Raw genomic sequence first — 288,358 nt, 5'->3', positions numbered from 1 at the left:
AGCGTGCCTATACGGTCCTACCACGAGGGTGGACGGGAACCTGCTATATTGGAGTAATTGTACCATCTTTCTTTTTGTTACCATCTGAGGGTGAAAATAAGCTAGGAGTCTCTTTGTATGATGATTGGAACAGGGCCAAGAGAAGTATTGATGTAAGTTTGACACAGGGTGGCTCCCAAAAGTGGAAGGAGGATGAGTGGCCTCCTCAGAGGATTATTGAGTATTATGGACCAGCTACATGGGCTAATGATGGAAGTTGGGGCTACCGGACACCAATATATATGCTGAATAGAATCATCCGGTTGCAGGCAGTCTTGGAAGTAATTACTAACCAGACCGCCACTGCTCTCGAGTTGCTGGCTCGACAAAGTTCTCAGATGAGGGAAGCCATATACCAAAATCGAATGGCTTTAGACTATTTACTCGCAGAGGATGGCGGAGTCTGTGGAAAGTTCAACCTTTCTAATTGTTGCCTCCAAATAGATGATAACGGGAAGGTGGTCTTAGAGATTGCCAAAGAGATTAGGAAAATAGCCCATGTACCAATACAAACGTGGGAAACCACATGGAATAAGGACTGGTGGTTTCAATTATTTGGAGGACCCTGGTGGAAAAAAGTAGGGTTTGTGCTTTTGTGTGCTCTAACTGGTTTGATTTTTATCCCTTGTCTCATTCCTTGTCTTACTAGATTGATAACCACCACAGTAGAAGGAATGCAGGTTGCAGCAGTCCCTCTAAAAGCACAGACTGTAGCAAAAGTCATGGTCCTCAGAAGAATCCCTCGTAATTATCTTGATATGCCCAAATGAAGTAAAGATCAGAAAGCATCTTGAGGGGGGAATATTGTTAGAAATATTATTAAAAATGCATTATCAATAGCTGTTAGCTCCCATCAATAGTTGTCCTTTGATTAAGTACGGCTGCCAGCCTTCCTTGTCTCCCTAATGAGAGAGGGAAGGGGGGGGGTTGGGAACTGAAGGAAAACTCTAAGAGCTCTCTTTGTTCTGCAAATTTACTATCTCTTTGTTAGAGTAAAGCATATACTCCTTAGCGTTCTCATGTAGATAAGAGTAAATTGCAATTTTTAATGGTCCTGTCCTTGGGGCAGAGAAGGTTTGAACTTTTGGTAACCTAAAATACGTTCTGAGCAGGCGCAATCAGCTAATACATATTAAGCCTATCCGCCCCGCATACTTAAGTAGTTAATTATAATACACATGGGATGCATGATCTGACGTATTCTCATGCATGTTTGTATGAACCGGAAATGAGTTGTAAGAGTTCCTGCTTCTGTACACGTGCCAGAAGAGAGGGGATAAAAGCCTGCTAATGATGGTACTCAGGGGCAGAGGGTTTTGATCTTTTGTCTTCTCCCTCTGACCCTATTTGCAAATATATACCTTTTGTCTCACCAACAATGTGTGCCTAAGAATTTGTTATTCAATGAGCCTCCAAAGAAAACGAACCGAGAGAGAGTTTTTTTTTACCTCAGGGTGGTGATGCATTTTTGTTAGGGGCTCCCTCCCTTCTCAACAGGGGTAGGTGAGTAACCTACAAGTCACACACCAGGTAAAACTCAAATGTCATTCTTTATTGCAAAGAAAGATTAATACACACATACAAAATATAATAACAAGCTACTGAACTGCAAGCATGTCGGGCTGGAGGAAAGGTGCTCTACACTTTATCCCCTGTTATTACCTGATAGGTCCCTGTTATTACCTGATGCGTCCAGGGTGGCAAGACTACCTCCTTTATCGGGTCTTCAGCCTTGTCCTCTCCGAAATAGTTCTACTTGGGACCTGACTCTTCTCATCTTATGTACCTTTTCTCCTCTCATTATCTCTTCAGGAGGGGGAGTTCACTTTTAGCCTTACTGCCTTCTCTGGGATTAAAGCTAAGATGTTATCTCATTTTGCAAGCTGTTATTTTGCTAATTTAGAATTGCTGTCTTTGCACTATGTGAGGCCCGGGACTTTCTAGGGCAGAGCGTGGTTTAGGGCAGTTCCCGGTTTCTTCTTTCTATTAGCAAGCTGCAGCAGATGCATTAGGTCATGATGGCCTCCGGGTTCCATGAAACTGACCCTCTCTTCCGGGTGTCAGGTTGGCCTCTTCCCAGAAGCCTCTTCGAGCTAGGCCTGATTTGGGCCTGACAATCTTTTCGTGATTGGTTGCATCTGCATATATTTATGTTGATTAAAATTGCATAAAGTAACATATCTAGCGACATAATTTGTTAGACTTTTGACTTTCTAATACAGCTCTTGAGCATAGCAAGTTATCATACGCATCCAAAAGCATAAAACAACGATACATAATAATACAATCACTATAGGATGTATCATCAAGTTTATGAATCTCGTCTATGTAGGGCTATATCTTAGGAAAATATCATACTAGTGGTGTCTAGACACTGATTCTAACTCTGCTGTAGGCTTTAAGAGTTTACTCGTTTGATGTATGATACGCAAACTTGCTTGTTTTGCATAAAAGTGTTTTGTAAAAAGTAAATATAAAAATTTCGTGTGGTCAGGCCTGCTCAAAACATGTTTCAACATGCCCAGATATGTATTCCTTGCTATGACTTTCACGAATGCTTTGTCTAAATAAAACACTCAGCTGATGCTGTGTAAATAAAGCTGTGTGTGTTTTCATTTAAAAAATCCTCTGCAGACAAAAACTTTATAGCCGTATAGAATAGTTTAATTCAAAGCATAAAACTTTACATGCAAAGCCAATGGCTTTTAGAGAGTTTTTTGCTTCTTAGGCGGTGCTGTTGGTGTTTCTTGGTCTGAGGCAGATACTTTCAGGCGTTCCAGATGATCACGATTCACGGCGTTGCCCATAACAGAAGATGGTACATTCAGCTCAGCCATGGCTTTCATGAAGATGTGCCAGCCTTTAGGCAGACGTTTAGTAGTCCCAGCGTGAGTCTGAAGGGTTCTCCAGACCAAGTTAAGCATGTTAGACCCCTTGACGAGCATCCCTTTGTAGATGAAACCCCCTTGATCATCCCAAAAAGAAATATCCTTGTGCTAACTCAGCTTAGTGAGCAACACTTCAGCATTTTTCCTGTATCGGGCATGCACATTATCCAATACTTCCTGAACAACGGTGTCAGGGATCATGGGGGTTTCTAGGGGGTTTCTGGCTTCTAGGGGGGTCTGTTCTGGCAGAAACAGTGTTAATTTTCCTCTGTCCAGATCACCCTGCTTTATGTAGGTCAGGTATTTCTGAAGCACAGTGGCATATAGTTTAGCCTTATTGTATTCTGCTAAACCCGGCCTTTGGAGAATATCCCTCATTTCAACTTCCAGTAAGCGGGTTTCCTCTGTTCTGATATTTTCCTGAGCTGGTGGGGAGCCCTTAATTGCTCCAGCTCATGTTTGGGCACTAGGTACATTTTTTCTGCATGCTCCATCACCGGCTAGTCGAAAGCCCCATAATCAGAGGGAAAGCAAAACTTAACAGAGGGCCGATAAATCCCCCTGACTGTTTCACCAGCTGTTTCTTTTTTTTAAGAGGCAATCTTGTGTTACTTAGGTTTTTTATGATCCCATGTCTCTTTATCAGCATGCGAATTTGATGTGGTGTCAAAAGGGTGTTTCCTTTTAAGGTTTTCAGAGAAATTTCTGAAACGGCCGCTACGAAATCGCCAGAGACTGAGCAGAGTAAAGCTTTTCTCTGCTATGGGGAAGAATGAAGAAGCGGTTTTAAGAGCGCCAAATTTCTTTTTACATGGTTAGATATGTTCCCCTTCCACCATCTCAAGAACTAAGAAGAGTCCACTGCTACATCATCTCTTTTTATTCCCACCTACTGTTTTTTTTTAAAGTGTAAGCAGCCGGTTGGTCAAGAGGAAAAAGCCCGGTTCTTAATCTAAAAGCGTCCGGGGTAGAAGCATTTAAATCAACCACCAGATACCCGTAAGGTGTTTTAGTGGCATCCTCAAAAGCTTCTAGAAAGAATTGGGCCTTACCTGGGTATATCTGCCATGCCAGGGACACTATCTGTAGCTTATCCCTGGGGTTTTTCAACAAAACCATGTATTTTGCATTAAGGGCAATGGTGCGGCTCCTTTTCCCTTGTCAGAAAACATTTTGAACTATATACATAATGCTAAGGCTTTCTCAATTTCACCGCTATCACAAGCAGAGTCCATTTACAACAGCCATATTTATTTTATTAGAAGGAAACAAACAGTCGTCATTGGGACTGTCCGGTAGACCCTCCACAAACTTGATAAAAGGATATTTACAAAGCAGTTCTTTATACAAAGGCTGCGAACAGCTATAGCACCACACAATGGTCTCAGGCAAAACAGACAACATTTGATCAGTGTGATTGAGAAGGTTTTTTATAAAGTCATTTTTACCACAGTTGCTAGGGCCTGCCAAAATCACATAAAAGGGGTGCTTCCATCACATATCCATCTTTAAAAACCATAGGGGAGACTGTTAACGTTTTCTGTGAGGACGTTTGGCATAAACAACTTTCTGCATTTTTCTCAAGGCTTTGGTTTCTATCATCCATTCGCTTTTGTTCCTGGTGATAGAGCGCTGTTGTATCACGATTGTTTTAGGGGTATCCCCAGCGGGGTTTGCTCCATAATCTAGAACAAGATCTCTCGAGGTTTCAAAATTGACTTTTTCACTGTTGGCCACATTCAGGGTGATCCCTCTGACCTGCAAGCAAACCTTTCCCCATGACAACATGTACCCGTAGGTTTTCAGACTGGCCAACACAAACTCTGTGATGTGTTCATCTGGTAGGATTTTGCTGGTGAGTTTGCCTAAATAATTGCCTAGGAGGGGTTCCAGTCTCCCTCACGGCTCACAAATATCACAGAATCTGTGCTGTGGTACAGACACCGGTCTTACAAGCTAACAGCTCGTACAACTCTAAGCTCTGAATTTGAGTATTTTCTTTCTCCAAAATGTACATTAGCCACTGGATAGATGGGGTTGAAAACCTCTTTTTCTGTCTGTGATAGTTGTCCGGGGGGGAAGCACTATGGTCTGTGGTTCCAAAAACATAAACCTGTACATGGCCATGCCGATGGAGGCCAGCGTGATGTACTGGAAAGGATCTATGCAGCGTACTACATTTTGGAGTTCACCTTCTACTTTCACTCGGTCTACCCGCCGTGTCATTTTCATGATCTCATCCCTGTAGAGGCAGCAGGCCTCTTTCAAAATTGTTATGTCTTGCTGGCAATAGTAGGCCAGCTCCTTTTGCATGTCAAAGGTCTTATCGCGGTTATTCTGATACCATTCTAAAAATTCTCCTTTCTTACCAGACATCGTATTTTCAATGCCGTAGTACTCCACCTTTGGGAGAGGCCCCACATAATTTTGGTTTTCTGCCGTGTTAAAAAAATGGGGGAAATAACCTTTGCATTCTTCAAACCCCATCACCTGTGGAAGTCTGCTACGTTTCATTGGCAAAAAGTTTAAAGAATCTATGACACGGATGCCTAGCCTGGTCACTTCAATACACATGAGTTTACTGCCCTGAGTGATTAGTTTCACCTCCATTTTTTCCTTCAGTAACTGGCTAACAATGAAGTAACCATTGTAGCCTTTGGCATTGTGAGCTATGAAGGTGTAGTCTGAAATTTTTATCCAGAAAGACCTTAATAAAATCAGACAGACACTTTTCGCCCTTAAACTCCCAAGTGCTTTCTGGCTTTTTGGGCTTAGCTTTACAAGCCTTTTTGGGGTTTTTGCCTGTGGCTTTCTGAGGTTTTTTCCCCCCCATCCTTAGCTCCATTGCAAAAATGTAGTTGGGCACATGCATCCCTGTCCCCTGCACACGTTCAAAATAATAAAAAATATATCCCTTGCCTTCTTCAGGCTCTTTAATCTGGCTAATAAAGCACCAGTGCTTGTTTACATCCGTGATTTTCCCATAACACCGTTTGCACTGCCACCCCTTGCACTCATGCTTTTTGTCCACATAAGATTTACACTCATCACACAGAGTTTTAGTCAGACATTAGATCCGCTTTTCAGAGGCCAGGGCCAAGTGTCTTTCTAAGCACTCTTTGGAACGACAGAACAGCTTACAATTAGGGCACCTCTGTGTCTTGTCCACGTTTTCAGCACAGTTTGGGCTCAGACAAAGACAACATCAGACCCTGCACTCATGGATATGACTGTACAACGTCTGACAAAGATCGCAATAATTTCTCATGCCAAACACCTTTTTCACATCCAAAATACTGTAATAATGTTCACCATGCAGCAGAAGAAAACAGGTGTTGGGGTATCTGGGTGTGTCCTGTGTTTTAAACGAACTCCACCCAATTTTTTCCTTATGTATCACTATGTGAATGTTAACCTGTTCAAGGTCTTCAAAGGTACTTGATGTAGCACAACATTTTGATATATAGACATGCCTAATTTCCTGTGCAGTTCTTTGGCCCCTCTACGTTTTGTAACAGCCAATAGACTGCCTGCAAAGCACAGGTTAGCATCATAAGTATTCAAATCAATTAAATACTTCCTCTTTTTAGCAACAATCTGGGAATAGGGGATAGAGCTTATAACTCTACAGCTCCCACCGCCCCGGCCTCTCTCAATGACCACAACCAGCCAAAATGTCAAATCGAGCAATATTTCTCTCTGGCTTTGTAACAGGCTACTGAACCACTCTAAAAACAGCTCTGGGGTCATCTGGTTTAAATTAATAGCTCGAGAGTATAAACAGTTTGCCATGCTATCTGCCTGAATATGTAACTTAGCATAGTCATTGCCCGTGAATCTCAGGCGGAGTCCTGCTACAATTTCTTCTACCTTTCTTCTTCTGCTTATGGCTTCATATGACACATGTAATGGCACACACTCCAGATTCAGAAAACAGAAATCCTCAGTGTACCTTGCCCCACCAAACCTGGCTACAGACCATTCTTGCCTTCTCACCCGCACCATATGTACGTCCAGTAAAACATCCTCTGCTGACTCAGGAGACCAGGGGGTGCTTGAGGGGTCCTCTAAACTGTCTTCTACACCAGATTCATTATCTCTGCTCTCTGACCCTTCAGGTCTTGATGGTGAGGCGGGCCTGGGAGGCCAGTGAACATTTGAGGGGCCTTCTAAAGGGCTTCCTAAATCATAGTCACCATTTCCCCTCTCTGGCTCTGGGGGTCCTGGTGAAGGGTCAGGCTTGGGAGAAGGGGAAGTGCTCGAGGAGCCTTCTAAAATACCTTTACTAGGGGATCTCTTTTTTTTTTTCAACCAGTGTTTAGCCTTCCCCACGCTCCTCTTTAACCAAGCTTTTACTTTTTGCCCCATGAGCCATTTGCTGGTTCACCACCCATTCTTACCCCCATGTTTTCCATGACTCCCCCTCTTATGATATAGGCCATGACTGCTGTCCGAGTTACACAGACTACCTCCTCTCTGAGTAAAATTTACCCTTTTGCTCTGGTAGTAATCATGATCTTTCAAAGTCTCTGCACATTCTTTCTGAGATGTATATGCCTGCCAGCACCACCCCAAATCCCCCTCTTTTTTCACAAGAATCATGATCTTTCAAAAAAGGAGAGAGACTCTCCTTTTTCTCTAAATTGTGTGAGTAATCGGTCCTGGGTTTTTTATTCATGGGGCCCAGTTCACCTGTTTTGGGGGTGTGAATCCTTGTCTCTTTACATATGGTTTTCTGAGAGGTATGTGGCTTGTTTTCCTCTGAGGAACCATGCCATCCTGTTCTGTCCTGATGGTCTTCTGATCCTCGGGTGTTATGGTCTGCAGGCTGAGCATTTCTGGGTTTTGTTGCTTGTGCTTTTAGAGGTCTCTGCTCTGGCTGCCACTCTTCTTTGGGAGTGGTGCGTGTGATTACTTAGGAAATATAAAATTTATGTCTCAGCACTAAGAATTCACTTTCCTCACACACTACAAATTTAAAATTTGCTTAACCCCTACACACAACTTCTCTTCCCACAAGAAACACATAAAGTTTCAAAAGCTGATTTTAGAAAAATTACCTTTTACTACTGGATAAAAACATGACTGTATGTGTTTGTTCTGCTTTTCTATTTTAGAAGAAGAGGTTCTGTTTCAAAACAAACATTTACAAACAATTGTTAGAACTTTGTGTGATTATATTAACACAGACACAAATAACACACCATTTTAAAATAATTTTACCTTGCTGTGGTAAAATTGCATGGGGCTTCCCCACTAGATAAGCTCTGTGTAATATAAATGAAATGATACATTAAGTAATACCTTGGTATTAAAAATTAAATAATAAAGTAAGGAAAATAGTGTATGTATAAAGTAAAATATAACTTTTAAAACAGAGTCACCACTAAACGATAACTCCACCCCTTTAGTCTTAAAATATGTAGAGATCTGGACACACAGGTCAGCTTTTTTGTGGTCTTTACCATACACCCCCGGCTCCTGGAAAATTCACAGCCCCTCTCATAGCATAAAAGCCCCTGTAAGAATATATATTTTAATCTATCTTTATTTCCATCAAAAACCTTTACAATATTTACTGGTTTATTTTGTTAAACCTTCTCCTAAAGAGGGTTTTTTCTAGGGACCATTAAGCCTTATTGGCTTTATCTTTACAACAGGCCTTTAGGTAGGAGATAACTCCTTTAGTCTTAAAATATGCAGAGCTCTAAACATGCTGGTCATCTTTTTTGTGGTCTGGTTTATCTTTATAACACCCCGCCCCCCCACACCCGCATACCATACAAAAACTGTGAGAAAATATATATTTTTTAATTCAGTCTTTATTTCCATCAATGACTTTTACAGTATTTAATGATTTATTTTGTTAAAACTAAACTCCCCCATTTCAAACTGTTTTTGCTAAACCCTTCTCTTAAGCAAGGTTTTATAATCTCTAGTACCAATTAAGCATTCAATATTGGGTATGAGCATTTTATCTTCCTCAGTGATCAAACCATGAAGGGCTGCATTAGAATCTTCTGCAGAATACTCACCGTTTAGGAGCTCTCTAACCTGAATTAAATGTTTCTCAGTAATTCTGAGAATGTTTCTGGCAAACCCAATGGCATTGAAAATGCTATCAAGACATATTTCTTGGCAAAGCTCCTTAATTATTTAATTTATGTCTTCATCTAACCAAGTAACACAATCATGTACATTGTGACCCCCTTAGTCAAATGTGCACCTCCAGCATAGGTCAAAAAGTTTCTTCCTCAAGCAGTATTTCATTATGCCATAAATGGAAAAGCACACAGGAGACTTCATGAAGATTTTACGTTCTCAACTTGAAACAGGACCTGCTGATTCAATGCCTAATTGTCTTCTGAACTCTTCAGCCTCATCTGGCCTTTGTTCTCTGCAGAAGCATACGCTTCCTTCTGGTGTACTGGTGAGTAGGCTTTCTGGAGTCATTAAAAAGGCTTCATCTAACTGCAAAGGAGTTGAAATAAAGGACTTAGCTGCTGTTTAATCAGTCGTTAGCTACTTCCAAATATGAAATGAACCCACACCACTACCCTCAAAATCGAAGTGTCCCCACAACTACGCTCTAAGTCTCTTACTGGTCTCTCCTCTGCGATGATCTCTACTTCACATGCAGGCTCTGCCACAAAGATACCATCTTCCAAATTTTCAATGTCTGCTTCAGGGGCCTGGCCTCCTCCATTTGCCTGTTCGTTGGGTCTTCCTGTACAGGGTCAGGCATCTCAAAGAGTCTTTGGGCTAGGAGCCTAGCCTCCTCCTCAAAACTATTTTTATGGTAATGCTTTCTATGAGGCCATCTTAGGGTTGTGGTGAGTGAGCCTACAGGTTTTGTGAAAGAATCCATATCCGCCCCTGCTTGCCTTGGCACAGTCTCAGATATAGGTTGTTTTGGAAAGCAGATAGACCTGGTCAGGCTTGCAGCCTAAATCCCACCCCCTCTACTTGTTCCAATTGGTTCAGCATTGTTCTTGAGAGGTCTGAGGCCTCTGAAACCCTTGCCAATTGGTGGGGGGGGGCACATTGTTAAAGGGGTCACACCACCCCCACTGCCACCCCAGAGGCCACACCTGTGCTCGGGACAGGGTAGAGCAGTCTGGGACCTGATAGATCATAACTGTACCATGTGATCTAGGGCGGTTCTTTCAGCATGAGGGGTTGGGCTTTGGGGGTCTGCATGGGCTATCCTTCTGATGTCATGGACCATGTGGTGGTTTTATAGATTTCATAGACATTAGGGCTGGAAGGGACCTCGGGAGATCATCGAGTCCAGCCCCCTGCCCAAAGGGCAGGAAGTCAGCTGGGGTCATAGGATCCCAGCAAGATAAGCATCCAATTTACTCTTGAAGGTGTTCAATGTAGGTGCTTGAACCACCTCCGCTGGCAGACTGTTCCAGACCTTGGGGGCTCGGACAGTAAAGAAATTCTTCCTTATGTCCAGCCTGAAACGGTCTTGCAGGAGTTTGTGACCGTTCAACCTCGTCATCCCTTGGGGCGCTCTGGTGAACAGACGTTCCCCCAGATCCTGGTGGTCACCCTTGATAAACTTATAGGTGGCCATCAGATCACCCCTGAGCCTGCGCTTTTCCAGGCTAAAGAGTCCCGTGGCTCTCAGCCTGTCATCGTAAGATCTGTTTTCCTGACCTCTGATCATGTGTGTGGCTCTTCTCTGGACTCCCTCAAGCTTCTCCACATCCTTTTGAATTGTGGAGCCCAAAACTGGACGCAGTACTCCAGCTGCGGCCTCACCAAGGCCAAGTACAAGGGGAGAATGACGTCCTGGGATTTTCTCGAGAAGCATCTATGGATGCAAGCCAGCCTTTTGGTCGCTTTACTAGCCACAGCATCGCATTGCAGGCTCATGTTCATCTTGTGGTCAGTGATGACCCCCAAGTCTCTTTCTTCTGTAGTGCTATCCAACGTAGCACTGCTGAGCCTAAAAGGAAGCTGCAGGTTTTTCCTCCCAAGGTGGAGAACCTTGCATTTTTCGGTGTTAAACACCATGAGGTTCTTGTCTGCCCATTTGCTGAGCTTGTCCAGGTCAGCCTGGATCACCCGCCTATCTTCTGGCGTGGATGCTATGCCCCAAAGTTTGGTGTCATCGGCGAACTTGGCCAGTCCACTCCTGACTCCAATGTCCACATCATTAATGAAGATGTTGAACAGTATAGGTCCAAGGACAGAGCCTTGAGGGACCCCACTGGTCACAGGGCACCACGATGAGTGACTGCCATCAATCACAACCCTCTGGGTCTGACCATGGAGCCAGTTTCCCAGCCAGCGGATCGTGGTGGAGCCAAGGCCACAAATGGCCAGTTTGGCCAAGAGGTGATCATGGGATACCAGATCAAAAGCTTTTTTGAAGTCAAGATATATGACATCAATCTCTTCTCCCTTGTCCAGGTGATAGGTCACCTGGTCATAGGAGGAAATGAGATTGGTCAAACAAGACCTACCTGCAACAAACTCGCGCTGGCTATCCCTTAGAATGTTAGCCTGGGCCAGTCCCTCAAGGATGGCCTTCTTAATAAACTTTTCTAAGATCTTCCCCAGGATAGAAGTCAGGCTAATGGGCCTGTAGTTAGCTGGATCCACTCTCCTCCCTTTCTTGAAGATCGGCACCACATTGGCCTTCTTCCAGTCTTCGGGCACTACACCAGAGCGCCAGGAGTTTTCAAAGATCCATGCCAGGGGCTGGGTTATGAAACTCGCCAGCTCCTTGAGTACCCTGGGGTGCAGATTGTCAGGGCCGGCTGACTTGAAGGTATCCAACTTCTCAAGGTGTTCCTTCACGAGGTCAGCATTGATGGAGGGCAGGGGATCCCCATCACCCGGATCTCCCTGTCCCATAGCAGGCATGGGCGTTCCATGGGACTGATGAAAGACTGACGCAAAGTACCTATTTAATAGGCTGGCTTTTTCCTGGGCGTCAGTTGTCAGTTGCCCCATCTGGTTTAGCAGGGTCCAACATTGCCCTTGCTTTTCTTCTGGCTCCCCACATATCTGAAAAAGGACTTTTTGTTGTCCTTGATGCTTGAAGCTAGTTGGAGTTCAGTTGCAGCCTTGGCTTTCCTGGTTTGCTCCCTGCAGGACCGGACTAGTGCAGAATAATCCTCCTTGGAGGTGAATCCCATCCTCCATCCTTTGTAGGCTTTCCTTTTTAGCCACAGGAGGTCCGCTAGGTCCCTGGAGAGCCAGGGGTGCTGCTGTGCTTTCTTGCTGCCTTTCCTCCGTGTTGGACTAGATTTAGCTTGTGCATTGAGGATCGCTTCCTTGAGAAGCAACCACTCTTCTTGAACTCCCATCTCCCTGGGGTCATGGTCCGTGAGGGCCTGACTGACAAGCCTCTTGAGCTTGTCAAAGTCAGCTTTTCTGAAGTGAAGGACTTCTGTGTTGCTGACTGACTTGCCAGCTTTACAGCGGATGGTGAAGGTGATCAGCTCATGGTCACTGTCACCCAGCTTCCCATCGATTAGGTCGTCCCCCATAGCCAGTACCAGGTCGAGCAGCGCTTTGCCTCTCGTTGGCCCATAGACTTCTTGAGTCAGGTAGAGGTCATCCACGCATGAGAGAAAGCTTTGCGAACGCTCGGATTTTGCTGAGTGATCTTCCCATGAGATGTCTGGGTAATTGAAGTCACCCATGACAACCAAGGTCCTGGAGCAAGCGGCCTCAGTCAGTTCCCGGGCGAACTTCTGGTCAAGCTCAGGACTTTGAGTGGGAGGTCTGTAGTAGACTCTCACTGTTGTGTCCCCTGTGCCGTATTCCCCACAAATTTTTACCCAGAGGGTCTCTAGCTGTCCATGCTGGTCACCAACATCAGCTTGCAGGGACATGTAGCTTTCCTTCACATAGAGAGCTACACCCCCGCCCCTTTTGTCAACATGATCCCTCCTGTACAGGGTATAGGCCTCTATACCAGTGGTCCAGTCATGGGTGGAGTCCCACCAGGTCTCCGTTATCCCAATGACATCATAATACTTTGCACTGAGCAGGAGGATGTGCTCCTCCTGCTTGTTGCCCAGGCTTCTGGCATTAGTGTAAAGGCAGGCAAGTATCCCCTTGAGGGCTCTTGCCTTGCCCACAGATTGTGCCAGGGCTGGGGCAGGGGTGGGCTCCCTTAAGTGCCTTGGTCTGCTGGCTTTGCAAGGGTCTCTCAGCAGGCCAACAGTGGCAGTAGTCCCCCCATCCCCAGCGGGCTTAGTTTAAAGCCTGGTGGAGCAGGTCAGCCAGCCTGGCTGAGAAGAGCCTCCTCCCCAGGGGAGAGAAGTGGAGGCCATCTCTTCCCAGCAGCTCGCTGCCTCTCTCTCCAAAGAGCGGGCTGTGGTCATGGAAGCCAAAGCCTTCCCGATGACACCAGCTCCGCAGTTTTTGGTTTACTGCGTGGATCCTCATCTCCCTCCTCAGCCCATAGCCCGAGACTGGGAGGATCGACGAAAACACCACCTGAGCTCCCAGACCCCTAAGCCCCACTCTCAAATCCCTGTAGCGCCTCATGACCTGGCTGGGGGTGCTCCGAGCTATGTCATTGGTGCCCACATGAATAAGGAGCATGGGGTAGTGGTCTGTGGGCCAGAGGAGCTGTGGGATCCTCTCTGCAATGTCTCGGATGTGGGCCCCTGGAAAGCAGCAGACTTCCTGGGCTAAGGGGTCGGGGTGGCAGATTGCCCCCTCAGTGCCCCATAGGATGGAGTCTCCCACAACAAACACCTTTCGCTTTGACTTGGGGAGAGCGGGGGCAGTAGCTGCGGTTGAGCCTGGGTTGCCTGCGGGAGCTGGCAACTGAGCAGGCTCTGCTGGGGTGCAAGAGGTGCGAACCTGTTGCTAAGCTCCAGCGAGGGAGGGGCCTTGGTGCGGCGGGCCTTCGGGCCCTTGACCATCTTGGTCCATGCCTCTGACTGGGCAGAGCGGGAGGTCCCAGAGTCCTCCTTAGTCGTGATGGGGGGTGGGGGCGGAATTGCTGATGTCACACACCACATGACTGGGGGGGCAGAGTTGCTGATGTCACATACCACGTGACTGGGGGCGGGGGCAGAGTTGTTGATGTCACACACCACATGACTGATGGTGGTGGCGGGGTTGGTGATGTCACGCACCATGTGACTGGGGTCAGGGAGCAGGGCTGGTGACATCACACACCATGTGACTGGGGTCAGGGGGTGGAGGTAGTGATGTCAAGCACCATACAAGGGGAAAGGGGCGGGGCTAAGGGTGGAAGTTCTGGTCCACTCACCTGTCACATTTGCATTGAAGGGCAGTGAGCCTATATACTACTCACTGCTCAGCGAAGCTTGAACCAGTCGAGGTTCCCAGGTGTTGTTGGAGCTGGCAACAAGCAAAGTCCTCAGCACAATTCAATGGAGAGATTCCAGGCAAAAAGGGAGTGGAACTGGTGCAGCTTTGGATCCAAGCACCAGGACAGAAACTTGAGTTTGGGTAGGGGTTTTTGTAGAGAACTAACGATGGCTCAAGGGAAAACATTAGGTTCGTTTAGGGGTAAACGATGGTTAATATGCTGAATAATAGGAATTGATCACTGCTGGCTATAGGTGGCATTACTCTGAGGGAGCTCACAATACAGGCAGGAAGATTCAGTATTTTGGATATCAATAGAGGAGTCATTGCTAGAATTGGTCTGATAAATGCTGAGCTGGGTGTGTGTAGATGTGGGTTGATTAGCATTTGGAGCAAGGATTCCCCATCATGCAGTGCTCCCCTGCTTTTCTGATCCCAGAATTCAGTGCGATCCTTGCCTTGGAATCTCTGTTCTCCATCCTGAATGCTCATGAAGGTGCATGCCTGTCCCATCTCCCATTTAAATGAGTTGTCATCTGGTTCCATCTTGGATGCAGATGAGACCTGGGGAGTTGCTTCACTCTTGTCACCCTTGTCTGGAGGACTTTGGATGCGTCTCCCACTGCATCTTCTTTGCCTTCTGTAAGTCCTCCCTCTAATCAGTTCTTGTTCTGGCAGAGGTGGGGAGGGGGAGAGTTCTTTGTGAGTCAGACAGGCTGCATACTCTGCCAGGGCTCCCCAAGAACATGGAGCTGAGAGGTAGCACCATGGTTGAGAATCACTTAACTAGATCTTTCAAATAGGCTGCCAAAGAGTCACAAGGCAATAATTAGTCTTGAGACACTATGTGCCTATACACATGTAGCGAGTAGGGCTATGCGAAATGGGCCCTACTTGATTTGGATTCATATTTGGCCTAAACTGGGGACAGTGATTCAGTCAGTTTATTTGGATCACTGTCCCTGATTTGATTTGGCCGAATCTGAATCTGAAGGTTTGATTCAAACACAGGCACGACTTCAAGAGTTTTTTTCTACATACCTTGAGGTAGCAGCACAGCTCATGATCACTGCAGTGCTGGGGTGCATGGAGCGCCCCACAGGAGCATGGGGGGCTCTCCAGTGTGCTCGGCAGTGAACCTGGAAGTGGACTGGAAGTATTTCCAGTCCACTTCTGGGTCTACCACGGAGCATGCTGGGGGCCGCCCTCCCACACCCCTCCAGCCCAGTGATTGGCCACAGGGGGACTCTGGGTGCCCTCTCCCCCTGCCCCCCAGACCCAGGAGGCACCAGTCACTGAGCCCAGGGGGTATGGGGAGGCTTCCTCTGCACACTCCCCAGTGGACCAGGAAGTGGACCAGAATGCTTCTGGTCCACTTCTGTGTCTGCTGCCGAGCACACTGAGAAGCCCCCCATGCTTCTGTGGAACGCTGCGTCTGCCCCAGCACTGCAACGTTCAGAACCCCTGCTACCTAGAGGTATGTAGAAAAAAACATTTAAAGCTGCATCTATGTCCAAATCACCAAATCTGTCTGATTAAAGGGGCCTCTGATTCAATTCAAATTTGGAGATTTGGTCACCAAATTAGGTCAGATCTCTGCTGAATCAAATCAGGGACCAAAGCTTCACACAGCCCTGGTAGCAAGGCTGCTCTGATGCTCTGCAACTACTGGAGCATGGAAATTACTGCGCTCCAGCAGACTTAACGTCATATGTATCAGCATCCCCACACTGAAAAATAGCAGCAGGGCAGCATCCCCGCACTGCCATTTTTCAATGCATGGACACTGATACAAGTGATGCTCCAGGCACTCTCTGAGCCATTCTAATTAAGCACCTCCCTATCTCCCCACTCCTGAAGCACATCTATAAACACCCTAGCAGTCTAAGCTGGAGTTCAAGAATGTAGAGATAAATAGGCTGGACCTGAAAGGTTCTGTCTTTGATTTCCTGTTAAAATGGTGAATCAATGAAGAAGAAAATCAGTAGCCTCTAAACTGTGTTTCCTACAGTAGTTCTCAGTTCCCCTAATTCATCAGAGCAAGAGAACCTCACACCATGACTTGACAAAGGTCACTTGCTATATAGCCCAATGGCCCTTCTCTCTCTTCCCTTACTAGCACCATCTGCCATATGCAAGGCTTTTGTCTTTGTTCTCTAGAGAGGCAGAAAGGGAAGAATGGATTTCTTCCTGCATGCTTGGCTGTGTGATTCACTCCCTGGCACTAGCCTGGGTGATGAAGCAATAATCCACAACAGCTGTTTAATAATGGGACTCTGTGTGATGTTCACAGCCTAAATGTGCTATCTCCCCCAGAGCATGTGGTTACAGCTTTATTTAATAGGCCTACTACAACTCTCTCCATTTTCCTTCAGCATCACTGCTGTTGTCCTGATTCTTTCTTAGTGGCTCAGGATTTCTATAAGGGCATATGGGGAGATGGGGATATAGTTGTACCAGATCCCCAAGCTCAGAGGCTCCCCAAAATTGAATCACTCTCTGTTTCCAAATGGGAGGTGGGAGCTCCCACTACCAGAATGTGCCAGGCTCTCAAATTTGTCTCCCAGTCCCTGATCTCCATACAATCAGCAATGATAATGAGTGATCCTTGAACAATCTGAATGGGAAAGATGAACCTGGGAGTTTTACTGCCCAAATTATAGGGTCTGCATTACGCTACTCTGTGGTCTGAAAGATATTTCTGATGTAGTTAAATGGCCAGGAACTGGGGCCATCCCTCCATTCCCAAGACACTGTTCTTCACCTGAGATATAACCTATTTCCCCAAATTCTGGGAGTGTTCTAGAGACTGCCCAACCCTGCATGTGCTACCCCAGGCTTAGGGGCTCATGGGCCCAGGGACTAAGAATCCATCTCAAGCCTGTATTCTGGAACCAACAAATTATAGGATGGGAAAGGCTTTGGATCCGGCACAGAATTTACAGGAAAATTATAATTGTTTAATATAATTTTGATGTATTATTTGTTTTAGACAAGTGCTTAGAAGCCCATTGGAGTTCAGGGTTTTACAATCCTGAGCACTGGAAAGGCACATAGCCAAGTTTCTGCTGCACTTTTCCAAAGATCCCCATCAGGCAAGTCAAAGGCACTCAGTCCCTAACTCAGTGGGACGAGAGTTTTTTCTCAAGTTTGCAAAGTCACTTAGACTCATTTGGATGCTTCAAGATTTTAACTATTAGACTTGCTCTTCTCATGAATGTTTCATGAGGCTTATTTATATTCATTACTGGGTCAAGCTCTCCTAGTTTATGAGGACTAGAGCATTCAAGGGATTTGGCAGGTGATAAGTGCCTTTGACTTCTGCGTCCCTGGTTCAAACCCAGACTCAGCAACACCTGATATAGGGTAGGTGTGGAGCCTTCTATATGAAATGTGTTATTAGCTGTTGCCTGGTTCTGAAAGATCATATCACGTATGTCATAACTGTAAATGGCAGACTCAGAAAGGAGCCCAGTGACAGAAAGGGCTATGAAGACCAGAATTTCCCTATTATCCCCTTAGGGTCCCTTCACATTGGTTAATGTAACCAGTTTATTCTGTGGGAAAACAGGATTTGGGATGTCAGGCTAGCTCTTCATTTAACCCTCATCCATTCTCATGAAACAAGAACCATTGTTGTTCTCATGGGGTAATGTGTTACCCTGAAATTCAACATTGTTGGTCTCATGGAGTAACACATGGGGTGGGGTAACTTGTTACCCCACCCCTATGAACTAAATGGAACCAGTGACAACAGTATAAATGTACCAAAAACTATTTATTAAACATACAGATTGTTTGAAAGAGTATTTATGGTGATTTGAACCCAAAACATTATTTAACTAGAACCATGAACAAAATGTTAACTTTTTTTTTAGAGTTTCAAAACGTGAATGAACAATTTGCTAAGTCTGCAGTTCCCACTGTTTTCAAAGGAACAGTTGCTTCCAAAAACATTTCCTAACTGTTTTAACTAAATATTGCATTCCTCACAAAGCAGCAGTGATGCACTGTGGTGCACAAAAGCAAATCGCTTACAATTTTCACATCGTTTCTGGGTTTTGCGGTCATCTGTTCTTGGACAAAAAGTATAATGTCCACTCATGCTTATAGAAGGTTCTACTGGGGTGCATTGTGGCAATTTGTAAGTTAGGGCAGTCATACCAGACTTGACGGACTTGGATAGATTATGTGTATCCATCATTCTTCGTTTTATTTGTCTGTCAATCAAGTGTTCTCCAAGCTCCTGCAAAAAAAAAAGGCTGTCTTCTTAAATGTAATTTTTCCTTCTACTTTGCATTGTGGCCTACCCAAGTGATGAGGCTTGCAATGGCAGCCACATCCAGCATATTGAAAAATAGTGTCATTGGCCACCTGCAGTCTACCACCAGATTTTCCATCTGCAGGTGGTCATACAGACTAAGTGCTGAAGGTTATCCAACCCACCCTTGTTTTTATTGCAGTCATGGATGATGTCCGGCTTTCTTTGCTCTCCACCCACTGACAGGTCATGGTGCATGGCTGACAGCAACAGCACCACTTTGGAACATAGGAAACTAGGATGAGTTCCCCATCGAAAGTAAAAATGGATAAAAGTTTCCCTTCTTCAATTTGCTTGTATTTCATTTGGGATATCAGCCTTGTTTTTCCTAATCAAACCCACATAGGTCAAGTCCTGCTGCAGCAGTCTTTCTGCCAGGTCTGTACTTGTGAAGAAATTGTCACCCACAATATTCATTTCTGTCTTGTACCAGGGATGACCCAGGTACCAAGATTACCTTGGCGTGGAGCTTCTGGTTGCTTGCCCAGGTAGATGTCTCCAGACAGGGGGAATAATGCTGCTGCATCAGACCACCACCAAATTTTCAAGCCATATTTGGCAGGCTTGCTGGGCATAGACTGTCTGAAGAGACAGTGACTCCTGAATACAGAGAGCTGATCATCCACCGTCAGGTGTATTCTGGAATATACTATTTCCTGAGCTGCTAAACAAATTGCATCCAAATATCTCTGAAGGCAGCAAGTTGGTCCACAGCTCTCTCTTCCTCACTTGTCTTGTTGTCATTTCTTGCTTTCAGGAGCTTCTGGGGGAAGTTGGCCATGCCTCTTGCTGCCTCAGGCTGCTGCTGCTGTTCCCTCCCCCCATGGGGGGAGGGGTCCTCTGCCGCATATTGCTGCCCCCCCAAGGAGGGGAGCACTACATCCCCACCACACTATGCCACATCCCAGCACTGCACCCCACCTTATGCACTCCTGTTCTGGCCCACTGCCAAGCCACAGCGGTGGGACAGCCCAGGGAGGGGGTCTGCACTGCCTATGGGCCCCTCACCGACCATCACTGCCAGCACCTAAGGATGCCTTATCTGCCCCAGCTGCCTTGGCAAGCCACCCCGCCGCCCCACACACACCTTCACCTTCAATTTCACCATTACCTGAAACACACTTTGAGTGGCTGACCTAGATGGCTGCTACCACTGCTGCTGTTGCTGCCTGTACTGCTGCTGCACCCCACCTCTGGAGAGGGGGAGAGATTCCCCGCCGCATTACCTTGCACCATTCTGTACCTCACCTGCACTGGCTTACTTCCCTAATTGACTGTTTGCTCCTGCATTCCCCCACATCTCTGCATTCCCCCACCACATCTGATCCTATGCCTTGTTTTCCTGCCTGCTGCCCTACTTCTAAGTGCCTGGCTGTAGGCCTGATGGGCTCCTGGACTGAGCTTCAACAAAAAAAGCCCCTCCATCACTCCAGCCATCTCTTACATCTGCCTCAGCAGCCTTCCCTGTGTGTTTTGCCCTTGTGTGGTAAGTCCTGTGATCCACTCCCTCTGCCCTGGTGTTTATTGTGTGGCTGAGGTTTAGATGGTTTGTGGGTGAGTATAGGATTTGTGGGGATGAAGTGTGTGGGAGTGGTGTGGGGCTTGTGCAGGGATTTGGGGTGGTGTGGGCTTTGTGGGTGGGTATGTGGGTGTAGGATTTTGGGGGATGTTTTGGAGGTGTGGGTTTTTTGGGTGGATTGTAGGGAAGTTTGTGGGTATGGGGGGGACTATGTGGATGTGGGGGGGACTGTAAGGGTAGGGGGGGCTGTCCAGGAGGGGTGATTTCTCTCCCCCCCTGACATAACCAACAGCTCCTCTGCAGCAGCAGCAGCAGCAGCAGCAGCAGCAGCAGTGGCTGTGGCAGCAGCCATTGGGGCACTTATGTATGCTCCTGGCAGAGACCCCTGTGGTGCAGGGCCACCTCAGATGTCAGCTGCACATGGTGCTGCCTTGGCCCAGCCTGCGGACAGAACCAGACCAGCTTTTGCTTTCACTCGCGGCTTCTGGCACTGCAGGAAGAAGCCACATGCCCTGGGGCTGAGCCGTGTCCTGCCTACCTGTTCCCCGTGTGCTGTTGAGCCAGGCCAGCTCCATGCAGGCAGGACTCAGCCTGGCTCAAGGGTGTGTGCCTTCTGCCCGCGGTGCCAGGACCCTTGGTGACAGAATGAACTAGCCTGGTTCTATCTGAGGGCATGTGGACCAGGCTGGACTGGCACCATGTGCAGCCACTGTTCTGAGGCAGCCCCATACCACTGGGGGTCTCAGCCATTGTTGCTTCTATGGGGGGGCTGTGGGCTGTGTGGGAGGTGGGGGGGGATCCACCCATCCTGAGCAGTCCCCCTCTACAAATTCCCCCCACCCACACAGCCCCAGGGCTGATCCACAATTTTGGGGGGCTCCCTGCAAGATATAATTTTGGAGGCCCCTGATCCATTGAAAAATCAAAATTGCAGTTAACTGTGGTATAAAATCACTGAAATAAAATAGTCGGGGCTGGGCTGCATACATGTGGGCTGTACTGTGGGGGGCACATGGTGGGGACAGCATGAGCTGGGGATGCCTGGGTTCCCTCCCCAGGGCTGGGGCCAGGGCTGGGGCCGAGGCTATGGCTGGGGCAGGAGCGGAGCCAGGAACTCTTCCCCTGCTTGGCTGGGAAGGGGCTCCCCATCTGCATCAAGCCCTTTAAACATGGTGCAGGCAGGAGGGGATGAGATGGGCATGGCCCCTTTTGTTCTGGGGCCTCCTGTGGCCACAGGTTCTGCAGGATAGGATGGGCTGGTCCTCCATATCCCCCCTCCCCCGTCTCTACTTACCTGGGGCAGTGCCCAGGTCTGAGACACTCCTGCAGCCTTGCCCTGCTCCTATTTGCACCAGCATACTGAAGCTGCATGCTGAACCACAGCAGGGGAAGGCATAGAGACCAAGGGTGTGCAAAATGGGATGTATTTGATTTGGATTCAGATTCAGCCTGAATTGGGGACAGTGCTTTGTTTAGTTGATTTGGATCACTGTCCCTGATTCAATTCAGCCAAATCCAAATCTGAAGATTTTATGCCAATTCGGAGAATCAGCAATTTGGCCTGATTTAAAGCAACACAGCTTTAAATGTTTTTTCTACATACCTTGAGGTACCAGGTGTGGCTTGTGAATGCTGCATTGGTGGAGCAGATGGACCATCCTACAGGAGCATTGGGGGGGGGGAGGGGCACATGCTCAGCAGCAAACCTAGAAGTAGACTGGAAACATTTCTGGTCTGATTCTGGATCTGCCAGGATGCATGCAGGGGAGCCCCCCTTCACTTCCCTGGCTTGGCAGACAAATAGGGGGAAGACCCTGGGTGCCCCCCCCAGACCCAGGAGGCACCAGTCGGCAACCCAGGGAGCCATGGGCAGGCCCCCCAGGCGCTCCCCAGCAAACCTGGAAGTGGAGTGGAAGTGCTTCTGGTCCACTCCCGGGTCTGCTGCTGAGCACGTTTAGAAGCCCCCCATGCTCCTGTGGGACACTGTATCTACCCCAGCATCTCAGCATTCATGAGCTGCCTGGTACCTTGAAGTATGTAGAAAAAATATTTTAAACTATGTCTACATCCGAATCATTGAATCTTTCCAAATCGAATTGGAACCCTCTGAATCAATTTGGAGAGATTAGAGGGTCTCCTGATTCGATTTGGTTTGAGAGATTTGGCCACCGAATCAGGCTGAATCCCTGCCAAATTGAATCAGGGACTGAAACTTCACACAGTCCTAATAGAGTTGCTCTGGCCAGGTGCCAGAGTGTCTCTTTGGAGGGCCCAGCCTCCAGTTGTCTCAGGGCATGCTTTTTTTCAGCATGGGTTTTTTATATATATATATATATGTATATATGTATATATGTATATGTATATGTATGTATGTATGTATGCATATGTACACACACACACACACACACACACAGACATATATATATATATATACTGGGATTTCCCAGTATCAAAATTAGAGCCTGTCTGAACGCAGCCAGTGTGAATAGTTAGTAGCATTGTCCCAAAACAGAGAGAGAGCATGGACTAGGAGAAAGGAAAGTTAAGAGCTCTTTATCCCAGCAGCTAACATCTGCATTTATAGTAAAGAGGAAGATTCAGAAAATTGTTGGCAAAATAAATGGTCTTTTTGTATAAATGTTCTTCCTTCAGCTATGCCAGGGTGCAAAACTCACCAACTATAACCCTGGGGCAATTGTAAATTGCCTTTAAATAGTCTTTTGAAACAGGACCAGCAATTCTGAAAACTCAGCTGACCCTGACAAGCATTAAGGAGTCTTCTTGCACCTTTCTCTGAAGCATCTGGTAACAGCTACTGTCCGAGACAGAAGGGAGGTCTAAGAGAATCTAACGTTTCTTACACTACCATTCACCTGACTGTTTTTGTCAGAAGGGGGAATCAAGGACTGAAATTCTTTTCTTTATGTATACATATATACCACTTTTTACATACACACACACACACACACACACACACACACACACACACACACACACACACACTTCTTGGTAGAGGTAGTAAAAAAAATGAACATGATGGGCAGGGGATGGTAACTCCTCTCCCAGACTCCAAGCATACTATACCTCTCATTTAGTCAAAATTTTCAGAAGAAAATTGACTCCATTTTAAATTTTAGCAAATTAAAAATCTTTAGCCCCAAACCTAATACTCAGGTAGGGGATGTGGAAGGAGGAAAAACATTTTTTGAGAGAAGTAGCCATTTTCTATGATTTTTAAAAACATTTTTCCACCAAGGAAAAAAGCCTCAATTGAAAATCTCTATCCAGGCCTGTTGAACCGGGGCATAACAACCTAGGGCTCTGTGTTGCTCAGGGGCAGCAGCAGGGACTGGGTCTGGGGCAGATGCCATTCTTACATCACCTCTAAGTGGGTGCCTGAGGATGGTGTCCTCTCGCCCACCCCTAGCTGAGGGTGCTGAAGTTCTGTCAGTTGTGAATGATTTGAGTGTGGAGGAAAAAAAACAGTGTTTCTATTTGGAAAAAATGATTTTCCCAGGATCCTTTTTTAGTGTCAGGAAAATGAAAAACCCATTTTCTTGACATCAGCAAGTCTTTGACATTGAACTAGTGTGAAAAAAAATCATCCAAAAAATAACAACATTTCCAGGCTGTGAAAACATGATCTTTCAGGTCCTCTGTAGAGTTTGCAGCTGTTTTTCCCAGGATTTACTCATCCAGTGTGCTTGTACAATGACTAGAGTGATGGGCCCATGATCTGTGTTGAGGCTTCTGGGTTGTCGGAATATTGTAATCATTTAATTATTTGCCTAAATAGTTACAAGTAATTAGCTTAAAATTATATTAAGAGAAAAGCTGTCAGAAATCTGGTTAATTTGGTTCTGATTAACCAAAATAAGTCAATCGCTATTATTATCTTCATTGCCTTTTGTACAATGGGGGATCTCTTTTGATTAGCAGGTATGAGGAACTAAGACAGTATGGGGAGTCACAGCTTCCCCAACTCATTTTCTTGATTCAGACTGAAATTACTTGGGCAATGTAGGCAGGGGAGAGCAGCTTTGAAAGGTCTGTGAAAGTGCTGCCAGATGACCTGCTTCACTATGCTAGGGCGCTTGGACATGTGCTAGGGGTTTACTCCTCAGGGATTCATTCTATGCACCCTGAATTGAAATGGTAGGTTTTATTTTTTTCCCATCACTGTGTGGACATACATGACTGCTCTTATATCTCATAAAATGCTCAGTGCACAATTTACAGTAAATTCCTGCAGGGGGCACAGCATAACAATCCACCCCACTGATCTTTTCATACTAAATTACAGCAGGAGGCTCCTATAGCTCACAGCACAGTAATATGTACAGATCACCAAAAGTGGTGCTGTTTCATTCATTTATATAATTTGTGTCGTTCAATTAATTTAATTAGTTTCATAATTCTTTTTCCTTTTTTGATCAATATTGTTTTAAAAAATATTCTTATTTTATTCTTATTCTTTTCATTCCTATCTTTATTTTTATTTTCACCATATTGTTCATTTTACTATGCCATCAAGTAAACTTTATTTTGTGTGTATATTCTCTTGGTTTATTTTATTTCACTTAAACAGGGCACTAACATTTGGCCATACAGCCAGTGGGTGGGATGGAGGTGGGGTGGGAGGGAACAAAGTGGGTCTAAGCCGAGGCAGCCTGTGTGAGGTGGCTGGCTGCACAGGCACCCTGGGCTGTGCTCAGGACAGCTGGCAGGAGGAGGGTCTGAGCTGAGACAGTTCCTGTGTGCAGTGGCCAGTCATGCAGCAGTGCCAGACAGCACTTAGGACAGCCAGTGGAAGCAAGGGTGGAGGGAGGTTGTGGGGGCATCCCTGCTGCTGCCCCTCACTCCCAGCCTGCAGACCCCTGGCCCCACCAATGCCCCTCAGTCCTGGGCTATACTGGTTCACCTCAGTCCCAACCTGCAGCCCCCCATCCCTGCTAATGACCCTCAGTCCCAACCTCCAGACCCCTGGCCTGCTGATGACCGACCCTCACTCCCGATCCACATTCCTCCACCCCCCAGGCCATGGTGGTGCCCCTCACTCCCGACCCACAACCCCCTGGCACTGCCAGTGCCCCTCACTCTCCACACACAGCCGTAGGCAGTGGAAGGCCAAGGTGAATGGGGATCAGCCCCCCGCCCAACATGGTAGGGTTGCAGGGCAGGGGAGGGGTGCACATACAGCCAGGATCGCAGCCCAGCATGTGAATCACTGACTACCCAGCGCAGGAGGCAAATACCAGTCTATTCTGTGAAGGGGAAGGGGCTTGGGGGTGTGCAGATTGATGCCCCCACATTGAGGGAAGGAATGGGGCAGAGACAAGGGCAGGGGCTGAGGTGAATGGGACTCTGGCTGGGCTGGGTGGTGGGACCATCAGAGCCTGGGCAGCTCATCCAGAGGTGTGTGTGTGTGGCTGGGAGGGGGAGGGGAGGGCTCCTGCCACCACGTGCACCCTGGCAGAGACCTGTGTGTGAGGCAATCTGTTTGCAGGGTGGAGGTGATTGCCACTGCATGTTGGGCTCTGTACTCCACTGCCGCTGTCTTGAGAGCCGTGAATCACATGTGCCTTGCACCGCCCACCTGGTGACAGGACACACATGGTATCATGTGGCTCTCAAGGCAGTGGCAGCAGCGGCAGCAACAGTGGTGGTAGTGGGGCATAGAGCCCGGCGCATAAAAGCAGCCCTCCTCCACCCCACGCACAGATTAGGGGGCACATGTCTCCCAGGCCTCTGCCTGGGTGCACACAGAAGTGGGAGCCACCACTCCCATGCTCCTCCCCAAATCATTTTTTCTCCCTCCACCTATGCACATAACTCTTGCTCCCCTGGTTTCCCTCAACACCCACCCACAGCCTCCCACCCCCATGTCCCTCACTTCTGACCCGCAGCCCTTTGCTCCGTACACCCTTGCTGGAGGTGGCCCTTAGCTGCTCCCATTACAATCAGGACGGAGCAAGTTAGTCCCCTGGTATGGAGTGGAGGGAAAGTAAAGGACTGGGGCTTGAGCACCATGCCAGGTGGCCTGGCTACACCCCCTTCCAACCACCCCCTGGGCAGCATCTCCCAGTTGCCCTGCCCATTCGAGCACAGGCACCAGCCCCTGTGCCTCTGGCCCAGCCATGGAGCTCCCCAACAGCCCTGAAGGCCCCCCTTCCCGCTCCCTTTCCCTGCTTGAGTGGGAGGTAACTCTCCCCACCCCAATCTCTCTGCCTTGTCGCAGTCCCAGTGGTTCAAATTCTTAAAAATTGTGGGAAGCTCCTGTTGCCTACAGGGAGCCCCGCTCCCACCCCTAGGCTCTGGGCCTGGCCCAGCCAGCCAGAGGGGAGGAGGCACATGGTGCCTGCCTCAGATGCCTGCAGCCAGGCTGCCAACAACTATGAACAAACCCTTGTCTGCCCCACAAGTGGAGTTCTGTAAACCCAATCATGAGCCTAAAGGAGCCGGGCTGTGAGCTGTGGGGACAGCCTCAGTAGTGCCATGCTCCCCTCCCCCGCAACAAAGCAAAGTAAAACCTTTAGAATTCAGCCATCTTTGGCAACCCCCCCTTCCACCACCAGCACCACAGAATGAACCATCTCTCCCACTACAGACAACGTACTTATGAGACAGACAGAAGTGTTGCGATGAAATTTTTTATTTTATTTATAGAAACACTCAACGGTAACTGCTAACTGCTGAATGTTTTACTGTTCAGCACTGACTGATTGGTGTGAGGGTACAGAGTATCCTCTCCATTTACACCAGCCAGAATGTGTGGCCAGGCAATTCCACACAATAACTCCCCAACCATTGTTTGCTTGCTGCTCTATGGGGGCACCATGCCCTGCCTGCCCACATTTCTGTCTGACTGCTGCCTCCCTTGCTTCCTGCACTTCCTCAGATTATGAGTCACTAAAAATCTCCCCCGGTCTTGCAAATATCGTGGAGCATACAGGATGACACAGTGAAAGTGGTAATGTTTTCTGGCTCCACCTTGAACCTGGAATTCAGTGACCTCCACCATGCTTTCAGACAGCCAAAGGCACGTTCAACAGTCATATGGCATTTGCTAAAATGGTAGTTGAATGCAGAATTTTGCCAGTCAGTAACTTGCCCTCCATATGACTTTAAACCAGAGCAGGAGGTGGTAATCCACATCTGCTATGATAAGCGGGGGCATGGCAACACCCTTAATCACTACACTGGGGAGCCAGGGCTTATGTTGTCCTTTCTCCACCATGCCAGGCAGCAGTGAGTTTTGAAAGACATGATCATCAAGAGTGCTGCTTGCTCGGCCTGTATAAATGTTAGTGAAGCATCCCCAGTGATCAACTACAGCTTGGGGAATGACCAAGGCAAATCCCTTCCTGTTGATGAATGACTGGTTTTCCAGGGATGGGGATAGGACTGGGATGTGTGTGCTGTCCAATGTATCCATGTAATCAGGGAACCCTATGGCCTTGAAGCCTTCAACAACTTCCCTGGGGTTTTGGAGGCAGATGATCATGTTTGCCGTGATGTCCTGCAGCAGTTGCCATACATCACATATCACCACCCCAGCTGTGCAGGGAGCCACGCGGAACTGGTTTCTGATGAAATGAAGGCTGGTGGGGGTAGCCAGTTTCATGATGGCCATGGTTACCCTCTTTTCTGGTGTGATGGAATGATGTATAATATTTTCCTGGCACTCAGCAGTAACACTATGTAAAAAAACCCGTGTCCCTGCTTATGAGGAATGTCTCAAGCCACTGCTGATCATCCCAAGACAAGAGTACGATATGTTCCCACCAATCAGAGCTTCTTACATGTGCCTAGACCTTCATGATTGTTGCTCTGTAAGTTGATCCACAGAACCCTGACCTGTCAGTTCTCCAAATCCAGCAGGCAAAAAACTGCTTGGTATAACAAGACATGTGAAGCTGCAATCCTGTGTTGATGCCTCTGTACAAGGGCCAGCATAGCACGCATTGTGTTCAGTAGCTGCAGGAATGCATTATCAAGTACCTCCGTTCTCCAGTTGGACATCGCCAGGGTGTCCAAGAGCATCTGGTTCTCCTCTCTGATTCCACCAGGAGTCAATAAAGCCATGTTGTTGTGCAGAAAACAACTACTTCCTCAGTGTACCAGTTGCTTGTGTTATGGGGGTTGACTAGGTAGGGCTTTTGAACAGGGTGATTAGCATTATAACAGTCACGATCTTTACATTTCAATTCTGAACCTACACAGATCAGGTTCCTGTAAACACCCTTTGTGTGAAAATGTGGGGTGTCCAGTGGCCCCAGAAACCTGTGATCTGCCTAGGACTGCAGATAATATCCCCTTTAGTGGAACAATAACTAGACCAACCACAAAGCATCAGCTAAGCAAACACTCCCAATGGGTGTGAGCAAGCACCCCAAGTGGGTGTGAAGTCTCTGTGTTCATTTCTTCAATAGGTCCCATTAGCACATCAAGTGCTATGCCAGCCATAGAAGCACCAGACAGAAGCAAGGAAAATCTTTGTCCCAGTTGTCCCAGGTCTCCAAACACTCTGTTTGTCCATGACACACATTCAATAGTAAAAAGGAGGGGGTAGGGGGTAGGGGCACTGAGCAAAACTACGAAATGTCAGAACCTCTAAAGGGCTGGTTGGCAAATAGCAGGAGTTTGGTTGGCAAATAAAAGGAGATTAGCCTTAACAACACTAGCAGCCCTGCTTTACATTTCAATTTGTACACACCCCTGTAACTACCCAGGATGGGGGGACTACTGCCACTGCTGGCCCACTGAGCAACCCTTGCAAAGACAGCAGGCCAAGACACTTAAGGGACCCCACCCCTGCCCCAGCCCTGGTACAATCTGTGGACAACGCAAGAGCCCCCAAGAGGACACTCACCTGCCTGTACACAAATGCCAGGATCTTGAGGAATAAGCAGGAGGAACTCATCCTTCTGCTTAATATAAATAATGATGATGTCATAGGGATAACGGGGACCTGGTGGGACTCCACCCGTGACTGGACCATGGGTATACATGGCTATACCCTGTAGAGGAGAAATCGAGAAGATAAAAGGGGCAGGGGTGTAGCTCTCTATGTTAAGGAAAGCTACAGGTCCCTGCAAGCTGATATTGGTGACCAGGGTGGACAACTAGAGACCCTCTGGGTTAAAATCCATGGGGAACACAGCCCAGGGGACACAACAGTGGGAGTCTACTACAGACCTCCCACCCAAAGTCAAGAGCTTGACCAGGAGTTCACCCACGAACTGGCCAAGGCTGCATAAGCCAGAACCATGGTCATCATGGGAGACCTCAACTACCCAGACATCTCGTGGGAGGATCACTCAGCAAAATCCAAACGGTCGCAAAGCTTCCTAGTGTGCATGGATGACCTCTACCTGACTTAAGAAGCCTACGGGCCAACAAGAGGTAAAGCCCTGCTCAACCTGCTACTGGCAACTGGGTATGACCTAATAGGTGATAGATGAGAAGTTAGGCAACAGCGACCACAAGCTGATCACTTTCACGATCCGCCATAAAGCTGGCAAGTCAGTCAGCAACACTGAAGTCTTTGACTTTAGGAAAGCCAACTTTGACAAGCTCAGGAGGTTTGTTAGTGGCCCTAAGGGGCCATGACCCCAGGGGGATGGGAGTTCAGGAAAAGAGGTTGCTCCTCAAGGGAGTGATCCTCAATGCCCAAGCTAATTCTACTCCATCTTGGAGGAAAGGCAGCAAGAGGGCACAGCAGCCCCCCTGGCTCTCCAGGGATCTAGCAGACCTCCTGAGGCTAAAAAGAAAGGCCTACAAAGGATGGAGGATGGGATCCACCTCCAAGGAGGAATACTCTGCACTGGTCCAGTCCTGCAGGGAGCAAACCAGGAAAGCCAAGGCTGCAACTGAACTCCAACTAGCTTCAAGTATCAAGGACAATAAAAAGTCCCTTTTCAGATATGTGGGGAGCCGGAGGTAAAGCAAAGGCAACATTGGACTCCTGCTAAACCAGATGGGACAACTGACAACTGACGCCCAGGAAAAAGCCAACCTATTAAATAGGTACTTTGTGTCGGCCTTTCATCAGTCTCATGAGATGCCTATGCCCACTGTGGGACAGGGCGGTCCAGGTGAGGGAGATCCTCTGCCCTCCATAAATTCTAACCTCATGAAGGAACACCTTGAGAGGCTGGATACTTTTAAGTCAGCCGGCCCTGACAATCTACACCCCAGGGTACTCAACGAGCTGGCAAGCATCATAGCCCAGCCCCTGACATGGATCTTTGAGAACTCCTGGTGCTCTGGTGAAGTGCCCAAAGACTGGAAGAAGGCCAATGTGGTGCCTGTCTTCAAGAAAGGGAGGAAAGTGGATCTGGCTAACTATAGGCCCATCAGTCTGACTTCTATCCTGGGGAAGATCTTAGAAAAGTTTATTAAAGAGGCCATCCTTAATGGACAGGCCAACACCAACTTCCTGAGGGACAGCCCGCACAGGTTTGTTGCGGGTAGATCTTGCTCGACCAATCTCATTTTATTCTATGATCAGGTGACCTATCACCTGGACAAGGGAGAAGAGATTGATGTCATATAACTTGACTTCAAAAAAGCCTTTGATCTGGTATCCCATGATCACCTCTTGGCGAAACTGGCCAATTGTTGCCTTAGGTCCGCCACGATCTGCTGACTGGGAAATTGGTTCCGTGGTTGGACCCAGAGGGTAGTAATTGATGGAAGTCAATCATCATGGTGCCCCATAACCAGTGGGATCCCCCAAGGCTCTGTCCTTGGACCCATATTGTTCAAAATCTTCATTAATGCTGTGGACATTGGAGTGAGAAGCCACCTGGCCAAGTTCGCCGATGACACCAAACTTTGGGGCAAAGCATCCACACCTGACGATAGGAGGGTGATCCAGGCGACAGGCTCAGCAAATGGGTGGACGAGAATCTGATGGTGTTTAATACCCAAAAATACAAGGCTCTCCACCTTGGCAGGAAAAACCTGCAGCTTCCTTATAGGCTCGGCAGTGCTACGCTGGCTAGCACTACGGAAGAAAGAGACTTGGGGGTCATCATTGACCACAAGATGAACATGAGCCTGCAATGTGATGCTGTGGCTTGTAAAGCAACCAAAATGCTGGCTTGTATCCATAGATGCTTCTCAAGCAAATCCTGGGACGTCATTCTCCCATTGTACTTGGCTTTGGTGAGGCCGCAGCTGGAGTATTGCATCCAGTTTTGGGCTCCATAATTCAAAAAGGTTGTGCAGAAGCTTGAGAGAGTCCAGAGAAGAGCCACGTGCATGATCAGAGATCAGGAAAACAGATCTTATGATGACAGGCTGAGAACTATGGGGCTTTTTAGCCTGGAATAGCACAGGCTCAGGTGTGATCTGATGGCCACCTATCAGTTTATCAGGGGTGCTCGCCAGTATCTGGGGGAATGTTTGTTCCAGAGCGCCCCAAGGGATGACGAGGTTGAATGGTTATAAACTACTGCAAGACTGTTTCATGCTGGACATAAGGAAGAATTTCTTTACTGTCGGAGCCCCAAGGTCTGGAACAGCCTGCCACCGGAGGTGGTTCAAGCACCTACATTGAACACCTTCAAGAGCAAATTGGATGCTTATCTTGCTGGGATCCTATGACCCCAGCTGACTTTCTGCCCCTCAGGCAGGGGGCTGGACGCAATGATTTTCCAAGGTCCCTTCCAGCCCTAATGTCTATGAAATCTTTGAAATCTACCCAACCCCTCCTGTAAAATCTTGGAGTGTCTGATGACCCCATAAACCCATCATTCAACCAGGGGTGCATGTAATAGCACCTGGAGGAACAATGACTAAATCTGCCAGGTGGTTTCACCCCAGATAATGCCCCAAACCCCAAACAGAAGCTGAGGTAAGGAATGCAGGTGTGAGGTCCGTGCACCCATTTCTTCAACGTGTCCCATTATAACTGCCTGTCTGGTAAAGACCTGTGGGGGTTGGTATTTTGGGGATTACCCCTGAAATTCATCACACACTCAGTGGTAAAAAGGCAAGTGCAGAGCAGAAGACTAAATGAAAGAACCCCAATTCCCCCTCCCCCTGCCCCAGACCTAGTAAACCTCCAGGATCACAGTTCAGAGTAGGTTGGACATTGATGCCAGGGTGGGAGGGGGAGGGAGCTTGAAGGGCCAGCTGCAGTTCCTTTCAGTCAAGCTGCATCATAGGCCGTGATTTTCAGATGTTATCGCCAGCAAGCCATTAAGACCTATTGTTCTGGACAACAGGCACATCTTGGGGACATTGAAATCTAATCTTGCTCCCCCATGTAGACACCCATAAGCAAACCCAGAAACACAGTGTCTTCTCTCCTGACTTGCTATAGAAGGATCAGCAAATCACTAACAGCTAAAAACCCATCACCTGTCAAAGGCTCTTCCCCCACTACCATGACCCCTCTGTCTCACCCTCACCTTGGTCCCTAATGTGGAATGGTGCTTAAGTGGGTGTCCAGATGTTGGCCTGCATAGGCAAGAGACAGAAGCCCTTTGTCCAAGTTTGCAACATTGCAGAGATAAGATACCCTATGACAGGGCCCTGTGCTGGCTGGCCTCAGATCAGAGGTTGGCAGCGCAAAGGTGCCCAGGGAACATGGTAAGCTGTCCTGGTGGTCAGGGCTGTGTCCAGGTGGCTGCCACCCAAGGCACCTATACCCACTCGCTCCTCTAGGGTCATCACCCCACTGTGTGCTGGCTGCAGCCAGCCTGTCTGCCTCACCCAGTCCCCAGTTGCTGCAGCAATATACCCCACTGCCTCCCCTCTCTCACTGAATGCCAGACACTCTGCTGCTACTGCACTGCCACACAGCCCACAACACCTGGACTTGGGGTGCACAGGCGTCCTGGAAAACTGGGGCAAAGGGCTGGCTGCACCCCTGTCCTCCCTGCAGGGGGCCTCACTGGGGAGGCACCATGGGGCCACCCTTCCCCACCAGGAGAACCAGTGCACCCCAAGCATACCCCTTCAATGTGTTTCCCAGGTGGTGCACAATGATATGTTTTTGCAGGCAGAGGGGTGCCCAAGCCATTACACCCTGCTTCTGTTATCCTACTGCTGCCCCAGGCATACCTGCACTCCTGGTTTGGGATCCTGAGCCATGATGGTGCTGGGGGCAAGCCTGGTCTGCCATGCAACCTCTGCCTCTGGCTGGAGAGATACCTGTTGCAGCGCTACATGTCCTTGCCCCCCACTGCCAAGGAGAACATCACTGCCAACACTGATGCCTTCTTCAGCATGCGAGAGGCCATTGACCATCCAGCTTTAGGGACATGGGCAGCTCAATAAAACTTTGAACATTTTCCCTCCTGCCTTTCTGCCAGCAGTGAGGATGCAACCTGGGGCCAGAGGGGTTTTTTCATACATTTCATAGACATTCAGGTCGGAAGGTACTCCAGAGGATCATTGAGTCCAGCCCCCTGCCCCAGGGGCAGGAAGTCAGCAGGGATCATAGGATCCCAGCAAGATAAACATCCATATGTCTTTTGAAGGTGTTCAAAGTGGGTGCTTGAACCACCTCTGGAAGCAGACTATTCCAAACCTTGGGGGCTCAGACAGTAAAGAAGTTCTTCCTTATATCCAGCTTGAATCAGTCGCGGAAGAGTTTGTGACCATTCCATCTTGTCATCCCTTGGGTCGCTCTGGTGAACAGACATTCCCCCAGATCCTGGCGAACACCCCTGATAAACTTATAGGTGGCCACCAGATCATCCCTGAGCCTGCGCTTTTCCAGGCTGAAGAGTCCCATAGCTTTCAGCCTCTCATCATAAGGTCTGTTTTCATGACTTCCTAATCATGCGCGTAGCTCTCCTCTGCACTCTCTCAAGCTTCTCCACATCCTTTTTGAATTGTGGAGCCCAAAACTGGACACAGTACTCCAGCTGCGGCCTCACCAAGGCTGAGTACAAGGGGAGAATGACTTCCTGGGATTTGCTTGAGAAGCATCTATGGATGCAAACCAGCATTTTGCTCACTTTACTAGCTGCAGCATCACATTCATCTTGTGGTCAATCATAAACCCCAAGTTCCTTTCATCTGTAGTGCTAACTAGTGTAGCACTGCCAAGCCTATAAGCATGCTTTAGGTTTTTCCTCCCAAGGTGGAGAACCTTGCATTTTTCAGTGTTAAACACCATCGGGTTCTCATCCACCCATTTCATAATGATGTCAAGATCTGCCTGGATCACCCTCCTATCCTCAGGTGTGGATGATTTACCCCAGATTTTGTTGTCATCGGCAAACTTAGCCAGTCCGCTTCTGACACCAGTGTCTACATCATTGATGAAGGTGTTAAAAAGTATAGGCCCTAGGACAGAGCTTTGAGGGACTCCACTGGTCACAACGCACCGTGACAATTGACTTCCATCAACCACCACCCTCTGGGTTCTACCACAAAGCCAATTTCCCAGCCAGCAGATCATGGTGAGGTCAAGGCCACAGTTAGCCAGTTTTGCCAAGATGTGATCATGGGATACCAGACTGAAGGCTTTTTTCCCACTGAAGGGAGTGTGGACAGGTCACACCTCAACATCCCTTCCCATGTCAGGAGACAGACATAGAGGAAAATCCTTTTTAATTTTACCTAAGAGTTAATTTTATTGTCACCAAACCAAAGCAGAACAGAGGAAAAAATCCAACAAAGCAAATAGAAACCTTTACTTACAAACAGCAAACATAAAAAAGGAAACAAACCAAAAAGCAACTCTTAAAATAGCAATTCGTAAGTATTATGATTAACTATGGGTTACTATAACAGTGTATGAGTTGTGAAAAAACACAAGTGCAATAACATTCTAATTGTTATTACAAATAATGTAATGGGCCACTGACTGTAACGGTGAACGATTTATGAAAAGAAAAAAAAATCAGTAATCAACTCTAACTAGAAGAACTTGCCCCTAGGTTGGACTTTCATTCTGAGCTTGAGAACTATTGGATTGAAGAGTGCAGATCTGTGCCCACTGCTGCTACTCCCTGGCAGGTGTAGGTAAAGGGTCTGATGGAAGACCAGGGCCGACAATCATAGTTTCATGGTAGCCAGACACTGACACAGAATCATTAGCCATATGCCCATCGATATCTGCTGGTCCTGTCAAGTCTTAGGATGCCTCCTAGACTCTGTGCAGTTCCTATGAGCATCCATGATGCTTCCCGTAGCATGACAAACATGTCTGACCAGCACACACAGCCACTGTTCTCATTCCCTGAGGGCATACACCAGCCTGTCGCTATGAATGTAGGCTGCAGCGCACCTCAGTTGCCTGCATATACTTGGTGGTGGCATTAGAATTGGAGCTGAAAATCAAGAAATGCAGGAAATAGAGTGAGAGGGTGAATGCTTGCCACTATAAAGGGATGCACTCAGTGAATCTTGTGAGTGGAAAAGAAGTGGTTGGACCAAAGTGACCAAGAAGAGGTTCCTGGCTGCAGGGGGTTGCAGGCGCTTAGTGGCTACAAGAAAGTGTGATCCCACTACAAACAAGTGGCTGCAAAAAAGTTCCCCCCTTCCCCGCCTTCACCTCACAGCCCAGCCTAATTGCAGCTGTCAGTTCAGGTGACCGGTGATTATTTGAAAGTTCCTGAGGGCTTCACATACCAGGCGTGGAGGTTGATGTACTTGGTCTATCCCCCTTGGAGGAACCAGCAGGTGACATGACCAGGACATTTCCACTTTCTTCTCCACTGGAGGCCCTGGAGTTCCCATGAGTTGCAACCCTGATGGTGAAGCATCCACAGGCAAGGATGCCCTGGAGGTCTCAGTCCCTCATTGTTCATGCTGATTCAGTACCTCCATTACTGGCTGGAAGTACCTGTAGTGGGCCACATCATTCAGCAGGGTGCCCTTGGCTGCACTCTGGCAACATCCCTGTGTAAGGTAGCCCACAGGAGATTTGCCTTGACCCAGCACTGAAGTGTGTTTCTGCTGTGCCCCCACTCTGCCATTCTCTGCAGTATTCTAGGCAGATGTGCCAGTTGGTCATGTCTTCTGCACCTACACCTAGTGTCCTAAAATATTCATTACACATGATTACCTGCAAATCATAGTGACACTTGGTGGACAAGGAAGCTCAGTACATGTAATTCAGTGAATTAGAATGTACACATGACCGATTTATGGCTGCACAGTTGCAACCTGGTATGTTGCAAACTAAACCACATCAGGATGTGCTTTAGTTTGTAACAGTGAGAACTAATTAACCACCCCCCCCCCAACAAACTCCTGTACTTGGAAAGTGTGACACCATTAAGCCACACAAAAGGAAATTTTTGTCACATGTACATCATCTCAGCGTCATGGGTACAAGTGCCCCTGTAGCAAAACCCCCGGTTTTTTTTTTTTAATTTATCTTAAAATGCATTCCTTCCCCTTCTCCAACCATTTCTGACTTTTCTCTCCCTCTCTATTCCTTATAGATAAGTATAAGTGAGCTCAAACTTAGGATAAGCTTTAAACATTTTTATTTTGGTAGCAAGTTTCTTGTTTTGGATATCCACTGTTTTATATTGTACTATTATTAGGTTTGTATTTATTTTACTGTTGTATATTGTATTATTATCATTTTTATAATGATTTTATTGTTTCATATGGATATTGTATGGTTTAGGCCTGTGTTTGTAAGTGAACCAAAGTCATATCAAGTTTCCATTTTATATGTCAAGTCTCCATCTTGTGTCTTCTGCCTGGGCATCCCCTCTGTGTCACAACTGTATGAGTCACGTATCCCTCCCATATAAATTGGCTCCCCAATGAATAAGTGTGATTGGGAATGACTGAAATACAATGGTAGTAGGCCTGTACTGAATGGCCTGTAACGACTGGGCCATCACCTTGCATTGATTCATCCAGGAACCACGGACCTCACCCAGGAACAGAGGCAAGACCAGCATTTGAAAAACAAAAAACCCTGCAGAACCAGCAACTCTCCCATTACAGACACCCGAAACTGCACATCCCTGCATAGAGCACATATGCTCAGTATGCCAGGGGCTGACCCTTGCCTGGGCATGCCTCCTGTCATTAGGGTCACATAAGGTCTGCCCCTATTAAAACGGGGCAGTAAAGACAGACCCAGGGGGACGCTGTCTCCATTTGGACCAACACCATGCCATACCACCTATCCACCCAGAGGCCCTGCTGGCGACCCCCCTCTGGACAACACCTACTGGACAAGGACCCGTTTCCAGCCTGGATAGGTAGATATTACCTGCACACCTCCTCCTACAATTTGAACTCTCTCTCTCTTTCTCCTCCTGGACTTCAGTGGACTTTCATAGTTTCATAGTTTCATAGTAGCTAGAGTCGGAAGGGACCTAGGTAGATCATCTAGTCTGACCCCCTGCCTTGGCAGGAAAGAGCACCGGGGTCAGATGACCCTGGCAAGGTGCTCATCTAACTTCCTTTTAAAAATCCCCAGGCTAGGAGCCTGCACCACTTCCCCTGGAAGCCGGTTCCAGGCCCTAGCCACCCTGACTGTGAAGTAGCGCCTCCTAATATCTAATCTAAACCTACCCTCCGCCAGCTTGTGACCGTTATTCCTGGTCACTCCTGGCAGCGCACGGGGGAACAGGGACTCCCCCAATACCTGCTGATCCCCCCTGACCAGTTTGTAGCAGGCCACAAGGTCCCCCCTTAACCTTCTCTTGTGGAGGCTAAACAGGTTCAGGTCCCGTAGCCTCTCCTCATAAGGCCTGCCCTGCTGGCCCCTGATCATACGAGTGGCCCTCCTCTGAACTCTTTCCATATCGTCCACGTCCCTCTTGAAGTGTGGCGCCCAGAACTGGACGCAGTACTACAGCTGCGGCCTGACCAGTGCCACATAGAGGGGGAGGATCACCTCCCTGGACCTGCTCGAGATGCATCTGTGGATGCATGACAGGGTACGGTTGGCCTTCTTGACTGCCTCCCCACACTGCCGGCCCATGTTCATCGTGGAGTCAATGACGACTCCAAGATCTTTTCCGTCTCCATGCTGGCAAGAGGGGAGTTCCCCAACCTGTAAGTGTGGTGCCGGTTCTTCCTCCCCATGTGCAACACCTTGCACTTATCAGTGTTAAACCCCATCCTATTCTCATCCGCCCACCGTTGCAACCTGTCAAGGTCAGCTTGTAGCCTATTGCACCCTTCTAGTGCACCCACATCCCCCCACATCTTAGTGTCATCAGCAAACTTGAACAGGGTGCTTTCTACCCCGTCATCCAAGTCACTGATGAAGATGTTGAACAGTGCGGGCCCGAGGACCGAGCCCTGCGGAACCCCACTGCCCACGTCCTTCCAGGTCGAGAAGAACCCATCCACCACCACCCTCTGGGCGCGGCCCTCCAACCAGTTGGCGACCCATTTGACTGTGTGGGCATCGACACCAGAGTCTCCCAGCTTTTTGATGAGGACAGGGTGAGAGACAGTGTCGAAAGCCTTCCGGAAGTCCAGAAAGACTACTTCCACAGCAACCCCTGCGTCTAATGATTTGGTGACCTGATCGTAAAAGGCCACCAGGTTGGTCTGACAAGACCTACCACTGATGAACCCATGTTGGTTGCCCCTGAGCATGCATTCCCCCGCAAGGCCCTCCTGGATGTGTGCCAGGATAATTTTTTCAAAGAGCTTACCCGGGATTGAGGTAAGACTAACTGGCCTGTAATTTCCCGGGTCCTCTTTTTTTCCCTTTTTGAAGATAGGGACCACATTGGCCCTCTTCCAGTCCTCCGGCACCTCACCAGAGCACCACGAGTGCTCATAGAGCCGCGCCAGGGGTCCCGCAATGACCTCGGCCAGTTCCTGTAGAACCCTAGGGTGAAGATCGTCCGGACCAGTGGACTTGAACACGTCCAGCCTCTCCAGAAGTACCCTAACTAACTCCTCGCTAACCCCTGGCCCAGGCGTGTCTCTCCCGGGGCCTGAGGGGGGCCCAGCAGGGAGGTGGCTGGACTGGTCCCTACTTAGGAAGACAGAGGCAAAGAAATCGTTAAATATGTTAGCTTTGTCATCTGGCATGACGACTAAGTTGCCCATCGTGTCCTGCAGGGGCCCCACATTACCTGGGACCCTCTTTTTACCCCCTATGTATTTGAAGAAGGACTTCTTATTGTCCTTAATCCAGGAAGCTAGTCCTATCTCCATCTCTGCCTTGGCCTTCCTGACTGCCCCCCTACATCCTCGGGCGACTGTAACATAGTCCTTCTTGGTGTTGACCCCATCCCTCCATTGGGTGTATGCCTCCCTTTTAGCAAGGAGACATTCCCGGATGCTCCTAGTGAGCCATGGGGGTTTATGTGCCCTCCTGCTCCCTTTGACCCTTGTTGGGATTACCTCCCTTTGGGCATGGAGGATCGTCTCCTTAAGGAGCAACCACTCACCTTGGACATCTGGCTCCCTTTCCCTCTGGGTCCTCAGCGCTTCCCCAACAATCCTCCTTAGCTTGTTGAAGTCAGCCCTCCTAAAGTCTAGGGCTGTTGCCTTGCTGCAGCCCTTTGCCACCTTACGCTGGATGGTGAATTCCAGCAAGCGATGATCACTGTCTCCCAGGTGGCCCATCACCCGCAGCCCCCTCACCAGGTCATCACCCGTGGCCAGCACCAGGTCCAACAAGGCGTCTCCCCTGGTGGGGCTGTGCACCTCCTGGGTTAGATGGAGGTCCTGCACTCTGGCTAAGAACCGACGTGAGCGATCAGACTTGGCTGACTGACTTGGGACTTCAGCCCCTGTACCAAGCCTCTTTAACCCCTGCTGCCATTGTGTGTGCATTCGTGTGTGTGGGTGCAAGGGAACCAATTTGGCATTGTGTCACCATCTCCCCTGTTCAATAAAACCACTGTCATTTGCAACCCCAAGTTGGGTCATGTTTTACAGAATCCCAGTCCCTTCCCCATCTTAAATTCCAGCCTCATTCTCTCTCTCTCTTTCAGCTCCAGTTCTCACCCTCTCTGCTAGTTTCCCCATCTCCTCCCAATTCCATCTCCCCTTTTCTGCCACCTCTCAGCCTCTCCTTGCTTTCCTGCTGTCCCTGCTTGCCTATCTCTCTGTTTTCAGGCTTCCTCCGCCCCTTCTGTAATCTCCCCCCTCCACTTCCTGCAGCTTCCCAGCTCCTATTAGCTGTCCTGCAGTTCTCTCCAGCTTCCAGCACCTACTGCTGCTCTCTGCAACTTCTCTAGTCCTTCTATACCATGAGCTAGAACCTCCACTGGTGTAGATAGGTATAGCTCTGTTGACTATAGGAGAGTGATTTGAGCCATTGGAAGAACCCCACATAATTATCCCCACACTGCAAATGGAGGAACAGATGTTGCCTAATACTGGTTGGAACAATTACTTTGTACTCCACAGGTGATAATGGCCCTCATCCCTTCTGAATGAGTCTATTCTTTACATAATTAGGCTCATTCATTTCAGTTGTTCTTTGGTCCATAATTACTTCTGATAACTTCTTTTTACTCCTCAGATTTACTGGGATGTACTTGGTAGCCGTGTTGGTCTGAGACAAAAAGAGACAATTTTCTAGCCATTTTCCAGTTGGTCTAATAAAAGGTATCATTTTGGAACCAAGAGTTCTAGTCTTTTGTGTGTCAGATTTACTGAGCACTTTTCTTTTTAAGTTTACATAATACAGTTGAACAAAAGTGATTCTACATGATATTTAACTTAAGCTGCATCTGATTTTTTTCCCCCCTCAAACCAGAGGAAAGGGATTTTATACCTGTAAGTTTGCCTAACATCTCTCCCAGTGATACAGTTGGTAAAATAAAAGGTGTTACCAAAACAAATCTTGCTTCTCTTATATTCCCTGGATCACCCCTGCTACCCCAAGACCATAGAGTCAGTGGCCAGTCTAGAAGTCATAACTATTAAGTCTGCTGATCTGTCTGCTGGACAATATTTCCTCCTTCCTTTGTAAGCTGTGTGCACTCAACTCCTGTACCCTTTCAAATGCACATCTGTTCTCTGCAAGCTTTAGCCAGCACAAACTTACAAACAGATTCATGAAGGGAATGTGCAAAACACTAGGGCACTGCTAGGATCAATTCTGCTTTAGAACAATGTAATTTTGGTGCAGGTAATCTAGAGCAAGCAAGAGCAGGGACTGCTTACCATAACTGACTGAACTTTTGCCCTGGTGAGACTGAGTTTTACTTCTACTGTAGATGACAAAAAATGGATTTATGGTTGAGATGATTTTCTCCTTCAATCCCTATAGGCTTTCACCAAGTCACATGCCTCTGCTCAAGGGAAGCCTAGGAATGCTCTAGGTTTGAATCAGAGTGCATTGGCAGAGGTGCATAGATGAAGTATTCCTAGCCTTACGATGCAGTCCAACTGTCTCATACCTGCCGTCTAACTGTCTCATACCAATACTGAGCTCCCTCACCTTTCCCCATTACCATATGCACTGTTCCCCTGGAGTTCATCTTGTGTGCTCTGGATTTCAGCTTAACTCTTCAAGGACCCTGTGACAGATAACAAAGGATAGAAAGGTTTTGAAAAGCAATCTCTTATGCAGAGGCATTTGTAGAAAGCACACAAGGCTTATTTTTCTATAGGTCTGCAAGCACCTGATTCTTACCTCAGAGCTCATTTTGTGCCTGAAAATCATTCAGGTTTTGGCTGGTGTTCTTCAAGGAGACAGGCATTCCTGCTTCTGCTTATCCAGCTAGGTCTTTTGTTCCCGGCAGTGGTCTGGGCTTCCTTGCTACAGAACTGGCCTCTTTTAAAAATATGCCTGTAGCAGGGAGGTGGACTCTGCTCCTGCTATGCTTACCTGGCAGATGAGCTGATGCCAGAAAGTAAACAGCGAGGCTAGAATAAACTGAAGTGCAGCCCTTTTAGCCAGATGCTGGAGAATGATGACAGGGGTGGGCAAAATTTAAAAGGGATGCTGGGACTCTGGGAAAGGAGGGAACATTCCCAACTGTGGGGTGTAGAGGATGGACCCTGGGACAGGGCTCAGGACAGGGAGCAGGTACTTACTGGTGCCGACACAGAGGCACTGGTGGGCAAACACCAAAGCAGCAGGCTTGGCAGGCGACACCAGACAAGGACCACTCGCAGGAGTTTCCTGGGGTGCTGATGGCACAAGACTCTCTGGACTTGCAAGACAGAAGGAAACTGAAAGTGGAGGTTTTGGGCAGAAATTGTAAGTAAGAAGCTAAACTCTGGGCACAAGGCAAGATGTAACCCAGGTGTTGAGAACCCCAGCTAGGGAGGACTATAACTGGTGAACAGCAGTAGCCTTCAGGTAAAGACATAATGCAGTTGCTAGTGGAGACATTGTGAGCAATAACAGCATGAGAAGGCACTCCTGAAGAGACAGCAACCCTAAGGAGGGGGAAATCACCAACTCGTTGGGTGTGACCAGTGATTTTTTGGCTTATGACAGCCTGGATTGTAACAAAGGGCCCCAGGACACTGCAGGCAGGGCCCGAGAGGCTGTCTTACAAAGGGGAATCTCAGAAAGAGGAAAATTGGTGAAACAATACTGACTGCTCATTGTGAGATGCTGATTTGGTTTCCTATTATAAAGGAGTGGTGACAACTCTTTAAGTTACTACCTTCATTGGCAGCTTAATAAATGCAGGGAACAAGACACGGAGACTGATAATCATGCTTAAATGAACAACTAGGTCTAGAGGGAAAACTAGATCCTCACAAGCCCTAACTAAAAGATCTGTTGAACTGTTACGATCTGAGGGTGGACAAGGACACAGTATAGGGAATGGTAGAGCTATGTACTTAAACCCCAACATCAGGAATGCAGACATAAGGCAGTTTTCCACACTATATTTTTCCAACAATTAATACATGAAGGTATGGCAGATGAGGGTGAGAAAGGCTGCCCACACACACAGGAGACCTCCCTACTCCTGTTACACAGTCTATAACCTTTTTCCCTACTTGTGTCAAGATTTGCAGTACTCCAACCCTCCAATGGGACTGCTGGAAAAGGGTGGGCTTTTGTATCCCACTCAGCTAGGGATCTTCCAGGTTCATAATCCTTCCTCAGTTTCTCCTACACAACATGTTTTCTTCCACAAGACAGGAGTTCTGATCTACGCTGTCTGCTGTAAGAATAAAGGCCATCCTCAGAATTCAGAATCAGATACATACATATCTCACAAACATTTCCAGCAGGGCATGAATGATTCCTCTTTCTTTTTCCAGCACTTCTTTTCATGGCCTGAATAAAAACTGGGGAGGTCTAGACCAACAATTCTCAACCAGAATGTTATAGTCACCCAGGGTGACATGAGATCTTGTTAAAGGTGCTGTTAACGCTATTAACACTCTATTAGGTGTTGAAATATCTATAGGTGATTCACAAGAGGAAGTCAGATATTTCAAATAAGAATCCACAGCATCCTGAATTGTGGTTTTTCTGAGTTCTTCACACAACAAAATTGCTCTACCATTTTTCTTGTGTCAAAAAATAAGTGAAGGCTAAGTATCGGCATTTTCCAAAGGGCACTTTGATTCTGAAAAGGCTGAGAACCACTGACATGAGTTTAGAATAGCTGAATATAACCAAAATCTGTACAAGGCCTCCTGTACCATTTACTTCAATGGGAGTTTAGCCTACATCAGTAAGCACAGGTTTTGGTTCAGTCTAGACAGCACTCACCAAGAATTGTTTGGGATACAAGATGTAAAATTGCATTGACAAACTATTTTATTATTATTATTATTATTATTAAGGGTGTGTATTGTATAGGATGGCTGTGATGCTTATAATGAATGGCAAGAAAAGCAAAGTATTAACAATAAAATGATTCCATATAGACTTCATAACAAAACTGGCACTGTGGTATATGACCACTATATGATGCCACAAACCAGGGGTGGCCACCATGTGGAATGGGAGCCACAGTTCGGACCAAGGAAGCCTCATAAGGTCTTGTCTTAACAATGAGGAGAGGAGAGATCACTTCCAAGTGAGAGACTGACACCACAGCCCAGGGCTGTGTTGAGGCTGCTTTGCCAATGACCACAGAGCTGTTCATTTCATGCTTCAGAGTTCAAAAAGCAGTACATTCAAGGCAGCAGCTTGAAATAGAACCCCTTCCACACTCCCGCACCACCTCTTTTAAGCAGCTTCCTTCTATCCATTAATACTTGTCATGCCTCATTTAGCCATTCAATTACACAGCCTCTGGAACCAATCCCCTCCCCAAACCACAACAACTCAGCCTTAACTGCAGATGGTAAATGGAGCCTGGCGTCTAAACACATTGATTTCTGACAGCAGCCCATCCCCGTCACTATGCTTTTCACCTCCCACAGAGACACCAACCCTGATCCTACTACAAGGGGACAGAAAAAGGTTAAACATAGTAATTAAGAATTAAGTGACTGGTAAAGTGTTTGCTATTTGGAGGAAATGCAATGTTTGCATCAGCCAGCCTTCTTCAATTACATATGCTTCCAGGGCTGCTTTAAGTGCAGTGGTCCAGTGGGATTTTGTTTTTTCTTTTAACAGGAAAAAGGAACATCCAGATCTTCATTACTTCCACTGCTTCTGCTAACTAGATCATCATCCTAAATCTTGTCTGCTGAACCAGTGAAAGGAGACTTCCAATCTGGAAGTGAGGAATAAGTAGATGCCCAGAGAAGACCACTGAGTGAAGGCCCAGGAGGAATTATGGGAAGGGTTTGAAGACTAACAGTGTTCAGTCTTTAAGCCAGTTGAGATCTGGATTATGCTCAGGTTGTGCTAACCAACTCCATCATTCACAAGTGAGAGGGGTTTAGTGCGGGGATGAATTACTGTAGTAATTCTGTAGTGAAGGCAAGTTCTGTGAGAACACTCCTAAGCCATGGCCTGGGTCCTAGAATGTGCTCAGTGCTATACCTTCCCCAGGGTTGCTGTGGGAGTGGTTGTTGCCATCTCTGAGCTTTCACACACTATTAGCCAGGCCTAATACAAATCCTGAGATCCGCTTAAAAATAATGAGTAATTTAAACATGAAAACCGAGGTCACTTTTGCTTTCTGATTTTGAGAAATTAGGGGGCATTTTCCCAGTTTCTCTCTACCAACATGAACCTAAAGACTTCCTTTTCTTTTTAAAGAAAACCTTAACAAAGTGAGAGGTATATTTTACGAATAGCTGATCAAACCAGCGGTATAAACCAACAGAAGACTTGGACTGTAAGTGTTGAGTTGCTTCTGCCCACCTGGGTAGGGGTCAGGACCGCAGAGCATCAGTCTCTTAGCACTTTGTCACTCTGTTCCATTGTTGGTGACCTCAATTACAGTACCAGTTGCCTGGGGACAGAGCATCTCCATTTAGCCCAAAGCAGGCTCTGCAGAAAGATAACATTAGTTACCCAGCATGAAATAGTGTCTTAAAACAGTACAGAAGTAGCCCAGATCAAGTGGGGCTCTAAGGCCATTTTTGGGCCCTTCAACTCTGCCTTGGTCAGATACTTGGGAACCCCATAAGTGCTCTAAATTGTGAGTCATGCCTAGATTTCCCTGTATGCCCTGCTTGCTGACTTTGTACCCGCTACCCCTGTTATTCCAGAGAATAAGAAACCCACAGTACTTAGCCTGGTGTAATTCAGTACTTGCACTGGAGAATGATCCTACCTTTTTGCTGACAATAGGGCTACAGAGGGCAGAATCCCTCCCCTACTCTTTGTAGAGGGCTCTGAAAAAATGGTGTGCTCCACAGCATTGTTACATTAGAGGTAAAAGACCTGATGACCCTGAAGAACCTGATCCCTCACATCTATTTACAGAGTAAACTGGGCTGTTCCTGGCTGATATGGAGGTCTCATTTCCACTCACGTCTCTGGGGAAGAGGTAGGAAGTTACTGTACAAAGATTACTGAAACATGAGCTAGAGAAGAGCAGATCTTTTCAGAGTGGTGGGGCTTTTTTTTTTGGAGGTTGATGGGAAGGCAAAAAGAATGAAGTTTTAAAAGCCTTACATCTCTTAAATCAGGAATAGCATTTTAGAAAGCATCACAAAATGAACATGGGTATAGGAGGCCAAGAGTGTCACAAATGATAGACTCAGGTCAAGCTCTTAAGTCTACATGCAAGACCCTAGACAACCAGCCTCAAAATAAGGAGCCCTGAACCACAGACTTCTGAGCGTTCCCATCACAAGTACTAGGCCGGTGCGAGTAGGCAGCTATTCAATCCGGCTTCGGATCTGGCCAGTTCAGATGCCAGTGATCCAAGCTCCAGATTGGTTTCCCACTTTGATCCAGCCGAAGAATTTGGGGTGCAGTTCCTCCCAAACCCCTGCACCAATCTTCTTGAAACTTGGCAAGCTTTGAGCCCTCAGTAGGGGCCACCACCCCTGCTGTTTTTACTGCCCACCCCCCTGTGGTGTAATACATGCATCTAAATCAGACAAAAAACAAAGTTATAGATATTTGATTAATTTCCCATTATACCCTATGGCCAGATCTCCTAGGCAGCTTCAAAGCAGTTTGGAAGCTCCGAATCACTTCAGAAAGCCTAAAGAAGCCAGCACTTCAATCCAGACATGCTGCTTCAGACACTGAAGTGTCCAAAGCTTCTCCAGATCCGAAGCCTCGCACAGCCCTAATGAGTACCAAAGAGTTCGTGTAATGGCTCCACCGCATGCTATGCCCCTGCAACTCCATGGCATCTCTCTGTTCAGAGGATCCACTTTGCTTCCAAGCATTTAAAAATGATTACTGATAAATACTATTGTACTTATATGTGCTCTTGAGCCTTGTGTTTTTTTCCCTCAGGCACTTCAAACACTGGAAAGATCTGGAGATGACTCTCTAGTATCAAATACCTTTGAGCTGCAAAATTGGATCCACAAGCACATTTTTATGAGGTCAGCCTGGTCAGATGTCCACACTTTAATCCAACCCTTAGTTAAGTCACAGAAAGCCTCTCATTGATTTCAGTGGAATTAAATTGGGTCTACTATGGCTGGTTTTACATAGAAGGGGGTGGTTCCACTTGTAAGAGGCAGCAGAACACGCATGCCAGGGACTTTTCCATGCCCTCCCCCCTCACAACTCAGAGACTAGTGCCTCCTGGATCTGGGGGTGCCCCAGTGTGCTCCCCAGCAGACCCGGAAGTGGACCGGAAGTACTTCTGGTCCACTTCTGGGTGGGATGCTCCATCCACCCCACCATCACAGCATTCACAAGCCGCACCTGGTACCTTCAGGTATGTACAAAAAACATTTAAAGCTGTGTCTATGTCCGAATCACTGATTCTCTGAATCAGCATTGAATCTTCAGATTCGGATTCAGCCAATTAGAATTGGGAATAGTGATCTGAATCAATGAATCAAATCACTGTCCCCGATTTGGGCCGAATCTGAATCGGATAGGGTCCGTTTCACACACCCCTACTAAATAACTTACGTTTGGCTAAAGTACACCTTCCTGAAAGGTAACCAGACTGGTTCTGAAGACTCCAAGAGAAAGATTCTACCACTTCCCTTGATAGTTTGTTCTAGTTGTTAATTACTGTCACAAAAAATGACCCCAGAACAGAGTATAGTATTTCAGTAAAAGTTTGTGCTTTATTTTTTACTTTAATTCATCTTGTTTTAATTCTACCAACTTATCTATAATATGCATGTCTCTTCTAGGTAAGAAACCTTTAGTGGCCAGTTGGTGTGTCTACATATGCATTTACTCTGGCTTAAATTTACTGCACAGTAAGCGGGAATAGGCCAGGGTCTATACATGCAGGTGTTAAGGTGCATTAATGCTGTGTGTGGGCTAACTGACTTGGGACTAAAGTTAGTCCCAAGTCAGTCCAGACCCACAGTATTACTGTGCAGTAAGGCATCTACACATGTGTTACTGTGCAGTAACTAATTGGGCATAAATTTGATACCTGCATGATGCAGGCAACAAATTTAAGCTCAATTTGGCATACATTGTCATATTTACTGTGGAGTATGTGTGTGCACATGTAGACACATGCCCATACTGTGCAGTAATTTTTGTTCCTGCACATTAAATCCACATGTCTAGACGTGCCCAGTATTTCCTCCTTGTGAAGATACTTATATGCAATGATAAATCAACTTTTGATCTCCTTCCCAATAAGTTAAAACAGCTTGTAAGCTAATAGTTGTAGACTCTAAATCAATGCTGTGGGTTTTCTTGGCACACTCTCTGATCTTTTTTCTGAAATTGATGACCCCCAGGACTGAATACAGTATTCCAGGTTTTGTCTTGCCAATGCCACACACACATGGAAATCGTCCCCCTTGTTCTTAGTTACATTAGTTTTTACATAAATCAAAAGATTGCTTTGTCCCTTTTTATCACAGTGTTGCACTAGCAGTTTACATTGAGTTGTTGCTTCACTATGATCTCTCAATGATTTTCAGAGTTGCTGTGTTTGTTTAGGTATGTGAGTCATCCATTTAGGAAACTGGAATAATACCATGGTATTCATTAATTGGTACCTGTAACAGGGAGCCCTAGCCCTGTTACCAGAAGGCAGGTCAGTCCCTTTAAGACCAGAACTTTCCAGGCACAGAATGCTGGCAGGGTAGGAGTTAAAAGCCTGGCCAGCTAGTCAGGTGACCAGAAGGGGGCAGGCCAGAACTATAAAAACCCTGGGCTTGGCAGCAGTAGTGGGCAGTGGCTAAAGGGAAAGGAGGTTGTGTGTGAGAGCTCCACAGAGAGAGTTGGCTGCAGGTCCAGCTGCTGTGAGAAGGGAACTGCTGCTGACTCTCAGAGAAATGGTGGCAGCACCAGAGGGAGGAGCATCACAGGCAGTGGGGAAGTAGAAGCATCAAGCCATGAAGAAGAAGTAAGCTGGCATGCTGCCTTCTTTAATTTCTATTTTTTTTGTGGTTAGAACCCACTGCCTTTAGTGTGTATATATATTTGTTGATTGATACACTAGTGGTTTGCGCATGAGACTAGAGGGGATAAGGCCTCATTAGCATCTTGGGTGCAATCATAAGAGGCTAAGGGGGCCTGGTGTACCAGTGTGTGCAGTTGTATACTTTTGGGCTAGGCCAGTGGGGGCTCAGAGCTACTTTCCAGCCTTGAACCTGTGGCCGTCTAACTATGAGGCTAGTGGATAGGCCGCTAGGCCAGAGAGCCTGGGCTTCATATTAGAAACAAAAGGAGGGCCACAAGCCCCAAGATTAAGGAGGTACAGCCTCAGAATCAAACCCTATCAGGTGGGTTTAGACTGGTAGGCCTAGCTAGAGAAAGACAGGGGAGCAAGACCCATGGTGGCTGTGAACCCCAACATAGAAATACAATAAGGAATCTCCCACTTCTAAGAACATCTGTATAATATTTACATCAAGACGTAGCAGGGGAGTAAAAGTGGGCTATGAGAAGCATTAAGGGACTTCAAGGGCACCCCTCATGGCCGCAGATAGCAAACAAAAGAAAAAAAAATGCCACTGGAGAGGGCAATATGTTACAGTATCATTTTGGCAGCTTTAGTTATGCAGCCACATATATGACCAATCAAGGAGACTGAATTTCTCATTAATTCCTAGAACTGAGTTCTTCAAGGGGAAGAGCAAAATGTGGATATCACTGCTGTGGGGGAAGCTTACCTTCCACTGCCACTGCTTTACCTATTTTAAGGTTATATAGGAGTCAGTGCAGTCTTGATGACAAAGCACTGAATGAGTTGGCAGGGGGTCAGGAGACCTAGGCTGAAGTTACATATTGCACTTAGACTACATCCAAGGAAATGTCCCGCCTCACCCCATAGAGAAGTATGGGGCTTCTCATGGCAGACTCAGCTGCATATACATGAATGCCAGGAGCTTGGAAACAGCAAGAGGAACTGGCCCTTCTCTTATGTGAAAATGACTATGACCTTGTAGGGATAATGGAGATCTGGTGGGACTCTACCTATGATTGGTCTGTTGCTTTTGAGGGTTATACCTTGTATAGGAGAAACAGTCTTGGGAAGAGGGGTGGGGGTGTTGCTCTTTGTCAAGGATCAGTTCACTTCCCTGCAAATTGAGTTTTCTAACTAGGAATAGCGTCTTGAGACCATCTGGGTCAAAATACATGGAGAACCTGGGGAGGGCAACATACTTGTAGGAGTCTACTATGGACTTCCCCACCAAGAGGAAGAACTTGATCAGGCATTCAATAGGGAACTGGTTGAGGCTATGTGCTTCTGATTCTTGATGGTCATGGGGGACTTTGACTTCCCTGATCTCTCTTGGGAAGAGTGATGGCCAAATCTGACAGGTAGCACAGCTTTCTTGCTTGCATTGATGACCTCTACCTAACACAGGAAGTCTATGGGCCAACTAGGGGAGAGGCATTGCTTGATCTGGTCCTGGCCAAAGGGGAGGACCTGGTGAGCAATCTGAGGATCGAGGGGAAGCTTGGTGACAGTGACCATAATTTGGTCACCTTCTCAGTTCATCGAAGAACAGGCAAAGCCCTCAGTAAAACAGAAATCCTTAACTTTGGGAAGGCTGACGTTTGCAAATTCAGAGATTTGGTAAGTCAAGAAATTAGAGGCCATACCCCCCTCTAGATAAGGGAGTACATGAGGAGTGGTCATCTCTCAAGAACATTATCCTTGAGGCACAGGGGAAAGCCATTCCATCTCACAAGAAATATGAGCAAGGAAGCCCTCTTGGCTGAACAAGGAACTGTTGAACCTTCAAACTCAAAAGAGAAGCCTACTTCAGTTGGAAAATGGGAAGCATCACTAAAGAAGACTACTCAGCACTCGCCTTGTAGGGGGCGGTCCAGAAAAGCCAAGGCACAAATCGAACTCAGGCTAGCTACAGGAATCAAGGACAACAAAAAGTCTTCCTTCAGCTATGTGGGAAGTTGAAAAAAGAACAAAGATAGCATTGGGCCCCTGCAAGATCAAATGGGGCAGCTGATATCTGATGCCCAAGAAAAGGCCAATCTCCTAAATGACTTTTTTGCATTGGTTTTTCACACTTCCAAGGCAATCACACTGTCGGAAAGGACATGAATCAGTCTAGGAGTGGATGACAGACTCAAAATTGATGTGGATCAGGTGAGGGACCACCTTGAGAAACTGGACATTCACAAGTCCGTGGGCCCAGACGGAATGCACCCAAGAGTCTTGAAGGAGCTGGTGGACATAACTGCACCCCACCTTAGCAAAGATATTTGAACATTCGTGGCACTCGGGTGAGGTCCCAGAAGACTGGAAAAGAGCCAGCATGGTCCCTATCTTCAAGAAAGGGAGGAGGGATGACTTGGAATTATAGCCCAATCAGTCTGACATCCATCCCTGGCAAAATCCTGGAGAAAATTGTCAAGGGATCCATCAACACCAGACTAACAGAAGGAAAGCATCTGAATGTCAGCCAACATGGCTTTGTGACTGGCAGTTCTTGCCTGACCGACCTCATTTCCTTCTATTGCCAGGTGGCATGAGCCATGTACGAGGGAGAGGATGTGGATGTCATATATCTGGATTTCAAGAAAGCCTTTGACCTAGTTCTCCACAATGTCCTCACAGCTAAGCTGGGGAACTGTGGCCTTGATCATCTTATGGTCCTATGGCTAGGTAACTGGCTAAGGGGTTGGACCCAAAGAATACTAGTTGAAGGGAGCAAATCAACATGGCACAGGGTGACCAGTGGAGTCTCTCAGGGCTCAGTACTTGGGCTGGTACTCTTTAACATCTTCATTAATTATCTGGAGTCAGATGTGAACTTGCAAAGCACACAGATGACACTAAATTATCAAGGGGGAGGGTGGTCACACTGCAGATCCAGACCAACTTGGACATGCTGTCAAGGTGGGCTGACCAAAACCTAATGGCCTCCAATGCAGAGAAGTGTAAGGTGCTGCACCTCAGTAGCAAGAACCCTCAACATACTTACAAGCTTGGCTGTGTTACGCTCACTAGCACCATGACTGAAAGAGACTTGGGGGCGCTGATTGACTACAAGATGAATATGAGTCACCAGTGTGATGCTGTGGCTGGCAAAGCAAACCAAACTCTGGTTTGCATCTACTGATGCATCTCAAGCAAAACCAGGGATGTCCTCCTTCTGCTTTACTCAGCCTTGGTGAGGCTGCAGCTGGAGTACTACATCCAGTTTTGGGTCCCTGACTTCAGGTGGGATGTGGAAAAGCTTGAGAGAGTCCAGAGAAAAGCCACTTGTATGGTCCAAGGCCTGGAAGGTAGGCTGTATGAGGAGAGTCTGAGGGGTTTGGGACTCTTCAGTCTGGAAAACAGAAGGCTCAGGGGGGACTTGGTGGCAGCCTACCATTACATAAGAGGGGTACATCAGGATCTGGAAGAACAGCTGTTCACCAGAGCTCCCCAAGTGATAACAAGGTCTAACAGCCATAAACTCCAGGAAGGCCAAGTTAGACTAGACATAAGAAAAAAATTCTTTACAACATGTGTATCCAGAGTGTGGAACAGACTTCCCCCCCAGAGGTGGTGCAAGCACCTACTCTGGACTCTTTCAAAAAACATCCGGATATTTTTCTTGCTGGTTTCACTTGATCCCAGCTGCCTATGGCAGGGGCTGGACTTGATCTCATGAGGTCCCGTCCAGCCCCTAATGTCTATGAACTACTAAGAATGTGAGCATCTTGTGCAGTAAGGAGGGGCAAACTGAGGTATTATGGGTCAAAAGAGGGGCAAATTGTAGAAGAGACAAATTGAGGTATTGGGGCTCAGAATGCAAGGGGGACTTGGTAGTGGGTGTCTATTACAGGCTGCCACATCAGGAGGATCAGAAGTACCTGGATTCTCCAGACAGCTCTCAGAGGCCATACAGTCAGGAGACATGGTTGTCATGGGTGACCTAAACTACCCTGATATCTGCTGGGAGGAGCAGTCAGCTAAATCTGCCTAGTCACCTAGGTTCTTAACCTGCATACAGGACCTTCACCTAATGCAAGAGGTATACAGTCCCACCAGGGGAAACGCCTCATGCTGGCTACAGGGGATGATTTGGTGGGGGATCTACTGACACAAGATAACCTAGAGGACAGTGACCATCACTTGATCGAATTCACTATCTGGCATAGGGTGAGAAAGGTAACCAGTAGGGCAGAAGTGCTAGATTTCAGAAGGGCTAACTCCGGTGTGCTCAGGAGATTAGTTAGTGAAGCACTGAAGAACAGGAGCATTGGTGAGATGGGAGCCCAGGAAGGGTGGTTGTTCTTAAAGGGAACAATCCTACAGGCACAGATGGAGACGATCCCATTTCACAGGAAAGGGGGAAAAGGAGCCAAGAAACCCTCCTGGCTGAACGGGTATATCCAGGAAAATCTGGGGGTAAAAAAGGATGCATATAGGATGTGGAAGCAGGGGCTAGCTACCAAGGCAGAGTACATCTACTTGGCCTGCACTTGCAGAGAGGCAGTCAGAAATGCCAAGGCAGAAATGGAACAGAGGCTGGCAACAAAAATTGAAGACAACCAAAAGTCCTTCTTCAGGTATATGGGGAGTAAAAAGAAGGTGCAGGGTAGCATAGGACCCTTACAGGATAAACTAGGGAAATAGTAACAGATAGTGACAAGGCTAAGTTCTTCAATGAGTTTTTTGCCTTTGCTTTCTTGAACACAGATAAGGACAAATCTCCCAACTGGATCATAGACATGCACAAAAGGAAAACTAGCCCACCAACTGTTAGCACTGACATAGTGAAGGGACACTTGTAGGGGCTGGATGTGTTTAAGTCAGCTGGCCAGAATAATCTTCATCCAAGGGTGCTGAGGGAATTGGCCAGTTTCATACCAGAGCCACTGGCATGGCTGTTTGAGCACTTTTGGTGCTCAGGTCAGGTCCCAGAGGATTGGGAGATGGCCAGTGTAGTCCCTATTTTCAAGAAAGGGAGGAAGTATCTGGGTATCTATAGGCCAATTAGTCTCATCTCTATCCTTGGGAAAACCTTTGAAAAAATTATTAAGGATCACAGTTGTGGGAGTCCAGAAGGAAAATCGATGCTGAAGAGCAATTTATTTCTTGGATTTTAAGAGAGCCTTTGACATGTCATCTCATCCTATTCTCACAGATAAACAGAACAGCTGTGACCTAGATCATTACATGGTTAGGTGGGTGGCAAATTGGCTTATGGGTGGTCCATCCAAATTGGTGGATGGGTCGGTCTCGACCTGGAAAGATGTGGGCAGTGGAGTCCCACAGGGCTCAGTCCTTGGTCCTGTTCTGTTCAATGTCTTCATCAGTGACTTGGATGAGGGAATGATAAGCACTCTGTCCATATTTGCAGATACCAAATTATGGGGTAAAGTTAATAGAAGGTAGGGAATGAATCCAAGTGGATCTGGACAGGTTGGAAAAGTGAGTGAAACAGAATAGGATTTAGTTCAACAAGGACAAGTGCAAGATGCTGCACCTAGGGAGAAAGGATTACCAACACACTTACAGACTAGGGTAGGACCTTCTCAGCAGTACAGCAGTGGAAAAAGATCTCGGAGTCATTGTTGACACCAAGATGAACATGAGTTATCAATATGACAAAGAGATCAGTAAAGCTAACCACATTTTATCATGCATTAGCAGGTGCATGATGAACAAGTCCAGGGAAGTGATAATTGCCCTCGAAGTGGCATTGGTCAGTCTGCAGTTGGAGAACTGCATCCAGTTTTGGGTGCCACACGTTGAGAGGGATATGGACAACCTCAGGAGGGATCATAGGGCCACGCATATGGTTAGGGACCTGCAGGCAAAGCCTGGAAAGATTGAGGGCCCTGGATCTCTTCAGCCTCCACAAGAGAAGGCTGAGAGGAGATCTTGTGGCTGACTAAAAATTAATTGTGAAGTGGGGCAGCAAGGAATAGGAGATGCTGTGTTTACCAGGGCACCCCTTGGAGTAAGTAGGAACAATGGCCATAAACTGACGAAGAGCAGATTTAGGTTAGACATCAGGAAGAACTTCTTTATGGCAAGGGTTGCTAGAATCTGGAATGGGTTTCCAAGGGAGGTGGTGCTCTTCCCTACCTTGGGGGTCTTTAAAAGGAGGCTAGACATGTACTTGGCTGGGGTCATCTGACCCCAGTGCTCTTTCCTGCCCAGGGCAGGGGGTCAGACTCGATCTGCTGAGGTCCCTTCTGACCCAAACATCTATGAATCTATGTTAAAGCTTGGAACTTGTGTTGAATTCCTGCTGAGCAACTCAAAGTTATGCCACCTCAGGCAAGGGTTAACTCTGGGTCATGCTACCTAGTTTAGGTTAGGGTAATTTCAGTCTTCTCTACAGAGATAAAATAAGCAATTTTCAGTCTTCCAACATCCCAGGATGCACTGTTCCCAGCACTGCCTTCTGCCCCAGAATAGGGATACAGCCCAGGTGTCCTGGCCCCTAGCTACGCCCTGGTTCACCAGCCTGCTAGTAGCAAGTTAGAGCTGTGAGGCAAGAAATGGTGTTAACTCCTAACATGTGACTGGTCATACCATAGTCCTAACACTGATTAACATTCCACAGATTTAGTATGGTCAATGTGTATCATTTAATGTCATCCCTAGACTCTATCCCATATCTCCTACCAATCCTACATTTATGGAAGAGTTTGCAGTAGCTGACCTTTGAGGTCTCTATGATTCTGTGTGACTTTAAGCAAGTCATGTTACTACAGCTTTGCATTTGCTTAGTCCCTGGCCTGAGAAGTTTTTGGTCTATCTGGTACTTAGCACAGTGCTTAGTATAAGAGGCCTCCTGTACCTTTATGAAACTTCCAGTTACCAACACAATACCAAAAAAATAACTGTAGAGGGAGAAGTCCTTCATTTCCCAAGCTTCCAGCCACCTGCTTTGTCCTTTCATAAAAAGCTACAGCTAACAAAAAATGTTGAACAACAACCAGGCTTATGCCTACTTCCTCCTCTATGGTCGTGTCTACATGAGATGCTGACAGTACAGTCATTACTGCACGGTCAATTAGTACTTGTATAAACAAGTACTAAATGACTACTCAGTAACTGGGGTTACTGTGCAGTAGCATCAATGAATGCCTTTTTGTGATGCAGACTACTGTGCAGTAATGCCACATCAGTTTCTGCCATGCAGTGCTACTATGCAGTAGGGCTGTGTGAAATGGAAGTGTTCCATATTGACTTTTGTTTCGAGTCGAAATGGCTGTTCCGTTCCATTCTGTTGAAACAACATTTTGCCATTTTGATGTTTCACCCATAGGATATAATGGGGAAGAACAAAACAGGCTATAACTTTGTCATTTCTGGCCAAATTTAGATGAACCTTGCAGACACGGTAGACCCTTCTGAGGGCATGATGTGTGCCAAATTTCAGGAAGATAGGTGTAAGGGGTTCAGAGAAACTGCACCCCAAAATCTTGAGAGCAAAACTCATGTTGTGTATATGTTAAGCTGCAGTGGGGTCAAAACTGCAGCGGTGGTAGCCCCTGTGGAGGCCCCAAATCTTGCCAAGTTTCAAGGAGATAGGTGCAGGGTTTTGGGGAAACTGCACCTCAAGCTGTAGACAAGCAAAACTTGTGACATAGGTGACACTGTGCTTGTTAAGGTGCAGCAGGGTGAAAGCTGCAGGCCTGCTAGCCCCTGCTGAGGCCTCAAAGCCTGCCATCTGTCAGGGAGATCAGTGCAGGGGTTCTGGGTTCTGGGACCCTGCATCTCTGGCCACAGGCAGGGAAAACTCATGTCATGGGTGCTTATGCAACTGTGTCTGCCTTGGGGCAGAGGCGGGGGGGGGGGGCGGAAACCACTGCAGGCCTGGATGCTAGGCCCTGCTGCAGTCACAAAGCCTGCCAGCTGTTAAGGAGATCGGTGCAGGGGGGTTCTGGGGCCCTGCACCCCTAGCTTCTGACAGGCAAATCTCATGACATGGGTGCTTGTGTAACTGCTGCCTCTCATCAGACAGCAGGACTGAAGATCCCCCATCACTTGCCACCTGAGGATAATAATTGATCACAGTATGAACATGAACCAGCAGTGCAATGCTGTAGCCAGCAGGGCCAACAGTAATCTGGCATGCATCAATTGATGCATCTCCAGCAAAACCATTGCAAAGAAGTGATCCTCCCGCTCTACTTGGCTCTTCTCGGCATTGCTGAGACTGTAACTGGAGTACTGCATCCAGTTCTGGGCTCCGGACCTTAACAAGGATGTGGTAAAGCTTGGGAGTCCAGAGAAGGGCCACCCATATGATCAGAGACTTGAATGGCAAGCCATATGAGGACAGGCTGAGGGACCTGGGACTCTTCAGCCTGATAAAGAGAAGACCGAGAGGGGACTTGGTAGCAGCTTACAGTTACATCAGAAAACTAGGGGTAATGGTCACAAACTCCTGGAAGATCGTTTCAGGCTCATTTGAGGCTCGACATTAGGAAAAACTACTTCACAACTAGGGTGTCCAGACTGTGACCATTACTCCTAGTTTTCCCCAAGGGTGTCTTGGTGAACAGCTGTCCACTGAGCCCTAGATGTATGCTTCTGATGATTATTACCCCCAGGTCTGTAGTGGCAGCTGATGGGGGATCATCAGTCCTGCTGCCTGATGAGAGGCAGGAGTTGCACAAGCGCCCATGTCACGAGTTTTGCCTGTCAGCAGGTAGGGGTGCAGGGCCCCAGAGCCCCCTGCACCAATCTCCTCCTTTGTGGCCACAGCAGGGCCTAGCAGCCAGGCGTGCAGTGGTTTTCCTTTTCTCCCCCCTCCCTCCCCGCCCCCGCCAAACCACACCCCAAGACAGACACAGTCACACAAGCACCCATGACGTGAGTTTTGTCTGTCTGGAGCCAGAGGTACAGGGCCCCAGAACCCCTGTGTGGCAGAAGGCCACCTCTGTTTCTCCCCAAAAACTCTGCTCTGTGACAATTTGGTTAGGATGGGCCCTGGATACATTCCTGAGGGATGGGGGAAACCTGCTCCCTCTGCCTACGTGGCTGGCTTTGGATGCTTTGGTGTCCGAAGCAGCATGTCCAGATCGAAGCACTGGCTTCTTTAGGCTTCCTGAACTGCTTCAGAAAATCTTTGGAGCCGCCTCGACGATCCAGCCATAGGGTATAATGGGGAATCAATCAAATATCTATAACTTTGTTGTTTTTTTGTCTGATTTGGATGAAACTTGCGGGGATGGTAACCCCTCATGAGGCCATGAAGCCTGCCAAGTTTCATAGTTTCATAGTTTCTAGGGTCGGAAGGGACCTGAGCAGATCATCTAGTCCGACCCCCTGCCATGGCAGGAAAGAGTACTGGGGTCAAACGACCCCAGCAAGGTGTTCATCTAACTGCCTCTTAAAAACCCCCAGGGTAGGAGCCTGCACCACCTCTCTTGGAAGTTTGTTCCAGACCCTAGCCGCCCTGACCGTGAAGTAGCGCCTCCTGATATCCAGCCTAAACCTACCCTCTGCCAGCTTGTGACCGTTATTCCTGGTCACTCCTGGCAGTGCTCGGGGGAACAGGGACTCCCCCAATGCCTGCTGGTCCCCCCTGACTAGTTTATAACAGGCCACAAGATTCCCCCCTCAGCCTTCTCTTTTGGAGGCAGAACAGGTTCAGGTCCCGTAGCCTCTCCTTATAGGGCCTGCCCTGCTGTCCCCTGATCATGTGAATGGCCCTCCTCTGGACCCTCTCCATGCTGTCCACATCCCTCCTGAGGTGCGGCACCCAGAATTGGATGCAGTACTCCAGCTGCAGCCTGACCAGTGCCGCATAGAGGGGGAGGATCACCTCTTTGGATCTGCTTGAGATGCATCTGTGGATGCATGACAAGGTGCGGTTGGCCTTCCTGACTGCATCCCCACACTGTCAATGATGACCCCAAGATCCTTTTCCACCTCCGTGCTGACAAGAGGGGAGTTCCCTAACCTGTAGGTATGGTGTCATCAGCAAATTTGAACAGGGTGCTTTTTACCCCCTTGTCCAAATCACTGATGAAGATGTTGAACAGTGCGGGCCCGAGGACCGAGCCCTGGGGGACCCCACTGCCCACGTCCCTCCAGGTTGAGAAGGACCCATCCACCACCACCCTCTGGGTGCGGCCCTCCAGCCAGTTGGCGACCCATTTGACTGTGTGGGTGTCTACACCACAGCCCCCCAGTTTCTTAATGAGAACGGGGTGAGAGACAGTGTCAAAAGCCTTCCAGAAGTCCAGGAAGATTATGTCCACTGCTACCCCTGCATCTGGTGATCTGAGCATAAAAGGCCACCAGGTTGGTCTGACAGGACCTGCCACTAATGAACCCGTGTTGGTTGCCCCTAAGCATGCAATCCCCTGCTGGCCCCTCCTGGATGTGTGCCAGCATAATTTTCTCAAACAGCTTGCCTAGGATCGAGGTAAGACTAACCAGCCTATAGTTTCCCGGGTCCTCCTTCCTGCCTTTTTTGAAGATGGGGACCACGTTGGCCCTCTTCCAGTCCTCCGGTACCTCACCAGAGCACCACGAGTGCTCGTAAAGCCGTGCTAGGGGACTTGCAATGACCCCGGCCAGTTCCTTTAGAACTCTAGGGTGGAGATCATCCGGGCCGGCTGACTTGAATACGTCCAACCCCTCCAGAAGCTCCCTAACTAAATCCTCGCTAACCCGTGGCCCACGTGTGACTCCCCCGGGGCCCAAGGGGGGCCCAGCAGGGAGGTGGCTGTTCTGGTCCCTACTTAGGAAGACGGAGGCAAAGAAATCGTTAAACATGTTAGCTTTGTCGTCTGGTGTGACGACCAAGTTTCCCATCGCATCCTGCAAGGGCCCCACATTACCCGGGACCTTCTTTTTACCCCCTATGTATTTAAAAAAGGACTTCTTATTGTCCTTAATCTGGGAAGCTAGTCCCAGTTCCATCTCTGCCTTGGCCTTCCTAACTACCCCCTACATCCCAGAGCAACTACAGAATAGCCCTCCCTGGTGATGACCCCTTCTTTCCATTGAGTGTAAGCCTCCTTTTTAGCAAAGAGACATTCCCGGATGCTTCTGGTGAGCCACAGAGGCTTGTGTGCTCTCCTGCTCCCTTTGATCCTCATTGGGATTACTTTCCTTTCGGCTTGGAGGATTGTCTCCTTAAGGAGCGACCACTCTCCTTGGACACCTGGCTCCCCTCCCCTCCGGGACCTCAGCGCTTCTCCAACTATCCTCCTTAGCTCATTGAAGTTTGCCCTCCTAAAATCTAGGGCCACTGCCTTACTGCATGCCTTTGCCACCTTGCGCTGGATGGTGAATTCCAGCAGGCGATGATCACTGTCGCCCAGGTGGTCGAGCACCCGCAGCCCCCTCACCAGGTCATCACCCGTGGCCAGCACTAAGTCCAACAAGGTGTCTCCCCTGGTGGGGCTGTGCACCTTCTGGGTTAGATGGAGGTCCTGCACTCTGGCCAAGAACCTACGTGAGTGTTCAGACCTGGCTGACTGCTCTTCCCAGCAGATGTCAGGGAAGTTCAGGTCCCCCATGACTACCACATCCTTAGCCTTCACTACCTCTGTGAGCTGACCCAAGAATTCCTGGTCAAGCTCTTCTCCCTGGTTGCGAGGTCTGTAGTAGACTCTCACCGTTAAGTCTCTTTCCCCTCAACTGCCTTGTACTCTAACCCAAAGCACTTCAGAGTGCCCCTCCTCTGACTCCTTGTTAATTGACGAGGATGTGTAGTCCTCCTTAATATAGAGTGCCACGCCCCCACCTCTCTTTCCTATCCTGTCCCTCCTGTACAGCCTATAGCCCATGACATTCACCGCCCAATCATGCGTTGAGTCCCACCACATTTCCGTAATCCCCACTATGTCCAGGCTGGTGTCAGCCAGCAGGAGGGTGAGTTCCTCCTGCTTGTTGCCCATACTACGAGCGTTTGTGTAGAGGCATTTGAGGCCTCCTGTGGATGTGTGTACTGAACCCCTAGTCCCAGCGTTACCCTGGCCCCTCTCTCTTACCTGTTTATTCGCTTCGCTTGTTGGGCTGGGCTGGGCTGTAGTTGTGGGTGCTGTTTGGTCTGGCAGTCTGATGTTTCCTCTGCCCTCATCTTCCCCTTCCCCTTCCCCCGACGAGCCTAGTTTAAAGCCCACTGGAGGCGGTCCGCCAACCTAGAAGAGAACACACGCTTACCTTTAGGGGAAAGGTGGAGCCCGTCCCATCCCAGCATGTCTCTTGCCATGATGTGTCGGTCATGGCTGAGGAAGCCAAAGCCATCCTCGAAGCACCATTCCTGTACCCACTAGTTGGTCTCCGTGATGCACGTTTCATGCCGTCTGCCTCGTCCACTCACTGGCAGGATAGAAGAGAAAACCACCTGTGCGCCCATCTCCTTCAGCATGCACCCCAGAGCGTGGTAGTCCTCCATCAGGCAATCAGGGCTCCTCCTGGCCGCATCGTTAGTGCCCACATGGACTAGGACCATGGGGTAGTAATTGGTGGGCTGGATTACGGTCTGGAGCATCCCTTTCACGTCCTGAATCCTCACTCCAAGTAGGTAGTATACTTCGCGTGCCGAGGAGTCCCAGCAACAGATGGGGCCCTCCGTACCTCTCAGGATGGAGTCACCAATGACAATCACGCGACGCTTCTTCCTCCTGGCCTTCTTGCCTCCTTCAGCTTGCACGGGACGTGGTGAGCGTGGAGTTGCCTCCTCCCCAGTTTCGTTCTCTCCTTCCTCCTCCTCCGGGGCTGCCAGGGCTTCGTACCTGTTCTCCAGCCAGACTGGAGGAACTGGTGCTGCCATGTTTCGAGCAGCCCTGGCACGGGAGGTGACCGTCTGCCACTTAGCAGTGGAGGGCTCATCTTGAGGTGCATCCTTCTTGGTCGTACAACCCTGCAGGGAAAGAAAATATCTGTCAATTTCCTCCTCTGCCTCCCTGATTCCCCTCAGCCTGCTAACCTCCTAGGTTTCAAGAATATTGGTGCAGGAGTTTGGTGCAGTTGCCCCCAAGCCCCTGAATCTATCTCATAAAGTTTATTGTCCTACAAGAGGTAAGGTGCTGCTAGACCTGGTACTGGCCAAAGGGGATGATGTAATCAGTGACCTGAGAATTGAAGGGAAGCTGGGTCACAGCAACCACGAGTTGATCACTTTCACTATCCATCGCAAAGCTGGCAAGTCAGCCAGCAATGCAGTAGGAAAGTCGACTTTCATAAGCTCAGGAGGATTGTTCTTGAGGCCCTGAGAGGCCATGATTTCACAGGGAGGGGAGCTCATGAAGAGTGGTTGCTCCTTAAGGAAACAATCCTAGAAGCACAAGGGAAGTCCATCCCAACCCATATGAAAGGCGGTAAAAGGGCTCAACTACCCCCCTGGCTCAACAGAGAACTCATGGACCTCCTACATCTAAAAGAGAGGCTTATAGAGGAGGGCAGACAGGAAACACCACTAAGGAGGAGTATTCTGCATTGGTCCACACCTGCAGGGTATGAACCAGGAAAGCCAAGGCTGCAACTGAACTCCAACTGACTACACAAATCAAGGACAATAAAAAGTCCTTCAGATATTTGGGGAGTTGAAAGAAAAACAAGAGCAACATTGGACTCTTGCTAAACCAGCTGGGGCAGATGACTACCAACACCCAGGAAAAAGCCAGTCTGCTTAATGATTATTTTGTATCGGTTTTTCACCAGCCCAAAGGGACCACACTGCCTAACATGATGCAGGATGAGGGTGAATATATGCCCGCCATTGGCATGGATCTTGTGAGGGAGCATTTTGAGAAGTTGGGCCCCCACAAACCTGGTCTGGATCAACTGTACCCAAGAGTGCTAAAGAAACTGGAAAACATCATAGCACAGCCACTAGCAAGGATGTTTGAAAACTCGTGGTGGTAGGGCAAAGTATCTGAAGATTGGAAGAGGGCCAATTGGGTGCTCATCTTCAAGAAAGAGAGAAAATAAGACCCAGGATGACACCAAACTTTGGGGAAGAGTGTCCACACTTGAGGATAGGCTGGTGATCCAGGCCAACCTCAATAGGCTTGCAAGGTGGGCAAATGAAAACCTGATGGCATTCAATACAAAGAAATGCAAGGTAGTCCATCTTGGGGAAATAAAAACCCGCATCACACTTAAGCTTGGCAATGCTACACTCACTAGCACCATGACCAAAAGAGACCTGGGGGTCACAACTGACCATAAGAGGAACATGAGCCACCAATGCGATACTGCAGCTGGCAAAGCAAACAACACTCTGGCTTGTATCTACTGATGCATCTCAAGCAAAACCCAAGATGTCATTCCCCCACTGTACTTGGCCTTGGTGAGGCCACAGCTGGAGTACTGCATCCAATTCCGGGCTCCACAATTCAAGAAGGATGCGAAGAAGCTTGAAAGAGTCCAGAGGAAAGTCACGTGCATGATCAGAGGGCAAGAGAATAGGCCTTATGATGAGAGGCTGAGAGCCATGGGACTTTTCAGCCTGGGAAAACTCAGGCTCAGGGGTGACCTGGTGGCAGCCTATAAGTATATAAGAGGTGTGCATCAGGATCTGGGGGAATGCCTGTTCACCAGAGCACCCCAGGGGATGACAAGGTCCAACAGTCAAAAACTCTTCCAAGACTGTTTTAGGCTGGACATAAGGAAAAACTTCTTTATGGTCTGAGCCCCAAGGCCTGGAATAGACTCCCTCCAGAGGTGCTGCAGGCTCCTACTCCAGACTCTTTCAAGAAGCATTTGGACATTTATCTTGCTGAGATCCTTTGACCCTAGCTGGCTTCTTGCCCCTGGGGCAGGGGCCTGGACCTGACGATCTTCTGAGGTCCCTTCCATCCCCAATGTGTATGAAATCTATGTAATCTATGAAAATCTGATAGTTGAATCCATATCTTCTGAGTCCCAGGACAGAGCCTTAGCAGTAATGTTTCCCAACTGCTTTTCTTTCATTCTGTCTTGCTGGACCTAGAAGTAAAATCAGGTTTTCGAGAACCTAGTCCTCTGCTCCATGAGGCTGACATGAGGACTTGTCTCTTCCTACAACCTGCAGAGTGTCCATGGGAGCTCTGAGAAGGGCTAACTACCCATGACTTCATCTGGGCAAGACCCTGCCCCTGGAAGACATGGACCAAACTTGATTTTTTGTTACAGTTGTAAATCCAATATGGCATGATCAAGCTTAGTGCTATTACTGGCAAGCTGCACTGCTGTGACTTAGAGTTGTTTTGCTTTATGTTGTGGTAGGCTAAGAATAGAGATATAGTTAGCAGAGTTAGCTTGAAGTCCAAATGTATCCACATCTAAATAATCATTTTGCAGTGGATCTTGTATCTGAGTGGGGAAAATAAATGTTAAGTGAAGTCTGTCCCGTGCAACCAGCATCTTGGAACAAAGTTCAAACACTTTCACTTCTCAACGTAAGTCATCACTGATCAATTGGTGAAGATACCTGAGAGCAACAATCTGAGAGACGTTCTAGTGTGTCAACACCCACCCACCCTACAGAAACAGAAGGAAGTGCTCTCTTCCACTTCCATTGTGAATTGAGATAACTCGGCCTCAAACCTTCTGTGGAAGAAAAGAAAATCCAGGAGAAGACAGTTAGAATGATTGGTAACTGGAGAGACAAACTGTAGGGCTGATAAAGCAGACGAGCAACCTCCATGGACAGATGGGTGCATGGGGAAGGTCAGTGAATTAACCTGATTGACAACTGGTGCGGTGATTCACTGCTGAGGCTGAAGCCAAGAATGTTCATGTCTGCTGAAAATTTATAACAAGAGGCTGAAATCCCATACTTCTGTGGGATACTCTATGCACCCCACCATCACAGCATTCAAAAGCTCCCTGGTACCTAAAGGTGTGTAGAAAAACCATTTAAAGCTGTGTCTATGTCCAAATTGCCGAATCTTTCCAAATCTCTCCAAATCAATTCACAGGGTTCCAATTCGATTCAGAGGGATTAAGGGGTCCTCTGGTTCTATTTGGATTTGGAGATTCGGCTACAAATCAGGCCAAATCTCCACTGAATTGAATCAGGAACTGAAGCTTCGCACAGCCCTATTATTTAGTTAATTGCTGGAGGAAGTGGGATGACAGTTCTTGATCTTTACAGAAGGTCAGACCTGGTGATTTCATGGTCCCTTTTGGCCTTAAAGTTATTAGGTGGTGGGAAGAACCACCATGCACAATTCTGTTTCAGAAGTGTGTATGCTGTTCAAACATTCTACAAACAGATAAAATGGATTAAATCCACGTGACTGTGCATAGCGCAGGTGAATGTATAATTGAAAACCAGCACATGGTTGACAGGCATCTAATCAGGAACCAGAAGCCCTGCCATAAGGCTCTGTGAAAAGGACAAACACCACATGAACAGAAACGGTCTAATCAGCGAAGTGCTCAGCCCTAGCTGCTAGTGTTTGTTTTGTCTGACTTTCCTCCAACCCTACAGATGCAAATTAAGTCTAAATAAGTGGGCAGAAGGAGCAAGTGCCTGAAGTGTTGCTGCACTTGTCCTTTGTAATGATCTGTCTTACTGAGAGACTTTTTCTTACCTTGATGTGTTCAGTTAGGCCTCCCACTCAGAGTACTGTTGTTAGGCAGCCTGTTTGTTTTACATGCTGGCCTAATTCACAGAAGCACAGAGAGGTCTGTACATTATGGAGTTTTATAAGACTCTCCACAGGAAGTTATATGTGCCAGTTGGACAATCAGGGGAAAAAACCGAAAGTCCATGCCAAATGCTAAGCTAAGTGCTGAAGCACCACACAAAGACCAATTACAAAGCATTTCACTGGTCTCTCTTACTTTCCTATTACTTTGAGAAAGTTGCTTGACTCCATAACCCGCAACATAACTAACCCTGCTGCATCCTGAACCTTTACATCATAACCTGTAGAACACATAAGGAACTGACCTTGATAGGCAGATTTTCTGTTCCGATGCATAAATCATAAGCAGGTACCAACATCTAGCATGTAGCAGGAATAAGCTGGTGTTCAGCTTCCAGACACGCCATTGACTTAGGGATTGTTTGTTTAAAGTTTAAACAAAGAATTATACTGCAGCAAATACAAGGCAGGCAGGCAGGACACTTTCTTGTTTAGTTTCTTGCTACAACTACGTAGCTCAGGCTTCAACAGAACTTATTGCAAGATCTGAATATAAAGACTTTGTTCAAAGAAAAAAATCACAAAGGATGAACAGCTCCTGGCCTGCAGGAAATATTGCTTCGATGTTCTAATTTGGAATGAAGTTTTAAGGGCATTCCAAAGTTTCCCACAGAAAAGGGGATTTTGGGTTCTAGTCAAGTCTAACCATGATACTGATTCAGCTCTGGCTCAAGATTTAGTCTTTTGATCCCTGCTCCATGAGCTTCAGGGGCTGCTTGTTAGCTCCATGGCTTTGGACATCTGGGGTCAAATCTATATTTGTGTATAATCCTCCCCAAATTTCTGTTGCACCAATGAGAGATGAGGGCTCTACTCCCAGATCTGCCATTTATGATGGAATATCTTAGATGGGCCTATATAGTATAAAGCATCACTGTACTAACACATTTTATGTCTGCTCCACAAATGCCTGCTCCCAAACCTAAAACAGCATGACTGCATTAGCATAGCTACACTTATTCCAGGAAAAGAGCCTGTAAGTATTGCACAACTCAGCACAACATTGCTTTGCATCACGTACATGTGTATAGAAGTATACAGCCAGACCATTAATATTCCCATAGTTCCGTTTTCCCATCTGCAGAATTGGGATATTTTTGCCATTCCTGGGTACCTTTACAGAGCACATCTTGATCCTGGCACAAGGGTGCTTAGAAAAAGTTCTGCGTTTTTTAGTTTACAAAAATGTGCATGTTCCAAATGTGCAGCGCCATACCTAGTCTTGCAATTTTGGGGTCAGGCATGTTCCCTCTGGGCCTGCCTGACCCCAAAATTGCAAGGCAAGGTATTTCCATGTTGCTACTGGGTCATTCCATATCCATTCACTGGAAAAAGTTTCTTATGAGCTTTAGACTGGATGGTGGTTATATGACTTCCATTTGGTTCCTGTTTTTCAAATTGGGACAATTATAATCAATTATTTTATTCTATACAGGTTTTCATATACTGTCTTCATGATCACAGGTGTGAGTGTCTTCCTATAGTGCATTAAGTAATCTATGTGTAAATCCAGTACATTTTATTAGACCAGCTCAAATAGTTGGTCTAATAAAAGATACTGGATTTACCCAAAGAACCTTGTTTGCTTATGTCCTTAGACAAACACAGCTAAAACCTACACCCCTTAAGTAATTTATAACACTTATGATTACACAAGCATGTTTGGAAGATTAATTAGCTAAGGTTTGGAAAGCTCTATTATGAATGCTAAAAAGTATTTCTGTTGAAAGTTGTATCCTGTATCCCTGAGTACGTCTGTAAATATACCTTAATTGGATAAATTCTCTCTCCAGTGAGATCCAGCCTAGAGATTTTATAGCTTTCATAGACATTAGGGCTGGAAGGGACTTTGTGAGATCAACAGCTGCAGCTCCCTGCCCAAGGGGCAGGAAGTCACCTTGGGTCAGATCACCCCAGCAGGATAAGCATCCAGGCATTTCTTAAAGGAATCCAGAGTAGGTGCTTGCACCACTTCTGGAGGAAATGTATTCCAGACTCTTGGAGACTTGGACAGTAAAGAAGTTTTTCCTTATGTCCAGTCTAAAATGGTCTTCCAGCAGTTTGTGACCGTTAGACCTTGTCTTCCCTTGGGGTGTCTTGGTGAACAGACATTCTCCCAGTTTCTGATGCACACTCCTTATATACTTATAGGTTGCCACTAAGTCACCCCTGAGCCTTCGCTTCTCCAGGTTGAAGAGTCCCATGCCTGTCAGCCTCTCCTTATAAGGCCTGTTTTCTTGACCTCTGATCATGCGCGCATCTCTCCTCTGGACTCTCTCGAGCTTCTCCACATCCTTTCTAAAGTGTGGAGCTCGGAATTGGATGCAGTACTCCAGCTGTGGCCTCACCAAAGCCAAGAAAAGCAGGAGGATGAATTCTTGGGTCTTGCTTGAGATGCATCCGTAGATACAACCCAGAGTTTTATTTGCTTTGCTGGCTGCAGCATCACATTGGTAGCTCATGTTCATCTTGTGGTCAGTCATGACCCCCAAATCTCTTTCAGTCGTGGTGCTAGTGAGTGTAGCACTGCTGAGCCTATAAGTATGATGTGAGTTATTTCTCCTGAGATGGAGCACTTTGCATTTCTTCTTGTTGAATGTCATCAGGCTTTTATCCTCCTTGTAAGCCTGTCCAGGACAGCCTGAACTGCTAGCCTATCCTCTAGTGACAGCACTTCCCCATAACTTGATGTCATCCGTGAACTTAGCCAGTGCACTTTTGACACCCAAATCCAGATCATTTGTGAATATATTAAAGAGTACTGGTCCAAGTACTGAGCCCTGGGGGATGCCCCTGGTCACCATATACCATGTTGACTTTGTTTCATCAACTATTACTCTCTAGGTCTGACCACAGAGCCAGTCCCCCAGCCATCGGACTGTAAATCTGTCAAGGCTGCAGTTCCCCAATTTCCCCATGAGGACATCAGGGGAGACCAAGTCAAAGTTTTTTTTTTTAAATCTAAATATAAGACATGGACTATATGGATTATAGATAAGCACAAGAAGGACATCAGCCCACCAACAGTTAGCACCAACCTAGTGAAGTGGCACTTGGAGGGGCTGGACATGTTCAATCAGCATGCCCAGATGCTCTTCATCAAAGGGTGCTGAAGGAATTGGCCAGTGTCAAGGGTGAACCACAGGCATGACTGTTTGAGCACTCATGGCACTCAGGACAGGTCCCAGAGGACTGGAAAAGGGTCAATGTGGTTCCTATTTTCAAGAAGGGGAGAAAAGAGGATCTGGGTAACTATAGGCCAGTTAGTCTCACCTCTATCCTCAGGAAAACCTTTGAAAAAATTATTAAGGACCATATTTGTGGGAGTCCAGTGGGAAAAATAATGCTGAAGGGCAACCAGCATGGATTCATAGTAGGTAGATCTTGCCTGACTAACCTTTTTTCTTTTTATGATCAGGTTACCAAATGCTTAGATGAAGGAATCAAAGTAGATGTCATTTACTTGGATTTCAAAAAGGCCTTCAATGCTGTGTCTCATCCCATTCTTATAAATAAACTAAGTGGCTGTGTTGTAGATGATTACACAGTCAAGTGGGTGGCAAATTGGCTCATGGGATGCACCCAGAGGGTAGTGGTGGATGGGTCCATATCTACCTGGAAAGATGTGGGCAGTGGAGTCCCCCAAAGTTTGGTCCTTGGAACAGTGCTGTTCAATAGTAACTTAGATGAGGGCATGGAGAGCACTCTGTCCAAATTCACAGATCACACCAAATTATGGGGCAGAGTAAACACACTGGGGGGCAGGGAACAGATTCAGGTGGATTTCGACAGGTTGAAAAATTGGGCAGAAAAGAATAGGATGAAGTTTAACAAAGATAAGTGCAAAGTGCTGCACCTAGGGAGAAAGAATCAAGCAACACAATTACAGCCTGGAGAATGACTTTTTAAGCAGCACAGCAGCAGAAAAGGAGTCAAGATGAACATGAGTCGTCAATGTGACAAAACAATAGGTAAAGCTTACCTCACTCTGTCATGCGTTAGCAGGTGCATCACAAGCAGATCTAAGGAGGTGATACGTCTCCTCTATGGGGAACTGGTGAGATTGCAACTGGAGTACTGCATCCAGTTTTGGGTGCCGCACTTCAAGAGGGATGTGGCTAACCTTGAGAAGATCCAGAGGAGGGCCACTTGTATCATTAAGGGCCTGCAGGTATGGTCCTACAAGGAGAGAATGAGAAGCTGCAAGAGAAGGTTGAGAGGTGATCTTGTGGCCATCTATAAATTAATTTGGGGGGGAGGGGGGCAGCAAGGAATAAGAGATACTCTGTTTAATAGAGCGCCCTTACGGTAACTAGAAAAAATGGCCACAAACTGACAGAGAGCAGATTTAGATTAGACATCAGGAAGAATTTATTTACGGTAAGGGTTGCCAGAATCTGGAATAGGCTTCCAAGAGAGGTGGTGCTCTCCCCTACCTTGGGGGTCTTTAAGAGGAATCTGGACAAGCACCTGGCTGGGGTCATCTGACCCCAGCGCTCTTTCCTGCCTAGGGCAGGGGGTCAGAATTGATGATCTACTGAGGTCCCTTCTGACCCTAAAAATCTATAAAATTTATGACATCAACCTCTTCTCCTTTGTCCAGTTGATGCATCACTGGTCATAGACAGAAAAGAGGCTGCTCAGGCAAGACCTACCCAATATACCTAATCACCTAATGTGGTGAGATACCTCACCACATAAAAAATTCCTGCCCAGAGGGCCATTCCATCTTTTTACTCTTCTGTGAAATATGAAACATCATAACCAGAAGGAAATATGACTACATCCTTCTTGCCACCAAACAACTTTGAGGTAAACAGATTATTCCGATTTTTCATTGAGCCAAACCTGCATAAAATCAACTGTTCCAAACAGGAGATTTTACCACACCTTTGACTCTCTTATGAAATATGAACTTTTATTTCTACCTAGGAGAATTTCTACTATCTTTTCTCCTCTGCCTGAAGAATGGTGCTTGTGCCCAAAAGCTTGTAATTAAAGAACATTTTTTTTGCAAAAATCTAGTTGGTCTTATAAAAGATATCACCTCTACCATGAGTTCTGATTCCTTTCCAGTGAAGGCATTTTCAGCCAAGGCAGTGGAAAGTATTTCCCAATCTCCACAGGTGTGTAATGCATTAAGAGTTTCCCCATGCTGAGGCTCTGCTGTGACTTCAGCTGAGCAAATTACAGAAGCATGCTTGGGGAGAGATGCCAGCAGAGACCTTAGATACTTCTTCAGCATGTGCTGTCTGCCAAATGGGCTGTGCTCTCTCAGTGTATTGATTTTTAGAGCATGTAGTTACTAGTTGTTGTGTGCAGAATTCCTCCAGAGCACTGCCCAGTGCTCGGCTTGCTTAGATATACCTCCAGCACAGCTGGCTACTTAGCATCTGAACCTCAGCCCTAAGCTGTGCATATCTAGATGAGTTCGAACATTCATCATGACAAGCAAGCCATCAACTGGGGTCACATTTTTAAAGGAGTCTTAGCTGGGACTCTGCAATTGATTCCAGACACAAAACTGTAGACCTGACTAACTGTGGGCACCAATGAGAACAATATCTTAACTCATGCCTTTTTCAATTTCCTCCTGATCCCAGCACAACCTCTCCCACTGGGTGTGCTAGAGAACATACAGTTAGGTAATGCAGACGGCCAGGAGCAGCCCTGAGTAGGTGGCCTGGGCCATGCTCAGGTTGTTTCAGGACAGCCTGAAAGCAGTGTGAGAAGGGTGGAGGGCATAAAAGTCTGCTCCTGAGCCACCTACACTGCCTACTTGCCAGGGCACCTGAGCAGAAGAGAGTGGGAGAGTTATTTTATCCGTAGTGGACCTGGGGTTGAGAAGAAAGCCATATAGATGTGCTCCCCAGAATCAGCCTCAAACTCTCACCTTCTATAGACCTGTAGCTCATACAGGTCTAAATGCTGTTTCCTCTTCCTATTTCTAGTGCATTTAGAATGGGCTACACTGATGCAATTCCCATTCTAAATCTACAGGCCATGCCCCAATCCCTGCCTCCCTGCGTTTGACCTGCTTTTACCCCCTGATCTTTTGGCAGGCAGGTTTTTCATCCTCTGTTTTTTCTGGATGCTGAGAGGGTACCCTCCATACAGAAATGTTGTTCTGATTATACCAGCTGCATGTGGAGGGCATGGATAGGAACTTAACATCTTAAGTTGGAAAAAAAGTTGTTAGAAATACTACAGAGTCTTGCCCCCCTCCCCCCACTTCCAAATGTGCCTCATTCTCAGATTTAGCTTCACTCGATGGTCTTGCAGCATAGCCTAGATGGGACCATGACAATGCATTGGACAGTGAGAGTGAAAACCTGAGTGTACTAAAGTCAGTGATGATGTTGCTAGACTGAGAGAGAGCTTGGTGTATAATCTAATACATAGCCCCTGACATGAGACCAAGCTGTGTTTTATCTCAGGGTTTTATCTTTCAGATGGAAGAGAAAGTTCCTACCAGGGCACTTAGCTATGAGAGCCAAGAAGGCCCCCTTCACCCTAATGAATCCAGACAACCTGAACCCATGCACCTACTAACCATTGCTACCCCTATATTCCTTCTTCAGCAGTGTCCTCTACAGACCCAAGGGGATTGGGTCTATCCCTTCTGTTTAAAGACTAGGAACACATATGTTTATCCACAGCAGTAATAAATTACAGGTGGGTTCAAACAACAAACCCACAGATCAGATGTGTTTGGATCTGGAACTATAGGTTGACGCCTTAGAAAAGGGCCAGATATCACAAACCTGCATCTCCTTGTTGGTGCCCTTCTATTGGCTTTGGCTATTGCTAGTAATGTCACTGAAAGGAAGAGGGTGATATGGTTTAGACTGGAATCCTCAGCGTGTTCAGAGTGAGGTGCTCAACTCTAGTCTTTATGACATCAAAAGGGTGATTATGACATCATAAAGAGGATTATTCTACTGTTCTCAGCTACAAGAATGAGTTGAAGGAGCAGGTGAACTTTTACGAAACAGAGATCCAGTTTTCACACGATGCCTTGGCAAATTCAAGGAAGAAATATGCAGGAAATATGATTAGATATGCAGGACAGCTTCTAAACAGAGCCTTGATCAATGTTAAGCAGGAGTCAGCAGCAGCTCTTTAAATGAACAGCTTTTGCACTTGCCAAGGACATCAGAAAGCCCAGACCTATGCAGGGGAAAATGCTGTGATCAGTGATGCTGCCTGTGCTGCAAGCCAGAGCTCTGGCTACAAGTCACCAGAGCTGTCTTAACCCTCTCAGTGCTGGACAAAAAGGGCTCAGCCAGTTTCAGTGGGCTGAGCACTGAAAGGGATGCTTAGCTGTGCCATTGAGAAGTCATGGAAAGCATATGCTCTCTGAGTGCACCTGGCATGGTGCTGTCAGCTCTGAGCCTGTTCCTTTTTCACTGTGGGGTTGTTGGTGTCCCAATCTTCTTAGGCTTGGCACTCCACAACCAATGTTTAAAGGAGTTGCTTTGGTCAGGGGAAACCTGAGGTAGGCTTTGGGAGCCAAATCCTACCCTCTGCTACACTCAAGGGGCTCCCTGTAGCTCCATGGATATAAGTCAACCCAATGGTTTTAATTTACATCACCTGTGATGTTGGCCCAGGCTGGGTTGTGTCAGCCAAAATGAGTGCTGGCAGCATCCCCCACTGCACATGATCATGGAGGGAATCCACAATTCTGATCCCATACCCATGAGCTCTACACCTGGGTGATTGCTGAATAAAGCTAGGAGTAGTTTCATTTACATTAGCACAGCTGATACCAGAATGGTCCTCAGTGGCCTTGCCTGCTAATGTCGTTATGGCTAGGAGCCTGCCAACATTTGTTGCACGCTCCCATTGCTGAGTGGGAAGCAGGGCCATTCCCACTTGCACTCAATGGCCTCGTCTCAGACTTCCACTCCTATTTTGTAAGGATGGTTCTGAGTTCCACTTACCAAGGGCTATCCTGAAAATGCTGAGCACCTCCAGCCTCTGCTCCGAGATCCAGGACTGCCAGGGGCCAGTGGCAGATTAAGATCGGGGCTCTGGGAAAACAGAAAAATGGAGGCCCCCCCAAACCCCAGCGGGGACTCCAGAGTGGGGAGGGTCCCCTTTCCCTCCTTGCAGTGCTGCTACCAAGGGCGGGGTGAACCTCTGTGCCACATGGGAGAGGCTGGGTGGACCCAGGGTGGGATGGCATTTGCCTGCATCTCTTCCCTGCTCCCTGCCCCCTGCTCTTCCCACCATGGCCAGAGTGGAGCAGAGCTGAGCAGGACAAGGGTAGATGTGGGCTTCCTGCTGCAGGCTCAGGGCTCTCTGCCCTGCTGCTCTTGCCCCAGTAGCCCCATGCTGGCCATGTGCCTCCTGCCTACCCAGCAGTGGGAGACACAACTCACCACCCCCACTGCTGCCAGACAGGCAGGGGATGCAGGGCCATCATGGGGTTTCCAAGGGCAAAAGCAGCAGGGCAGACAGCCCTGAGCCCATAGCGGGCAGATTGCATCCACCCTGTGCACAAATCCGGGGGGGACATGCCCCCATGCCTCCTGGGAGCAGGGCCCGGGGCAAGCAACGTGCTCCAAAGAAACACCTCAGCTGCACTCGGACCCTGCAGCCCACCACTGTCCAACCTGGGGGCAGCTTGGGGCTGGGGCTAATTCCCCAGGGGTAAGAGGGAGGACAGGGGTGGCCACTTGGCACAGACCAGCTCCCAGGTCCCAGTGCGGCTGGTCCCCAGAGCCCACAGCTCCGTGCTCATTTCCCCCATGTGGCACCAAAGGACAGGCCTGGGGCTGAAGGGAGGCCAAAGTATCTGCAGGGCACCTAACACTCCCCTGCCTGCTGCAACCAGGATAAGTAGGATGCATATGTTTGGCCAGAGCCACTCTCTCCGCACCCGCCTGCAGCACAGCTGGGATGTGGAGCTCTGCCCTTCAACCTGATATGCAGCCTCCTGTGGGCAGTGGCCACCATGTGCAGGGGCAGGGGCAGGAGGCCAGGGAAAGTCTGGGGAAGTCTCGGCAGGGGGAGGAGGCATGGTGGCCCCAGGAGATAAAGCCAGGCTCTGCAGGATGGGGTGACTTGGGGGCAGAGGCCAGCACCCTTCCACATAGTCCTGGCTGACACCAGAGCTGGCTGCACCAAGCCAGGCCAGGCTGCCCTGCCCAGTCCCTCCCTCAGGTCCACCAGAGCCTAAGCCTGGATATCTTTTGGTAGACCTGCAAGACCTATCAGTTGGGCCAGGCATTTAAGAACCCAAATGAAGCCAAGATGTTGTTTAGTGGGTATCTGCTTTAGTTTGGTTTATTTATTCTAGTTGCCCTTTTAAGCTGTTCTGTTTCTCTTCATAGATTTCATAGATTTCATAGACATTTGGGCTGGAAGGGACCCTGGAGGATCATCGAGTCCAGCTCTCCACCCAAGGGGCAGGAAGTCAGCAGGGATCATAGGATCCCAGCAGGATAAGCATCCAAATGTGTTTTGAAGGCGTTCAAAGTGGGTGCTTGAACCGCCTCAGGTGGCAGTCTGTTCCAAACCTTGGGGGCTTGGACAGTGAAGAAGTTCTTCCTTATGTCCAGACTGAACTGGTCACAATGGAGTTTGTGACTGTTAGATCTTGACATCCCTTGGGGCGTTCTGGTGAACAAACATTCCCCCAGATCCTGATGAGCACCCCATATAAACTTATAGGTGGCCACCATATCACCCCTGAGCCTGTGCTTTTCCAGGCTGAATAGCCCCATAGCTCTCAGCCTCTCATCATAAGTTGAGGTACATGACGTTGATCTCTTCCCCTTTGTCCAGGTAATAAGTCACCTGGTCATAAAAGGAAATGAGATTGGTCAAGCAAGACCTACCCACAACAAACCCATGCTGGGTATCCCTCAGGATATTGTCTTCAGCTAGTCTGTGAAGGATGGCCTCCTTGATAATCTTTTCCAAGACTTTCCCCGGAATAGAGGTCAGGCTGATGGGCCTGGAGTTTGCCGGATCTACTTTCCTCCCTTTCTTGAAGATAGGCAAAACACTGGCCTTCTTCCAGTCTTCAGGCACTTCACCAGAGTGCCAAGAGGCCTCAAAGATCCGTGCCAGGGTCTGAGCTATGATGCTCGCCAGCTCCCTGAGTACCCTTGGGTGCAACCCATCAGGGCCAGCTGACTTGAAGGTAATCCAGCCTGTTGAGGTGTTCCTTCACAAGGTCAGCTTCGATGAAGGGCAGGGGATCTCCCTCACCTGGGCCTCCCTGACCCATAGTGGGCAGGGCTGTCCCATGGGGCTGATGGAAAACTGATGCAAAGTACCCATTTAGCAAGTTAGCTTTTTCTTGGCCGTCAGTTGTCAGTTGTCCTATCTGGTTGAGCAGGGGTCCAATGTTGTCTTTGCTTTTCCTCCAGCTCCCCACATATCTAAAAAAGGACTTTTTATTGTCCTTGATATTTGTAGCTAGCTGGAGTTCCATCGCAGCCTTGGCTTTCCTGGTTTGCTCTTTGCAAGTCTGAACTAATGCAGGGTATTCTTCCTTGGTGGCGGTTCCAGTCCTTTTAAGACGCAGGAGGTCTGCCAGTTCCCTGGAGAGGCAAGGGGTCTGCTGTGCCCTCCTGCTGCCTTTCCTCTGAGACGGGATGGACTTTGCTTGCGCATCCAGGATTGCTTCCTTGAGGAGCATCCACGTGTCCTGAACTCCCCTCTCCATTGGGTTGTGGCCTTTTAGAGCCTCTCTGACAAGCCTCCTTAGCTTATCAAAGTCAGCTTTCCTGAAGTCAAGGACTTCTGTACAACTGACTGACTTGCCAGCTTTATGGCAGATGGTGAAGGTGATCAGTTCATGATCACTGTCACCCAATTTCCCTTCGATTGTTAGGTTGCCAATTAGGTCATCCCCGGTTGCCAGTACAAGGTCAAGCAGTGCTTTACCTCTTGTCGGCCCGTAGACTTCCTGCATCAGATAGAGGTCGTCCACACGAGAGAAAGCTTTGCGATTGCTCTTGCGAAAACCCTCCCTGGGCCTTTGTTAGAAAGGATGGCAGATGAATCACATAAATATTTATTTATTTAAATAGGATTGAGGCTGGAGAGTGAAGGGTGAAATGCACATACATATACCCTGCTCCAGAGTTCACACACTCCACTTTTCACATTGGGGCCTGTAGCAGCACTTCTCCAGCATCTCACTTGTGGTAGGTATCAGAAAAGCCAAACCAGTTAGTATACAGTAAGCCAAGGCTGTGTATATAGACAAATTCTCAGAGCTTTTTGATACTGTGGAAATTGGTGCAGGTTCCCAGTGGAAATGCTAGGGTAAACAGAACTTGGAAGGTGTTGCCATATCTTCCTCTGAACAGGTTTTTGTGACAGGGCTTGGGCATTTGCAGCAATGCTGAAAAGTGGGTTCTACCTCTGCAGTTATAAAGGCAACCCTCACAGTTCCCTTTTCTAATTCAGTTGAATTGTTCACCCCATTCTGTAGCCAGAATTTTAGTCCAGTTACGTAGGGCTCGATAATTCTCATGGTTCAGTCTGGGGCAAGATTGCAATATATTCTGGGATAATGTAGTCTAGGACTGTCCAACTGGCAGCCTGTGGGCTGTATCTGCTGTTCAAGGGAAACTTGCAGGCTCTGGGTTCCTGGTCCAGGCATCACTCCATCACTCTTCTGATGCCACTAGAGTCTCTGGTTCCCTTCTCCCTCCTTCAACTTCTGCTTCCTGCCCCTACCCCTGGAACATCACTCCTGGAGGTTGGACAACAATGATGTAGCCCATGCAGTGAATGTGGCCTATAGGAGAAACCATGGACATAAGGAACACAGAATTACAACCCCAATGAGAAACAGTGGGGGCTCAGGTGAACCCCATTTTTATTTAATAAGGCACTTCAGCCTATCTGATCCAAACAACGCTGAACTGTTTGAAGAGTTTTGGTATTTCTATTTTTTGCCTCAGACTGGAACAAAAAATGTGTTAACATATCAGAAGTTCCCATGGGGTCAGAAATTCCTCTTTTTTATCCTCTTTTCTTTCAGTTGTTTCATCCAGGGGAAAGAAGCCTACAACTTTTATTTCAGGAAATACTTGCCTTCTGCTCAGCTTTCCTGCAGAGCAGACAGGTCTGTTTGTTGCATTTGGCTACATTTTGGGGAGGGGGTATATATGGAAATTGGATGCTGGAGCAAGGTTTCAAGGAGTGGCCATCAGGATATAAATCACTGATCAGAATCTTGTTTCAGTGATATCAATGTAAATTGGGTGAAGTAAAAGAATTTAAAAAAAATACTGCACATCTGCACAAATATGAAAAGTGTGTGTATATGTGTATAAATCCTAGGCTGTGTTTCTAATAGGAGTTTAGACTATTAAAGTGGAATGTTTTATGCACATTTTTGCAAGTCACTTGGATTAGAAACTGAAATTAGAATGGTCAAATTCACTTTCCAGTTCTCACATATAGCGCAATGCTGCACTTGTTCAGGTTTCCAACACTGCAGGGGAAATATTGAAGTAAAAAACTAATCACTGTCCTCATTTCAAAAGAATTCTTCACTGACATTTTAAAAAAAGTTTCATGGAAATATATCTGCCAGTACCACTTTGTGCATAGTTTACATTCAAACTACTTGACAGTGTCCCTTTAAAGTATAGGGATTTCAAAGCTTTTTTCATTCTTTTTCATTTAATTCAGAATTCTTTCCCTCCCTCCCCCATGCCATTAGCTTGCACAAAATAATAGCTATTGACTTCCATTGAGGTGATTATCAAGATTTATTGACCAAGGAAGTAAATATTGATCAGCGTAAAGCTAAGGTCAATATATATTTGTTAGAACAATAAATCTCATTATTCCATGAAACAAGAAGTCAATATATGAATTGTTATAGACATCCATTGTTAGAGTCAGTCAGCTGCCTTCTGTAGGTTAAAATTCCATCAAACAGTACAACCTGCCAGCTGGTTTTCCCTGACAAGATAACATTCTCAAAGGCCAGATGAAGTTAAGTGAGCATAAAAGGTGAATAATCATTTTCACCAAACTCTGCTGCCGCTAGTAAGGTACAATAATTTGCAATTGTAATAATTGCTTTGGACCTCAATATTATTGAACTCTGAGAAGGTAAAAAATATGAGCTATCTTACTTGTCACATGCTACTTGTCAGCCAATCCTGAACCAGACTTTTTCTTTTGACACATAACACCAAATCCTATATAAGCCTTAAAACCCTGTAAGTGAACTAGGAGACAGAAATGGAAGAGTTATTAAATCCATCTATCTGCTGATGCTGGATTCCTTCTGACAAGACATTTCTTACTATCTATTTAGTCTACCTGCATATCTCAATTTACTCCAGTCCATACACCCCCTCAGTGCACGCATGACAAATGAGCCTGTGATGGAACTGATTAGGGGCTGTAATCAAATCCTTCATACTTCAACTGGCTCTGATTGTCTTGGTGACCCAAGCCCCTCTGACAAGGTTCAATCCAGGTGCTGGAGGAAGTTTTCTCAGCCAATCAGACTGATGACCTGCATGCTCACTGTTAAGCTTTTTCCTTCTGCTTTCATTTTTTATTCTGCTTCAGCAACATTTTTAAATCCTGGAAAAGAAGGGAAAGAAAATGTAAAACAAGAATAAATACTACAGTGCATTTGGCTGGTCTAGAACCCTGCCTAGGGAGTCCACTGACCTTACTGTTGACATACAGAATGTTCTAGTTACAGATGTTCATCTCTTGTGTCCAGGGCCTACTGAAAACAGCATGGGGTAGGGGAGTGGACCTGGATGACAGAAGGTGTAGGCTGTGTTCCTGCCCATGTCACTGGGGTGCTGTGGGACTTTGCACAAGTTTCTTCTGTTCTCCATACCTTTTTTATCTTTCAGTTCTCTGCTTAGGCTTTAAACACTTTTGGGATTTTCTTTTCCTGTATGTTGTACAGCTTGTAATGCAGCTGTATGCCAGTCCCATGACAGGCTGTTATGCTACTGTAATAATTAAATTATCATGAGTATCCTCCAGAGGGTCTCCTGCATGGCCTTTTTCTAAGTGAGCTTTAAATGGTCTGAGATATGCAGGTTCTTAAAGAGACTGTGGCCAGAAAATGGATGAGAAAGACTACACAGATAAAAATCAGAACAAAACCAAACACAAGTTGCCTGGCTCTGCCTGTAAAGTATTCTCTGCAGCAATGGGGCAGAGAACTTGAGGCAGTCCTGTTCCCTGGTAACAAGTGCTGAAATGGATTGCACAATGCTACTGGGGTTTGCATTACAGTGACAGTATGCTCTGCCACTAATGGTGAAAGTCCTTCATCAGAGTGGCTGGCAAACGGGCGGCAGGAATGAACCAGGGAAAGTTTTCTAAAAACAAAAGAGTTTTCCAAAGGGCCTATTTATAGGGTGACCATATGTCCTGGTATAGCCGGGATGGTCCCAGACTTCAGAGGCTAGTTCCAGCTAGCTGCTGAAACTTATAATGGGTGTCCCAGAAACACAGGGGCAAAGGCCACAATCTGGCCAGGAGCTGGAGTGGTGCAGCGCACCTTGCAGGTAGGCAGGCAGAAACCGCGCTGCCTGCTCAGCATGCCACCCTACCGCCACTGACTTGTGAGGGTCAGTGTCCCAGATGTCTGGGATTTCCTTATGGTCAGCCTATGGTGAGCCAGTAGGGGGCACTCCTGCATTGAGCCACCCACCTCACTGTGCCCGGCCACCTTCCAGGCTCCAAGTGCCTCCCTGGGGGTACCTCATGTCTGGCTGACCCCCTTCCTGGAGCACATCCGCTAGCCTGGGGGTTCCACTGCCACCACCCAGGGCTGGGCTTGATTCTGGCTCTGTGGACCCTGGGAAACACAGGCCTAGTAGCTCTTGAGGGTACCTGATTCATTTCAAGAACTTGGGATGCTTCCCTTAGTCAGAAGCACAAATAGTGGTCTCCCTTAGTCAGCTGAACCAAGGGGACCCCAAGTGTGGCAGGTGAAAAGTATGTCTGTGTGATAAAAGTGCTTGTTGAAGGCTCTATGAAGATTAGACCAAGTGTTTTCCTGTATTTGTTTAGATATTAAGCTATAGGTTGTTGCTAAAGGCCTAGTTATAGTGTACGATGTAGTGAGGCCTTGTATAAAGTTAAGGCCTAGTAAATTTAGCAAAGCCTAGAAGTAGTAAGGCCCTGTGGTACAGTTAAAATTACCTTATCAAAGGAATGCAAGGCTTGTACTGCTATTGGTCAGTCTAAGGACAGTTGAAGAAAAAGGAATCTAAGTGGTCATATGTTATCAGTGTCTTTCAGAAGCTATAAATGAGCTGAAATATTTGGAAACCATTCAGAAGGAAGATGCAGCTCTGTGAAAAGGATTAGTTAGCTGTTGCCTGGATTAGTGGGCCTGTGGACCTCAAGGAGCCCAAGAACTGCATTCCAGGGTCCTTCCCGGCACCCCTCAGATAGCATTGCTCGGGGACGCCTGACCTCACTGAACTTTGTGGAAAGAGAAGCTTGCTGTGTATCAGGCATCAGAGGGACTGCCAATAAGTTGCTGACATCAGTTGCTTTTGTCTGTCATCGTTTGCCTTGTTACTACACGTAGTTGTGTTTTTCTTAAGTCAATAAATCTTTCTTACCTTTCTACCCCTGACCACACTCTCAATCTAAACCCTCCGCAGGCAGCTGGGACACCCAAGGCATAATCTAGACCTGCTCCCAGTAAGTATCCCACACTAGGTACAAAGGAGAACTGTATTGGTTACAAAGGGTAGGATTGGAATAGGGTATAGGGTAGAGCAATATCAGAGAAATCCCATAGAGCAAACTCCCATGGCTGGGTAGCCTTTGATTGTGGATCTTTGTTACTGCAAGCTATATATCTAGTTAGATCTTGGGTAGCTTACTCAGAAGTATCATCCAGAGGCAAGCGGAGATTCCCTCTGGAGGCAGGCAGTTCCTTGATCATGAGTTTCAAGAGAAAGAGCAAGTTTCAGATGGTCCAGCTTCTCAGTGAGTTTTCATCAGGGCTACTGCCCATCCTCCTGGGCAGTCCTTAACTTATATACACCTTATGACCTCATTTACTTGGTCCAATGGAGGCCAGAACCTGTCAGCCAGTCAATTTGAAATGCATCACTGGTTGCCGGGCAGACTGGCAGTTCCTAGCTCCCCAGGGAACAAGCCCCTCACCCAGGTATGTGATACCAGTCACGTAGGCAGAGGGAGCAGGTTTCCCCCCTCCCTCAGGAATGTATCTAGCTCAGGTTACCTAGCGAGATAAGGTAAGGTGTGTATCCTCTGCTGGGCCTATCCTAACCAAATTGTCACAGAGCAGAGTTTATGGGGCGAAACAGAGGTGGCCTTCTGCCACACAGTCTACCTATTTAGGAATACTTTGTGGTACGTACATGATTGCTCCAAGGTTCATAGCAGTGTGGCAGGATTGCCTATATTCGCCTGGTTCCTTGGGCTTTGACATTTTTTAATTGACAAACTGCCAAGCGATTGGTGGGGCAAACCCACTAATCAGAGACCAGCAGGGGAGGAGCCTTGGGAGGAGTCTGACCTGCCCCTACATTGGGATGAGGCAAGGAGTGGACTTAACTGAAGACTGTGCTCCACCACTCCCTGATTAGCCAGCCTTCAATCTTGGGGCAGAGCCCCAAAAGAGTATATAAGGAGCTGTGTGCACAGCAGGTGGAGGAGAAGATGAGGGACAGAGAAGAAAGAAGCTGGGGCTGAGGAAGAGCTACCTTGGGAACCACTTGAGGTAGCTCAGGTCTCCAACCCCAACACAAGGCCGGCATCGGTGCAGATGCCACTGCACAGTGAGTCGTTGACGTGCCAATGGCCCTTGGAGGGGACAAGGGGCAGTCTGGTCCCCATTCCCCACTGCTGGGTGCGAGGGCCTGTGAGCAATGCAGGCTCTGCCGTGCGGTGGGCTTGTACTAGAGCCCTGGCCCTGGGCATGCATGGGGCGGCCCAGGCCTGCAGCCTGCTGAGAAGGCCGAGCTATCCGGGTATGTGAATTAGCCACATGCCCCACAAGGGGACTGAGACAGAGCACCCACTGCAGGAGCTGTTTGCCTAGCTGGGGATGAAGCACTGGGAACCCTTGCTGGACCCCTACTCACCGGGAAGTATGAGTTCTCAGGCTAGGGGTTTCCCACTGGGGAGGGACACAGTGGATAGTCCCATCAGAGGAGGTTTAAGCTAGAAAAAGAGAGACTCCTCTAGAGGAGGGGGGTACTTAGGATTGCCATATATTTTGGAGTGTTTATTAATTGCCTGCTGCACTTCATAACTGGGAGTGTTTATTGACTGTTTGTTGTGCTTTATATTTTGGGGTGCTTACCCATCAATTGTTGGGACATACCCTCTGGGGTCCATGAGCGAGGTTTTTCTCATGGGTCTTGGGGACTGCTGTACTTATCTGTTCTGTTATTTGATGACTTGAATATCTTATCTGTAAATATGTATCTTTATCTCCTATCCAGTTATTTTATCCTTTCCTCTTTTTTTCTTCACCTGAATAAACCATGTACATAGTTAATTTATTGTGTCCTGGTCTTCCTCTATAGAGACACCGTAGAAGGGGAAACTGCAAGCAAGCTTAAGTTTCCATCTCCAGCACATATGCTTTGCTGACCGTTCCCTTTTATTGGAGAGGGGAGTACACACTCTGGTACACCCAGGTTACACCAGTATGTGGAAACACACACTTATTAACATATGGAGTGCAGGCAGGAGAAGAGACACCAGTAATGTCATCATAGTTTTTAAAATATGAAAAGCAGATCTGAGTTGTGGTCTTAGCACAAGAATGGGATCCAGAAGCTCCTGTATTTTATTGCCAGCTCTGAAAGACTCACACAGACTTGGACAATTCTTTGTCTCAATTTCCTTATCTGTAAAATGGAGACAGTGATTCCAGCTGGTGAAATAGTGTGTGAATGTAAGCACCACCTGCTGTTGCAGTGAGTGAAAGCTGTGTTGAAGATAAATTTGCTCCTTTGACCCTTTAAGGGACATCCAGTGTTAAGTCTAGATTGACTTCCTGGCTGCATGAGCATATCCCTTGTGCCTCTGATCTCCCCCATACTCCTCTTAAATAGGCTTCCCACTGCAGAGGCACTCTGCCTTGATTTGCATACAGAGGCTGCTGTAAACCAAGACCAACTATATCCTAACAATATGCTTCTCAGAGTTAATGCCTGTGCAACCCTTGGAAGATGAAGAGCACACTCTATATGCTAAGTGCTATTGTGAAGATGATGTGTGGACAGAGGGGTCTCAGAGCTGCAGCAGCACACCATAGTCTCCTCCAGTGAGCAATTATCTGTCACTCCTGAGAGAGGTTCCCAGAGAATCCCACAGAGATCTCAGAGTCTGTCCAATACCCCCTGTTATGCAGGTACCACTGCACCACTGCTCACACCTTGTGTGGATTTCTACCTAATTCAGAATGCAGCAAACTGGGTCACCTCCCTTCCCCCTCCATCCTGCTCCTGCATTGCAGTGTCTGACCTGCCCTTTCAATTCCTAGATCAAATTAAAATTTCCTATGCAAAAGAAGGATGGGGGGAGTGTTATACAGCAGCAGCCACCCTATTGTACTCAGTGCTAAAATGCCAGCTGGCAATAAAAGTCATCCCCATTAATACTGTTTATTAACAGGGGAGACATTTAACATCTCATACATACTGTGTTTCTCTGGGCTGATTGTTAAAATATTAAAGGGATAAGGCTGTCAAGGTTGATGGGCCCAGGGTTTTAACTTTCTTCAAAGGGGAATATTTGCTTTCATGACATCCCACAGATCCATAAAACAAGCAGTGCAAAGACTCAGAATTGCTACATCATCCTTGGTAGGCCCTACCAAAAAACCAAGTTTCTACCTCCCTCCTGCTCCAGGTTCTGCCTTTTTAATTCCGATTTCATAGGCAGGCAGTCTATTGAAATTTACAAGATCCTGTCTATCTCCAAGTCACTCAGAGAATGGGATTCTTATGCAGTAAATTTTCATATGTATCCATTTCTAAGTGTAACAACCATAGCTAGGATTGAACACAGAGCCCTTAGCTCTGTTGGACAGACCTCCACTATAGGAGCTGAAAGATTAAAGCCCTGACCCCTAAGTCCTATTTAGGGACTTAAACCGACCACTAAGAAATAGGTGTTTTGGTGCAAATGAATCCAGTAAATTGCATGCCAGGTTGACTGTTTACTTAGGAAAACAGACACACGCAGTATGCACAATTAAGGCCTTGCTTTGAAGATTTGTGCCTGAAGGTCTACTACAACTTGGAGAGATGAAAACCATATTGATTTAGCGGCAGTTGTGCACTGAGGTTAAGAATTGGAAAAGTACAATAATTAGTGGCAAACATCAGGCAAAAAGGGTGCTGCTGGTAACAGGAGAGGGGAACAAGTAACATCCAGTTGCCACAGTTTGCACCTGGCCTGTGAGTGCCCAGGAACTCTGGACAAGTGTCTAAAATTAGGAAGTTACAAATGGTAACACCCAGAATATCTAGTCAGTTTGCAAAATCTGTAGGTGCACCCAGGAAAGTTGTGTTGACAGCATTCCTTCAGGAAAACAGGTGTAGCAAGTCTAGGTCAGATTAATCATTTCTCTAATCCAGGACACTGCCTCCAACAGGGAGGGATCAGTACCAGAAATAGCAGAGGAAGCATCCAAGGACAGTCATGATCGTTACAGAATAATCGTCTTACATGGGAAAGTATCCAAATGATTATCCAATTGAAGTGGCAGTCAGGCCATGATAAAAGTCCTGCTGTGAATCCTGAGCAGCTCATTTGATGCCCTTTCATGGCACTGCAGTTGACTTCCTGCTATGTAAAACAGCATGGGCAGCTGATGCCTCCTTAGTCGGGGTGGGGTAGGGGGGCACATGCCCCCCCAGTGACCAGTCAGCAACTGGGTTGGGGGCCCTGCAGAAAAACTTACCAACCAGTGAGCGGCCATGCTGCTCCTGAAAGCAGCCGTGACACTCCCAGAAATGGCTGTGAGGTTTCCGTAAACGGCCGTGGCCTACATCCAGTGCTCGCACTCCCTGGCCAGCGCTCACAGGAGGGGCACCGGCACTCCCACCTGTCCCCCCGCCTGTTGCCTGAGCAGGGAGTGTGGCCTGACAGGGAGTGCACTGACACTCTCAGGAGCACCCCCTACGCGGCACCACTGTAAAACAGTAATGACCATGGCTAAGCTCTTGTATAGCTCTTTTCATTAGTGGACCTCAAAGTTTTTTTTAGGCAAGGTTAAAAATGTGGTTAATAAAGGTTAATAAAATATGGGCTAGGTACAGACATTTAAAAAGCCTGAGGCAGAATTGATCTAAGTTACACAGTTTTCTGTAAGTGATGTAGTTTAAATTTGCAGCAAACAGAACACAAATTTGTCTCTTGGTGGGATTGGGGGCAAAACTTAGACCAAGTTCAGACATTTTTAAACCAAGCTGCGTGTGCCAAACTTTTGTTCCATTATGGGCATGGACTGGTTTTGTGTGCTGAGCTTCTGCTCTGTTATGGGTATTTCTGATCACTTATACCAGTAAAAGTGTAATGTCTGTACCTGGCTATGCTGTTCTGCAAGGAGAGACCTATGACAACCATTTTAGAGAGCCTACAGGCAAGAGACAACTGCTCCACAAGAAGACCATGTCTGTGGAGTTCTCTATGGCAGGCAGGGCTTCACAAAAAGGATAGCTGTGTTACAAGTACTCTACTACATTGGACTGGGAATAAAGTTACTTCCATCTCCTGTGCAATAGGGATACCAGGCAGGATTACATATGGAGAAGACGCCATACCACACCTTGATTTGCAGATTGATCTAGTTTGTGCTGGTATGGCTGTAAAGAACCTGAGGACTTAACACACACTGAGCTACTGCAGTAAGCCTGTCTTACTCAGCAGCCAATGCACATAAGATCTTAAAGAACAAAGGTGCCCAACAAATGGATTTTTGAATGACCAGTACATAAATTCTTTGGGTCTCCTCCTGGTAGTTTGCGTGGCAGACTTCTGTATAGGCAGAGTTGTGTCCAGTCTGGTGAGTCAATTGACACCTGAATAGGACATGAGCAATACCCATCTCCAGGAGCTCTGGAAATTGTCCTGGCTATAATGGTTCTTTGTGTGCTATTACAGATTTATATGTTTGCTCTCCTGTGTTTAGTTCCACATCAGGGAAGGAAAGCAGGAGTCTGTATAGCTAAAGTCTCTGACTCAGGATTGCAAAACTAATAATAAGGCAGAGCTGGCAGTTTGAGCTGGGCACACTGGGTGAGTGAAATCCTGAATAATGCAGGTTCGAGGCCACTGAAAAAATTTATGAACTTAGGTGAAATTTGTTGAATTATTTTGCCTGAAAAAACTGGAGGGGAAGTTTAAATATTTTGTTTTGACACTTTCCAAAGAGAACAGCTGTTTTTCATTAGAAAATGACTTTTCATTCAGAAACACACCTGCATTTAATTTTTAAAAGATTAAAAGAAACAGAAAGCCCACAAAACCAAAATGTTTTGCTCAACCTGAAATGAAATATTTTCACCTATTTTTGGTAGGAAGCCTCTACATATTTCTTTAGGCATTGACCACAAACCACTTTGGTTTATGGCTTTTCATTTCATTCAGACTGAAATTGTTTTACCAGCTCCAGGCTTAAGAAGGGAAGAATGGGCTGAATTCTGCAAGTATTTTCTTTGCTGCAGCCCCCAAATTTGCACATTCACTTATATTTGCAGATTAGATTAGGGTCTTATACTTGCAGCTGTCCATTTGCCTGAGCACAGTATAGTAATCTTATTAATTAGTATTCTTATTAATTTGGATGCTTATCTTGCTGGGATCCTATGATCCCTGCTGACTTCCTGCCCCTGGGGCAAGGGGCTGGACACGATGATCTTCTGAGGTCCCTTCTAGCCCAAATGTCTATGAAATCTATTAAAGTATATGTAATGCAGTAGTGAAAGGGGCCTCATTGTGCGAGACATTGAACAGATATAGAAGAAAGGTGGCCCCAGTCCAGAAGAGTTTACTATCTATGTGAAAGGTGAAACAGAACAGATGTATGCAACAGGGAACTCTGAAGGAACATGAGACAGTTCTGAGAGCATGATGAATAGTGATCCCGAAAGATCAGCCATTCTCAAGTAACAACAGTTGGTTTATGGCTTGGAACTAATGAGAGGGAAAAGCTTCCATTGCTAAACTGGCAGCACCATTTCCTGTGCCTGGGTTTTCTTTGGAGGACTCCCAGTGAAACAGTAAGGTGGCCCAACTGCATTTAGGGGTGGGTTGGTGATAGAAAGGAATGTTTGTGGGGTCTGCATCTTTCCTGATACTATTTATTTACTAGCTGCTTAGGGTCACATGTGAGGCCCAGTTTGGGTGAAGCTACATTCTCTTAGGGCTTGACTCTTCCCTTAGCTATAATCCTGGGCACTGGGCATCTGAACTTTATTCCCCATGGGGCAAAGAAGCTCAGAGATGTCCAGCAGGGCCAGCCCCTTCCTAGCTTCTTCCTTGCAATGACTCCTGGGCATGAGTGATGGGTGCTGCCTTAGTCATGGGGGGCATGTGCACCCCCTGCAACCAGTCCCACCAACCGGGGGAGGATCCCCCACAGCTGATCCTGCCGACCAGGAAGGAGGTCCCCCCATGGCCGATCTCGCTGCCCAGGGGGACCCCTGCAGCCAATCCCATGACGGCCGATCGCTGTGGCCGATTGCTGCAGCCACTTCCAGCAGCGGCTGCAGTGATCGGCCGGTGCTTGCGATGGGGGCACTGGCGCTCCTGCCTGCCCCCCTGCCCATTGCCTAAGTGGCAAGCATGGCTAGTCAAGGGGAGCACAGGTGCTGTCAGGGGGTGCATATGCACCCCTGTGTACCCCCTACACATTGCCACTGTTGCTGGGTTTCCCCAGGGTTAAATAATTCCTCTCTCAAGATGGCTCAGCTGTGCCATGAACAGTAGAGGTTGTACAAATGCCCCACTTAAATTCCTGCCAACCTGCTTTTAAGTACACCTACTTACTCAAGATCCAGTGGGTCTGTGCAAGGCTGTGAAAGGGTCTGTTGCTCTCTCCTGTCCCCTTGCATGGCTACATCCCAACTTAACCCAGAGCGCCTAGAGCACAGACATCCTCTATGAAAGGGGTTCTCAAGCGGAAGGGTCTTGAACCCTCCAGGAAATCACAAACAGGTGTCAAAAGGTTGTGCCCCCCGCCTCCCCTGCTTTCTCACATTCCTAGGTGGGTGACTGGACCTCATTAAAAGGCAGCAAGGTTCCTAGACAGGCCCAGTATGGGAAAAGTATGAGAACCACTGAGCTGCCACTGTATAATGGTTAAGTGGAATATCTCTACTCCAAGGCATGCCTGAATATAGAGATTTGCGAGCAACACCATGCTAAAATTGGGTCCCAGTGGGACAGAGACCCTTCCTCCAGGTCTACAAGCCTGTGAGTGTTTGTGTTTGGTGGCAACAAGTCCCTTTCCTGTCTTCCCCAAGAGAGAGGGCACAGTTCCAAATCTCTACCTGCTTTTATTCTTTGCTGTGGTTTTTGTGTTGTTTTTTCCATAACAGCAGCTGCAGCAACTGAGGCATAAGACCAGTTTTTTACCTCCTATAATTCCACCTTTGTGGTTGCTGAAACAGCTGGAAAGAATTAAAATCTGGGAGAGTGCTGGAACCTGCTCCTTGCCACTTCTCCTAGCCAAAGAGGGAGGAATGTCACATCACTACATACTCAACCTGGACCTTTGCCCCAGCTCCTCCTCCCTGCCCCTCCCCTGGCTCTTGATCCATACCCTGCTATGAATTCTTCTCTGCCTCATTGGATTAGGTATCTCCCATAGACATCGCATTGATTTAACCTTTCTTAAGATGGATTTTGCTTCCTTCTGGTTTGCTTTATCCGCTTTGGCAGCAGGAGACCCAGAGGCATGTGCTGCCAGCATTACATGAATGTCACGAGAAACACACAGCAAATCCCCCAGAGAAACAAAGGAAACAAAATCCTTATCAAGAAGGCAGACAATGCATCAGGAAAGCTGGCAGCTAGATGCTAACCTTTTCCATTTTTCAAACAGCCCTGCCAGAGCAGCTAATCAACAGGGGCACGGCCACCGCATGCATGCCACCAGCCTTATGCCACCTATAGTAATACAGAGCAAGGACAAATCCTTTTGGAGCTTAATCTTACAAGGTACTGAAGGTCTCCTGGTGCTGAGGGCTGACAATTGCCATAGACTTCAAAGAATCACTCAGCACCTGGCAGAGTCAAGTTGTATACGGATGGGCTTACAATGAAAATAAAGCAGAAATGCCAGGGGAAACTGGAGTAAGAGTAATAACTAACATAAATCTTTGGGGCCAGACTTGTTAAGATATCTTTATAGGCATCTAGTGATGCCAGTTTGAGCTTTGCTCCAAATATGTATGGCTGCTCTGCATCAACCTGGCTTTAAGTGGGTACCTGGTCAGTTAGACTAAGGAGTCAGAAGCAGCCGGTTGTGAGTCTGGCCACATCACCCTTCTGTATGCCAATGGTGACAGAAACTTGTGTACCTTCACCACAGTAGCCTGATTGGTCATTTAGGCTTGGGTGGACCTCAAAGCTATTAGACCTTGGAGACCACATCCAAAGACACAGAGCTATTAGCAAAGCTTGCAAAGCGAAGTGTACACAGGTAGCCCTTTAAGCCCTTACCATACACATCCACACACACACCCTGTCTGCTGGTGTAGTCAGAGGGGATTAACAAGTAACAAGGTGGTTTTGCTTATTCCTGGAAGATCACCATCTCTGCAATGAGAAAGTGAGCTGGCTGGAAAACAAGCAGTTCCTGTGCTATGCTAAATTCTGGCATTTCAGCATTTTCCCTGAAACAAAAAAGTTCCAATTTAGAATAAAAAGTAAAAAAAAAGAAAAGATAATTACCAGAGACAGAAAATATTAATCAATTCACTTAGTAAATTTTAATTGTTTCCTTTTGATAACATCAAAATAATTCATTTCCATAAGCTAAAATGTTTCATTTCAATAAAGTTGAAATGTTAAGCTATCTGTGTATTCAGTCATGCTGTACTGTAATGCAGTCTAAAAATCTAAATGAAATTAACTAAAATAAAGCCAAAAAGGAAACATTTGGGGATTATTGAAATGAAACTAAGCAGTCAAAATTGTTCACTCAGATTTTCTCCCAGTGAAAATGTGTTATCACCACATTTTCATGAAATGTTCAAATTTTGCCAACATTTATTTCCTTTCCACAGAAAAAGTGTCAGTAGAAAATATTTTGACCAGCTCTTCTGATGACCATTTTGTTACCTGATGAACACCATCTTGTGGCAGTTTATCTACACAGCAGTTTCTACTTAACTGCACATTAGCTAACTGTGCATTGCTATTTTTAACTTCTAAATCATAAGTGGGTTATATGTTAATTACCATTTTACCTACACATTGTAATCTGCCTATAATCCTGCCCACCATATGTAATTACTGTGAATTAGATGGCATTAGCCCTCAAACTAAGTAGAACCAGCTAAAAGCTGGGGTCAGATTCTGTCCTCAGTTGCTTCTTTGCAGTCCATTGGCTACAGAGGGTTAGGGACTCCACCAATTCACATCTCCCCTGAAGATAAAAATTGGGCCGTAATTTCCTGGCTCATCTAATCATTTGAATTCTATAGGCTCAGCTGTAGAATGAATATATATAGGACAGCTTCATCATTCAGTGTACCGTGAGTCATACATCAAAGGGGCAGAATTGAAGTTATATTAGCAACCTTAGCTTGTTTTTCCTGATTGATTACCATAATACTCTTTGAATTTAGTGTTGTGTATTGAGTTGTTATTAATGTCCATAGCATAGCCTCTTAAGCGCATACAGAACTCTCCAGGGTGTAAACAGTATCAGTCAGAACACAGGACTTTGAATCTCTCTTCTGCTTGATCTGTGCTTCACAGAAAAATGGGACCTCAAGTGTGCATTGACTGCTGTGACCCTCCTACTTCCAGGCCAATCAAGGGACCAACCCCAGTTTGTCAGACAGGTGCTTTTGCCCCTCTTTAGCACCAGATTCATATGGTCTACTGCTGTTTTTGACACGCAGAGACATAACGGAACTCCAGTGTAACAGAGAAGCCAGCCCAGAATCCCTGCTCCAATTTATTTACCATACACAGCATGGATTGCATGCTTCAATCATCACAGCTTGAAACATGCAACAATATACTTGGAGTCAAGACATAAAAAATTATGAGTTTTGCTGAAAAATCATAAGATTTAAAACACCGATAAATGTTGGGTTTGTTTTTATTTGTTTTCTGGTTTCTAAATGTACATTGTGCGCTACAGTTACATTTTTTTTCAGACAGAACCAACAGAGCTTGAAATTTATTTTTAAAAACCCACAAAGGCCAAGATTTTAATGAAAATCACTTGACTGTAGGAGCTGGGATTTTAATTAAAATATCAAATAACATGGGACTTCTAATAAAATCATGACAGTTGGCAACACTACAGCTAAGGCCAAGTGGATACAACAGAAGGAACTATCATGGAGCAGGCGGTGGCTATGCATCTTGGTTCCTCATTGCTCAACGAGTATGCTGAGTTCAAGGAATGGTTCACTGAGTTTAACATTAGTTGATCCAATGGTCCCTTCTAGTTTGATTTCCTCTATGACGCAGGGCTATAGATTCAATTACTCTACTGCTGAGCACTAAAGCTGCTTTGACTAAAGCCCTCCTCCCATAACAAGGTACAGCCTTGATAGGGAAGACTCTAAAAGCCCACCATTTTCCCTTGAAAGTTTCTTCCAATGGTTAATCCCTTTCAGTGTCAAAACTTGGCACCTTATCATTACTAATCTGAAATAGTCTGGTTTTAACTTCTTGTTATGCCTTTCTCCACATGCTTGCTCTGGGCTAGCATGCTGGGACCTAGCAGTTCAAGCTCTGCAGGCAGCTTTTCCACATTACACCAGAAGATGAAATGATATTGTTCTCTGTTTTCTGTAGTCCACATGGTTCCTTGTGAACTGGCAATACAGCTTGTGGGAACTCAGCACCACAGCCCTCATCTGGGGGGCATTTGGGACAAAGCACCGATGCTCTGCTCAAAAAGGCAGAACAAGCTCTTCCATGTTATGCCATGATGCCACTTTGTTATGGAGGGATACGGGAAAAAAAAGAAATTGAAATAAAACATGTCATGTAAGTAGATAAAAGCCTTGTGATGCTGAAGTGGGCCCCAAGAGATCTAAGCTGTTTATCTATAACAAGCAAGTATGGAAAAATGCATTAAACAAACAGAGGAGCAGCTTAATTTCCCTGCAGTGTTTGGATTGGCTCTGCCTGTAACTAATGGCAGGTTAGTTATAGGCTGTAATACATTTTCCTTATGTAGGCAAATTCCCTCTGGGTTTTCTGGGTGTTAATATAATAGAAGCTAAATTGTTTAGTCCTTGCCAAGCAGGAGGTGGACAGAGAGATGAAAATACTACTCAACCCTCCCTTCTTATGAGGCACATCCATCATTATAGAAGTCATATTCACCTCTGTCCCCCCACGCACACCTGCTGGGGCCTCTCTGTTTATAACCAAAAGCTACTGACATCATAAATGCTGATTCCAGAAACTGAAGCCACAGCAAACTTGGCACATGGGAAAGAAAAGAACCCTCTTCTCTGTTGCTGCTTCCTCTCCCCTTCACAGTCCCAACGGGTGCTGTAGACCCCTAGCTCCCACCGCCCTGACTTTTTATAAGAGCTGTCCAACCTTGCAGCCCTACTACACTCTACAGCAAGGATTTAAAAAAACCTCAGGATTCAATTCTGGTCTCTGCTGTGTTCCCTGGACATTGTCACTTCTGTATACACACACAGAGCCAAAGCCTAGGTTTACAATAGGTTCTCTACAATGGAGCACATGACCATGCCAAAACAGATCAACCGATGACAATACAAACACACAATACATGCCAGGGTTCAGGCATAAGGGTGAAAAGCACAATGTAAGGGCCAGATCTAACTCCAACAATGGATTGATTCCCACTGACTTCTGTGGGAACTAAGGTACTGGACAGAGAGGCAGGCAGTAGCTAGTGAGAGAATTGCCCAAGGCAGAAAATAGACATGGTATTGCTAAATAGTGTATTGCTGAACCATGGCTATTTCCTGTGTCTTAAGCTTTTTTAGGCTTCTTGGTTAACACCATGAAACATCTGGCTGGTAGACTAATTTTACAATCACAGGTAATGCGGGGCTGAACTATCAGTTCTGGGCAGCTAACTCACAGCTTGTCCATCCGTAGCAAGGTTATATTTTCTGTACATAAATGTTCACGATACAGGTGCCAATCCTTCTGCCCTAAGTTATAGCTCCAGTTGGCAGAAATGGTACAGTGAGTATGATGTCTTGTGTATTTCTCATCCTAGTTAACTTTTTCTCTTCACAAACCCAATCTAGCCAAGTTTCTCATCATATGAGAAGTGGCAAGGTTATAATTTCCACTCAATGCATTTTTGCCTTTGATTTTATTTTATTTTGCAAAAAACATTATTGTGCTTAGCTTTGGGTTTTCAATCTAAATTTTCAATTAACAGTCTTATTTGTTCCCATATGACCATAGGAGCTCTTCAGTTCACTTTTGTACCAAGCTCCAAGTAGTGCCCCAAGTTCTTTGCGAAGCAAATCAGTATCTGCTGAGAAAATGAATTGTCCAGGATGGGAACAGTAACTTGGGCCTCCCAGCTAATGTATGATTAGTCCACAGGGTAAGAGAAAGTGTTGCCTCAACAGTGTGGAATTTCAAGAGACGTGACAGGCAAATGTGAAGTCACACAGGCAGGCTGGTGGCAAAGCCAGGTGCAGAACCTTCATCTCCAGACACCCTAGCACAGTGGTCACCAACCAGTGGATCTCGATCCACTGGTAGATCTCAGAGCCTCTTGTGGTAGAACTTGGAGCCTCTTGAAGTTGATCCAAGGCTGGGGTGGGGGGCTGAGTGCCTGCATGCATGCACGCGTGCACCCTAGCCCAGCAGGTCAGTCCGTGGGGAGGGAAGGGGCAGGAGCTAGATCAAGGCCCCCATGGTGAGGAACAGTGCTGCAAAAGCAGGAGCAGGGGTAAATTGAATGGGGCCCTGGCCGAGTGGGACTTACCTACTGGGGAGGCATGCCCCCAAATACTTTTTTCTCCCTTTGTGACAATCTGCCCCCTTCCCCTTCCCTCCACACAATCTTACCTGCCGGCAGGGGGGCAGGGCAGTGGCAGTGGCAGTGTGCATGGTAGATCTTGGCTTGCTTTTAAATATGAAAGATAATCTACTTAAAAGGGGTTGGAGGCCACTGCCCTAGTATGTTGTACCAGCCACTAGACAAGAAGGCCAGCTTCCCTCTGTTTCATCCCTTGTAACAATGCATTGTCGCACCAAATGGTAATTTTTTGCACTGTAATAGCAAGTATATTGTCACACTGTAACATCAAAATACTTTTTTACATGGTGACATTGTGTGGATTTCCTCTCAGGATCCATGAATGCAGTACTGAGATACTGAGATTGGAACAGTTCCCGAGACATAGAAGTGGATAAGGATTATAATTATGTCACTACAACAATAGCAGAAGGTTTGTGCAAAATCCAGAACACATAGCATTATATTTCTGCTTCCAGTTCCTATTTGCAATCATGTTTTCAAGCATTTAAAACACCAGGAAGTTTTAGCTCCAGTGATTGCTTGTCTGAAAAATCATGCTGGGAGGGCTGCATGCATTATTTATTAGTAACATTATGCTAATACCTAGAAACCCCAAACTGAGGTCAGGGCTCCATCATATTCAACAACATTACAAGCACACTTCTAGACCTTCCCCAACAGAGAAGACAAAGAAAGAAAATGAGAAACAAATCCATAAAGATGGAAAATGACTTGGCCAAGGTCATATACATCAGATAGTGGTTAGAAACAAAAATTGAACCTAGGTCTCTTGCTATCCCAGTAGGGCACCTTTGCCACAAAGCCATTCTTTGCATGATTATTAGCCCTGACAAGGAGTAGCATGTACAGATTTGGGTACTGCTTTTCAAGAAAGATGTGAATCAACTGGAGAGTCTCCAGAGGACAGCAATAAAAATAGTCAGAGGCTTAATGACAAAAAAGAGGCCGTTAGGAAAAATAAAAAGAATTGGGTTTGTTTGGGTAAGAAAAAGGGACTAAAGGGAGACATGATAATCATCTTCAAACAAGTAAAAGTTTCCTGTGATAAGGATGGTCTCTAACAAAAAGTCCTTCTTCAAGTATATAGGTAGCAAGAAGAAGTCTCGGGGTAACACTGGACCCTTACAAGGCAGGGCAGGGCAGGGCAGGGCAGTTGGTGACAGACGCGTGAGAGAAGGCAGAACTCTTCAACGAGTTCTTTGCCTCCGTGTTCCTGTCTGCTGACAACGGGGTGCTCTTGGGTGACAGTGCACAGAGGCCCAGGAAGGATGCGAGCCCCCCGACTGTTAGTTCAGACCTAGTTAAGGATTACCTGGAGGGCTTAAGCTGTGTCCAAGTCGGCAGGCCCAGATGACCTTCATCCATGGGTGCTGAGGGAATTAGCTGGTGTCATTGCGAAGCCATTTGCACGGCTGTTCAAGGACTCCTGGTGCTCGGGCCAAGTCCCTGAGGACTGGAAAAGGGCCAATGTGGTCCCTATTTTCAAGAAGGGGAGGAAGGAAGAGCCTGGCAACTACAGGCCAGTCAGCCTCACTTCTATCCTGGGGAAGGTCTTTGAAAAAATTATCAAGGGCCACATTTGTGAGAGCCCTGCAGGGGAAGTGATGTTGAGGAGTAACCAGCATTGGGTTGTGCAAGGCTGATCCTGCCTGACTAACCTGGTCTCTTTCTATGACTAGGTAACAAAGAGCTTAGATGGGAAGGAAGAAGTCGAAGTCATCTTCTTGGACTTCCAGAAGGCCTTCGACACAGTGTCCCACCCAATTCTGGTAGGCAAGCTGAGGGACTACGGGATTGATGAATGCACAGTCACATGGGTGGCAAACTGGCTCCAGGGGCACACCCAGAGAGTGGTGGTGGACGGGTCAATGTTGACCTAAGAGGGTGTGGGCAGCGGAGTCCCCCAGGGCTTGGTCCTTGGACTGGTCCTGTTCAAGATCTTCATTAGCGACCTGGACGAAGGTGTGGAGAACACCCTGTTCAGGTTCGCTGATGACACCAAGCTGTGGGGTAAAGTGAATACACTGGCAGGCAGGGACCGCATCCAGGCAGACCTGGATAGGTTAGAGAAGTGGGTGGATCTGAACAGGATGCGGTTTAACAAGGACAAGTGCAGGGTGCTGCACCTGGGGAAAGGGAACCAGGGTTGGTTATAGGTTAGGGGCTGACCCTCTCGGCAGCACAGAGGCAGAGAGGGATCTTGGAGTCAGGATTGACTCCAGGATGAATATGAGTTGCCAAAGCAATAGGCAGAGCTAACCACACCCTGTCATGCATCAACAGGGGCATCACTAACAGGTTCAGAGAGGTCTTGCTCCACCTTTATGCGGCGCTGGTCAGGCCGAAGCTGGAGTACTGTGTCCAGTTCTGGGCACTGCACTTCAAAAAGGACGTGGAGAACCTGGAGAGGGTCCAGAGGAGGCCACTCATATGGTTGGGGCCCTCCATGGCCAGCCCTATGAGAAGAGGCTGAGGGACCTGGATCTCTTCAGTCTCCACAAGAGGAGACTGAGGGGGGATCTTGTGGCTGCCTACAACCTTATCAGGGGCCACCAGCAGGGACTCGGGGAAAGTCTGTTCACCAGGGCCCCCCTTGGGGTCACCAGGAACAATGGCCACAAGCTGTGGGAGGATAGGTTTAGGTTAGATATTAGGAAGAAGTACTTCACAGTAAGGCTGGCCAGAGCCTGGACTAGGCTTCCCAAAGAGGTGGTGCTCTCACCTTCCCTGGAGATCTCCAAGAGGAGACTGGATAGGCACCTGGCTGGGGTCTTGTGACTCCTCCCACCCCCAGTGCTCCTTCCTGCCCATGGCAGGGTGTCACACTAGATGATCTGTCTAGGTCCCTTCCCACTCATTGATTCTATGAACTATTCTCCATGTCTGCTGGGGAGAGAACAAAAAGTTGCTGTGTTAAAATGCAGCAAGGAAATTGTAGGTTGGATATTAGAAAAAAAACATTCTAGCTGTAAGGTTGGTTAGAAACTGGTATATAAAGCCAATGGAAGTTATAGAATCTCTATCACAATGGAGATTTTTAAGAGCAGGTTAGACTCATATCTGCCATGACTGATTAGGAATAGTTGATCCTGCTCTGGGACAAGGAGAATAGACTGGATGACCTCTCTGGAGTCCCTTCCAGCTCTATTTTCTATGATTGCCACAGCCACTGAAATATACTGCTTCCCATTTATCATTTGCAATTTCTGCTTTCATGTTTCAGTCTCCCAGTCAATGCCATGCAACTTAGCTGACCTAATATACAGTTGAACTCAACAGTGCATAGATGTGCTTAGACTGACAAGGTGCTTATGGATAAGAAATACAGGATCTGCTCATAAACAGAGAAATGGATTAAATGGCAAGACACACCAGAACATCATCATCCTGACCCCATCCACACCCCTCAGAACTTTCTACTTTGCTGATACTTGAGATAAAAGTTATATGAAGTACAACAGCTGGTTAAGTGCTAACTGGGCCACATAGCTGTTATTTGCCACTTATGAACAGCCTATGAGGCAAACACCATCATCTAGCTAAATTAAAATTGACCTTTTAAATGACAAAGAACAGAATGGTCAAATCCCTTAGACAGCTTTAGCAATGATCACTCCCAAGTCTAACTACCCGTGAGCAACAGCTAGCACAGTTTAGCTATCCTTATAGATTTATACAAGCAGCAGGTTCCTGCTTATAGCAAATCAAGGCATATTTCTTTCAGCTTCTCAAATTCCCTATACTGGGTGGAATCAGCATTTCTCATCTTAACATGTGGAATTTTCTGATTCATTTAAAGTTTATCCCCCTCTCCCAATATCAGTTGTCTTGATGCCTTTAAAATACAGATGGATCATCTTAATTGCATATGGAAAAAATGACTTTATTTGAAATAAATAGGGGTGCAATGTTCCTTTAATAGAAAATTATCATCATTATATCAATTAGATCATTTTATGTCATTAAGCTAAGCAGGGAAGCAAGGCTTTTTTTCTCCTTGCTGGCTGCACAATGAGTTATTTTGATCAGTTGCTGTTTTTTAAATGATAATAAGCAGTTCCAAGTGGCAGAGATACCTGATCCTAAAACATTTTATGAATGTCTTTGAAATATGCATTCTTGCAAGTGACCTCTGATAGTGGTTCCTGCAACACAGGTGGATACCCTACTGCTAGTATGCTTGATGTGGAGGTGGGAAGGGGGTGGGGGGGGGAGAGAGAGAGAGAGCACAGAAAGTCTTGTTGGAAGAGTCTCTGATTTAGCAAATTCCTAATCATGCATTAGATGTTAAGCATGTGCTTAAAAGCACCCATCTTATACAAAGCTTAAGCTCATTCTCTAAGATCATTGTTGCTGTGGAGCAACAGCAGGGATACAATTACTCTTTTCCTTTTTATTCCTGATATTTTGCGTGGTAGCAACAGCAAAGCTGAATGCAGTCTTGGAATTTATTCATTTTCTATGTTCTAGCATCTGTGAACTCCTTGGTTCATATCTATAGCACAAAGGATTTCAAGGTGATCTCCCACCCACGTATTATGGAAGCCCAGGACCGGTTAGTGTCTAAGATCAGATGGGTTCAGAGATATTGGGTGTGTCTCTGAAAGCGCCCCAAGGGATGACGAGGTCGAACGGTCACAAACTCCTGCAAGACCGTTTCAGGCTGGACATAAGGAAGAATTTCTTTACTGTCCGAGCCCCCAAGGTCTGGAACAGTCTGCCAGCGGAGGTGGTTCAAGCACCTACATTGAACACCTTCAAGAGGAAATTGGATGCTTATCTTGCTGGGATCCTATGAACCCAGCTGACTTCCTGCCCTTTGGGCAGGGGCTGGACTCAATCTCCCGAGGTCCCTTCCAGCCCTGATGTCTATGAAATCTATGAAATCTATGCTCCCAGTCAGCCTAGGCAGCGGGGGAAGGCGGGGTGGTCCAAATCTTCACAGGGCTGAGAGGCAGCTGCCTGGCAGCTGGGACAGCTTGCCACCACCCCACAGATATCAGAAGCAGCCCTGGGCCCCTTATCAGCCCAGGGCTGGCACCTAGGGGAACCTGGAGTTCCCCTGACTGCTTCAGGGGGACAGAGCAGAGCAGGAGCAGCCCTAGGCTGAACTGATCCTGTTGGGAGCAAATTTGCTTCCAATGGGCTCACATTCAGATGCTAGGGGGCATAGTTTAATGCTCCTGAATTTTCTGTGTACAAAATTCAGGTGCATTAATTGTACATGTAGCTGTGTCCATTCAGTCCAAAAAGACCACTTTTATGCACTCATAGACATTAGGGGATGGAAGGAACCCTGTGAGATCATCTAGTCCAGCACTCCTTCCATAGGCAGGAAGTCTGCGGGGATCAAATGATCCCAGCAAGATAAACATCCAAATACCTTCTGAATGAGTCCAGAGTAGGTGCTTGCACCACCTCCAGGGGTATTCTGGTCCAAACCCTGGATACTCGGACTGTGAAGAAGTTTTTCCTTATGATAAATTTAAATTGGCCTTCTACAAGTTTGTGGCCTTTGGACCTTATTATTCCTTGGGGAGCTCTGGTGAACAACTGTTCTTCCACATCCTGATGTACTCCCCTTATGTGCTTATAGGCTCCCACCAAGTCCCCCCTGAACCTTCTTTTCTCCAGGCTGAAGAGTCCCATTTCCCTCAGCCTCTCCTTGTAAAGTTTGTGCTCTTGGACTTTGATCATATAGGTGGCTCTCCTTTGGACTCTCTTGAGCTTATCCACATCTCTCCTGAACTGGGGACCCAAAAACTTGACATAGTACTCCAGTTGTGGCCTCACCAAGGCCAAGTACAGTGAGAGGATGACGTCCCTGGTTTTGCTGGAGATGCATTGCTGGATACATGCCAGAGTTTGGTTAGCTTTGCCAGCCACAACATTGCATTGGTGGCTCATGTTCATCTTGTGGTCAATCAAGATCCCCAAGTCTCTTTTGGGTATAGTGCTAGCAAGCGTAGCACTGCTGAGCCTATAAGTATAATGCTGGTTGTTCTTCCAAGGTGGAGCACTTCTCTACATTAAATGTCATCCAGTTTTGGTCTGCCCACCTTATGAGCATGTTCAGGTAGGCCTGTATCCCCAGCCTGTCTTCTACTGTGGCTGCTTTCACCCATAGTTTAGTGTCATCCATGAACTTTACCAGTCCACATCTGATGCCTGAATCCAAATCATTAATGAAGATGTTGAAGTGTACTGGCCCAGGCACTGAGCCCTAAGGGACTCCACTAGTCACCTTGTGCCATGTGGGTTCACTCCCATCAACTAGTACTCATTGGGTCCAACCCCAGAGCCAGTTCCCCAGCCATCGGACCGAGAGAGGATTAAGGCTGCAGTTCCCCAGCTTAACCATGAGGACATCATGGGAAACCAAGTCAAAGGCTTTCTTGAAATCCATATATATAACATCAACCTCATCTCCCTTATTGAGGCAATGCATCACTTGGTCATAGAAGGTGATAAGGTTGGTCAGGCAAGACCTTCCAGTGACAAAGCCATGTTGGCTGGCATTCAGAAGGTTGCCTTCTGTTAGTTTGTTGTTGATGGATCCTTTGCTGATTTTCTCCAGGATCTTTCCAGGGATGGATGTCAGGCTGATTGGCCTGTAGTTACCTGGATCTTCCTTCCTTCCTTTTTTGAAGATTGGGACCGTGTTGGCTCTTTTTCAGTCTCCCAGCACCTCATCCAAGCCCCAAGAGTTCTCAAATATCATTCCCATAGGGTATGCTTTCATATCCGCCTGCTCCTTCAAGACTCTCAGGAGCATTTTGTCCGAGCCTGAGGACTTATGGATGTCTAGCCTTTCAAGGTGTTCCCTCACTTGATCAACATCAATTATGGGCCCACCTATCATGCCCTGGAAGTTTTATGTTCTGTCTGACACCATGACCCCCATGGGTGAGTGGAAAACTGATACAAAGTATTCATTTAGGAGACTGGCCTTTTCTTGGACATGTCAGCTGCCTCATTTTATCTTGCAGGGGTCCAATGTTGCCTTTATTCTTTTTCCGATTTCCCACATATCTGAAGAAGGATTTTTTGTTGTTCTTGATTCTGATGGCTAGTCTAAGTTCAGTTTCTGCCTTGTATTTTCTGAACTGCTTTCTACAGGTGCAGGCAAGTGATGAGTAGTCCTCATAGATTCATAGATTCATAGATGCTAGGGTCGGAAGGGACCTCAATAGATCATCGAGTCCGACCCCCTGCATAAGCAGGAAAGAGTGCTGGGCCTACATTACCCCAGCTAGATACACATCCAACCTTCTCTTGAATACCCCCAGGGTAGGGGAGAGCACCACCTCCCTTGGGAGCCCGTTCCAGAGCTTGGCCACTCGAACTGTGAAGAAGTTCCTCCTAATATCTAATCTAAATCTGCTCTCCTCCAGCTTGTGGCCATTATTTCTTGTAACCCCCGGGGGCGCCTTGGTGAATAAATACTCACCAATTCCCTTCTGTGCCCCCCTGACGAACTTATAGGCAGCCACCAGGTCGCCTCTCAACCTTCTCTTGCGGAGGCTGAAAAGGTCCAGTTTCTCTAATCTCTCCTCATAGGGCTTGGCCTGCAGGCCCTTAACCATACGAGTGGCCCTTCTCTGGACCCTCTCCAGGTTATCCGCATCTTTCTTGAAGTGCGGCGCCCAGAATTGCACGCAGTACTCCAGCTGCGGTCTGACCAGCGCCCGATAGAGGGGAAGTATCACCTCCTTGGACTTATTTGTCATGCATCTGCTGATGCACGATAAAGTGCCATTGGCTTTTCTGATGGTTTCATCACACTGCCGACTCATGTTCATCTTGGAGTCTACTAGGACTCCAAGATCCCTTTCCACTTCCGTGCCACCCAGCAGGTCATTTCCTAGGCTGTAGGTGTGCTGGACATTTTCCCTCCCTAGATGCAGCACTTTGCATTTCTCCTTGTTGAACTGCATTCTGTTGTTTTCTGCCCACTTGTCTAACCTGTCCAGGTCTGCTTGCAGCTGTTCCCTGCCCTCCGGCGTGTCCACTTCGCCCCATAGCTTAGTGTCATCTGCAAACTTGGACAGAGTACATTTCACCCCCTCGTCCAAGTCGCTGATGAAGACATTAAAGAGTATCGGTCCAAGCACCGAGCCCTGCGGGACCCCACTGCCCACACTCTTCCAGGTCGAAACCGACCCATCCACCACAACTCTCTGGGTGCGACCCTCCAGCCAATTCTCCACCCACCGGACTGTGCAGTCATCCAAGTCACAGCCCCTTAACTTGTTCACCAGTATGGGGTGGGATACCGTGTCAAAGGCCTTCCTGAAGTCCAAGTATACGACATCCACAACTCCTCCTGCGTCGAGGCGTTTTGTGACCTGGTCCTCCTTGGTGATGATTCCCATTTTCCATTTGGTGTAGGCTTCTCTTAAGTTTCAGGAAGTCCAACAGTTCCCTGTTTAGCCAAAGGGGCTTTCCTGCCCGCTGACTGCATTTCCTATAGGACGGGATGGACTTCCCTTGCACTTCTAGGATTGAGTTCTTAAGGAATACCCATTCCTCATGGAGTCCCTTTCCCAAGGGACCAAGATCTATTAGTGCCTCACTGACCAGTCTCCTGAGTTTGTGAAAGCCTGCTTTCCCAAAGTTGAGGATTTCTGTTTTACTGAGGGATATGCTTGCCCTACTTACCCTTCTAAAAAAAGTTCTATCAAAATACTCCATATGAGTACAGTTCACAACAGTGATAGCATAGGATTTGGCTGTAGGTTACCAAAATATTTTGATAACGATGCTCATATCTGCTAGAAAACAACATGACTTACGTTCCCAACATATAAGAGATGTAATGGCATGTTCCAGAACCCTCCCCCCCAAAAAAATATTGTCACTTAATTTTAAATACACTGAAAAGGATTAAGAAGAGGTTTTTTAGCATCTGTTTAAAGATGAGAGATTTCATAGATTTCATAGACATTAGGGCTGGAAGGGACCTCGGGAGATCATCGAGTCCAGCCCCCTGCCCAAAGGGCAGGAAGTCAGCTGGGGTCATGGGATCCCAGCAAGATAAGCATCCAATTTCCTCTTGAAGGTGTTCAATGTAGGTGCTTGAACCACCTCCGCTGGCAGACTGTTCCAGACCTTGGGGGCTCGGACAGTAAAGAAATTCTTCCTTATGTCCAGCCTGAAATGGTCTTGCAGGAGTTTGTGACCGTTCGACCTTGTCATCCCTTGGGGCGCTCTGCTGAACAGACGTTCCCCCAGATCCTGGTGGTCACCCTTGATAAACTTATAGGTGGCCATCAGATCACCCCTGAGCCTGCGCTTTTCCAGGCTAAAGAGTCCCGTGGCTCTCAGCCTGTCATCGTAAGATCTGTTTTCCTGACCTCTGATCATGCGCGTGGCTCTCCTCTGGACTCTCTCAAGCTTCTCCACATCCTTTTTGAATTGTGGAGCCCAAAACTGGACGCAGTACTCCAGCTGCGGCCTCACCAAGGCCGAGTACAAGGGGAGAATGACGTCCCGGGATTTGCTCGAGAAGCATCTATGGATGCACGCCAGCATTTTGGTCGCTTTACTAGCCGCAGCATCGCATTGCAGACTCATGTTCATCTTGTGGTCAATGATGACCCCCAAGTCTCTTTCTTCTGTAGTGCTAACCAACGTAGCACTGCCGAGCCTATAAGGGTGCTGCAGGTTTTTCCTCCCAAGGTGGAGACCTTGCATTTATCGGTGTTAAACACCATGAGGTTCTCGTCTGCCCGTTTGCTGAGCTTGTCCAGGTCAGCCTGGATCACCCGCCTATCTTCTGGCATGGATGCTTTGCCCCAAAGTTTGGTGTCATCGGTGAACTTGGCCAGTCCACTCCTGACTCCAAAGTCCACATCGTTAATGAAGACGTTGAACAGTATGGGTCCCAGGACAGAGCCTTGAGGGACCCCACTGGTCACAGGGCACCATGATGAGTGACTGCCATCAATCACAACCCTCTGGGTCCGACCACGAAGCCAATTTCCCAGCCAGCGGATCGTGGTGGAGCCAAAGCCACAACTGGCCAGTTTGGCCAAGAGGTGATCATGGGATACCAGATCAAAAGCTTTTTGAAGTCAAGATATATGACATCAATCTCTTCTCCCTTGTCCAGGTGATAGGTCACCTGGTCATAGAAGGAAATGAGATTGGTCAAACAAGACCTACCCGCAACAAACCCGTGCTGGCTGTCCCTTAGAATGTTAGCCTGGGCCAGTCCCTCAAGGATGGCCTCCTTAATAAACTTTTCTAAGATCTTCCCCAGGATAGAAGTCAGGCTAATGGGCCTGTAGTTAGCTGGATCCACTCTCCTCCCTTTCTTGAAGATCGGCACCACATTGGCCTTCTTCCAGTCTTCGGGCACTACACCAGAGCGCCAGGAGTTTTCAAAGATCCGTGCCAGGGGCTGGGCTATGACGCTCGCCAGCTCCTTGAGTACCCTGGGGTGCAGGTTGTCAGGGCCAGCTGACTTGAAGGTATCCAGCTTCTCAAGGTGTTCCTTCACGAGGTCAGCATTGATGGAGGGTAGGGGATCCCCCTCACCCAGATTTCCCTGTCCCATAGCAGGCATGGGCATCCCGTGTGACTGATGAAAGACTGACGCAAAGTACCTATTTAATAGGTTGGCTTTTTCCTGGGCGTCAGTTGTCAGTTGCCCCATCTGGTTTAGCAGGGGTCCAACATTGCCCTTGCTTTTCCTCCGGCTCCCCACATATCTGAAAAAGGACTTTTTGTTGTCCTTGATGCCTGAAGCTAGTTGGAGTTCAGTTGCAGCCTTGGCTTTCCTGGTTTGGTCCCTGCAGGACTGGACCAGCGTGGAGTAATCCTCCTTGGAGGTGAATCCCGTCCTCCATCCTTTGTAGGCTTTCCTTTTTAGCCACAGTAGGTCTGCTAGGTCTCTGGAGAGCCAGGGGGGCTGCTGTTCCTTCTTGCTGCCTTTCCTCCATGTGGGAATAGATTTAGCTTGTGCACTGAGGATCGCTTCCTTGAGAAGCAACCACTCTTCTTGAACTCCCATCTCCCTGGGGTCATGGTCCCTGAGGGCCTGACCGACTAGCCTCTTGAGCTTGTCAAAGTTGGCTTTTCTGAAGTCAAGGACTTCTGTGTTGCTGACTGACTTGCCAGCTTTACGGCGGATGGTGAAGGTGATCAGCTCATGGTCGCTGTCACCCAACTTCCCATCAATCACTAGGTCACCGATTAGGTCGTCCCCCGTAGCCAGTACCAGGTCAAGCAGCGCTTTGCCTCTCGTTGGCCCATAGACTTCTTGAGCCAGGTAGAGGTCATCCACGCACGAGAGAAAGCTAAATCTGAGCGATCTTCCCACGAGATGTCCGGGTAATTGAAGTCACCCATGATAACCAAGGTCCTGGAGCAAGCGGCCTCAGTCAGTTCCCGGGCGAACTCCTGGTCAAGCTCAGGACTTTGAGTGGGAGGTCTGTAGTAGACTCCCACCGTTGTGTCCCCTGTGCCGCATTCCCCACGAATTTTTACCCAGAGGGTCTCTAGCTGTCCATGCCGGTCACCAACATCAGCTTGCAGGGACATGTAGCTTTCCTTCACATAGAGAGCTACACCCCCGCCCCTTTTGTCAACACGATCCCTCCTGTATAGGGTATAGCCCTCTATACCCATGGTCCAGTCATGGGTGGAGTCCCACCAGGTCTCTGTTATCCCAATGACATCATATTTCTTTGCACTGAGCAGGAGGACGAGCTCCTCCTGCTTGTTGCCCAGGCTCCTGGCATTAGTGTACAGGCAGGCAAGTGTGCCCTTGGGGGCTCTTGCCTTGCCCACAGATTGTGCCAGGGCTGGGGCAGGGGTGGGCTCCCTTAAGTGCCCCCTTAAGTGCCTTGGTCCGCTGGCTTTGCAAGGGCCGTTCAGCGGGCCAGCAGGGCCAGTAGCCCCCCCATCCCCCAGCGGGCTTAGTTTAAAGCCCGGTGGAGCAGGTCAGCCAGCCTGGCTGAGAAGAGCCTCCTCCCCAGGGGAGAGAGGTGGAGACCATCTCTTCCCACCAACTCGCTGCCTCTCTCTCCAAAGAGGGGGCTGTGGTCATGGAAGCCAAAGCCTTCCCGATAACACCAGCTCCGCAGTCTTTGGTTCACCGCGTGGATCCTCCTCTCCCTCCTCAGCCCATAGCCCGAGACTGGGAGGATTGACGAAAACACCACCTGAGCTCCCAGACCGCTAAGCCCCGCTCCCAACTCCCTGTAGCGCCTCATGACCTGGCTGGGGGTGCTCCGAGCCGTGTCATTGGTGCCCACAGGAATAAGGAGCATGGGGTAGTGGTCTGTGGCCCGGAGGAGCTGCAGGATCCTCTCCGCAATGTCTCGGATGTGGGCCCCCGGGAAGCAGCAGACTTCCTGGGCTAAGGGGTTGGGGCAGCAGATTGCCCCCTCAGTGCCCCGCAGGATGGCGTCTCCCACAACAAACACCTTACGCTTTGTCTTGGGGAGAGTGCGGCCAGTAGCTGCGGTCAAGCCTGGGTTGCCTGCAGGAGCTGGCAACTGCGTGGGCTCTGCTGGGGCTGCAAGAGGTGCGAACCTGTTGCTAAGCTCCGGCAGGGAAGGGGCCTTGGTGCGGCGGGCCTTGAGGCCCTTGACCACCTTGGTCCATGCCCCTGACTGGGCAGAGTGGGAGGTCCCAGAGTCCTCCTTAGTCGCGGAGGGAGACGGAGCTCTCCCCTGTGGCTCCCGGGGGAGAAGGGTCTGGCAGTAGGAGTCTATCTCCTGCTCACAGTCTCTGATGGCACGCAGTCTCTGGACTGTGGCCTGGAGCTCCTCCAGTTGGCGCGCCAGAGACCCCAGTAGGGAGCAGACCCCGCAAGGGGAGATGGCCATGCTCCCGGGCCCCAGAGCCTGAAAAAGGGACAGAGACGCACTTTAGGTCTGAGGTGAATTGGCATGATACTATGGGGAAAAATTTAAAACTAGACTGGGAAAGGGGCTGCAATTCTGGACTAAGGGCATCTACAAGGAAGTGAGGGAGATGATCAGGGATTAAATAGTGTGCGGGGGGAGGGGAGTCTTGTTGCAGTGAGCCATGCTAAAAGGGAAAAGACCTCTTGCTATTGGGTCTCTCCTCCTCAGGCAAGTCCCTTGCTGTTACAGGGTAAATTCTCCTGAGGCTGGAAGTGCATCAATGCATAAGCATCACTTGGCACCCTGGAAAAAAGTGTCTTTGAAAACATTTCTAAAATGGTTAAAATGCTAAGAACTAGAAAAAGCAACCCCTCCTCTCCACCCCCCGACCCCCATTCCCAACTCTTTATTAAGATGGGAAGATTTTCCTGCCAGCAACATTTTCATTGAAGCAGCTTACTGATGCCCGAGGAAAGTAGGAGATAGAAGGTTCAGAAGCAATACTGTAGCCAAGATATCCTTTCTAGATAAGAGCAGAGAGGGGATGGGGATCAGGGACAACACAGGCGACTGGGTGAAATTAGAAGCATCTTGCAATAACCTTTAAAAGTAGAGATACTTATACAGGAGGCTCTGGCTGGAAGGCTAATTATTTTATCCTTTTTCTTTCGCATCAGCATATACCCCTCCTCTCTCCCCCCTTTTATATCTGCTTCTCATTTTATTGCTAGTTTAAAATAAAAATATAATCCATTTACAATCCTCCCTTACAGCCATTAAGTTCTAGTTTGAAAAAGGCTATTATCTACGCTTGGCTGGTGGAGATTTCTGAACAGCATTAAGGTTTAACTCTTGCGTGGCCAGGTAGAAGAAGGAGGGTATCCAGCCACACAGGGGCTTTCCACACAGGTGGGTGCAATACTCTGGGTTGTGCCTCTCACAGTGAGGTCCTGAGGAGCACTACCTGTGTGTCCCAGAGCAGAAGGCAGCAAGTTAACTTGCCTCATAAGCAGGCTGCAAGTAGTCTGGGGGAGGCAGCTCAGTCCTCTGCACTGCTGCACACTTACATAAGGACCAGACACAATTTGGTCCAGACCTGGGCTGCTTGTACACACCACAGGGGTTTAATTTGGTTTAGTTCTCCCTAAATTGAAAGGGTGGGTTTTTAAAAACACCCCTTCAATTTAGGGAGAATTAAACCAAACTAAACCCTGGTGGTGTGTACACGAGGGTGAGGGCCCAATCCTTATCTGCTTCTTTGGCAGTGGGGTGTGGGAAGGGGACAAGCTGCTGGGGGGCAAGTGGTCCCTGAGCTGCACGGGGGCCCCCCAGCAGCACCCTCCTGCTGGCACTTGGCCTGGGTGGTCCTGGGGGCTGCTACAGCCATAGAGTGAGGTACCGGCTCCCCCCACAGCCACAGAGGGAAGCATTGGGTCCACACAGAGCTCAGGCAGACAGGCTTCAGGGAGAGGGGAGAAAAAAGAACAAGCTTTCCGCTTTTTAATTTTTTTCTTCAGTGGAGCCTGCCTGCATGGGCTGTTGTCGGGTCCCACAGCCCCTGAGTTGCACAGGGCCTGCCAACCCCCAAGCCTGTCAGCTTCCAGGACCCCATGCACTGTTGCACTTTCTTATGTAGCAAGCCAAAACACCTCGGAGGTGTTTTATCTTGCGACATACCAAAGTCATTTAAAGCAGAATATGCTGCCGAGTATGCAAACACCAATGCCATTAAACTGGTGCAAAAGGGCATTTAAGCCACATTAAAGGCCTATTTTGTGGTGCTTCTCATCTGTTAGCTAGCAAGAGGATTCTTCCCAGTAAGGCTGGGAAATGGCCAGAGGTAGACTTGTGGGGATCTGAGACAAGCTAAGGCATGGGTCCTTTCCTTCCCATCCCCCACACTGGATACCCGGCACTAGCATAGCTTAGTGGAACTGTGCAGAGGAACTGTACAGGCTGCGCAGCAGGAATATCTGCCTTCTGAGGGAGCGGGTGCCCTGCATTTTGGCACCCCCAACAGGTCAGGACACAGAGAGTGCACTAGCCAGAATGCAAGGCAGCATGAAGCCCTCTCCTAGCATCCTAACTGCACCGGAGAACAAGAGGCAGGCAAAGGCACCTGGAAAAAGAAGGAACAAGAATTGTTCCTAAGTTGTGGAAGGCATCTTTTCTGGCAGCCTATCTGTTTCCAAGAGGGAGGATTTGGGGATAATTTCTTCATATGTGGAGGCTTGAGTTCACCAGGGATGATGAGGAGAACTCAGAAGAATGAAATAATGGAAAGTAAGAAACCTGGAGCATGAGAAAGAGCAGTGAGTTTATACCTAAACCCTAACACCTAAACCATGACTCCAGATGTGCTCCAGACTCCCTATATGACTTTGGGCCAGTCAGTTCACATCTTTGCCTCTGTCCCCATCTCTAAAATAGGGATAGCAGTACAGGCAACCCCTGCTTAGCACTCTTACTTGGTTCCTGAAAAGCCGAGTGTTAAGCAAAACAAGCGTTAAGTGAAACTGGAAGTATTTACTGATCCAAGATGGCAACCACAAGTGTTTTTAATGACCCAAGATGGCAACCGTGAGTATTATAATGAAACTCACTGAGCGCTAAGTGAAAGCAAGTATCAACTTAAAATGAGCGTTAGAGTGAAATAGTGTTAAGCGAAACAGTGTTAAGTGGGGGTTGCCTGTACTTCATCCTAAACTTTTTAGGCTGTCTACTATTATGTGTATACAGTAACTGGCAACATGGACGCTACTGGAACGTGGCTGGGGTCTCAGAGGCAGCAGCCTACCACCCCCTCCTTAGCAGCAGCCTACCACCCCCTACTTAGTTTGCCCAGGGTGCAAACCCAGGTAGTTACACCTCTAGTGAAAAGAACTACTAACGTTTGTATTTTCATTTTTTTTTTACAATGTTGCCATTAGAGGCAGTCAAAACTCAAAATTTCTGGTTAGTGGGAACATCCAGCATTCCAACTGTTCCTTTCCAAGAAAAGTAACAGTGTTAAAAACTCCCACTTCTAAACATTTGCTTACATAATTTGATCAAAACAAAGTGTTTTGATAATACATTTCCATAAAATGTGTCACTTACATGAATCAGCATTTTCTGATGGAGAACTGTTTCACCAGAAAACTTTTAACCTGCTCTAGCATCCATGTGTTTGAAATGACACAAATTGAAACAATGTCTGCTTGGGTTTGACCTTGGAAGTTCTGTACCATCTTGGGCATGGTTCCCAGTTACTTCAACCTGTTTTCTCCAAACCTGCATTCCCCATTCGCCACTTCCTTCAAATGGAATGATGCAGTGAAGGTCTGCGTTTGCTTTCTCAGTCTACTGCTGTGTGTTATTATTAGAAATGAGTTTATAGAGTTTTAAATTATTCCGTCTCAAGTAGCTTATGGTATTTGTTATATGTCATACAATGTTCTTGATAATTAATTGGTGTTTAATTAATTAAGGGATAATGGCATTCAATTAAGGAATGCCAGTAGAACATTGTCACAGGGTAATTAATAGCTTCTTGCTGCTACAGAAGAGCTGGAGCAAAACTGAGGCTTTTATGGAAAATAAACACTAAGGAGAAGCTGATTGTATATTCCCACAACAGCAAACACTGCTCTGGTCCGGTGGTCTCTTTGCCTTTTGCACCACATGACTGACAGCCTTAGCCATCTTATCTGCTGGCCATAGGTGCCGGAACATAGCTTCCAATTGATGCAAGTGTTATTTGAATGACCAGTTATAATATTTATCCAATCCTGGTAACATTTGTGGTTGTCCAGTTTAACGTGCACCACCAGTTGAAGGATTCTGGGTGGCTTCATTTGCCCATATTTCAAGTAAAACACCGAGGGGAAATTACAATTGTTTACAAAAATCAAAAGGCAGGACACTACTTGAATAATAGAGATGCCCAGCTCAAACAGAGTGCTTTTCATCCACAGACCTCAAAGTGTTTTACAAAGAAGGCCAGTATAATTGTAATTATTTTGTAAATGGGAAAACAGAAGCACAGAAGGGTGATGCAATTTGTCCAAGAATACACAACAGGTCAGTGGCAGATCCAGGCCACACATTTTGTGGGGAGGAGGGAAAGGAAGGGGGAGTGTGTGAAAAGAAAGAAAATCCATAAACAAAGAAATGCACTGCAAGAAAAAAATGGGCTGGTGTCATGACTGCCAGCTTCTGTCTCAACTGTAATATGCAAGCATGAAGATTTATTCTCTCCATGAACTAAGGCCTATATATTTAAAGCTATTTAGGCACCTTACTCCTCTTGATTTCAAGTGCCTAAATAACTTTGAGAGTCTTGGTGTTAGTGTTGATGTTTATATAAACAAACAAACCACTGAACAAGTGCATGAATATTCACTTTGAAGGAAAAAAACCAGAACACAGGGGCCCAGCACTAATTTTACCTTTTCATTCCTTTCATTGTTCTTTCTCCTGAAAACCTTTTATGGAGACCATTGTTTCTCACAAAACAAAACACATCTGATTTGTCTGCAGCAATATAACCTTGGACCAAGGCAACAAAATCCAAATATTTTGATGAATGAAATGAAAAATTGGGATATATCAGGTGTCCCAATAAAAGTTCCTGGGGCACTGATGCATGCACTGAGACATAATATGAAAAACTTGGGATTGTCCCCAACTTGAAAGGTAAGGCGCAGAATCATTTTAAATGAAGAAATAAATACTAAAAGTTTTTTGGTGGACAAATACTAAAGGCCTTAATAATTTTCTCACCTCTTCCTAACAGCCCTATCTATACATGTCTTAAGATGTTGAACGAGCACTATATTTCAGCTTTAAGTATCTTGTTTTTCCTACAAGGCAGTGAAAGGGCAGAGCAATATCTTCTTTATTGACAGGAATAAAACTTGTAAGCTGTTTAGGGCAAGAATAATTTCTCTGTTGTATGTTTGGGCAGTGTCTACCACAGTGTCTCAAGCTTTTTAAAGTCAACTCCAGGTACCCCACATTAGACTCAAGGCACCCTCAGAAAATAGCAGCTCTTACTTCTCACTTGTTTTTTGACTACAGAAAAATAATAGATCAATTCTTCTGTTGCAAAGAATTTAGAAAGACTGTTCAAGTCAGAATGTTTTTAATACAAGGGGGTCCTATTTTAAATGTCTGGGTTTATCTTGTGACTCATTTGCATGCTTAACAATATTAATACTGTGTGGCACCCCAAAGCACCTTTGAAAGGATCCCAAGACACTAATTTAGTTCTAGACCAGGGGTAGGCAACGTTTTTTGGCTGGAGTGCCGAAAAAACCACAATGTCTACTTTGAAAGTGCCGGAGTGCTGGCATATAAGAAAAACAAAATGAGTGTGGAGCAGGGCTGAGGCCATGGGCAGCGCGGGACTGAGGCCAGGGCCCACTGGCAGCACAGGGCTGGGGCTGGATACCTGGCCGTGTGCAGCATGGGGCTGGGGCTAGGGCCAGGGCCCACTCGCAGCACAGGGCTGGGGCCAGGGCCCAGGCTGAGGCAGCCCGGGCCCACTGGCAGCCCGGGGCCATCAGCAGTGGTGGGATGAGGCCAGGGCCCATGTAGATCTACAGCCCCAGCCCCACATGGGCCCCATCCCCATGCTGCCAATGGGTCATTCCAGCAGTGGAATTGGGCTGGGGCTGGCAGCGGTGGTGAGGGCTGGGGCCCGGCCCGCCAGCAGCATGTGGCTGGGGCCAGGGCCATCTGCAGCACCAAGTTGGGACTTGGACCCTGGCCCTGGCCATGGCCTCATCCCGGCGCTGCAGATTGCCCTGGCCCAGCAGTGGTGCTGGGCTGGGGCGGGGTAGCGGTGGAGGTGCCGGCCGAGGTTGGGCCCGCCAGCAGCACGTGGCTGGGATAGGGCCAGGGCCCACACAGGTACACAGGCCCAGGCCCTGGCCCTGGCCCCATCCCAGCGCTGCCAATGGCCCTGGCCCAGCAGCGGTGGCAGAGGTGCTGGCCAGAGCCGCATCTGCCAACTGTGCCGGAATGGGGCCGGGACTTGGCCCGCTGGCAACACAGGGCCGGGGCCATCTGCAGCACCGAGATGGCCCTGGGCCCCAGCCTCATCCCAGCACTGCAGACGGCCCTGGCCCAGCATGGGCCCACTGGGCAGCAGCTGTGCCGCCAGGGCCGGGCCCACTGGCAGTACTGGGATAGGGCCCAGGCCCCAGCCCAGCAGCGGTGGTGGAGGTGCTGATGGGGCGGGGGCTGTGCCCCCCAGCAGCACGTGGCCAGGGCCATCTGAGATGGGCCTGGGTCCCCGCCTTATCCAGGTGCTGCAGACACCCTGACCTGGCTGGGGCAGACGGTGGTGGTGGTGGTGCTAGCTGGGGCCCTGGCCCGCCAGCAGCACATGGCCAAGGCCATCTGCAGCACTGAGATGGGCCCGGTCCCCAGCCTCATCCAGGTTCTGCAGATGGGCCCGGCCACATGCCAGGGACGCTGCTAGCATCAGGATGGGGCCAGGGCCCGTGCAGGTTTGCGGGCCCAGGCCCCGGCCTCATCCCAGCACTGCTGATGGTGCTGCTGATGGCCCTGGCCCAGCTGGAGCAGATGGTGGCAGTGGTGCCAGCTGGGACATGGCCCACTGGCACCACATGGTTGGGGCAATCTGTAGCACTGGGATAGGGCCAGGGCCTATGCAGGTCTGCAGCCATGGCCCCATTCTGACGCTGCAGATGGCCCTGGCCCGGCGCTGGCACTGGGACGGGCCCTGGAGCAGTGATGGTGCTGGCTGGGTCCAGGCTGCCGGCAGCATGTGGCCGGGCCCAGGGACGGGGCCCGCCATGTCATTGGGGCCGGTTAGGGACAGGATCGGGGACAGGGCCCATGGCCGTGAGGGGGCCAGGCTGCCGGCAGCACGTGGCCAGGCCGGGGACAGGGCCCACAGCAGCGATGGTGCCAGCTGGGGCCTGCTGGCAGCACAGGGTTGGGGCTGGAGCCATCAGGGTGCAGATGTGGCCACGTTGGGCACACATGCCATAGGTTGCCAGCCCCTATTCTAGACCATCTCTGATCTAGAACTATATAGGGCCCTGGTTGGTGGCTGGAGCTCCTAGGGTGTCACTAAAGCAAACAAGTAAATAACAGTAACAAAATTTGCATTCCAGTATCCAGTTTCCTCAACAATAATTTGTGTCAAGCCATTCAGTCTCTGACCTTAGGAATTAGATCACTGCTGTGTAGGATGAAAATCCAATGATACTATAAAGGTAACATGCACAAGAGAAGTCATTAGAGTCAGGAGAGACATGTTGTCTTTGGGTAATAGTAAATGACTAACTAATTGATTGGAATGTAATCACCAAAGGGATGTTTGGGCCAGGTATTTCTTGTTTATCTTCTTGGCTTTGAAGTATTGGAATACATTTGAACCACCTTTCCAAGCTTCTCTGCTAACACAAAAGCTAGAAACATACTTAATATTTCTAAAATAACATTTGAGATTCTCAGAAGCTAACATGACTAAAGGAGCTAGGGCTTGAAGAAATATGCCAGATATCATGACATGGCTGAAAAAAAGTTGTCTGAGTTAGCAACCCAGCAGTTAAATGCATTATCTGTATCATCCGCTCATAGATTCATCTCCTGACTTACTGCATAGGCAAAGTATCATTTCTAAGAGCATACATACATAGTGGGTGCATCTACATGTGTCCCTATGGTATTGCTGTTACCATGCTGTCATGATGGTGCAGTAACAGCCCATGCTATGCCATGCCACCAGCACACAGATATTTTTAGCCATTACATTGCCGTAGTAACACGCTATAGCAAGGGAGCGCATTGCTATGGCAATGTAGCTGTAGCATCACAGATTGTGCCCACCAGTGCTATGTCACCGTAGTGCATTGTTACAGCAATGTAGTGTCTCATGTGGATGCACCCAGTGTTTACAAATCATTGGGAAAGATGGAATGGGAACAAGGCTGAGTTAGAACCACAATACCAAAGATACTGGATAGATGTCTTATATTCTTAACCATGCTGAGCTATCAAAATGTCACTTTATGCCAACATAAAGGATTCAGATTCCAGAAGGAATGGGAGCTCCAAACAGCAGATGCTGAGAGTGTTGATGGAGCCCACTGTGATGGCAAGAAGGATGAATTTACTCTGGTCCAGGTTTTGATTTTCCACTTGATGATTGTTGCTACCAGGAATGTGTTTTTTTCTTGCTGCAGCTGTGCTCCAGCTATAAAACCTAAAAGTCAGACCTGCTGAGTGAACTGTGAAGAAGTGTCAGGCACAGAAAAAGCTTACGGAGTGCCAATTATTATCTAAACAACTCTCTCCAACACCCCAGAAAAAAAACTGGATACCACCTGCCCTATCCCATCTTGTGGACATTGGAGTCAGAAGCGGACTGGCCAAGTTCCCTGATGACACCAAACTTTGGGGCAAAGCATCCACACCAGAAGACAGGAGGGTGATCCAGGCTGACCTGGACATGCTCAGCAAATGGGTGGACGAGAACCCGATGGTGCTTAACACCGAAAAATGCAAGGTTCTCCACCTGGGGAGGAAAAACCTGCAGCATCCTTATAGGCTCAGCAGTGCTACGCTGACTGGCACTACAGAAGAAAGAGACTTGGGGGTCATCCTTGACCACAAGATGAACATGAGCCTGCAATGAGATGCTGCGGCTAGTAAAGCGACCAAAACACTGGCTTGCATCCACAGATGTTTCTCAAGCAAATCCCGGGATCTCATTCTCCCCTTGTACTCAGCCTTGATGAGGCCGCATCTGGAATACTGCATCCAGTTTCGGGCTCCACAATTCAAAACGGATGGGGAGAAGCTTGAGAGAGTCCAGAGAAGAGCCACGCGCATGATCAGAGGTCAGGAAAACAGACCTTACAATGACAGGCTGAGAGCCATGGGGCTCTTTCACCTGGCAAAATGCAGTCTCAGGGCCACCTGATGGCCACCTACAAGTTTATCAGGGGTGACCACCAGTACCTGGGGGAACGTTTGTTCACCAGAGCGCCCCAAGGGATGACTAGGTCGAACAGTCACAAACTCCTGCAAGACCGTTTCAGGCTGGACATAAGGAAGAATTTCTTTACTGTCCGAGCCCCCAAGGTCTGGAACAGCCTGTTGTCGGAGGTGGTTCAAGCACCTACATTGAACACCTTCAAGAGGAAATTGGATGCTTATCTTGCTGGGGTCCTATGACCCCAGCTGACTTCCTGCCGTTTGGGCAGGGGGCTGGTCTCGATGATCTCCCGAGGTCCCTTCCAGCCCTAAAGTCTATGAAATCTATGAAAAAAATCCCAGGAAAATGCAATCCCCTTGGGATGATGCTTTTCCTTAAGTAATATAAGGCTACTCCTTTCTTCCCTCCTTCTCAGGAGATGAGCAGAATGTCATTACAACTACAGCAGGTCCCACCCACCACATGAAACAGCATAGGTTACCCATTCCCTACCTGGGGTTTGGGAATCCTGAATTTTGGTGGTTCCTTTTAACTTGACTCTCCACAGAGACTGCCTCCAATTACTTTGAGTCCCTAGCAGGTTGTTGGTATCAAGGATGAAACCAGGCCCTCTTGGGCTAAGTGTATGAGGCCTTTCCTGCCTGCTCTAAAAGGACAAGCTTGCTGAGCCAAGTTTGTAGCAAAAATACCTCCTCAGAGTAGTCATACTTCAAAGTCTCATTTCCTTCTTCATCAAAGCCTGCATGTAGCTGTGTCTTTTTAAGGCCAGACCTCCCATGAGGTCGAGCACCAGATATAAAAAATGCAGAAGGGTCTCTTTTTTCCCCCCAGATACATGAATAAATCATATTTCAGTGAAGGCGCTGTGACCTATATTTGAACATGCTTTTAATTTCCAACTTCCCGTTTCAGGGCTACCAAATAGAAGAGGAAGAATTATAAGACCTGTGAGAGTACCCTGGGGGCATGGTTTCACTGCTCACATTATAGTCAGGAATATTATGTTTATTTAAAGTGACAACACCACATCCAAAGGACCTTTTAAGTAGAGATGGGCCTGAACGACAACTCCAATTTTTTTTTAATTTCATGTCTCAGGCCAAATTAGTCACATCAATTCCAAATTCCATCCACCGAGCTCAGTCATTCTGGTCCATGTGGTGTTAGTCAGCCTGGGGCTGAGATACTCCGAAATCCATGGCAGTGCAGATTTGCAAGACCCAAGCCATGTACAAGGCCCAAGCCCAGATACTGCAGAGTCCCACTTGCCTTTGGGCAAAAGAACTAGGGAGAAATCCCCATCTTCATAATGTGTAGCCAAGTTCCTCCCATTGGGAGGCTATAGTAAATTCTTGTAGGGATACCTGCCTACCGTGCAATGGACATGTGTCCACCTTCAGCTACACAAAGCCATTCAAGGTCAGGGAGCAGGGCATCTCCCCTCCCAGGTGATCTGAAAGAAGTGGGAAGTTGTTCATTGATTCCTTAATTCCCACAGACTTTGAATCGAGCCCCATATTTTTAAGGGAATGGGATGGTTCTGGTAATTCCTAGTGGGATACAAAACCTTGTGCCTCAAGCTTGCAGTGCCCATTCTCATCTTACAAGTTGAAGGAAGGAACTCAAGGATCTCAAAGGAACTCAGTGCTTAATGGACATTTTCTTGCTTAGCTTTTCCACCCTGGCGATTTGCTGTAGATTTTTTTTAAAAGGGCAATCCATTTTCACTCAAAAACCAATGCTTCTAACTGAAAAATGCACACTAATTAAGAAAAAAATGTAAATTTGCCCTCCATAGTCTGATGTCTGGTGCCTCCTTTGGAGGAACTGCTTTCTAGCTCTAATTGTTTAGCCCAAGAGGTTAATAACACCATTAATAATGAACTGTTCTCTTATACTGGGTTAAAAGCAGGTTGTATTTAACTGTATTTTAACCCAGGAACCTGGGTTAAAAGCAGGTTGTATTTAACTGTGTTCTGTATTATTGTGCACCATTTAATAGGTGCTAAACTCTGTTCTGCAGGTAGTTATACAAGAAGGATTTCCAGGATATGCATATATATTATTTATAGTTTACTGGGATTTTAGGATGGGAAGTGCTGTGGAAGTATAAGTAACAATGATTAATTCCAGTTCCTGAGCAAATAAGAACTACATTTAAAATCCTGATGGTTGAGTTCAGTTAGTTTAGCTATATGAAAGACAAGGCCTCCAAGTTGGTTATAACAAAAGTGTCTTCTGGTGCTTAACTGAGGATTAAAGCATTCTACATGTAACTTTGAAAAGCACATATCCAGTAGAGCCGTGCAAAATTTCTCCAGACGTTTTGACACCTTTTCAACTAATTTCGATGATAAAACAGCAAAATCAAAATGAAACAAAGGGCTTCGAAACAGCCTCAAAACAAAATGAGGCTAGTCAAAACATTTTGAAAGTTGAAACATTTTGACCATCGTGTTGGGGATGGAAGTCAGTTCAGCTGGTCTGACTTCCCATCCCTGGCACTAGATTGGGCAGGGGGTGGGGAGTCGGGAGTCAGCGCAGCTGGGCTGATGGCCCAGCCCCAGCTGATCTAGCAAAACCTCAAAATGGAGTCAAAACAGCCTCACTGTTCTGATGAAGCAAAATGGAACAGCTGTTTCGAATCAAAATGAAATTTGATATGAAATGCTGTTCTGTGGAAACCTCAAAACTCAAGATGAAATGGAATGGTGCCAGTTTGCGCAGCCCTAATATCCAGCATGAATCTTATGTCTGTGGAAATCCCATTTACACCTGTTAAGAGAATGAATTTCATATGCAACCCAGTGGAGAAAGCCTCAGCAAAAAATTAATATTTGCAATTTAAAAATTTGCTGTAGACAGGATGTTCCCTCATGCCAGTTCACAGGAACAGCGTTCCTTTATTAAGTACCAACAGATTCCCCAACTATTTTTAATGCTAGCAAATTGCCCATCAAGACTGATGGGGGTGGATGGGAATGGAGCCCCATGTCTGGCCCTGGACCGCCCCACTACCACCACTCTGGATCTGGCCCCACTCCACCCCCCCTGCCACTCTGGGTCTGGCCCTGCTCCACCCCCCTCCCGGCTGCTCTAGGTCCAGCCCCACTGTACCCGCCGCCCAATGCTCCAGGTCCGGCCCTGCTCTTTTCCCTTCCCCGCCACTCTGGTTCCGGCCCTGCTCTATGCCCGTCCCATCGTTCCAGGTCTGGCCCCACTCCACCCCTCTGCTGCTCTGGGTCTGGCCCTGATCCACGCCCCCAGCGGATCTGGGTCCAGCCACATTGTACCATCCCTCCTGGCCGCTCTGGGTCCAGCCCTGATCCACCCCCCCATCTAATCCAGGTCCAACCCCACTCTACCCCCTCTCCCCGCCACTCCAGGTCCACACCTGCTCCACCCCTCCCCACCACTCTGGGTCCAGCCCCACTTTAACCCCCCCGGGCAATGCTCTGGGTCTGACCCCACTCTACCCCTTCCCCCCCCTGCCATTCTGGGTCCATCTCTGCTCTACCCCCGCTCCCCCACTGCTATGGGTTCAGCCCCACTCTATGCTCTCACTCCACCACTCTGAGTCTAGCCCCACTCTACCCATCCTCCCTGCCACTCCACATCTGCCTGGCCTGCATTTGCCTCCCTCCCTCCCTTCCTGCCCACTGCCTCCTCATCCATGCTGGCTGTTCTGGGGGACATCAGGGCTGGGTGGCAGGGGGGCCACCACCACCATGATCCCCCACTTTGCCCTCAGGCAGGGAGGCATAGGGAAGCCCCACTGCTCAGGTGGCCGGGATGTGTTCGCCACCACCACAAACTTACCCGGCAGCAGCAAAAACGTGGGCCCGTGCAGCCCAGGCTCTGCAGCCTATTGCCTCCTTCCCTCTCAACGGTACATGCTCAGCTGCCCAAAAGCATTATGAACAGGCAGACAGACAGACTAAGCCTTTTATTATATTAAAATGCCTACAGCCTCCCTGAAATGCAGCTACCTTTGGCATGGAAAGCAGCAGCAATCTCAGAAGTGGCCTAGTTCAGAGTTCAAGCAGTGCTAATAGATTATCATTGTGATTTATTGTATGTTATTTCTATTGTATTACTACCTCCTAGAGAGTTTTATAAATATCTCCAGAATTCTTTTCTAAAGGTCATTTATGTATGCTCAGGCCCAGATTTCCCTCATTTGTGTGTGCACAGAACTGGCTAAAGTGTGGAGCTTACAGAAAGATGTTGAATTGTTTTTGATGCTCATTTGCCACAGTCAGAGCCATTATGTTTATCTTTCCATTGTGTGAAGTATGCATTCAGAGCAACAGGACCCCACACAGCCTCTACAAAGGATGAGCCTATATCTTCCTCCTGATAGGAGGAAGAATAGGTGCAGGTGAGCCTCACTACTAAGAGGGAACTAATAAAACCTCACAGAATGGATCGGGCAGACAAAGCTGATGGTCTGGCTGAAATCAGGATGAAACTTTGGCTAGTACACACACTGATATATTTATGGTTTGGCTCCTTGTGCAAGAGGCAGCTCCTTACATTACATTTCTTTGTTTGCAAAATAGCTAAGGCTTGGTAGGATGCACCAGGTGGAGTTCATCTTATTCTAAAGGATGGAGATATCCATTTGCCCGACATACCTATGCCCTGCTCTGCCTCATATCAAAACATTTCTACCTAGTGTTGCAAAATGCTGCACAGACTTCCAAGGAGTCCTCTTCAAATACCACTTGCTACAAAGAATACAAGCTGGTGCACTGGTGAGGTGGGAAGATAGAAACCAAAGCTGTAGGGCAGGAAGGGAGAAGGCAATAGAGCTGTAGAAGGCATTCTCTTTGGAAGAGATGGGGAGAGGTTGCAGGACACGAGTGGAAAGTACCTGTTGTTCCCAAAACAATAACAATATATACTGCTGAAGCTGGCTGTAGTTAGGATTGTGGTGCACAATTATTTCCATCTGTCCCCCAAGATACTGCACAGACACAGAAGCAAGAGACAAGTACATGGAAAAAATCCCAGGGTTAAAGTTGCCTCTTCTCCACATCCAGACTCCTTGTCCCAGCCCCCACTGGCATTTCAGCTCCTCAGATCAGTCCCTGCTTTCCCCCATTCGGCTCTAGTAGATCTCACTCTAAAATCCCTTGCCTCACCTGTCCCAGTCCCCCATATCTGGCTCCTCATGTGATCTCTGCCTCCACCCCACCTACACTTCCCCCAGTTCAGGTCTCTCACTCAACCAGTCACAGTCTCAAGCCTCTCATTCCAGTTTAACATATGCCCCTAACCTCTACAAGACTAGGCCCTGTTCTATTGAAGCCTCCAGAAAGCAATGCCTTTGAATGGTGTGGTGCTTTTATGGAGTGCCTTTTATAAGGCTTCCTGGCCCCACCCCTTGATCAGCTAAATAAGCCCCACCTGAAGCAAAGCAAGCCACACAGAGCTACAGGTGCAAGCTGAGTCAGATAAGCCACTACAAAATTGACAATAGTCAAGCAGCCAGTCACTATTGGAAGTTCAGATCTTCAGATGACCAGCTCACAGAAAAACCTCCCCATAGCTACTCCACTCTTCTGTACAACTCCCAGGAAAGCTCCCTCTGTTAACTTCTCCTCTCCTTGTAAGTGCTGTCTAGCCTAGGTCTGTCTCCTATGTCTGTCAATTCAGCATAGAGATGAAGTGAGAAGCAACTGAGGTAGCTTCAAGATGGCAGACAGTGCTGAGGGAATCTCTGGAGAGCTCCAGACAGACAACAGCTCCACGGCAGGTGGGAATGTTATGGAAGCATTTCTTGGGGAGTAGAGGGACAGGACAGAATGGGCCAGGCTTTGTCTGCACATCAGTTATGTGGTAGCCTGGGGTATTTTGATTAAAATCCTGATAGTGCTGATGGGACTAGGAGAGAAGCTCTAGAGAGCAGCAGAGACTCCAGTGAGGGCCTTGCTACCAGCACCAGAATTTGAATTGCTTAAGCTGAGTTAGGTGCTAGATACAAGGAGCAGCTCAGGAAGCACATCCAGCAGGGGCTGGGTATGGATCTGCTGAAGTTTTGATTCCACTGACCCTGGACAACAAGTCGTGGGGGAGAGGAGGGAGGCAGAGAAGGGAAGTGGCCGATGCTTGAATGCACTGCCTCATTAGCTGCTCTCAGCAGCGGGAGGAGGACTGAGGTTAGGACTGTTGCCAAAACACCCTAGTGGGTGGGAGTCTAACCTAACAGATCTATCTGATTTATGGATGCTGGCTCTTGGCTAGTTTATCCTGTGTCTCCACCATATACAATAAATTTCTCTTTGTTTATTTTTTTCTCCTAAAAACCTTGGACTCTGCTTGTGAGTGAGCAAGTACTGTCTGCCAAGAGTGCACAGGAGAAGTAATTTAGCTTTCCAAGGTTTCTGGAGGGGGCTTGAGTCAGTGTTATAGTTTTCAGAAAGCACCACTGGATAATTCAATCTGGCCCTTTTTGCTGCTCACAAACCTGCAGAGGGATCGTGTATGAATGAGGTAGCTTCCTCCTTCATATAAAGGCCCAGCAGAGGGTTGCTGAGAGACAGGTTCCCTGGTCAAGTGCTTGGAGCTAGGCCCACCGTAGCCCAGGGCTGCAATTGTAGGGAAAGCCCTACTCAACTCCTGGCTGAAGCATTCCCATTGCATGGGCTTTTTGGAGAACTGGGCTACTCAAAGTGATTATTCTTGTCCTGAGCATAGGCAAACTATGATATGTTTGCCCCACTCTGTCCCCCCCCCGCCAAGCCTATAACTTGGAGAAATTAGGGCAGATTTTCATAAGCACACCCCTGTGTGAAGACCACTCCTTGCCTCGTGGAAATACTAGAAGTTTTCCCCCCAAGAAAGTGGGGGCGGGGGCACCAACATTTTTTTAACATCCAAATAAATACATTGACTCATTCATAGTTTTGCCAATGATTGAACCATGTTGGCAGAATGTTTAAAAATATATATTTATATATCGGCTCGAGGAAAAATCCCTGCCATGGAAACTTCAGTCCAGATGAGAATCTGGGAAAGCTTTAAGGAACAGAAACCATGGTTGCATCATTACAAATGTCACCAGTAAAATGCATGAGGAATCTTCAGGTGGAAAGATTTTGTGTGACAGAAAGCTGTATTTATGTTGCAAAAGGGAAAATAATAAAATTGTGGTGCTGCAACCAGGATCTTTGTCTTGGAAAGCAGTTTTTAGTCTGACTCCAGGTATATGGGGTGTCAGTGGTTCTGCAAACATGGGTTAATGTACTATATTAAATATAATTAATTTGACTTCTATAGGCATTTGTACATGCCAGTGTTTGATCCTTATTATTTACTGTGCCTTAACATTTTTAACCTGGGTCATGATGGTGTGTCGCATTTGTCTTTGCATGCCATGCACTTTCAAGTGAGTTAAGTCCCATGTGTCATTCCCCGCAGGTTCCAGCAGGGGGAGGCAAATACCAATCTACCCCCAGTAATGTCTTCCTAATGAAGTACAGCAGGAGGCACATGTAAACCATCCTTCACAGTCCCCGCCCCCTGTCCCCACCCTCTTCTGTGAGTCTCCGGCTAAATCCCCCCCTCGCCCCCTCTGCCTGGGCAGTCACCCCAAAACCCTGCCACTTGCACCCGCCTAGGCTTGGGCTGGTCTCCCAGTAGGCAACCCCATGGTGATCCTGACAACAAGCCATGTGACTCATCCCCTCCCAGCCCTTTCCCTTCCCCCAATGTTACAAAGTTATGAGAATGTATATAGATGATTTTTTTTTTTTTACTATATAATTTATATGATTTCTGGAATGTACAGGGTTGAGAGTAGCAGGTGGGCGTTGCCACCCTGGGTGGTTGGCAATTGCAGCTGATGGTGGTGGGTGGTGAGGCGGTGGCGAGCTCTTGGTTTTCTGCCTTTTTAGGACCAAATTTCCCAGCATTCCCAAGCTGCCAGGGTTTGGAACAGTTTCCATGGGGATGTGTCAATGGGTCTGCTTCTTCCCTGCCCACGTGAATCTGTTTGTTCAGTGCAACACGTGGCTTGTGGAGGGGTGTTGTGAAATGTTGAGATGGTGGTTTGTTGGTGGGCTTGGGGTGGAATAGGCCCTCTTCCCCCCACCCCATACTCCTAAAATGGACTCCTCCGGGCTTTTCACTTGCTCTGACACCCGCCCCTCCCTCCCTGGCAACCAACAAGAGGTATATTTAACCCTTCTACCCATGGGACACTAGGTGCCAGTGTGTAATGAGCCCCCCCTGCAAACCACTGCCAGCCTCGAAGCAGCAAACCCCTACTTACCCCAATCCACAGCCCCCACCCTGCCCTGCTCGTCCTTCCCTTCATCCCCATCTGCTACCGTGCCCCGCACACCCCTGCAGACACAGATGTTTATGTTGTAAATTGTAAAAGAATTTATTGTAATCAACAGAAAGAACAAGCACTGCTAGTAGTTGTCAGCAATAAGTGCTGCCAGGCAATCCCACAAAAAGGCCACCTGACCAGCTTCTCCTTGAGGCTATCTCCTCAGTCCCTGTGCTGCTGCCCAGCCACATCTCTGTCTGGCCACTGCCTGTCACATTTCTTCAGCCCAAAAATCACTGAAAACCTCTCCGTGGGTCTCACAGATGTTGGTGGGGCACCCAGGCTGCCACTATAAAGGCCATGATATTTTCTGTCTCCAGCTCAAGCCTGAATGTAAGAACCCTCCATTGTCCTTTCAATCACCTGAAGGCATTTTCAACGGCCATCCTGCTCAGATGGGAGTTGAAAACCAACTTCTGTGGGTCTGTAACATTCCCTCCATAAGGTTTAATGAGCCAGGGCTTTAGCGGGTAGGCAGCATCTGCTAATATAAGCAGGGGAATGACAACACCACAGATCACTGTCTCGTGGGCTCCAGGGAGAGGAGAGTTCCTGAACATGCAGGCATCATACACAGTGCCGGCCCACTCAGTAAAAATGTTTGTGAACCAACTGTGGTCCACCATGACTAGGGTCTTGGTAATTCTATCAATGTGCTGCTTGTGTTACTTGTGTTTCTATACAGAGCTGTATCTCTCCTTTCTGCAAGCCCTCACCCCCAAAGGAGCTATCTTGCAGGACTCAGTTCAGTGGGGCTGGGTTCCTCCAGTCCCCAAATCAGTCCTACACACAAACACACACAGATTAATGTGACACGCCTGACCTGGCCAGGTTGATCAGCATGGACAGCCTGACACCCTCATATGCCAAGAATCAGTTCATCAGAGCAACACTAAACTGCAGTCAGACACAAGCACAAAGTTAAACAGAATACCTCTGAATCTGGCTGGGTGTCCAGATGACACCCTTATGGGCCAGCATTCAGTTCATTAGGGCACGTCTGAGCCAAACTGGGTCAATCAGCCTGTACAAGCTGATCCCCTTATGTGTTTCAAACTCAGCACGTCCCAATCTTTTAGTTTCTTGATGAGCAGACCCCACAGTACTTTTGGGCTTCACAGGGATCTTTAGCTTAGGTAAAAGAAGCGTTGCTGCAGAGCAAGTGGGGAAGGAGAAGTAAAGAAGGAAAAATATACTCAGTTACCACCAGTTTGACTATAAAAGTTATTTATTGCTAAGTAGATTAAATATATAATGACACTAGTAGTAATAGACATGCAAAAGAAAATCAAACACAAACAGTCACAGTATACCCTGGTTTCACTAAGTATTTGGGGAAACTTAGCTCAAGCTTAACTAATACAGTTCAAGTTCAGAAATCTATGCTTAGAGAGAGAGAAGAGAAAAGAGAGAAAGCTGGGATCTCACCAGTCCAAGGCACTCGGGTTGCAAAGCTGGCAGGTCAAAGTTCTCAGCACAATCCTGGAAGGGAGATGATCTGCCTCCTGCAGCCTTTCCAGAAGAAAGCGGGTGGTGTCAGCACACACACTGCTGCTTCTTTTACAGATTTTTATACCCTCAGTTCAACTTCTTTCAAGCATTCTCAATAGTGTAAATCAAATTGTCTTTTCTATTGACAAGGGGTTATCTGGTTGGAACATGTCAGGAAATTGATTGATACTCAGGAAATACATACTTAGGAGCCAGCTTGACATTCCTATGGATAGCAGATATACTGATGGGATATCTCCTGGTGCCTTCAGAAACAACAGATAGCTTGCAGCATCAGGGTTTTGGATTTTTGCTTGTTGTGAACAAGCATCAGCTTAGCATGACTTTTCCAGATCTTACTATAGTCTTTTAACAGACTTAAGGCACTTATTGGAGTGTTCATAACCTGTTGTGGAGAGGACTTTCACTAGTTGTCCTGGGAAAAGTATGACAACATTTGTGGACAAGGCTCCAACAGGCTGGACGCTGTGATGAACCCTGTACCATTATTCAAATGTTGCTCATACCCCCAACTCGGTGTATTGCCTCAGCATTCCCTAACCCGGCAACCGAGTTTTAGCCAATTAAGTTTACATAGGCCTCCCATAGTGGGACCGGGGAATGTACAGCCCCAGATGCCTAGTAAACTTACTTCTGCTTAGAGGTGTGTGTGGCGGGGGGGGAAGAAAAGTCCTGTGTAAACCCAGATTAGAACTGGTCTGATAAATGCTGAGCTGGGTGTGGGGGTTAATTAGCATTTGGAGCACAGCTTCCTCATCATGCAGTGCTCCCCTGCTTCGCTGATCCCAGAATTCACTGCAGTCTCTGCTTCAGGCTTTCTGTTCCCCATCTCTCATGTAAATGAATGGTCATCTGGTCCCATTTCAGATGCAAATGAGACCTAGGGCAGTTGTTTCACTTTTGTCACCCTTATCTGGAGGGGTGTAGGTGTGTGTCTCACTGCATTTTAATCAGTTTCTGTTTAGGTAGAGGAGGGGAGGGGAGGAGGATTCTTTGTGAGTCAGACGGTCTGTGTCCTGTGTCAGGGCTCCCCAAGAACATGGAGCTGAGAGGTGACAGTTGCCCCATGGCTGGGGCCTCTTATCACCCTGCTTATGGCTGGGTAAAAATTCCTTCCATAGCTCCCTCTTGCTCCATGGTGGGGGCTTCTTATCACCCTGCTTCTTGCTGGGAAAAAATTCCCTCCCTCAGTAGGTCCCTGTTGCTCCATAGTGGGGGCCTCTTAGCAGCCTGCTTGCTAGGGAAATTATTCTCTCCCTCCCATTTTGTGGCCAGCAACAGTTAAAAAATTACAATATTTAAGGGTTGTAATGAGGACAGCCACAGCCCCTGTGATGGGCTAAGAACAATTATAACGATACAAACCTGACTGCCAGGTCCAGATGCCAGCTGACATTTCCTCTGTGGACAGGTTATACTGCAATTATACACTGCCACCTTCCCGGAAGCACCTGTTGGAGACAAACTATTGAACTAGAACTCTGGTTTGACCCCCTTTCTGGCATTTCCTGTGCCCTCTTAAGCCCTGGGTCAGGCTGTATTCCTGGAATTGAACAGTCTATGCTGGTGGCTCAGGGTGAAATGATTTCCCCTTGAGTGAAGTTTTTGCAGGTTGCCAGCTCGATGCCAAAAAGTACATTGCCACAGAGTTGTCCTGCATTCCTCTGGCTGCCTGGGCTTTTTTAAAAACTATTGCAATAATGCTGCATATAAAAGGAAGAAGACTGAAGCCAACCCTACTCCATTCTCCTGACAAACTGAGAAATTCTTCACTCCAAATACTGTCTCATCAGTGCCAAAGGCTTGTAGGCAGTAACACAGCAATGAGGGGGAGGCGAACGTGGCCCTCAGGTGCTGGCCTGGGGGGGAGGTGCCAGCCAGGCTGAGAGGCCGCAGCGCCTCCCGCGCTTGGTGTGTGGCCAACCCACCCAGCGGGTTGGGCATTTGTTTACCTGTTACAGCTGGCAGGTCCGGCCACTGCCCTTCCCCTGGCACCCGGTGTGCCACAGCTTTGATTTCCCTGTGGAAGTGCCGGGGGGGCGGGTGAGGGGGTGCTATGCCCTGCTCGGATCATCCCCAGGGGAGTGCATATGCAGGCGTTGGCCCCCAGGTGCCGGAGCCCCACGGTACACCACTGCTTGTAGTTTTCTGGTTTTTTTAATTGAAAAAGGAAGCCAGTATTCATCAGCATACTTTCAGTCAGGCAGGAGAGCTTCTGTGGGCTGACTTGCTCAATTTTCCATACTGAAATGAGGAGTGTAGTTTAACTTGTTGGGAAGTACAGGAGACATGTGGGGTGATTTCTCTCTAGTGCACTGTGTTCTCCCCAATCCTGGCTCCCCCACCAATATTATGCACACACGGGATGCTATGAGCAGCTGAAGTTAACTGTCCCTTCTTCATGATAGGCATGCAAGGTTCAGCATTATTGGAAGGGGATAAAAGTGAGAGGTATGTCACTGTGTGCACTTCTCCCTTGGCACTGGGGTTTCTATCTCATACCCCTTTTCTTCATTCCTTAGTAAACCACCCCAGAAGTATCACATGGGACACCAGCCTTAGAAATAAGCAGGGATCCTGGTTTTCTCTGTTTAAAAATCCTAAATGATCTGATTTTAAACAAAATCGCAAATCCATGATTAAAATGAAACACCATATATATATATAGGCATCCATTGAATACAATGTTTTATTGATGTATTTACAATTTTAAAGCAATTTGGAAGTCTGCCAGTGCCTCAATCACTATAACAAAATAAATTCTAAATACCTATAAATTTTGGCATTTGATTTTGGGTTTTTTATCATACAAAATCAGAGCTCCCCCTGACCCCTTCGCTCACCAGAATGTGAATCCACCTGTGGCTGTCCCCCCTCCCCCCACCCTGCTGTTAGAAATGGAGTATTGTTAGAAATGCACAGCTTGCATCTTGCACCTGATAAGAAAGAAACACTGCCAAGGACTTTTTTCCTTGGCCAGCCTTGCCACAGCTCTTCTTATACTACATCGCAGACTCTCCCCCAGCTTCTCCCTAGCCTTTCTCATGCAGATTACAGAAGCTGGAATTCAACTGACTGTGTCCTTGAAAGGGGGGGATTTAAACTCTTGGTGACCTATAGTATTCTCTAAGCATGCTCAATTAGCTGATGCATATTTACCTCTCCACCCTGCATACTTAAGTAGTTAATTATAATATACATGCGATGGATGTAGTGATGTAACCACATGCATGTTTGTATGAAACGGAAATGAGCTGTAAGAGTTCCTGTTTCTGCACACGTGCCCAGGAGGAAAAAGATAAATACAGCCTGCAAAAATTCCTTGGTGGATTCAGAGTAATCTGAGTTTTTGACTCTGCTCTGACCCTATTTGCAAATACACCTTTTGTGCCATCTAATGAGTGTGTGTCTGTGATTTTAGTGGCCTCCAAGAAACGGACCGCAATTTTTTGCATCACTGCTTTGGGGCACTGAGCTGCCCTCATATGCTGGTGCTCCGGCCATTCCATTGCCCCTCATTCCCACAGCCCCCAGCCCTGCTGGCGCCCCTCACTCCTGACCTACAGCCCCCTGGCCCTGCCAGTGCCCCCCACTCAGGACCCACAGCCCCCTTCACACCTCACCCACAGGTCCCTGGCCCTGCCAGAGCCCCTCACTCCCCACCTACAGCCCCCTGGCCCTGCTGGTGCCCCTTACTCCACACCCACAGGCCCTGCTCCCCCCAGCCCTGCCAGAGGGGGTCACCAGGCTTAGGACCCCCCACCCTGCTGCTGACCCATGGGGGCCTCCATGGCCCAGTGGGCAGGACCCAACATACTAGGGTAGAGCAAGTGGGCAGCTCTGTTATGCTCCCCAGCAAGGCCCTATGGCTGCACATGCCTGCCCCAGCCCCAGACCCTAAGTCCCATGCATTGCCCCAGCTGGGCAGTGCCCCCAGTGCTAGCCCTGCCCAACTCCCTCCCTCCATCACTATGGGGCTCTCAATCCCCCCCACTCCAGACTTACTTGCAGGGACCTGTAGGAGCTGCTCCCCATGCTGCCTGGCTGCCACATGTAGGTGTGAGTGTGCACATTCACATGATGCCCCTGGCCTGATCACTCTCCTCCTGCTCCCCACAGCTCCTTATAGGCTGGAAACCTGCCATTTCCTGCGTGTTTTTCCTTTAAAGAAGAAAATCTGTGTTTTTCTCCTTAAAAAGACAAAATTCACATTTTTCCACATTTGTCCATGGTAAATGGAAAACCCAGATCCCTGCAACTAAGCCACGTTGTACATGGTTTGAGCCTAACTAGATCCAAAAGGCATTTTAAACATATACATGATAACATTCCTGGCAAGGTGTAAGGTCATCAGTAGGATCACTTGAAGCATTTAAAAATCATACATTAGAAAAGAGTCCGGAGTGTGACTAAAGATTGTGCTATATTTAACAATAAATATTGGCCTCTTTTTTGCCTTTTAGTTTCCAGGCTTTTGGGCTATACTTCAGTCAGTTTTTAAGCTTTTCTCTGTAATTGAAAGGGCTAACAGCTTTTTTCTTTCTTATAAAAAAAAGAAAGAAATTAAAGCATTAGATAACTTCAGGAGCAGGTGTTTGAAAAAAATCAAATCCTGCGTGTTTTGGCAGCTCTGGCTTGAAGCTGATCATGTCACACTTCCTGTCAGAAGCCCAGAGGGAACTGCCTCCACCTGCAGTGCATTCCAGTGCAGCTGCTCCCAGTGCAGTAATCTCCCCTACTTCTCTTCCCCCTTTTTCAGGTTATGACCATGATTTTCCTTTTTTCCCTTAGATTACACCTGGCTCCCTGTGCCATACTTTGCAGGCTATCATTGTGTTGCTGTCTATGACAATGTCCCCATAATACTGGCCTGTCACTGTAACAGTAAGAGTAGCTGTGCACAGGAACTTAAGGTATACATTATGGAGACCACATGAGAAAGCACTCCTAGTTTGAATCCATCCCCAGGTACAGCAAGATGTTGACTAGTGGTCCTCAACCTTTTCAGACTTGGGCACCTCCTGGAAAACACCAGCTTAGTTATTACTTGTTTTTTGACTGCTAAAAAATAATACAACAATTTTTCTCCTGAATAAAACCTCAGAAAAATCACATCAGGTCAGAATGTCTTTAACCATATGGATTCCTATTCACGATCTCTGAGTTTGCCTTGTGAATCGTATTTGCATGCCTAACAGTGCTAACATTGTGTGATATTCCATAGTACTCTTGAAAGGATCTCAAGGCACCCTAGCTGAGAATCACTGATGTAGGTTGGCTACCCCGATGCTACTTAAAAGTGTGCCTATTCCTTAACGGAACTTGCACTTGATTCTAGCTGAGCAGCGTACCTGCATGTTACATGTATGTTGGAAAGATTCAGTCATGTACACCACCTTTAACCACCCATGTCTCATGGAAATTTTTCATTAGGTGCCTCATATTCCCATTCGCTCCTATAGACCAATCTTCTTGGCTAGACTACATCTCCCATGAGGAAGCATTGTTTTTTGTCTTAGTGAGGGGAAGTCGTTACCTCTCAGCTCCATGTTCTTGGGGAGCCCTGACACAGGACACAGACTGTCTGACTCACAAAGAATCCTCCTCCCCTCCCCTCCTCTACCTAAACAGAAACTGATTAAAATGCAGTGAGACACACACCTACACCCCTCCAGATAAGGGTGACAAAAGTGAAACAACTGCCCTAGGTCTCATTTGCATCTGAAATGGGACCAGATGACCATTCATTTACATGAGAGATGGGGAACAGAAAGCCTGAAGCAGAGACTGCAGTGAATTCTGGGATCAGCGAAGCAGGGGAGCACTGCATGATGGGGAAGCTGTGCTCCAAATGCTAATCAACCCACACACCCAGCTCAGCATTTATCAGACCAGCTCTAATCTGGGTTTACAAAGGACTTTTCTTCCCCCCCACACACACACACCTCTAAGCAGAAGTAAGTTTACTAGGCATCTGGGGCTGTACATTCCCTGGTCCCACTATGGGAGGCCTATGTAAACTTAATTGGCTAAAACTCGGTTGCCGGGTTAGGGAATGCTGAGGCAATACACCGAGTTGGGGGTATGAGCAACATTTGAATAATGGTACAGGGTTCATCACAGCGTCCAGCCTGTTGGAGCCTTGTCCACAAATGTTGTCATACTTTTCCCAGGACAACTAGTGAAAGTCCTCTCCACAACAGGTTATGAACACTCCAATAAGTGCCTTAAGTCTGTTAAAAGACTATAGTAAGATCTGGAAAAGTCATGCTAAGCTGATGCTTGTTCACAACAAGCAAAAATCCAAAACCCTGATGCTGCAAGCTATCTGTTGTTTCTGAAGACACCAGGAGATATCCCATCAGTATATCTGCTATCCATAGGAATGTCAAGCTGGCTCCTAAGTATGTATTTCCTGAGTATCAATCAATTTCCTGACATGTTCCAACCAGATAACCCCTTGTCAATAGAAAAGACAATTTGATTTACACTATTGAGAATGCTTGAAAGAAGTTGAACTGAGGGTATAAAAATCTGTAAAAGAAGCAGCAGTGTGTGTGCTGACACCACCCGCTTTCTTCTGGAAAGGCTGCAGGAGGCAGATCATCTCCCTTCCAGGATTGTGCTGAGAACTTTGACCTGCCAGCTTTGCAACCCGAGTGCCTTGGACTGGTGAGATCCCAGCTTTCTCTCTTTTCTCTTCTCTCTCTCTAAGCATAGATTTCTGAACTTGAACTGTATTAGTTAAGCTTGAGCTAAGTTTCCCCAAATACTTAGTGAAACCAGGGTATACTGTGACTGTTTGTGTTTGATTTTCTTTTGCATGTCTATTACTACTAGTGTCATTATATATTTAATCTACTTAGCAATAAATAACTTTTATAGTCAAACTGGTGGTAACTGAGTATATTTTTCCTTCTTTACTTCTCCTTCCCCACTTGCTCTGCAGCAACGCTTCTTTTACCTAAGCTAAAGATCCCTGTGAAGCCCAAAAGTACTGTGGGGTCTGCTCATCAAGAAACTAAAAGATTGGGACGTGCTGAGTTTGAAACACATAAGGGGATCAGCTTGTACAGGCTGATTGACCCAGTTTGGCTCAGACGTGCCCTAATGAACTGAATGCTGGCCCATGAGGGTGTCATCTGGACACCCAGCCAGATTCAGAGGTATTCTGTTTAACTGTGTGCTTGTGTCTGACTGTAGTTATTGCTGCTCTGATGAGCTGATTCTTGGCATATGAGGGTGTCAGGCTGTCCATGCTGATCAACCCGGCCAGGTCAAGCGTGTCTCGTTAATCTGTGTGTGTTTGTGTGTAGGACTGATTTGGGGACTGGAGGAACCCAGCCCCACTGAACTGAGTCCTGCAAGATAGCTCCATTGGGGGTGAGGGCTTGCAGAAAGGAGAGATACAGCTCTGTATAGAAACACAAGTAACACAAGCAGCACATTAATAGAATTGCCAAGACCCTAGCCCTAATAAATGAGCACACCCCAAAGTAGCGGGCAAATCTGATAACAAAGTGATACATCACAGTAGTCTCGTGGGCAGACTACTTCATAAGGAAACAAAGTCCAATGGGATAGCTTTACCCAAAAGAAAGAACGAGGGTGTGAGGGACCTAAGCTAGTATTTCCAAATGGAACTATTTTCATTTTTAGGCAAAACCTAACAACTCTTCATTTTTGAGCACTGAGAAAAAAAGGAAATATGGCTTTACATGAAAAACAGACACTTTGTGGGGGGAAAAAGCATAGTTGAAAACCCAATTTTCAGCCTCCCCCAAAAAAGGGTTTAGATGGAAATCTTTTTACCAGTTCTAGTTACATCTAGGGGATTTAGATGTGTAACTTCTATTAACTTCACCAAGAGCCGTGCATCTAAATTTACTCTCCCCTTTTGCATAGCCTAGCCCTGATATGTGTTTTGGAATAAAAACAGATGCAAAGGGACTAAGAAATTTTCAGCATCTCCTACATTTTATTATCTTGGATAATAAAATACAAGTCACACTGTTGTAAATGCAGGAATGTTCACATTTCCTCGGATGTAAGTTTGGCTCAGAATATCCTGAACCACCCTTAGTTTTCTCTTTCTTTCTTCCTCCTTTTTTGAAACTACCAGTTCTAGCACTGGTGTAGCTCTTTTCATGACTGTATTGCTCTTCAGCCTCAAGTCATTGTCTGTGACCTCTCTGCCTATGAAGCAGCCATAGGTAGAATGACTGAGTGATCAAGACCACTGCTCTTCATTCTGAATGTGTAGCCCAAATTCCGTCCTTTGGTTATATAGACTCAATGAAGTCAATGAAGTTCCACATGGTGCAAATCAGGATCCCTGTGTCTCAAAACAAATTCTTTTTAAATAACCTGCTGTCACATATGCATGTCTTTAAATAAGGTCTGATCCTGCAAGATGCTGGATTCCTCCTGGTTGCCAAAGCATGTTGAGGATATCAACAGATAGCAGGTTGGCCTCTCAGGGAAAGGATTCAGAAAGGATTCTGTGGTTGTGGAAGCCATCTCCTCAGTATGGCGGGGTTTTATCAGTTTGGGAGTGAGGGGAGTTCTTTGGCCCAGTCCTTCCCCTCAGACGTGGTATTTTTTCAGCAATTCACTTTGCCACTGCCGCTTTCTGTTGGGAAAGGAGATGGGGATCTTGATCTTCCTGAAGTCCTCTATGCACTTCCCCAGCTCAGACTCCAGTGCCCTGCGCTCCTCACTAAGTGGTAGCACCTTGGAACAGTTCTCCACCCCATTCTCCTTGATGTTTGAATGGTCACTATTCCTCATCTGCCCCATCTGCTTTACCTCTTCCACATTTTTTAGGGTCTTGGAGAAATCCAAAGTGTTAGGCCGAGGTGGGCATTCCTCTGGGGCTTCCAGCTGTGGCAAGGAAGCTGTTGAGCTGGGTTCACCAGTCTCTACCAGGGGAACTTTGTCAGCAAGGTTTGACCTAGGGGCCAGAGCTAGGTCAGGTCCACAATGGCTGTCCATGCTGGAGGCTGGAAATTCACAGCTGCTGTTCACGTCAGATGAGTCCATGCGGGTCACTAGGGTTTGGTTCAGTTCTTCTCTTGCCACAGAGATGCTGTCTGCTGCTACAGAGGTGTCTACTGAGGGAGAAAACAGAAGTCCATGTTAGGATATTTGAGTCCTCTATACCTAAAAGATTGCAAGGCATGTAATATCCTCAAAACCTCAGAGTGAAAGTAGTGAGGGCTACGGCAGTCAGCAGAGAACCTAGCTTGTTTCTCTTCACCTGGAACCTGTTTTAATGGCATTTTTAGGGCAGTTACATGGGAAAGGAATCTGACAAGTGCTTATGGTTATTTAGCTGCATTAGATTTTGCCCTTTTAGAAAGGATCATCACTTCATTCCTACCCCCCATATCTTTAATTTCTCTGTCTAGCAATCAAGGAGAACGTTACCAGCTGGGGAGCCTCACTACCATCTCCATCTACATAACCCTACTGCTGCCCAGACTACAGTTCAGAAATAACTGCTTTCATTCAAATAACAAACAGGTGGGCACTATGGTGTTCAGCATTCACTTCTAGCCAGTGAATCTTAACTCCTTTGAAGTCAGTAGCCAAGCTCCACCAATAATCTTTACAAGTACAGGAGATTAGAGCAGTCACTAGGCACATCTATACAAGATGCTTAATGCACAGTACACATTCTACTTCACATTAGTGCATCATGGCAAAAGCTGTGCTAATGCACAGTAGAATTAGTCTGCTGTGCATTAAGCATCACAAAAAGACCGTGCACCTTTGGTACTGTGCAGTAGAACCAGCTACTGCACATTTAGTTATTACCTCATATTAGAGGTACTAAAATTAATGCACAGTAGCAACAGCATTTTAATGCACATGTAAATGCACCCAGTGTGTATCATATCATTTCAGTGTGTATCATATCATTTCAGAGAGACCTAGACAAATTGGAGGATTGGATCAAGAGAAATCTCATGGGATTCCTGCACATAGGAAATAACAATCCCATGCACTTCTACAAGCTGAGGCCTCACTGGCTAGGGAGCAGCTGCATAGAAAAGCACTTGAGGGTTACAGCGAACAATAAGTTAAATATGAACCAAGAGTGTGCCCTTGGGCATGTGTAGACAAAATGGGGGCCCTAAATTGAAGCGGTGGGTTTTAAAAAACACTGTTTCACTTTTTGCTGATTAAACCCCCATGCCACGCACACACCCCACTTACTTATCCACCTAGCTGGTGGGAAGGGAAGAGCAAGCTGCCGGCAGGCAGAGCGATCCCTGGGTTGCAGGGAGGAAGGGCTGGTGCTTCCCTCCGTGGCAGCAGTGGCCCCCCACCAGGCACCTGGCTTGGATGGTCTCGGTGAGGGGTGGGCACCGCAACTGCAGAGGGAAGCATCAGGCCCCCGCATAGCTCAGGCAGCAGGCAGGCTCTGGGGGGGAGGGAAAAAAATCAGGCTTCCTACTTTTCTTGGGCAGAGCCTGCTTTCCCAGGCTGTTGCCACAATGGCTAATGGCATCCTGGGCTGCACTGGTAGGAGTGTTGGCAGAAGATTGAGGGAAATGATTATTTCCCTGTATTTGGTGCTGGTGAAGCCACATCTGGTGTACCGTGTTCAGTTTTGGGCCCCCCACTACAGAAAGAATGTGGACAACAAAAATGGTTCAGGGGCTGGGGCACATGACTTTCAAGGAGAAGCTGAGGGAACTAGACTTATGTAAGGAGGGATTTAATAGCAGCCTTCAACTACCTGAAGGAGGGTTCCAAGGAGAATGGAGCTACTGTTCACAGTGGTGGCAGGTGACAGAACAAGGAGCAATGGTCTCAAGTTGCAGCAAGGGAAGTTTAGCTTAGCTATTAGGAAGAATTTTCTCACTAGGAAGGTAGTAAAACACTGGAACAGGTTACCCAGAAAGTTTGTGGAATCCATCCTGGTAGGTTTTTAAGACCTGACTAGACAAAGCCTTGACTGGTATGATCTAGTTGGGGATGGTCTTGGTTTAAAAAGGAGATCAGAATCATAGAAAGTTAGGGTTGGAAGGGACCTCAGGAGGTCATCTTGTCTAACCCCCTGCTCAAAGCAGGACCTCCCAAGCTCCCTTCCAACCCTATTTTTCTACGATTCTGTGATTCTGTGTATGGGCTTGGCTGTTTTCCATTTCCTATGCAACTCATAAAACCTCACACAATGGAATATCTTAAGGATAATTTGCAGAGCTGGGCTCAGCTCTTGTTCTGAAACAGGACTGTGGTTAGAAAGCTGAGCCCTGTTCATAAATCCTTCTGCAAACCTGAACTAAGATAGTGGCAAACATGGGGCTGAGCTGTGGGTTGGGGTGGATATCATGTAGAGCAGCAGTTGGCAAAGTATTCTAGCAGTGAACTAGAATGGCTGGGCCAGGGTCCAAGGAAGTCTGGCCCTAGGACCCAGCTGTGGCTGCCCCCATCACTTCTCCCCAGCTGTGGCGTGGGCAAAGCCCCCTGCTGCTGAAACACCACCCAAGTACCCCTTTGCAGGCCGGCTCCTATGGCTCCATGGACAAGACTCCTATGGCTTCATATAATTTGGGGAGCTGAACATGCTGGAATAGAGCTTAGCTGTGTGATGATTTAAATGAGCAACCCAGAGAAATGGAAACTAGAGAGTGAAGAATGAGTTACACCGTCTCCGACAGGACTAGCTGTTCAGTTTCAAACAGCCTCCAGACAGTCACTGTTCACTTTTGTTTGTTAACATGATTGTAAAAGCAGCAGTGACGGCACTGGAAACAACCACTATGTTTCAATTACTAGCCCTAGGAACAAATCAAACAATAAGAGATGCTAATGGAAACTGATACAAAACCATTTAACAAAGGTCAGCCTTAATCCCTCACCTTGGCTTGGGGAAGAACTGCAGTCTTTGACTAATCCCTGTGCCCAACCATGGAGAGATTGATTACAGGGCTCCTCTCCTAAACTCATCTGATTGTTGCAGACTTTTTAAACTTATCTTGTCAAGGCAGCAGCATCCTTGAGGTTCTCTTATGAGTAGAACCCCCTCCCCCACCCCCAGCTGGCAACACATTATCTGTAGCTAGGAGGAAGCATTTTCCCAGCACGCGTGTATCCAGCCCAATTGCACGCCAGTGTGTGCCTGAAACATTACAGATAGGAGACAACTGTGAAAAACAAGGCAGTTCCACTTGCATGCTTCTAAAGAAGTTGCTGCTGTGTGACCATCTCAAATTCGGAGACACAAAGGGGAATCCTATAGATTAGTGAGAGCTGGATAGAGAGTGAGCTGAGCAATTTATGCAGAGCAATGACTTTCTAAAGCCATATATTTTGTTTTAGCTGCAGCATTACCAATTATAGCTGGCAGAAAGCTTTAAAAAAAAAATTTGGGGGCTGGCCATTTCTCAACGTTAGAATTTTAAAAAGCATTTTCTTTAAAAAAATACTTTTCCTACTATTTTATTGTTTTTTCTTTTAAATTTTTTTATGTTACTATCCTGTTATTTTGCTGTATTTTACATTGCTTTGCATCTTGTTGATCAGATTAGTCTCATGGAAGATTTTTTTTTTCCAAAATGGGAAGCCTTTCCCTTGTTAATAATATCGAATAGTTATACAGCATATAGCATCAATAACTCTTTAAAAAATCGGTATAGTTTTTCCCATTTTGCAGATGTAGAAACTGAGGTACAGGGAGGGTAAGTTAATTGACCAAGGTCAACCCAACAGACCTGTAACAAAGCTGGGATTAGAACCTACATTTTCTTGTTCTTATTTTTGTTCAATAGACCATATTGCCTTCAATCAGAAAACTGTTGTTTTCCAAATATCAAAATAATTGACTAATAAACTCCAGCTGCACATTCTGAAAACAAGCAAAGAAGAGTATTGAAAAATTCAGTGGGACGAAGAATGCTTTTAATTTTTTCTAAATCCCTATGGAGTTTATTCCTATTTAAAACACATCTGCTAGGAGCAAGTGTAATGAAGGCTATGTAGATAGCTCCATTTTAAGCCTTCCTCCTGAGTTAGAAAATTTCAGAGAGAATTTTCTTTCCCCCAAAGCCTTTTGTGAGGTAACAAGAGTTCTTGGTTATATTTCAGTCTTTTTTTTTTAACGTGACATTTACTTGTCAGCGCCAGCACTAAAATGTCTGAAGGTAGAAAGTTGAAATTGATAGTGGAAATATCCATGACTAAAAAGTGACCTTGAAAATTGCTTTGGCGTTGGCAAATCTCTCCAGGAAGTTCAGTGTATGTATCTTATTCCCAAATTCTTTGGCTGCCGTAGTTCAAAGTCTGTCTATCTAAGTACGTGGACAACCCTATTCAGCATAACCAAATGTTTCACAGTTAACTAACTTAATTATTCTCCAATCGAGAAGCATCTTTGCACAAATGTGGAGCAAAAGCTCAGGGACTTACAAGTCACATAAGAGGCATGAAGGTGAAGTGGGAAGAGAAGTCTCCTGAATCCTAGTCTAATGCTGTAGTTATTAGGCCAATTAAGGCCAATCTTTTTGATCAAAGTACCACAAGGTAAGTCCCTCACCTTCCATGAGTGCCACTTTGATCCCCTTCTTGTCTCGGATCTAGTGCTCTGCTCTTTACTCCTTTACTTGCACTCCCTGCTCAATCTGTTGCTCTGCTTTCTGCTTCTTGCCCTGTCTGAAACTGCATTCCCTGCTCCCGCCCTGATCTTCTGCATGCCAAACGCAAAGTTTTTCATGCCACTTATAGCACTTATGCTATGGGTTGGCCATCCCTGCACTAGAGACTATATAAAATAGTATGTAGCAGTCATACAATACATTTTACCCACAGATCTCAAAACACATTATCAAGAAAAATCAGTAATTTTGCCCTCTTATAGAGACAGAGAAACAGAGGCAAAATGCTGCAGGTCACCTACAACCGGAACTGAAAATAGAAGCCAGGTCTTCTCAGACTCAGGCTCATGCTGCTCTCTAGTAAGCAACCTTGACGCCTCATCTTGTGGGTTCAGGGAAGGGTGAGCTGGGAGTAAAGGAGCATTAGACACCAACCATCAGGTTTGCACAGTCCACCCAGTTCAAAGCTGTCTGCCCTTCTGCTGAGTGCCTCATCATCATTTTCATATCTCCCTGGGGAGAGGTTACTGACTTCTGAGCCTGTAGAAAAACAATTCACAGCACAATTCACTGTCATTAATCAGAACTAATGCTCATCCATTTAGAAGGTGGGAAGGGAGGTTTTCCCAGGGCTCACAGGGGGTGCCAGTTTGCAGAGCCAGGCAGGCCACAGGCCCCCCAGGAGCTCTATCAATTTACTTCAGTCCTCACAGGTATCAAGAGTAAACAAAAACTCCCTCCTGGAGTTAGACTCCACTTAGTATTGCAGGGGTGGGCAATTATTTGGGTGGAGAGCCGCTTACTGAGTTTTGGCAAGCCATCGAGGGCCACATGATAGGCAGGCAGGGGCAGATAAATATTAATTTTCTAAATTTTTTAGGGGCCCTGCAGGCTGGATAGAATGGCCTGGTGGGCCGCATCTGGCCCCCGGGCCGCATTTTGCCCATCCCTGAAGTATTGACTGTTGTTCCCTGTTGCTCTCTCTACTCCTTCACAATCCGACCTGCCCCGAGTTGCCTCTTTGGATGTGTGTGGTTGCAAAATAACCTCATTCCTGGAAGAAAAAAAAAACATGAGCAAATGTACTCTGTAGAGTTGGAGCATGCCTCCAAAAGGGAATGTTGGGTGTTTTGAAACACAGACAAAAATCTCCCTAGGGAATGTCATTCCTCCTCTCTTGCTTAGTAGAGAAATTTTCTACCACAACAAAAGAGCTGGGACCAAAACTTCTGTTCATTTTCAATAGGACTAGCCCCCCTGAGTCTAACAGGTGCTTTTGAAAATCTCCCTCTACAGCTGCATTTCCTGGGAAAGGGTTACATCATTGTATTATACTTAGTAGGATCCTGCTCTGCAATATGCTGCAACAAACTTCATATTGCAGTATCTGTCTTTGCTAAGTATTTTTCTCTAGGTGTATATACACTCAGGGGCCAAAATCTCAGCTAGTGTAACTCCACTGACCTGGGCACAGCTCTGCGGATTTACACCCAGCAGAGGTCTGGACTCCTATGCTCTCACAGTTCAAGCCATACACATGAAGCTCTTCAGTGTGAGGTAAACAATGCCATCTCTGGGTGCCTGGGAGGCTTTGCATTTAGAAGCAGGAAGATGCTAATGCTTTGCCTTTGAAATGCCTTAGCTCAGTAATAGCACATATATATCAGCTTAGCCTTATTTCATCCTGTTTGCTGAGGGCATGTCCTCCCTCCACCCATCCACCCTGGCCCTTATGCTAGTGTCTGTAGAAATTGTCTGCACTCAGCAAGACAAGCAGACTTCGACAGCTCTTTGTGCTCTCTGTTCAGTTGGTATCATTATGCCCTCCTCCTGGGCATCATGACACTAGCCAACTACTCAGTTGGTCTAATAAAAGATACCGTATCTACTCAAAGAATCTTGCCTGTTTACATCCTTAGACCAACACAGCTACAACCAAAAACCTAGCTCCTCCTGGGCAAACATCCCACATGATTCACATAGAGAAGAGCTCCCTTAAACTGGCAGATATTTCCTGCATATAATACAGTACCACAGGCTTCGCGGGCCGCCATGAGACCCTCCGAACTATTTCCTGAGGCTCGAGGTGCTGCAATGGGAAATGAAAATAAAAGTAAACACTGTACTTTCATTTTTGGGGGGGGCGGGGGGGTGATGTGATACCGCTTCCCAGGTCTTTGAATATGGCTCGCCAGTCCACTGGGTGATAAAAAAATTAATGATCCAGCCCCACATTCAAAAAGGTTTGACACCTCTGCAGTACCCAGTAGGGTGAAAAGGGTGCAGAGACTGTTGTGTTCAGAACTGATTCAATTATTCCAGCAGCAGGGGGGCCACACTTGATCATGCAGCCTGTATGATCTTGATCATGCAGCACTCTCACAGAAAACTGAGTTGCCAGACATCTCAGGCTAGTGATCCATCTAGTTCAATATCTGGTCTGTGCTGGATGTTTCAATGAAAGATGCAGAAACCAGAAGTGAGATATTACAAGAGAAATGTCTTCTGGACTCTTCTCAGTCAGAGGCTGAGTGAGCCTTCATCTTCCCACTGCACGTCAGCAATTCCTATAACAGAGAAATTACCTGGCCAGAATTAAGATATAAGATTCAAGAACCCTCAGGCATTAGGGCAGTTCAGATGCAATCCCAGCTACGTGGGTCAAGGCTGTCTCCTTGCTCGTTTGAGTTAAACAAGAGACCCGCAGCATCCTGGCATGCTCTCTGGGCTGGCAGGGTCTCTCTGCTCCACAGCAGGACTCGCCCCTCCCCTCTGCTGCCCAGCCCGAGCAGGGACAGGTAGGGGCAGGAGTCTGGCCAGAGAAGGGTATAGTTACCTTTTCCCTGTGCCACCGGTAGGGACCCAAGTTCAATCTACTGGTTGCTCCCCCCTCTTTCTGCAGCACTGGGCACCATGGCCCCTGAGGCAGAGGGGGGCAGGGAGGAGAGTTAGTTTCCCCTGTACGCCCACTGGCAGCTGGGCCTGCCCGCCCTCGCCATGGCACTCACTCCCTGCCCAGAATAGGCTCCAGCTGGCCCCTGGCACTGCAGTGAGGTCTGCACGGCCTGGCTGCAGCCACCACTTGGCCTGTTCTTGGGGCCTGTGGCTGAATAAGCCCCCTCCTGCCCTGAGCACAGAGAGGTTGCTTGCGCTACTGCTACTCTGTATTCATAACTAGCTCCCTCCCAGCAGGAAGGGGCACTGGCCCCGAGCACAGAGCGGCGGTGGCCGGGCTGGGGAGACCCTGCTGCAGTGCCAGCAGCTGCAGAAGTCCCCTGCTGTTGGGAGGGGGCTTGCCATGAGCACAGAGACCTGCTTGCACCACAGGGGGTCTGCCCAGCCCAGCCACTGCCACCTCTCTATCCCAGCAGGAGGGGGCTTATTTAGCCACTGGCTTCTGGCACCTCAGTGGGGGCTGCCCAGCCTGCCTGCAGGTGAAGCTTGGGTGTGTGGTGGGGGGGGGGTGGGCAAACCATGGGGGGAGCATCCACCAGCTCAGAGCCCAGGGGCTGCAAGTTAACCCCTCCAGGCCTGCAAGTGCTTGGGGCTAGAGGCTGAATAAGTCCCCTCCTACTGGGAGGTAGCTTGCCCCAAACACAGAACCAGTGGTAGGGGTCAGGCCCTGCCCCCACCACTGCCCCCATCCGGCAGCTGGAGCAGCAAGTGGCTTCCCAGGCTGCGAGCCCCCTCCCAGCAGGGGCTGTGCTCTGGGGCCGGCAGAGCTGCTGTGGAGCGCAGTGGCGCTTGCAGGGCTGTGGCCCGCTCCAGACCCTGATGCTGCTGTATGCAGCCCACTGCAGCTCTGCTGGCCCCACAGCGCAGCCCCTCACCGGGAAGGGGCTCATGCTCCCCCACATTATGACAGGGGCTGCTGCCCCCATTAATGGCCCTGCCTCCTCCCGGTGCAGTGGCGGGGATGGGGCATGGCCAGGGAAGGCCGGAAGGGGGGGCGGGGCAGGGACAGGGGTTATTCCTCCTCCCTCTGGTCTCTGGTGAGGGGACAGCCAGGGGGCCTATTCCGGGCAGGGACTGAGTGCCACAGCGACAGCGGGCAGACCTGGCTGCCAGTAGGGGTACAGGGGAAACTAACTCTCCTCCCTGCCCCCTCTGCCTCAGGTGCTGTGGTGCCCCACTGTTGCAGCAGCAAGGGGGGAACACCAAGCAGACCTGACTCTGGTCCCTGCTGGTGACACCCCACCCTGGCCTGTTCAGCCCAGGTTAACCACATACCCCCTACAGCTTCCCTGCAGCCAAGGGCGCACTCTAGTGCCTCCCAGCGCCTGGCCTGAGCAACTGCAGGCATGTGCCTGGATTACCTCAGTCTAGAGAGCATGTTTGTCCTGTTACAAACTGTTTCAGCCTAGGCAGGTTAAACTAACCTGCAAAGGTTGAATGAATTCAGGCTCCGGCTTTTTGAATGTCTGTCCCTAGGCTTACTGTATAGTCATGCAGCTTTTAACATAAGAGTGCTCTGCTCTCAGCTAATTTGTATTATCTACAAACAGTAAATAGTATTTCGCCTTCTCCCAAAAACATCTCACAGGCCAATTGCTCAATCAGAACAAGTTCCTAGTGCATAGCCTGAATTTTTCATCCCTTGCTGTTTTGAAGCCATTGCTGCTTGTCCTCTCATTCTATTTTGATGTGTCAGCTGGAGTGCATAAATGATATTTATTAAGCAGCCCCTGTGTGTCATTGTTTGTAAGAATCCTGCCATACAGAATTAATGTGCTGGTACTGTGCATAGCCTCTGACTATCCCAGCCTCTTTTATCTTTTCGGCCATCTTATTGCAGAGTGTTCTGGATGAAGATGAATTAAATGTGGGCTGGGAGACCCTGTCTTTCACTGGTAGGGTTATATTTTGTGTACCCCACTGTATCAGTGCTTTCAGCTGCAGACATTTCATAGGATCTTAGATATGGGAACAAACTCAATGGCTCCAACCTATTCTTGGGGCCTCAGCAATATACTCTGAAAGCATCAAGGAATGGGAGAGGAAAACAACATTTCTAGTCTGAGGATGTCTGTAACCCCCTTAAAAGGCAGCTGTGTGCTTTTGGCTTCTCTAGGGACAGACATTCAAAAAGCTTGAGCCTGAACTGATTCAATCTTTGTGGTTAATCTAACCTGTATAGACTGAACCGATTTGCAAGTGAATAGACATTAACTTTTGATTCTGGAAATGCAGGCACATGTCTACAGTGGCTCAGGCTAAACACTGGGAGGTGCTAGGGCAGCTGTCCCTTCTCTTCCTCAGCAGCCTCACGGTTGGAGGGAAGCTGACAGGGTGGAGTGGGAGCATAGCCAGTTCCTCCTGGCAGGTGGCTAAGTATGATTGTGGAGGGGTTTAAACCCCCATCCTGGCCAGTTGGGACCCCAGCCGGGGTATGCCTGGAGGGGGAGGGGGGAAACAGTCCTTGCTAGGCTTATCTCTGAGGCCAGACACTGGCTCAGGCAGCACCTCAGGCAAAGGGGAAAGGGGAGGATTAAACTCTCTCCCCTCTTGGTCACAGGGACCCCAGGGTCTTTCTGGCTTTCCCCCTGATCACTGCTCATATGACAGGGAATCTGGCCAGAACCAGTTGTCATGACTTTGTCACCCACACGGGGCTGTGGCTGGGGGTGGCCTGCGGCCACTGCTGCAAGCAGACACAGAGGGACCGGCCCAGGCTGAGCTGCGGGTGCTGGGCTCTTCCCAGTGGATTGCAGCTTGGGCTGGGGGCATGGGGGCTGCACAACCAGATTGGTCCTGGCTCCCTGTCCCCAGGGAAGGGCCGTAGCCAGTTGGGAAGAGCCTAGCTCCAGGGTCTCTGAAGCAAACAGCACAACCCAGCCCAGGGTTGAAAAGAATGCTGGGATGCTGGGGGACTCCGGTTTAACTTAAACCACGAAGGGGTCTGGGATAGAAATGGCATAAGCTGGTTTGACCCAAATTAGTTAAGTCTAATACTATATTCAACCAGGTTTATTTTAAACCAGTTTTGGCCATTTTGAAACTGGTTTATATGCACTGAACTTCTGTTCTGTTGCAGGTTTAAACCAGTTTCTGATTGGTTAAACCAGTTTATGTGTAACTTCTGTCCCTGGTGTCCCAGCACATAGCAATGAACCTGAAGAGTATACAAAAAGGATCCTCAGATGAAAGGAGTATCAAACACCTGTAGGCAGAGGCTTCTCCTTCACAGGGACCTTTGCTTTTCCTCCACTCCAGAGCCCATGTTATCTCTCCCAAGAGGCACTCCAGCCAACTCAGTTCCATCCCACTTAGGTTTGTCAGCTGTGTGCTTCGCAGCGCCACATGCTATTATTCTCCTCCTGACTCACTCATGCATCTGAATCCCCACCAACTCAAGGGCTGTCTAAAAGGAAGCACCCATCCTTAACCCATCTTTTGGGAAGCTAGACCAGGGGAGCAGTGTCTTCTCCGTATTGTCATGGAAGAAACCTGACTTTGACTTAAAGTGCCCGCTGCCATTTTGAAGCACGTGGATACTGAATACATGAGAGGTTATGGGTGCTTTAATTAGAGCAGCTCTCAAGAGTGTTCTAATTAAAGTGTCCCCCGACCCCAGAGCACATGTAAAGATACCCACTATGGCTTGTCTCCAATTAGTTAATTAAACTCCTCTGAACTTGAGGGACGCACCCCCATGTTAAGTATAGACAGTCAAAAAAGCCTGAGGCTGTATTCATTTAATTTTTGCAGGTTATTCTAAGCTGCATAGCTCGAACTGTTAAGAAATTAACTTTTGATTCTAGAAATGCAGGCATATGCCTGCAGTGGCCCAAGCCTAGGGTGACCACTTTTTCAAAAGAGAAAGACAGGACACATGCCCACCCCACCCCACCCCCACTTCCGCTGGCAGTGGCACAGCCGTACAAGACCCAAGCAGAGCAGGGGGCTGGATGGGGCTGCCCACTGCAGGCTCAGGGATCCCTGCCGTGCTGTCTTTCTCCTGGAAGCCTCACACTGGAGATGCACACTCCCTGCATGCCTGACAGCAGCAGGGGGCGCAACCCCATGCCACCACCCCCCCACTGCTGCTACTGGGTGGGCAGGGGGCACCTCACCCTGGTGATGCAGCCAACATGGAGTCCCCAAGGGCAAGGAAGGGAGCCCCAAGCCCACAGCCTGCATCTGCTCCTGCCCCACACACAAATCTGGGGTAGCACATGCCCCCCACGCCTCCTGCCGTCTGGACAAGCCACCTGTGGCTCCATCCTGCCCCATGCCACAGTTCCACACACCGCTCTGGCTGGACAGTGCTCCCAGCCCCTCCCCCACTCCCTTCCTCACTGTGAGAGCCTCCATCTGCCCCTGTTATGCCCCCTCCCCCTCATACACTTACCTGCAGGAAGTTGCTCTCCACTTTGCTCAGCTGCATCTCTGGCCACATGCCCCCTATGTCCCACTCCTGGCAGCCCCTTGCAGCCAGACTGCAAGGGGAAACCTGCCATTTCCTGAGGATTCCTGCATGACACTGCAGATCCAAGACAAATGCTGTCCCAGAGTCATGCAGCCTGGGATTGGGACTTGAGGTTCCCATCCCGGGACTGTCCTGCCCAATTAGGGATGGGTGCTTCCACCCAATTACGAATGAGTTGTCACCCTACCCATCATGCTGTATTGGGGTCACTAGAGCATGTCTCTCTACTCGGCTGGAGCAGACAGCTTGGGTCAAAGCTAGCCTGCCCACCCTTCTGGGGGGCACTGCAGGGGAGGTGCAAAGTGTCCTGGGAAGTTGAGGGACTGTGAGTTAACTTGGAGGGGAATGTTTATGATTTAGCCTGGGCTGATCCATACAGATCCTGCTGCCTGGGAAGTGCCTAGCATACATGATTTTCAGTATTTATATCTGCCTGTGGTGTTCATGAGGAAGTCACCCAGAGTTTGCAAACCTATATTTGATTCTGCTTCAGCAACTGCTGACAGTGACTTACCCCTGTTGCCTCATCTGGGAGGGAAAAGGCTATGTGTAAATGTACAGCTTCAAGTGCGTCTCCTTCAAGCAGCTTCCTGCCACATTTCTGAAAGCCTCAATAAAGCTGGTGATGCCAGCGAAGGCTGTTTGCTAAATCTGCAAGGTAGTTGATGTTGCAGCTGGATTAACTGCCATGGCAACCCCTCTCTGACACCAGGGTGCCAGCACAAGGTTAGGCAAACAACAGAGAGCCTGGAGTTTGAAACTTGTTTGCTATAAGGCAAGACCTAGCAACCTAACAGTTGCTGCAGTTTCATCAGCATCAACTTTCCTTGACTTCGCAAGTTATAAAAAAAGTCTGGTTTGGATAATAAAGGCTGCGATGCAGCCAACAGTTTGTGAACAAGCTTTCTACTTGCTGCTGTGTCAGTACACCTCGCTTCTCCTGACCTGCTGCCCCCACTGCTATTCTAGGAAATGATTACCGTCACACACACCTCTGCTAATGCTCATCAGTCCCTTGCTATCCTAGCCCTGAACTTGTACTAACAGCTCCACCACTCCTGATCTACAACAGCCCTTTCTGTTTTAACCCTGGCTCTCCCAGGGGCAGTTGGTGCCAGTCCTATGACAGGCACTCAAAATCTGGTTATTATAGACACAGACAGAAGTGAAAATTTTCACCTGATCTGGCCCCCCCCCGAAGGCACTCTACAGCTGTGACCAAACAAAGTGCAATGCTGCAAAGCACTTTAAAAGAGCTCAATCCTGCAACAATATGAACCCTCGTTACATGAGCGTTCAGATGAAGACTCTTCAAAGTGAAGCACCTTCATTAACTTGTGTCTGCACACACCAGAAGCAGGGCTCAGATGACAGCTCAGCCCTTGCTCCTCACTTTGTTTTCAGAAGGGTGGGGAGGGAGCAGAGAGAGCTCATTCTGAGGGTTGGTCAGCCAGCGCTGGATGGTGGGACAGGTAGATTGGAACAGATTGGGTGGGACAGGTGGACCATCAATCCACCCCTGCTCCATGCCAGCACAGCTGGGGAAACCCCAGAACAGACCTCCCTCTCCTGCTTTCTCTCCCTCCCATCCTGTGATAGAAGGGGGCTGGGAGAGGAGAGGCAGAACTAGGGAAAGAGGCTGCTGAGACACAGCCTCTCTCCCTGGATTGGCTGCAAATTGAAGCTCAGTCCTCCACCCTCCCAACCCAACAGCTAATGTCTCTTGGATCAGGAAGATCAGTCTAACTCGTGACACTTTCTCTGAAGTGCCATGAATTAGACCCAGGACCTGCACTCCTGGGACTCACAATTGGGCCAGGTACATATATTATAAAAGACTGGAAACTGGTCTATACCTGTAACAGAAGTTCAGCACACAAAACCAGTCTATACCCATAACAGAACAAAAATTCAGCACACATAGACTTGTTTAAAAATGGCAGAACCCAGTCTACGATTTGCCCCCTCTGCCCCGATCAAAAGGGTGAATGTGTGTTCTGTTCACAACCAATGTAAAGTACACCACTTACAGAAAAGTGCATTACTTAGACTGATTCCACCTCAGGCTTTTTGAATGTCTGTACCTAGCCACAGAAGCCAACTTGTGCCCAAACTCATTTCACATGTGATGTAAACCAGGCTCCACACACGTCTATACAGTTGAAACAATCGGGCACTCCTTAGCTGTTCCTAGTCTCCAATGCTGCTTTTAATGGTCAACTTCTGCTCTTGCATCAAAATGAAACTAACCTGATCCCTTGAAAAAACTAGCCTTGCTGAGTTAAAATAAGACTACTTGTATTCATTCCCCTGCCACTCAGCAAATCCTTCACTGCCAGTGTGAAGCAATGTGGGCTGAACACTCAGGAGCAGCAGAGGGAGAAGCCAGAGGCCAAGTAGCATCTGGTGAAATTAAAATCAGAGAAGAGCTGCCATCAGCAGAGGGGGACAGAAGGCATGTTTTAATTAGCAATCAAGAAAGCAAGGATTGGGTTTCTGGCTTCTGTTGCAAGCCCAGCTGTGTTTCCACCACAGGCCTTTGAGTTCTAGATTGGGAAGGAACAGAGCAAAAATTGTTGATACTTCTGAGGCCCAGTCTGGGCACCTGCAAAATACCTGAAATGGAGCAACTGGGAGGTTTTACTGGAGGTGAAGTAGTCATGGCTAGTGGAGCCTTCCAGTTCCACACATAGCATTTGCATATTTCCTGTAAATCCAATATATTCTTTGGTCAATATGTCTTGACCTTATTTCCCTGTTTTATGTGACAAGTTAGTTTCTCCTCAATGCTTTGGGGCTTGTGCCTGACAGCTATGCTAGAGAGTTGTTCGTGCAGTTTTAAGAATATGTGAGGCACTTGTCTAGGATGGTTTAGACAGGGATGATAGTGTCTTGAGCAGGAGGTTGGACTAGATGATCTCCTGCAGTCCCTAGATCTCCTGCAGTCCCTTCCAGTCCTACTTTTCTGCAATTTTGTGATTCTCTGTGTATCACCCATGGCCAGTGCTTGGCATCGTGTGCCTGATCCAAAGAGGTTGCAAGTCTGTTTTAGAGCTTTGCTCAAGTTTTGGGGGCCTTTATTTGATCCTAGGTTGTGCTTAAAATGGTGGTCATTACTTATCACACCTGCAAAGTACTAACCAAGCCACCTCTCCTTAAAATCAGCAGCAGGATTCTCGATGTACTCTAATGGAGTGGGACCAGGTCCTAAGTGTGTAGCATTATTGACCTATATTTATGAAACAGTCTCCTTATAACTCATCTGTGGTTGTGTATGCAGTTGTGTAACTGCATGTACAAAGGAGCAACTAGGTAGACATTTGATTGTCTTGTGGCCATGATGAGATATTCAGTTGTGCTAATGCCTCCATACAGAATGGGTGCTCTCCAGTTTAAAATTTAGAGCTGTTATTGATAAAGATTGTTTAATTTTTGCACAGGTATATGGGAGAGGAGTCCTGGTGATGTGAAGGCTTATAAATTTAGATGACAAATATGGAGCTGGTGTAAAGCAGCATGTCTCTGTTCTTTTCCGTTTACGACATCTGAAGATCTAAGCCATCACCAGTGGTAAAATCAAGAACTCAATTAAAAAAACACTGGGAACCATTGTGGGAACTGTTGTGTGAACTACATATGGGTCAACAACTCTTACAGTGAACAGCAGCATTTAAACAGCAGTTGAGAGAGAAAACAGGGAAGTATCTTCTCTTGATGTGCCTAGAAGGGGCGTGTAGGTAGGAATACATCAATGCCTAGGTTAGAATTTGCCCAGGCCACCAGAGTTTACACCTGCTCTTACGTAAGAATGTTGCTTGGGGTCATCAGTAACTAGCAGTTGTTAGAGCATCTCCAGCAGCATAGGGGCACCAGTACTGTGGTAAGGTAGTGGCTCAGTGAAGACTATGACCCATTGAGAGAGATCAATGGGCACATCACTACACAGAATGATCCAGTTGGTAGAGTGCAGGCATGGGACTTTGAAGATCAGGCTTCAGTTCTCCATTCTGCCACAGACTTCCAGTGCAACTTTGGAGAAGCCATCATCATCTCTCCAGGCCTCAGGTTTCTAAATGTAAAACGAGGATAACCATACTTGCCTAGCACATGGGGATGTTGTGAAGATAATGATAATCAAAAGCTAATAACAGCAATAGAAACAGGCTCTCAACTGCCATTCTTCGTATCTCTTGTTGGTTAGTGCCAAATATTCATCTAGCTTAGAGGTGCTGCTTAGTTGGCAGGATCACAGCATAGGAATATCTAATTATGTGAAACTACACCTTCTTGAGAGTTTCCATAAAATAAAACAAATCTCTGTGTCAGACTGGATTTTTCTGCAGATTTCCTCAAAAAGGAAACTGTATTTGTGCAGTACTATAACCATAAGAGCATAAGAACAGTCATTTACTGGGTCCATCTTACCCAGTCTCCTGGATCACACAGTGGCAGGGAGTGGATGCTGAAAGGGAGAAAACTAGGTATGACCAAAAGTTTTTTCCACTATTCTTCTCTCAGTTGCACCTTTCAGCATTTAAAGGAAGTTCTAATTTAGGGACTGTGCCCCTAACACCTATGCTCAATAGCTACTGATGCATCTTTCCTTCAAGAATTTGTTCATTCCGTTTTAGAAACTGGCTAAACTGTTAGCTTCCACAACATCTTGTGGTAATGAGTTCCAGGCTTATTGGCATGTGGATGGGATAACTGTCAGTGGCATTTAGCAGACATAACTAGCCTTCCAGAAGCACCACACAAACACCCTTATAACCCTTCCAGTTTAGGAGCTTGGCATGTTTGAGAGCACCACTTTCTCACATAGTAGGTTGGCCATGTAGATAAGTCTTACAGGACCAAGACCTCCCTTTTGATCTAATTAGGATTATGTTTCTCCCTCAGCCTCACATGATTCACAGGGCCCACTTGGAGTTCATTGAGCAAATGACATAAAATATGCACAACTGCCACAAAACTGGAGCCAAATTCTCCAATGATTATAATTCATATCTCATTACACTTGAGGTCCCCAACTGAATACTGATACTTATATTCACCACTAGGCTCATCATAGTCCAGGCTCATACTATGGTGCTTTTTAGCCATACCTTCCTCCCTTACTGTCTCTTCTCTCAAGGGATCGCAGTAGAGATGGTGGGCACTGGTCTCGCATATGTTATGGTTAATTATAGTGGAGCAACTTATACTAGAGGGTGGCAGCAATTTGACTCAGGAAGGGAGGAAGAAGAGCTTATGCTTCTCCTGCATTAGGTAATATAGCCCAGCACTGCCATTCAAGCCTAGTCCCTGTGTAGATCACTCATGCCTACCAACCATTCCCTCTGCTGGTAACACCCTATTCACTATTTTCCCATTCTAGGACACTGTCTGGGATCCATAAATTTCCATGCAACTGGTATTGTTTTGATCTCAGAATATCTCTTTATGAATGATACATGCCATCCAATCTGATCACTTCAGCACTGAGAAGCAGCAGTAATGTTCCTTGGTTTTGGAATATCCATGTGATGGGAAAAAAATACTGAGCCCCTCAGGGGTTGTCAACATTGCTCCCATGCTGCATATGGAGCACCATTAGAAAGCATACCCTGGAGAACACTGTCTTCTTGCACCCAGTTAGTGCAAGTCAGCTCCCAAAAATTAGGTGCTCTGGGTAATAAACACCCTAGCACTATTGGCAGGGTTTCTGTCTCAAGCATGCTTATTAGTATGTGCTCAAGACTAGACCAGAACAGGTCCTTATCCCTGGGGTTTGGCATGCACTGAGTGGGAGTGAGTGGGTGCTCCCAGCCATAGGAGGGCAAATCTAGAGAGAAGCAGCAGCAAATCTAGAGAGAAGTCCTGTCAAGTCTGGTCCCCTTTTAAAAATGATGATGCTGTTCCTAAATACTGGGCTGAAGTTGGTTTGATTTCTCAAGATACTGAGATTCCCTAGGTATGACCCAAGTGCTAGCAACATTTTCAGGTAATGGAATAGTATCCATGCAGCTAAAAAAAACCCAAAAACCCATCTTTGGAGGACTCTCAGAAAGTGCTGACCAATATGCCCAGGCTAGAAGAGGTAAATTTCTCTAAGGCCACCAGCAGCAACTGACTGTTTTGTCTGGTCAAGAACTTTAAGAAGTGAATCACAGTGTGACAAAAGCTTATGCACTGGAAAAGTTGAACCAATGTTCAACTTAGTAGAGGGTCAAATTCAACCCTATTCGATCAGAGGTGCAGATCCTCAGCTGGAGTAAATCAGAGTAGTTCCACTGAAGCCAATGGAGCCATATGGATTTACAGCAGGAAAGGATTTGGCCTAAAGCATACATGTTAATTGTACATTGACTGCAAATACCATAGCTGCAATGAAAGTAGAGAGCCTTCATATCTTCACAATGTTATATGTATATCCTGCCAACATGACAATATCAGTGTCGGCCCACCTCATCTTAATCTTTTCTATGGCTCAGCATTTCCAGTGTATTGTAGAGCTACCCTGGATGTTGTCTGAATGCAGTACTGAATAGGTCACTGGTGGTTACTGTGATGATTGGATCAAATCTGGAAAGACTTTCAGGTCATGATGTAGGCCTCACCTTTTTGGGTAGAAATTTCCCTAAGCTTTGAAGTGGCTTTGGTAATGTCTTCTTGGAGTGAACCCTGTATAGTTAGCTATGTAGAAGTTCAAGTGAGAAGTGGGTGTATCTGGAAGGGCCCACTTCTAAATAGATGTAATAGCACACAGCTCAGGGATAGCCGAGGACATTATTATATTGCAAGATGCATTTTGTAATGTAATCAGCCTCAGTGTTGTTATTACCCTTAAAATGCTAGTTTCTCCTTAGGTATAGGTCACTTCACTGATTGCAGTATTTCCTAATCTTGCTATAGGGAATGGATAAAGAATATTGCAGTGACTGGGGGAAGGTGATTTAGTTCTCATGGGCAGATTTTTAGGCCTTTCCATGCTTTTCTTCATATCATGAACACCCACACCCTCCCAGTTAGTCAAAACTTGGTCCAAAGTGTCAAGAATCATTTAGCTGTTTGTTCCTGAGGCATGTCAGCTATGGCCCAACTGCAGCCTCAAAATCAGGTTTAACAAGATTATTGAGAAACAGATTTTGCATATTCAAAACTTAAGCAGTAAATTGTTTGTAACTGATTGAAACAAAACAAAAAGGGGGTTTCTCGATCTGACCCAAGCCCAGGCTGTGACACAGTACAAGGACGAAATGCCTTATAGGGTTATAAGTACTGGAGATGAATGCCTAACAGCTGGATTTATGTTTTTCTAGCTACCGCTTCAGTGAGCTAAGACCTAGGCAAATCATGCAAAACACTGCTCATAACTTATTATTTTTAAAATTCCTAGCTAATTTTCAATGTAACCATGCCCATGTCCCTTTTTTAAATCTCCCATCGTTTGTGTTTTTTTGTTTCTTCTTGGAGAATGGCAGTTTTTTCAGTTAATGTCTCAGGGGGTCAAATGGGGTAACATGTGAAAATAGATATCTGTCATCATTGCTAGTCTTCTCCATGCAATCAGGGACAAGTCAGCACATTTATGTGCAACATTTCAGCCACAGTCTGCTCTGATGGCTATAAAATGTTATCTAGAGGTTTGCTTTTTGAGAATTGGCTTGTAGGTGAAATAGATATTGCATTAAAAAAATGGTCCAGGGGAATGGCAAGGGTTAATTGGTTGATTCTAAAAAGGTTCATTCTAAAAGCCAGTTTGTGACAAAGTTTCCTTCAAGGCATACTGTGTTTCAAGCCAGCAGATATACAGACTGGGAAATTGAAGACATGTACCACACTTTTCCATAACATGAAGTAAGGTGGCTGTGACAGGGGGCCATCTCAAGGCCAGTCCAATGCTGGCCTGCCCACCTGTCTCAGGCAGTCTGCCCACGACTCACCTGCCACACCTTTGTTATAACCAAGTTAAATAGTTTTTCCTAGGCGGGAGGCTGCCTATTTAATGCCCAATGGCAAGGGCATAATACACAGCTTTGTACTATCCCTACACCGTGTCCCATGCCTTGCAGATGGCATCACTACATCACTATATGGCTCCAGCCATACGCTGGGCCCCACTATATTCCAGCTGACATTCGTACCCCAACCTGGATCCCTCCTACTCAGGCGACCTAATATCTACCATCATCCTGGGCTGCAAAACTCGCTCATCTCCTTTCCCTCTTGGCAGTGGCCCCCTCCGAGACCTTTGGCTTTGCAGACCCTGGCCTTAACTCTAAGCCAGTTGGGACTCCAGTCTTCTAGCTTCCAGCCATCCCTCGTGGTAGGCATTCTTGCCTTTTGACTCTTCATGGTCCTGGTCCCAGCATAGGTCAGTTTAGGTTCTCTGGCTAGGTTTTTGAGCAGCTAGCCCTCTTTCCCATATGGGTCCGGCTTCTCTGGCAGCACAGCTGAGGCTGGCCCTGCTCCAGCCCCCAGCTCTTGGCCCCCAAGGCAATGCAGGGCTAAGGCCAGTGTGGGGAAGCAGCTGGGGCCAGTGCAGGGCTTGGGGGGCAGTGGATCCACTGGTATGGGGGGTGCCAGCACTGAGCAACAACCCCAGGTGTGGGGGAAGGGGTGGCTGCATGGGCACAGCAGGCCCCAGCCCTGATCCTAGGCCCAGCACAGCTCTGCCCTCTCTCAATCCTTGCCTGGTCTCAGGCCTACTCCCTCCCTCCCTCCCTCCCATATCCCTTCCCCTCCCCCTGCCCCTTTCCTCACAGACTTTCCCACCAGGGGAGGTGGGGTGGTACGCATGCACTCAGCACCACCACAAAAAATGCTTCTCCCTCTGCCTATGCCTAGGGTCTGGGCTTATACGGAGGTTGCCCAGCTCTTGTCCAATCCAGGGGCCCTCTTACAGTCATGTGACTCCCTAATTAGGCTGAATTGCACCTGCTGGCTGCTCAAGCCCCTTAAAGTGGCATGCATAATCTGTGCTCTGCTACAGTGGCATTAGGTCACAATGCCAAACTGCAGAACCCTAAGGATGAGGCTATGGTGAACAGACCAGATTAGTAAAATGGTAAATACCCAGATTAAATGTGTACATGTGATGGGTTTGTTGGAACAAAGGAATATGCTGACAGGACAGAACATGAACAGTATGACAACCACAGGGGAATCTAATCAACAATGCCCAAAGATGAAGAGTCAGAGGGGAGAAAGAATACAAGAGGAGGGATTTCGTAGCAGCAAAGGGTCCCCAGGTGGGGAATCCAAGGGCACCATGGACAAAGGAAACACCACCAGCCCGTCTCACCTACCCCAGTTGGGGAGGGAACACAGGAGAGATTGGGCCTCAGCCCTTGAGCTCCAGGCTGCTGACATTCAAGAGAGAACCTCAGGGTGAAGCTTGTGTACTGGCCAGATGTATCTTCCCTCTGTGACAGCCTTAGACCTGGTAGATATAGGATTGTTTGCATTATTCTTATCTGCTTCAATGCTTATCAATAAAATTTGCCTATTATTGAATGGAGAAATCGCGTTTGGTCTGAGGATTTGGGTCCAGTTGGAACAAGGTATCTGGGTCATTAATCCAGTGTCTACATGCTCTATGCTAATGCCAATGACATGCATGCTGGCAATCTAGGTTCTTGAAATAGCTGGGCATGGCCAATTCACTGTGTGTAGGGATAGCTCTTAGTGGCGTGTCCAGTATATTGCATGCCTCTCTGTGTATAAATGGTATGGCTGGGCAGACATCTGACTATATTTGCTAAATTTTGAGAAAGGACACTTAGAATACAGAGTTTTTTTATGGGGATCTATAAAATTAAATAAGCATTGTATGAAGGCTTCTATATATAGGCAGAGGTAATTAGCTGTGTTAGGCTGAAGTCAGGCAGAAGGCACAGTAGATTTTCAATTTATAAACCAATGAAATCAGTCCATAAGGTATAATTCTACCCTGGCTTTCATCTATACATAGACAGAATTTTTTTATACATGTGGATATATCTAGATACTGCCTAATATATTGCATCTGTGTGTTCATAACCAGCTACTGCCTAGGCAGTGCCAGAAAAGAGTCCTGGAAGAGTTTTCAGGTTTAGGAAGAAATTGTTGCTACCGCAGACATGATACCAAATGTGCTTGTAAGTGCATGACAGAGAAGGGACTCATGCATTGTCACACTCAGAAAAAACCAAATAGAGCCTGAACCATACAACTACAAATAAAAAATTCAGATTCCAGTAGAGAAAACTCTCAATGCAGTGATAAGGACTGTACTACTTAATAGATACATGTATATTGGTGTTGTGTAGGTCTTACAAAAATATTGTCTATTTAAGATGGCAGGTTAAAAATCAGAGTTTGTTTCCCCTGAAAATATTGTTCCAAATAATATATAAGATTATTCAAGAGACTTTTTAAAGGAACTCTCTTTTGCCACTATGGATTTGTTCATTTATTTTTGGTTTGCCTTTGCATGTTTGTATAGGTGAGCGCTGACAATAGGACTGGCCAAATTTCACATTTTATTTTAGCCAGTTTTTATGTCAAGTTCTCATTCACTAATAAAGTGGGAGCTAACATTTTTGGCAGGCATGCCACTCCCATCCCACTCCCCAGCTTGCTTTGCTTTCTGTTCCCTGCTGTGCTGCCTGCCTCCTTCCCAGTCTGCCCTGTGGCACACACTGAGGCTGCCTGTATCATGGTTTCCCTGCACCAGCAGATGCTGCAAACTTCGTGGTGCAAATTATAGAAAGAATTTTGTTTAAAGTAGATGGCATGCACTGGAATTAGCTAAAGTGTTGCTGGTATGGTTAGGAATTTTACATGCTTAATTTCACAAGAGCTTGGGTTCACATTCATCATTTTAAATCAGGAATGGTATGATAAATTGAAACATAAACAGGTCCGATATATTTCAAATATCCAAAAACAGATAAAAAAGGCTGAGGATCTGCTTGAGCCTAGCAACTCATCGCATTAGTATCAATCTCTGAGGCATGTCAGTTGCCTACAGTACAAAAGGGCAATCATGTCTGGTTGCCATTGACCCCCCCCTCCCCCAGTCCAAAAGACCAACTAACCAGTTACTACTGGGTTAACTGGGACCTTTGGCATAAATCCAGAGTGAAGGTCAAACTCAAGCATTTACCCGTCTGTTGCCATAGCAGATAGATTATAAACCGCTCTACTGCATATACAGATAGCTATCTACATTCTAAGTATATTTATAATAATAATACTTACATGCATGTAAGTAAATAGATATAGAACAGAGGCTGGCAATTATTTTGGGCGGAGGGCGGCTTACTGAGTTTTGGCAAGCTGTTGAAGGCAACATGGGTAGTCCCACTGTGGCAGCACACCTTCAGGTACTTGCCACTTTAAGGGCTGAGGGAGGCAGCTGGCAGGTGCCTGATGAGGGCAGCCATTTTCAAATATAGGCCAGCCAGGCAGGGCCAGCAGTTGGCTGCTTGCAGCCACGGGACCAGCACCATCCAGCTCCTTTGCAGAGTGGAACATTCTGGAGGTAAAGGCAGGAGCTAGGGGGATGGCTTGGAGGCTCCTGGTCCTGGGCATGACCTAAAACTGTACCCTGCCAGGGTAGGGAGGTGTGGTAGGGCTCCTTGTGGCCAGGGAGCCCCCAAGAAGTGCCAAGACCATGAGCCTCCTTGGTGGAAGGTGGGTAAGGGTGCTTTAACCCCACCCCCACATCTGGTAGGTAATAATATGAATAGGGGGAACAAGGGGGATCAGATATGTTAGTATTGAGAAACCTGAGCCCAGCAGGGATGTGAGAACCTGGAGGCCCCAGAGGAAGTAGCTTGTGTAGTGTAGTGTGAGGGCCCACTCAGAGAAGGGTGCAATAAAGGGTCCCTGAAAAACAAAGTGTGTTGAGGTGCAGAGTAGGGCTGCGAGAGTGGTTTGAAGGATTACATCAGGGGCATACTGAGTAGGGCTGTGAAAGCAGCTTGAAGGGCAGTACATGGACCAGCCGCAGAAGTGTGAGCATGAGAGCAGTTGCCCAGTTAGGGGCTTGGGGCAGAATCAGCCCAGGGTTTGGCACAAGCCTAGGCCATGTAGAGTAGGGGAACTCACAGGAACCAAAGGACTGCATGGTAGGGCCAGCGTGCAAGTAGTGAAGCCTGATGGCCCAAGAGGGACCACTAAAGAAGTGCAAGGGCAGTGGAGCATAGCCCAATAATAGGTGGTGCCAGAGGGCCTTGTGAGAGAGGGCTGAAGTGCAAGAGGCCTCCTGTGAGAGAGGGAGCAGAATGAATGGAGTCTAACTATGAACTGAGTTTGCTCTGGTCTCAGATCAAGGAGCAAGTGTAATCAGATTGTCACTTGCGAGACATGGACCACAGTGTAGGGCAGGTTTGGAGCCATGGATAGCACTCCGTGGCATTGGGGCAAGGAATGAGCAGCCTCCCACTCAAGAAATCAAATTAACAATCAAGTCATGACAGGTGAGTCAGGGTAGACTGCCCTAGGCAGGTGGACGGGTCACTTTGGGATCTGGCCTTGAGTTTGCCCCCTCTCATACCCGGCCCTTGACAAGTGCCCTGCCCCCTGCTTGCCATCTTGGGACTGAAAGTCCCACCCCCTAACCCCCAACCTTTGCCACCAGAAGTCCCTCCCTTTGCCTCCAGAAATACTCCTTTCAGCAAGGGCTTTTGCCATCTCAGAACCAGAAAACTACCAAAGTATATTCAAAATATATGTGTTCAAATCAGCGGGTCCAGATGCTTTCCACCCCAGGGTGTTGAGGGAGCTAGCAGGGATTATTGCAGGGCCCTTGGCACGGCTTTATGAGCGCTCATGGTGCTCAGGCCAGATGCCAGATGACTGGAAGATGGCCAACGTTGTCCCCATCTTTAAAAAAGGGAGGAGGGAGGACCCGGGCAACCATAGGCCCATCAGTCTTACCTCAATCCTAGGGAAACTCTTTGAGAAGATCATCATGGAGCACACCTGCAATGGGCCGGCCTCAGAGATTATGCTTAAGGGCAACCAGCACGGTTTCATTACGGGCAGGTCATGTCAGACCAACCCGATTGTCTTTTATGATCAGGTCACAAAAGCATTGGATGCAGGTGTCGCTGTGGATGTAGTCTTTCTGGACTTCAGCAAGGCCTTTGACACGGTCTCCCACCCCATCCTCATTAAGAAATTGGGCGACTGTGGCATTGATGCCTACACAGTCAGATGGATTGCAGATTGGCTGAAGGGTCGTACTCAGAAGGTGGTGGTGGACGGGTCATATTCGACCTGGGGAGAAGTGGGCAGCAGAGTCCCCCAAGGCTCGGTCCTTCGGCCCACGCTGTTCAATTTCTGTATCGGCAATTTGGATGATGGGGTGAAAAGCAACCTGTTTAAATTCGCTGATGATACCAAAATTTGGGGTGTGGTGAGCACGTTAGGAGCGAGGGAAAGACTGCAGCAAGACCTGGATACGTTACAGGGGTGGGCTAGCAAAAACAGGATATGCTTTAATACTGGCAAGTGCAGGGTGCTGCACTTAGGCAGTAGAAACTAGCAGCACACTTATAAGATGGAAAACCCCTTTCTTGAGAGCACAGAGGCAGAAAGGGAACTTGGCGTCATTATTGACCCCAAGATGAACATGGGCCGACAATGTGAGGTCACGGTTGGCAGGGCTAACCGGACCTTGTCGTGCATCCACAGGTGCATCTCAGGTAGAGCCAAGGAGGTGATCCTTCCCCTCTATGCAACACTGGTCAGGCCACAACTGGAGTACTGTGTCCAGTTCTGTGCGCTTCACTTCAGGAGGGATGTGGACAACATTGAGAGGGTGCAGAGGAGGGCCACCCGCATGATACGGGGACAACAGGGCAGACCCTATAATGAGAGACTGCAGGACCTGAACCGTTCAGCCTTCACAAGAGAAGGCTGAGGGGGGACCTGGTGACCATCTATAAACTCACTAGGGGGGACCAGAAGGGTTTGGGAGAGAACTTGTTTCCCCGAGCGCCCCCTGGCATAACAAGGAATAACGGCCACAAGTTGTTGGAGAGTAGGTTTAGATTAGACATCCATAAGAACTACTTCACAGTCAGGGCGGCTAGGATCTGGAACCAACTTCCAAGAGAAGTGGTGCTGGCTCCTACCCTGGGGGTCTTTAAGAAGAGGCTTGATGCCTACCTGGTGGGAGTCATCTGAGCCCAGTTTTTTCTCCTGCCCAGGCAGGGGGTCAGGCTTGAGGATCTACAAGGTCCCTTCCGACCCTACTGCTATGATTCTATGATTCTAAAAATTGAACATCTACAACATTCATTAACTGACTTCAAATAATATCTTTGTCCTGATTTCCATGTGTTTGTGTAGTGTACATAGAGGTGATTGCACAATAGTTTAAAAGGAAGTCTGACTCTATATATGGGGGTGTGGGTATTGGTTTGTGGGAGTATCTGGGGTGTGGGGAAGATGTGTGTGTGGGGTAGATATGTGGGGGGCTGTGTGGCTGGGGAGGTACGAGGGTCTGCATGTATGGCAGTGTGAGGGGAGGTGTGGGTGAACGTGTACGGTGGAGTGTGCATGTGGGACTCACCCTATGAACACACACACACACACACTCTCTCTCTCTCTTTCTCTCTCTCTCTCTCCCCCGCCACTCCCTTGTTGCACAAACATACTCTGTGCCTCCCTCACTGCATGCACACACACTCTGTGCCTCCCTTATTGCTCTCTGTCTCTCTCACCCTCCCTCATTTTGTACACACACACACTCTCCTGCTCTTGGCCCCAGGGTACCAGCACAGGCCCTGTGCTCCCATGGTCCAGCCATGCTCCTGAAGACCATGTGGTGATAGAGTGGCCAGCAGGCGTGCAGGGAAGCAGTGAAAGTGGCTGCAGGCAGAGACTTCTGGTTGGGGGGAGGTAGGGGTGGGGGGGGGGCCAGGCCCAGGCCAGCCTTTCTGCTGCATTCTGCCGGCTTCCCCTATGTTATATTGCCCCTGTCATCTTTGACAGGCAGCCAGGAGCAGATAAATATTAATTTTCTCAATTTTTTAGGGGCCCCACAGGCCAGAAAGAATGGCCTGGTAGGCCGGATCTGGCCCACAGGCTATATTTTGCCCACCCCAATATAGAATGAGGGAGGCATTTTAAGTTGTAAGCACTTTAATAATGTTCAAACTGAGGCCTAATCACTTTCAAAACAAAGGCACATAGGCATCTAGGCTCTTTTGAAAGCCCACTGAAGCCTTATCTGCATCTAGAGGCATGTAAATATCTTTACAAATCTAACCTTTACTCTGTGCTGCAATTCCCCATCTAGACATTTGAAACAATGGTTTTTTTTACCCCTTGTCTAACCTATTAGGTTGTAAAGTCCTTGAGGTAGACATTGTTTCTCATTATATACTAGCCAATTGCCCATCAAGAATGACAGGGGAGAGTGGGCAGAGATGGAACCCAGAGTCCCTGCCCCATCCAGGTCCACTCCCCACTTCCCTCCTGCTGCTTGGGGTCCATGCTCCCCCACCCCCTGCTGTGGCAGCGGGGAGAAGGGAGAAGCGGGCTCAGGCTGACACGGCAGCAGTGGGGGGACAGGAAGAGCAGGCTCAGGGCCAATGTGGGGGAGGTAGGGGAAGGAGTGGGCCCAGGCCCAAGGAGGGGAGGAGGCCTGCTCCTCCCATCCCACTGCTGCTGCCATGTTGGGCCAGGCCTGTTGCTCCCCACCATCCTGCTGAGCGTGCTGACTTCTCCCCTCTCCCTACCACTGCTGTTTTGGCCTGCTCCTCCCCCCACCGCTGCCATGTCAGCTCTGCAGGCAGCGACAACAGAAGAGGGGAGGGGCGGGCTGAGGCCAGTGCTGGTGGCCTTGCCCCCAACCCCGCAGCATCCCAACCCCACTCCCCTGCCCATGCTGCCGCTGCTACCTCCAAGAAACAAGGTGGGGGGGGGCAAGGCCAGCTCCGGTGGCCTCGCCCCCCACCTCTCCGCTACCGGCCTCTTCCCACTGTTCCATCCACTCCATTGCTGCCACCTCCAGGCGCCGCTGCCTCCATCCTGTGTCCCCGCCATCATGGCAACACTCCGCCGTGCTACCACCTCCTGTCCAAGCGCTGTATTCACACTCTGACTGGTTGTTTCACTCAGCCAATCAGAGTGCGAATGAAGTGCTATGGGCAGACAGACAGGCAGACAGACTGATTAGGGTTTTATAATATTAGAATTTACATAGCACATACTGTAGCAGGTCCCTGAGTTTCATTAAGACTCCCAGGCAGCACTGTAATACCAGCAAGAATATTCCTGCTAGCTAACTAACTATTATGAAAGATGATTGCTAATACTAATAATAAAACCAAGAACTTTACTACAGGTACAGTTGGCTCCAAATATGTAGGGGCTTCCACTGATACCCTGTGAATCATGTTTCCTACAGCAGTAGGACCTGGGATATTAGAAAGGATCTGCACTTGTCCTTATGTGCCCATCCCAAATGGCATATCATCCTGAACTGTCAATCATTCCTACCTGTAAGTCCTGCAACTACATCTGTGTTGAAGTCCAGCATGGGTTCAGAAGAAGAAGAGAAGTGTGTTTTGAGGCTCTGCGCGAGTTCTGTAGATGGGAGAGCAGCCATGCTGAGCCAGGAGCCACCTAATAAGCCAAAGAGAAAATGCTAAAATGAGATTCCTAGCTGGAAAATTGGAAGAGATAGCAAAAACTGTAGGTAGCAGGAGTGCAGGGACTGCTCCCACAGTGCAGGACACAGCACCTCCTGACATTTCTCTCATTCTGGATTCTCATCATTCAGTTGCATACTGACAACATCTGGCTTTGCTTTTCCTCCAGTGCTTCCCACCCTGCTTATCTTTCCCATCCCCATAGTGACAGCTTGTCTTATAACAGTACTATAGTGCCACTTCACATACAAAGTACAGGCATATATAGTGTTCCAATCCTCTTTCAGTTTGAAGAGATCACAGAACCATAGAAAATGAGGTTTGGAAGGGACAAAAGGAGGTCATCTAGTCCAATCCCCTGCTCAAAGGAGAACCACCCCCAACTAAATCATCCCAGCCAAAGCTTTGTTCAGCCAGGTCTTAAAAACCTCCAAGGATCTACCTCTCTGGGTAAACTGACCCAGTATTTTACTACCCTCCTAGTCAGAAAATTCTTCCTGATATCTAACCTAAACTTCCCTTGCTGCAACTTGAGACCATTGCTCCTTGTTCTGTCATCTGCCACCACTGACAACAGTCCAGCTCCATCCTCTTTGGAACTAGCCTTCAGGTAGTTGAAGGCTGCTATTTTTATCGTCTCTGTCTTCCACTAAGAACAGTCCAGCTCCATCCTCTTTTGAACCCCACTTCAGGTAGTTGAAGCTGCTATTGAATCCCCTCTCTGTCTTCTCTTCTTTAGGCTAAATATGCAGAGAGACTGAGGGAATGGGGGTTAAATCATGTGCCCCAGCCCCTCCACCATTTTTGTTGCCCTCTACTGGACTCTCTCCAATTTGTTCACATCCTGTCCGTAGTGAGCAGCCCAAAACCGAACACAGTACTCCAGATGTGGCCTTGTCAGTGCTGAATAGAGGGGAATAATCACTTCCCTGGACTTGCTGGCAACACACCTACCAATCCATCCCTCCCTTCACAGTTCATCATTTGTGTGGCCTCTCTCCCTTCCTTCAGAGTTTCATCTCACTATCAAATACACTGACCCAAAGAGAGAAGAGATATGCAGTTGAGTATCATAGAATTAGATTAACAATCAAGTTACACTCCACTCACCTTTATTCCTTCCCATGCAGTGTAACCCCTTTGCCTTCTAAATTAAGGTGCTAAATAAGCCTCTCCTAATATAATCTAATAGCCAAAGTTATCTACTTATCTACTCTCTCCCTCATACAAGGCCAGCAGAACCATTCAGACAGTACATTTTTCCTTCCGTATTGCACTTGTAACAAGGTTTTGTAACAATATCATCACCAAAATGCCCTTGGGATCCTAAGGAAGACCTAAGTGTAGACGGCTTCATTTCCATCCATCACGTTATGTCTTATGTGTGTGTTTCACTGCTGGAAGCTTCTGCAGGATGTGGTTACCATGTGCCCTGCTAAGTGGAGGCTACTAGGACTACAAGTGAATTGCCCATAGGAGCCTGGGACACTGGAAAGAGTATGCATCTGTCCTCACATGCCCTGTGTAACAGAGCATGGGGTGTGCTCTGTTACTCCTAGAGGCATGGGCAGCAGTAAAGAAGCCTGCAGCTGGTAAGTTTCCCAATCAGGCCTAATTACCTGATTGGGAACAGGGCCCAGGTGTTCACTTTAAGAGCAGGGCCCTGAGCAGCAATGTGAAAAGTCTGCTGCTAGCAGCTGGGAGAACATCACCTGGCTGGATCTACTGGTCACAATATCTTGGAGCTATGGGGATGGCTGGAGGCTCCTGGTCTTGGGGCATGACTTAAAACTACACCCTGATGGGGCTGGATGGTGTGATGGGATTGCTGGTGGCAGGGTAGTCTGCAGGAAATGCCACACCTGGGGTCTCCCCAGTGAAGGGCAAGTATGGGGCATGAGAAAACCTCAGTAGGCTGCTGCCTTGCAGGTGACCCTGTGGAGGGGAAAGACTAGGGGAGCACACCCCAAAAAACAAAGTAAGGGCCCAGACTCACTGTGAGCTCTGAGGTGGCATTACAGAGCCGAGTGTGTGGCCCCAGGGGGATGGGGCCCTAAGCCTGTGGGGAGCTATGCATGAGGCTTCTGGGTTGAGGGGATAAAGGAATTGTAGCCCAGCGTGGGGCAGAGGATGCGGTCCAGTGTAGGGAAAGGGATGGGGCTGGGACCCCAGAGCAATGGACTGAAGGCAAGCCCAGTGTTAGGGCACAGTGACTGCAAGCTCCAGTGGGGAGTGAGAGTCTCATGTGAAACTCTGGACCATGGGTCACAGTGTGAGGCACTGGAGTAACATGGATGTCATCTGTGAGGCATGAGACATGGTACAGAGGAGGTCAGAGCCATGTATGTATAAGCCCGTGGCATCAGGGCAAGTAAATGTGTAGCCTCCTGCCTTGTTATCATGATTTAACCGTATCATTTAAGGCATAGCGGACAAAGTAGGCAGACAGTTTCCCAAAGACAAGTGGGTGGGCCAATGATTGCCCTGGCCCCAGGACACCCATTTGTTGCATCCTGTAGTAAATTAACTATGCAGACTCTTAAGGAGAACAGGCTGTATGCATGCTGGAAGCTGTAGTGTGGAGGAATAAGTTTGCTGTTGATTAGGAAGGAGGATAGATAGTTCAAAGAGTGACTGCATGTGCGCACACACATACAGGAGTGCACACCCTATGGAGTGGTTCAGGTTTTGCAAAAAACCCCCAACTAAGTTCCAGACATGTCTGTGTCTCAGTTTTGTAGCTAACAAACTTCAAGGAGCAAATGCAAGATTTACAAACACTTTCTCTCCCATCTTCTCCCCTTGTGCAAACCTGCACACTGGACAATGAACAATAAGCTGGACACTGGTTACAGTGGACAATAAGCTGAATATGATCCAGCAGTGTGCCTTTGTTGCTAAGAAGGCCAATGACATACTGCACTGCATTGATAGGCATGTTTCCAGTAGGGCCAGGGAAGTGATTATTCCCCTCTATTCAGCACTGGTGAAGCCACATCTGGAGTACTGTATTTATTTTTGGACCTCCCACTGCAGAAAGGATATGGATAACTTGGAAAGAATTCAGTGAAGGGCAAGAACAATGGTGAAGGGGCTGGGGGACATGACTTCTGAGGAGAGGCTGGGGAAACTCGGCTTATTTAGTCTAAAGAAGAGAAGACAGACAGGATTAAAATAGTAACCTTCAACTACCTGAAGGGAGGTTCCAAAGAGGATGGAGCTGGACTATTCTCAGTGGTGGCAGATTACAGAAAAAGGAGCAACACTCTCAAGTTGCAGGAAGGGAAGTTTACGTTAGATATTAGGTAAAACTTTCTCACTAGGAGGGTTGTAAAACACTGGAGCAGGTTACCCAGAGAGGTGGTGGAATCTCCATCTTCAGAGTTTTTAAAGACCTGGCTGGACAAAGCTTTGGCTGGGATGATTTAGTTGGGGGTGGTCCTGCTTTGAGCCAGGGGGTTGGACTACATGACCTCTTGTGGTCCCTTTCAACCCTCATTTTCTATGATTCTACACTGGTATTACTTTTGATTTACACCAAAGTAAGGGAAATGATCACTGGGCCAGATGGGGCAAGGCACTGGATGGTGAGCCGTTGTATAGTTTACCTGAGGTGTAAATGCTAACACAAGGGGGAAGGCCATGGGGTATGGCAGGGTCCTATGGTGTCTTCCTTTTGGACCAGGTTATATCATTCTTATTCACATGAGGTACTGTCCTCCTCTTTGAATATCCCATTGATGTCACCAGCCCTGTTTCTCCTCTTGCATACACTAGTATAAATAAAGAGCAACTCTGCTGAGGTCAATACAGTTACACCAGGGTAAAAGCAGAGTATGGGACAGGAAAATCAAACGAGCATGCCTATCTGAATTACAGTGGGACTATTCACTGACCCAGATTCTGACTTCAATCACTCTGGTGTAAATCAGGAGCATTTCCATTGAAGACAGTGAAGTGACCCCCAATTTTCACTGGTTTAACTGAGATCAGGGTCTGGTCTTCTATGAAACAAGGTAGCACAATCTGGGCCTTTGTGATTAGACCGCAGCCAGAGATTATTTCATAATTGCCAACCTCGGCAACATCCCTCAGGAAGCATGCGGTTTTGTTCCTGTCCTAATCAGAGCTATCCCACGTGGAATAAGAGAATATTATTTCCTCTCAAAAGGTTGTGGTTTAAAGAGGCTCATTTTCAGACATCAAAGTGGAGCCTGTGAGCATCCCATTGTTTCCAGCCCAGGGTTCACTGGAAGATAAGGGGAGCATTGTATGTTGTATACTTCTATCTAATACTTCAAAGCTGGCAAGTGGGGATTACCCAGAATGCCCTGGAAAGGATGAGGCAGGATGCATCTAAGGGCTACCCGTGGGCAGGAAGAAACTGCCAGAAAAACAAAGGAGCTTTAAGATAAAGCTGAGGTCTCAGGGGAAAGTGCTGGGAGTGCAAAGATGTGCTGGAGTGCGTGGAGAAAGGGATGAGCCCCTTCCTTGCTGATGTATGTACACCTCTCCATCAAGGTTGAGAGGAATTGCATTCCCTGGAGACATCACTTCAGCTGTCAGTTAACAGACTCATTGCAGGTATGATATGCCACTGGCAGGCTGTTGTCAAGTAGGCTGATAGAACTGGAGAGACAGTTGACATTGCTGTAAGCACTCGGATTACTCACAGCCTCAGCAATTCGAAGCCTCACCTTCTCCTAATTTACAAACACATTCATCTGGAGGACAGGGACTCTGGGCAACGAGTCCTCTGCCTGTGGAGCAAAGGTGTGTGGTGACACTGAGAGACATTGAGAAATAGTCATTCGATTTTTCTCTCGGGACACGAGTTCCTCCTGCTTCTGCCTGAGCTTGGAATTCAGACTTAATTCCCATGATGCCACTGGCCTGCCCTCAGTCTTCCCTCCTTCTGTCAAACAAATCATATTTAGGAACAACGCCAAGCACTGCCACTCCCACCAGATATTAGGGCTCTGCAAGTCTTCAAATTGCACTTTTGGATCTGGGGCCACTTCAGCGTCTGAAGTGGCACGCCCAGATGGAAGCGCGGGCTCAGTTAAGCTGTCCAAAGTGGTTCAGAGCATCTGAAGCGCTTTGGGTGCTTCAGGTGCTTTGGACAGCTTAACTGGAACTTAGAAGAGGGAGGGGCAGGGAGGGAGAGCGGGGAGGGAAGGAGCGGGTGGGAAGACTGACGTGTAGGTGACCAGTGAGAAGGATTTCTCCCTGGCTGCCTTTCCAATGACAGCATCTGTGGGGTGAGACTACAAACGGCATAAAAGCCTGTTTGGAGGCATGCTGTGCCTTTTCCCCAGCTTGTTCCATCTCAGGAACTGTGAGAAAGGAACCCTCAGCCTCATGCTTTGCAGCTTGCTGGCTGTACTTAGAGTTGAACCTGCCTGCTCCTTTTTCTTGTTAGAAAGGAGGGGGTAGGATTTAGCTTATCTTAGCTTAGCTCTTTATTCAATTACTATTAGTATTACTATTACATTCATTTCTCTGAATTTATATTTGTTTTTTGGGTTTTGGGCTTTTTTGGAAACTGAAAAAAAGAAAGCTGTGTTTTCCCTGCCAGTGGGATCCATCTCTGTGTAGGGAGGCACACAGATTGCTTGCACGCATGCACACAGACACACAATATAGAGAAAAACAAGATATTCAGAGAAGAAAAAGACCGACAGACAGGCAGCACACAATTTTTACATAACTCTTAACACTGAAGCAAACAACCAAAGAAGATTGTTTACACGCATGCAACAGAGGGGAATAAAACACACAATACAAAAAGATTGACACACACACACAGACCTTTTGCAGCACAGGAAGGATCAATATCTTACTGGATATTGCATATTCCATCATACTGGAAAGGCAGGTGCCAGGTCTTCTGGCAGGCTAGAAAGAGGGGATTGGGGGAGAGCTAGCGCTGCAAGACCCCCCTCAATCCCAAATACAGACACATTCTCTTCCCAAGTAGCCATGACATCAGTGCTGCCAGGGGAAGCAAGGAGGTGGGAGCAGTGTCTGCACCTGACGTCCCTGCACCTGCACCACCTCCGCTCAGTCCAGAAGTGGGCACCAGCAGTGGAATCGTGGTCTCCTCCACCCTAATTTCAGCTCTCAGTGTGAGCCTCCCACTGCCAGAGGAGGAGCTGGAGCTGGAACCAGGGGTGCTGAGTGCGCTGGCTCAAGCAATTCTGGGGACTGTGGGGGAATCAGAGTTTGTGCTCCACACCCCTCAAGTTTCCCCTAGACCCATGTCTGCTCTGGAAAGCAGCACCTCGGAGGAGGCTGAGGTTGTGGAGACAAGTGGCTCAGCTGAGGCAGCTCCTCCTGCTCTTGCGCCTCAGTCTGCTGAGGAGTGGGAAAAGGCAGGATCCTCACCCTCAACCCAGAAGTGGGGGAGTAGTATAGTGTGGGAGCATTTTGAGCTGGTAGATGATCCCAGGGTTGTCATCTACCAGCACTGCCGAAGGCACATGAGCTTGCAGCAAGGATGTGAGACACTTTCCCACCACAGCAATGCTGCTGCATCTGAGGAGGCAGCACTCCCTTGCCCTTCTTCCTGCTCAGCCTGGCACCAGTGCGAGTGTGCTGAAAGGGAAGTTCCCCACTTGCTCCAAAGCCCGCTTCCCCCCCAAAGCAGAGGCAGGCCATCCTGGGTCAGTGGGGGAAAAGGTGGACAGAAAGGAGAGGACATTCCCAAGGTGAGCAAGATCACCCAGAGCATTGGGGAGATGATTGCTCTGGATAGCCAGCCCTTCTCCCTAGCTGAATGCCCAGGCTTCAGGAGATTCATAGCATTTCTGACCCCATTTTCCAAAGTGCCTGCATGCACCACCTTTAGCAGGGTGGTGGTGCCCTCCCTATACGAGGCATGCAGGGAGTACTTGAGGGAGGAGCTGTGCAAGGCAGGGCCGCAGGTAGCCTTGCACTTCACCTCTGACATCTGGAGCAGCCGGGGTGGTGATCACACCAGCTCTCCCTCACAGGGCACTGGTGCAATTAGCCAGGCCGTTGGTGGGCTCTACTGCAAGCCAAGGTGCTGGATGAGTCCCACACAGCAAGGGGGATCATGGGGGCCATGAACCGTATGGTGCAGGAGTGGCTCATTGGGCAGGCCAAGCTCACCTGCAGGTCCATGGTCACTAACAATGGGGCCAATATGGTGAAGACTGTCCACGATGCCAACTTTGTTGGCATCCACTGTGTGGCACACAGGCTTCACCTAATAGTGAGGGATGCCTTGGAGGGGGACAGCGCTGGTGATGGCGTTGCCACCAGTACAGCTACAAGCCAGCTGATTTCAAAATGCAGGAAGGTGGCAGGCTACTTCCACCGCAGCATCAAGGTGGGCAAGTCACTGTGGGAGAAACAGGAAGAGCTGAGCATCCCACAATACAAAATCATGCAGGATGTAGAGACTCGGTGAAACTCAACATACCTGATGCTTGAAAGATTAGTGGAGCAACAGAAGGACATCCATGAGATGGCCTTGCTTGGGGAGATTGGGATCAGTGGCCCCCTGAACAGAGCTGAGTGGGGTACCATCTCCCAGATCTTGGTGGTCCTCAAGCCCTTCCTTGAGGCCACCAAGACCCTTAGCGCTGGCAATGCCGTCCTCAGCCAGGTGATCCCCCTAGTGAGGCAACTGGAGAACCAAATGGAGAAGTTCCAGGGGATCAATGTTCCTGGCTGGGGCAGGCCACTGTCACCAGTTGTTTGCATTGTAATTTGTTCCCTCTCAGGATCAGGCTTGAGAGACTGGAGGCAAAGTTTTTTTTTCATGAGGAATGTGCCCTCACAGGTATTTGGGTATTGTTGTCTTTAATAGATTCTGCAGTGCAGTTTATAGAGGTACTGGAAATATTTGGCAAGTTTTGTGTTTTGAGCTGTAGGATGTTGGCTTCAGTTCTGGTGATGAGGTTAGGTGCTTGTTTGAAGGTACAAGCCACTTTTCAGAGCTGGGCCTATGAACTGCACTTCATCAGCCTCCTAGGTAATAGATACAGAAACTCATGGGCTCAATATACACAGTGGAGCTCTGGCACACTGCGACTGGCCGGACATCTGACACCCCAGGCACGTCTGCACTTTTACCTGCACTGCTACATTCCTCCCTCACCCCCTGACGTCTCCATTTCCATTTTCACTGCCTGCCTTTCTTGCCTGAGTTGCGGGCCAGGCCAGCCTCTGGCTTCTTTACTATTCCTTCTTACTATTCCTTCCATCCGGGACCAACTGCAGGTACTTTCTCAGCCTGACAAAGGGGTTTTCAACCCTAAAGCTTCCAAAGATTAAAAAAAAAGTAAGTACTCTCTTTTCTTCATAATACACATATAGATCTAAAAACATAGGATAAGCTATCACACGCTATGAGTAAGATCATATGTCCAACACAACACAACATCTTTACTTCTTGCTGTCAATTCCTTTATAAAAAGAAAAGTTCTGTGACAGTTCCGTGTGGGTACTTTTGATGCTGCTGATGTTGCTACTGGAGTTGAGCCAGCTAAGTCATTGTACCTGTTGTCACAAAGTGGAGGACTGGGCGTGAGGGTGTAGGGGAGGAGACCTCACTGGGACACACTGCCATGTTGTGCAGAGGCCCCAGCACCAGGAAGGGCGCACCTTAACACACACAGTGTCACCTACCCACGTCATGAGTTTGTCTGTCAGCAGCTTGAGGTGCAGGGCCCCAGACGACTGACACACAGCTGGCAGGCTTCATGGCTTGGCAGGGCCCAGCACCCAGGCCTGCACTAGATTCCACCCCCGTGTGCCCCAAGACAAACACAGTTGCCCAAACATTCACCCACATCGTGAGTTTTACCTGTCAGCAGCTTGAGTTGCAGTTTTCCCCAACCCTTGCACTGATCTCCTTGAAACTTGGCATGCTTTGTGGCCTCACCAGGGGCTACCATCCCTGCAGTTTTCACCCCCCTGTGGTATAACACACAGACGTGACAGGAGTTTTGCTTTCAGGAATTTGGGGTACAGTTCCTCCAAAATCCCTACACCTATCGAAACTTGGCAGGCATCATGCTCGCAGCAGAGGCTACCAGACCTGCAAGTTTTACCCAAATCAGAGATAAAATGATGAAGTTTCTTATAGATATTTCATTTATCCCCCATTATAGCCTATGGTCAGATCTCTGAAGCGGCTCCAAAGCTTCAGAGCCGCTTCGGCCAGATTGAAGCAGAAAACTGATCCAGAGCTCCAGATCAGATCACTACCATCCAAAGCAGCTGGATCCAAAGTTGCATCGAACACCTGCCTACTTGTACAGGCCTACCAGATATGTTGTGGTAGCACTGGGTTTCCAGTCCTACCTAATGTCAGACAGCTCTTCTTTCTCCATATCCTCCAGAACATCTGAAATAGAACTGAGCAGGAACCAGAATTTCCAATTCATCAAAAATAAAATATAGTAGGGCATATAGGAACATCGGAAATAGAATAGGAAGGAAGCTCACTAGTTACAAATTTTGTCTCCCACAATTTCAGACAAATATGTAATAAATAATACAGGTGTGTGAAATGGCCCCTATTCAATTTGGATTTGGATTCAGACTGAATCTGGGACAGTGATTCAGTTCACTGATTAGGATTACTGGCCCCAATTCAATTCAGCTGAATCCAAATCTGAAGATGCGATGCCGATTCAGAAAAAAAAAAAAAAAAGTCAGTGCTTCAGTCATAGACACAGCTTTAAATGTTTTTTCTAGATACTTCAAGGTACCAGGTGCAACTCATGAATGCTGTGATGCTGGAGCAGATGGCGCGTCCCCCAGGAGCGCAGGGCCCCCCACCCCGTGTGCTTGGCGGTGAACCTAGAAGTGGACCGGAAGTGCTTCTGATTCACTTCTGGGTCCAATGGGGAGCACGCTGGGGGTTCCCCCTGTACCTGCCCAGCTCAGTGATCAGCCACAGGGGACCCTGGGTACACCCCCAGACCCAGGAAGCACCAGTTGTTGAGCCAAGAGGGCACGCGCTCTCCAATGGACTGGGAAGTGGACTGCAGGTGCTTCTGATCCACTTCCAGGTTTGCTGCCAAGCGCGCTGGGGAGCCCCCTGTGCTTCTGTGGGACACTCTATGATACTGAGGCTCATGACATTCATGAGCCACCTGGGACCTTGAAGTATACAGAAAAAACATTTAAAGCTGTGTCTATGTCCAAATCACCAAATCTCTCTGAACTGATTCAGAAGGTACCGATTTGACGTGGAGAGATTAAATGGGTCCTCTGGTTCAATTTGGGTTTGGAGATTTGGCCACTGAATCGGGCCAAATCTCTGCTGAGTCAAATCGGGGACTAAAGCTTCGCACAGCCCTAATAAATAATTAGACAGTAATTTGTCCAGTAGGCTCCACAAGCACAATCTACTTTGGGATCTCTTGCTCATCAAAACCACAAAGTGCCACCTAACAAGTTAGGCTCTTTAGTACAAAACAATTCTTTCCTCCTATAATATGCCACTGAAAGAGGGCAGGTGGGGCACTGGCCCATGCAGTGGCAAGGGAATGAATTAGGTGAAGTGTCTGTGATACCTCTGTAACCTACCTCCTTTCACCTGATCTGCTGCAATGCCTAACCCCCCGAATGGATTTCAAGCCCTGCTTCTCAGCTTTCATCAAACAGGAAAAGTAAAGGGTCAGATCTTCAGCTGGTATAACTCACCATTGATACACTATCGTCATTACTGACTTGCACCAGATGGGGACTAATTAGCCATTATATTTGATAACTTGGGCTGGATACAAACAACCCATTTAAATGTGGTAGGCTCTGGGTTCATGTAGTTCGGGAACTAGATTTTATGTTTTGTGGAAAATTCTGCACGTTTCTAAATCTCTATTTTCATGAAGTTCTGAAACAATAAAAAATGCAGAATTTTCCACAAAATGTAAAATTCTGTTTCTGAGCTACTCTAATATTGAGCCTACCACACGTAGATGGATTGTTTGTATACAGCTCAAGTTAATTCCCCCACAAAATATGTTTTAATAACATGCAACTAGTTCACTTATTAAGATATCGTATTATTAAAATGTGAAATTAAAAAAGTTGAAATAGAAAAATCATTCCAACATGAAAATAAAAAAAAGTCAAAATTGAATGTTTTGACATTATTGGAATGCTTATTTCCAATGTTTTAAATGAAATTTTCTTGGAACAGACAAGTTCCCATAAAAACTATTAGAGCAGATCAGGAACTGGATTTTATAGTTCATGAAAAATTCTGCAGACTTCTAAAGCTGTTTCATTAACAGAATTTTCTGAAGGAAGAACATTGTGTAGGAAAATTTCTAACCAGCTTTACTCAATACACCAGTAACCTCTGAATAGTCTACCTCCCACTATTAAATAAGGGTATTTAAATCTTTTTAGGGGCCTGTATTGGCTCAAGGGATGCATTAAAAGGAACTCTACTTAAAAAACATCAACACAGCTTTCTGAAAATAATCCCCATGGGGAGCTGTCTTTATGTTCTAATCCTTTGTAATACAGTAAGTTATTTTAATTCCTCCTCTTTGCATGATGATATTCATAAAACCTAGGCTATGATGGTCATAAAGGAAATAGTATGCTTGGAATGTAAGCTGTCAGATGTGAAGAAGATTTTCTTACTGTCCAACATACTTAGCTGTTCCAGTTGCTTTTTGGACCATGAGGCCATTGTTCAGTTACCAGGAATAGTTTTGGTTATGGCAAACCACTTAAGGCTGCTACCTTGTTCCTTTCTCTCTACATTCTCTCCCACCTGTGCAACTACCAACAAAAGAAGTGACTGAATGTCATTTTAGTGGTACCAAACTCGGATACAAAGTCTTTCTACAATATCTTGGAATGGTTCTGGATTATACTCTCGCATACTACTAACATCTCATAAAGACCACTGCCAAGAGCATTGGCAATGCATAGGGGGTACATGCAGGTGCACGTACAGCCCCTGAGATTGGCTGTGCACCCCCTGGAAGTGCCAGCTGCAAAATTGGAAGTACTGGCAGAGAAATTCACTTCCGGTTCCACTGGTTTGGCCAGTGGTGGTTCCTGGCTCGGTGACTGGCTGCTGGGGGACCCCCGCCCCCGCATTGGTTGTTGGCCACTGAGGGACCCCTCTCCCCTGTTGGCAATCTGGCGTCCCCCGCAACTCAGGAGGCAACAGTCACCCATGGCCAAGAGAATTGCTGGGAACAATATAATCTACAAATTAGCCACCACCAGCTGGGGAACAGATGCTGACACCTTAAGGATAGACATCCTGGATGCCAATTTGAAGGGCTATGCAAAGCTTCGGTCCATGATTCAATTTGGTGGAGATTCGGCCTGATTTGGTGGGCAAATTTCTGAATCCAAATCAAATCAGAAGACCCTTTAATCTCTCCGAATTGAAATGGAACTCTCTGAATTGACTTGGAGAGATTCAGAGATTCGGCCATAGACACAGCTTTAAATGTTTTTTCTACATACCTCTAGGTAGCAGGGACTCATAACTGCTGTGATGCTGGGGTACATGGAGTGTCCCACAGAAGTGCAGGGGGCTCCCCAGAGCACTTGGCAGCAGACGCAGAAGTGGACCAGAAGCACTTCCGCATGCACTAGGGAGCATGCTAGAGCCCCCCCCTTCCCCTGGGTCAGCAACTGGTGCCTGGGTCTGCGGGGGGCACCTGGGGTCCCCCTGAGGCCAATCGCCAAGCCAGAGGGGCGGAGGGGCCCAGTGTGCTCTCTGGTAGACCCAGAAGTGGACCCAGTACGTTTCTGGGTTCACCACTGAGCATGTGGAGGGCCCTCCCACACTCCTGTGGAATGATCCATGTGCCCCAGCACCACAGGAATCACAAGCCACATCTGCTACCTCAAGATATGTAGAAAGAACTTTAAAGCTGTGTCTATGTCTGAATTGTTGATTCTCTGAATCAGCATCGAATCTTCAGATTCGGATTCAGCTGGATCAAATCAGGGACAGCGATCCTAATCAACAAGTCTAATTTCTCTTACAGGTTGGCAGACCTCCTACATAGAGCTTTAAACTAGCTTTGTGGGGGGACACGGATGCTGAATTCAGCACAAGATTGGGTAGCACAAGCCATGAACCACACACTGGAAATGATCAGGTAAGTACTAAGGGGCCCACTAAGAATCAGGATAGGGGAATACTAAGGGCACCTATCATGGGGCTTAGGTGTCTCTATATTAATGCTAGAAGTATTGGAAACAAGGAGAAGGAACTTGCACTCCTGCTTGCAGACAAAGATCTCAACCTGGTTGGTCTGACAGAAACCTGGTGGGACCCTACCCATGACTGGGCAGTGGGCATTGAAGGCTACAGGCTATACAGGCAGGATAGATTGGGGAAAAGGTGGGGGGTGTGCATTCCTCCATATGTTAGGGAACAATATATATCTTCTGTAATAAAGATGGAGACAGAAGAAGGGCAAATCAAAGTCCTATGGGTCAGATTACAAGTGGATAGGGACTTGGTAGTGGGGATATACTACAGACCCCCACATCAGGGGAAAAGAGTCAGACCTAGAATTCTCTCAAAGGCAGCATGCTCAAAAGACCTAGTTGTAATGGGTGACCTAAATTACCCAGATGTCTGCTGGAAGGAGCAGTCGGCCAGGTCTGCCCATTCACATAGGTTCTTAACCTGCATTCAGGACCTGCATCTAACACAGGAGGTATGCAGTCCCACTAGGGGAGGTGTCTTACTTGACTTGGTGTTGGCTTCAGGGGAGGACTTGCTGAGGGAACTACAGGTACAAGGTAACCTAGGGGATAGTAAATCCTATCAACTGGTGGTCACTATCTGGCATAAGGTGGGAAAGACAACTAGTAGGGCAGCAGTGCTAGACTTCCAGAAGGCCAACTTCAACAAGCTCAGGAGATTGCCCCTCAGTCCCACCCTAAGCAATCACATTTGTGATATGGGAGTCTAAGAAGGGTGGCAGTTCCTCAAGGGACTGATCCTATAGGCACAGAGGGACACCTTCCCAGTACTCGCAAAGAAAGGCAAAAGAGCTAAAAAAACCTGTTTGGCTGAGCAGGGGAATCCAGGAGATCGTTCAGAGGAAAAATGAGGCCTACAGGCTGTGGAAGCAGTGGGTAGCCACTAGGGAGGAGTATACCTGCTTGGTTCACACTTGCAAAGAAGCAGTGAGAAAGGCCAAAGCAGATACAGAACTCTAGTTGGCAAGAAAGATTAAGGACAACAAAAAGTCCTTCTTGAAGTACATAGGGAGTAGGAAGAAGACACAGGGTAGCATAGGACCGCTACAGAATGGACTAGGGCAACTCCTAACTGATAGGATGGAAAAAGTGGAGCTCTTTGTCATGGAGTGGGGCCTGCGAGCGGCCGTGAGCTCGCTAGCATCCCCTGCCGTGTTAATTAAGGTGATCCAGCACCTTCTTCTCTCCTGCCATGTCTTTGTTCTTATAAAGTTCAGTAAAGGAGGCTGCCTACTTTCATCTTGACACCACGCTGGTATTACCTCCGTTCCAAGTGGGGTGCTCCAACACCCCCAGCCTTATGGGCAATGCGTGCCTCCTACCTCCCCTTTAGCACGCCCCAAGCCTCACAGCTGTTCCTGGATGTTATTCTGTCCTCGCCCTCCGGCGCCCTCTCTGGCACCCCCGGGCCTGGTCACGCCCCGGCGCCCCTCTCTGGCACCCCCGGGCCTGGTCACGCCCCGGCGCCCCTCTCTGATCCTCCTGGGCCTATCACGCCCCTGGCACCCCTTTACCGGCGCCTCTGGGCCGGTGCTGCAACCTGCGCCCCACTACCAGCACCTCTGGGTTTGCCGTGCCCAGGTCTCGCCCCACTGGGCCTGTCTTGTGTTTTTCCCCTGCTCCTTGCCCTCTCCAGAGCCTCTCATCCCCTCTGGGGCCTGTGCCACGCTTCCCGTGCTTCTCGCCCCCCCCGGGGCCTGAGCGCCCTTTCGCACTTTCACCCCTCTGGATCCTGTGCGCCCTTTTGCTCGGTGTGTGGGGGTTGTAGCCCCAGCCGCGCCCCTCCGGCACTTGTCACACTGTGCCCACTGTGGCACTGCTCACTGTGCCCCCGCTGGGCACCGGGAACCCCCAAACTACTGGGGAGCCCCCGTGAGGCCTCCTCGCACCCCTACAGCCTCACCCGTTCCTCCGGTTTAACCATAACAAAACCATGAGCCAAGCAGCTGCAACACAAACAAGAAGCCTACCGGCTTATAACACAAAGCTTGCACTCACTAGGCTCTTTAGTCATGGCCTCTTCTAGAGTTCTCTCTCTAGTCCATATCCTCAAGCCAGTCCGGGTAGTCAGGCTGCAAACATACGCTCGGCCTGCCCAGCTCTCCCACAGAGCTCCTACTCTTGCAGCTGCCAGAAAGGAACTGCCAGCTAGGCTCCGGCCTGGGCTGTTTATAAAGGCCCAGCCCTGCCCCCTTCCAGCCGCATGACCTGCCTGGTTGCCCCAGCAACTGGCACCTGGGTTGCCCTGGTGATTGGCAGCTTTCTATTTCCTTTTAGACACGGGGCACCCAAGTGCCCCCGTGACATAGCTCCCCCCCTTAAGCTCCCGACTCACCGGGGGGGGGGGGCCCGTTCTGCTTCTCTGCGAGATGTCCTACCACCGGAGGGTGTTCCTGTTGACCTTACTTTCCCGCAGGCATTCAGCAGCTTCTAATCTGGAGGCGGAGGCTTTAAGGCACCCCCAACTCACCTTTTACCCAAAGGTGCATCGTGTGGGATTTACTGGGGTTTACCCGCCACAGATAGCCCCCCCACATTAGCTGCCCTTGGTAGATTGCTTACCTCGCCAGCTGCTCTTCCGCCTGTTCTCCGTGGTCTCCATTCTCTTCCCGCACCCCTGAGTTCTTCCTTCTGGGTCATTTTCCAGGTCTCTCTTCTCTTCTTGTCCTCCTGGATGTCTCAGAGCTTACCCCATATTTCCCATTGGAACCTCAAAGCTTTCTGGGCATCCTCTTTAGTCCAAAATTCCACTCTTCCTTTACCAGTGGATCTTCCTTTAGGCCCTTGATAAATTTGAACAAAGGCCACTTTCCCAATCTTTTCTTCGATGGTCTTTCTTAGGGTCCTCCACGTGACCTGTTGAGGGATTCCACTCAGGTACAAGTGGGGCCTTCTCTCAGGCTCAGCTTTCCTGCTGACTGGGTGCTCCTTTGTCCTCTTTCCATAGGCCTGAGCTTTACTGCTGTTTATGGACTGCTGCACTTCCCTCGTCCTTATGGTGATCCGCTGTTCCTCTTGCCTTCTAGCGGGGTCTGTCCATACCCTGCCCCTGTCCCTTGGGTGTGGGGTCTCCCTCCTTAGAGAGGCTTTTCCTTCATTGCCTTGCACTCGCACCATCTTCCCCACCTGGCACTCTTGCTGGCTCAGACCCTGTAAGTGGATGTCCTGCCATTGGGTCCACCTTTGTTCCCAATATTCTGGGAGGGCTGACTGAGTCTCTTTATGCAAGGCCTCGACTTTCTTTTCTAGGAGGCTCTCCTCAGACCCTGGTGCCCACATAGACTGGAGGTTCTTAACTTGGGCCTCAGTCCGTCTTAACACCTTGATAAGTGAACCCCTTTCCCAGAGTTCTAATTGAGTGACCTCTAGGTAGCTTTTTAACTGCCTCTTCAAAGCCTCCAGCTTTCTCCCAAGGCTGTCTGTGGTCTCTAGGGTTTGCACTCCATGATCTATGAGGTCCCTCTCCTCCTCCTTGCCAACCTCCTGGAACTGGGGCGGTTCCCCGGTCGTTTGGGTACCTATCTCGGAGAATCTCCGATTGACATTCTTTAGTCCCTGCAGCTCCTCCCTCAGGGTCTGCAATTCCTGTTGCAACTGCCCTTGTTCTGGCTTATGGGATGCACCCAGAAAGTGGTGGTGGATGGGTCGGTGTCTCCCTGGAGGGATGTGGGCAGTGGTGTCCCCCAAGGCTCTGTCCTTGGACCAGTATTGTTTAATATCTTCATCAGCGATTTGGATGAAGGTGTTGAAAGCACCTTATCCAAATTCACAGATGACACTAAACTATAGAGCATAGTAAAGACACTGGAGGGCAGGGAGCAAATCCAGGCAGACCTGGACAGACTGGGGAAGTGGGCAGATCAAAATAAGATGCAATTTAACAAGGATAAATGCAAGGTGCTCCACCTGGGGAAAGAGAATCTCCACCACACCGATAGACTGCACGGTACCATTCTGAGTACCGCAACAGTGGAAAGAGATCTCAGAGTCCTGGTTGATGCAAAAGTGAACATGGGTCGCCAGTGTGGTGAGATAATAAGAAAGGCTAACCACACTCTTTCTTGCATCAGCAGATGCATCACGAGCAGGTCTAGGGAAATGATGCTTCCCCTCTATGTGGCACTGGTGAGGCCGCAGGTGGAGTACTGCATCCAGATTTGAGCACCACATTTCAAGAGAGATGTGGACAACCTTGAGAGGGTTCAGAGGAGAGCTACTCATATGGTTGAGGGCCTGCAGGTAGTACCCTACAAAGACAGACTGAGGGACCTGCATCTCTTCAGCCTCCACAAGAGAAGGCTGAGAGGTGATCCTGTGGCTGCCTACAAGCTCATTTGAGGGGGGGAAATCAGCAGAGAATAGGAGACGCTCTGTTTACCAGGGCATCCCTCGGGGTTATCAGAAATAATAGTCACAAACTGAAGGAGAACAGATTTAGATTGGACATAAGGAAGACATTCTTTACAGAAACGGTTGTCAAAATATGGAATGGGTTTCCAAGGGAGGTGGTGCTTTCCCCTACCTTGGAGGTGTGCAAGAGGAGATTAGACAGGCATCTGGCTGGGGTCACTTAACCCCAGCACTCTTTCCTGCCTGGAACAGGGGGTTGGACCTGATGATTGACCAGGTCCCTTCTGACTCTAGAAATCTATGAATCACTGGCCCTGATTTGGGCTGAATTTGATTCATAACCAAATAGGGCCTGCTTCACACACCCCTACTAACATGCAGTGCACCGGGGAGCTTTTCTGATACCGGAAGATCCCGGTATCAAAAAAATGCCTCTTAAAAAAAAAAAAAGTGATGTGGTGCACACATCAGCAGCACGTGCCACCAGAAATGAAGCCTGCCCAGCCAGAGCCATGCTCTGGTTGCTGGCTAGGCTTTAAACAGCCTGCTTGGCACTGCTGCTGCCCCAGGACCCCAGGTAAGGCTTCTAGGGTCAGCCCAGCTCCTGGCCCCAGCCCCTCTACCCCACCTATGACAATTTGCTGCGTGCTGGAGCACACATGCCAGGGCATGCCCGGGGACAAATAACAGCTGCACAAATGTGCAGCTGCTATTTGTCCCATGGGGAAACACACACCCCTGCATGTGCATACTTGTGGGGATGTGCCTCTTGGCTCCTGTCTTCTCAGCAACTATTAATACACCGCTCTGGGTAAGTAGTTCACATTGTTGATATGTAATCATGGGTGAATGTAGGATTTTGAAAAGGGACAGGGTACAAACTAATGGTGCATCAACACAACATATTTTCTCCAGTTGAAGAGAAACTAGATTTATCAATATGCTAGAGTTCCAGATATGTATTATTCAGTTTCAGATCAAGGCAAAACTAAGCACAACTTTACTGTAATATGCACTAATTTGCTAATTACATATTAAATTAAAAAACTTCACAGTGAACTAGGCAAAGATAGTCAAAAGATACTGTTTTATTAGTCTTGTAGTCATTAAGGTTAAGTATACATCTCCTATTCAAATTCATAATATAAAATCTAGCCTTCTTCAGCATCTCGACAGTGCATCCAACACTTAACTGTTACTCATTTCCATGCCTGAGTTTAATGTACACCAGAGTTAAAATTACCATGACTGAATTAAGGTTTTTAGCTAGAACTAAAAAACAGTTGGCAGAGCTGTGAAATAGAAGAGAGATATCACCAGGAATGGCTAAAAAAAAGCAAAAATGCAGAAGGAAGGATAACTTTATTAATGGAACATCCAAACTATTAAAAAGGAGAAAGGGTTGTTAACACCTATAAAGAGTGATTAGCAGGAATCAGGTAGATTATAATGAGCCATGAAGTCAATTGACCCCCTCAGTACTGCCCGAGTAAAAATGCTATTGACCCTCCCAAGCAGTTGGTTTTAAATATAACTGTGACAATAAATCCAACCTTGCCTATCTATGAAGATCACCAGTCTTAAGGCCAGGAAACCCTTCTGGTTAGTGTCTAAAGCTCTCAAAACACTTGGATAAATCACCCAAAAACAATTGGCAATGTTTGTAGGGAAACAGCAGGCTTGAGAATTAAGACCTAATGAGATTCCAGATCCTTTCTATCAAACAACTGGCTTCACCATGCCAGGTAAGATATAGATCACAGTACCTCACGGAGGTGCTGGATTCACCTGGTACCTGATTGGTTATAAAGGAGGGATGAATATGGGACTGTGGAAGACATCCAAACTGGAGTATCTAATAATCCACTTCCCTATAAGGTTCTTCTCCAGAGGAACAGACTTACTCATTCTGTGCCAGTAGAAGCCACTCAGTGAATGACAAACTTCAATGTTGACCTTTAATGTTGCTTTTCAAGTTGCCATGCAAAGAAAGAAGATGTACTCAGCTTGGTCTCTGAATGACATCTCCTCCACCCTATGTTCTGCAACAGAAAACACTCTGTCTGCCAACATCAAGCATCTAGTTTCTCACAAGGTCTCATCAGAGCTCCATCCACCTCCCCCTGCTTCCCTTCACTTCCTCTTTCCTGCTAATTGGCAAAAAAATGACTTCAGTAAACAGCAAATTAGGAGCCAATTACTGAACAAATCTGGTGGTTCAGGCCCTAGCTGTGTGTTAATGAGGTGAAGAGGTGCTGCAGAATGAGCTCTGCACTGGCAGCTCTCAACATGCTGACACAGAGGGAAGGGACTCATGCTGCTTATGCAGTATACTAGTGAAGGGTAGCATCTCTGTTTCTCCAGGGCACGCTGGTTTCCCTAAAGAGTCAGCAACCTAGTAAGCATGTGGCAAATGGATTTGTGATTAAGAAGCTGGAGTGCAACTCAGGACATCTGGGTGCCAGAGAATATCTCGGACAGGTAAATTAATCTCTTGATCTCGTTCTTACATGGGGTAATACTCCTTACTCTGTCTGCAAACTTTGTGCAGCAGGAACTCTGCCTTACTCTGGCTTGGGCAGTGCTGAGTGTAATAAGGCCTTTAGCTTGGCTGATGTCTCTAAACATTGCTGGGACATTAATCTACTAACAACAGAATCTGCTCAGACACAGGCAGGGGCATTAGAACATCCCTTGCCAATGTAGAGTGGTGACGTGAGAGTATGCAGACAAACACCATACGTAAAGGCACACTGAGAGTCCATCAATAACAGAAATCACTCTAATTAGCCTGGGAGGTCTGCACTATTTTACCTTGAAAAACAGAAACATTGACCTACAGGAAAACTTCCTGTTCACTCTGGAATCTCTCATTTCTGCCAGGACAGCTAGACAGACTTTCACTAAATATATCACCGCAAAAATGGGTGGAATGAGGGCGGCATCCCTTATGGACTCTTTCCTTCGGATCAGGCTATAAGTCTACTACAGCATCACTGCTGGGTATGAGATTGGGCCTGTTGACATGATGTGGCTTACTTAAGATAGACAGACATTAAGCAAGAGGTTGGAAAAGAAACTCAGCTTAGATCAGCATCTTCTATCTGAGGACGTACGGCTGGAAAGATGGGTCATGTGAGCAAAACCCAAGTGGAAATGGAATGGAATTCTCTTTCTGCCTTACTTTATTATTAAGATGAATCTAAAGAGCCAGATCCTTAACCCTTTTAGTGCAGAATTATCACTGAAGTCAATTGAAGCTAAAGTGGCTGAAAAATATCAAGTCATTGTTGCTGTAAATTTTTGGAAAATATATATTTTTTCAAAATTTCCAAGTGCTATTTATTTTTTTCCCTGAAAACTGCTAGTAGAATGGTTCAGGTTTTGGTGCAAAAATCATTTTTCAAAGTCTGCTTTCAGATTTGTTAACCAAAAACTGCATTTGAAAAAATTACCCCTGAATGACCAGTTAAAACAAAATCATGTGAGTTTCAGTTTCCATTTCTCACAATCAAAATGAAAGTTTTCTGTGGAAATTTTCATTTTGGCCATAAAGTTATTAGTCATCTAAAACTTTTGACAACAAACTTTGGATATGCTCTAAATAGTTTTGCCTGACTAAGCAAGGGTTAAGCATATTGAATAAGGGCTACATTAGACACAGACATCTTGGATTCCATCTATGGTGATGGAACCTGGGATATTTAGCATAAACAGGAAAATTCCACCTAATCTAAGGAATGGCTTGGGTGCATACAGATACCTTAAGATAGTGCTCATTTTCTGGGCAGATCTCCAGGATCACCAACATCTGCTCAGCATCGCCTTATAATAGCCTATAGATGCATCAAGACAGCAACTCCATGGTCATTTAAAAGCTGAATATGAAGAGTCCATCAAGAGTAGAACTCCCCAATTTCAAACAAACAGACCTTTTTCTGGGGCGCTAATAGAGCAACTAGCTAATAGGCAGTTCCTGAGTAATGCCTAGCACTTCTTCTATGTCACTGAGGTCAATATGAATGATAGGCTTTCAGACACTGGCCTTGTATTCGACTTTGTGTGGCACCTTTTATGCAGAAAAACATTTACCAGCACACCCTGGAATGCAGCCATTGGTACTCTAGAGACGGAAAGGATGTGTTTGGTCCAGGAAACCCTTACTCTGAAAAGACTTGTGAAGGAGTCCTTGACTTTCTCTACACCATATGTGTGAAAGCACAGGAGGAAATGCCTCTGTCAGAAAAATAAAAGCCTGAGGAGGTTAGAAATTCTGTTTGCAAGAAACATGGATATCACAAACTTAATGTGTAGATCAGTAAACCATGTCCTCCAGCTGGCTCAACCTGCAACAGCCATTACATACTTGGGCAAGCTGTAGATATTCCATACAGTAGAGGACAACAGAGTACAAGTTTGCTCTGTACCCTTTTCCAGTGGTGCTAGATAAAAAGACCTGAACTTCAGAGTCTAAATTTAATCTTATTTGCTCAATGGACTTCCCTGAACCATAAATGCCATTCTAATTCATTCTAGGGCAATATAATAGCCAATGTCCTCATCCATGTGGGAGCAAATGACACTGTCAGGAGCAACTTGGACCACGTCATGAGAGACTACAAGGCTCTGGGGGCCAAGCTCAAGGAGATGGGGGCACAGGTGGTTTTCTCTTCTATTCTCCCGGTGAGCAGACACAGATGGCGCCATGAGGCATGCATCAATGAAGTCAGCCAGCAGGCAGCTTCAGAGCTGGTGTTACCAAGTGGGCCTTGGGTTCTTGGACCATGACCCACATTTCTGCACAGAGGACATGCTCAGGCGGGATGGGCTTCATCTCTTCCCAAAAGGTAAGCATGTTTTTTTTTCCAGGTTGGCTGATCTTATTCAGCGAGCTTTAAACCAGGTTCACTGGGGGACAGGGACGGGGCCACAGAGGAACATGAGGACACTTCACTGTCAAGCCAGGTCAAGCCAGGTGATGTCAAGCCAGGTAACGCGCACAGGTAGTACCCAGGTAAGTGACAGGCCAGGGCAGGCTTAGGAACAAGGGGGCAGAACATGCACCCACAGGAGGCCTCAAATGCCTCTACACGGGAGGCTTCAAATGCCTCTACACAAATGCTCGAAGCATGGGGAATAAGCAGGAGGAACTCACCCTCCTGCTAGCTAGCAAAAACCCAGACCTAGTGGGGCTCACAGAGACCTGGTGGGATTCTACCCATGACTGAGCAGTAGACATCGAGGGCTAGACAGGATATAGACAGGATAGAGTAGGGGAAAAAGGTGGGAGGTATAGTGCTCTATGTTAAAGAGTAATATACGTCCTTGATGATCAGGATGGGGTCAAAGGAGGGGAAAACTAAGGCGCTCTGTGTAAGAATGCAAGGGGGTCATGGGGAAATGGACTTGCTAGTGGGTGTCTACTACAGATTGCCTCACCAGGGGGACGAGCTGGACCGGGAATTCTCAGGACAGCTCACAGAGGCTGTAAAGTCAAGAGATATGGTTGTCATGGGTGACCTAAACTACCCAGACATCTGGGAGGAGCAGTCAGCCAGGTCTGACCACTCATGTAGGTTCCTAGCTGGGATACAGGACCTCCACCTAACCCAGGAGGGGCATAGTCCCACTATGGGAAATACCTTGCTGGACTTGGTCCTTGCCACAGGCAACGACCTGGTGGGGGGTCTGCGGGTACTCGACCACCTGGGCAACAGTGATCATCTTCTGCTGGAATTTACTATCCAGTGCAGGGTGGTGAAAGCAAGCAGTAAGGCAAAAGTCCTTGACTTCAGGAGAGCCAACTTCAATGAGCTAAGAAGATCAGTAGGAGAGGCATTGAAGTCTCGAAGCTTCAACGAGATGGGAGGTTGTTCCTCAAGGAGATGATCCTCTGAGCTCAAAGGGAGTCAGTCCCAATGCGCACCAAGGGGAGCAGGAGTGCTAAATAGCACTCATGGCTCAGCAAAGGCATCCAGGAACGCCTGAGGGCAAAAAAGTAGGCATACAAGCAGTAGAAGCAAGGGGCTATCACCAAGCAGGATTACACCTCCATTGCTCATGACTGCAGGGAGGCTGTTAGGAAGGCCAAGGCAGAGATGGAGCTAGGGCTAACGATCAGAATTAGGGATAACAAAAAGTCCTTTTTCAAATATGTATGTAGTATGAAGAAGGCTCCCAGAAGGTAACGGAGGAAACCCACAGGACAGGCTTGGCAATTTGGTGATTGCAGCAAATGAAAAAGCTGACCTCTTTAATGAATTCTTTGCCTCCATATTTCTGAACAGGGACCAGGACATTTCCCCCACTAGAATTATGGATAGACCCATGGGAGGCAAGGCCATGCCTAAGGTCAGGGATGACCTAGTTAGGGAACTTTTGGAGGGGCTGAATGTGTTTAAATTAGCAGATCCAGATGTTCTTCACCCAAGGGTGCAGAGGGAATTGGCAGGGGTCATAGCAGGGCCCTGGCATGGCTTTATGAGCGCTCGTGGGGCTCTGGCCAGGTACCAGGGGATTGGAAAAGGGCCAGTGTGGTCCCCATTTACAAGAAGGGAGAAAGGAGGACCCCAGCAATTATAGGCCAGTCATTCTTACCTCAGTTCTTGGGAAGACCTTTGAGAAAATTATCAAGGAACACATCTGGAAAGGCCCAGCAGGGGAGGTAATGCTCAGGGGCAACCAACATGGGTTCACTGAGGGATCCTGCCTGACTAACTTGGTTTCCTTTTACGATCAGGTCACAAAATCCCTGGATGATGGTATCAAGGTGGATGTCATCTTCCTGAACTTTAAGAAGGCCTTTGACACTGTTTCTCACCACGTTCTCCTAAAAAAAACTAAATGACTGTGGCGCTGATGCTTATACAGTCAGATGGGTAGCACATTGGCTAGATGGCCACACCCAGAGAATGGTAGTGGACAGGACATTTTTGACCTGGAGGGATATGAGCAGTGGAGTCCCCCACGGCTTGGTCCTGGGGCCTATACTGTTCAACATCTTCATCAGCGATCTGGATGTGGGTGTGGAAAGGATGCTGTCCAAATCCGCTGACAACACCAAGATATGGGGCGAGGTGGGCATGCTGGAAGGGAGGGACAGAATCCAGCTAGATCTAGACGGGTTACAGGTATGGGTGGATGAGAACAGGATAGAATTCAACACAGAAAAGTGCAAGGTGCTGCATCTAGGGAGAAGGAACCTGCAACACACCTATAGGCTGGGGAACACCCTTCTTATCAACACAGTGGCAGAAAGGGATCTTGGAGTCATTGTTTACTTCAGGATGAACATGCGCTGCCAATGCGAGGAAGCAGTCAGTAAGGCTAACCGCACCTTGTCGTGAATCTACAGATGCATCACAAGCAGGTCCAGGGAGGTAATACTCCCCCTCTGTGCGGCGCTGGTCAGGCCGCAGTTGAAGTACTGCATCCAGTTCTGGGAACCTCACTTCAAGAGGGATGTGGCTAGCATTGAGAGGGTCCAGAGGAGGGCCACTTGCATAGTCAAGGGACAGCAGGTCAGGTCCTATGAAGAAAGGCTAAAGGGCCTGAATCTATTCATCCTCCACACAAAAAGGCTAAGAGAGGACCTGGCAGCCATTTTCAAACTCACCAGGGGGGACCAGCAGAAATTGGGTGAGGCTCTTTTCCCCTGGGCACCACTCGGGGTTACTAGGAATAATGGCCACAAATTGTTAGAGAGAAGGTTCAGGCTGCACATCAGGAGACATTACTTTAGTTAGGGCTGCCAGGCTCTGGAATGGGCTCCCAAGGGAGGTGGTGATCGCTCCTACCTTGGGGGTCTTCAAGAGGAGGCTGGATAGATATTTGGCTGAGGTGTTATGATCCCAGCACTCATTCCTGTCCGGTGCAAGGGGTCGGACCTGATGATTTGTTTAGGTCCCTTCTGACCCTAAGCACTATGAATAATCTCTACCCAGAGAAGCTAGTAATGTGGGTACAGCCACAACTGTCCCTCAGTCTTCAAAGGTTTAAAATAAATATAAAATGGCTGTTATTATGTGCCCTTTAAAACTGTGCTCCCAAATCTGAAATAGAATGACATTGAAACAAAAAGTTTTAATCCTCATTGTAAAATTTGGGTATTGTCCATTGCATTGAGTTTTGAAGGCTAAGTACAGACGGTCAAAAAGCCAGAGGCTGAATTGATTCAATCTTGGCAGGTTAGTCTAAGCTGCAGAGTTTGAACTGATAAGCAAATGAACACACATTTACTTTTGATTCAGGAAATGCAGCCACATGCCTACAGGGGCTCAAGCAAGAAGCTGGGTTGGGGGAGGCGGGGTGCTAAAGCTCGCCTGCCAGCCACCCCAAGTCTATCCCCTACTCCCTGCTGGAGCAGAGGGGACATGGCCAGGCCCCAGCCCATATTTTGCCTGGGTGGTGGGGAGGAGGTTGTAGCAGTTAATTCATAAAAGCTTGAACAAGTGTAGTCTTCTCTAAAAAACTATAAACTGAAAATTATTAACACAACCTAGGAGGTGTATTCCTTCCACTTCCTGCTTCCCCTGAGGTCTCTGGGATTTGCAGTTGAGCAGCAGGACTCCACAGCATTGCTCACCACTTCCACTTCCACTGCTTCCAGGTGCTTCTGGGATTTGTAGTCCACAGTTGCAGCCAGCACTACTTAAGTGAGCAGGGCAGCTCCTACTCTGGGGAAAGTGAGTTTAATCATCTTCCCTGGCCCCAGACCTTAGCTGGGGTTTGCAGGACAGAGGTGGGGCAGTCAGCCAGCCCTTACTGCTCCAGCTCCAGCTAGGGAGCAGAGGGGTGGGGCCAGCCCTGCTCTCTGGAGCAGACTGCACACTCTAGCCCATCCTAGGGCTGGAAAGCATGCTGGGATGCCGGGGACTCTGATTTAACTTGAACCTGGAAGGGATCTGGGGTAGAAGTTTCATACATTGGTTTGACCTAAATCATTTAAGTCAACAAGGTTTATCTTAAACCAGATTCAGCCATTTCGAAACTGGTTTATGTGCACTGAACTTATGTTCTGTTTCAGGTTTAAACTAGTTTCTGATCACTTAAATTGGTTATCTACCCATTGGTTTGTGCATCTGCTGTCCCTAGCTAGAATGTTTGGGTTTTATTCTCATTTGTAATGAAGCCAGAACTTGCAATGTCAGCACAATCCCTGATGGATGCCCAGCTTTCATGTTAAGCAAATCACTTGAAGTCACACAGGAAGCCCAAAGCAGAGCACAAAACTGGACCTCTCCGTGGCCTAATTCTGTTTCTCTCTACACTGCCATAGCCTTGCCAGCACTTATGGAAGTTGAATAGGGTGGGTAGGGTAGAACATGACTGCAGAAAATGAAACATGAGCAAAATCATCGCAGGGAGGTTTTTGTTTTACTTCCCTCCTGGGATCTGCAGTGAGGTTTGTTTCCCATGGTTTGTTTCCCAAACCCTTGCAAAGTATTTGGTAAAAAACAGCCACATTGGCATCAACTCTTCAAAGGAATTACAGGTCCCTTTGTTTAGGTCATGGCAGATGAGTGGAGAAGAAACATTTTTAAATAGAATCGCAAGTTGCTGCGTTTAGGCCACCTACAAATAACACCATAACGCATGTTAATAGGAGAGCTCTCTCATCCACCTTTCACACACCCAACTGTCCGGATGGCAGCTTCATCTGGGGTAGACCAGATAGGCTTCCACTCCCATGCTGTTCTGCAGCACATCTGAGCTGCTGCTAAAGCTAATGCTTATTAAAGATTTAAAAGGCAAGCTGTCAGCAGTGCTGCTAAGAGACGGGCTTTTTTCCAGTTATAGCTCTACTCTCTAATGCTAATAGGATTGGAAGGAGGAAGGAAAAAGGAGTTCCCTGCAGAGGCTGTTCTGACCTAGTGAGTGCAAGGGGTTTGCTATTATTGAATCCATAACAGATGCTTGGTGCAATTTGGGTTAGTGATATTCCTACAAGATCTCTCCTATGGCTCTGTCTCTTTCCCTCATGTCACTTCAAATTCTGAAATATGAGGTTAATAACTCAGTATCTCCTGTAGTTAACAGTGATTGAAAGTCAGAAGCAAAGTTTGTTTGGTAATATATTTTATTGAACCAAAGTAGTGTAGGAGAGATGTACTTAACTATATACTTAAGAGAGATGTTACACAAGCTTTTGAGCACAAAATGCCCTTCCTTACGTCTGGGAAAGCCTGAACTGTCTGACTTCTCTCCCAACTATGTATTTGGTCCGATTAAAGATATTACCAAACAGACCAGACCTCCTACATATTCTTTGGACAATCATGGCTAAAATAACTGCAGCCCGGGTAGACCCGAGAGTGTGCCTGGACCTTGGTCCGAGTGGCTCTGGGCAGGCAATCCAAAAACGAAAAAATATTTCCCCCATAACACTTTTACTACAGTCTTTGCAGTTTGATCGTGAGTGGCGAATGCCTGGGCATACCAGGTAAAGTGATTGGTGACAACAAGGACGTTCCCCCTTTGATTGCCCTCCCCTTCAGTAGACAGGAAGTCCATACATGCTATCTCCATGGGTTGTGAGCTTTGAACAGTATGGAGATAAGTTTTGCACATCGGCAAAGTTTTACGTCTCACACAGAGTTCACAGTTGAAACACTTGGCCCTGATGTTCCCTTCAAGGGGGGGAAGGGGTCCTCCAGGGCCCACATTGGTTCCCATAACTAGAGTATCTCTTCCTCCTTTTTCACCTCTTTCACAAGCTGGCAGTACCCCAGGGCTTGCTCTTCTGCCCAGATAGATTCAGGTCCCCAATAAGGGCTAGACTGTAACAGGCTCCAATCCGGACTTGGTGAAGCTGTATGTGATCCACCTCCATGGTGCTAAGGCCCCCTTGTTCCACTACACTTGTTCTAAATGTAGTAGGTAGGAGGACGCAGCCTCACCCTTGTGCTGAAAAATACTAAGTAGCTCATAGTACACTCCTCCACATGGAGAGTGACCACCCAAATGCATCTTGTAGAGTCTGAAGGTACTAGTGCATAGTGATCCTAGGATCCTGTAACTTGGTGGTTCAGATAACCCCCAAATCAGGTTCCTGCAGTATGTCTAAGAGATGGCGGCATGTTTCATCATCTGGGATCTGCCATGTCAACAGAGTCTCTTGGGATGTGGGCAATCCAGGCCTCAAAACCTTCTTTCCCCACAGGGACTGGGAGTTTTCCCAAAAAACTCCTCAATCTCTTATATGCAGCCCTATCATTAGAGAACTTGGTCACCTCTCTAACAACTTGGCAAAGGACCGTGACCCAATCCACCAAGGCTGATGCCCCTCCAGACTCCTGAGGCCTGGGTGCTGGTAAGGTTGAACATGTCTCCCTTTCTGGTTCTCTATAGAGAGGCACAGCACATGCATGAACAAATTGCCTGCCACCATATCCTGGACGAGCCTCCCAAAATGTAGCCTGGGTACACCCAAGGGTGTGCCCCATCCTCAAATGGAAAGGATAGGTAGTCAGGCAATTGTGCTGTGAGAGGGACCTGATCGCTTCTGAATCAGTTTCCTCTATTTCTCCATAGAGCCATGCCAGGACATGTAATGTAACTATGTACAAGTTTATTAATATATACACATAAATATAGATAAGACTCATAAATGAATAGTAAATATTTACGATATGATTTTACATATACAGCCACTTTTGACAAACACTGGCCAGGAAAGGGTACCACCACCAGTGGCTATCGAGTCCCCACAGGTAAGTGACCAGTCCTAGAACAGGAAAATGAAGGTAAAGACAAACAATCCGCACCCAGCACAGGTGAGTCCTGGAACAAGTAAGCATGAGTAAGTACAACAATATTTGAACACAAACTAACAGCAGGTAACTTGACTGTTTATGAAGGACATTCATCAGGAACCAATGGGTAAAGGTTAGACTCTTATGTATCATGGAGAGTTTGCTCACAATAACCTGAAATATAACAAAATATAAGGCGCTGTCACCCCTTTAGAGGTGCCAGTGGTGCTGGGTATATCTGGGCTTCCCTTATCAACTTTGAGGAGCTCTGCTGTGTCTTGCCAGGGAGGGAAACAATGCCCAGGCCTCCCTACCTCTCAGAGACTGTATCAGACACCTCTTATCCCACAGGGGTCTTTGTTGGTTCCTCCTGAGAGTTCCCTCCCCTGTGGGAGACCCCTTTTTCCAACAATTCACAACTCCTGGTGAGGTTTGGGCTATCTCCAGCTGTCTCAGTTCAGGCGCCGCTTCCAGGCAGAACTGGCCCTCCACTGTCCAGGCTCTCTCCTACTCTGTAGCTGGCTCATGGCCCTTTGCACTGATACATGTACTGCGGGGCTTGTTTTTCTGCTGAAGGTTGGAAGTCCAGGCCCCCTTGTGCAGTGCCAGGGCTTGATCAGCTCTTGGGCCCCTGGAGCTGATGTTGCCTGCATCAATTGTTTGGCTGCATGCCAGGGACTGAAGACTTGAGCCACCTGAAAATAGCTCCCCAAGTCATGATCTCCTTCCAGATCCTCCATGCAGCAATCTCTGCACCGTGCCCTGGCCACTTGCCAAGGGTTGCAGACCCGAGCCGCCTCGAGCTGCTTCCAGGGTCTTAGCCCCATGTGCCACGCTGTGCACTGAATGGGGCTAAGGCAACGGTCCGGGCAAGGGAGTTTTTGAGGCACTGGCTCCACCAGCTGGGCAGCTCTTCCCAGTTGTTCTCCACCCCCAGATGCATCTCCTACGTTCTGGACATGCAGCTCCTTTTATTCACTTCAGAGGCTCCACCCCCAAAGTCTTGCCAGACTTGCAGAATGCAGACTTCAATCAGGTCCGGGAGGCTCTTGGCTCCTGCCCAGTCCTTATCTGATTGGTGGACAGGCTCCTCCAATCAAAATGAAGATTTTCCAAGCCCATTTGAGCTGGGCTGTATTGGTAAGTCCACCACATAACCCTTCAACCTGACTATCAAAAGTTAGTGCAGTCTGAGTACAGCAGCAGGAATGAGCTGAAATGGTCTCAGATCACTTGAATGTTTTGCATCCTGCCAGCCTTACCAAGAGATAGTTAGAAGACCCCTACTGAAAGTTAGACATGGCATACCAATGTGGTCTGATAAGTGATAAAACATGGTGACAACATAGATTCCTGTACATCGATGTCTTCCTTCTCAGTGGAAGAAGAAGAAAGGCAACAACTGTTCTTGGATGTCCAAGGGAATGCACTCACTTCTCTCACCAACTATTTTCACAGAGAGCCACCCCTGGAATTGACATTAGCAACTAGAGAGGAAGGATGGTATTGCAGTTAAGACTGACTTGACTAATGGATCAGAGTAAATTCTGTGCTGCACTCTATGGCGCTTGCAGGCATTAAAAAAAACAAACCAAACTCTGCTTTACCAGAAGCAGCAGCATGTTACTTCAACCTGGCTCTGCAGCATCTGTAAAGATCAGGCATTTCAGTGGAGCTTTTTGGTGCTTTTATCTAAAGCTGACTCAGTGAGCCATTAGATAAATGCCAAAGAAGTCCCACTAAAGCACCTGATCTTTACAGACATTGGGCGGGCATGGTTGAAGTAACATGCTGCCTCTTCTGGGCATGCTCAGGGCTCAACATGGGACCACACAGAGTTTAAAGTACCGGTTGTTGGGGTTGTTTTGTTTATGTCTGCAAGTACCCTATGTTCCCTGGGTGACTTTAAGCAAGTAGCAGCTGAACTGAGCAAAGAACACAAGTTCTGTTTCAGAAAGTATCATGAGATTTGAAAATTTTGTCTTTATTCCAAATCATTAAAAAACCTTGAGAAAGTTCAGAATTTTCCCACCAAATAATTATAAACGCAAAGTTTATTTCAAAACTGATCAAAAGAGTACAATTTAATATTGACTTCTTAAATTTGCTTGTTAGATAAAATATTAAGTTTTTAAAAAATGAATGAGTAGCCATTTTTAAATAAAACACTGAAATGTTTCACTTCTACAGATGTCATTTTTTGAACAATTTAACATTATCTGAGCTTTTCCCCTGGTTTTCTTTCCAAAAAAAGTCCTAGCAAATTCAATTTAATTTCATGAAACTTTTCATTCTCAACAGAGCGCTATATTTTAATGGAATATGTTTCCATCAAAGTTTTCTGATCAACCTTACTCAATATTTCACCTTTCCAATTCTCTACCTGGCTAAATTCATTAATATTTATTATGTGCTCAGAAACACTGGAAGTGATGGGGTTGTATAAGTAGTTTTGCTTAAAGGCTATTAGGAATCAACCTGGAGCGAATAATGTCACAACCAGCTCCAACCCTGTGCCATGTACTGGTTTTAAAAGATCATTGGCAAGAACTTTGTTCAGAGGACACTGGCAAATCTTCTGTCCTGTTTTGTTGCAATTGGTCTCCCTTTCTGTCACTGACATGCAAACCTCTACACATTTCTCTTGCCACACAGGATGTGCTGTGTTTTCATAATTTCCCCTTGCAGTTAGTTTGTTCAGCACTGCCGTGCCTTCATGGACAAAGTGCAGTTGCTGTAATTTACATGTGTGAATTACACATGAGTTTGTGTCTAATAATTCACTGGAGGGAAATTCATGACTGTGCAGAGGAACTATATGGGAGGCTGGTGTTGTTGGAGCTGAGCTGCTTAACATCAAGTAAGTAGCTCTTTCATTGTTCTTAAGGAAAGACAAGCGGATTGGGCTCTTCTGAAAAAAAATCAAGCATCTAGTGATTTGTCCAAACAAGGAGTCTGCAACAGTCAGGAATTGAACCCTCACCTCCAGTATCCTGGGTGTTAAACCATACCACAAGATTTGGGTAGGTGGGGGCGGGTGTTATGTACTACAGATGTGCAAGTGATTCTTTGCAATACTGACAATGACCACTGTGCCATTAGGGAGCATTGTAGAGGCCCTACAGCCCAGCATTCCCTCTTTTATCAATTACATACATGCAAGCCGTGGATCAAGTCCAATTTATGGCTTGATTGGAAGTGATGGCCTTGAAACTACAAAATGCTATTTAGTGTCATTGTAATTCATACACTGACCTTTTTGTCTCACTCACGAAGGACATTTAAAAGCTGCTGGGTTGTTCTTGCCATTGGTTCTGGATAAAACTTTCCATCACTGATGGTAATGCATGCTCAGTGGAGGGCTCATCAAATGTGCTCCTCTTGGTAATCAACCAAATCCTGGGGCTGGGGACATCCAGAACTCAGTGTGCATGTTGGGCTTGGAATCTGTAATGGGGGATGGTGGTGTTAACAAACAAGGGCTAGGGACAGACATTGCACATAAACCGGTTTCAGTGATCAGAAACTGGTTTAGACCTGTAACAAGACAGATGTTTGGTGCACATAAGCCAGTTTGAAAATGGCTGAAACCGGTTCGAGATAAACCTAGTTGAATGTAGGATCAGACTTAACTGATTTGGCACAAACTGGTTATGCAATGTCTGTCCCAGACCCCTTGCTGGTTTAAGATAAATCAGACTCTCCCAGCATCCCGGCATGCTCTCTGGGCTGGCTCCACAGCAGAACTTGTCCCACTCCTGTCCCCTCCCCCCTCTCTTCCCTGACTGCAGCTTGGGCAGAGATTGCAGGCTGCTCACCCCCCGCCTCTGACCACTCCCTGCTAAGCAGGAATGCCCCCCTCCCCTCTGCCTTGCTGAGGAGGTGTCTGTGTATTAGTTAGCAGACCACATGCTGCCTACAGTCTGTGCTGAATCAACAGGCAGAATCAACAGGTAGTTGGTAATGTCCCTCTGTTGTTTCTTGTTTTCTTAATGGGATGATAAACACTATTATCAATTCCCTGCTGGGCTAATCAGAGCATTCTGCCAGGCCTAGCCATGCCCCCCCTCAGCTCAGTTCTGTGCAAGGGAAAGGAGGGCTGCTCTAGCACCCCCCAGCTTCTAGCCTGGGCCACTGCAGGCATGTGCTTGTATTTCTGGGATGTTTCTTCAGTTACAAACTGGTTTACCCTAGCCAGGTTAGACTAACCTGCAAAGATTGAATCAATTCAGGCTCAGGCTTTTTGAATGTGTGTCCCTAAATGGTTCTTGCAGATGCAGCATTTATCAGTTTGGATCTAGGCTGGATTCCTAAATGCTGTAGCCATGGGCACTAAATGAACACTTCCAATTAAAACAAAGCTGTCCTGATTTTGTTTGCATTGACAGTGTGGTAAATAAGGAGTAGAGCCATTAAGACAGCAGAAGTGAGATAACCCTGCTTGATTTTTTTATGAAGGGCTATGAGAAGTATACATGAAAAGCATTTCACAGAAGATCAGGTGTAGTATCACCGTTCTAAAGCAAAGTTTAAACAATAGGTTGGAGCTGGGGTTAGAATACCACTCTCCTGATTTATAATCTAGTACCTACCTCATTAGCTGGACCTTGCTGCTTTCCAGAACCAGATCCTAAAGGTATGTCTACAAGGTACAATGCAGTGCTATATATCATATATATCATATGAACTCTGAACAAGCTACTTCAGGTACCAGAGGCAGCATAGCTATTTTAACACAGCATTTTGCCTAGCTTAAATACCCTGCTTTTTAACAGACTTTATTAGGTCAGATGCAGTGCGTATCAGGCCCTGCCTCCCTGTTGCTTTAAGGAGAAAGCAACAGCAGAGAATTCCCTGGGTAGAGGGAAACAATGCCTTGATGAGCTGGCAGCAGGACAATAGGCAGTTAGGGCTCTGAGACTGTGTGTGACCTAGCTGCCCTGCTATAGCACAGTGAGGCAGAGCCCTGCCTAGGCACCAGGGGCACTGCTACAGCAGCCAGATCAGCATCCCAATTAGAATGAAAGAGAGACAGCTGTGTCAGGGGTAGCAGATCACCTGACCAGAAGGGACAGGGCTTAAGAGGTATATAAGCCCAAGGCTTGAGCCAGGGCAGTCAAACCACAATGCTAGAGCTTTGCAGTGATGTGGCTGTTGCTGAGCTAATGCCTGGGATCCTACTACAACTGGGACTGCATGTAAGGAGCCGAGCTCTTGCAGAGGGCCAGGACCCAGGAGGAGTAGACTGTTGTTATACAGCCAGTATGCTTAGCATTTTAGTTATAGCCAGTGTGCTTATGTTTTCCTTTATCACAGGCAGACTGAATTTGGACTGTCAGAGGTGGAGAAGGTCCCAGTGGTGTCCAAGGGACATGTAGGCATTTTGAGCGCTGCCAGGGACTAGGCTCAAGGCATATACAGGTAGCTACCAGGAAGGGGTTGAAGCCTAGGTTGAACTAAGTCTGGGCCCAAGAGGGTGAGAAACTCAAGAGAGCAAGAACCAGGTCCAGGGACCCAGAGCCCAAGAGGGATAAAATCATAACCCAGGAGGGTTGAGAAGCAGGGCCAAAGTCCCAAAGCCCAGGAGGGACAAAATTGAAGCTTGAGAGGATGAGACTAAGGCTGGAGCCCAGAAGCCAGGTCCAGTGCAGTGGACCTAGACAAAAGGGACCAGCTAGAGTAGAGGGACAGAAACCAGTAAGACTGAAGCCGCAGTAAGGGAATAGAGGTCTGAGGTGACCTAGTATTGTTTTGGGGCAGAGTGCCTCACCTGTGTGATGACCAGTACCATCTGTGAGGTGTGGGTGTGGTTGTAGGGGAGATCAGAGCCATGAAATTAGCCCATAAGTGCCCTGGGGCATGGATGGGCTAGGAGGGCCCATATGGTGTTTGAGGGCAGGATGGAGATCAGTAAGATTTGGGAAGAGCCTACCAATTGCTAGCAGAGAAGGTCTTGCTCTGGGACTCTAGGCAGCCTTCCTTCCCCCCCCCCCCAAAAAAAAAAAAAGAAAAAAAAAAAAAAAGAAAAGGAATTAACAGCAAGGCATGGCAGGAAAGAAGGCAAAAGGGGGAGGGTATCCAGAAAGCCAGAGCAGGGCAGAAATTCCAAGGCCACCAGGGGTATCACAGCCATGTCTTGAATTCAGTCCTGTTACACAGTGTCATGCTAATGTGGTGCCCCTGGTAGGTAATTTTAGAGCAAGTATATCTACACTGTGCCATATAGATATACTTGGAGTCTCACACACGTCCTCTCTGAACACAGTTGCATCAGTTCTTATTTTCAGAAGTGCTGCTAAAATATGACTATTTCTGGGTGGCCACGACAGTCCCTGTTTAGCCACAGAAAAGAAGAGGAAAATTGCTTGTTTTGGCTCAGCATCTCTTTTTATTCAGCCTCTCCATTAGCTTTGAGAGAGACATGATTCTACAGGTTCAAATCTTAGTTTCCTTTTGCACATTCTTCTCTCACCCTACACCCTATACTTCATCTGCTGCTGCTTCTGTGAAGAACAAAGCCTGCCTCATTCTTTGTTTTGTTCTTTACACAACAGATGTAACTATTTAAAAGGATACTATCCAATTTCTATATACCATATCACTTAATCAAGAGGGATGAAGCAAGGGACTCCATCAGAGGTAACACGAAAATGGAACTCATGAATGAGTCAGTTGGCATGTTCTAAAGAACATTCCCCACGTCATAATTTCTGGTAGAACATTATAAATACACATCCAATTTCCAATATTTAATCTTTGGCAGGACCTGCATTGTGGGAACAGCTCCAGAGCTTTCTTTTATGACATAGGAATTTGTCCTCCTATGGATTTTACAAGGGTCACCTTTCAGGAAGCAACACTAACCAGAAGTTTCCATGCAGCAGGAGCTATGATGTGGCTGCCCTTCTTTTGTACATGTTTCTGGCAGATGGGAATTCCAGAGACTAGCAGCCCATGGGTGAAGACAGCAAGCAGAGCTGTGCAAATAACTGTTTTCCAGTTCAGTGGCCAAACTGGTTTAAACGAAGCTTCAGGTCAACCCAAAGTCACATTTAGTTTAGCATTCATTGAATCAAAATGATTAGTTTAATGTTAAAGGAAAATGGATTGTCACTTTTTTGTTTTGGGGCAATTTTAATAAGATAAAAGGTTTGAATTCACAAAATGAAGGAGGAGATAGGAGCTCCAGCCCTTTCATGAGTATATTTACCTGTGGTATGGAGTCACATACCCTTTCTTTCTGATTCAGAGCACAGAAGCTGTAGACAAGTTTCCTATATTTCAGAGGTGGCCAAACTGCTGAGCTATAAACTATTTGGGGAGAAGGGTGAGGGAAGTCATTATATCACTTACTGAAGTTGTCCCATTTTGTATCAAATAGTTGGATACAGGTGTGGAGCCAGGTTCCCTCATATCCCAGAGTAAGTTTTACCTATTGAGCTGTAAGGGAGATAGGTGTCACCACCACTTCTCCCCCCTCAGTTTGTGAATCTAGCCTCCCCCTACCCCCCCACAAAAAAAATCCCCAAAAAAAACAGAGAAAGGCATTTTGAGATTTTTTTTTGTTTGCTTCATTTTTATTTGGCTGAAAGGATTTGCTGAATTTTACCCACATTCCAAAATTCAACCAAGTCTGTATTTCTTAATGATTAAGCTGTTTACTGAAGTAAAAATTCACTCAGCTCTAGCCCCAAATCAGTGCCCCTGGTTCACTTCTCATTCAGACTCTGTGAGAGGTAGTTGAGAGTGACACTATCACTCATCCCCTTTTGTGCCCTGCGTGTTGGTATCACCTGGTAGCCCATCCTTCTCTTTAGTTGCTGAATTACCAAGGGCCAAGCTTTCCAGTTGGCCTGTGTTGATACAGATTTAAGCGTCAGATCTGCAGCTGGTTTAAACTGGCAGAGTTCTGATGAAATCACCAGGGTCCACTGAAGTCAGTAGAGCTGTGTTGATTTACACAAACTGAAGATCTGGCTCTTAAATATTGGCTTTGTCCAAGCAAACAAAATACTTTATTTTTATTTTAATAGTGCAACAAGGCTCCCAGTGGGGGCAGGGCCTTGTTGTACTAGACTCTGTGCAAACACAGAATGCAAGAAAGTTCCCGGTCAAGTCTACGTAGAAAAAAGAAAACACGGGGCACAATGTTTGAAGAGAGGACCTGAAGCACTTGGCCCAAGAATTGAACCCAGATGTTCTGAGTCCTAAATCCATGCCTCAGTCATAAGACTCTCCCGCCTTTTGCTTGATCTCTCTCTCATTCTTTCTACCTTTCCTTATTCAAAGACAGTCTAAGGCTTGCGTTGCAGAGTTACAAGAGGCAAGAAACCAGGGAACACCCAGCAAAGCCAGGTCTCACCCCAGAAAACCTTCCTTCTAGATTATAGTTATATCTTTTTCCCCTACAATCTGTTTACATTGTTTCAATTCTAGTAGCATAACTAGGAGTGGGTGATCAGGGCACAAGCCCCAGGTGCTGACTTAGGGCCCAAGAAGGGAGCTGCCGTCACTGCTGGCCCAGTCACTGTAGCCATCACTGCCAGCCCTGCCACTGTTGCTGTCATTTCATTGTCACTGCTGCTCTTTCCAGTGCTATGACCTGGACTGAAAAGTTTTTGTGTGTCTCAGCTTTGAATTAAACACCTTCTTGAAGCCCTTTAAGTGGTGTAGAATTTTCAGTGCATCAGAGGAAGGGCTTGACATACCACACTCCTTGAAACGGGAACCAGCTCAGCTTGAGAAATGCCAGTGTATTGCCATACTGCCCTAGCAGACCAGTTAATTCAAACCAAATCCCAAACTCTTAACTAGTGAGTCCAGGTGTGGACTGCTAACAAATATGCTGTTCTTGAGCTTGCTTTCATTCTCTAGTCCACCTAATGTTACTCGCATGATCAGGGGGCAGCAGGGTAGGCCTTAGGAGGAGAGGCTACGGGACCTGAACCTGTTCAGCCTCCACAAGAGAAGGCAGAGGGGGGATCTAGTGGCCTGTTACAAACTAGTCAGGGGGACCAGCAGGCATTGGGGGAGTCCCTGTTCCCCCAAGCACTGCCAGGAGTGACCAGGAATAACGGTCACAAGCTGGCAGAGGGTAGGTTTAGGTTAGATATCAGGAGGCGCTACTTCACAGTCAGGGCGGCTAGGGTCTGGAACCAGCTTCCAAGAGAAGTGGTGCTGGCTCCTAGCCTGGGGGTCTTTAAGAGGAGGTTAGATTAACACCTTGCTGGGGCCGTTTGAACCCAGTACTCTTTCCTGCCGTGGCAGGGGGTTGGACTAGATGATCTACTCAGATCCCTTCCGACCCTAGAAACTATGAAACTATAAGGTTTAGAGTAATGGAATCTTTGAGAGATCAGCATTATGGTAACCCATTTGACTGACGCTATGGGCTTGATGACAGAGTTGTCCTCATGCCCCCAAGATGCATTATTTGCCACAGATGCAAATCCAAGAGAGCAAATCTGTGAGTAGAGTTAACATTTTATTCCTTCCCAAGATCTGATGCAGGTAATGCTCACTAAAGTAAAAATCTTGCAGGTCAGTCCACTTCAACTTGGAATCTTCAAATGGATTGACCTCAGTAATCACTATTATCACATGTGTGTGACCCCTACACATCCAGAAAAGCAGAGGATACCCGCAGCTAGGTAGCAAAGACTGTCAGCATTTGCTCCTCTTCGATTTCAGTATCCTACTGATTCTAACCAGGCGATACTTTGTCTGGTACTAAAGGGGCTATCCTTTATGCAGTAGCCAATATTCCTTTCAGTAGCCCCTACATCTTAGATTTTTCTGTGACAGGTTTCAGGCCTAAAACCAAAGAACAGTTTCCTGTGGGGAAAGGGGGTTGCAGGGAAGGGGTTCAAAGATTGGATCCAGATTTAAATTTTGCAGCTCAGATCTGTCTCTTATTAGAACTTTATATTTTCACATCTGGAGATTCAAATCCATTTAATTTCATAAGCAGCATAAATTAGATGATCTCCAGACCCTGTGTGTTTCTATACCTCCCAAAAGAACATAACAGCTTGGTGCAACTGGTAATAGTTGAGAAGAATGCATCCAGCACTGATTTGCTGGTGACTGAACTAGCAAGAAACTTTCCCTCCCTATTTTGGTCTCTTTGAAATCAGTGGCAAAGCTCCCAAAGACTTCAGTGGATCTAGGATTTAACCCTCTACACCCTGTTTTCACTGGACATTTAGACAAATTCCAGCACAACTGCCATCAGTTTACTCTTTGGTTGGCAGTCTAACAGAGAGACCTGGGATTAAGTGGGCCTCTATGGCTGCATCCAGACGAGCAGGGCTGTGCAGTATGCGGCCCCGCAGACACGTCTGCAAGACTACATACCAGACATTCAGCTGTTCCCTGCGCTGCAAGCGAGCAGTGCGGGAGTTTTTTTGACCTCTGGATATCCAGGGGTCAAAAAAAACATGCAAAAAAAAAAGAAAGCGAAGTGGAGAGGTGTATACCAGGGCAGTGCACACTGCTCAAAACTGGAGCCAGGCTGGCCAGAGCCATGCTGTGGCTGCCAGCCAGGCTCTGAGCAGCAGAACCATCACTGCTGCAGCCCTAGGAGGCCCCCAGAACCCCAGGTAAGGCTCCTGGCACCAACCCAGTGCTGGCCCAGGCCTCTCCTACCCCCCCACCAGGGATAACCTGCTGCATACCACAGAGCACATGGCACTGGGAGAACTAGCAGTGGCACAAGGTGTCTCGTCCCTAGTTATCCCCAGGGAACCAAACATCCACATTTCTGTCACAGCCTATGAAACTAAAAAACCTCATACTCTTCCTGGAGAAGGTCTTGTTAAGTGAAGTCCAGGTTTCTGTAGTTTGTGTTGATCTTAAATACCCACAAAACACCCCACACTTTCCTGCCCTTTTCAGATACCTCCCTTCATACACACAAACTAACTCTACCCATCAATTCCTTTTGATTCCTCTCACTATAGTTACTTCTGCTTGAACAGTCGCAGTCCTTTATGGTGCACCTTACCTGGAAAGGTGAAGTGTCCAGAAACGTGTCTTGAGCTTTGTCCTCGGCCTAAGGGACCTAGATGAAAAAGCAAAGAGAAGTTGGTCTGGCTTTCAGTTTCATCATACAGTTCTCTGGTAATATCCCTTTATATACATTTCCCAAATTGGCAAGGATTCAATGGAAAAAAACCCCTAAGGATCCTGTACTGTTAAACATCATTTTCAGGGAATGTATTTCCCATAAAGACGAAGCAGCAGAGCAGCCATATTTTATGCCTAAAGTTTCGCTGTTGTCTGTGGAATGGTCTCCGACACCCAGTTTGTAATATGCTAGCTAGTTCTTCACAAAACAAAACCAACCCTTTGCTTGGACTTAGATCTGAATTTTGCAGTTCAGGCTGAGTTCAATATTTCAGTGAAAGAGATGTCCTTGGACTTGGACTAGTGCTACTTGGGAATGTTCCAACAAGATGTTTATCGGAAAGAACCAATTTATCAAAACCAAACCTGTTTACAGAAAAGGGTCAGTTTCAATGAATGTCCTGATTTGAAACATTTTTAGATATACTTGGAATTGTTGAAATGTCCTGGTTCAACATTTTTAAACAAAGACATCAGGATTTGGGGCTTGAAATGACTTCTTTTAGAAATTGTTGTTAGTATGTTAATTGCTATTTCAATGTGTTCATATGAATGACCATTTTCACAGAAACTTTATCTTCCTTTCTAGCAGCAGCAGTGCCAGGGCAGCCTGGCACACCCTATATAAACTGCCATTTGCCAAGAGAACTGGTGACCTTCAGTGGACCTTGGCCACTTCATTGAGCACCTGCATCCAGCAGAATCAGTGGTCTGCCTCTTCCACGAGAAAGAAGTAAAGGAAATGCTCTTCCTCACCTTTCTTGACACCCCTAAAAAGCAGCCGCTCTTTGCTGCACTTAGTGACCTCTTTTGCATGCTAGACTTGGACTTCTCCTTGCAACATAATGTACACTAATTTGTTTCCCTCAGGGCTACTGAAGGAACTCTCTGGAGCTGAAGATGGCCAGCTGGTCTTAAAGGTGTGACCCCATGAACGGTGGAGGGTAGGGGAAGGGAAAGGGGTTCACTGGTTAGGATGTGCATTGACTGACAGATGCACTTTCACCTTGTCTTTAACATTTTTATAATAAAGATTGAAAAAAAGTCTTTCTTTCTTCCTTCTTTGTCTTCTATTGTACTAGGAGTGATAGGCCTATTTGGTGACCACAGCCGTGGGCCTACTCCCACTATGTAACTAGGAGTGATAGGAAAGGATGTTCTTTCTAGGGTTAGGGATAGAGAAACTTGAGAACCTCCAGGATCTACTTTATGTAGGAGATTGAACTGGATGAGCTGTTCAAACAAATAAACCTTGGGCTACAATCAGCCTATTAGAGTTTGTTATCATGATGTCATGTCTGTAACTTCATAACTGGGAAGCTTTGCCCAGATTAAGTGGGCAGAAGTTTGCTAGAAATAGGGATAAACTAAAAACACAAAATTTGAATTTAGCTTTGAACTCTCTTTCCCAAAGCTTGAGGATATTCAGACATGGGACAGACTTGGTCCCTCTTGTTCTGGAACAGGACAGAGTTTTGAATGAACTCTCACCTACTCTTGCAGACTGTAATAGGGTGCTCCTCTGGAGACAACCAGGCACCCCTTGTGGTGTGATGGTACCTGGCTACCTACTCTGATGGCTTAGTCTGGTCCTCTAGTCTTGATGTTAACTGGGACATTTTTGAGAGGCTGTCTTCAAGGAAACTAAGCGGAGGCATCTTGTCTCCGTATCATGTCCCCATCCTTAGGTCTGATGGGACTGCACCGGGCTTTGCCCTCTCCCTGTCTTCTGCCTCCACCCTTTTTGCTGATGCGTGGATGACCAGCCCTGCCAGGCTTTGGTCTGTCTTAGTCCTCCTCCTCTTTGTCCAGGCTCTGGCCAATCTGAGTTCTAGCCTTACTCCCTGGTCTCTTGCCCCACAAAACCATCCAGGTAAGCTCAAAAAAAAAAAAAAAAAAGCCACAGAAAAATCTCTGTGCACTGGGCCCTCTGCTCTGTGGCCTTCTTGCCTCCCCTAACAGCTGCCTTGGTCCATCAGATGTTACTACTGTCATGAGCAGAAAACAAAGGAAAAATAAATAAAACAGCAAGCAGGCCTGCACTAGGCTCTCTAGACAGTCTGTGCTCCTCAAGGTGCTCCACTTCCCTGGGCCCCCTGGCACATTTCACATGAATTCTTCCAGAAGAAGACTCTAGGGAACAGGAAGACTGAATAATGGATTCAGTGACCTTTCACTGAAGTCATCTAGTTCAGAGATGACTAGTTTGGTCTGGTGATGTCTGAAAGTCCCTATTCAATGGTGCAAGAAGTGAGTGGTACAGATTTTATACACTTCTGTTCTATATATGGTTTTATGCTGCCCTCACCCCCATAATATCTGAGCATTAGTTCTCTCATATGTGATTCGTTCTCTCAGAGAAAGAGTTTTGTGTGTAATGAGTGCTTTGGAATGGGGTTGGGGTTTTTTGTTTTTTGTTTGTTTTGGGGGGGCTCTTTTTGTAAATGTGCATGCTACTCTGTATGTATTAGAGAGGATGGTCAAAACAAACAGAAGAGGAATAGAAGGTGGAGAGATTTACAAAGGCCCATACTTTCTGTGAGAGTTCATAGTACACTCTCAGGCCAAATTTACCCACCAGGTTGGGAGGGAGCTCCTAGTCAATTGGACAGGACATAAAACATTATTCCCAGGACCTTCTGAGAGACAGCTTAGTGTTAGCAAGAAGCCCAGGACTATTTTTGGATTGCAGCCATTGTTGACTAACTGGATATGTGCCTTCAAACCAGTGAGACCATTGCTGCAAGCTCCTCTCCATGTTTTCTTCCTATTGCCTACCAGATGATATCACCAAAACTGAAATCACAATGAGGTCCTCATGGACAGCATCAGACAAGGGGCTGAGAACTACAGAGGTTACAGAGGCTGATCTCTTCTCATTGCTCCAGGATAGGGCTGAGAACATTGTAGCAACAGTCAGAGAGAAGTTGGGATGGCCACTGCCCCTGTCCTTCTAGCAGACAAGCTATTAATCCTGGTGCTTTCAGCAGTCCTGAATTCCTTTAAATATGTACATATTAAATGTCAGAAAACTTCCCTAAATAGATATTTCCAAGGTAATTCTGATCTGTCTCAGCTGAATAGCTAAATCTTATTCCTTTAAAAAAAAAAGCTCACTTCGTATGTATTTATTCAGCAGTCTCCAGCTGCTACAACCCATCCGGCCACTAATCCAAGTTTTAAACAAAACCTTCGATACATAATCCATGTACTCAAAACTGTTCAGATAGCCTGGGCCAGATCTCCACTGCTGTGGATTGTTATAGTTGCACTGAAAAAGGTGGATCTACACTAATTTGTGGCATATGAAAATCTGGCCCTCTGTGTTTGAGAACTTCACAGGTCTCATTATGTGTTGTATTCTTCCAGTTTTACATCAGCATAGTTTCACTGAAATTTGATTATACTGAAGTATTGGCATATCAAATCAGTGTAGCGCAGCAGAGTCAGGCCCATGTCTACCATGATACAATTATGGCTGACTGTATTGCTGGCCCTGTAACCCTGTTGGGGTCTGGGACGTTTTCTATCTTACTGGACAAACCAGGATAACTTAAGTCAGCTTTGCTGGGGCCCAGACACACCCCTTAGCACTGCTCCCCTTAGGAGTATGGGGCAAAGTAGAGTATTGTATCTGTTATAGGGAGCACCCTCCTGAGGCCGGGTCTCATGTTGGCCTGCCCACCTGTCACTACAGAGCAATCTGCCCAGTCTTGCCTGCCATGACTTTGCTGTTCCTACAAACAGATGGTAAATACAGGACCCTGCCCATTACATGCCCCAGTGCCATGGGGTGCTATCTCCAAAGCCCACCCAAAGATGGGGCCTGGGGTTAAGGGACCTCTCCTCACCTTTCACTGGGGAGGTGAGTGGCCTGGCATTTCCTGGGGACTTCCGCACCACCAGAAGCCCCACCAGGCCACCCTTCCCTGGCAGGGTGCAGTTTTAGGTCATGCCCAGGACCATGAGCCTCCCACTCCTACCTGCTAGATGTTCCATGCAGCCGTTCAGCCAGGCAATGCCAGCAGCGAACTGCCCTGTTTATATAGGCAGCCAGTGTTATAAAACAGCTGCCACAATGGAGCGCCTGCCGGCTGCTTGACTCAGCCCTTAAAGTGGCAGGCACTACCAGTGCCCTGCCATAGTGTCTCACAACATCCCCATCCGCAGCAGCCTTTTTGCAGTTACAGAGCAGAGATAACAGGGTCTTGAAGGCTGTGGGAGGGAAGACAGAAGCCCCCCTCCCAGCATGTCCCGGGACCTTGCCCGATGAGTCCCGATACTTACCGCAGGGGCCAGGATGATTAGCAGCTTGGAGAAGACGCCGATGCAGGCTAGGTGGCTCAACAGCTGCCTGAGCCTGTGGAACAGCGAACCCCAGGGGCAGAGCCTGAAAGCTGCGTGGGCTGCTCAAAAGGCAGTTGGGGAGACACCCAGCTGCCAGGGGGAGAGAAATGGAGGCTGCCAGTATGATGCAGGCAGTGGAGCTGAGCAGGGAACAACAGGATGCCGGTGAGTAGGATCAAGAGGACGACGAGGAGCCACATGCAGCGGAGTCAGATAGGAGCGGCGGAGTGGGGAGCAGGGTGAGACCCCCAGTGTCCAATAGGGCAGCCTGGCAGGAAAAACCCTGGTGCTGAGCTCGAGGAGCTGGAGTTGGCCAGAGAGGCACAGCAGGGAGAGGAAGGTTGTCCCCTCAGCCCCGGGTGAAGATCAGGCTCCACGGGAGCAGCCAGGTATCCTGGTGGGGAAGGGCGGTGAGCAGCGCCAAGACATGGCGGGCAGTCAGGTGAAGAAAGAGAAACAGGCACTGACTGGCCCAGAGGCCTGTGGGGAAGGGGTGACTCCCACCCGGTGATGGGAACAGGAATAATTAGCTCCTAATCTGTGGGTCCCTGGGAAAAGTAAGTGGAGGGACTGACATTGAGTCTCTCTCCCACCCCAGGGAGGCAGAAGGGTCCGGAGAGCCGGAGTCCCCTGTACTTCATCAGTAGGCGCCTAATGCATTTGCCAGAGGTGAAGGACCTTTTGAGTTATTGTTCCCCAGCCTGGGGCACGTTTAGTTTGTCTGCGGGTTGGCCTGAAGATTAAGGATCAATCCAGTGGCGATTGATGGCTGGACATCCGACCCCACTCAGGGCAGGCCTTGTGGGTGAGAAGAGATCACCCCAGGGAAAGGTACAAGGAGGCTGAGCTCTCCCAGGCCATGGATGTGGTAAGGGTGGGGTAAAGGGAAGGAAAGATCACAAAGAAAGATCCAGGATTACGACCTCTCTGGGACCACCAACAGGGAACTGCCTCCCCCATCTATCAACAACAAAGTTGTGGCAGGTGAGTAGGGGCAGCACTCAGAACCATCTAGGTGGCCCTAGGGTGCGGTCTCACCCTGATGTCGCTAGGGAGGAAGGCGCCAATCAAAAAGGACCAAAGCCATACAACACCTACCAGCAAAAAAGGCCTAAGCTCTTCTTTGACTGCCAAGACTGTGGCAGCTTGTCAGCTCTTGCAGGCAGGATAGGGGTTGGAGGCATTAATTCAGGGAAGGGGTGTAAAATTTCATAGATTTCATAGATATTAGGGCTCTAAGGGACCTTGAAGATATCAAGTCCAGCCTCTGCCCCAGGGGCAGGAAGTCAGCTAGGCTCAAAGGATCCCAGCAAGATAAGCATCCAAACATTTCTTGAATGAGTCCAGAGTAGGTGCCTGCACCACTTCTGGAGAAGTCTATTCCAGGTCTTGGGGGCTCGGACAGTAAAGACATTTTTTCTTATGTCCATCCTAAAATGGTCTTGGAGGAGTTTATGACCATTGGTCCTTGTTTTAGCTTGGAGCGCTCTGGTGAACAGACTTTCTCCCAGTTCCTGATGCACACCCCTTATGTACTTATAAGCAGCCACCAGGTCCCCCCAAGCTTGTGCTTTTCCAGGCTGAAGAGTCCCATGGCTCTCAGCCTCTCTTCATAAGGCCTATTCTCTTGCCCTCTGATCATGCACGTGACTCTCCTCTGGACTCTCTCAAACTTCTCCACATCCTTCTTGAATTGTGGAGCCCAGAATTGGATGCAGTACTCCAGCTGCAGCCTCACCAAGGCCAAGTACAGCAGGAGGATGACATCCTGAGATTTATTTGAGAAGCATCTATGGATGAAAGCCAGAGTTTTGTTTGCTTTACCAGCTATGACATTGCATTGATGGCTTATGTTCCTTTTGTGGTCAGTCATGACCCCCAATGCTCTTTCAGCAGTGGTGCTAGCAAGCATAGTGCTTCTGAGCCTATAAAAATGCTGTGGGGTTTTTCTTCCCCGAGGTGGAGTACCTTACATTTATTGGTATTGAATATCATCAGGTTTGTATCTGCCTGCTTACTAAGTTTATCCAAGTCAGCCTGGATCACTAGCCTGTCTTCAGGTGTGGATGCTTTTGTGTCATTGGCGAACTTAGCCAGTGCACTTCTGACACCAATGTCCACATTGTTGATAAAGATGTTAAACAGAACCAGTACAAGGACAGAGCCTTGGGGGACACCACTGGTCATGGAGTGCCATAATGATTTGGTACCATCGACCACTACTCTCTGGGTCCGACCTCAGAGCCAATTTTCTAGTCATCAGACTGTGGTGTAGCCGAGGCTATGGTTCACCAGTTTTTCCATGAGGAGGTCATAGGACACCAGATCAAAGGCTTTTTTAAAGTCCAGATATATGATGTCAATCTCTTCTCCCTTGTCCAGGTGATATGTCACCTGGTCATAGAAGGAGATGAGATTGGTCAGGCAAGATCTACCCATGACAAACTCATGCTGGCTGTCCCTCAGGATGTTGCCCTCAGCCAGCTTACCAAGAAGGGTCTCTTTGATAATTTTCTGATAAGAATCTTACTGGGGGATTGAGGTCAAGCTGATTGGCCTGTAATTCCTGGGGCCTACTTTCCACCCTTTCTTGAAAATGGGCACCACATTGGCCTTCTTCCAGTCTTCAGGTACTTCACCTGAGTGCCACGAGTTTTTGAATATTTTTGCCAATGGTTGGGCTATGATACCTGCTAGCTCCTTGAGTACTCTAGGGTGTAGTGTGTCAGGACCAGCTGACTTGAAGGTATCCAGCCTCTCAAGGTGATCCTTTACTAGATCAACACCAATGCTGGATATAAATACGCCCTCACCCTGGCCGTCTCACGTGTTCCTAGGCAGGGCGGTCCCACTGGATGAAAGACCAGCACAAAGTACCTATTAAGCAGATTGGCCTTTTCCTGGGAGTCTGTTAACAGTTGTTCCGTATGGTTCAGCAGTGGTCCAGTGTTACCCTTGCTTTTTTTCCAACTCCCTACATATCTGAAAAAGGGCTTTTTGTTATCTGTGATATGTGAAGCCAGATGGAACTTGGTTTCAGCCTTGGCTTTCCTGATCCGCTCCCTACAGGACCAGTGCTAAGTACTCCTCCTTGGTGGTAATTCCAACTTTCCATCCTTTGTAAGTCTCTCTTTTTAGGCGTAGGAGGTTATCAAGTTCCCTTCTGAGCCAAGGGGGTTGCTATGCCCTTTTACTACCCTTCCCCCGAGATGGGATGGCCATCTCTTGTGCTGGCAAGATCGCTCCCTTGAGGAGCAACCACTTCTCTTGGACTCCTCTTCCTGTTGAGTTGTGGTCCCTTAGGACCTTGACAACGAGCCTCCTGAATTTGTCAAAGTCAGCTTTCCTGAAGTCAAGGACTTCTGTATTGCTGACTGATTTGCCAGCTTTGTGATGGATAGTAAAGGTGATCAGCTTGTGGTCACTATCAGGGTTTGCTACAGGATTTTGAACTCTTCCTATAATCTTGTTATGTACAGGTTAGCAGGGAGCTCTGTCAATCCAAAACGCTGAGGCTCATGAGCAAGATACCTAAAATGTGAGTTATGGACCTCAAGTTATAGACCACAAGTGATTATTCAAACAGTACTGCCCATGTTCCCAAGGTTACGCTTTCCAAAGCATGAAGCCTAGTGTAGCACCTGGGACAGAGGTGCTGGAAGCTGTCTTCTACACTTGTTCCAAAGTTCTCATCAGGATTAAGGAGGGATTGTGCAAGGACGTGACAGACATGGCCAACAATCAAGGGTAAAGAACACCAAAGAAAAGGGGAGACTGTAGAGAAGAAAATCACTACGTGCTTCTTTCCACCTGAAACTAGATGTTCTGTCTTAGGAAGATATTTTTATTTTTTAATGTTTTTATTACGGCCAATCTCAAAATGCCACTTCAAAATGAAAAACTGAAATATTTCATTTAGGAGATGTTGAAATGAAACATTTTGACTTTTCAAAGAGGAAAAAAAATATCAGCTCTACTTGAGAAGTACAACCCAGTAAACTGTATTCTGCATCTGAGAAAAATGAACATAGAGATTAAAAAAACAAAGGAAAACATACCCCCCAAATATGTTCCTGATATGCACTGTGCAAACCAACACACCTTTTGTAAATAACATTGTGGGTCTCTAATCCATTATAACTGTTTGAGAAAGTGGATAGGAGAACCACTTGTTCCTTTTTATTGCAACTTTAAGATCTTTTTATAACCTTTAAAATGTTTTGAAGCATGTGCCACAGCACTGCTCTCAGCCTATCTCAAGACAGGCATCTGAGAGCGGAATTGTGGAACATGCTCAAAACCTTTCGAGGACTTCTAGGATGCTTGGGTGGATGTGGGGAGTGAATAAATGGGCAATGTGCTGGTGGTCTCAAGCTTAAGAGGGAGGTGTTATAAAAATGCCTTTGAAAATAATTTAATAGTAGAACATCCCTGTGGATCTGTGATAAGATTGATATTATTTAACAGATTTGTTAATAATTTGGAAAAAGGGGTGAGCAGGGTGGTGTCAAGAATATGCAGATGACGCCAAATAATTTAGGTTGGTCACAGCAAAGGAAGAGAGTAAGAAAATTTGGAGAGACCTAACACAGGGAGGTGGAAAGGCAACATGATTGTGGATGAAATTCAATGCCAAAAAATGCAAAGTAATGCACATTAGGAGGGATAATCTGAACTATTCATATGCCTTGATGAGTTCTAAATTAACTATACCACTCAAGAAAAAAGGTCTTTAGTGTAATTGTGAACAGAATCACCTGCTCAACATGCATCTGTGGTCTCAGAAGCAGACAAGACATTGGGCTGTATTAAGAAAGGGATAGAAAATAGCACAGGGAGGAACAAATTGTCATGATATAAATGAATGGACTTATGAACTTATATTCAGTTCTGGTCACCTCACCTCAAAAAAAGGATGTAGCAGAATTATGAAGTGCCCAGATAAGGTCAACAAAAATTATCAGAGGCATGAAAAGATTTCCATATGAAATTAAGAAGGTTAGGACAAAATAGCCTGCAAAGGAGATGAATGAGGTGAGATATGATAGGGATCATTATCATAATCAAAATAATCAGTGGTTTATAGAACATAATCCAGGAGCTCCTATTTACTCTTTCTCTTAACCCAATAGCAAGGGGACATTCCATGAAATTAAAGGCAACGTTTAAACTTCATAGAATTGAAATGGGTTCAACATTAGCATGAATAATACTACAGTAATAGCAGGCCAGATCCTTGGCTGGGGTAACTTGAGGTAGCCTATGGAATCTCACTGATTTATACCAGCTGGAGATCTGGCCCAGTATCTAGAATTAGATTAAAGAACATAACATTTTAGAAGGGCTATAAATCCTGATGCTTTAGGACACCAGTCACCCCCTAACAGGTTGGGGTTAAGAAGAAATGCTCCATAGACAAATCAGTGCAAAACTGTCAGTTAAATAGGGATTTCTTGTACCTTGTTCTGAGACATCTGGGACTGGCCACTGTCAGAGGCAGGATACTGGTCCAGACAGGCCATTCAACTGTTCCTGTCTGGTAAATCTTGTGTTCCTTCCCATTTTGTTTCCTAATGTAAGTATTTGCAGTATTTAGGTTTGTGTGTATCAATCCTGGATGAGCTGCGGCTCTTAATCTCCACTTGTTCATTGGTTTTGTTAGAAAGATTTTCAGTTCACCTTTAACATTACTCACATGTAATTTAATTACAGGGTATGTTCAGAGCTGAGTTTGCCTTATGAGAAAGGAGCATGAATTAGATATGAGCAGTTGAGGGGAGGGGAAGGCTCAGAGAAGAGCTGTTGGTAGAGGGGAGTTACATCATGTAAGCAAATGGGTTTATCATCCTTCTCTTCTCTATGGGTTCATCATACAAATCAGTGGTTTCACATACTGGAACTTCACTTTCAAACCTTCATCATAAGACTCATTTTTAAAATGAAGAGGATTTGCATGCCTGCCTCCACGAAGGTGGACACAATGGTGCTTTCACTAAGTATGGAGCTGAAGGAAAGTGTCAGTTGTGCTTGACTATGTGTCATAGGGGCCACACTGAAGGCAAAGCGGGTCCCCTTGTAAGTCAGACAGCAAAGGCTTGTATTTTGGAGCAGGAGGATACTAATTCTATTCCCTATTGTCGCTATGAAGTTGTGAGTGACCACAGAGTGCCACACAAAAACAAGCTGGAAATCACAGGCAGCCTCAGAAGTTAGGTACATAGAACAGACAACATGGAGAGGATGTAATTGATAGCTTGCTTCCAGGTCCTGCACGTGAGTGGCAAGGTGAAACAAAGCTGAGCCATTACCAGTCAGAGCAAACCAACAAATTGCTGCCATGTCCCTTGTGCTCTGAGAGCTATTTATGAAATGCTGAAAATCCGTTTAACTCAGTCTTGCAAAGGCTATGGGCTGATTACATGTGCCTGACAGCAACACAACATGCTGTGTGCATCAGGTCCAAACTTAATACTTTGACAGGCAGGCTAACATTTCAGCTATAAGTATCACCTCCTCTCCTACCACCCAGTAATTGGAGCCAGGTCTAGAAGTGTTTGGCCAGACAGTAGGGTAATCTCCCAAAAAGGCCATTGCTGGGGGTGTAGAAGAGAGAAACATGACTGAGAAATCACAGGAAACTTTCCTCTGGGCAAAATCCCTGAGGAATGAATGAAAGAAGTATCCCCTTGTCCTGAACACTGCCTGCTATTTGCTTCCTGTTAATCACAGCAGAGAGATAACCTCACTCAGGTTGAACACCAAGGGCCTGATTCTCCTGGCACTTGGTGTAACTCAGTGGCAATCCATCGCAGTCAGGGCAGCTACACCTATGCAAAGCCAGCATTACTACAAGCAGGATCAGGACCAGGATGTTTCCCACTGTTTATGGAAGAATTAATCAGAAAATTGCAGTCCATCAAGCTGTGGGACAAGAGCTAAATCCCTTTAAGTCATCTATCCCATGTCACTGAGCTCTCAGCCACACTTTATTTAAATAATGGCTTGGTTTTTTAATATTTTATTTTATTCTATTTTTTATAAAGAAATGTGCCCCGGGATTTTGTATCAAATCAGATGTAAAATGATATTAACCATAAACCACAGCTCTCCTGGATTACATTCTTCCTGCTCAGCTGCATAGATGGATGAGAAGCAGTCTGGACTAATGATTATGATGGTCTAGCAATGAAGTAACCACCTAGGAAGAACACTTAAAGGGTGTGGGAGGAGAGAGAAGAGCAGGGCTCTACTCATTCCTCTGAATCCCATAGATCTGATATAAAATTGAGATTAGATCACATCTGAAATAAGCATGGTGCTCCTAGCCTAATCCACAGTCCACTGCACCTGGGAGCTTTTGTCTTTGCTCCCAGGCCTACCCCACTGCATCACCCTTCTGCCTCCTTAGTGGCGATACACTAGACTGGACTGCCACAGAGCACCTTGCCCTTCACCTGCCTATAAAGCAAAGTTTATGATTCCAGAGTTACTCAAATTTTGCCTTGGGTGAAATTCTGCCCAACTGGATTTGAGATCAATTGGAATTAATACCCATTTGTACCATGAATAAATTTGTTCCCCTGTCTCGCAGGGCCAAGCTTTAGATAGACAGATAGCTTACTAGATCAATTGATCCCACAGGCATGATAGAAAGAAAATCTGTTTCCCAGCAGATTTTCACAGACTATGGAAGCCATATTCTGATCCTTAAAAAACAAGATAAAAAATGAAAAACATCCTGCACACATCTTTAAAAGATACAGCACACACCCATGACCAAGCTACCTCTGGTCTCTCAGACTGTAATATTATCTTCAGGAAAGTTTGTTACTATAAGCAGACTGACTGCAGTTTTCCTTTTGGCTTGTTCTCAGTCTCTCAGAGAATGCAGTGCGTTTTTCCACACGAGCAATACAGGGTATCATCACGTGCAGCTCAGCACTTGAGGAAATGCATAATGGGCCAGACTCCAAGGTGTTTAGAAAGTCCTCCAAGGCAGGACACAATAGGAACTGTGCAGCAGGGAGGGACTTGGTGCTTTTGCAAAGTTATAGACTCCCTTTTTGCAGGCAGTGTGAAGGAGCAAGCCTGTAAATGTGACTGACTTGAATGAGGATAGAGCGTTGGGTGGAGCCTGGTCTGAGGAATCTGCCACAGTTGGGGCCTGGGGACAGTTCGGGGTATAGGGGTGGGGTGGGGTGGGGTGTCATTGATGGAGTGGAGGCAGCAAGGGTCAGACATGCTAAGAACTGAGACCATAGGTAGGCCGTAGTGGAGTCAGTAGCAATAGTCCATCTGAGAAACCAGCGCTGCTCTAATAGAGAGTTGTTCTTGCTGAGCTGTGAGGTACTCTAGCAGGATCTAACCATGCCAAGGAGATGGACTACAAGATAGTAGATTAAATTTAGCATAGAAGAGTGCAACCTAGTGTGTGCTAGAACAGTTTAAACCATTTCTGCACAGAGATAGGTAATCAGCAATCTATGAGCCATCGTGGGCTGCTCAGCATATATATATGTCTGCTCAGTGTACCATGATAGCAATCAGAACGCAGAGGTTGGAAGGCATTGATTATTAACTCTTCCAGCCTTAGCGCAACTAACTGCAGTGAAGATGAGTATATTTTTCTTGGGTGCATCCAGCCTTCTACCCTTTCCAGTGCTTTCTCCATAGCTCTTTCACTCCCCATTTCAGAATGTGCTTCCTCCCTTCATGATGGAGGCTTAGATGAAAATATTTATAGATTCTTCTATCCACAAATGGAATACTCCCTCTTTTCCTCCTCTTCTACGGGAGATTGCATCCACATGAATCATGAGGTCAACCCAGACTAAGGGATGGGCATTTTTCTTTGCGCCTCTTGTAACAGTACTGTGATGCCTTCCTGCATATATTCTATAGGCCTGCAATGCAAGTTGCTATCCATGTTTGTATTCAGTACTCACTTTCCATGATTTAGCTGGGGAATTACATTTGACAAGGGCACCATCATTATTATGTTTAATCTTTACCAGACACAATTTCTTCCATTCTGCAGTATTCCAGCCCTTCTGCAGGTAATTCTTTGCCACTCCAAACACTATGGTAAATCTTAGATGTATTAAGATGAACCATCCTTACTAAAAACATCAAGTTGTCACCAAATAATCTCAAAGGTTGGAATTATTGGTAGTAGAGCTACAAAGAATAATTGGTAGATACTCTTTGTGAATAAGCACTGAGTTAGGTTTGCTGTGATTCATGAGGTGGTTACTGATTTGGGTAGTTTCTTCATTAAAATGTATGCACTTCCTGAAATGCCCCAGAAAGATTTTTCATCAGATAATTTGGCCTTATTTGCAATCAGATAAATCTCCCCTAACAAAAGTTTTAGCCTTTCAATGAACAAAGGAGAAAGAACAGCATTAGCTGCAGATGAGTATGTTACAGATCTTTCTTTCTCTGTGTCTTATTCATAAAGGAGATAAAATGGTTATAGTCTCAGCTATGATGTTTGGCCCTTTAGCACAAGCTGCTTTCAGCTCTCTGGGTCCCTAGTTCAATGCCTATTATTTTGGCTAAGATGGCAGTTTTCATATCAACATGTAACCATCCATGTCATAGACACACACCAAAGAGTCCCAGAGCTATTGATGTGCCACCTATTGTATGAAAAGGACCTGCCCAAACTCTCTGCTGAATTCCTACAAACAGTGGCTGCATTAAGGAGAAATAAGGATCAGGTCATAAACAATTCCTTGAACAAAGAGAGGATTAACAACCAGCTCCAGCTCAGGGCATAGGATGTGGTGACATCTGCCATAGGAAATGGAGACTTCCAGGAGCAAAGCCACAGCTTTCATCCAATGGGAACGTTAGCCTTTTTTCTACCTGAAGTCTATTGTGCCTACACTGGGCCAGTCCTGAGCTTGCCCTACTCACCCACTCCCACATTCACACTTCAAACCTGGAAATAGGCCAAGACCACTTTAGTATTGTCCCCAGTTGCTATTCTCAAATATGCCAGAGAAGGCGGTCCCAGGAGTGGGTAAAGAGGGATGCCTCACTGCATCTTCACCAGCATATTTCCAGGTATGGATCATGTGTCCAGAAATAGACGGGCAGGGGATACTTAGGAACAGCTTGCCATGCTGCCACCACAGCATAGACATGCTCTAGATGTCTTGGGTGTGCTGTACATATTTCCTGGCAGGGCCTTGTAAACAAGACAGACAATGGTGGGACTAAAACTGTGCAGAAGCTTGTTGGATTGAGACTACTTTTAAAAATTTTGTATTTAAAAGGGGCCTCCTGTTTATTAAGACCCATAATTTCATGGAGGCCAGGCAGACTCCAGAATGGCTGCACCAATCAAGGCTGGACAGTGCATGGGAGCTAAATTGTCTGCAGAGGTATTTACTAACTAAAACAACCCAAGCTGGGTGGGGGCTGTCATGACTAGTTAGTGGCCTCAAGTTTTAAAATATCCCTGCAAAATGATCCAGCAAGAGTCTGAACAGCTCTAAACCACAGGCCTGTCTACCTTCAAGTTTTAAGTATCATGTATGAAAACTCCTGTCTGCAAAGGCAGGGAAGAGAGTACAGGAGAGGAGAGAACTGCAGAGACTTCTGTGTGAATTGCCCTGAGGAGCAGAACCTTTCTGATGGGCCCTTTGTGTAATTTCAGTGTTTAATATATAAATATAGCCCTTCTTTACATCCTCTCTTGTGTAATTCAATTTGGCTGTCAGCAGACTGGCAGGGAGCCCAGGCCTCACAGAACAGCACAGGGAACATGTCAGGCTACAAGAAACACCTTCCATAGGCGATCCCAGAGCTGCCTGGAGCCTGGCAGTTTGTTGCTATTTGTGGGAAGGAAGGAACTGAAAGCACTAGCCGTCTTTTGAATTGCATTTAAGTAGAGTTAGAGCTAGGTGCTGAATATGGTGCCAGACAGGCAGACTGTGGAGACGTGCCCTGGCAGCTTCCTCCCTCTCTGCCCTGCTAAGAAGCCTAAGCCATGTCCTGGAAGGGATCTCCTGCTTAAATTAAGGTGCAAATTCAGCTCAGTCAGAGCCCTCTGCTCCCCTTTATGATTAAAGGGAGTTCAGGCTTTGTAGGGGCCCCTCACCCACCATACCATCAACTGGTGGAAGTGAGGCAGAGATTTCAGTCATCAGGGAACATGCCATGAGCAGCATCTCTTGCTCCCCATTCAGCTCCACAGCTGTATCACACAATCCAGTGAAAAGGAAGAGAGCAAGGCATGGGGCAGCATGGCACGTATTACAGCCTCCCTCCTTCTCTCCCTAACTCCTTTGTGCTGGGTTAGAGTACTACCTCTCCATGCTATGCCGTGTCAGTGGATGGTAGCTTACGACTCTGTTTTGGCATTTGAAAGCTACGTCCATTGCAACTTCTACATTCTTCGCCTGGGGCCTCAATTCTGAAGCTACCAACTCACTGTTAGCCCCCCACCCTCCCCATGCACCTCATGTGAGGCCACAACTGGCTAATGGTAGTTTCTGATCACTGCCCTGAGGTGAAGCTGGGTTAGTCCCATATCTCATTGCCCAGCTTCTGCTCCAGCCAGTTTCCAAGGAAAAATGAAAACCACATTATGAGCAAGAAAGTGAGGGTAAGCAGATTGCAATAAGCCAATATCGTGTACTGATCAGCATCTGTGACATGAAGAGTTAGCACCTGCAAGCCAGCCATTAACAGCTACAGGGCAGGAGAGGGAGGCACTAATAATACTTTTCCCACACGCACCTTCTTCCCCACTATGGTTAAAGCTGCTCACCCCAGAGACCCCAAAAGGCCACATTTTCTGTTAGTTCTAGCGTCACTTACGATACTGAAGAGTTTGGATTAGCTATGATTATAATGAGGGACTCTTTACTCAGGCTTCTGAATGGAGATGCTGAAGTTTTCACTAGTTTTCAGACTGATTGCACAACAGGCGCTGAGGGTCATCATGAAGAATATTGGTATGTTCTGACCTGGAGGAAGAGTCGTGAAAAGGACTGATGACCTATTGCGGTGGGGCCTGGATTCTTGTGAACTCCACTTTCTCGGCAAGCCTGTGCTTAATGGCAGTGAGTGAATTACCTACCTGTTTTCTCCTTATCAACTTGTAAGAATGAAGGTGTCCCCCTTCCATCACAGGTGTCCCTGTGGCAGGAGATAGAGCCATTCTCTGACAGTCCAAGAGAAAAACTCATCATGAACAGGATGCAGAAATAAACAGACTCCTGCCTACAGAGTGAACAGTTCAAATCCAGCCCAGCAGTGACCTTCCTTAAGTTAACTGCTGACATGCAATGAATTGGTTGGTCTTGGTCCCATCCTGTGTGTCAGTATGTGGGTCAGAAAACCTATCAATTCACCAGCCAGTAAATAGCTGTTTCAGGGGAGAATGTTTGAGCAGGCCATGGAGTCCAAACTTTCCTGTATCTCTCTAAAAGACAGGACTTCTGGGACAACATGGGATAAACTAAGGAAGTTGCTGTGTTGTTTCTTTGCTGTCATCACAGGAATAACTTTAGGAGGAAACCAGGAAGACACAGCTGGATCCCAGATATCCCTGTTTATTAGTAATGTACAAACAAACAAGGCCTAGATACCTATACAAGAGGCTGTTCTACTAGGGTATGGTGACTTCTGTAATAGCAAGTAGGGAGGCTCACCAATACACATTATTTAAAGAGATACTGCCCAATTCCTATGTACTACACCAGGAGTCAGCAACGTTTTTGGCCAGAATGCCAAAAACACCTGAAACCTCAACTTGTAAGATGCAGGCATGCCAGGGCCAGATGGCAAGGGAGCCATGAGGAGCCCAATCCTTGTTGTGGCAGCACAGCCCTGGATGCAAGTGCCAAGCACAGTCTTTCCCAAGATGCAAGTGCCAAGCAAAAAGCCTTCATGTGCCATGCTCTGGCATGCGTGCCAGAGGTTGCGTACCCCTGCACTACACACTTTTTAGGCTCTGTTCAAGGTTAAGTGAGAAATACCCAAGGTTATTAATCCAGCCCACAATAACACATCATTACCAACTTCTCACTTGCAAAAGAACATGAGTCAGTATCCTACCCTACCCAGAACGAGGCTGACTTTAAAATCTTGAAATTAAAAAACCCCAAACCTATAAGCAGGTTTTTAACCTGCTTTTCTCCCCTTTAGGCCAGACTTGTGTCATGTTTCAAGCATTGCTGCATAAGCATCAGGATTAAGAGTCAAGTTTCTCATGTATTCACAAGACTCGGAGAGCTGGGACATGAAGAAATGTGTCAGATATCATTAGTCTCAAAATGAAAGAAATTATGAGAACTGGCTACTCTGGAAATATAGTGGGAGCAGAGAAAATTCCTCCCCCCACCTCCTCCCCACACACACACAGCTTGAAAATCCTTCCTCAGAACTATTTGGAAAGAAACTACTGCAGTAGCAGTCACCCTTTTTGGCAAGAGTCACAAGTTAAGTCCAAAGTATAAAACAGTGCCACCTCCATCACCTAATGTTGAAGACAGTTGCCACTGCAATGCAGTTACACAGAATTCATTGGTATCTACCTCCGCAGCTCCCACAGGGCATACCCTCAAGCCAGCCCCAACCCCCAACTCCCATCCCCCTTCCCCAAGAGCCACTCTGATCCCTATCATGTTCCTGAATGCCACACTAATCCCTGCCCCCTCCCCAGTTGCTTCCTGAACTCCCATCATCACCACCCCCTTTACCTCAGCAGCCAGGGCTCATATACCAAACTCACCAGGTGCCTGCACACCTGGACGGGTTGGCCACCACTGAACTACCAGATTCAAGTTACCTTCTGCCTGACTGAGATGAGAGGGTGACGGGGAGCTGATTCACCTTATTAGAAAGTCAGGGAAGATGCTCCTTTGATGAGAGAGACTCTTCACCTTTGGGAAAGAGCATGGAGTCAGCCCTCTCTTTACTCAGCCAGGAAAGGCACAGATATGTCTTGTGGAGCCAAAGGGTAACTGTGCCGCAGAAGCTGAGCTATCTACAGGGATCCCAGCCAATTTCAAGTGTTTGCCCTTACCTTGCCCTCCAGCCCTCACCCTCTGCAAGGAAACCTCTTGAATGTTTTCCAGAGAGGAAAAACGAATCAAGAATATCTCATTAAGCAATGAACTTGAGGTAGGTTCTTCATAGCCTCAGCAACACTGTTCATGCAGCAGTTGATGACACCAACGCTATTGGCATCCACGTGTGAGGCAAAGGGGTGTCCTCTCCCCAGCACTGTGACCTGGGAGCTCTGCAAAATCTACTTTGATTCTCTCCTGTGCAAAATGCACCAGCAAAAGAGAAAGAGATGAAGGAAAATTAACTAAACAAGCAGTGATGTTCCCTATTTACCCTCTCACACTTTAACTGTGTACCTCTTGTCCAGCCAGATAGACCCTTCCTATCCTCTGTTATCAGTTGTGCTCAGTGCAATACCACCTCTGTAGGTTAAGAATAAGACTTCACACAGCTCTCTTGTATCCTGTGTGTGCAGTACCTAGCAATGGCTTTGTTCAGTTTTCTCCCCTTGGACTCCCCACCTTCTGACCGTTCAGACAAGAGAGAACAGAGGACAAGTAGCTGCTATGTTTGAAGTGAGGAATTAAGAGTCTGGAGGCACATTAAAAATATAAATGAGGGTATTATTAGGAGCTGGGATTATCCAGGAGAAAGCAAGTTCTGAATGCCTGGCCCTTAATCTCTGTAGCAGGACGTTGCTCTACTCTCCCTGGGAGTCAGGACTCCTGGGTTCCTGGCTGGCTGCAGACCATGTGAATCCATGCCTCTGTGCCACTGTTTCCCCTTCTGTAAAATGGGATGATGGTTCTGATCTACATCAAGGGCAGCTCAGGGTGCTTAATAATGGTCACAGGGACCTTGCTCTTTACGCAGCTCCCTGTGACCTAGGCTGTTGATCTCAATCTACTGCTTGTCAGTCCTGTTTCCAAAGCTCCTGATCCCTGCAGCCTTCCACTGCTGGCTTAGTCCTGGTCTCACCCCCTTGTCAGACTGGTCTCCCTCTCTTCTACTCTGGGATCCACCCTCTTACCAGCACAGCCTTCAGGCCTTTCCTTTTCAAGCTGCTTTCCAGCAATAAACAAATTTCCTGTGCTGATTATGAACAAAACCTCCCCTCCCCCAGATCTGCTCCCAGCTGACAGGCATCCTGTTGTCACTGCCATGTGTACATAAGTTTCCATTTCTGAGATCCACTCATCATTTTGGCAGGCATCCCTGGCCTTTCACCTTTTATCTAGGATCTAAACCGTAAACAAACGAGGTGACGCAGGCAAACAGGCAGGGCCAGGGCCGCAGGAAGTGCACAACCTCCCCTACACGCAGCCCTGCCACATCACTGTGGTCCTGGCAATCAGCAAACCCTGGGTGGCCAGTGAATGAAACAACATACAGCTGCAGGACAACAGCACTGCTGACTTTCGTGATTTATCCTGGATCTCACAGTCACTGGCATTTGTCTGGGCTGCTTTACATGGGGATGGTTCTTCCTTGAGCTGGGAGTTGAGCTAGATCAGAGGTCAGCAACCAATGGCTCATGGTTATTTGGCTTGTGTAGCCAGAGGGCTACTGTGGCATTTTGGAGGCTGGGGGCTTTGCCTGCACTCGGAGCTAAAATATTGTTAATCCCTGTTCTAGATATCTTCTTACGGCCCTGATCTTTCTATGGTTCTGTGATTCTTAAAACCCCAACTGCTGGTGTCAGGGGAATGCCTAAGAATTTCAGCTTGATTTAAAAAGGGCACGGTCTAAAGCTTATAGTAACTGAGAAAGGGTTGACACTATAACCCCAAAGATCAGAAACTAGAAGGTAAATTAAAAGAACCAGTTTTTATACCATTCTGGTTGTTCATTTGCCAGCCCATCCTCATCTGGATTTGTAGTCCCACGGCTACTCCTGTGCCTGGCTTCCAGCAGAGGCCAACTGATAAGCTGCAGCTCTCTGCTCCGCTCCCCCTCTGCAAATATCCTGCCCGTAAACTGAGGCGCTGAATTTAGGAGTCAGCTTTTCAAGGTCCCTGGGCACTACATTAGGATGCACAAAATTCATTTCCTAACTGAACTCCAGCCTCCAGATGACCAAGGCCTGAGCTAATGTTGAGACCTACTAGACAAAGTGGCTTTTTTGGACTTTACCTTCCTGGCATAATTAGCTCACAGAAAAACCTTCCCAACCCACACAAAAGCCACAGCCTGCAATTGCTTGTTCGCTGTCTGGAATAGAGAAACCAGAGACACTGGGGCTTAAGCTGTGTTTTCCTAAAGCTTTAAACACAGGGTATGGATGTTATTTTAGTAAATGTCTGAGCCCACTAAAAACCTTCTGATAAATGGATATGTCCTTTGCTCCTGTTTGTGCAGATCCAATGTCAAGCTAGGATCAGTGCCATGGTCCTCCTACAGCTCTGGGAGCAACCGTCTCCTGCAGTGGGAATGCCAACGTGCTATCGAAGGAACTTGGAAGGAGATACTGAAAAACTATTTTTCAGGGTGCTAGGAATCACCCACCAAGAAAGCTAGATGGTCAAAGCCAGTAATAATTCCAGCTCAGCTAGACCGTTGGTATTGGGGGAATATGGCAAAGGAAAGCAGCTCATAGACTGGAACTGAACTCTGTCCGACCCTGCTGCGTCCAAGTTTTGTTGATGTAGAACAGAATTGCAGGCTCCAAGGTTTAGCTTGGAGTCAACGGAGACAATTACCTATGGAGGAGGAGGAATGAGACTATTTTGCAAAGGAGTAAATTAATTGTGGAAGTCTAAACTGTCCCAGAAGAAACAAAGCAGTAACTAAGCAAAGGCAGGGAGGCAGGGAGGCTGCTTCCAGACCCTAAGGGAGGAGGCAGGGATGGACTGTGCTTCTGCATGACAGCAGACAGCTGTAAGATGGAGTGAGCTTTTACTCAGTGTTGGTGCTGCTGGAAGGAGAGCTCATGAACAGAGAGGAGAGAGACCTACATTGATTCTTGCTATTTCAGTCCTGGACCTCCACAAACTCTGATAATGCATCTCAGTCCTGTCTCGTGGCATCCTCTGCTATTCTGCTGCCTGTTCTGCAGCTAGCACCAGCTCTGCAATTACACCTTACCCCTCATCTGCAGCATCTCATCTACCTTGGGCCCATTTACACTTATCTGCTCTGAGCCCTTTCTGTTTGCCTCATTAAGGAAGCATTAAGGCAGGCCCACCAACACAAACTGCAGCAGTGGGTAAAAGTCCTAAAAGAGTAAGCAAGAAGTAGCATTTCCCCAGTAAAAACATAGGACCGACCCACAGGTTAATTGCTACTCCTGAGTCCTATTGTCAGTGACAAGCACACAGACACATGGCTCTTGACTGGGCCCCACAAAGCCACCTGGTGTCATCCTTTCTGCCAGCAGGCTCTTCCCTATGGGTATCAATTTTTTCTGGGGTTTGAACCAAAGCAAGTTTGCCTACATGTGCTGAATACCCCCCAACCTCCGGTGACCTTCTCCTAAGGGCAAGCTGACAGTCGCCTTTATCCCCTCACACACTCTCTTGAAGCTGTCACTGGGCTCACCTGCCCACACGAGGGAGAAAGGGACCACCAGAGGAGAAGAGTCAATCTGGATACTTTGCCCTGAGGCTTCATGTGCTGCAACACTGTTCAGTCATTACCTGCTGTTATCCACCGAGGTCCACATCAACACCGTGCTGAACTCCAAGTTTTTCACTGTGGCAACATGAAGTTCTGGCAGTTTCTGGATTGTGCTCATCAGCCCATGAATAACTCTCCAGCAGTATGCGCCCTAGGACACTCGCTGTTTAGCCCCCAAAAGTCTACTGAAGCAAGGATCATGCTGGATAAACACCTTTCACATTCCCTGCATCAGGGAGTTTACATCTGTGCTACTTTTTTACTGCTATGACTCATGACAAGAATCAAATGCAGTAACATGTCATGGACTGGGCCTGATTTTGTGCTCTCTGAAACCAGTTTTATATTGAAATCAGTGAAGTTACTGTTATTTACATGGGGATAAGAAAAATCAGAATCAGACTCACTGGAAAATATCCTGCTTTGTGTAACTAATCTAAATACTGTTCTGAAGACCTCCCAGTTGAAGGCAAAATACAACAGATGGACACAGACCAAGGTGTGTGGGCAGAAGGGAGGGAGGACCTGAAAACAACTACACAATAATAGTTGGCAGGATAAGAAGTGATCACAGCATATCAATTGCGTAACTGCTGCTGAGTGCTCTATTGGAAATGGTGGGACATAGACTAAAACCCTGAGGACTAAACTGTTTCTATTTGACCATCACCTTATGACTTGTTGATGTTGTTGGACCCAGAGCCTGCCTGCAGCCAAGGACTGAGCTGTCAGCAACCCAAGTCATCCCTGAGTTGCGGGGGGCCCCGGTCCTTCCCTCCATAGCAGTGGTGCCCCCTGGGGCTGCCTGGGTGGGCTTCTGCCTCACCTGGCCTGACCCAACTGTTCCCTGAGCCCACCAAGTTTCTGAATCTAAAACATAGGCCTGAACTGTGGGAAAGCAGCAATCCAATTCAGTCTCATGCTCACTTATAAATGCTGTGTGTGTACGTGTGTGTGTTTTGTGTATGTGTAAGGCATAAATTATCTAAGCCTCATTTAGCATCCTGATGATCCATTTCCTGCTACTTTTTTCATGCCACTATTTTCAAATCCCTACATTGTGACAATCTGGTCTAGGAAGGGCAAACAAAGTCACTCCCAGGGTCTGACAGCGTTTCTTCTGATCTTAGCATGAGGGAGGGGTCCCTACAGAATCCCACCCTGTGCTCCCCTCCTCCAGACAGCCAGGTCACAACACAAATCTGGGACCCAGAGTCCAGGGAAATATTCTCGGTGTCAGTGGTGGCACCTGACTAAATAATACATGGCATGAGGCTGAATATCTAGCTCTCTGTTCTGGTAATGAGTACAAATCATTTCTGTTACGGCAGAGGCCTGAATCTCTTGGGTCTGCTTTCTGCTACACCCTGCTGCCTGCCAGGGGACAAGATCAGTCATCAAAGTATGCTGAATTGCACTCAGGATTGTATTCTCGGTCTCAGACACATGTACACACGTTCGAGTTCATAAGCACGTTCTCACACACACGCACATCATGCACACTCTGTGAACAACACACTGTGAGCCCGTCTGTTCAGAGACTCTGATCTGAGCTGTACTTCAAAAATATTCTGGAACCCAGTGAAATCAGCATTTCAAGCCAGCCCTATTTTCTCAGTAAATAAAGTGAGAGAGCAAGAGATCTAACAACACATCACCCCTTGGACTGCAGGTCTTAAGTGGAAGGAGCCTTCTTCCTTGTGGGATGTATGCTGCACTGTGCATTCCAAACAGGCATCTTCTGTTTCTGCCAGCAACCGCCCATCTGCACCTTACTACTAGCCTAGCGAGCTTCCCATCCCTCCTGGACAGTGACTTGAGTAACCTTGCAAAAACCAAGCCAAGCATGTTATGAATGAGGGGTGTCAAAATCACCCAGGCCATGGGCTACATCTGGACCCAGCAGCAGGGAAAGTGGGAATAGCAGCACAGAGTTTAACACAGCTGTTGCTTGTTCCCTTGACATGCATCCCCAGTGGAGCTCCACAGCTGAAAATTCAGCAGTGGGCCCTGCCACCAAATTACTGGTTCCTCTAGGAGACCCATAGTCTGTGTGAAATGGTTCCTCCAGTTCTTTGGCACCTCTAATATAAACTGTTACATCTCTGGATCCTTTCTCACGATGACTCCCTTGTGACTGGGTGGCTATGTCCACATGATTGCACACATGCATTTTATGGGACCTCAAAGGCTTTTGAGGCACCACAAAACACACCCCACTCATATGATCTGGTTCTCCACACTTTATATTTAGATACTGGGAAATCTAAAATTAGAAAATGGGAAATTTAGGTCCTGGGAAAAAAGCTTGTGTAAAAAAGCAGAGCTGTGTATGTGGCAGCAGCATGCACCACCCGAAACCAAAGCCTGGCTGTCCAAAGCCATGCTCCATTTGCAAGCAACAGCTGTGGTAACCCCTGTGTAGCTACTGCCTGGATCACCACTGCTGGGCCCTAGAGGCCCCCAGGATCCCAGGTAAGGCTGCTGGGGCCATCCTCCTCTACCCCACCCAAAGCATTTTTTCCCATGCTAAACCCAGGTGCAGGGACATGCACGAGGGCAAAAAGCAGAGGCACAAATTTGTGCTGCTGCCTTTTTCCCTGCGGCAACTATACCCCCCTGCTTGTGGGGATGGAGCCAATGTTGTCAAATCAAACATCCAGTTTAACCTTGGTGTCATGTCAGCTCACTGTGCTGGTGATTGTACCCTAGACATTCAGCAGCACTGCACACGCTGGACTCAAAGCTTTGGTCTTTCAGGTATGCGTTGTGGTGCTGGATGAATCTCACGTAGTCAGTCTGCTGATAATCGCTTGGCAGTTTTGACTGCTAAATAGTACCTCGTACTGCCTCATCTTTTTCTTATATCTTCCCCTGTTGTCGCTCGTGAGCCGCTTAGCCTGTGAGATAGGTAGAACTTTCTGTTACAAGCATTGAGACCACAGCGCATAATGGACTTCAGCATGAATGACTCGTGCCCTCGGTGGCTGGGGGGGCACGGTGGGAGCGTGGCAGCAGTAAGCAGGGGAGCTCCCGCAGATGCCGCCGACACTGTTGGCGGGGGGCGCAAGTGCCAACCAAGGCTCAGCGACCACCCGCAGCCGCCACCGGCAGCATTGGCAGTGGCCAGCAGGGATTGTGGACTGCCTGCAGACACCACCAGTGGTGTCAGCAGTGGGTTGGCAAGCGGTGACCACCCGCAGGCACCGCTGACAGTGTCAGCAGTGCCTTTTTGTAGGGGGTGCACCGCCACACTCAGGGGGTGCACATGCACCTGTGTTCGCCCTCTGTCGTCACCCTTGGACTTCAGTCTCTATCTCAGGACACCTGTCAGTAGTCTGAGATCATCATCCTCATCATCACTGGGGAATGTAACAATTCTGTGTATATAACATGCACTTCTTCAACCATGGAATTTGCCACTTGATTCACAGCTTGCTGTAAAACTGTAGGATCAAAACAGATCTTAAAAACTGTGCTTCAGTTATGGCTGAAAAGAATGCTATAAACATGTGGCTTGAGTACAACCCATACAATGATGTCTGCCTCAAACTACACACGGTTTAAGGCAAGGCTCTGGAAAAGGGAAGAATTGATCGATGTACCTACCTGGGGTTGGGAGTGTTGAAATGTGAACACTGCTATCTCACCACTTAACTGTGGCAGAATAAATATCCCATTGTCTTGATCCCAAATTGCTTCTCACACTCCTTCAATACCAAAAAACCTCTCCTTTGTACATCTGCTAAAGCCGTCAAAAACAACCAACTTTGACTGGACAGTTTTGTGGTGACATCAGAAAACTAACAGGAGAAAGCAAAACTGGAGAAGTGGCTAGCACAGTACTGCTAACCCCACGAGATGCCCTCTTTCCCCACCACACATGAGATTTTAAAGAATAATATGTCTTGGACCAGACTCTATTCCACCTGTTAGGAGCTTGTATGTGAACCTATTTCACACTTCTTCAGCCCCTGAAAAACTGTTAATACAAAAGGTGGGTAGATCCCTCTCTTCCTTGATGCTTTTTTGTGACTCAGTCTTAAGGGTCAGATGATGGTGTGTTATGAAAGCAGATGTATTCATGGATTTTCAGGACTTGAACAGGGTGAAACAGAATTGCACTTTGGTACCTAAGTCCAGGTGCAATAGAATAGAATCTGGCCCAAACTCTTTACCTGTGCATCTTGCATTCCTTTTGCTGGGTCTCTGATTAACACCTCTACCACTGGCAACATACAGGGGGTACCCATGGGTGCACACGTACCTCTTGAGATTGGCCATGCACCCCCTGAGATTGGCTGCCGCTGCTGGCGGGGGTCTGTGGGCAGCCGCCACTTGCTCCCCCACCCCCTACACTGCTGGTGGCATCTGTTGGCGTTTGCTGATCACCACTTGACACTTGCCACCACCCGGTCGCCAGCGACACTGCTGCAGCGTCCTGCAGGCAGTCCTCGCTCTGCCCGCCCTCGCTGCCGACATCACCGTGGCCACCTGCAGGCGATCGCCATCCCCCAACCAGCCTCGGGAGGCACAAAGCATTCATGACCTCTACTACAGTCTGTGATGCTTATCTCCTATCTCAGAGTACCTCTGTAAAAAGTGTATGCTGCAAACAATGTACCTAACTAAGGAATAAAGAAAGCAGAAACTGTCCCAGCTACCCAGCTGGTGTAACACACATTCAGACTGCTGCACCTCCACTGCAAGCCACTCAGGCCCTCCCACTTTCATTTCCTTTTGAAGGCCTCTGTCAAGTAGACATGTACTGTACGGCTGTATCCGTGACACTGGAGTGATTTATGCAGTCTTATGGAGAGAAAGCTAATGTCAAATATGTTAAGACAGCCTTGCTCTACTAAAAAGAAGAGACTGATGGTAAGTAGATAGATAGCTAGATAGTATTGTTGTTCACTGTAATAAGATTCTGTTCATAATTACCAGGACACTGACCCATAAGTTCCCACTTGTCTCCAGCTTTGTCTCACAGGTCATCTTGGCATATAGATGACCTGAGAGAGATGCAGCAAGAAGGAAATCAGTGAGAATGACACTTTGAAAGTCTCAGGTTATGTCCAAGCTTCTGCAGCATAAAACATGTACTTTTATACCAGGGAACAAAGAAAGGATGGTTTGCTTCCAGATAGATCCTGCTGGTGGTGGACATGTTCTGGGTGGGACTAAGTCTTTGCTGTCTGCTTTCCTAGAAGAGCTGAATTATTAATTGTTATGGGGAGTGTTCATTTACTTTCTCATCAGTTCATATTAGTGTTTGTGGGTTCACATTCAGACCACTGCAAGCTCCTTTCTCCTTGAGTGCTAATGTCTAGGAGGCCCTGGTGGTGATAGGTGGCTAGGTTAGCCTAGGCAAGGGTGAACAGCAGTGAGAGTAGTCACGCAAGACTCTCCTAAGGCTAAAGTGTTCCTCAGCCCCATCCTGGAACAAACCACTTCCAGGAAGGTGATGGGGAGTTCTTTCCCCATGGTCCATTCAATACTTGGCTTCAGCATTGAGCTTGCTAATGAGGGTTCATGTTGTCCACTGAGAAAGGGACTGAAACCAAGAGCGTGTTTCATTTTTAATTATTTAATATTTTGAGTGATAGATTTTAAAAAGCCTGCCCCGATCTATTAAGGTCAAATAAGGTAAATGGACTCATCATCTGGTACAGTAATTCAGTTAACATATGTGTGCAGTATCAGGGGCTCAGCACACCGCATCGTCTCATTCAACCACTGATGAATCCACAAAATGGACCATTAATTCTGATTTTTTTCATCAGTTTTGGTACCAGGAAGACAATCAACTATGATTAAAAGGGAAACCCTGCCATCAGGTCACTGCAGTGCACCAATATTTTATCCTTTTAATCGGGCGTCAGTTGAGAAAGCTCTGTTCTTCTGGTTTGGTGCCCAGAGCATTTGTTAATTTAATGGTCCTCTCTTGTCACTGGGTCATTTCCAATTGCATCTTCCCTGGTTTGACACTAATGATAATAACTTTGTGCTATTGTAGCACCCTCTGTTTCTGCATTGTGAACTTTTAACAGAATATCCCAACTGCCCTCTGCGGTAAGCCTATATTGTGATTCTTATATAGAAGTGGGGTACTTGGGGCATGGAGAGTGGGTGGCTTCCCCACACCACAAAGAAATTAGCCATAGAAAGTCTAAGAGATTTTAGGACTCCTGACTCTTGGCTCCTGTCTACCTTCCCAAGGCAAAGTCAGAAAACTATGGTCTCTCTCAATCAAATGGACTTCTCTTTAGTTCTTGCCACTTGCAAGTTTCCCTTCAAGGGCAAAATGGAAAATACAGAAGGTTATGAGGAAGTATTTGGTGGGAAAGGAGTTTGCAAAGGCTGCAGTTTAGGTCTTAATTTAAAAGTTTGGTAGTAACCTTGAAATCAAAACTGAACCACCTCTCAGACCATCCAGTCTGCCTCCTGAGCTGAGTGGTATTGTTTGTTCCCTGGGACAGATTCTCTGTAGCTTTGTTGCACTGACTGATTTCAAATGACTTGGTGGATAGGTCATCATTTTTACATCCACATTTTTACATCCACTTTACATCCACTTTTACATCATTCCACACTCCAATAGATCCTTCTGCTGGGAGATCTTTCACCTCAGTTTCACCATCACACAGAATAAATAATTGCAGCCTCTTTGAACTCCTCACTTTTCCTTCAGTGCTGGCAGCTCTCAGAAATGTGTAGACCACCAACCTATTGTCAACTGCATGCAAACAGAGCTCTTTTCTCCTCGTGGCCTTGTAAATTAGCCTTTGAATCTTAGCTGTTGCTTCCTCTCCAAACTCCCTCCAGTTCCAGCACTCCTTGCTCTCTGTAGGGTGGACACAGATTTTACTTGTGCACAAAGGGAGAGTGATTCTTTTAGCAGATGTCCCCTAAAATGGGCTCCCCTTTTTACCCTCAGAGCTCTCTTTAGTCTGAGCCCTGGCAGGCTTGATCACATCCCTTTCCATGCAACCCTTTCACCATCTGTTCACCCCCTAATTACAGAAGCAAAGAGAGCAGAACTCTCACAGTATTGCTGCTGCAAATAAAAAGCAGGAGGAAGGAAAAGTGAGTGATTTACAGGCCGCTGGTGTGCGTGTTTGGGATGCTCAATCCAGCATTGCTGCAATCCCATAACTCAAGCCCAAATCAGGGAAACAGCTCCTCTGTAGTGCTAGAGAATTGCTAGATAAAACACAGACTGCTTAGGCAAAGAAGACTTCAGAGGACCGGACTGTCACTGGAATTCAATCCAATTAGATTCCTTTGCATTCCTTGCAAATTCCTGGTGGCCTTAATTAGAAGAGAAAAGAAAAGTGGGAAACTTTCAGTCCTGCTTCTCTGTGCTTTGAAGCCGTCTGTGAGGATGAAATGATATTTTATGGTTTATTTGTCAAACTCAGACCCACAAAATACCCCTTGTTGCACAGTACCATCTTGCGAGCACCATATATATCTGACAGGATGCTCAGGACTGAGGAACAGACCCAGTCTAGGCACTCTGTGAGCAAACCAACAAATCTGGTCCCACCCATTAAGCTGTGGACTTCACAGTTAAGCTAAGTGAAACTGGAGACATCCTACTTCCCTGAAGGGGCTGTAATAGGAGGTGGTCTGATGGGTCTCTCCAATTGCCTGTAGCACAATTCAACTCTTGTCAGCATTAAGGGAGTTGTGGTTCAGAGGCACTGAGTCATGGCATGAGGGTGTAATTAGACCCACATGACCTCCTTTGTCTTGTGCTTCATTCTCAGTCCCACCACGTGTGTCCAGAAATTGCTTTTATTCAACATCCTTCTAAGAAAAAAGAACAAATTCAAGGTGCCATGTTGGATTTTCACTTCTGCAGGCCCTTCATTTGCATAACTTATACTCTTAGACAGGAAGTGTAATCTACAGTAGATAAAATTCCTATATGAGATACCATTATCTATGTGGTAGTCAGGAACTGAATCTGAGCCCTGGAAATTCAAGCCCCCAGGACACCTTTACATGTGCTCTGTGGGTGGTGGGGGTGCCTCTTTAATTGGAGTGGCTCTAAGAGCTGCTCTAATTAAAGCACCACTGTGTCTCATGTATCAGTGTCCCCCTGCTTAAAATGGCAGTGGGGGTACTTGAACTAAAGCTTGTTCAATGAGCTAGTTCAAGCACCCCTGCCGCCATTTTTTAGCATGGGGACTGTGATACACAAGACACAAGAGGCGGCTGTAATGCAGTAATGACCACGCTCCAGCACACTCAGTTCATCAAGTCTACTGCAAGACTGTAACTACAGCACCTTGGAGCAGTCTCCACACTCATGTACAGGTACCCACAGGCCTCTACCATTTGAACTATAGAATCATTGCATACCTATACACATGTGCTCTGGGGTCTGGGGCAGGCGTTTTAATTAGAGTGGCTCTCATGTATTAACTAAAGCACCGTTCAATGAGCTTTAGTTAAAACGCCCCGGTCATCATTTTGAAATGCAAGGATGCTGAATACATGAGACACTGCAGCACTTGGAGCGTGCTGATTAGAACGCTGCAGCAGACTCAAGTAATTGAGTCTTCTCCCATGTGTTCTAATTAAAGCAGTGTAAAAAGTGCCCGATGACCAATCTGTTAGCAATCAATACTAGCTAGGAAGCAGTAATAAATTTTTAGGCTGGCCACTAGAGGGAGACATCCACACAGGTATTTAGGCTCCAGGTTGAGAGTGCTTTCAACAAACCTCAGTCACGTGAGCTGCCCTTCCTTCTCAACATGATATTTAGCAGCCTACACCATGCCTGTCCACATTGTGCTCCTGATTTCTCAAATCCAGCATCAATCAGTATCCCTTGCTCCCCTGGAGTGCCCATCTAGGAATTGATCTATGGACAACTTGTCTGTTTTCCAGGATCGTCTCTACTTACAGATAGCAGAGACAGGAAGTAGGGTACAAAGGGGCTAGAAGGCAAATACAGTGTCTTGTGGGATTGCTGCTGGAAGACTTCCTGTGTTGGGTTTGCATGAGATACACAAGTTCCTGTTTCCAAAGCCACATCCTTCATTTCCATGCACAGCACCATAGAGAAGTAGAGGGCTATACTGCAGTTACAATTAATCAAATAAGAATACTAATAAAGGGAGAGCCTTTCCCAAGCAGACTTTCCACCCCAAACCACTCAGAGCTGCTTCCTGCCTCCCATCAGTTCTGCCACCGAATGGCTCAGTCATTTCTCCCTCTAAAAGGACTAATAATTCACGTAACTTCTTCAGTGGGTACAGGTAGTTCCCAGAATCCTTTGCTTTGCCTGCAGTGTGCTTGCTCCCCCAAAGGATTTTGGACTGTCTCTGTTCTCCCCTTGTGCCAGCTTCATGGAACTGGTGAGCAGAAATCGAGATCTACTAATGGAGTAGGCATGGGGGACACTACAGAGAGGCAAAATCTTCATAGCTAGAGCCAAGCAATGGATCTGTGATCTTAATGGGGCTAGTAGTGCTATCCCAGTGCTCCCATATCCACCAGCATTTCGTGGGGGGCTATACAGCCCATGTTGCAGCCTATCTGTGGAAACAGTGCAAGGGGAGTAGAAGGGACCTCCTTGCAGCTGGCAGTAATTAGCACAGGCTCAGTTAGGCAGAAGCCTAGATCCCCTTTCCCTTTACACACAGGGAACCACCATCAGACTGTACCTTCAGATAGAAAGGAAGGCCCTTTTCCCAGCTGTGGGGAAGGGGATGGGGGGAGCTCGAATGCACCAGAGCTGCAAGGACGTGGACCCTCCCTTCTGCTGCTGCCTAGGGGCTGTTTGCCTAGCCTTGCCAGACCACGGTGGATCATGACAGGTTGCCAGTAAGGCAGGGGCCAGGGTGGGGGAGGGTGCGAGCAGCTCTGCAGCTATGGCTTGCTTGCTTTCTCTCCTCTCCAGCAGGCTTGTCAGCACCAGGAAGGAGGGGGTGGGGGGATGGGTGGAAACACATCTGTTCTGTTAGCAGACAGCAAGGCATTAGCAGAAGGAGGAGGATGTAGCTGAGGGGAGCCTTGAGCTGAAACATGTGCAAAGGGTTTAGTGCTTCCTAGCCTGGCATTGCTACACTCTGATGCCAGGCTGGGTGGTAATGCCTTGGCTGGATTCTCTTGTGTGGATTACATCCTGTCTAGTGATGCTCTCCCCACTGTAGTTCAGTTCTCTCTGAAAGCTACCAGGGCTGTTGCTCATATCCCAGAAGTGAAGGTCTACCCACCTTTCCCCCTTCAGTCACTTCTCTATGCCAGCTCTTGGTTAATCACTTAAGAAATGCTCAGTCATTAACACTTAACCATACACCTGACTCTTCCAACTGTTGGGACACCTACCCTCACCCAGAGCTGCTGGTCCTAGGAACAGCAGGTCATAATGCCTAGACTGCTGCATTTCCATATCTGTTATTCCATGGATGGAGAGGGAAGAAACTTCTTTTCAATAATGTCCTATCAGCCAGGCTGGGAGGCCCTTCCAAGCAGTATGCAAGGAAGCTAGATACATATTTCCCTCTTAACAACTACACACCTCTTTTCTGCAGCTCATACCAAAAATGCACTCCTGTTTCTATTACAGCCTACCCTCTGGCCCGGCTTTCACTGATAGGCACCTCCCATCAACTGTCATGTCTTTAAGATCAAAATTACTCGTTCCAACTACTGCTCAGTTGCTGAGGTGAATGGATTAAATGTGTGCCTGTGCCATTCCTCTCTCACAGCCTGTAGCAGCTGCAGTCCAGCCAAACACTACCCAGGCTCCTGGAGATAAAAAGCCTCATTTTAATGTTATATTATTATTTATGTGGGTTACGGCCCTGCCTAATCTTGCCTTGGTGATGCTCACCCTCCCTTCCCCCCCCCCCCCCACTTCCTCAGCCTGATAAAGGATGTTTGTACCCAAAAGCCAAAGGCTTGCAAAGAAGAATTTTTCCAACTATTTCAGTTGGTTTAATAAATAATAATAATATCAGATTTACCCAAAAAACTTTGTCTACAAAAATAATTAACACTTTCCAACAAATTCTAGTCCTAACCAAGTGTTTCCCAGACTCAGACTTTTAGAGTAGTCCCACAAGAGCAGAGAACAGAGGCAAATACTAAAAGGTAAAACCTGTTTCCCATATGGTCTGGCAGTTAGGATTCCTGCTCTTTTACCTAAGCAGCTGGGGTTTGACTCCCAGTATAGAAAGTTGCACTTTTGGATAGAAAACTGGCTGGAGCATTGGGCTCAGAGAGTAGTAATCAGTGGCTTGATGTCTAGTTGGCAGCCAGGACTTAAGTGGAGTGCCCCAGGGGTTGGTACTTGAGCTGGCTTTGTTCAATGTCTTCATCAACAGCCTGGAAGATGGCACAGAGTGCACCCTCAGCAAGTTTGCAGATGACATCAAGCTAGGGAGAGTAGTAGATATGCTGGAGGGTAGGGCTAGGATTCACAATTGGAGGACTGGGTGAAAAGAAATCTCATGAGGTTCAACAAGTACAAGTGCAAAGTCCCGCGCTTAGAATGGAACAAACCCATGCACCAGGACAGGCTGGGGGCTGACTGGCTGGGCAGCAGCTCTGCAGAAAAGGAGCTGGGGGTTACAGTGGACAATAAGCTGAATACAAGTCAGCAGTGTGCCCTTGTTGCCAAGAAGGCTAACAGCATACTGGGCTGCATTGGTGCATGTGTTGCGAGCAGGCCAGGAAAGTGATTATTCCCCACTCTTCAGCACTGGTGAGGCCACATTTGGAGTACTGTGTTTAGTTTTGGGACTCCCGCTGCAGAAAGGATGTGGATAAGTTGGAGAGAGTCCAGCGGAGGGCAACAAAGTGGGGGCTGGGGCACATGACTTCCAAGGAGAAGTTGAGGGAACTAGGTTTATTTAGTGTAGAGAAGACTGAGGGGGGATTTGATAGCAGCCTTCAACTACCCGAAGGGAGGTTTGAAAGAGGATGGAGCTAGACTGTTCTCAGTCGTGGCAGACGACAGAACAAGGAGCAACAGTCTCTATTTGCAGAAAAAGAAATTTAGGTTAGATATTAGGAAGAAGTTTCTCACTAGGAGTGTAGAAAAAATCACTGGAACAGGTTGCCCAGAGGGGTGGTAGAAGCTCCATCCTTGGGGGTTTTGAAAACCTAGCTAGACAAAGCTTTGGCTGAGATGATCTAGTTGGTGATGATCATCTCAGCCAAAACTTTGTCTAGCCAGGTTTTGAAAATCTCCAAGGATGGAGCTTCCACCACCTCTCTGAGGTTGAGCAGGGGGTTGGACTAAATGACCTCCTGAGGTCCCTTCCACCCTAACTTTCTGTGATTCTAAGTGCTGCCTCATTATAGATTTCCCCTATTGTCTGTCTTCAACTGCAGTTGGTCTGGCTAAAGCACTGGACGGTTCCTTAAAAGCTCTTCCTTGTTCCTTGCAGTAATTTTTCATTGGGTTCTGACTCCAGTGCACATTTTTCATGTTTCTTGAATCCAGTGCCAGCAAACTTAGAGAGTGACATAGAAGTCCAGATTCTTATTTCCTGTCCTAGAAGGCAATATTTTTAGACCAGGACTGCAGAAAAGGTTATACCACATTCTTCAGTGGAGGAAAGAAGGTAAAGGGATATCTGGTTCTCATTCTGTCATGTGACTCAGTATTAAAACTTATTTTACATGAAACAAGTTGGAAGAATCTCAGTTTAGCCTTGTGCCAGCATCCTACAAGACTCAGGCAACTTGGCACTCCTCACCCACTCTGGTCAGTGGTCCTGGCTCAGTAGAACGGGATAGAAATAAGAGGGGAAAGGATGTTGCCAGGTAGAATATGGTATAGTGGAAACACTTCATGGGGTCTGTGCTTTCCAAAGCAGGGAGGATTGACTGAGAGGCAGAGGGGCATCGGAAGACCTGTAGTGGGACTAGGACTGGAATAGCAGGTAGGGCAGCTATTCAGTTTGCAGTGAGTGCTGCGGGTTCCTGGCAGATGCATATACGGGGATTGGTACAGGAACAGCAAGGAAAGTGAGCAAACACTGGCAGAACTCAGTTGCAGTACTAGACCGGGAATGTCAGGGAGTTCTGAATTCTGGAAGCTAATGACATTTGCAGAACTGTGAGAAGGAAGCATCTCAATTCCTGCCAGTCTTCAGTCTGACTCAAGATAGAGCTTTTTCTCCCTCATTTGCATAAAACTAAAATATGAACTAAACTCATGGAAACAGAGAGGCAGTAATCAAGTCAGAGAAAAAGAATTGTGTATTCTGCCTTTCTCCAATGCAAGGAGCACACCATCCTGGGAACTCAGCGCACAAACTATTTCCATCTGCATGGAAAGCTTTGCATTTCAGCATCTGTAAAAAAAACATATTTTGATGGGCTGTGGAATTACCAACAATAATAAATTGAGGGTAACAATAAAAAAGGAGGAAATATTCCAGATAGTCTGCTGAGGTTGAGCTAGAGGTAGCTGACATAAAACAACACATCTTGATTGTAGTGTTGATGTATTTGTTTGGTTTGTCTCCAGCTTCCTGGCATTTTGAGAAATGGGTTTATGTCCTATTCTGCCGGTATGACTTCTAGAGGACTGGGAATTCTTCCAAATTAGGACTTGGGGAATACTTTAGTTGCACTGAAGAAAACTAATATTAAAAAGCTGCAGCCTTTGAATCTTCTGGTTGTTTTTCTTTCTCCCTGTGATTTTATGTTGTCAAATCCATGAATTTAAAGATGAGTGATATTTTTGAAAAAAAACATTTAAAACATATCAGAGCAGATTGTCAGCAACTGAAATCAATTGAGAAAAGTCCATTTACACTAGCTGAAGGTGAGGGCTGCTGAGGCTGAAAACACAATATTGTTGTTTGGAGATTTAAAAATATAATCAGTATTTCACAGAGAAATTACAAACTTGAGGCCAGTTTCTTTTTTTCTGCACTGCCTGCCCATACTAGCTATAAAGCCAGAGGACTGGAATCCTGGCTAGAGCAGTGATTCTTAACCAGGGTGTTGCGGCACCCTCGTGTGTCTTGAGATCCTTTTATGGGGTGCCATACAATACCAGCACTGTTTTGTGTCCAAACATGATTCACAAGACGAAAACAGAGATTTCAAATAAGAATCCATAGTGTCCAAACCATTCTTGCTTCCTGTGGTCTCTCTGAGTTTTTTGCATCTCTGAGCTAGAGAAGCTTGTATATAGCTCTTGCTAGGCAAGTCTCTAGCCTGGCCATTGGTGCAAGGGCCTTGCATGGGGTGGGGGGGACAAGGTGTCAAGACATGCATGGCATTTATCTGGGTCTGTGGTCAGCCAAACATAAATTGGAACAGCACTAAGCCTGCTCTAAGTTATTCTCAGGACTAGCTCAGGTCCTGGCCAGCCAAAGGATCAGGAATTAAAACTGGCTTTAAATGACCTATGCCCCTGCCTGAAGCCTTGAGTCAAGCACCATCAGATTAGACCCCAGACAGAATAACAGATGCTTCTTTTTCCTTTCGTGTTATTTTCAAATGACTGGTTTGTGGTAATGCCAGGAACAAGGGAAGAGGAATGATTTAAAGGATAGTTTTCACTATCTTCGGGTAGAAAAACACATTCACTATATATAAAGGCTCCATGAGGAATCAAAAGGACGTCTTCTCCTTTTGAATGTTCTAGTTGGTCGTTTTGTTGAATGGATCGAGAGACAAGATGCAGGTCAGGACTAAGGTGCCTCAGGAAAGCTCAGGACAGAAATAGCAGAGGGACTTTCTGAGCCAGGTTAAGGTGCTGCTACAAAGCTGCATCACTCATGCTTGAAAGCTGCAAGAGGGCCTGGAGGCAGGGTGGCTCACTGGGAAAAAGCTGGATGAGGCACCCAAAGACTGAGTGAAAAGATGGGCCAGTGGTTAAGCACTAAGCTGGGACTTGGGAGACCTGGGCTTCGTGCTTCTGCTGTGCCACAGACTTTCTGTGTAAACTTGAGCACATCACTTAGCCCCTTTGCATCTTCCCAACTGCACAGTGGGCATACTGGCATTTTGCCATGCCTCACAGGGTGCTATGAGGATAAACACATTGTAGTCTGTGAGGCATTGGGACACCATGATAACGGGCACAGTATCTCAGAGCAGCCTTGGCATGTCTCTTACCTGCTTTATCATCTTGAGCTTTTCTCCTCTTTGTTGTGCCATTTCTTCCCCAACCAAGCACCTGCCATGTCTATTTACATTGCAGAGCATTTGGGAGAAGCTTGTCTCATGGATTGTGACTGGCACAGAGGGTCCCTCATCTCAGCTAGGAGCTCTTGGTACAACTACCCCTGTTACATACAAACCAGTGCACTTAGGGCCTGAATCTCAGCAGAGAGGAGTCGTTAGAAAGACTCCCCTTGACTTATGTGGACTGTAGCGCAGGCCCTTGCTTGCAATCAACTCAATTAAAGCAGAATGGCAATGAAGCATTGAGCTGTGTGTGGCACAGTGCAGGGACAGCTGCAGCCCCGTGACGGGCGGGTTGCTAAAGAATTTCCTGTTTGTGCGCCACACTTCCTTCTTCATCCAGGCAGCAAGCTGCTGCCTTCACACATGAAACTCCATGAGGGCCCTGCCCCCAGCCAAGCTGTGACCCCACATCAAGTGACCAAAATGCTAGTTTGCATACATAGATGCTTCTCAAGCAAATCCTGGGACGTCATTCTCCCCTTGTACTTGGCTGCAGCTGGAGTACTCCGTCCAGTTTTGGGCTCCACAATTCAAACTTGATGTGGAGAAGCTTGAGAGAGTCCTGAGGAGAGCCACGTGAATGATTAGAGGACATGAGGAGAGGCTGAGGGCTCTTTCGCCTGGAAAAGCGCAGGCTCAAGTTTATTAGGGGTGTCCACCAGTATCTGGGGGAACGTTTGTTCCCTAGAGCCCCCCAAGGGATGACGAGGTCCAACAGTCATAAACTCCTGCAAGATCATTTCAGGCTGGACATAAGGAAGAATTTCTTTACTGTCCGAGCCCCCAAGGTCTGGAACAGCCTGCCATCGGAGGCGGTTCAAGCACCTACATTGAACACCTTCAAGAGCAAATTGGATGCTTATCTTGCTGGGATCCTATGACCCCAGCTGACTTCCTGCCCTTTAGGCAGGGGGCTGGACTCGGTGATCTTCCAAGGTCCCTTCCAGCCCTAATGTCTATGAAATCTATAATCTATAAGATCAGTCCCGAACATGGATGGCACATTCAACAGTCCTCAGAGCCCCCTGTTTTCATTTCACTCTCAGCTGGAAGCAGGAAGAGGAGGAGGGCTTGATGCAGCCCTAGAGGGTCATTAATGGGTTTTAATCCTTTGAGTTGATTAATACTGTATATTAACTGGAACCCCTGAATGTAAAGGGGATAATAGATGCATGAGGACAATAATTGCATGGAAAGTCATACTTTACTAAATGAATTCTAATCCATTGTTCTGATGCAAAAGGGAAGGATTAGGATCGTTTATTTTTATTTAGTTAGTTTTGTGAAAGCCTCTGTAAAGGGGGCCAGATCTTCATCTGCTATTAAGTGCTAGAACTTGATGCCGATCAATAGTTTTCACTGAATTACACCAGCTACGTTTGTGGTTGTTTTTAGGCATGCTTACAGGAGAAATGTCATTGCCATGCTTAAATCCCAGTGCTCTCTGGTGAGAAGAGAAGGGCACAAATAGGTTACATTCCTTGTCATGCTGGGCTTGGCACTAGGTTAAAGGCTATGCAGAGAGTGGGGAGCTGGGTTTGCTATTTTGTCTTAGTAGTACCACTTTTCCCTGCTTTTCAGCAGAGCCACTGTGCACAGATCTCAAAGCATGTTTACAAGGACCCATTCACTAGGGGTTATAGTTAAGAAACATTATTTCTGTGCTACGCATGGAGAAATTGAGGCATGGGGCTGGGATGGGACTTCCTTAAGGTCACATAATGTCTGTTGGTGGCAAGTTGTCAGTGACATTAAAAGTGGATCTGTGTTACTTATGTGGCTCCTGTTGTTTTTCTTTTCCTTAGCTACATGTGCTTTGGAAGCTTGAGGAAACATGACCTTCCTGACTGGCTCCTTCTGACAAGGGAGTTTGTATTTCCTTCTCTTTCAATGGCAGTAGGCATAGACGATACGTAGGGGGGCACGGAGGAGCACGTGTCCCCCCTCTCCGCCGACAGGGCCGCCGCTGCCGGTGCCTGCCAGTGCTTGCCAGCTCCGGCCCTGCTGCCGATGCCACCAGGACCTGTGGGAGCTCGCCAGCTCCACCCCTGCCACTGATGCCACTGGTGGCACCTGGGGAAGCTGGCCAGCTCTGACACCGACGTTGCTGGTGGCGCCTGCAGGTGCCCCCTAGGCTCAGGGGGCACCAGTCACCATGGCAGTGGCTACATCAACAAGAGATGATTTACTGTGCAGTAGAGCTAATTACTGCTTTTCTGCATCTACATGAGCAGATGCTTACTGCACAGTGAATACAAGTAGCAAATTTATTTGTGAATACTTACTGTACAGTAGCACACATGTATATGTCTGATCTGGAGCAAATATGCTATCAGGCAGTTGGGCAGCAAGAAGCAGGAGATTGCTACATCCCTGGGAGCTGCCTGCTGCTGGGGCAGGTTCCACCACTGGAGCCCCAGTGGGGACAATGTCTCCCTGCCCTGGCAGCAGGGAGCTCCTGCTCCATGATCACGAGGCTAGGGCTGGGAGATCCTTATCTGCCAGCACCAGCTCTGTGGTCACAGTGCCAGTGCTGGGAGATTCTTCTCTCCCAGCCCAAGCCTCGCCATCACAGAACATGGGTTAGGAGATCCAACCGTGGGGCTTCAGCTTGAAGAGAAGGATCTCCTAGCACTGACACTGCATCCATAGAGCTGGTGCTGGGACATAAGGGTCTCCCAGCCCAGGTCTCCTGATCTCAGAGCAGGGGCTGGGAGCTCCCTGCTGCTAGGTCATGGGGACAGCAGCAGTCTGCTGCTAGGAGCAGCAAATGTGCTTCCACATACCCCACACATGTAGAAGTGTGCCTGGGGAGTTTATTCTTGAGTAGCTTACTTCAGAGTAAACTGCTCCCAGATTATTTGCACATGTAGACAAGCCCATTGTGTGTCCAATTGTTTAATGGCAGAGAGAGCTATAAGGCTGCGCCAAGCTTGCATCCCTTTTGCCCTATGGTCTCTCTTAGTGCCATAATGACATCCTTAGATGGTCAAAAATCGTGACTTAGGTTACTTCAAAATCATGGCATTAGACTAAAACCCCTAAGATTTAAAAAGAATATATTTGGGTTCTTTTTATTTCTTTGAAATATTAACTGCCTTCAGTCTTCATGTTCCCACCTTTCCTCCAGAACTGAGAGAACTAGATACATAATAAAGCCTCCAAAGCTGACTCCTGCAAAATAATCAGACTCTAGCAAAATCAGCAGTGGTTTTATATCACCCAACAAATATTGTGAGACTCACGAAGAAGCCACAAGAGTTACCAACACCCAGTTTCCGGGGTGTACGTGTGGGTGCATGTGTCCAGATGGATATTGGAGCAAACATGAATGTGTTCATATACTTTTGTTTCTACTTTACAATTGGTGTGTGAGCCATGTGTTTTTGAGCACAGTGTGTGCAGACATGTGTGCTGCTATGTGCATCACTGTGTTTGCGCATACAAATCACGTGTCTGTCTCCCAACACTCCAGCTGACAGTATGGGGGCATTTGTATATGCCTATGTAGATTAGTGCATCAATAAATGTGGGTTGTGAATGCAGTACGCCTATCTGCTGTGAGGCAGAAAAGCATGTGCGCTTGTGCATATTTATGCCCCTGTGAATGTATTTATATAAAGTTTGGACTGCGCAATCAGTGTTATGGGTATTTCTGTGCATTCACAATGTGTCAAATGTTATTCTACTTATTTGGTGCATATATGGACTTAAGAACCAAATGCTATTCTATTTTACCCTACTGAAACCCTGAAAAATCTATTAATATCTCTACTTTTGTAACATGCCATCATCTCACCCTTAAGACTGAGTCACAAAAAATCAGTGAGGAAGGTGTTAGGAACTGGGGTGTAGGCAGCTGGGGATGGTCATCTGATACACAGATGAAGGCTAGGGCTGGGTTGTCAGGGAGCTAGGGGTCTGGAGGTGCCAGAAGTCAGAAATGGAACCAGGAGCCAAAGCCAGAATCAGGATATATCAGGATCCAGAGCCAAGATCAGGATTTGCCAGGAGTCAGGAATCAAAACCAGAAATCCAGTAAATGAACCAAGGATGCATATAAGGGTCAGGAGCAAGTACTTAAGGGTGCCTGTACACAAGCCCAGAGGCTGCTCCTATGTGCTGTAATTACAGCGTGCTGGAGCAGACTCAATTAATCAGCATGCTCCAAGTCAGCCTCCATGGCTTGCATATCAGTGTCCCCGCACATCAGAATGGTGGCAGGGGCATTTTATCTAAGCCTTGTTTGACAAGCTTTAAATAAAACACCTCCATTTTGAAGCATGGGGATGCTGCTATATAAGATGCTCTGGGTACTTTAATTGGAGCAGCCCTTGGAGTCACTCTAATTAAAGTGCCCCCCACCCATTCCCAGAGCACATGTGAAAAGGCCCCAAGTCTTTGCCCAGACAGAGTACTGTAGGCTGGGCCTAGCCTTTAAGGCTGGAGCAGGTGGGGCCTGTTGCCTGTGGCCTTAAGGACTGGACAGTGATTGCCCCACTAGGACCAGTTGGGCCCTGGACACTGATCCAAGCTTGCTACTGGTGGTGCCTGTTCTCCACTAACCTCAGGAGATGGGGTGTCCTGATTCCCTGATTGGAACTGGCTGGGCTCAGAGCTCTGATCTGGCCTCCTTACAGAAGGGGACTTACCCATTTTCAAGAATGAAAGCAGGGTAAAATAGAATCACACTTTGGTGTCTAAATCCACTTGTGTGTCTTATAAGTAGAAAAGAATCTGACCCATATGTGCCAGTGCATTTGTGTATATTGTAGTGTACTCACTGGTAGGCAAGAAGGTGGCACAGCCCTGGAATTATTTCTGTGTCCTTATGTGTGCGTTTGCACGCAATGGGAACAAGAATGTGTCTAATTCTAGACAGCAGACACTGATGGGCTCTAACCGTGACACTTCATGACTGAATGAAAGCATAAAACGTGGCTTATGAAATGGCACTCACTGTACCAAGCTGTCTGAGGACATTTACAACACAGAGGTGCAGGAGGTAATTATTAGGTCCAGTTAGCAAAGGAAACCTCCTGTGTTTGAGGCAGGTAGGACCCAAGTCATGCAGAAAACTCTTTGGAGCTGAGTTCATGGTACAGATGAGTTCTGCTGAGTTCATGGTACAGCAGGAAACAATTTAGTGACTTGGTCTTGGTACCTGTGTGGGCTGGTCAGACTAGCTCCTGTGAGTGACCCATTCCCTGCAGGGAAGAGACTGAAAGATCCAGAGGGTTCAGAGATCTACTCTCACTGCGGCAGCGACACTACTTCCTTCAGTTGATAGTACTTTGTGGGGACTAGAGACAGGTAGACAACCAGAGTCTCCCACCAGAAGAATGATTAGATGTGTCCAAGGACTCCAAATGGGTCTGAACCAGGATCTGAATGATTCATCTCTAGGGAAAGGCAGAACTCTTAAGACCACAGAGCAAAAAACAGGTATGGAACATACCAGCCATGTCTGCTACTCCAGACTCAGTCCCTTCACAGTGAATTTCTGTCACAACATATGCCAGGCAATAATCCTGTATTTGCTGATCTATAGTGTAGGCTCCTCATTCTCCCTTATAGTTATGAAGCATTCTGTCTGCAGTGCTGTGGCTGAGATTTGAAGGCTCTTAAGAGCTCTGGATGCCCAGTTTTACAGTCCCAGCCTACATAAGGAGCAAAGTTCTCATACTGCCATGGCTGTGAAAGAGTACTTTGTATGGGGGTTGTGTTACTATATCTGAAATTTTTACATTACTCTTTTCTAAGGAATATTTTTCCCACAGGAGATATCAGCTCAGTGTAGTGCCCGTAGCTGTGGAACTGCTTTGTGTTCTCCAGGGTCTCGAAATTTCTGAAAACTCATTTAACACACAAAGGTCAGCAGCAATATTATTGTACATTTCTCCACCAGAAAAGAGATGCAAACTGCTCTCTCATACAGATTTTATTTTGGTTCTTCCTGCTTTTCTTCCCTAAACTAAATGAAACAAGTCTTGCTCATAGAAACTTATTAGTCTGTGTTCTGACATCAGACAGGCAGGGCGATCTTTATGTATAAGAATGAATGAACACTGGCCTGACATCAATTGCAAAATGATACAAACGCCTGTGGCAGAACACTTCAACCTCCCTGGACACTCCATCACTGACCTCAAGATTGCTGTTTTCAGGCAACAACATTTTTAAAAAGTTTGAATGGGAAACGGCAGAACAAGAAGTGATCCAGAGACTGGACTGTGTTAAGTAGCTCATCACCTAGATTAGCTTTTGTGCCCCCCATTGATCTTACAGGTTTGCTGCTCCTTTGCTTTTCTCTTCTAGCACTGCCCCCCACCCATCTCTCTCTCTCCCACACTCTTGTCTTTTGTATTCTAATTTCTTTTTCCTTCTTGTACTTTGCTTTCTGATGGTCCTTTCACAGCATCTGATTAAGTTAACATGGGTTCATAAAAGCTTATGATCTCTCTATATATCTAATTTTGTTAGTCTACAAAGCTTGTATCTGCCCTGCTTTTTGCCTCTCCAACTGCCATTGCACTTGCTTACTAAATGGTTGGCCAGTTGTTTTCTCCAATCAAGCTACAGAGCACAGAACAGCTGATGGGCATATGCAGCTCCATCAAAAGAGAACCAGAAACTTCTGCAGGGTATAATGTGAGAGGCAGGGGTCTCCCTTTGGCAAATTGCATGGGTGGAAGTGGAGCTTGAGGCTTGCCTTAAATCTGATCCCTGGTTGATGATGCAGTGATCATTAGTGTGTTCATTTGATCTTTCTGAAATGCCTTCTCCTGCAGCAGATGCTCTACCCAGGTAATATGGGGACAGTTGAAGTCTAACCTTCTAGGCCGCAGAGTCATACACCCACAGCATCCCTCTTGATGTTGCCGAGAGAGCTTGTAAAGAAATGACTGTGTCTTTGATCAATATAAAAGGGAGGTGAAAGGTATTTTCAAGATGCGTACAGTCAGAACCAGCTAGAAAACAACTCTGGGTTAAGAAATTCCTTTGCTCCAGAATTCTCTTATGAAACATTAATCATTTTAAAACTTACTGAACTTACAGCTTGATATTTTTTCTCTCTCAGCTGCTTGATCAGCTACTGCTAGGCAGGGCTATAAATATGGAAGGGATCATTTAAGGGGCACAGCTGATGGGAGCTGTAGCAATATGTACAGTTTTGAATGTGGTTACTTTCACAATTATAAAAAACTTCCCCTATTTTAAAGCTCTTGGTCCAGATCCTCACTGGTGTAAATCTGTATAGCTTCATTTACATCAGCTAAAGATTTGCCCTATAACCATGGACAAATAAGATGGGAGTAATGTTGTATCTGTCTCACTGCCCCTTGATTCCCCCCAAATAATAACCCCCCTTCTGTCTCTAAGTGGGAGTATTCCCTGGGCCTCAAGCCAACAAATGTCAGTGCCTGTGTTATTCAGAGAGGGTGGATGCACAAACCCTATGACTGCAGCTAGAAATGAGGACACCTAGCATCTCTGGACATCAGGCTCCTATCATGGATTTAGACAAAAGCTTGACTTGTCCTTGTGTGGGATTTGATCTTGAGGTAAATCCAGGAAGGCTACAGTACAACCCTCTATCTGTAGCCACATTGCATGCTCAGTCCTACAACTCAGCTTACTAACCAGTCCCTGCCCATACAGGATGTTTGGTACATCCAGGTGCTCATGTGATTTCTCTGAATGCAGGGTGTAAGTGTGGAATAGTTTAAAGAAAATGACTAGCGACTTGGAGACTCTGCTTGCTAATTGCTTCTTCCTACCCTGCTAAGTACTGAGCAGCCACTGGTTGCAACTTTGGCTCCTAAAGGCACATCAAACCCAATGCATTAAAATTGGAGGCTTCCAGAATTATGAGTCACTCCTGAAAATCTTGACTTCCATTTGAGAATGAGCCTACAGTGTATACAGCCCTTTTGACTAATGTTATTTTGTCTGTTTGGTTGGCTTGGGAAATTCCTCTGCTGAGAGGAACACTGAACAGCCATGAGAATGTCCCTCTAGTCATGCCTTTTCCTTGGAGGGTCGGGGAAAATCAGGAAATCTACCTATTCCTTGTTTTCAGGCCTCCTGAAAGTGCCTGGGTAAGGGAGGATACAGATGCCCTAGTTGAAGGTAGCAATGCCATAAAGAGGCCGTGCAAGCTTTTCCTAATATTTCTGTTGCCCCTCAGTGGCTCTGCTGATGTACCTCGGGATTCTGCAGCTTGGAATTTGTGTCTTGCCCTGGGCCGGACTAACATCAGACAGGGGGAAGTTCTCCAAAATATAGGATTCCATGTGCCACTGAAAACCAATGGCCTCAGCTCCTAAATCTGGTGGAGTGCTTTTCAGAACCTCCCTATTGGCAATTGCTCCAAAATGTAATTGTTTGGATGTGCAGCTGGGTTTAGCATGAGACCACAGAACTCACTCCACTTATTATACCAAAACCAGCCTTATTATTCCATTAGCCAGAAACAGGAGGCTCAATCAGACTTAAATAAGGTTTCTAGACTGATGGGAAGTGGGTTGGAAAGGAGGAGGGGAATAATGCCCTTCTTGCCACCTGAGTCAAATGCTCAATTTGGGATTCCATAAAAAAACCAAACTCTTATGCTGTTGCCTGCAGTTAGAATTGAGTTTCTCTGACACTCATTAGCAAAGAGCGGTGTGTATTCAGCAAAATTCTAATATTATAAAAGCCTAAGTCTGTCTGTCTGTCCCTAATGCTTTATTTATGCTCTGACTGGCTGATGGAAACAGCCAGAGTCCTCCACGCGTGGGCAAGCGCTGCCATGACTGTGAAGCAGCGCCGAGGACCGGACAGAGGGTGCTGGCCTCAGCTCCCCCACCCCGCTCCCTTGAGACAAAAGGGCATCTGAGCTGGCTAGAGGTCAAGAACTAAAATAGGAGAGAGTCTGTGGAACAATGCTCAGCTGCACTCCCACAGCTGAAGGACTGGGAGAGAGGATGAGACCTGGAGGGAGTCTCATAATTGAAACCAGTATCTCATCTGCCTTCCCAAATTTCTTTACAGGGCTTTTTTTTTTACCTTAGGAACATGAAATATTGCAGTCAGATTCCTGGCCAGTCCTGTGTGCCTTTCATGGATCACTTGGTGTCTAACTTAGTTTGGCTCAGGTTAGTTGATTCCATTCTCCCTCCTATCTTGCCAAAGCCTTCCCCTCCATGTGGCGAGGTCCCCAGAGCAAACAAGCTAGGTGGCAGAGTCCTGTATGTTTTAGTTATACGATACTAGTTACCAAACATGCCTCCTCCTTAACCTTTCACAAGAAAAGTTCTCTTCCATCTTAAATACCTTTCAGCCTTGTTACTCATCTGTCTTCTAAACCTGCAATAGCCTGGAGCCTCAGGGCCAGCAGTATATTGTATTCATCTTTCTATTTGTGTACGTCATTTCTAGACTAGAGCGAGATGCAAATAGCTCCAATTACTGGACCCTTGTTGTATTTGTCCATAGCCAGGAAAGGGTATATGCAGTCACAGCAACTGGAGAGGCAGGCTGTACACAGCTCTGCCATGGTCACCGAAGTGTTACTGGGGCAAAGCAGGGAAGCAGGGAAAGATCTTTCACTGCTGTTTACTCCACTGTCTGCTCAGATCAATGTAACCAAACCGAATCCTGTCATGGGATGAGGTTTTTGCTCAATCTTGGCTCTGCTACTGACTTCATAGATTTCATAGACATTTGGGGCTGGAAGGGACCTCATGCGATCATTAAGTCCAGCCACCCTGCCAGAAGCAGGAAGTCTGTAGGGGTCAGATGATCCCAGCAAGATAAAGATCCAAATGCCTTTTGAATGAGTCCAGAGCAGGTGCTTGCACCACCTCTGGGGGGAGTCTGTTCCAGATCTTGGACACTTGGACTGTAAATAAGTTTTTCCTTATATCGAGTCTGAATCAGCTTTTTAGAAGTTTGTGGCTGTTAGACCTAGTTATCCCTAGGGGAGCCCTGGTGAACAACTGTTCTCCCAGATCCTGATGCACCCCCCTTATATGATTATAGGCAGCCACCAAGTCCCCCCTGAGCTTTCTCTTCGCCAGGCTGAAGAGTCCCATGTCCCTCAGCCTCTCCTCATAAGGCTTGCTCTCTTGGCCTTTGATCATACGGGTGGCTCTCCTTTGGACTCTCTTTGAGCTTATCCACGTCTCTCCTGAAGTGGGGGGCCCACAACTGGACGCAGGACTCCAGCTGCGGCCTCACTAAGGCCAAGTAAAGCAGACGGATGATGTCCTTGGTTTTGCTCGAGATGCATCAGTAGATGCATGCCAGAATTTAGTTTGCTCTGCTGGCCACAGCATCATGCTGGGGTCTCATGTTCATCTTGTGGTCAGTCAAGACTCCCAAGTCCCTTTCGGTCACAGTGCTAGCGAGCATAGCACCATTGAGCCTATAAGTATGATGCTGTTTTTTTTCTTCCAAGGTGGAGTACCCTGCATTTCTGTACGTTGAATGCCATCAGGTTTTGGTCTCCCCACTTTACAAGTGTGTCCAGGTCGGCCTGTATCCTCAGCCTGTTCTTCAGTGTGACTGCCTTCCCCCATAGTTTAGTGTCATCTGCAAATTTTGCGAGTCTGCATCTGATGCCCCAAATCCAGGTCATTCATGAAGATATTAAAGAGTACCAGCCCAAGCACTGGGCCCTGAGGGACTCCACTGGTAACCTTGTACCATGCTGATTTGTTCCCATCAAGTAGTACCCTTTGGGTCCGATCCCGGAGCAAGTTCTCCAGCCATCGGACTGTGAGATGGTCAATGGACTTGTGTGCCCTTTAGGCAGCTTGTTTCCCCTCTGAGCCTCATCCCAAGCTGCACTTGAGGATAATAATAGTGACCCAGGTCATAGCACTTCCCAAAGAGTAAGCAAGGCAGCAAAATTCCTGGCACTTCTACTGCCTGGCAAATTCACTAAATAACTGTGCTCAGCTGAGGTGTGGAGGAGACTGAAACCATTCTTGCAGGCTCAGAAGAACTTTAAAGGGGCAAGACTACAAGTGTCTGGACTGTAATCAGGAGGATGCTAGTCCAACAAGAACACATTCTGTGGAGTTATGGAAGCTAAGTTGGCTAATAGGAGCCTTTCTGCACTGCCATGGCCATCTCGGAGTAGCTCTCTATAGAAGCCCTTTGCCCTTTGATGGATGGAACAACCAGATAACCTGTTCAAGTGGACACCAGTTGTGTTGGAGTTGCCTACTGAAGCTGATAGGAAAACTTCATCTCTTGGCTCTGAGGAGACTAATGCAGATCCTTGGGTCACTCGAGCTGTCTGATGCCCTCTCTTTTGGTCAAGTCATTGCTTCTAGGTCTTGAACCTTCCCCTTTTAAGGGGCTGAGACTCAGCTAGAGGGAGAGAGGAAGCTTTTCTTATCCCATGACTGGCCTTGCAGGGTAGCTGCTGCCCATGAGATATGCACCTTTCATGCCAGTGGTAAGCAGACTTTTCCCTGAGCAGACACATCAGCAGCTAGATTGCTTGACCTTCCTACCCACCTCCATAACAGTCACAAGACTTGTATCTAGAGACAGGTACAAACCTGCCCATGTAGGTGAGGACTGAGGACTGAGAGTAAGCAGTTATAAGCTGGAGTGCTGGATTTTGGGGTCACAGCATGCCAGAAGGCAGCTTCAGAGCACTCGGTTGCAGTTCAGGAGACCTGGGTTCTCTGGGTCTGCTGTCCTGCTGACTGGTCATTTGCCTTTTCCCTCTCTGCCATGGTCTTCCCACTTCTAAAATGAGGACATATTACTACCTTGTGATGTGCTCTGAGGTTTGCAAGGGAAGGCTAACATTCTTCAAATCTCCCTACATGACTGAGCAATATGAAACAGGTGAGTAGATAATGACTCCACTGGGGCCTGCTCCTGCTTTTATAACTTACTTTAAAGGGCTGTCCATATCCCTAAGGGCAAGGGAGCCCTCTTAAGTTGGCCACCCAGATGGTTGAGATGATTTCCTGTCCTTTTCCCAGGATTCTACTGAACAGTCTCTATCAAGGACTGCTACTTCAGCCAAAGCCTGATGAGGGGTGAACACTTTCCCATGCCAAAAGGATAGCATGGCAGCCTCTGGCATGGATCTTTGAGGCCTCCTGGCGCTCTGGTGTAGCGCCCGAGACTGCAAGAAGGCCAATGTGGTGCTTATCTTCCAGAAGGGGAGGAAAGTGGATCTGGCAAACTTGGGCACATGATCAGGCCCATCAGCCTGACTTCTATCCCGGGGAAGGTCTTAGAAAAGTTTATTAAAGAAACCATCATTAATGGACTGGCCAACACCAACATCCTAAGGGATAGCCAGCATGGGTTTGCTGTGGGTAGGTCTTGCTTGACCAATCTCATTTCCTTTTATGGCCAGGTGACCTATCACCTGGACAAGGGAGAAGAGATTGATGTCATATATCTTGACTTCAAAAAAGCCTTCAATCTGGTATCCCATAATCACCTCTTGGCAAAACTGGCCAGTTGTGGCCTTGGGTCAACCACAATCCGCTGGTTGGGAAATTGGCTCTGTTGTCTGACCCAGAGGGTGGTAATTGATGGAAGTCAATCATCATGGTGCCCTGTGACCAGCGGGGTCCCCCAAGGCTCTGCCCTTGGACCAATATTGTTCGACATCTTCATTAATGCTGTAGACATTGGAGTCAGAAGCGGACTGGCCAAGTTCACTGATGACACCAAACTTTGGGGCAAAGCATCCACACCAGAAGACAGGTAGGTGATCCAGGCTGACCTGGACAGGCTCAGCAAATGGGAGGATGAGAACCTGATGGTGTTTAATGCTGAAAAATGCAAGGTTCTCCACCTTGGGAGGAAAAACCTGCAGCATCCTTATAGGCTCGGCAGTGCTACGCTGGCTGGCACTACGGAAGAAAGAGACTTGAGGGTCATCATTGACCACAAGATGAACATGAGCCTGCGATGCGATGCTGCAGCTCGTAAAGCGACCAAAACGCTGGCTTGCATCCATAGATGCTTCTCAAGCAAATGCCGGGACATCATTCTCCCCTTGTACTCGGCCTTGATGAGGCTGCAGCTGGAGTCCTGTGTCCAGTTTTGGGCCCCACAATTAAAAAAGGATGGGGAGAAGCTTGAGAGAGTCCAGAGAAGAGCCACGCACATGATCAGAGGTCAGGAAAACAGACCTTACAATGACAGGCTGAGAGCTATGGGGCTCTTTAGCCTGGAAAAGCTTGCAGGCTCAGGGGTGATCTGATGGCTGCCTATAAGTTTATCGGGTGAGCACCAGTACCTGGGGGAACGTCTGTTCACCAGAGCGCCCCAAGAGATGATGAGGTTGAATGGTTATAAACTACTGCAAGACCGTTTCAGGCTGGACATAAGAAAGAATCTGTTTACTGTCCAAGCCGCTAAGGTCTGGAACAGCCTGCTGTCGGAGGTGGTTCAAGCGCCTACATTGAACACTTTCAAGAGTAAATTGGATGGTTATCTTGCTGGGATCCTATGACCCCAGCTGACTTCCTGCCCTTTGGGCGGGGGGGCTGGACTTGATGATATTCTAAGGTCCCTTCCAGCCCTAATGTCTATGAAATCTATGAAAATGACAGATGTGACTAAAACCCCTAGGAGAGGATGGCCCTGAGATGCAGGCACTGACTTTGACCTGTTTGTAGTACATAGTATAAGCAGCCTAGTGTTCTATTAATATGGCCTATAGAAAAGGTCTCCTAGGAAATGCTCTTGGTAGTAGCTTGTGCAGTGGGTACTGCTGCCTTGCACCTTGCTGCTTTTAAGAAAATAGCTCAACTCAGTGGATACAGCACTGCTCCCTAAGGGCCTAGATTCTATTTGTGGTTTTGCAGCTAGGTAAACTGGGCAAAAACTTTTTTTTGGCAAACTTTTTGCCAAAAGCCCTGCAGTTGCCAAAAGTGAATTGCATATGCAGATCGTTGGCTTCCCAAACCTGCCAGAATAAACACTCTTTTTACATTTGTGAAACAAGGAGCATCCTGGTTTTTCTCAATCGCTTCATTCCGGAATAGTGTTTGATTCTTTATTCCTTTCAATTGGCCCAAAAACTTCATGGTAAAGTGAACAAAAGTTTTGTGCATCCTGAAACAAGCCCTTTGACTTCAGAATTGCCAGCAAACCAAAAATACGTTTGTCCAGCTCTACTCTCTCTGCTTCTCCCACAGTCCTAAGAAACCCTCCTGTGGGTACGGTGTTAAGAAATTAAGGCCAGAAGGGACCAATAGATCATCCAAACTGACCTCCAGTGTAACCATTGAATCTCACCCATTTATTCCTGTCTTGAGCCTAATAACAAGTTTGACTAAAGCCCCAAGCTGGATTTTAGACTTCGGAAGATAGAAAATCCACCACTTCCTTGCTGATTTGTACAGTGGTTAATCACAAATTCAAATGAGGAATTGTCTGGCTTCAGCTACCAGTCATTGGGTCTTAACGTCTGTGCTGGCTTAATTAAACAGCCCTTAGTACTTAAACACTAATTGAATCACCTCTTGATCTTTTTGGATAAGCTAAACAGACTGAGCCCCTTAAATCTCTCAATGCTAGGGACTAGTGCTGGACCTAGAATGATTTTTGTGGCTCTCCAATTTTCCTCACATCCTTTTAAAAATGTGGACAGTAGCAGTGGATGCAGTGTTCCAGTATCATGCTCAACAGTGTCTGCTACAAGAGCAAGATCACCTTGCTGCTCCCTGATACCTGTTCCTGTACCAGGATCCAGTTAGTCCGTTCTGTACTGAGCAGGGGCATGTAGGGGTATCTGTACTGGCAGCCTGACACATCATAGCAGAGAGCAGCTCCAGTTGCTCCGTTCTTTGCTTTGTGGCATGATTGCAGGAGCTGGATGGAGAAGGAGCTCCATATGATCTGGAACCCAGGGAAGTGGTTAAAGCATTTCTTGTGGTCCCTTGACACTTCTGAAATGTTTTCATTTGTCAGGCTAACAGGCAGGCATGACTGCATTGGAGACTATCTTCAGTGCACTAAGGCTGTTTAACTGAAGACTGAGTCTGCTGTAACAAACAATGTAGTGCTGAGGAAAACAAAAGATAGAACCTAAATACTAGAACACACGGAAACAACAAGGCATCCTGAAGTTACTGCTTTCTAATCTGGAGAGACGTTACATGTGGCTATGTAACTTAATGTGGCAACCTTCACTTGAAGGCAAAGTTTTTTGTCAGGAGTGTCCTAGCTTTTTAGACACTATATAGAGTGTCATCTGTTGCTGCGCAGGTGAACAGTGGGCTTTGCTACTGAGTCTACTCTCTGCCAATGGTCCCTCTAATGAGGAATATACTGCAGTGGTCAAAGCTTCTGCTTGCCTTGTTTGCTTTTATCTATGAGACGACGTTAAGCAGAGGTCTGCATGGCCACTTACACCTGCATGCATTGCATACTGTTCTGGCGGTTCAAAGAATCATTTGAAGTGATGGGTGTCAAAATAATACAAATTGATGCTACTTCTCTCTTCATCCATAGACCCCAAAGGGCCTTAGCAGCTATCACTGACCCCATTTTAACCAATGGGTGAATGGAGGTACAAACGTGGAAGGGATCTATATTCACTGAGAAGCAGAACAAGGACTACAACTCAGTATAATACAAAAGACTGCCCATGCCACAAGGGCACAGCTTACCAAGGGGTGGTGGTGAAAAGGGCTGCAAGAGGCTAGGAAGACTTTTTATAAGACACTTTAGTTTCCCTGAAAAAAACCAACCTGGTTCTGACTGCTCTTGTTTGGAAGGTTTCTCAGGTTCTGGAATTCCTTCTTTAAATGCACCCCAGAATACCAAATTGCCTGCTGACTGGGCAGCTTGCCTGGGGAAGTGGGAGGCCAGCATCCAAGCTTCTGCTATGTCTGAGTAGAAGCAGATGTTTAGGAGGTGGGGAAAGCAGGTTTTTTTTACCCATTCTTTTAAAGATTTTGCTTGTATTCTGTTATCAGGGAAAAATGAGAGTTTGAAGCCTCAGCCCTTTTCATGAAATGGCATTCTCGTTTTCTGGCCCCCCTAGTGCTGGACTCAGCATCGCTGAAAACCTTTACATCAAGACTGAAGGCTTTTCCAAAAGCAATATGTGATGTCAAACTAAATATCAAACCATGACTGCAGCAGTCTGTCCAGTAAGACTCTATGGACCAGGTCTACTGAAGCACAGTCCAGTAAAAACATTGTTTTTCTGTGAAGACTTTCTAGCCCTTCAGTTTCTGGTGGCTGAAATTACTGGGGTGTGACCAGACCTGATTTTGCTTCAGCCGCATATATGTTCTGGCCCAGTTGAGGTGAGGGTGGAGAAAAGCTCACGGGAACACATTAATATAAATATTCAGATAGCTAAGTTTTTCCAGGTTCCTCTGAAACAGCAAAGTCCAGGCTTAATAACTGTGGACAGACTACAAGCTAAATATTTAAAGTATTGCACAGAAATGGAGACACACAGAGCAAAGAGGGGCTTGCCAATAAGGCATTCATTCTGCATGCAAAAACACTTCTCAACTATTGTTTCTCCTTTAAATGCTTAAAACTGAAAGGATCTTCTCATTACACTTCAATAATTTACTCTACTCTTTCAGTCTTTGCCCTTTGCTCAGCCACTGATGTCATGCACCAAGAATATGAAGGGATGAGAACATTTGAATGTATTTTCCCTCCTTTTACCTACCAACCCTCAAATTCTGATTTGTTGCCTCCCAGAGTGACATCCCTTCCAAAGGACTGTTTTTATAAAAAAGATCCCTTTCTCTTACATCCTTAGGCTGGTCAAAGAATTAAGCTAGAACCACATGAGTTTCAGATAATGTTTTCAAATGTGCCTATCTCCTGTGGAGTAGCCCACTCTATCCTATGCACAAATGTTTATGTGATTTATTGAGGGTTAGATTAGTCAGCTGCACCTTTGCTAAATCACACTATTTAAATTACCATTTATGCCAGTCAGAACAAACCTGGTATCAGTTTTCCATCAGAACATCTATTTCATTGAAATCTAAGGCCATGTTTAGGTGGCACGCTTCTGGCCTTAGCCATAGTGCCTTCAAGCACACTGCCTTGCTGTCAGATGGTTTCCTCCTAAACTGAAAACAGTATAGCTGCCTGTGTGTAGCACTTGCAGAAAGCTATTTTAGCACTAATGAATGATGGTGCCAATTAGCCCACCTGTGTAGACACAGCTCTGTTGCTCACAACTCAGGAAGCAGCCGGCCCAGCACAGCATGTCTGAGGGCACCACTGCTGGTGCTGGCACATTTACAATGTATTTTGCAGAAAGCATCAATTGTAATGACATTTGACAAGCTTTGAAACAATTCAACACTGAATGAAAGTGGTCTGAGTTCTGGTCTTGCTTTGACATTTCATTTTAATAAAAAAAAAAATTATACTCTGTGATGTACCACTATCAAAATAGCACATTTCATTTAGATATGGCCCTTTCAATATATCTGCAGAGTGCAATACTGCATTCAAAGAGACTGCTTCTTCATCCCGATTCAGGACAAACTCTGACTTCAAATGCTGGCATTTCCCAGAGGACTGGCTCCATATTCTAATCAGCTCTAGTTGCCAGTGTTCTAGGAGAATGTTTAAATATTAAGAAAATAAACATGGAAATTACCATAGGATTTTCAGAGTGTGTCAGCACCATGCTTCCCTCCCACATGCAAATCCTTTCAAGGTTTTACTACCCTCCCCCCTCCCCTTAAAGGAACTTAAAAATAGGTGAAAGTTTTCTAGTGTGGAAAAACAGTGACTTGTGGCAAATTGTAGAACATACCCATTTTGAAAAATCACTGAAGAAGGGAAGGCATGAGCAGTTATAAACGTAGTGAGTTCTTCCTCTACATAATGTCTTAAGAGAACACTAAAGCCACTAGGCTCTTGAGAAACCACCAGTACAGTTTCCCCGCAGCTGTACCCAAACCACCCAATCTCTGGCTTGGAGCCAAGTGATACGATAATCTTAATCTTTCTAAGCTATGTGTATTTCTTCTAGGACCGTCTCTGCTACCTGGCCAACTAGAACAGGAATAGAGTGGTAGACTGTGGGTTAGGAAAGAGGGAAACTGCCAGAATTTGCTAGGAGCCTGTGACTGGAAAGCAGGCAGTAGCAATGGTGGATCAGAACTGAGGGGCACTGGCAGAACTGTATGTGGAAAACCAGGTCTGGAATGGGAGTGAGGTAACAGGACATCAGAACAGAGATGCTTTGGCAAAGTTATGCAAAATCCTGGGCCTGCAGGTCAGGATTCAGGGGGAAGATTGCACGGCAGCTGCTGGCACAATAAGGCCCTGACCTGCAGCCCATTTGTGAATCAGGTGAAGACTTCCCTTTGCCCTTCATGAGCTGTGGATCAGACCCCAACTAGCTTAGTATCTCTTGCCCTTAGGAACACTGATTTCTAGTAATCATCTAACAGCTCCTATCTGGAACTGCAAAGCTGGGAAGGAAGGGGTCTGAAAGCAAGCACTGGAGAAGGAAAACAGGGTCAGAACATGACAGGAGGACAAGTGGATGGAGAGGAAATTCTTTTCTCAGTTGCAGGCATCACCAATATTTGTCTTCAAAGGAAGGTAAAAATGCTTTCAAAAGGAAAGGTCCATACTATAATGCTTGTGTCTGGCTGGTTCTCTAGCCCTAATCTACTTGCACTGTGGACAAGAACTGGTTTCACATCCTTTTAGTATGAAGAGGAGCACCAGCTTTTCTTCTTTTCACATCAGCACATTAACACAGAGGCAGGTCTCTTTTGTTCCTTTATTACATGTTACCCAGGCATGGTAAAGCAGAAGCCAGCCTCAGGCCTGCAGACAGCGGGGCGCCGCAATTAGAAAGAGACCTAGTGAGAGGTTGCCACCAAAGTGGCAAAGACTTTTTCTTTTTGTTAAGATTTCATTTTAAATCTTTAAATAAAAGTCATAGCTCTGGTCAAACCAGAATGCTACTCACTGTAGCAATCAAAGTTTGTCCTTCTGAAGCCCAATTATCTTCTTCCTACTCTAAGTAAAGGGAAAATGAAGGTAAAAATTTGACAGACATTAAACTGGCCTAAAGATCTGTAACACATCCCATTGTGTACAAGGCCCTTTTCCCACTTGGGGTATATATGCAGACGCATGTGTCTGCACCTCAGCCCAGAAATTGCAAAGGCATCTCAAAGATGTGAACATGGGGTACATCTCTCTCTAACCATTCCAAGCACTGACAGTCAAAATGCTAAGCTGCTTACACAGGCTAATGGCGACCTATCTATGCTGAGGCTCTTTTTCCTTTGCTCCCCCGTTGATCCATAACATCAAACCAAATATCCCTCTTGTGTGTTTGCATTCCCCAGCAAATCAACTACGGTGTATATGGCACATTTTTTAGATTTGTAAAGGATAAGATACAGCGATGAGGCCAGGAATTGGCTCCAATTATGATTATAACCAGGCTGAAGTTCGGTGTCTCTTTGCTTTTCCGGCTGTAAAAATCCCAACCAGTTTGTCCCCAGTATGAACACATTTGTTCCCCTCCCTCCCCCCCCAAATCTATGAATGTCCAAGTCCACAAATCCAAGGAGGGTTGGGAGCTACAGTTGGCTACTGCTGGAAGTTGGAGAGAGGGGAGGTTGGTGTTCAGCAACTGGTACAAGAGGGAGTCGGAGAGGGTTCAATGTGGAAAAAACAAAATGTAAAGGGAAGAGCAAAAAGTAATATTGAGGTTCAAGGGTCAGATGTCTATGTTCTAAAGAAAACAGCCGGCACAGGAAGGGGGTGGGGAGTTTGCATTTGGTTTGTTTTTTTGGTAAGTGTCACTCACGGTAGAAAACATATTCGGTGTAAGAGGTCCAGATCTTGTCATCTGTCTGGTCATGGGCAAAGGCGCAGGTGCCTGTAGAGTTGCATGCCACCATGTGGAAGCCAGCATCAGCCAGTTTGTCAAAAGCTTGCTCCAGGAAGGTGAATTTGAGGTAGTACCTGGAGGTGTACCTCTCTGGGGGTCTGTCAGGGTCCCTGCTTTCATTCAAGGTGTCCCCAAAGACTTCCTTGGCTAGCGAGGTCTTGCCACACACCATGATCCTTGCCACCCTGCGGAACTTGGCATCCGTTTGGCTGTCCCTGCCGAGGGTGTAGGAGCCCCGATAGCCAATGGTGATGAAGCCTGATCTCCGGATATCTGGGCCGGCACCACCCCCACTGGCAGTGACAGAGCCCCCAGGGGTGCCAGTTCCGGCACTGGCCAGGGCAGCGCTGGCAGAGGCCAGATTGCGGGCAGTGTCAGCATTGGGCGACAGTTCCTCCGGGTCACTTTGGCATGGGTCATCCCCAATGGAGTTCTGCTTGCTGAGTTTTGGGGCCAACATCTTGACAAGCTCCGGCAGCTTGAAGTACTCAGCTTCCCGCTGCAGGCGACTCCTCTCTGGGAAGTGGTCAGGCAGCACCAGCTGCTGGTCTCGCATGTAATCCAAGATGTAGCGGAAGAGAAAACCATCTCGGTCCACGAAGAACCGACCCTTGCTGTCCCGGGCCAAGGAACGGATGTTCTTCTGGGTGAACATTTCCCAGAGCAGTGACCCGGGCACACTGACCAGTGTGGGGTGGCGAGTGATGTACACCTGTCCGCCCACATTGAGCTCCACGATCTCTGGGAAAGGGAACTCCTCACTGGGTTTGGCACAGCTTGCATTGTCCGCCAAGGCCATGATGAGGCACTGTCTCCTTCTCAACTGCAAAAGCAAGCAACAGCCCACAATGATGTTAAATACACCAGGCAACACAACACAGTGCTCCTCTCTAAAACCTTCTATGCAGCTGGATCTTGCAGCCCTTCTCATCCGAGTGATTTTCAGAAGGGATCAGTTAAGGTCACCTGGTGCACTGCCTACCTCAGAGCCTACCCCTGTCTCTGAGATACCTGAAGTCAGCTGTACAATTTGCTATTGTCCCTCAATCATAGCATCTCAGTGGCAAACAGTGCTGGGGAACCCATGCCTCTAAAACTGGCTCCCCAGCCATGATGACAGATGTCACATTTGACCTTCAGGGCATCTTCTAATGCCCGTCTGTTTCCTCAGGCTGTTGCCCAAGTGAGCATTTTCAGTTTATTCTGTGGGCTGAGAGTTCAGTAAGAGTTTTTGCTGACATCGGTCAATTTATTCTGTATTGTTTTTAAACAACATAGAAACTGTCACCTACTCGATCTGACTAGTGACTTGTCTTGCCTTGTATGTTGTCTGACAGTGGATAGAAGCATCTCACTGAGGAGTGTTTTACCCTCGTCAAAGGATATTTACACAAGAACACCCACATGGGGTAACTTTTCATGTAACACCAGAGTAAACTTCTGCCCTGAAACTAGATATTTCTTTGGAGGTTTATTCCAGGCAGTACAACTGTGATGTTAAGTTCCTAACGCACAGAAATGACAAATCCTTTGGGAATCCTCATTCTGTTTACAGGCCCAGAAAGGATCTGATGGAGATGCCCTGGACAAAATTTGAAACACATGGAAAAAGGCACAATTCCACTGAAGGTGATGGACCACCAACCACCACCGAGTCTGATGTTAACCCTATAAATATTTAAATAAACTCTTATTTATAGCACAAAGTGAAGCTTTACAGTGTGCTTTCTACAGTCAAACTGTAAATAGCTTTTAGAAATGTCGTATAACTTTGGCTGTTTGAAATCCAAATATTACCAGCAGATATGAAATATGATGATCAGTTTTGGCTGAACTATCTTTGCTGAAGGAACTTGTGAGGAGGAAGAAGGGGCAAAGATAGGAAGTTATAAATCTGTATTTTAGGATTGGCTTTGGGCTCTGCTTCATGTCAGTTAAATATCAGCCTTGAAGATACTCTAATTTATATTTGATTGTCCATGTCCCCAGGGAACATTCTGTTAGTCAAAAAAGGTTACACAAAAAAGCACTTGAGTAACTTCCTTTCCTTTAGGCGTCACTTGCACCCCTTCGCACTGGGGCTTTGAGAGCACAGGAGCGCTTCTGTGAGAGTACCGCATAGAACTGTTACAGCGACCTTACACCACTCACAGTTAGTTACCCTACACTGGGTGCCTTCCCCAGAGGCCCATTCTGCTATCTGAATACCAGTCACGTCAAAGATAATAATGCAAGAGACAGGTCTCTTCGCAATGGCCCAAAACCGACTGCAGTGAGGGGCAGCTCCGGCCTAGGATTCTGAATTGAGCTCTGAGGCTGCTGGCTTCCTTCACACTGTTTTCTATTTCTAACAGACACAGCAAAAGTTTTTAAAAGTCTGAGTCCCCCCTGCTCACACAGAGATCAGAACACAGCCATTGCCTGCTCTCCACCTGGCACAAGCCTGTGCTGCAACAATGCACATCTACCGTGAAAACGGTAATCATGCAACCACCAGCTTCTAACTTCCTAGACCTACTGCTTGTGTGGCTTTGAGTCACAGCAGCTCTTTCCTGCCATGCACAAACTGTGAGTGCCACTGTGAGTGCCATTAGCCCCGTGGAGGCAGCATAGCTACGTGCCTTGAGCTCCCCCAAAGAAAGCGGTGTGGGCCAAGCTTCAGTTCCAGGTCACTTTTGTCAGGCAATGGCAGAGGCAGAAGGAGCACAGCTGGTTTTCTTTCCACTGTGCAGCTGGGCTACCGGTGATGACACAAACTAAATGCACTGCTTGCTTATGTAGGCAGCACATTTGTTACGGCAGCTTGAGGCTTTTGGAGCCACGTTCTTCTCCCAGCCTAGTGTAAGGGCAGCACAACAGCACCAAGGGTTATGGGGCTGCACTGTACTCGCCCTTTTTGTGATGCTGAGCACAGCTTGCCCCGAAACATGGAACCTGCCGACTGTCACTTTGCTGCAAAGGGGCGCTCTGAAGCTGGCTGAAGACATGGGAAGACTTTCTCAGCTGTGCTCAGCTGGCAGAAAGCAACTCTTAGCTCAGATGCCAGTGCACCAGCCAAGGAGCAGTGGTGTGAGAGGTCCCCGCCCTGCTACTTTGGATCAAGCTCCAGAAAATCAAGAGAGGGCTCAAAGTCTGAAATCCAGTGCCCCCCCGCCCCCCACTCTGCTGCCCTATCAGGACGACCCCTGGAGCTACAAGCCGCCCTCCACAAGGGCCGTTTCCTCAGTGCTGTGAAGGGCGTTTCCGAGCCCCCGGAGGGCGGGAGCCCCAGAACGATTTGGGCAGTGGAAGCATTTGCCAGGTCCGGCACCCGCCCCGCGCCCCTCTCCTCCCCCGGGACTGGGGCTGGGAGCAGGGCTCCGCCGGCGGGGGCCCGCCGGGCCGGGCGCAACTTCAGCCCGGGCGGCCGCGTGAAGTTGGCGGCCGGCCGCGGCCCGCGGGGAAGCGCCGCCGGAGGCTCCGGCCCGGGCAGGGCGCTGGCCGAGGCGGGCGCGATGCGAGGCTCGCTCGGCCCGGGCGCTGCGGGAGCGGGCGGGCGGGCTCCGGCCCCCCATCTCCCCAGCGAGCAAGCCAAGGGCGAGAGGCAAAGCGAGCGGGGCGCCGCGACCTCCCTCCCCTCCTCCGCCCGCAGGGCGCTGCGGCTGCTCCCGCCGCCCCCAGCCCGCGCGGGGCGGCCGCCGCGTCCCCCCGGCCCGCGCCAGCCCCGGGAGGCGGCGGTTACCTGCGCGCTCCCCCGGCCCGGCTCGGCCCGCGCTGCGCTCGCTCCCCCTCTCCGGCGCCCGGCCCCGCTCGTACCTTTTATCGCGGGCAGCCAGAGCCCGCCCTCCTCCTCCTCCTCCGCCGCCGCCGCCGCCTCCCTCCCGTCTTACGACACGCGGCTGCCTTCCTGCCAGCGGCTTCCGAGAGCTGCCGCCTCGACAGCGGCCGGGGCCGGGGGGTGCTGTCTCGTCCTCTGCTGGTGCTCGCCCCCCCGGCCGGCGGCCGCCGCGCGGGACAGGCCTGGTCGTGTCTTCCCCGGCCGCCGCGCGAGGGCTGAGCTTCAGGCGCGACCCCCAGGCCTTGCCCTGCCGCACCCTGGAGAGCCCCCTGGCCCGGCGGAGGTAGATCGGGCGGCCCTGCTCCGCCACGCACGCGGCGGAGGGTGAACACACCCGGCCTGGGCTCCGTTGCGGTGTCTCTGCCCCTGCCTCGGCCGCTGCCCGGGCCTCCTCCAGCGTGTGGGTGCGGCGCCCCAGCCCTGCCAGGCCCAGGCCCAGCTCAAAGCACTGCCAGAACCCGGGTGGGCAGTGACCAGGGCACGGAGAGCTGCCCCCGGCCCACGCATGAGAGCCGGGGGTGGGCAGGAAAGCATGGAACAGGCTACGCAGAGCAGTGGGAGAGTCTCCAGCCTCGGGGTTTTTAGGGCCCAGGTGGACAAAGCCTTGGCTGGCATGATGTCAGCGGGGATGGTCCTGCTTTGGGCAGGAGGCTGCAGTAGAGCACCCCTGAGGACTTCTGAGGCCCCTCCAACCGTCATTTTCTATGCTTCTGAGACAGCCTGGCCAGACCCTCAGGTGCTTTGATGACCAACTCAACCCTCACTGAAGTCTGAGCTGCTCCATCTCCCAGGCTACAGTACCCCAGCTGCCTAAACTAAAGCTGGCCTACAGGAGCTGCAGTCACCCCTCAGACTGCAGTGTAGACACCAGCACAGCGGGAAACTGTATTTCCCAAGGCTAGGGACAAGGTTCTTGACAGAACTAGAGATAAAATCAAGGACTCCTGACTCTGAGTGCCTTGCTCAACTCCGGTCTATTAAATGCTTTAATCTAGCCAGTGGTTTATGTTGCTTATTTATAATAGTGGTTTGTATTGATATAAAGAGAGAGCGTTTTTCTCAGCTGCTTCTCAGCAGGGTAAATTAACCCATGCCCAGGCCAGCTGCTGTGGCTAGACTGCTTCCCATACCCAGGCCAGCTGGTTTAAAGCCAGCTAAGCTATGTCTACACCGCACTACAGTTTGCAGTGTAGATGTTCCCACAGTCTGTTTCCCAAATGGAGTTAGGTTCATCGACCAGGACAGATCACAGAGTGAAAGAATTAGGCATGTCATTATTCTAATACTAGCAAATTGCCTGTCAAGAATGATGGGCTGGCGGGGATAGATGCCCATGCCACCCCTCCCCCTTAGGGTCCAGGCCCATCCCCCACCATCCCACCGTACATCTCTGGAGGAGCCACAGGGCTCCAATTGTCCCATGACCTGGCCCGGCTGGGCCCCTATTCATGGTGACTGGGGCCCGGCTGGGTGGGGGTGTTGGGCAATCAGAGCCCAGCAGCTTGTCCGGGGGCGTGGTGTGGGGAGCCAAGGGGGGGTGGGTTGTGGCCCCCCGGTCTGTGCATGGGGCAAGGGTGGGCAGCAGCTGTGGGCGACGCTTGGCCTCTGCTCCCTGCCTCGCTGCCGCTGCTTTTGACAGCAGCGTGGCGTGATGCCATGTGAGTCCTGCTGCCATGCAGGCTGTGCAGTAAGGCACATGGTGACGCGCCGCACTGATATCAAAGCAGCAGCAGTGAGGCAGGGAGCAGAGGCTGAGCAGAGCCCGCAGCTGCGGCCCATCCTTGCCCCGGGCACAGACCGGGGAACCATGGGCTTCCCCCTTGGCTCCCCCGCACCATGCCTCTGGAGGAGCTGCCAGGTACTGATTGTTTGTCAGCAGTCACCATGAACAGGGCCGCAGCTGCGCCAGGTCATGAGCAATCAGAACCCAGGGGAACGGTGTGGGGGAGCCAAAGGGAGGCATGTGTCCCCCCTCCCCCATGGTGTGCCTGGCAGTGCCTGTGCCCATGCCCAGGCCAGCCAACCGCTGCCTGCCCTATCAGTGGCACATACGCAGTTGGCCTGTAGCATTATGGGCAGACAGACAGACTAAGACTCTTATTATGTTAGAATAATAAATGTTTTTTTCTGTCTGTCTGTCCATAATACTTCTGATCAAGTGTGTGGTGGCTGTGTAGCAGTGTTTTTGCCTACCACATGGGAGATCTGGGTTCAAGTCTCAGCTGAGGTGACTTGGGGTGAGTGAGCTAACAAAAAGCAAATCTTCTTCCACAAGAGAAGGCTGAGGGGGGATCAGCAGGCACTGGGGGAGTCTCTGTTCCCCCAAGCACTACCAGGAGAGACTAGAAATAAGGGTCACAAGCTGGTAGAGGGTAGATTTAGGCTAGCTATCAGGAGGTGCTACTTCATGGTCAGGGCAGCTAGGGTCTGGAACCAACTTTTAAGAGAAGGGGTGCAGGCTCCCACCCTGGGGGTCTTTAAGAGGAGGCTAGATGTACACCTTGCTAGGGTTGTTTGACCCCAGTACTCTTTCCTGCCATGGCAGGGGGTTGGACTAGATGATCTACTCAGGTCCCTTCCAACCCTAGAAACTATGAAGTGCACATGTGCTGCCAAGATAGAATTACTATATGTCTGTATCATCTTTTTTAAGCCCTCTGACTGCAGTCAGGGCAAGGTTTTTTTAAATTTGACCAAATGTTCAGGACATTCCTTTGCTCTGCCAGTGGGAGGAGGGGGAGGGTGATCTGAAGCAGCAGGGAGCACACATGTGCCTGCCTGCAGCTGCGGCGGTGCAGACCCATGCAGTAGTCTCTACTGCCTCTACTTCTCCACCCAGCGCACAGCAAAATCCTGGACATTTGGTCAAGGCAGAGGGAGCGGGGGCTGCAACAGGGCACGGGGGAGGGTTGCCTGTTCTCCAGCAGGAGAAAGCAGTGGGGGTGAGGGCTTGGTGGGCCGTGGGGAACTCCGTGGCTGGGCCAGCAGCACAGGAGCCAGTGCCTGTGCTCTCCTTGCAGAGCAGCCATGAGATGGAAGGAGCAAGTGGGGAAGGGGGAAGGGGAGGGAAGGGGCTGTGGCCAGGCTTCCTGATGTGGTGTGGCAGCCCCAACTCAGGCCAGGGATGGGGGGGCCACAACTTCCCCTTCTCTTCCTTCCAGCCCACGCTGGGGTCGGGCATGCTCTGCTGCTGCCTGCTGACCATTTTTAGTTTGTTCTGGCATTGTTGTGCCGGGCCCTTGAAGGGGAGCATGTGCAAAGTTATTTGGGCCCAAGTAGGTGTCACAGAGTATTTGGATTTATCTCTGGGTATGAATCAGCTCATTGCCACTTAATACAAAGTTTAGTATTGGAGCCACTGCACTCCAGCCGGTCAGGACAGGGACACTTGGGGCCCCTTCGGCAGGGTCGGTGGGGCAGGAGGCTGTGCGTCAGGAGTGAGGGGCACCGGGGAGGGGACAGGGGACTGTGGGTTGGGCATGCAGGGGGCACTGGCAGCACCAGGGGACTCTGGGTCAGGAGTGAGGGGCACCAGCAGGGATGGTGGGGTGGGGAGGCTGCAGGTCAGGAGTGAGGGGCACCATCAGGGCCCAGGGGAGCAGAGTACTGCAGTTTGATGAGTGAAGAGCGATGGCGGGGCTGGGGTCAGTGGGTTCAGAGTGAAGGGCAGCAGCAGGGCTGGGGGGGCTGTGGCTTGGTAGCGAGGGGCAACAGAATGGGCAGGGGCAGGGCCACCCTTCAGGGCTGGCCATGTAAACGCTCCTTTGAAATCCATCATTCATGATTGGCAATTGGCTAGTGATAACATATTGGTTGGAGTTGGGAACATAATAGGAGAGGAAAAATTGCAAAAAACAGCCCCACCCTTTCATTGAAATTTTAACAATGTTGTCAAAACAGAGTGAAAACATCATGGAAACTTCAGCAGAACCTATCCCCATTTTTCTCAATTCCTTCATATTGGAAAATGCGGAATCAAATCTTGCATTCGTGCTTTTTATTTTCTGTGGAATGCAATTACAAATCATATCCATAGAGTGAACCTATAATAGGTTGAGACAGGTCCATAAACCTGACTGGCATTTGGTTTGGAAAATACACATCCATCAGATTTCACAACAGGGGAGCAGACTTGTACTTCATCTATAGCACCAGGGTTCTGGCCTGGGCAGAACAGTCCTACGATTCTGTTTTTGCCCATTTCCTGATAGTATTTTTCAAACAGATGTGCCATATACTTTCTACCCTACAGGCCTGTAATTTTCCCTTAGAAAGATATAGTCTAGTGCCAATGGAACAGGAGCACTTCTGTGTGTGCCGTCACTGTGTGACTGATCTAGGATACCATTAATTCAGTCTCAGTGTAATTCTAAGAAATCAATCAATAACCACTGGTAGTGTCAGCCTTGCCATCACAAATCAAAGGCTGCTTACTGCTACCTGAAGCAAGGCCTCTGGCATAGAATAGTAAACACAGCATTGTTATGCATGGAGCACACAAAGAAGGGGATGCATTGGCATTACAATGAGATGGCAGATTAGGTTTGCATATGTGCATATCAAAATGGATTGTTTATTTTCAATAGAGTTTGGGGATCCCAGTAATGTTTGTCAGCAGTTTTGTTTGTGGGTAAATAGGTGTGAGCACTTCTACAGTCCCAAATTAGGGGAAGTTGACTGAATTAATATATGTAATTCAGTAGGCTCAGTAGTCAAGTAATTATCAACTTCACTGATCACAGCTGCACTACGTAGGTGCAACTGTGTTGCAGGCATCTGAGGAAATGGGTGTTCAAAGATTGTGACATAAACCAAGCTCATGGTTTATTAAGCCGTCATGATTCCCACCTTACTGTACCAGCTCATTAGAGAAGCACCAGATCATTAGAGAACTAAATCTTCTCTTGTCTTTTCACAAAGACTAATAGCAACTGATTAAAACTGGCTGTTTGACCTTACCAAATTCCTCTTAGCTAACCAAGCAAGCCTCTCACATGGATGGTTGACATGTTCTATAGATGGTTCTTTGGCATTTGGTAAAACACCCTATGAGTGAGTTTAACTGCTATGGAAGTGAATGAGCAATAGAATCATAGAAACACAGAAAATTAGGAGTGGAAGAGACCTCAGGAGGTCATCTACTCCAGCCCCAACTATACCATTACAGCCAAGGCCTTGTTTAGCCATATCTTAAAATCCTCCAAGGATGGAAATTCCACCACCTCTCTGGGTAACCTGCTCTAGTGTTTTACTACCCACCTAGTGAGAATTTTTTTCCTAATATCTGCCCTAAACTTAACTTGTTGCAACTTGAGACCATTCTTCCTTGTTCTGTCATCACTGAGAACATCCTCCACCTAACTCCATCCTCTTTGGAATCACCCTTCAGGTAGCTGAAGGTTGCTATTAAATCCCCTTCAGTCTTCTCTTCTCCAGACTAAATAAGCCCAATTCCCTCAGCCTCTCCTCATAACCCAGTCTTCTAACCATTTTCATTGACCTCTGCTGGACTCTGTCCAGTTTGTCTACTTCCTTTCTGTAATGGGGAGCCCAAAACTGGATGCAGTACTCCAGATGCGGTCTCACAGATGCCAAATAGAAGGGAAGTATCACTTCCCTTCATCTGCTGACAACGCTCCTACCAATGCAGTCCACTGTGCCATTAGCCTTCTTGGCAACAAGGGCACACTGTTGGCTCATATTCAGTATTGACAACTGTAACCCTCAGGTCATTTTCTGCAGAGCTGTGGCTTAGCTTGTCAGTCCACAATTGTACTGGTGCATGGGATGTTCTTTCCTAAGTGCAGGTCTTTACATTTGTCTTTAGTGAACTTCATAAGATTTCTTTTGGTACAATCCTCCAATTTGTCAGTCTCCCTGAATACTAGCCCTACCCCCAAGTTTATCTACTACTCCTCCCAGCTTGATGTCATCTGCAAACTTGCTGAAGGTGCACTCCATCCCATCTTCCAGATCATTGATGAAGGTATCAAACAAAACAGGCCCCAGGATTGACCTCCAGGGCACTCCACTTGATACCAGCTGCCAACTGGACATCAAACCATTGCTTACTACCTTTTAAGCCTGACAATCCAGCTGGTTTTTTATCCACCATACAGTCCATTCATCTAACCCATACTTCCTTAGCTTGCTTGCGGGAGTGTTGTGGGAGACTAAAAGCATTGCTAAAGTCAAGGTATATCACATCCACTGCTCTCCCCACATCCACAGAGCCAGTCACATCATCATAGAAGGAAATCAGGTTGGTCAGGCATGACTTGCCCTTGGTGAATCCATGCTGACTGTTCCTAATCACCCTTTTTCTCCTACAAGTGCTTAGAAATGGATTCATTCAGGACCTGTTCCATGATTTTTCCAGGGACTGAGGTGAGGCTGACCAGTCTGTAATTCTCTGCATCTTCCTTCCCTTTGTTGGCCCAGTGCTGTTCAATATCTTCATCAATGACCTGGACGAGGGGTTGAAAAGCCCATTGGCCAAGTTCGTGGATGATACCAAGATATGGGGTTGCGTGGACACACCAGCAGATAGCCTGCAGATACAAGCAGACGTAGATGGGCTGGCATGTTGGGCAGAACGGAACCAGATGAGGTTCAATGTAGAGACATGCAAAGTGCTGCATCTGGGAAGGAAGAACCCACAGCACACCTACGGGCTGGGCATTGCTAACCTGACCAGCATGACAGATGAAAGGGATCTGGGGGTAACAATGGATCTTGGCATGAATATGAGCTGGCAATGCAACGCAGTAGCTGCTAGGGCCAGTAAAACTCTAGCATGCACCAATCGATGTATCTCCAGTAAATCCAAAGAAGTTATTCTCTCGCTTTACTCAACATTGGTGTGGCTGCAGCTGGAGTACTGCATCCAGTTCTGGGCATCGCACTTCAACAAGGGCATGCTAAAGCTTGAGAGGGTCCAGAGAAGGGCCACCCGCATAATCAGGGACTTGTGTGGCAAACCATATGAGGAGAGGCTGAGGGATCTCAGACTCTTTATCCTAAAGAAAAGACAGCTGAGAGGGGGCCTGATTGCGGCTTACCACTATATCAGAGGCGTACATCAGGGACTCAGTGAACAACTGTTCACCAGGGCTCTTGGGGGAAAACTAGAAACAAGAGCCACAAAATGCTGGAAGATAGTTTCAGGCTGAACATTAGGAAAAATGTCTTTACAACTAGTGTGTCCAGCCTATGGAACAAGCTCCCCCCAGAGGTGGTGCAATCATCTACCCTAGAGGTCTTCAAGAGAAGATTGGACGGTCACCTGGCTGGGGTCGTCTGACCTCAGATGTCTTTCCTGCTCATGCAGGGGGCTGGACCTAATGATCCTTTGGGGTCCATCCCAGCCCTATGATTCTATGATTCTTTCTTAAAGACAGGCACTAGACTTGCCCTTTTCTAAAAGTCTGAGACCTCTCCCAGTTGTCAAAAATAATGGACAGCAGTTCTGCAATCACATCAGCCAAATCCTTCACATCAGTTCCTTCCCTTGGGTGCAACATGTCCAGCCCCATGGACTTGTACACATCCAGTTTTTCTAAATAGTCTTTAACCTGTTTTTTGCCACTGTTGGCTGCCCACCTTCTCTCCAAACTGTGCTGCCAAGTATAGTACTCTGGGAGCTGACTTTGCCTGTGAGGGCTGAGGTGAAAAAGGCATTGAGTCCTTCAATCTTTTCTACATCATCTGTCACCATGGGTGTTTATACATGTTTCAGGAATGGGAGGGGTCCTTTAATTAGAGCAGCTCCAAGAGCTGCTCTCATTAAAGTGCCCAGAGCATCTTATGTATGAGTATGCTGTCATTTAAAAATGGTGGCAGGATCACTTTAACTAAAGCTCATTCAATGAGCTTTAGTTAAAGTGCCCCATCACCATTTGTATGCACAGGGATGCTGATGTATGAGACGCTGGAGTCTGCTGGAGCACGGTAATTACCATACTCCAGCACACTCGATTAATCGAGCCTGTCCCAACGCACTAATTACAGCACGTTGGAGCAGCCTCACTTCTCTTGTATAGGTGCTCTAGGTTGCCTCCTCCATTCAGTAAGAGACCCACACTTTTTCTGATTTTCCTTTTCCAGGGTCTGTGATCTGAAAACTTTCACTAGCTGTTTGAAGAAAGCCTCATCCACCTCATCCCCCTGGTCTGGTGGTCTGAAAGCAAGGGGTAGCCCAATACTTCTCTGATCAGTTGAAATCAATGTAATGATTCCCCTTAACTTCAATGACCAAGCCTTAAACCAGAGGTGGGCAATTATTTCAGCTGGTGGGCCACTTAACAAGCTTTGGTGAGCTGTTGAGGGCTGCATGCATAATTTTTTTCAGAAGACATAATTTTAATAAATTGTATTAAAAAATACTAAAATACAATATCTACTATAATATACATTACTTTTATTTCAAAAATACTTTTTGTTTGGGTTTATGTTTTTTAGAAGTGTACGTAGCTCAAAATAACAGTTCAAAGTCTTATTCTTGTATATTGTATATGTGGGAGGTTGGGTGTGGGTGGGGTGTAGGGGGTGTGGGTAGGTATGTGTGCGGGGTGTGAAATGTTTGTGGGAGTGTGGACATGTGTGCGGAGGTGGGGGGGGTTGTGTGGGGAGCTGTCCCTGTTTGTGTGGGAAGCTAGGTCCTGGGAGCCAGCTGGGGGTAGGGAGAGGGAGGAGGCAGGGGGTGCATGCAGCAGAGATCACCCAGGTAGTGTGGTACAGGTATGGTCTGCCCCCTGCTTCTCCCCTCATCCAGCCCACAGTGCTCCTTAAGGGGCTGAGCTCTACCTGCTTCTGCCCAGAGCAGCCCTCACTGCACTATGCTTCTGCCTGCACCTGTCCCATGCCTACCAGTGGTAATGGTCAGACCCTGGCCCCAGTCAGCAGGCACAGTGTTGCTGCTTCAGCTGGCCAGGTACTGCTTAGCATCCCCAACCTCCACCGGCTCCTCCTCCTGCCCCTGTTGGGCCACTTTGGGTAGGGGGGAGGCTGCAGCAGGGCAGCTCCTGCCCCACCATTCAGGGCTCCAGCTCCTGGCCACCTTCTATCCATTTTGCCTGCCTGGTGCAGTAAGCAGCCCCCTGTGGGTGGCTAAGTGTCTGTTAGACAGCTCTGCTGGGAATCTGTGCACACTGGCCAGGGTTGGGGCCATCAGCAGATGATGCGTGGGTGCATGTAGATGTGTGGTGCAGGCTGCCCTGGGTGGAAGCAGGTGGGGCTTGGCCCATGGGGAGCACTGTGTGGGTAGCCGCAGGCCAGATACAATCAGTTGGCGAGCTGGATCTGGCCCGCAGGCCATTTTCTGCCCATCCCTGCCTTAAACAGGCTCGTAGCATGGGAAACATGCAGGAGGAACTCACCCTCCTGCACACCTGGGCCAAGGGTTAATGAGGAACTAGTTACGGAGCTTCTGGAGGGACTGGACGTATTCAGGTCAGCCAGCCCAGACAATCTCCACCCTAGAGTTCTAAAGGAATTGGCCGAGGTCATTGCAGGAACCCTGGCATGGCTTTACAAGCACTCGTGGTGCTCTGGTGTGGTGCTGAAGGACTGGAAGAGGGCCAATGTGGTTCCCATCTTCAAAAAAGGGAAGAAGGAGGACCCGGGAAACTATAGGCCAGTTAGTCTTAGCTCAATCCTAGGCAAGCTGTTTGAGAAAATTATTCTGGCACACATCCAGGAGGGGCCAGCAGGGGACTGCATGCTTAGGGGCAACCAACACAGGTTCATCAGTGGCAGGTCCTGTCAGACCAACCTGGTGGCCTTTTACGATCAGATCACCAGATCATTAGATGCAGGGGTAGCAGTGGCCATAGTGTTCCTGGACTTCCAGAAGGCTTTCGACACTGTCTCTCACCCCATTCTCATTAAGAAACTGGGGGACTGTGATGTTGACACCCACACAGTCAAATGGGTCGCCAACTGGCTGGAGGGCCGCACCCAGAGGGTGGTAGTGGATGGGTCCTTCTCAACCTGGAATGACGTGGGCAGTGGGGTTCCGCAGGGCTTGGTCCTCGGGCCTGCACTGTTCAACGTCTTCATCAGTGACTTGGACGAGGGAGTGAAAAACACCCTGTTCAAATTTGCTGATGACACTAAGATGTGGGGGGATGTGGGCACACTAGAAGGATGCAACAGGCTACAATCAGACCTAGACATGTTACAGGGATGGGCGGAAGAGAATAGGATGGGATTCAACACAGACAAGTGCAAACTGATACACCTAGGGAGGAACAACTGGCACCATACCTACAGGTTGAGGAACTCCCCTCTTGTCAGCACGGAGGCAGAAAAGGATCTTGGAGTCATCATTGACTCCAAGATGAACATGGGCCGGCAGTGTGGGGATGCAGTCAGGAAGGCCAACCACACCTTGGCATGCATCCACAGATGCATCTCGAGCAGGTCCAAAGAGGTGATCCTCCCCCTCTATGTGGCACTGGTCAGGCCGCAGTTGGAGTACTGCATCCAGTTCTGGGTGCCACACTTCAAGAGGGATGTGGACAGCATGGAGAGGGTCCAGAGGAGGGCCACTTGCATGATCAGGGGACAGCAGAGCAGGCCCTATGAGGAGAGGCTACGGGACCTGAACCTGTTCAGCCTCCAAAAGAGAAGGCTGAGGGGGGATCTAGTGGCCTGTTATAAACTAGTCGGGAGATTGTCACGGCATGGGGCCCTAGGAGCAGCCGTGAACTCTCCTGACGCCCCCTACCGTGCCAAGTAGGTGATCCAGCACCCTTGTTCTCGCCCACCACGTGTTTGATGGTAATTGTTAGTAAAGGGAGGCTGCCTTTCTGTCCCCTTTTGACACAGTGCTCTTATTTTCCCTGGCCCCTGTTCTGCTTAGGTTGAATTGGTGCACCCAGCCTCATGGGCCATGCGTGGCTCCTACCACCCCTAATACCACACCCCAAGCCTCTCTGATGTACCAGACGTTGTTAGGTCAATTCGTGTTACGCTCGCCCTCTCGGGGCCTTCTCTCAGTGCACTCACCCTCTCAGGGCCTTCTATTCTCATGCGCCTGCACTGGGGCTTAACACATGCCCACTTTGGGCTTTGCGCCGGTGCCCGCACTGGGACTCATCACAATTGGGCTCAGGCGGCATCAGCCTTACCTGGCCCTTAATCCCGACTGCTGTGCCTTTTCTGGCACCTGACTAGTGTGCCCTCTCTGGGGCTTCTTATTCCCATACGCCCTCCCTGGGGCTCAACGCGATACTCTCGCCCTCTCTGGGGCTCTGCTCACGCTCATATCCTCACTGGGCCTCGCCTCACGATTCCCGCAATTGAGGCTCAGGTAGCCGTAGCCGTGCCTGGCCTCCAGACCCCTTTCTTGGGTCCAGTGCCCCACTGGGGCCTCTCGCCTGGGCCCTCACTGGGGCCTTCCCCACAATACTGCCCACACTGGGGCCATGGTCAATATACCCCAAAATGCAGCGCCCTCTCTGGCACCAGGAACCCCACACTACTGGGGAGCTCCTATGAGGCCTCCTCCAACCCCTACAGCCTTGCCCAGTCCTGCAGTGTTACACAACAACAAAACAGAAAACACAAAGCCCCTGGGCTATAACATAAATCCCAAGCCAACCTGGCTATCCTTCATCCACATCCCTATCAGGGTTCTCTCCACCCTGTACCATCATGCCAACGCTGCTCAGGCCATCAGGCTTCCCTGCTATGCCTGCCCTGCTTGCTCCACCTTCTTCAGCTACCAAAGAGGAATTGACTGCTAGGCTTCAGCCTGGACTGTTTATATTCTCCAGGCCCTGCCCCCTCCTGGTCAGCTGACCAACTGCGGTTGCCCCGGCAATCGGCACCTGTATCCCTTCATAGGAGCAGGGCAACAGAGTGCCCCTGCGACAGAGATCAGCAGGCACTGGGGGAGTCCCTGTTCCCCCGAGCACCGCCAGGAGTGACCAGGAATAAAGGTCACAAGCTGGCAGAGGGTAGGTTTAGGCTAGATATCAGGAGGTGCTACTTCACGGTCAGGGCGGCTAGGGTCTGGTACCAACTTCCAAGAGAAGTGGTGCTGGCTCCTACGCTGGGGGGTTTTAAGAGGAGGTTAGATGAACATCTTGCTGGGGTCGTTTGACCCCAGTACTCTTTCCTGCCATGGCAGGGGGTCGGACTAGATGATCTGTTCAGGTCCCTTCCGACCCTAGAAACTATGAAACACTCCTCATTCATGGTTTGCAACATCCTATCTCCAGAGGATGCTGAGCCCAACAAAGCTCAAGTTTATCAGTAATTTTGCACGTCGAACCATTTTGTCTTTCTCTCTGTTCATGTCTGCTCTGATATTGGGATCTTTCTGGGTTTCTCTTGCACTATATCACACAATGGCAGAGATCAGTAGGGCATACAAGATAGGCTAATTCATGAGAGATTGTACATAAGCAAAGGACAGAGTTCTCAGTACCAGCTTTCATGGACAGAATTCTCCTTTGTCCCTCTCACTACTTCCTCCCCAACAGACATATCTGAGGGAATCTCATTGTAATGGAGCTTTGTGGCTGTGCAAACTTGAGTGCAGTTGGAGAAGCCTCATTGTAGGGAGCCAGATAATGAGGGGGGAATGTAGTTATGCTTTGGAATTAAAATCTCTATCATAAAATATATGCGATGGTTCCACAAGCCTCTCTGGTATTATAAAAAAAAAAGTTTACACCCATGCATAAAATGGATCCCAATAAACAGTCCTGCTTCCTGTTATTGCCAGCTGGCAGGCTTGTGCTCCTGGCTGTCAGCCACTGCTGGTTTTATCAATGCTGACAGGACAGGCAAATCTGTGGATGGGCTTAGCATGGGGTCTTGCACAGTCAGCATCCACAAAGCCACACGGACTTCAACATAAGGGTCTGGATCAAAGGATCCTTACCAGCACAGATTCCACTCCCAGGGCTTGTGCCAAGGGGAGAGGCTCAGAAAAAGAAACACTCTGAACCAAATATGCACACGCTGATTGGAACTCAGGGCTTGCTCCAACTCCTGCTGAAGTCAGTGGGATATGTCCTTCCACAGAGAAGGCAAACAGTCAAGGCATGCCCTGGAATGTCCACTTCCCTATGGTGGGAGCATGGCTAGTGAGATTGATGGGAGAAGGTATTCTTCACTTGCTGCACTAAGCTGCAATGCTGTGCCGCTGTGTAGTGCTGGCAGCTGCATTCCAGCATCCAGGAGTCCTCACAGATAACTCCATGTCAGCAGCCTCCCGCTATACAAAATTCCACTGAAAATCCCACTGCTTTAAAGAAGAGGACTGGGCACTGCAAGCCAAGACTGAGATGCATGAGTAGAATTATATGAAAGTCTCAAGCACAGAAGAACCAAGGGGCTCCATATCACAACTGAGGGAATTTGACAGCAGAGCTATGTGGGGAACTAAGGGTTTGGAAGAGTAGACGTGGGGTGCAGGTCAGGACTGAGAGGTATTGGCAGAGTAGCAAGGCAGCCCAGGACCAGAATGACAAGAGGTTCTGCAGGTTAGGAATGAGATGCACTGAGCAGAACTCGGTGGACATTTTATTATGCCCCAGCTTCCTGGTGCATGCAGCTTCCTGATGCATCAAGCCAAAGATACTTGTTTTCTCTCTCTCACAAACTCCAAACTTGTATAAAACCTGCCAAGATCAGCCTCCACATGTTCCCCCTCTTCCCCATAGTCAGATTTACATTGTATCTATGCCAGTATCTCATCAAAGGGAAATCCCACCCTTCCTCCACCCTTTGGGCCAAAGCTAAAGATGAATAATAGAAAGTGCTTTCATCTCCCTTGGGTTCTCAAATGAATCAGCCTCATTCTGTCCGTGAGAGCTTGCCTGCAGTAGTCTCAATGAAACTTCTCCCATGTAAAATTCTTAGGCCAAATTTTGCTCCCAACTCCCATAATGTAAGCATAGAGTAACCTCACTGGCTTCCATGGGAGTGCTCTGGGTTCAAACTGGTATAAATTGGAGTGCAATGTGCCACTCAGACCCCAAGTCTTCTCTTCTTCATTACTGAGTTTTGAATTGGTGGAACTATTTCAGTGAGCTGAAATGAAAATACCCGTCCAATTTTTTCAAGCAAAATGAAATATAATCTCCAAGCATGAGGAAAGTGATTGCAACCCTAGGTCTGTAAGGAAGAAGCAGGGATCCAGAGTCTGAGAAAAGTCTGCCAAGGAGATTTTTACAAAACAGCTTTATAATAGTTTGAATAGGCCCCTTCCCAAATGGTGCAGAGCAAGAATGCAATTCTGTCTCTGGGTTTCGGGGGATGTTACTAACCTCAAGAGTTGGGCATGGTTTATCATAGTCCCAAGAGAAGCAAGGAATGGATTTAATTTGTGTGTGCTTTGGGGGCATGAGCTTAACATCAAATCTACTCTGTTATTTTATGAGAACATGGTCTGGCGGTCAAGAGCAGAGGGCTGGTGCAGTTTCCTGAATTCTATTTCGAAGCCCTGACTTCTTTGTGACCTTGAGTAAGCCACTTGGCCTTTCTATACCTCAATGGCCTCATCTGGAAAATGGAGATAAAGTAATGCAAAGCTGCCAAACAAGATTGCTGTGAGAATTAACACTTAATAGTAGCAGGAATTGCTATATTCTGATTGGACCCAAAAAGCAAACTTACCTCTGTCTGGGTTTCCTACAAGATCCATCACTGTATGTTCTGATCACTGCATAGGTAAGATATCATGCTATCTTTTTGCGAAGGTAATAGACAAGGCTGGTTCAAAACTTCAAATGGAATGGCTGTTTTCATAGAAACTACTCAAGTTCCTCAAAATATTTAGAAAAGATTTCATTTTAACTTTTCAAGCTTTGGAAAATTTTTTGCATGACAAGCTGAAATTTATAAAGGATTTTTTTTCCCCCACCAAGCATCATTAACAGAGAAATTCTAACCATTGGTATGAGGCCTTATCCCATCACACCTGATTATATTCCTTAGAAAGTGTGAAGCTTGCTGTGTCACCATGGTCCCAGCTAACCACATACAAGATTTCCATTGGTTTGTTCAAGAACTTCTTGCAAATTGCAGTAACATTCTTCTCTCTCAGGGTATGAAACTGACCCCAGGGAAGAGGCCCATCCTCTAATTGCTGCATCATTTAAGCCAATGGTCTCAAAGAAAGATCTCTGGTTTCTGTAGTAGTGCTTGCCCTCTGTAGATTATTTGGCTTTGATAATGCACTTGATCCTTGTAAAGTAGGTAGTGTGACTAGTGGATAGAATAATGAACTGATTAATAGGGATACCTCAGTGGTGTTCCTAGCTGGCTGTGTGATCTTGGGAAAGTCATTTCCTTTCTCTGTGATAGTATTTCCCCTCTCAGCTTTTGTTTGGCTTGTCTATGTAGATTCAAAGATCCCCTAGATTTTAGTATAATAGATTCCTAATTCTGACAAGTACTTCTAGCTAGCGCTGTAATTAAAATGATAAATAAGTAGAGGTTAGTTTTCTATAGGCTATACAGATTGTATAAGCATGTTACGTAGTTATCCTAGGTATCATTGCCAGCTGATGCTAACATACACAGCCAGCACACATATATGCTATTAAATATAATAGATAAGTATGTGTAAGCAATCATCCCTTCCCTATCACTCAATCTTTAGTATTTGCCTGCTCTCCCTCAAGCCTTTTAAGGATTTATTGGGTGCATCTACACATGACGCCAATTGCACAGTAGCTGAATAATACTATGCAGTAGCATGTCACAGCACCAACAGTGCTAATACGCTACTGCACAGTATTATTTGGCTACTGCCTAGGAGCGCCACTTAAAAGGTGTTCTCCGGCACTACTGCACAGTAACTCTGGTCACTGCACATTTTTTATTACTTGATTAAACAAGTACTAAATAAATGTGCAGTAACCACTACATAGTAGCGGCTCGTGTAGACACACCCACTGTGTCAGAGTGAGTATCTTGAGTAGAACTTGCATATGCTGCAGACTTCTGTAAAATGTGATTATTCCCTACCAGCTTGGCTAGGAATGCAGGTGTCTTTCAACCACTGGGAGCAGAAGGGTATAGCCTGATACACATGTTCATCCTAAGCCTTTGTGATCTCACTCTCTGTGCCAAAAGCTACATGCACTTGGTATAATACTAGAGGCTGCCCAATGACATGTGATAGTAGGTGGGAGTTTTAATTACATGGCTATCTATTTAATCTTTCCCATTAGCAGCATCTGCCAACTAGCTCTCCAGCTGCTTATGCAGTTTAATGCCATATGAACTATCCCAATATCTATTTTATCGTCTGGATCATTCAGGGCATAGAATCGAAGAAGGTTTTGCCTAACGTATCTTTAAACAGACTCTCAGTCTAAAATCTACAACCTGAACTTCAGAATATTATAAAGTATATTTGGAAAAGAGACAGGCCATTGCCTTAAAGTGGGCTCCAGATTCTTCCCAGCTTTCATTCCCAGAGTGTAGAGTTTGTCAGGGCTCCTCTACTACAGTATTCATAAGATTCAAGCCAGTGGTAGCCATCTCATCATTCAAACTGACATTAGTTCCATCCTGGCATCCATCCGGGCACAATTACAGTTAACAAGTTAACAGTAATATGAATATGTGTATCCACTGATCTCATTTCACTGTCTGGTGCCAGAAACAGGGCAGGCTTTTTTTTATGTATTTATCCCCAAGGCATGAATTGTCATGTGACATTTGCCTCATGAACTCTTGGTACTGCATCACTGCTTCAAAACTTCAGGATGTGGGAACACAGCATCAATATATTGTGGCACAAATGACATGTTACAACATAAATTCAAAGTGTAAGCATACTGTATCGACCTTGGAGATGTTTCATGGTGTCCTGAATGCTCCGAGAGTACAGTACAGTAGACAAAGGTGGACCAGTCAGAATGGGAACATCTTGTGATAAACCACAGAAATGGCAAGGAAGGCTTATGCAGGTGGGATACTACTTATACAATAATTCCTTTCTCCTCCTCCTCCCTTAGAAAGATGGTTGAAACTTTTTGATGACAAGAGGCCTAAATGACTGACTTGCAGTGCAGCTTTTATGGGTATAAATATGGGTAGAGTTTAGCCTTGGGCTGTAGCTACTGGCACCTCTCCCATCATGACTTTCACCTCTGTTTGAGACACATTTCCTCTGGGAAAATAAGCATTTTTCCTGCTGTGTTGCCTGGATGCAGTCCATATAGATAGCAAGCTTGAAACAGACAAGATTATACCTAGTGCTAATATCTTCAGATACAGAGGATTTATTTACGAGCTGTCACTAAAAAGGCTAAATTTATGTTTTGGACCAGTAAGATGCTGTAAAAATGAAAGGAACTAAAGATATAAAGGCACATAGAGAGGTACAGGTGCTTTGATTTGATTCAGGTACAGCATATCCCTCTGGGCTGTGTCAATGTTGTATCCTGGAGTGCTTGTGTCAAGTGAGACTTATCTCTGACCTTTCATCTTTCCCATCTAGTCTAGTCATAGGGCCAGATCCTCATTTGGTGGAACCCAGGGTCTCTCTATTGAATGCATCAGAGCTCTGCTGACTCACATCTGTCTACAGGTCTTAATGATTAGGAGTGGAAGTGAAATGGGATCCTTGGATCTGATGCTCCTGGATTTTGGGGGAGTCCAGACTGAGTGGCTCCTTGTCATGTACGTAAGACAAAACAAAGACCACAACAACATCCATAATGGAGCTCCAGTATGCGGATGACAAGGCTGTCATTGCTCAATCTGAAATGGACCTCCAAATCATTTTTAATGTATTCTTGGAAGTCTATGAGAGTATTGGCCTAACTCTAAACATCAGGAAAATGCAAGTTGTTTACCAACCTGCTTCAAACGGAGAAACAACCCCCCTACCCATTCAAATCAATGAAGAATTGCTGGAGAATGTGGATCACTTCGCCTATCTTGTAAGCCATCTTTCATCAAAGGCAGACATCGACGAGGAAATACAACACCACTTGAAACGTGTGAGTACAGCCTTTGGACGTCTGAGTAAGAGAGTCTTCTTAAATCATGACATCCTTGCTGAAATGAAGCTCTTGGTTTATCAAGCCATTATCATTCCACTCTGCTATATGGCTCGGAAACTTGGACCACATACAGAAGGCATCTCAAGAACTTGGAAAAGTACCACCAACGGTACCTTGGCAAGATCCTCTGGATTAGCTGAGAGGATAGATGCACAAAAATCAGTGTCTTGGCCAAAGCAAATTCCAACAGCATTGAGGCCATGATCATCCAAAACCAACTTTGCTGGACAGGTCATGTTGTTCACATGACTGACTCCTGCCTTCCAGAAAGAATCTTTTGCTCACAGCTGAAAGAAGGTCAGTGAAGTAGTGGAGGGCCAAGAAATCACTTCAAAGACACCCTGAAGGCAAACATGAAGAGGTGTAATGTCAACATCAACACTTAGGAGATCCTTGCTCAGGACCAACCAAAATGGAGGAAGGCTTTTTGGGAGGGACCTCAACACTCTGAAACAGCTCACCGATAGGCAGAAGAGGAAAAGAGGAACAGGTGACAAGAACATTAGAACATCCAACGCAGCAGCACAGTGCCCACCCCTCCTGGAAACACCTGTCCTCACTGTGACAAGACATGTGGATCTAGAATTGGGCTATGGAGCCACCTGCAGACTCACTATTAAGAACCTTGGAAGACAATCTTACTTGTCCACAAGTGATTGCCCATCAACTATATGAAAACTGCAAATCTGTATATTCCAGGCACTGGGGATGGTACGATATGGCTGCAAACTCCACGGCTCAGGTCCATCACTAATAATTCACATCTTTCATTATTGCTCTCACAGGAACATAAAATATAGTACTGGGAGGGACCACCATGGACAATAAGTATAATCCCTCATTATTGAAGCCAAGAACCCTATATGATCCCATCCGTAAACACCAGAAGATCCATTTTATAACTGATTAAGTTCCTCCTACCCACTACTCTTCTTAGAAGGCCCTTTAGTACCTCACTGCTCTGATGGTCAGAAACTTTCTTCTGATTTCCAGCTTAAATGGACTCATAGCTAGTTTCTGCCCTTTTCCTTTTGTGCCAGCTTAGTCTTTTAGTATCAATACCTGTTCTGCTTCCCTCAGATCCCTTTACAAAGGATGGTAAGTATTCTTGTCCTTCCAGAGAAAAGAGAATGATCTGCCAAAGATCCTTCACTAAGCCAGTGGTAGGGGATAGGGGATGGTGTTAGGATGTAAGCTGCTCTTCCTCAGTGATGTTCTTATTACTGAACAGTGCTGCCACAGGGGAGAGATATTAATGGACTTCATGCTCTCCTTCAGAACAGGGGAAGATGCCTATCCTCATTTTACAGACAGGGAAACTGATGTGACTATACTTCTGGAGGTGAATTGGAGTCATTATCTGATGCATAAATACAGTGTGGGAATGCTGGTGTAACACATCACACTGTACATTACTGTACATCATGCTATAACACCAGTACATCACTCTGTCATTGAAACTACTTGGCCTGGATAAATATTCCATGTCATGGCTTTAAGCAAAGTAGTAGTGGTATCACTTTCTAAGAAAGTCAGTAGGAGGAAGGACATACAACCACAGGGTGCTAATTAGCAGTGTTAATTAGGTGGTGTTTGTTAAAAGAGAACGGTGGAAAAGTGATAGAGCCAAAGAATGCAGCATTTTCCAGCTCAGATGATCAGTTCTGGCCAAGATCACTGAATTAAGTTCCTGGAGGGTTGTTTCAGAAATCAAAGACTTGCTTCTGGAATTTGAGAATGCCACAAGAAATTTGAAGTACACATCTGAGATGCCATAGCATAGAACTGGGACGAAAGTACAAAAACATAAGAGCATTTTTTTCAATGAGCAATTTAGCCTCTAAGCACTGCCAGTGCATAGGGAGAATAAATACTTGATTGTACCAATTCTGAGTCATAGTACTTGAACTGTACAAAAATCAAAGCCAAGAGGGTTCATGCACTTGAAACACCGGCTTGAATTATGAAATAACATTTTACACATACTATATATATAAACGATCATTTGTTTAATGCAGGTCAATAGAGAGGGAAGGGAATTGATTTGAGTATCTCAAGGAGATGCTCTTCTAAGTATAGAACCTCCTTCAGCTTCTTCAGTGTTCAGCCTGTCCCTTAGATATTTGCTTTTAATTTGCTTAGCACACCACTCCCCTCTGCAGGTATTTCAATGGTTCATGACTGGGACCCCTCAAATTCTAGTCACTCTCAGTTTTCTCTAACTGGGAGATTCTTTAGCAATTGACCACATTGACTACTATGGCTCTGCAATGAATCAACAGGTGCCCAGGAAACACCTCTAAAATATTACAGAGCAGATATTATCTTGGATTTTCTATGGCTGTATCCACTCCTATAGATTTCAGTCATCAGCTGCCCCTCCCCCACTTTCTGAACTCCTTTGGCTATTTTCCCTTAATTAGAGGGTTTTCTTCTTGCACAACTTCCTTCAGGCCTTTTTACAGTGACGTTCACAGCATTTGTGTAGAGCAAAACTTAAGTGGCCCTGGGAGTCTTCTGCTTGCCTAATAATCCTATTCCTACCCCAGGATAGTGAAAGATGGGTGGAACAGTGGAGACCACAGATATAGATGGCCTTGCTGCTCAAGTAACCAGTCATGGAACAGAAACACCATTAGACTTTGGTGACCAATCATGTCACAAATAACAATGCCTTCTGGCCTTAAAATCTATGAATTTAGATGTCTAAACTGAACTCTTTGGAGAGCTGGCTACCGGTATGACTGTGGAGACTGAAAATTCTGACCTCAATAAATAGCTGTGTGTCATGAGCATGCATTAATTAATGCATTTTATTTTTATGGAGCATAGAGAACAAAGTAATTTCTATCTTCCAAACATTCTGACCTCTGGATATGGTAGCTTAATGGGTAGGCAATTGATTTTCACCATCCTCTTCTCTGTAGGCCTGATTTTATACTACTGATGTCAGTGACAAAGCTCACATTGACTCCAAGGTGCAAGATCAAACCCTGTATTTTGCTGGGGCTTGAATTCTTATTAGTTACTGGCAGCATATTACAATAAACTGTTTATTATGAGCCTGGACTCCCAAGGGTTTCTGTGAATTCCACCTCACCTCCAGGTTTTGAGGAATTTCACACATCAATCACTGCCTGGCCCATGTAATATATATAACTCCAGGGAGGGAAATGTAACCTTCCCAAAATTATTATCAACTCCTTACATGTTCATATTGTTCTGCCAGATCTCACTCATTCCTAGGGAGCTGCTTCACTTAAGATGCATTTTAAGGGCTGTGTTTAAACCTTTACCTCTTAATAATGAAGGTTTTCTGCAGTATATGCATTTCAATATAACATTTGCAATCTCCATCATATACTTATTAATCACACTTACTCGAGCTGTCACAAGCTGGAAGACCTGTTACAAGCTACCACTGAAATACCAGGATGAGTAACAGTAATAGTATTACCACAAATTTGATCTAGTTTCTATACTGTTGCCAGTGATAGGTAATAAGGAGAGGTTAGTATGGATAGACCAATTCTGTCCTCAGGTGTTTACTACAATTCCCAATTGATTGTGGAGCTGGATCCTTACTCTTTTTTTTAAATATAGGGCTCCAATCACTGTAACATGCAAGTGTCAAGCCAAAAAGAGGATAATTATGAAATTGACTGTATGCTCTTTATTCTATGATTTGACTGCTATAGGATATAGAAATAGGGCAGTATCACTTTTAAAAGCCTGTAAGCCCTTAACTGGTGCTCACTGGATATGTCTACACATGCATTCATGTGCCGTTGTTACTGAGCATTAAGTTTACCACCTTTTATATGAGGTACTAGCTAAATGCACAGTAGCTGATCTTACTGCACAGTAGTGCTGGCATGTGGTCTTTTCATGATGCTTAATGTGCAGTAGACTCATTCTACTGCGCATTAGCACATTAGCACAGGTGTCATCGTGAAACACTAATGTATAGTAGAATGAGTCTACTGAACATTAACAGTGTTCCATATTCTCAGTTTTTACCAATTTTCACTGATAAATTCCCTGATTTTTTAAAGTCATTCAGTTTTTACTGATTTGAACCCATTTTTCAGTTCAAATCCCTGTTAACTGGCATGAGTAGGAAATGGCCCATTCCCCACTCATGCTGGTTAATAGGGATTTGAACTGAATAACAGGCGGTGCTAGTAAGCTAAAAGGGCCACTATGCCAGTTACCTGAGGCACAGGTTTCTGGCCAGATGTGGTGGCAGCCGCATGCAGAGCCAGGGACCATACAAGGGCCAGGATAGGGTGGCTGGAGCTGCTGCCTAGGGATACAGGCTGCCAGCTCTAACTCCGGGTGGGGCGGGAAGGGCCACAGGAATCACTTCTGGGGCAGGTGGGTGTGAGCTGCACCCCAGTGACACCAGATTTGCCTGCTAGGAGCTGCAAGCTCAACTGGGAGGGGTAGGCAGGTGGCAGAGCCTGGCCCCATACTCTGTGGCAGGTGCTGCACCCAGCCACTCTTCACAGGCCCATGGGGCTGGAGCCACTACCTGGGGGCGTGGGGCTCCCAGCTATGACCCCAGGTGGTCCCCCACCCCTTTCCACATCTGGCTGTGCACCACTCCCTCCTCCCTGCAAATGTTAGGGCACACTGGCAGCAGGCTGCTGCAGCAGAGGGGTGGGGTGCAAACACAGCTAGGAAAGAAAGGCAGGGTGCAGTGCCATGTGCTTCCTGCTGCTGATCCAGGGGCATGCATCCCTGGAGAAGATCCTGGCATAAGCCTCCAAGACTGCAACCATGCCAGGGGGTGCATAACAGCAATGGTGACACATAGGGGGTACACAGGGGTGCATGTGCACCCCCTGACAGCGCTGGTGCACCTGAGAGGCAC

At 47.3% G+C, this 288,358-nt stretch overlaps 2 protein-coding genes and 1 long non-coding RNA gene across 5 annotated transcripts in view; 1 reads left to right on the top strand and 2 right to left on the bottom strand.

The window, feature by feature from the left end:
• Positions 1 to 1,418, top strand: part of LOC149858412 (uncharacterized) — an 8,518-nt gene extending 7,100 nt beyond the window's left edge. For both annotated transcript variants that reach the window (XR_016443962.1, XR_016443961.1), the window contains exon 2: positions 1 to 1,418. This exon is cut by the window's left edge and continues 1,215 nt beyond it. This is a non-coding gene — a long non-coding RNA (uncharacterized LOC149858412).
• A 133,026-nt stretch (positions 1,419 to 134,444) lies between these two features.
• Positions 134,445 to 266,408, bottom strand: LOC149858410 (BTB/POZ domain-containing protein KCTD8-like). Of its 2 annotated transcripts, none has more exons than XM_090060393.1 (5): positions 265,420 to 266,408; positions 204,442 to 204,498; positions 163,943 to 164,068; positions 140,464 to 140,568; positions 134,445 to 135,537 (listed from the first exon to the last, which is right to left on the bottom strand). In XM_090060393.1, the coding sequence occupies exons 3-5, from the start codon at positions 164,049 to 164,051 to the stop codon at positions 135,011 to 135,013; spliced, it is 741 nt and encodes a 246-aa protein (XP_089916519.1). In that variant the 5' UTR covers positions 164,052 to 164,068; positions 204,442 to 204,498; positions 265,420 to 266,408; the 3' UTR covers positions 134,445 to 135,010. The 2 variants fall into 2 exon arrangements, with proteins under 2 accessions (XP_089916519.1, XP_089916520.1); XM_090060394.1 differs by having other exon boundaries at positions 134,445 to 135,534.
• Positions 260,483 to 265,445, bottom strand: LOC149858411 (BTB/POZ domain-containing protein KCTD12-like). The gene is made up of 2 exons (XM_090060392.1): positions 265,346 to 265,445; positions 260,483 to 262,447 (listed from the first exon to the last, which is right to left on the bottom strand). The coding sequence occupies exon 2, from the start codon at positions 262,421 to 262,423 to the stop codon at positions 261,533 to 261,535; it is 891 nt and encodes a 296-aa protein (XP_089916518.1). The 5' UTR covers positions 262,424 to 262,447; positions 265,346 to 265,445; the 3' UTR covers positions 260,483 to 261,532.
• Positions 266,409 to 288,358: the final 21,950 nt, after the last annotated feature.

This window comes from Crocodylus siamensis, chromosome 8, assembly GCF_052110815.1.
Source record: "Crocodylus siamensis isolate JL-2025a chromosome 8, ASM5211081v1, whole genome shotgun sequence".
NCBI lineage: Eukaryota > Metazoa > Chordata > Crocodylia > Crocodylidae > Crocodylus > Crocodylus siamensis.
The sequence above is the reverse complement of the archived record's forward strand: the minus strand, read 5'-3'. Positions and strand labels throughout refer to the sequence as shown.

Bases quoted from the DNA above. Each gene is read 5' to 3' on its own strand.
- LOC149858410 (XM_090060393.1), bottom strand. From the start codon at position 164,051: ATGGCTGCTCTCCCATCTACAGAACTCGCGCAGAGCCTCAAAACACAC. The intron at 140,569-163,942 runs GTAGGAATGATT...GTTTTTCTACAG, and splicing joins TGTAGTTGCAGGACTTACAG to GCTCAGAAGTCAGTAACCTC. The intron at 135,538-140,463 runs GTTGGTGTCTAA...TTTCTCCCTCAG, and splicing joins TGGACTGTGCAAACCTGATG to TAGACACCTCTGTAGCAGCA.
- LOC149858411 (XM_090060392.1), bottom strand. From the start codon at position 262,423: ATGGCCTTGGCGGACAATGCAAGCTGTGCCAAACCCAGTGAGGAGTTC.